This window comes from Cervus elaphus, chromosome 9 (assembly GCF_910594005.1).
Source record: "Cervus elaphus chromosome 9, mCerEla1.1, whole genome shotgun sequence".
NCBI classification, from domain to species: domain Eukaryota; kingdom Metazoa; phylum Chordata; class Mammalia; order Artiodactyla; family Cervidae; genus Cervus; species Cervus elaphus.
The window spans coordinates 92,603,672-92,892,029 of NC_057823.1; the positions used below are offsets into that span (position 1 = coordinate 92,603,672).

Sequence of the window (288,358 nt, forward strand, 5' to 3'; positions counted from 1 at the left end):
CCCACACAATGACCGTAGGTTCGCTTATGAGATAATGTGCTAACAACACCAAAAATGAGCAATGACAACCACACAGGACTATTAAAAAGCCGAGTGGGACCCTTGGACACCAAAGGCTTATCAGAGAGAAGGATTCACTAAGCATGCTCCTAGAGGACTCCTAGGGTCTCAGAACATAGCTCACAGCACATTTTTCTCTTCCACTGCGTGCATGGAACACCAGTTTCAGCACAACTCTTGAAAACAGCATAAGAAGTTTTAGGTGTACAGTTTTTTGAGATGGAGACATTTTGAGGTTGGTTTTTAAATATGTCGGTAAAGGAATATTTCTGGATACTGATAGTCTTCACATTACCTGGTGTGAGACCATATAAAAGATCATGCAAGTCATCTTAATAATCAATGAGAAATTCTGATTGCTTCGTCACCTCTAGATGTTTTTGCCAAGATGATATATCACCTCTTACTGTCAATTATAAAAACATAGGGAAATTAAAACAAAATAAAAATTAATATTTATTTTATACATTATAATTTAAAACCCTAGAAATAATGTGCTTAAATATGTATAAATGTGTTTAAATGTAAATAAATGTGTTTAAAATTTTTGTAAGAATCTCACCAAAAGTAGTTTAAACAGTGCTTGTGTTTTCATTGTATGATAGGATATGGAGCAAATATCTTTTCTGTCTTACTGAGTTATTACATTCTTTTCTAAGTTTGGGTCAACTTCTAACCTTTCATTCTTCGTTGTTTGATTTAAATATCATATAACATCTCGAAGAGTTCTTTAATGTGAGTTTTTTTGTCTTGAGGTTTGTTTTTTTTTTAACCACCATCACTTCCTCTGGGACATCTTCATCCTATTGTTCACAACCACTTTCCAATTTTACTTCCAGAGTCTTTTGTTTGTTTCTTCACTGCACTTTCATCTTTGTTGGCCTATTCCCTGTTTCAAGAATCCAGTTTTATAAAAAGTCATGTGAACTCATCACTGGATGACAAAGACACAACATCCCCATGCACTTCGCTATCTGTGCGTGAACTGAATAACAGATGCACAGGGACCAATCAGTGAGAGGCACTGAATAAAGTGATGTGATTGTCACCGACCATAATGTTCATCTGCTAAGTGACTGATCACATGATCAGTGTCACTCATCATAATGTTCATAAATATATATGAAAAATTATAATTTGACATCTATATATATTACAAAGTGAACATCACCAGAAGTCCATCACCATACACTTGACCCCCTCCACCCATTTTGCCCACTCCCAACCCCTTTATCTTCTAGTAAACACTAGCCTGATCCCTATGAGTTTGTTTTCTTTATTATGTTTTGTGAAATTCCACATATGAGTGAAATCATATGATATTTGTCTTTGTCTGACTTATTTCACTTAGTATAATACCTTCAAGGACCATTCACATTGTTGCAAATGGAAGGATTTCATTCTTTTTATGGCTTAGCAGAATTGCATTGTGTTTATGCACCACATCTTTATCCAATCATCCATCGAATGACACTTAGACATACAGATGGCCAACAAACACATGAAAAGGTGTTCAACATCAGTAATTATTAGGGAAATGCAAATCAAAATCACAATAAATTATGACCTCACAGATATTAGAATAGCTATTAAGAAAAAGATAAAAAATAATTACTAAGATCATTGCATCTGGTCCCATCATTTCATAGCAAATAGATGGGGAAACAATGGAAACAGTAACAGACTTTATTTTGGGGGGTTCCAAAATCACTGCAGATGGTGACTACAACCATGAAATAAAAAGACGCTTGCTCCTTGGAAGAAAAGTTATGACCAACCTAGACAACATTACTTTGCCAACAAAGGTTCATCTAGTCAAGGCTATGGTTTTTCCAGTAGTCATGTATGGATGTGAGAGTTGGACTATAAAGAAGGCTGAGTGCCAAAGAACTGATGCATTTGAACTGTGGTGTTGGAGAAGACTCTTGAGAGTCCCTTGGACTGCAAGGCGGTCCAACCAGTCCATCCTAAAGGAAATCAGTCTGAATATGCATTGGAAGGACTGATGCTGAAGCTGAAACTCCAATACTTTGACCACCTGATGCAAAGAACTGACTCATCTGAAAAGACCCTGATGCTGGGAAAGGTTGAAGGTGGGAGGAGAAGGGAATAACAGAGGATGAGATGATTGGATGGCATCAGTGACTCAATGGACATGAGTTTGAGTAAGTTCCAGGAGTTGGTGATGGACAGGAAGGCCTGGCGCACTGCGGTCCATGGGGTCGCAAAGAGTCAGAACGACTGAGCGACTGAACTGAACTGAAAAAATAATAAATGTTGGAGAGAATTTGGAGAAAAGAGAACACTTGTACACTGTTGACGGGACTGTAAATTGGTGCAGCCACTATGGAAAACAGGATGGAAATTACTCAAAAAAAAAAAAAGAATAGAATTGCCATATGACGTAGCTATTCCACTTCTGCATATTCATCTAGAGAACATGAAAACATGAATCTGAAAAGATATATGCACTCCTATGTTCACTGAAGCACTATTTACAATAGCTAAGGTATGGAAACAATGTAAGCATCCATCAATAGATGAATGGATAAAGAAGATATAACATACACACACAATGGAATGTTGTGTGTGTAGGCTCAGTCTCAGTCATGCGTGACTCTTTGAAACTTCATGGACTGTAGCCAACATGAATCCTCTGTCCATGGAATTTTCCAGACAAGAATACTTGAGCAGTTTGCATTTCCATCTCCAGGAGATCTTCCCAACCCAGGAATCAAACCTGTGTCTCTTGTGACTCCTGCATCTGCAAGCAGATTCCTTAACATTGCACCACCTGGGAAGCCCAATGGAGAATTACTTCTCCATAAAGAAGGGTGCTTTTGTTTTTTATGTCATGATTTGTGAGCTGGATAGCTAGCAGCAAAGTTTATCCTGTGGACAATTACTTGAGACTAATACTGAAATTTGAACCATTTTGTTGGGGGAGTGGTGATAACTGAAACTCACACATATCTAGACCATGCAAAGTGAGAATCGCCACTTCAGAAAATTGGTTTTCCCGCTAATTTGATTTGACCTCAATTGAGCCATCAGGTATTTTCTCCCTGCGTTAGTGGATTTTATAAGACTTCTAAACAAAGGACTTGGTAGACTTATCGGAGTTCAGAGGTAGTAAAACTCTCAAGCAAAACTCAGATGTATAAGATATAGGACTTTTCTACTTTTTAGAGAGCTTAGTATCTATTTCAAACCCTTCTTTTACAAAGTGGCAAATCTGAGCATTCTATCAATGGCTCTCACCCCAGCGTTAAGACTTAATCCTCAAATCCCCTTCTCAGGACCTGCCCTGGCGGGTGAAGCATCCCTCCAGCTTCAGCTTGATTCCCTTTTCTTTTATACATGGTCCCTTCTTTATCAGCAAACATTATGAGTGGGAGGTCCTGACTCTAACAAAGTCTCCTTAGTACCATTCCACATCATCCCATCCCACGCCTGAATTTTTCTGAAACTGGAAAGTCAACAATTTGACTATCTTCCCATGACTATCCTCCTAAGGGGTTTGACTATAAGACCCCTTCTCAAGCAGCAAATGCTACAAGATTCCAGCTTGAATGGGAGAAGGACCATGGGATAAAAATAAATGGGAAAAATAAAAGCCAATTTGTTTTCTAAATTTTATTCCACAGCATGAGAAGAAACACAGTATGGTGTTTAAACAAAAGTCTGTCAGCTTCCTGAGTTTAAATCTAGGCTTCATTGTTAAATATTATTTTATCTCATTGGGCCTCAGATTCATCTGTAAAACTGTGATAGTAAAAGTTCAGACCTCTTAAGATTTTTGTGGAAATTAAACTCCCTTTTTCATGAAAAGCATTTATCATAGTGCCCGGCAGATAGCAAGTGCTCAATAAATGTTAACCCTTGTTACTAAGGGAAACAATCACCTGTGGATGATGGAAATAATTTTTTGAGGTTATATACTCCCCTAATACCCTTAGAATTATGCCACTTGTTCTCAGCTGGGTTGTGACTGCCACAAGCTTTTCAAAAAGCAATTAGCCAACAATTTTGTTTTAAGCTAAAAAACTAAATCTGGCTTAGAATTACACAAAATTAAAAGAAGAGGATTTGCCAGTTTTAAAAAATGACTCCATGTGATTACATACTGCATACATCCTGCGGACTAGGATAGGGTAACGTGTGTATGAATTCCAGTAAGAAAGCATTTTTTCTTTATCATCAACTACAGAGTTAAAACTGCCAGCAGGGCCAATCACGCTAAATCCATGTGACCTAATCAATTGCAAGCGAAGGCTCAAGAATCACAAAAATTCAGATTTTTTTCCTTCTCCTCTTTGATGATTAATATGCTCATGGCACCTGGGAAATAGTCCTGTCATCGCCTTCACTGTTTCCACCATGTGTCTGGAACCACTTCCCAGAAGTGTGTGGCATGTGTGTGTGTGTGTGCATGCGCGCACATGCATGCATGCAACTGTGAACGCAAAGGTTGGCCAAGGAGAAGGAAATGGTTTTGAAATGACCAAATAAATATTATTTATTGGAGCATTAAGCAAGGTTATTGACATCTTTCCTTAGTTTTCTTTTCTTTTTTTTTTTTATTTTTATTAGTTGGAGGCTAATTGCTTTACAATATTGTAGTGGTTTTTGCCATACACTGACATGAATCAGCCATGGATTTACATGTGTTCCCCATCCTGAACCCCTCTCCCACCTCCCTCCCCATCCCATCCCTCTGGGTCATCCCAGGGCACCAGGCCTGAGCACTTGTCTCATGCATCCAACCTGGGCTGGCGATCTGATCTATTTCACACTTGATAGTATACATGTTTCAATGCTGTTCTGTCAGATCATCCCACCCTCACCTTCTCCCACAGAGTCCAAAAGTCTGTTCTATACATTTGTGTCTCTTTTTCTATCTTGCATATAGGGTTATCGTTACCATCTTTCTAAATTCCATATATATGCATTAGTACTTAGTTTTCTTTACAAGGGTGGCAAACCTCCAGGATACAGGATGAAATCAAATAAAAATAAATAAATAAATAATCAGAATCTCCTCAGCAACGGTACCCACTGAGAATGTAACACTTATTAAAGCGGAACACATGAGCAACACAGTTAAAGGGGCCTGCCCTCAGAGCCCAACAACCAGATTATATAGTCAAATCCATCCTGCAATGGAAAGAACTGAGGAAGAACCAACTTTTCAGTCCCTGCTTATTCTTTGCAACTCTGTACATCTGTTATTCTCGCCCACTTGACCTCCTTCCTCCTTCTATGACTGCATCTCAATTTTGTGTTAGGGAACTATTGCTCCCCCAAGGCATAAAGTCTTTGGGGAGCAAAGTGTCTTCCACCATCTTTAGCTAAGGGCTAAGGACATGCTTGCTTTTGTGGGAATTGGTCTTGAGCAGGAGGGTGTAAGGAGCAAAGTCAGCTGGGCTCTTGCTGCCCAAACCCTTAGAGCTGCTCCGGGTCTATCCTTTCCCAAGTTTGGGAGTTCCAGACTTTCTGTTGAGCTTTGCCTCTTCTCACATTTTTCCTATAAATTCCCTATTCCTCAAATAATCTAGGGCTAGTTCTGTCACTTGCAACTAAAGAATCCTAACTTATAGGCCACTCAACCTGCCTTCTGCCTACATACACATGTGTGCATGCTCAGTCCTGTCAGACTCTGTGTGACCCCATGGACTGCAGCCCGCCAGGCTCCTTGGTCCATGGAATTTTCCAGGCAAGAACACAAGAGTAGGTTGCCATTTCCTACTCCAAGGGATCCTCTTGACCCAAGGATCAAACCCGCACCTCCTATGTCTCCTGCACTGGCAGGCAGATTCTTCACCACCGCGCCTCCTGGGAACTGGCTTAGAGCCTGTTAAAACTGTCTGGGGTGAAGAGAGGGTCCTTCCATGATCCTTCCTGTGAGTTCTATGCCTCATTTAGGGACAATGCCATAAAGAAAAGAAGCAGGTTAAGCTTCCATTTCAGAGGTCAGCCAAGCATGAAAGTCAGAAACAGGAAGTAAACCCACATGGTTACAATTATGTACAAATGAAAATGTATATTATAGATATAACGCAGATGCTAACTTTTGTTTAATAAACTTAGGTTGTGATGTAATTTAAAATCAGTTCTTAAAAGTTGGCTTTGTTGTTTTCTGGTCTTTAAATATTACCTGCTATAGTTTGAATGTTTGTGTCCTCCCAAAATTTATATGCCAAAACCTAATGGTGGCTCAGCTGGTAAAGAATCCACCTGCAGTGTGGGAGACCTGAGTTTGATCCCTCTGGGTTGGGAAGATCCCTGAGAGAAGAGAACAGATACCCGCTCCAGTATTCTGGCCTGGAGAATTCCATGAACTGTACAGTCTATGGCATTGCAAAGAGTCGGACATGACTGAGAGACTTTCACTTTTCAGTCTCGTATGTGATGGTAGCTGGAGGTGGGGTCTTCAGAAGGCAATTAGGTCAAGAGGGTGGAGCCCCCATGAATGGGATTAGTGCCTTATAAAAGAGACCCTAGAGCACTCCCTCACCCCTTCCGCCACATGAAAGCCCAGCAAGAAGACAGCCGTCTATCAACCAGGAAATGGGCCCTCATGAGGCACGAAATTTGCTGGTGCCTTGATCTGGGACTTCCCAGCTTCCAAAACTGTGAGAAATAAATGTTTGTTATTTAAGACTCCCAGTCTATGGTATTTTTGTTATACCAGCCCAAACTAGCATTATCAGTTATTACTCTAACATTATGCTTCCTTAAGAAAAACACAGGCTGTTTTCCACAATAAAGCAAACAATAATACCAACAACAGAAAACACTACCTGCTAGAGATTCATGGTTTGTGGCAACTTGGTCAACCATCTAGACTCACTGAAATAACTGTAACAGCAGTTTATGATTCATACACGCTCACATGAAGAAAAGGAAGGCCTTGGGGTCCCTGATTCTTGTATTAGCTTCCTGGAAGGATGTCTCTTTTTGGCTCTTTTTGCACAGGCACACTTCTGTCACATAGCTTGACTTCCAGCAGCTTCCTTTCAACTGGCCAAAATGAGACAATCTTCCACCAGCCCCCTGTGAGCAGCCCATACACTGAAAAACCAGAACAGCCTCTCATTCAAACAGCAAGAAGAGCCCTGGACAGTAACTTTCTAATCACTCATTCCAGAACCCTTTGAAGCTGTAAAAGTTACTATTATTCCCATAATAGTCAAGATTACTAATTAACTTCTCTAGAAACTTCTTTCAGGCCTTTTTAAAGGGGCTAACCCTTTCCCTAAACTTTCAACAAAATCAAGCCAAGCAAAAGTCATGGGGTTTTTTTTTTCTTTTTAAATAGAGTTATGCAGTAGTTTTCTCACATTTTCCAGGATTACTGCCTTTGGTAACTAATTCTGATGTTTAATACCTCTCAACTTGGCTTCTCTCTTCAACACGAAGGGCAGTGTGGGCCAGTATTTAGCTAACATTTAAACTACAACAATCCCCCAGCCCTGCTGGATGTGAAGAAGTGAGGTGCCATGCCAACCTACTTCTCCCCTGATGGGGAGAATGCTATTCCTTTAATGCACAGGCCTCACATCCTCCTTCAGAATCGTTTTCTAGTGCAAATGAGCGTTCTTATGCCACTGTAGGATTCAGCCACAAAATTATTAAACACCTTCTATGTGTCTGACACTATTTTAGGCACTCTGGTATAAACAGAAATAGTAGACAGTAATGTGTGCTTGTAAATAAACCCCACAAAAAAATTTTTTTTTAATGGCAGATATCTGTTTTCCTGTGAAGACTACATCTTTCTCTGAGCTCAGAACCTCCTTGGATCTTGCAGCCTGCCTTGTCTTCCCAGCCTTTGTGAAAGAAACCAAACATAGAAATGGAAGAGGCAAAGCAATGGTAATCATAATAGTGAATAATGAATCTTGGGAGAATGGAACCACAGTGCAGAAGAGCTGACTCAGACACACTTGCTGTCCCGAGAGACCACGAATTATAGTGACTCAAGTATTTATCATGAGACTCACATTTGCTGCAGCTGCTAAGTCGCTTCCGACTCTGTGCAACCCCATAGACGGCAGCCCACCAGGCTCCCCCATCCCTGGGATTCTCCAGGCAAGAACAGTGGAGTGGGTTGCCATTTCCTTCCCCAAAGCATGAAAATGAAAAGTGAAAGTGAAGTCAGTCATGTCCACCTCTTAGCGACCCCAAGGACCGCAGCCTACCAGGCTCCCCCGTCCATGGGATTTTTCCAGGCAAGAGTACTTGGGTGGGGTACCATTTCCTTCTCCAGACTCATATTTACCTATGTGATTATTTGTTTTCTCATCCCTTCTCACTGACTTCAGTTGCCCCCCACTTTTTGGGTACAGAATACCCTGCAGAGCTTGTGAGATGGGTAGAAGTTGCAAAGAGGAAGGGAAGTCCACAGTCTTGATGTGACCCAGGACAGCAGCCTCAGCATCGCCTGCGACTTGTTAGAAAAGCTGACTTCCAGGCTCCGCCCCAGATCCACTAAATCAGAACCTGCATTCCAACAAGATCCACTGGGTGACTCCTCCACGCATTAAAATTTGAAAAGTTCTGGTCTCCAGCATTTAATAATTTGAAAGAGCTTTCAACACTACCTGAAGTCCCTGGTTGTAATTTCTAGAATGTGAAAGAGAATTTATAATGCATGCACACGTCTTCTCGGCAGTACAGCACGCAGCCTTTCTGATTTGTAGCTGAAATAAGAAGACATCTTATGAGATCTGTCTCTACTGATATGAATTGTCCGACAGCGAAATTTTTCATGGCATATATGCTTCCACTGAAAGAAAAGAATTTATGTGCTTATCAAATTTAAAACAGTTACATTTATTTTAATAACACTTAACATGAACATGAATTATGCAACCACATTAAGGAAAGACTAAGGAAAGTAAAATCAGTTCCTATAAAATAACTTTGTCACCTAAATATGCCAAAAACAAAATTTGGGCTGACATGACTTCTTTTTCCCTTTTCCAAAATACCCCACTAAATAGCTTTAACTTTGTTTTCAAAGTGCCCTTACCAAAGAATGATTTTGCCATACTGCTTATATCCATATGGCTCCTCCCGTTATAAAATAGTCATGAAAAATGAAGGGGAAGAGCTTCGGTTTTCTTCTGAAGAATTTACTTACTTGAGGTGATAAAATAGACTGAAATGATGCTATTGCGAGGGTTAAACTTATATTCCATGTCCTCCAAAAATCTAATGAAATTTGGGCCTTCTGGGAAGGATGGAGAAAATTTTATAGAAAATGAAGACTCTAAGGAAAACAATTTCCATGGGTAGTTCAAAAGGAATAAGAACCTATCCATAGCATTCAGGATTTAGGTTTAAAATGAGGAAAAGTTTCCTGACAATTAAGATCACTAAGTGCATAAATTAGCATTATATGGAAATTTAAGAGGCCATGATGTTAATGGCATTACCTTCCCTGAAGTCATGAAGTTGATCTATTCTTATTGGGGCCATAGATTTAAAAATAATAGTGCTGTTGCTGTTATCTTGGACTGTGGCCCTCCAGGCTCCTCTGTCCATGGAATTCTCCAGGCAAGAATATTGGAGTGGGTAGCCTTTCCCTTTCCCAAGGGATCTACCTGACCCAGGGATCGAACCCTGGTCTTCTGCTTTGCAGGCAGATTCTTTACCTTGTGAGCCACCAGAGAAGCCCATTAGTATGAAAAAAATTACAAATGAGTACTAACAATATACCAGGCTCTGTGCTTTGTACTCTACATGCATTGTGGGTGCTTTTATTGCTCTCATTTTATAGTAGGAAAGAACTGATTCTGTGAGAGGTTACGTGACTTATCCAAGGTCCCCAAGGCAGTTTGAGGTAGGACCAGGATTTGTACAAGGCAGCTTCCCTCCAGAGGCAACACGCTGACCCTCTCTATTAGACTCTACTGTCTCCTGATGCCCGTACATAGTGACAAGCCAGACTGGGCCCCAGAGCCAAATTCACCTGGAGCTGTGGCAAATAGCCTTTCAAGGAAACTATAGTCCATGTTGGGAAAGGAGTATAAAATTAGTATCTCGTTAACCAGGTGGCTGAAACATCTAATTCACTCCTTGTCTGTTCACTGTGTCATCAGTCACCCAGCACAGCCCACCAAGAGCTGACTTGGGCTGCCCCAAGCTTGCCATATGCCATCCACATGGCTCGCACCGTATCAACACCCAGAAGCAAAGCCGTTCTGGAGACATTCTGACCCCCATTGCTCTAACCAACCATGATCTGTCAACATGTAGCACAACTAGAACAACAAACACATCCCCCCCCAATTCTTTCTCAATTATCCACAAGCCAAATGACAAAAATTTTCATCAGAAAGACCATCAGAGGAGCCTGAAATTGAGCTGATGCCATCATCAGCATACTATAAATGCAGTGGATTTAAGGTCTCTAGGGTCTATCTAGACCAAATAAGATAACACACGTAAGGCCCGGCCAGCATGCAGATCACAGGTACTCAGCAAATGTCAATTCCTTCCTTTCCCCCTCCTTAATTATACGGCTTTCACACCTTTTATTTTACTTCTGAATTCGAGAGTGGAAGGTATGATCCCTTTAGAAAAAGCCAGGAGATATCCCATAGTGAAGGAAACAGACTTCAGTTAGAAGTGACAGGGCAGCAGCAGAGATATTTATAAGGTGCCCCCACTTTATAAAAGGCAGCTCAATTCCCTGAGAGAAAAGGGAAGTGAGCACACATCAAGACCTAACACAAAATAGCAGAAAAGATCTGAGAGCTAACACAGAAATTTGACACCTGACCACTATAAACTTCCCTGTGCTCTGAGGAACCATGAATCATTTGAAGATACTAAATGCCTGGGGTTTAGTCTACTGTTACCAGTAGCTTATGACAAATAGAAAACAGTGAACTAACCAAAAGCCATGAAAATGGCCCGAGCGATCACAGGAAGTTTCAAATGGACTTATGATTAAAAAGGGGTTCAGATAACCTCCTACCTTATAAGGTACTTTACTTGTACTTAGAAGCTTCAAAATGGATTTCTTGGTTACAGGAGAAATTATCAACTTAGGTATTAACTTTTTAAATGACATTTTATACAGAATTATAAAGGCATTCCTATAATAAGTAAGATGCTTATTTTTCTTAGTAACTCACCCTAGAAGCAAGTCTACCATAGAGGCCTCTGTGCTTCAGTGAGTCAGCAGAAGGCAAGCAGTCTGAAAGGGAGGAGACGTTTCTTTAGCAAAGTTTTTCAAATTTTTGAAACTCGTATTGTCCTTTGATAGGTACCAACGTCTTATGCCTCCTTTGAATGTTGTATTAGATTCAAAGCAAAATGAATTTTATTATTTACATTGAATCGAAACAATGGAAATAGTAAGACTTTGCTTTCAAACCACAGGTCCCGTGCCACCATCATGACGCTGCAGCTGCCATACAAAGGAGAGCATGCTACTGCCCACTTGAAAAATCTATACTCATGCCACGGTGGTCTCACTGATCACATTTCAGAGCTCCAATCTGCTTCCCACTCACCGAATACTCACGATCCTTAAAGAAGCCTAAGTAGATCGCAGAGAGAAACATGTGAACTCTTCTAGTTTAAAAATAGTTAAATCTCAGCAATTGTCTCTGCTACTTTTGCCAGGTATTTGTTAGTCATTCTAAGTCATGAAGCTTTAAAAACAGCACCCATGTTTTACAAGTTGTTGGAACATTTTATAGGCTGTCATTTTCTGTCATCATCTGGATTTAGGCTTTTTTTTTTTTTTTCCTTCTGAAACACACTCAACACATAATGTGTCTTCTGAGCTACCATCATTTGTTTACATGGAGGGAGAAGGCAGCATGGCATTTTGGAAGATTTCAAAGGCTTTGACAGTCAGATACACTCACGTTCAAACCCTGAATCTGTTGTTGACTGCCTAGATGACCGTCAGCATGTTCCTTAACCTGAACCTCTATTTCCACATCTATAAAATAAGCTTAACAATTCCTCTCTCTCAGGACTGTAGTGAGACTTAGAAGAATACATTTAAAGCCCCTTGCACGATACCTTGGCACACAGTAGGTACTTAGTGTAATTTTTTAGTAATTATGAAGCTTATGGAAAAGATTTTGTATTTACATTATAACTTTTAGTACACATAGGATTGGGTATTCCTTTAAAAAGAGAAAGTATTTTGAAGTCTTAAAATGAAAAGTATGATGTGTCTAGATTTAATGCAATTTGATCTTTACTATCATAATAGTGATCATTTTGAATGAAATTGAAATATTGTTACCTAGGCAATACCCAAAAGCTATTTACTCCAGATAGTGTGAAAGGAGATGCAAAAATTACTTCAATAATTACCAATATGTTTCCAAATACTAGCTATCTTGTCAAATTATATAAATTAACCACACTGTGCCTGCCACTAGTGTATCAAATCTTTTTTTCTGATACACCAACTACAGTTAATTTAGAACAGTAATCTAACATTATCAAGACATCGTCAGACTCAGGAACTCTGGCTTTCTTTAACTCCCCCGTTCACAGGGTGTGGATGCTCTTTGGTCACGGGGTAACTAATTCTCCTGGCATGAATCCTTCCCTTCTCCCCCTGACTTGCAGATGGTCATGCTATTCCCAAGAGCAAGGCAGAAAATACCCACTGAAGGAACAGGGCTTTGCAATTCCTGCCTACCACACTGTAAAGTACTAGAGACACAGAAAGCATGGCAAAGATAGACTCTAATTATTTTAACCAGTGAGAGAATTTTAAGTAATAATGTTGAGACAATTTCCCAACTACCCAGATAAACTATGATCAAGTCCATGTTTACATATGGCTAAATGTCCAGAAGAAAATGACAAATTCAATCATCTTGATATTTTACTCTAGGAAATTAACCATTATATGGCAAAAACAAAGCAAAACAGAAACACCTTCAATTCCACTACACACTAGAAGACAATACCATACAGGAAAATACACTAACACTTGGTTAAAACACAACAGAGAGATAAATATCATTCAGATTTCCTTAGAATTTAGAATTTGACATAGGTGAAAGTTCCTGGCATAGTACCTAATGCAACTGCCTAACAGATAATATTTGAACACAAACCCAAATTTACCTTCAACTGGTGTCTCATGTATTAATTTATGTAATTAATCTTATAACCATCTAGATAGGTTTTATTTATAGTCTGGTAAAGACCTATCCATATTCTTATGCTCTGAAAAGAAAAGAACTCTCAGAACAGGAATACACTTAAGTGTTCACATTTCAGTAAAAACCACTAATAGATATGTAATTTCTTATGAACATGCACAGAATCATAATACAAACATGCACTGAACATGATAACCCAGTTGGCAAACAATCCACCCACAGGAGACCTGGGTTCAATCCCTGGGTCAGGAAGATCTGCTGCAGAAGGGATAGGCTACCCGCTCCAGTATTCCGGCCTGGAAAATTCCATGGACTGTATAGTCCATGGGGTCGCAAAGAGTCAGACACGACTGAGCAACTTTCACTTTCACTTCATGCACAGACTCAGAAATGTACGGGGTGTCCCTCAAACTTTATCTCAGCACTACGATGCATCCAAAATAAAAATCTAAGTACATAAAACACTAAAATATAATAGAAGTTTTTATTGTAGATCTGGAGTTAGTAGCATAGAGGAATTGCCTTACATAATATGCAGCAAGACCTAACTCCTTAAAAATCTTCCTAACATATCCCAAAGTTCTAAAAGCCAGCTCTCCGCTCCCTTTCTCTCTCTCCACAAATTCCCCCAGCTACTTCTCCATCTCGCCTTGTGCTAATTCGCTTCACCTCCTTACCTCTTTCTCTTCCCTTTACCTCTTTAGAAGAGAACCAAAAAAAAAAAAAAGGATTGCAAACATTGGTCTGCGCTCCCTTATCTGAAATCCTTAGGGCCAGATGTATTCAGAAACTCAGAACTTTTCAAATTCTAAGATTAGTATAATTCACAAACTGCATGGCACATTCAGTGTCTGGAAAAGCACCCTGCAATCAAGTGTGTTAATATGTAGGCAGTGAATTATAAGAAGAGTCATATTGAGTTGAATAAATATTATACTTACACTATACAAGCGCAGGGCAGGTTTTGGGCAAATGAATTTGCTACAAAAGAAGAAAACTTTTTTCACAGAGATTATAAGTATATACTTCTAAATTAACATTTTTCCTTTTATACCTGACACATTTATGAACATGTGTTAATTCATAACCAGCTAAGGTTATCAAGAATGATGGAATTGCATTACCATAGGGTGGGGTGAGGGCTTCCCAGGTGGCGCTAGTGGTAAAGAACCTGCCTGCCAATGGAGGAGACGAAAGAGACATGGGTTCCATCCCTGGGTCAGGAAGATCCCTTGGAGGAGAGCATGGCAACCCACTCCGGTACTCTTGCCTGGAGAATCCCATGGACAGAGGAGCCTGGTGGGCTGCAGCCCATGGGGTTGCAAAGAGTCAGACACGACTGAAGCAACTCAGCACACAGGGAAGGGTGATGCACCCAGCACCCACTACGTTCCAGTCCCTATTTCAAGTTCTGTGCCCGAGTGAACCAACTACAGAAGAAAATCTTGCTCTCAGAGGGCTTGTTTATATTCTGGAATGGAGCCTGAGGGTGTGGGGGGAGGTGGATATAGAAAATAAACAAGAAGCAAGCAAATGAAAGTATAATTGAATATCTGCTAGTTAACAGTAGGATGAAAAAGAAGAAAATAATAAAGCGGAGAAAAGGCATGAAGAGTGAGAAAGGATGGGAGGGGAGTCCAGGAAAAACCTGTCTGGGGAGTTAGAATTTGAATGGACACCTGAAAGGCCTGCAAGACTTTCAGGAGGAAGCGTATTGCAAGGACAGCAAGTGCGGAGTTTAGACAGGGAGGTGGCGGAGGTGCTGCTGGAGGAAGCGGGAGGCGAGCACACGGAAGGATCAGGAGAGACAGGGGGCGTGGGGGCAGCAGGAAAGGACGGGATTTGGGCAGGGCTGCTAAGAAACGGCAGGTGACGCAAGCGGTCGTGGACCGCAAGTTTGGGGAAGAAGACAGCCAGACAGTGACAGGGCGAGAGGCGCCAGGCAAGCGGGGAGAAGGAGGAGGTCGGTGATGGGCCGCTGCGCTGCTGCGGGGCCTGGCTGAGTCTCTAAGCCACCACGGTGAGGCCAGGGCAGGGGGACAGGAACACAGGAGGCAGAGAACCTAGCCCCTGCGCCGCGCACCACGAAAGGACAGAGGGGGAGAGAACGTGATCAGACAGCTTGCAGAGCGGTTACACAAACTGAAGCCTCGGCAACAGGAAGCAGGAAGGATCCATCGCCCAAAGGTGGGTTCTCGGGGAGAACAGGTCTGGCAGGGAGGAGGAGATCAGTACTGAGGCAGCCAAGCACGAACCGTCCTCCAAAAAAGAACTGGTTATCAGTCCTGCCAGCTCCAGGAGAGCTCGGGCATGTGGGGAGTGGGATCGTTACAAATCCGCTCTCAGGCTTCTGACACCCGGGCTAGCATTTCTTAATATTTGGTTCTTTCACATAGCCAGACAGTCCAAAGACAGCCACAGAACCCTGGGAAGATAAAAGTCTTCCCTTCCCACTAATGAAAACTGGCATTGATAACAAGGTAAGGAAACAGTTGTCACAGTGATACAGAAGGAAGGATGGATCTTGGGCAACAATATGCTGGTGCATGATAATATAGGGAAGAAAAACACTTGCCAGCCCACAGGACTAGTGATGTGTCCATGACGTGTTAGTGACAGTAAGAAAACAACTATGACAGTGATCCTTATCATTAACTTCCATTTCTTTAACCACTGTTTAACCAGGCACAGGTCTAGGCACTTCACATGTGATTTTCAAACCTTATAGCTACGGAGGAGTTAGAAGCACAAATAGATGGTATCATTTCTTGGTATTGTTTACCGGCTACTGTCACTCTGAGTGTGGACCCAGTTAAGAAATAAGACCCAAGGATCACACCAATGTAAATTAAAACGTCAGTTTTAGGACTTCCCTGATGGTTCAGTGAATAAGAATCCACCTGCCAGTGATACATACAACGTATATTATCACATATTTGGGTGGGAATATGAACAGATGCACCCCAATGTTCATTGCAGCACTACTTATAATAGCCAAGACATGGAAAGAACCTAAATGTTCATTAACAGAGGAATGGACAAAAGATGTGGTACATACACACAATGGAATACTATGCAGCCATCAAAATAACGAAATAATGCCATTTGCCACAACATGGCTGCAACTAGAGATTCTCATGTGAAATGAAGTCAGTCAGAAAAAGACCAGTATCATATGACATCACTTCTATGTGGAATCTAAAATATGGTACAAGTGAACTTATTTACAAAACAGAAGCCGACTCACTGACATAGAAAACAAACATGTTTGTTTGGGAGAGTAGAAGGGATAAATTAAGAATTTGAAATTAGCAGATTCAAACTACTATATAAAAAATAGATATACAACAAGGTCTTACTGTATAGCACAGGGGATTTTATTCAATATCTTGTAATAATGTACAGTTGAAAATATTATAAATATGTACTTATATACATATATATATGTGTGTGTGTGTGTATATATATATGCATGCACATGTGCTAAATCGCTTCAGTCATGTCCAGCTCTTTGCGGCCCTATGGACTGTAGCCCTCCAGGCTTCTCTGTCCATAGGATTCTCCAGACAAGAATATTGGAGTGGGCTGCAATGCTCTTCTCCAGGGGATCTTCCCAATCCAGGGACTGAACCTGCATCTCCTCCCTATCCTGCCTTAGTAGGCAGGTGATTTACTACTAGCACCACCTGGGAAGCCCATATATATCTGATCCACATTTCTGTATGCCAAAAACTAACACAACATTTTAAATCAACTATACTTCAATAAAAAAATAGAATACAGAATTGAGTTTCCTAGAAAGATTAAAAACAGACTTACCATGTATGTGTTATTTGCTCAGTCATACCCAACTCTTTGAGACTCCATGGACTGTAGCCCACCAGGCCCCTCTGTCCTTGGGATTCTCCAGGCAAGAATACTGGAATGGGTTGCCATTTCCTTCCCTAGGGGATCTTCCCAACCCAGGGATCAAACCCGAATCTCCTGCATTGCAGGCGGATTCTTTACTATCTGAGCCACCAGGGAATTCCAATTATCACATGATCTAGCAATTCCACTATATATCCAGATGAAATAAAATAGAGATATGCACCCTCATGTTCATTGTAGTTTTGTTTATAATAACCAAGACATGGAAACAATGTGTCTATCAACAGAGGAATGAATAAAGAAAATATTACACACAGAGAGGAATATTATTCAGCCATAAAAAAGAAATCCTGCTATTTGTAATAATACAGACGGACCTTTAGGGCATTATGTTGAATGAAATAAGTTAGACAAGGAAGACAAATGCTATATGATCTCACTTATTTGTGGAATCTAAAAAACCCACATACATAGAAACAGAGAACAGATTGGTGGTTGCCCCAGGTGGGTTTGGAGGTGGGAAAATTGAGTAAAGATGGCCAAAAGGTACAAATTTCCAATTATAAGATAACTTCTGGGGATATATTATGCAACATGGTAGCTATTGTTAATAATACTGTATTATATATTTGAAAGTTGCTAAGAGAATAGCTCTTCAAAATTCTCATCACAAGAAAAAAATTGTAACAAGTGAAGGATGTTAACTCATTGTGCTAATCATTTAACAATATATACATTTATCAAATAATTACGCTGTACATCTTAAACTTATACAATGTAATGTTATATAGAAATTAACTTGAATTTAAATTTTAGACTCTTACAAAGGTAGTAAAGGATCACTGTGCAGAATACCAGTAACAAATGAAAAGAAAATTAAAATCACCTATAATTTCCCTTGACCTTTGTGTATATTTGGGTATAGAGCCTTCCTGCCTTTGTATGAGGTGGCCTGTCTGAGAAAGGCTTCAATCAGGTTGCATATGTGCTCAGTCGCTAAGTCGCCAGATTTTCCAGGCAAGAATACTGGAGCAGGTTGCCATTTCCTCCTCCGGGGAATCGTCCCTACCAAGGATCAAACCTACGTCTCCTGTGTCTCCTCCAGTGGCAGGTGGGTTCTTTACCACCGGGCCATCTGGAAAGCCCCTTATATGGTTATTACTGTGACATTTCTGAGAGAGTTGGAAGACAAGATCCGTCAGAGAGACAGGGCTCAAGGCACAGAGAAGGAAGCTAGCAGGCAGTTCTTGCAGCCACAGGTGCACCAGTTCCCAACACTTGCCTTCCAGAAGCCAGGTCTCAGCTTGGCACAATCAGCACCCAGCTCCCTCCCGCTCTGGTCCACCCGTGTATCTGACTAAGGGTGCTCCCTGTCCCTGGCACCTGAAGTCAGAAAGCTGCCTCATCCATCACAGTCCATTCCGTTTCCAAAGCTTCATACCTGTGCCCCTGCTTGTTTGGCCATTCCTCTTTCACTCTCCAGGCACTGGGCTGCTGGTGATTGCCTGGTTTGGGATCGCTTCCTCATTTGGATGTCTGGAATTAGAGGTTCCCTTTTTCTTAAATGTCTACCTGGCTCCCAGCTTGCTGCTTGCTCTGATCCTCATTTTTGTTGTTTGTTTTCATGGATAATTCTAACACCTGGCTTTCACAACTAGGACATCCCCATGCCAGCCTGCTGATCTCTCAACATCAGGTTTTACCCAGAGTCTAACCACACCTACCATCTATGAGGCCTCTTATCCCGACCTGGATTTCACAGTCCTCCTGTTCATTCAATGTCTGCAATCAATAGCTATCAATATCCCTAGGTTTACACCAGTCTCTTTTCCACTTCTACCATTAGCCTGGTTAGAAACTGGGGATCAAAGACATTTCCCAGCCCTTCTATCTTATATGGTAATTTGTTCTTATTGAGAAGTACTATCTGTTGCTTTTCACCAGGAGAAGTTAGAACACCACTGCCCACTGTATCTTGGTATCTAAGTCACCAAGGAAAAGGCAACGCAGCTGGGCATCGGAAGCAACAACACTTGACTCACACAAAGGAGAGACAGAGCATCATCGGCTTCGGTAGTTGGCGCTGGTCCCACAAGGCCAGCAGTCACGGCAGAGCATGATCAGCAGCCATGGCGCCGCTGGCCTGCATGAACCCCTCTTGTGCTGCTGAACGAAGGGCCCCATCCTCTATGGGGAGAGACGCAGTGGTGAGGTTGGCCGGGTACCACATGGCACACACGCTTAAGCAGAACAAGGGAGCACATACTGAGTGTGAACAGGAAGAAATGTGCCCCACGAAGCGGCCAGTCCAGCACAGGCTGCGGGGACTCCATCTCTCTCGGGAAGGAAGTTTCCAGGCCCAAGGTCGCTCTTACGAGGATGAATGAGGTCCACAGGAGAATGCCTTTCCCAACAGCTCTACTTTCAGACTTACTCTACTTAGAAATATATAATTTGTATTGTCTCTAAATGTGTTATCATTCTCTTCCAGCAATATAAATGTAGCTCAGTGAGTCGAATCTTTTTATAAGATACGGATTTAAAGAATATCTTTTCTGAATTTGTTTCCAGCTCCAACTCCATCTTACAGATTCATTTAAGCTTGCCTGAGGCCATACCTTCTCCTTTTCCTGAAAACAGACCATCAGCTTGCCATGAAACGGTAACCCAAGTAGACTGTCACTTATAAGATTATAAACACTAAATTACAGAAACCTTATTGGACAAATTAGAGAGACTAGAATCAGAATGACTACACTAGAATCAAATCAATCAAGTTACAATTACTGATGAAAAATTAGCTGTGAAAAAATGTTCAAATCAGTGCCCACATTTAGAATTTGATGAAACTATCTATACATTTTCTAGAAAGAACTTGAAAAGTCAGTCCCTGAGCCCCCACCATAACTGTTCAATGCCATTGCTATATAGCAATGAAGAACTCCTCTGTTGGGCATTTCTAATTATAAGCAGGTAGGCAGACAATGCATATAAACTGCCCTCCCCTCTCTGAGACATGCTCTCGTCCAGATAGCGAGGGAGACTGGACCACAGATCTGAATTCAAGTGGAGGAAGGGCGACGAGTCTCGAATTCCTTCACGGTGCAAATGTTCAGATTCAGGTGGCTTTGGGATGTTTACCAAAGATCTTAAGAAACCTGGAAAAGATAATTAAACCACTGGAATGCACTCTGTTTTAAATTCAATTTTGAAATCATTTCTTGGAACGGCACTAGATAGGAGGAGCACCTTCGAACCTGCAGTATACAAGCACATATAATTAGGTGAGGACCAGAATTGTTCAGGCCATAGCAGAATAAGTGAATAATATGATTTGACTAACTTGACGCATGACTTAGTAAAGCCTTGGTCCCCAAGACATCACCAGCAGTGTAACCACCTCTAGGATGGTTACAAGTCAGCAAGCATCTAAAAACACAAGTTTCTGAAACCAGTGAAGAATCAGAGATCTTGCAGTCTAGCAGGAGATTAATTTGTCCTCAGGCACTTTTGAATTGGGGCTTCCCTGGTGGCTCAGAGAGTAAAGATTCTGCCTGCAATGCAGGAGACCTGGGTTCGATCCCTGGGTCATGAAGACCCCCTGGAGAAGGCAATGGATACCCACTCCAGTATTCTTGCCTGGAGAATCCCATGGACAGAGAAGCCTGGCGGGCTACAATCTATGGGGTCGCAAACAGTGAGACATGACTTAGTGACAAATACTTGAATCACACTATTGAATCAAGCTGAAGAAGGACCTCAGTTGAGGCCCTGTTTATCACTCCGGCAGTGTTCTTTAAATGCAAAGCCCATGACCCAAGAGACAGTTGGAGTGGAGCTGCAGAAAATCCTGTGGTCTTCCTGGCCAGGAAAGTGGCCCTTGTCCCCTGACCTAACACCGGCCTCACAATATTCACTCACAGAGGAGGGACTGATTTACAAAAGAGGCTTTTCTTTGTCTCACACACACACACACACACACACACACACTCACACACACACACACTCACACGCACAAAATAGATCTGCTTTTCTTTCACCCTGTTCAAATGTGTGGGATTTCGTAGCACAGTACTAGACCAGCTCAATACCTGATTGAAATAACTCAAGAGGAGGATACAGAGGGAAGACTGAATTCAGAATGCTCTGTGAAAATACATCTGTTTCATATGAGACACACAATCTGTCTCATTCCAACCTGCATTTCTGGGTCACTTGAGACATTTAAACTGCACTTATAATTAACAGCTATTTTTAAACAGCGAAAAAATAGAGCACTGGTAAGGTACAAAAGCATTAAAATTGCCCCAGTTTCGCTTTTCAATAGGACACACCACCGCAATATGCTTCAAGATCAAAGAGAGCTCAGAAAAAGAGAGAGAGAGAAAGAGAGAGACAGGCCGATCAGTGGGGATAAATTGTTCCCATTATGATGGTGTAAGAATAGGGTTCTTTCAATTGAAACAATTTAATAACCACATTCATTACATTGGTGTCCACTTGGTTTTATCTGAGCAGTTTTTGCATAACTGGGGAGCAAGTTCAATTGAGCTTATTCTCTAGAAATTAAGATGTGCAGGGTTTGACATTCAGAAATTAAGCACTAATAGTCGCCCAAGCAGTTGTCTGGAGATTCCCCCTGGATGTAGTGAGATCTGCCTGCCACTAATTATGGCAAATGCAAATGCATTCTCTAAAAGACCTGCCCCACATTTTCATTAGCTCATTTAAAGGCAGTTAAGGTTATATTAGGGTGATGATGGGATAGCAGAGTCTCCTCTTTGGAATATGTTTATAGAATCACTTTGCAAAGCATCACTTGCCTAGCATAAGTATAGCACTGCCATCTGTAAACTTGCTTTTCCCTCAGCTATCAACAGAGGAAATCTTTCAGAGCACTCTTCTAATATTCTGTGAGATCAAGACAACCAAACAGAATCGCCACGAACACTGGAAGTGCTGATTTGATGAACAAGGGAATCATTGATTTAGGAGGGGAAAAAAAAAAATCACTAGTTTTCCAGGGTTAGCTTCAGCTTTGGATATCTATATGCTAGGAAAAGCGGTGGAGTTTTTGCCAACCAGCTTTCCTGAGAATGGTTACATTTGCCAGTTCTCAACTGCACTATGGAGCATAATGTGTCATTTGAAGTGTAGTTTATCCTAAAGTGCTATTTTAAAAAAAGATATTAGGAACAGAGCTGTAGAAATGCATACAGAAGAAAATCCAGGGTTTACGTGTGATGTATGAGACATACACAATCCATTCCTGTTTGCTACCCTCGCTAGGATCTAAATCATGCAGAGGAAAATTTAGACGACATGTCCCAGTGTACACTAAATCCTTCTTTGTTTTCCTAGCGCTGCCAAACAAGTGGAGAGTAAAAAGAATTGTCGAAACATATATTGGGTGGCAACTTTGTAATAGCTGCACTTCTTCTTTCCTTCTTTTTTCCAGAAGACAAAGTGTATAAGCTGAGCAGTTACCCTTACCTCTACAAAAGCTTTTAAATAATGGCTTTTCCAGGAGCAAGTGCACTTCCCTCACTAGACCATTTCCCCAGATGGGATTTGCAATATAAAGCCACCATAGATTGGTTTATTGAGGAAAGAAGATAGACTTGTCCAAATCACTGGGAAGATAAATAAGCTATAGAGATCAATAAATAAAAGCTAGGCAGGAAAAAAAAAATCAAACTCCGGCATTCCAGACCAATTAAGATGTTATTTACTGCCCATGTGATTGTAACTTCGATGCTTGCCTTCCTCGTTTTCACACCATAGGCATTTGTTTTGCTGAGAGAAAGATATATAACTGATGTGTAAATAGAAAATGATATAGATAGATTTTATGTCCCATAAAACTGTTAATCTGTGCTCCACATTAAATATAAAGTACATTTTTTATTTAGACACTGCACTGGTATAATTAAAATAAAGTATGCTAGCTTTATTTTTTCAGTAAGTCATTTTCAACCATAGAGATCAAATAACAGTGCAACAGCAGCATGAAATGTGGTTATAATAGCCTGAGACCACATTTCCTGAAACTAAAACATTGGCGATAATAGTGTGAAGGTACAAATTAAATGCAAATAAAACAGATTCCCTATTGTTGCTAATCCCTGGATTGGGTTTCAGTGGGGGAAATTTAGCTGTAATGGTTAACCTCTTTGTACAGTAATCATTGATACGTGAGCAGTTACACTTTGAGACCATTGATGGAAACTAACAGTGAAGGATTTAAGGAGACTACCTGTCCATCTTTCAGGAAGAGAATGGAAGTGGCCTGGGGCAAATCAAATAAAAATATACTGCCCAGACTGCCTCCAGGACACTTATGGCACTTGGCAAGCACTCATTGACTTGTTTCCTAATTGATGTACGTTTTTGTGGCAACCTACCTTCTTTTGCCAGCAGAAGCTCTTTTTGATTTCAGAGGTGTGTGTGTCAGCATGTCTTAGCCATATCCCGTTTTCTACGCTGACTGTTCTGAAAACATCTCAGAAAATAACACAATGGGACTTATATCATTGGCGTGTGTTACAATATATGGTTTTCCTACACTGAAATAAGCCTACGTGCCATGGAGATCAAATGTGGATGGTGTATACAGGCATTTTTCAAAGTTGAAAATATGACTTAAAGTGAACTTAACAGAATCACCTTTTCCCCTCGCCCAGTTTCATACAGACCTTGCTACGGGTGTTCAGAACAGTCACTGAATAATTGGTTTCTTGAGATTCTCAAGTGCACTGACATGAGTAGCTCTTCTGATGAGATCTGGCCTTTTTCTAAACAAGTGACTAACTCATATTTTGGAGATTTCTGGTAAATAACCTCTTTCTAGTCTTTTATAAGATGGCATTTGTCTCATAATTCTATAATGTGCATCTCTCAACTTTCAGGGCAGTTTTGGGCATGTAAGCAAAACAAATAACTTTTTTCCCTCACTTTGAAACATCATCAGAGACTACCATAAAGGTTTCTGCAGTCTCTTCCTTACATTGAAGCCTTACATGTCTGAAAGAGTCAAGAACTACATTTTCGCAAGGTAATCCAAACTTCATCCTTTTCCCTTCTTTTCCAAAATTAAGTGTTATGTGTAAGGGGCACACAAATTGATGTGCTGGAGTACAAAGAAACCATTAGAGGATCTGCTTTTATTTATCTCTATATATATATTAAAAAGAAATGGAAGATACTACTAGTATATACACTATTAATATAGATACTATTGTAGTTTAGAAGGAAATGTGTATATAATGAGGTGCATAGTCAAAAACTTTAAACTATTTTTGTGCATGATTTTTAGAGCTTAGAGGCTACCAGGCTGGTGATTGCTATTAAAATTTCAAATATTAATATGAGAAAGAATTCTGAAACTTCAAGTGGTAAGCGGACTACTGGCCTGCTCCCTCTTCAAGAATTTCTAGGTCCTTTTCTCCAGAACCTGTGAATATGATACCTGTGTGACAGAAGAGACATGGCAGATGCCACCTAGGGTATGGGTCTTGAGGTAGGAAGAGCATCCATCCTGGATTACCCAAGGGGGTCCAATCTAATCACATGAATCCTCAAAGGAAGAGGAGGACATTTTTCTGACTGTGGTGAAAGAGAGAGAGATGTGACAATGGAATGGGATTAGACAGGTGCGACGTGAGAAGAATTCGACTCAGCATTGCTAGTCTTATAAAACCGGAGGAAGGGGCCACAAGCCAAGGAAGGCAGGCCGTCTCTGGAAGCTAGGAAAGGCAAAGACAGAGAGTCCCCCCTAGAGACTCCAGAAGGAATGCAGCTCTGTCAGCAAGTGATTTTAGCCCAAGGAGACTGATGACCTATTGAACCGCAAGATAATAAATTTGTGCTGTTTTCCTTGTGGCAATGTGTGATGGCAGCAGTGAGAAATTTACACACTCCCTCTGCCCTGATTCTGAATATTAAGACACATCTCAGTATTTCACCAAGTAGATTCAAGTTGCAATCACTTAAACATTTTTTGATCAGCAACTCCTATTTGTTCCCCTAGTGTCCATCACTAGTGTCCATCACTAGGGGAACAACTAGCAGCAAAGCTGATGAGATATTGTTTGCAAAAATGGAAACAGGATAAAAACAAGCTATTTGGCCAAGAAAAGGTGAGAGTTTTCAGATATGATTTTTGCCCATTATCAGAACATCATCTATGCAGTGCCACCAAATATCAAAAGAGAAGTTTTAAAAGTTGCATTTGCAATAAGTTGCATTTTCCCCAAATCTAAGGCACTGAGAAAAATGTTAAACTCATCCCTCAATATTTGAACTTCAGAAGGTAAGATTTCCAGGAATAACAGTAACATGCTGGAAACATTAGTGTGCCAGCATGAAATAATATCATTCTGTAGGGGGTAATAAAGGCATAAATTATGTCAAATTGTATTTGGTTCATGTATGTTAGTGTGCTTCTTATGGGCAGATACAGCTAACAGGCAAAGAACACCTGCCTCTCTCTCTCAGAAAATTAAAGTCGTGTGCACAAACATCAGTCTAAGGAATTAGGGGACCGTTTGTGGCAAAATGAAAATGTGCCATGTTATAGATACACCTCCTGAAGATATGACATATCTCTTGTCACAGCAGAACATAATTTTTCTGCTGGTCTTGGTCATCCTAGAAGGAACTATTAAGCCATTGACATTACAAGTGGTGGCTCCTACTCCCAGTAGGTAATATAATACACTAAATGAACTTGCTGCTAAGCCATCTAGTGCTCCATTATGGATTCTAGCCATTAATTGGTTTGGGGGTCATCGGCCGTCTCAGTGAATGTGAGGACTCTATCCTTTAAGCAAAATGTTCAAGCATCTCCTATTGAAGTGGGCCAGATTCAAATGATATGTATCATTATACACATGCCAGTGTCCATGGGTATGGGTTTTCCTGCACTTATTTAGGATGAGAAAAGTCTATTTTGTAAAGTTTAAAGAATGCAACTGCAGATGCCACCACATACCAAAGTTGTTTAAAAGTCTGGAAAAAAAATGTGGCATGGGGAAAATGCAAAACTCTATTAGCTCTATTGGAGCTAAAAGCACTAAGGGGGGAAAGCTGCTTTTTTCTTTCTTTGCCCCTGTCTGCAGATGCATATAGATGACACTGCAAACGGAACCATCTCTTTTGCTACAACCTGGGTAATAATGTGCTCAGTTAATCTATACAACATAGAGTCATCCTCTCAAAAAGTAATTTACTTCTTTAAAAACTGGAAGGAAAATAAATATGGTGCCGTAAAATTGTTGAGTAGAGGAATCTATCTGGACATTTCACAAAACATTTCATTATGCTGACAATTCCCAGAAGTGCTCTCAAGAGTGCTTTAAGCTGAGGATTACTGCACTGGAGCTGATGGACTTTTTTTTGTAGCCCCTTTAAAAGGCAGTGAACCGTTTTTCTATTTTATTTAAATAATGCCCCTTAAAATGGATTTTTAGAGGTATAATAACTCCTTAAGAGTCAGTTATGCTAAACAGTTTCTCTTGATAGAAATGTTGTAAAACTCGTTAACTGCACAATTTCAGATGCCGGCTTGGTGAACACTAACTGACATGTGAATGACCACAGTTTGTAAAATAAATTGCAATAGTTGTTGTATCACACGGCTTGCACTGCACAAGCTGGAGGCCGCAAGGGGCTCCAACCTGACAGAAAATTACTTCAAGATGAATGAAAAGTGCTTGTTTCTCTTTATTAGTTTTTAGAGAACAATGAAAACGTTGGATTGTTTACAGAGGGCTGATTAAATGTGGTCAGTGGGGCCACGTCCCTACTGCTAACTGCTGGCCTCCCCCTCCCCCGGCCCCCCACCCACAGACTCACACCGCACACCCCTCCACGGCCCGCCCCCAGCCTGCGCTCCCTGCCACACGCATCTCCTTACGGGCTATTATGGTCACACATCTGTGTGTGGAGTGTGTTCATTCTCACATTCCACTGCTGCCCAGCGCTGCGGAGGCCTTTGAGAGGCACAAACACTGTCGTCAAGCCCTAACAAGCAGGTCATGCAGTTTGCTGGTCACTCTGGCAGAGAATGGCCCAGGATGAATCGCTTCAGCTTCAAATAATGCCCAGGTCCACACTGGAATACATATGTATTTCTTTCATTGTGCAGCACTACAAAAAGGCACGACATTTCGCGTTTTCAGGCTTGGATTTAAAAAAGTATGTATATGCGCCTAGGCTTAGATACCACAAAATAGCCTGTTTGTTGTATTTACTTCGGATAACTACTGTCTCATGGCTAAAGGGAAAGGCATGAAGTACTTTAATTGGTCATTTGTGGTTTAAGTCCCATTTATGTTTTACCAGAAAGCACAGTGAGAGGAAAGGCACTGGCTACTATTTTAGCTGACCGCTTGGTGTACTTAAAGCGGTGGTCAAAACCAGGGCATTTAGGAGGATGTTGCGGGGAAAGACTCTCACTTTGTATTTCCACAAAGTAAACAGCCCTTGATGAAAAGAAATATGAGAACTCATTAATAAGCATATGCCAAGCAGGAAGGAAAGTCCTTTTAAGCAGACCAAGCTAAATGAATCAGATCCAGAAGATGTTGTGGTAAAGTAAAAAAATTAAGGAAAAGCAAATCACTGTCATTTCAGCTCAACCAACAGTCCCCTTCCTCACTCCTGAACTCTCCCTCCCTCTCTCTCTCTCACACACACACACACACATCGGGGAAATCAACAGTAATCGGCAGCAGTTCTAATGCTATTTGTGGCATTCTGTCACAATACAGAGCACACACCCCTAATGTGCAAGCAGGTTCTCTTCCCTCTGGGCAGAACGTGCATTCGGAGCCTATTATGTGTATAAACAATGGCATATGTAATTACCTTTCTAGGGTGGCAATTATTTCTCAGCATCAACAACCAGACTTAAAACATGCTCCCCCAAAAGACATTTGGGGATCAATTCTGGGTCAATTATGTCAGGCTTTGATTTATCTCATGGTGTCAGGCTATGTTAAAAAAAAGAAAAAAAAACAAGAAAAGAAAGTTTACCAAGGAAAAAGGATTATGAGGTAAAGGCTAAAGGTTTGACTCAAACTGGTTTGTTTCCAACTTTGCTTTCTGCCAGTTGCTCTGCCCTCCCCCATTCTCCAAACAGTGATTCGCTGGGTTTTGTCTGTTAGACAGTTTGCTGTTGAGGAATACTTAATGCAATGAATCTAGACTATAACCAGATTTGAAGTGCCCCACCCCCCCACAATGCCCAGGCAGTGGGAGTTTCCCCTGGGATGCAGCAGAGGGTAGGGGTTAATAGTTCAGGCTCTGGAATCTAAGAGATCTGGAGCTAGATCCCATGACTTAAGATACATGTCTCTGCAATGGATAATGCCCACTTCAAGTGGTCGTTGTGTGGTTTAAATGAGATAATTAAGTAAGAGGATATGTGAAAAGCACTGAGCTCCGCACCTGGCACATCATGAGGCCCCAGTGAATAGAGGGATTGCTCTTCCATTGGTGGACAAGCCAGAGGAGGAGAAGCAGAACAGCCCTGCCCACCCCCACCCACCCAGTGCAGACTGGGGCGAGGGTCAGGGGATGCAGAGAGGAGGTCGGTACCTGGACTGGTGAGCCCTAGACACCAGTTAAGAGACCAGAGGACTAGATGGTAAACAAAGCATCCAGCGGGTTTGGACTCATTCTAAGTACACTGACTGTAAACTACAAACCAACAGAGGTGCATCCTCTGTTAGCAAGACCCCGCTGTCCTTTACAGAGCTTCACAAGTCACAGGTGAAAAAAAACCTACGTTACATGCCTTGATCACCATATATTCACTGAACATGTATCTATGCACCAGGCCCTGTTCTAGGCACAAGGAATACACAGGTGGTCCCTCGAGAAGATCTCCCAGAACAGTAAATAAACATCTACAGTCTAGTACCATACAAGTTCACAACTCAGACTTCCTGGAAATTCGTTTACACAAACTGAAAGTGACACATCAAATACCAGTATCACCATCAGGAGTTCAGGGGTGCGACAAGGCTTGTATTAAGGATGAATCATATAATTAGAGTCATTGGTCAGATTAGGTTTACTCCTTACTGAGGAACCAAATAAAAGTTTTTAGAAATTAAATAAAGAAGAATGACTTGAGAATTCTCATCAAATTTTTTAGGGAGTGATAGAATGCTCCATTAAAAGAACACTTTAAATCCATTTTACAGGGAGCAACACTGTTTATTAAATAGAGAGAAACAGCACTTACACAATTCATTCGACACACAGCACACAATGCTATTGATGGCACGTATTGGCAGCTTAATTAAGAAGTCTGTTGATGATGCTGGAGAAAAAAAAAGCTGGCACATTTTCAATTCAGATGTGGACGTTACTCAAGACAAAGACATGTCTATTGCTGGCTCATACATACTAAAATGTGTCACAGACACTGTGTGTCTACAGTCACATTAGCATCTTAACACTGGAAAAATCATGACCTATTCCCAGGTCAGAAATAACTTTTTGGAAAAGTTATATAGTCATCCAGCTTATGGAATACAGACAACAACACAATGAATACTGAAATAGCCAAATTCTTATACAGAGCCTTTGCTTGGGTCTGTTTTGCACTTTCCTTGCCCTTTCTTGGGTCCATGAGCAGCACCCACAAGTTTGAACCGAACCTTTCCCTTCTGTATGCTAATAACGCACTCAGAATGGCAGGCCCCAAGGGCATGGGAGGCAGAGGCCTATAGAGACAACAGGTATAATTCACCTCTCAGCTCCCCAAGAAATGTACGAACACAATACATTTCTCCAATATACAGTCTACACCTAAGGGGGGAAAGGGACTCATTCGAATTTACTCCAACTATAATGTATTAATACTTCTAAAGTCTACTGAATGTATATTAAATCAATAAATTGGGTCCTAACTATCAGACGACCAAAAAAAAAAAAAAAAATGGAATTAAGATGCCCTGAGTTACCCACAGTAAGAGTTTTGTTTCGTATTAAAGAAATTTAGGGCTTCCCTTGTGGCTCAGCTGGTAAAGAATCTGCCTGCAATGTGGGAGACCTGGGTTTGATTCCTGGGTTGGGAAGATCCCCTGGAGAAGGGAAAGGCTACCACTCCAGTATTGCTTCCTATTTTAGGGACATACTTAGGAGCAGAAAACAACCCCCCAAAAAGCCGTGTCTTGAAACTAATTGTAAACACATTCAAGGCAGGGACCACATCTTATTTGTCTCCCTCATTTTCCATCCCCTATTCTGTACAGTGATTCACACATAGTAAGCACTCAATTAAGTTGAAAAGGCAATGAATGTTTCAATTCACTTTAATTTGGAGGGGTTGCATTGATTTAAGAAACAGCTGAGACAAAAAGGATAGTTCAGCCTTTCCTGATTCCTGGCTGGTGAAGCACACAGTCTTGAAAAATTCCTTTGCCAAAGCTTGCATTACTCTGGCATCATTAACTGCTGGCCACTTAATGTCTTGATCTGTTTCCATTTTTTTGCTGATGATAACAAGAAGACTCTCCAACAGTTGTCTTTCCGACAAGAAAATATGAAAGGTGATTTAAAGCCGGTATCCGGTGAAACAGGTCTTTGGTCCACCTCCACCCTACAGACAGTACACCTGTGAACAAAACAGAAACAAATTATTAATCTAAGCCTTTCAAAGAACAACTTTTCAGAAGTACAATGGTTGGTCTTTTGCTGATTGCTGAAATTACTTAGTTCAACATTTCAAAAACACAGCCAGGATCTTTCAGGGTGATAATGTTGTTTAAAGTTTTATTTCCTTACCTTAAATAATGACTTTGAAATCCATGCCACCCCCAGGTGCAGATCCAAGCCTAATAAAATCAGAAATACCACATATTTGTGCATTTTGAAAACAAAGATTCCCTACCCAAGTAAAGATTCTGCGTGTTTTTCTTTGCCTTGATAAACGGCAATAAAACCTCTCCTGAGGTTCGGAGCCCTACCCCTCCGTGAAGAGTGCATTCCCATCTGTGTCCCAAGGGAAGCACCAAAGTGTTTGGCTGGGACACAACAGCTACACAAAGAGAAGCCCCTTGTGAAGCAACGCGGGCAGGCAGGAACACACTTTCTTCAGCAAAGCTCTGAACTGACCAGGTGGGTGGAAGCAGAACGCACGGACACGTCAAGCATCAGCTCTACGGCAGAGGCTGGGTGAGAACAGCCTGGGAGGATGCAGGTAGGTCCCGCCTTAGGCTTCTCAATCATACCCATGCCCATGTATATGAGCAACACAATCTTACACCCGAAAAGAAAGACATCTTTGCAAGAAATGTTCTTACTCACTTACATGCTCAGACACGACTGTTGCTCTGAGATGTCCCACTGCAGTGGGATAGAAAGCCGACCCACACGCAAGTAAGCTTAGCCTTAACACACGCAATTTGTTAACTATTTTATTTATTTGGGTTTCTAAAAATTGGCCAAAAGTAATCGCACATGTGTTTAAAACACACTTCAGCTCATGCACAAAAATGTCATACTACATGAGCATTTAAAATCCACCAAGAGTCATTTCAGGTCCTTCCTTCTCTGTTACATCAAACTTGTCACTGAAGCCTGTTACTTCTTAATCTGAAATGTCTCTTGCAGACCCCTTTTCTTCTGAATTGCTACTAAAACTCCCCTGCGTTGATAGGCTTGTTCTCCTCTGCCTGGACCATGACAGCCTCCTGGCTGTGCCTCTGTCTCCTCTGCTGCCGTCTCAAATCCTTCTGAGTGATGCTTCTTCCACTGGGCCTCCACGTCAGCCATTCATTGCAAGATCCCTGAGTTAAGGCCCTGAAATCTCCACCTAAGAGGTTCAGCATCATATTTGAAATGGGTGACCAATAAAGACCTACTTTACAGCACAGGGAACGCTGCTCAATGTCATGTGGCAGCCTGGATAGGAGGGGAGTTTGGAGGAGCATGGATACAGGTATATGCATGGCTGAGTCCCTTCGGTGTTCACCTGAAACTCTCACAACACTGTTAATCAGCTATACCCTAATACAAAATAAAAAGTTAAAAAAAAAAAAAGAGGTTTAGCATAGCTATGACCTCAGCCCCTCAACAGGTAGGCAAAAGAGAAGCAACTCAGTCCTCTGTGGCCACAAATGCTCTGAACTGCACTGAGTTCCCTCTAAACTGCTACATCATCATTTTTCCTTTGGCTTCCCTACCAACCCGACATACTGGCCCAATCTTCAGAACTGCTTCTGCACTAGCTTTCCCATTTCCAACAAGGCTTTGTGCCTTTCCCAGAACTCAAAATCTCCTTGATGAAGACCCTGATACAACTTTCCCCAGATTCTACTGCAGGACTCCAGTTGCTGGCTGGGATTCAGCTGTGAATAGACTGCCCACTGCCATGATACCACCATTCCTGACTCTTTTATCTCACCTGCTATCTACCCTCTAGTTGCCCAAATCTCCTGCTGAATTGGCTTTCCTCAGATCTAGAACCTTTCCTGAAACCATCCCAAGACCATCACATCCTCCTGGTCTCTGAGGACTGAACTGCTAGCTAACCCTAGTGAAGCCAGGCTCGCAGACCCTCACACACCTCATCCTCACTTCCTCCTGCTTCCTGGCAACCTGTGTTACTGAGGTCCTGCATAGGAACCCCCTTTTCCTAGCCTAGACAAATTCTAACACTAAAATGTTTTTACAATATTTATCTTTTATTCATTCATTCGTCACTTGCCAATTTATCTTCACTTCATTCCATTAAAAATGAGGTTGACAGTTTTAAAAAAGAAAGGAAAAAAATAAAAAACCTTACATGATTACCCCTGCCTGATTTTTGAAGTATTCAACTTTCCTGTTTCACTTCATTTCCTAGTCTCCAACATGAAGTCTGTGCTTCAGATATACAAGTCTACTGACCTCTAAGCTCATTCTGAGTCTTTGTTCACCCCTTCTTTTCTTCCTTCTTAATTAGCTCCTTTCCTCTTCTCACTAGTAGCATGATCTAAGAAGCCTTCCCCAAGAAACAAATCCACATTGACTTATCCCTTATCTGGATTCCTCTGGAATGATCAATATCACACAGTTTAAGTGCTTGGTTTTCACTACATGTTTCATATACATTAGCTTCCCAGACTGTTAGTCTTTGAGAACTGGGATAAAGGCCGTGTCTTAAGAGTTGTGATGGAGCCTCCACAGTACTTGATGTTGACCTTCTAACAGGAGAACAAAGCTCTGCTTCCATCTCCTTTACCCCTAGTCCACTTCCCAGCCCCAGAGCCAAGGAGAGAAAGAGACAAGGTAACTGAATCAAGTTACTGGGTTCAACTAAACTTCACAGAGGGTGGAGCTTTTGCTATATTGAGAAGAACACAAAGTTCTAACCTGCAGGCTTCTGTGGTTTCTTTGCAGTTACCTTTTAGGATTCTCACTCTGGACTGCTTCTCTCTACTTCCATGCGGACGATGAGGCAAAACAGGTCACTTCAGATGTGCTCCCCAACTACCACCTCCACCCACCTAGATAACACCCAGGCCAGAATAATTAGACCAGCTCTAACTTAAATTTTCCCTTTCTTTTTTCCTTCTGCCTCATCTAGCCACTAGTGAAACAGGATCTAAAGAGCTGGACCCAGGAGAAAGGGACCAATGAGGACTATCTGTGTGCAAGACACAGTATTTCCAGGCAGCTCCCCATGGATAGCTGAGCTCATCAGAAACTGCATTAGGTTTGGGAGAGAGGTGAGGGCCGGTGGTAGGGCAGCACCCAGGTAACAAAGAAGAAGACCTGTGTATGCACTGAAGGTCTAACCTATCATCATCTCCTCCCACCACCTGTAGCCCCAGGAGGTACCCGGATAAAAGTCTGTGGGTCCATCTCACGTAACTGCTAAACAAAGTATATGCTGAATAAATACTCATTAGTTGATTTTTCTATAGTAAATATCTAAAGTTTATCAGAAGAGACCAGGAATTTTAGGAAAGCTTGAAGTTCTGGGTCAGAGTTGTTTATGATATATGTATGAAATACCTGCCTCACTCAAAAGTTTAAGGTAATTTTATTTCTATAAAGCCATTTCTCAACAAATACCACTCTTACAACATAGACCTCTGTGTGGGATCTTTGTGAGGGTAAGAATGCAAGCAAGATAAATTCTGAGGGTTTTGCAAGGCTTTCTGCCAAAAACCAAAGCAACTGGCCTTGTTCTATTGTAAAATTTTGAATTAATACCTACAGATGACCAAGTGCCACTGTAGAATCATGTAATATTCATGATATCTCATGTATTTTGAACATTTAAATATATCATGCACAGTATATATATATATACATACATACAACCTTGATAAACTACTTGGAAAGAAATGGAAAATGGATGCAAAGTCATGAGATCATTGGTCACTTGTCCAACTCTGAAACAATGATCTCAATTATCATATGATACAGAGACTGTCAATTTGTCCTGTAATATCCATTCTCCCTTTTTCCCCTTTATTAATAGAACCTCTGAATTTTGAGAGGTCTATGACCATAAAGATTATATTTGCAAGTCTTCTTGGTAGTTAGGTATGGCTTGTAGGATGTGAGTAGAAGTTAGGGGTGCAACATCTAAGGAATGCCTTTAAAGCAAATGCTTATAAAAATATTCAGACATATGAATGAGGCTCACACCGAGGGTTAGCAGAAGAGTAAGAGAGAAGTTTACTTCCGCCTTATTCAACAGTCTATGCATAAGCAGTCCAAAGCTGATATGGCTGAAATGGCTCCCCACTGTGTCAAGGAGCTCCTTCTAGCTTGTTTAAGTCACTGCATGGTGGAGCGCAGGTTAGACCACTGCAACAAAGGCCGCACTGTAATTCGAGCTCTGCCACTTACTAGCTATCCACATTTGGACAAATTATATAAACTCTGTTAACTTGTTTGGGCTTCCCTGGTAGCTCAGCTGGTAAAGAATCCACCTGCAATGCAGGAGACCCTGGTTGGATCCCTGGGCTGGGAAGATCCCCTGGAGGATGGCATGGCAACCCACTCCAGTATTCTTGTCTTGGAGAATCCCCATGGACAGAGGAGCCTGGTGGGCTACAGTCCATGGGATCTCAAAGAATCGGGACATGACTAAGCACAGCATGGCATGAACTTGTTTATTTATCTATACATATTTCATAGGTTGCTGTTAACAACATAAGGCTGTGTCTTTTTTTTTTTTTCTTCCTGCTATATCCCCACCTCCTAGCAGTGTCTGTATACAGCAATCATTCAATAAAAATTAGTTATTATGCTGTTCCTGTTGCTATCTAGACAAATAATGTCATACCTTAACAACCAACCATTAGGTACTTCCAGTAAATGTCTGAAATAATACAATTAATCAACAGGGAGTACCTTATAACAATCACACTTTCTGGCCCAAACTTAGAAAACGTGGTCTGACAAAAGGTTTTCTTTCTGACTTGTGAATTCAGTATTGTGAAAATTTTTATATGTTATACCATTGGTTGTCAATTTAATGAACTGACTTTCCTTTTCTAAAAGTATCTGCTTAAATTGAGCAGCCCTGGAAAGTGAAAGGCATATAGCCCCAAGAGTATTATTGGTTCTACCTCCTCTAGCTTTTATTACAAGGTTCCATTGTGCATGCATATGATGCACAAAAAATACCTGATTTTTAAAACTCTTTCAAGGTTGTGAATTTGTATTGTAATCATTCAGAATCTCCAAAAAAATAATCATTTTATTTTCCCCAAGGAAGATGAACATTGCTTGCCTCTACAAAAATAGCATGGATAGAGTTTTCAGTAAAATACATTTCTCCTATTGAAGAGCACTTCATACACACACACACACACACACACACACACACACACACACACAAACACCCCTATCTGCTTGCATTTCACCACAAGTGGTACTGTTTGCCAGTCATTGAAGTAATTCAGTCTGATCTGTTGAGATGATGGATTCTGACAAACTGTGTAAGCCTGTCATTAAGGGGAGGATAGATTATAGGCTCCTTGCAGGACGTTATACTGCTTACATTTCTCATCCACATAGCCTATGAAACATAAGGGAAAAGCAAGAAGATGGAAATAAAGTTGAACAAGGACATACTGCTTCTCTCACCAATGAATGATAGCTGATCACCAGTCCACACTTTCTACTAGGTATATGTGAAGTTCTAGTTCTGTCTAACATAAAACATCTTTCACAAAGAATTCAAAGATTATGCACAAAAGTGACTATGACATAATTTAAATCTAACTTGAGACCTTATGCCCCCACTTTTAAAATATTATTTTTTGCTTTTACCCCACGTATTTAGCCATTTTCCTTCTCCATAACTTTTTTTACTTACATACTTAAAATTTTCATCTAGAATGGACATTATGTCTCAAATGAAGTTCATTAATTAAGTGGACTGAAAAAGATAAGTCTGAATTCATGAAAAGTCTACATAAGGACTACTGTCCAAAAAATCGTGATAATAGCAACAGCTGATATTTGAGAGTTTACTACATGAAAGTCACTGGCTGAACACTTTATAAGCATTATCTCACTGAGTCCTTACAAAAGTCCTGGAGCAGGCATTACCATCCCATTTTTACAAATTAGAAAACAAAACCTGAGACATATTAAGTAACTTGCCTAAGGCCACACAGCTAATGAGTGACAGAATTACTTTCACACCTCAGTTTGTCTGGCTCCAAAGCTCATGTTCTTTACCACCACACCAATCTGCTGGGGTTTTCCTTTAATCAATTAGAATAATAAAGCAATATCTCAGATTAGGTTAACAAAACTCTGCCTTAGTGCCAAGGAACCCTGCATTACTTAAAAAAATGAGAAGTATGTGAAATTAGCTCACTAATTATTTTAGATTGGTAATAATTATCTGCCACTTATGAAGCACATACCGGACACCAGGCACTTTACATTAAATCTAACCCTCACAGCAACCCCACAAATTAGATAACTGTCTCCATTTTATAGATGAGGGAAAAGATTCTCAGAGAAGCTAAGTAAGTTCAAGGTCACACAGCTAGTATGTGGCACAATCTTTGTACTAGACCATCTCCACACTACCTTATTGCCTCTTCTGCAAAGGCTTTTCTCTAGCGTGCTAGGAAAGACTGCTTTTGAAAGTAAGAGTGCCATCCCCCTGTGATTATATGTACACTATTTATTAGCTCAGCAAAGCTTTAGTTCAGAAACAATCCAAAAGTAAACTTTAACTCAAGCCCTTATTATCATAAATTCCAAATTCAGTGAGGTCCATGTTAATGAGTTTTACTGCATATAGGGAAGAGTTTAATAGCCACTTAGCACTGCTCTATCTCCATGAACACATCTGAAAAACCACACAAAGGTGAAGGAAGGAAAAATGACCTCAAAACTAAAACAGATAAGAAGTGCCTGTAATTTGTAGTCCAGCAAAAAGTCACAATACATAGCATATGCCAATACCACAATACAGTTCATATGCCAATATGTATCAACAAAGGCAACCCTACAAGTGTAAGCGCTCTATCCATCAATTAAAGAAAATTAATCCTAATCAGATGTCCATATTAAGGAATATAACCATAGCAAATCGGCAATAATAATTAAAAGTCCATTTCAAATCTCTTTGGTGAGCAGTGAAATGATCTAACATAGCCAGGCTGCCTGATCCTTTTTGCAGTGTTGTACAAATGTGCAATTAGGTGAAAATTCCTGGCTGTTTAACATGGTCGTCTTTACCTCTCACGCTGCACTTGTTCCTAATGAAGACATGCTTCCATGTGCACCCTGAGTGGGAAAAATGTGCAAGCTGTGACAGTCAAGCACATGTCCACTCTGGGGGCCAAGTTCATAATACACAGAGTCTTGCCATAGAGGTCATCCCAGTGTTGCAAAGATTTTAAACAAATCCTACCTGCATCAGAGGGGGCTACCTGAAATGGTCAGGATCCCACAACTCTGTCATATTACACCATGCTTTTTCTTTTCTTTAGATCAGCTTGTAAAGGAGCTGCCACGTGCCTCTCTGCAAGGGAAACAGCCTTGAGACAAAAGTGAAGGGCAGCCCAACTATTCATTCAGGCATGATGCACTGTGGAGTAGGTGTGGAACCAGATTTAAGTTCACGTGTAGTCTGGCTCGACTCTCAATAGGTCACCGGCTTCCTAGGGATAGAGGCAAGGCTTAGAGACAGTGGGTCAGCTGAGAGCCATCTTAAGGGATAGACCTGCAGTCTCAGAAACTGAGTGAAGTAACCTCCTGTTGCAAGATACTAACTACCCTACTGTATGAATGTTAACTGATCCAACTATCTGCAACTGACATAACTCTGATAATCCTGTATCTTGCGATGCTTGATTGGCATGCAAACCAGGCTCACCAAGGTATTTAACCTTAGGAGTCAGTCTTTCACTTCTAACTCACTCAGCCAGGGCATCATAACTATTACTTTTTCTTTCACAGTCGATTTCAAGTGATTATAAGGCATTCATGATAAAGAGCATTGTTTCTCATTCTCTAAAATTTTCAAAATCAGAGTGAAAAGAAAACATCCTTCCTGGCAGTGTGTGATGAACTCTGAGTTCTCTCAGAATTCTTCCCCAACCTATGAGTCTCTGTAGTGTTAATCACTCAATCGTATCCAACTCTTTGCAACCCCACAGACTGTAGCCTGCAAGGCTCCTCCGTCCATTGAATTCTCCAGGCAAGAATACTGGAGTGGGTTGCCATTCCCTTCTCCAGGGGATCTGCCCTACCCAGGGATTGAACCTGGGTCTCCCACATTGCAGGCAGATTCTTTACTGTCTAAGCCACCAGGCAAGCCCTATGAGTCTCTGATTGTAATCAATCAATTAAATGTTATGAGATACCCAGCAAGTCCACTTATAACAATCTTTCCTACAGAAAAACTAACAAGTTTACACAAATTTAAAACCCTACCTTGTTCACTATAGCACTGCTTATAATTGCAAAAATGTGAAATGAGCTAAATGGCCAGCAGTTGAAGAATGGTTTCTTAAGGACCATTCAAGCCACAGACTGCTATGCAGCCATTAAAAATAATAAGATAGGTCTCTACTGACATGAGAGGATGTTCAGGGAAAAGAGGAAGGTGCAGAACAAAACATATAGTGTGTTACAATGGGAAAATACAACTGTGTATGTATATAAATAAATACATAGAGAGAGTATGGAGATATATGAAACAAAAAGATCTGTTTCAGAGAAATGTAAATATATAGCTATATATTTATTTGTTACATGATATTTAAGTAAAAACATTTTAGATACTTACATATACACACATTTGTACATGCATAGAAACATCAGGAAGAACAAGTCAGCTCAGGCCGCTGTAACAAAATATCATGACCTGGGTGACAGACACAACACTTATTTCTCATAGTTCTGGAGACTTGGAAGTCCAAGACCAAAGTACTAGCAGATCTGATTCTTGGTGAGGAACTGCTTTCTCGCTTGTAGACAGCCGCCTTTTTTGTTGTGTCCTTACAAAGTGGGGAAAGAAAGAGAGAGAGCAACCAAACCTCTGGAAAGTGAGATCAGGAAAGGAGGACTTTTAACTTTTCACTTGCACACATTATTGTATTTATTTAGATTTCTAAGCAATTCCCCAAAATTGAGATACCCTTCCTCTCCTGCATTCCAAACAAGTTTAGAAGTAGCACAAAATTTTAGATGAGAGGCTTGAATACAACCTTTATTACTGACTGAAGCCAGGATGAAGGAAGTAGCTTAGGGTGAAAGCCAAACCAAGTCTAGCGGTCTAAATGACAAAACTGGGCCATCGCCACAAGCCAAGCCAGTGCTGGGCCGGGGTTCAGGAGAACATGGCTCTCAGTGGACAGGCCCTTCTACAGCTAGAAGGAGGGGGGCAGGAAGCTGAGTTGGCCCACTTACTCACTCCAAATTTACTAATTAGGTAAGTCGCTCTCCCTCTAGAGCAGAGTGAGAAAAGTGGTCTGCCAAAAAAGAATATAATCTTTGTCTGAGAAAGTAGTATTGGGGGTGGCTCAATCCACCTTGCAAGAGGTTAAAGAGTAAATGGTGAGAAGTCAGAAGGAAGAAAGTAAACAAGTCTGGAAGAATTGAAAGAAAGAAAACAGAGTAGGGAATTTATGAAAGAGTTACTAAGGACGAGGCTAACAAGATGTCAAATGTGGAAAGTAGAAGAGTCAAAATAATTTATAGCAAGAATCTAAGCACAGACAGTGATGGGACCATTTACACAAGAGAAGGTGGACACCTCTTGCTGATACACAAATAAAAGGGGAGAAAGAGTAAAAATCATGGTGATCTGAGGCAGAGCAGAAGGAAGAAAGCTGAGTTCATATCACAGGATTAGTTTTATAAAAAAGGTGGACAGATTCTCGGGCTAAAGCCAGACAACACAATTAAACTTGCAAACTGCCACAGGACTGGCTGTACTAAACTCATGACAAAACTCAGAAGAACCAAGACCTACTTGTAAATGTTTTATTACACTGTGAAACTTTTGAGAAACTATTTGATTTATTATTTATAAGACATTGCTTAGATTACTGTTGATGTATATATACTCTATATCATTCAACATCATGCATCATAATATTAGTAATTCACGTGCTCCTCTGTCCCTGGAAACACTAAAGAGTAAAGGTTTTGATAAATAACAATGGTTTAAGCTTGACTGGCCCTGTGCAATTTTTCATTGCAATTCTGGCTACTATTACACCATATTCCCCAAATCACAGTGCAGTATAAAGTAAAATCAAACAGACCAAAGAAACTGCTGGAAAGATTCATAGTCTAAAAGTCTGGCCCCATATTTTTAACTGATCGAGACTCAAGTTTCTGCACTGGAAAAGTTTCTGTTATTTCCACTGATCTATTTTCATGCCTTGGTTTCCATGGCCATAGAAGTCCTTCTAGCAAACGGGTTCCTCTGGTAAACAGTTTTCTGTGAGTTAAAAAAAAAAAGACAGAAAGCTCCATATCTTTCAACTGTCCCCCAAGTTATATCCTTTATCAGGCTTTTAAGTTCTGTTCCAAGACTTCAGGCCTCAATGCGGTTTAGTTTTACAACCACTTGCCACCTCTTAACTAGCAGTTTTTGACGTCATTCAGGTTCGGTTTTGTAAAGTGTGGGCTTACGGCCCTTGCTTGGGCTTCTCGGCTGCTATTAAAGTTATACTGGCATTTGGTTAAGTGTGGAGGTTGGCACCAGAGAGGATCCATGATGGTGATTATCATGCAAATCAACCTCCTGCAAGTCAGGCTCCTCCACAGGCCTTCCAGCTCTGCTGCCCCCAGCCACTTCATTGTCTCCAGGATGAAGCCAGCCATCTGAGCCGCTGACACTGGACGCGACTGGGATTGGCTCTCCTGACAGAGATTAGTGGGCAGCAATGAATCCTTCACTCAGGGTAGAAATATGATTTTATTTAAGAAAATAACCATACATAATTGGGCCGCTGTCATTTTAAATTTTAATGGTGAGAGTAATACGGAGGCTTCTGGAACTTTAAATTATGACTTTCAGAAGCTTCACACTGAATCTTTCAATTATTCTCTGTGAGTACTTTCTCAAAGCATGTGCCACCATGACATTGATATCACAATTCAAATCTACATTCAAATCCGACTGCAAGGCTATGAGCTATGAGCTGGCGTGCTGGCTGCCTTATTTTATCTTTGAACATCTGACGAGGCGAATCAAGATGCACTCTCCCAGAGCCCAGCCAGCTGTTTGCCAAATATTCAAATGCCCTGGCACATGAAGGACCTTTCGGATTTCCCCCACGTCAAATGAGCGACGACCCCCTATTTTTCGCATTAGTTTATGGCTCACCTACATCCTCTCACCCAGGCCCGCCTGACTCACTCAGCTAAGTGGTTGGTCGGTCTTGCTCACTCCCTCCACTCGCCTCTGGGATTCCCCCAGCTCAGCAACTGGATCCCGTGTGTGTGCGCGCAGGATGGCAGCCACTTCAGACAAAACCGTGGGGGAGAGTCTTTCAAGTCTGTCTTTCCTTGAAGTGGATCTGAAAGAGGGGCTGCGCTGATATTTGCAGTGGTAGGAAGACAGCAAAAGGAGTGTGTGAATTTTATGTAAAATGCATTCATTAGACTGGAGTGAAAATGGAATTGGGAAGACAGTAAGGGAAATGTGGAAAGGTTTCTTTCCTCTTTCTTTTTTACTTTGGGGTCTTAACTTCCTCATTATATAACTATTTTATTTAACCGTTTTAATATTTTTATCTTCATATTAAAACAAGTCGAAGTGAATAATTATTTACAGGTTTAGCTTTAGACTGCTTCAATTCTTTTAGAGAGCCCCCTACCTCGGTTAAAAAAAAAGAAAACAGTGCCAAATTTACAACTGTAAATAACTAAATCCATTGGCACTAATGAATCTACAGTAAAAGACAAGCAAGCCTTATTTCACAATTTAAATGTCCTGAAGCAATTTTCCTCAGCTGGATGACTTAGAACAAGGCTATAGGAAGCATGTGGGAAGCTTAGAAGGAGAAAGGGACTAAGGTGTCACAGACAGCAGCTTCTACCCAAAAGGCTGGTCAGACTTCCTGGACACTGAAACCCGGGTTTCCAGCTGGGAGAGGGTCCTCCGTTCCTTCCGGAAAGGTTGAATCTGTACGTGTTCGTTTCCTGTGATGTGTTTACACTGTGGGACAGAAGGGGCCCAGTGGGGAAGCTCTCAGGGCACAGCCAGAGGGAAGCCAATCTCACAGGAGGCATGGATGCCAGATGTCAAGCCGGTGTGTGCTGCTGAGCGTGCTCTGAGCATCCCACGCAGGCCCCAAACCGTGGTCTGAGGAAACTCTGCTGTCCTGATCTGGTAGAAATGTATGTTGTTTTTAAAGCACAACAGCAGTAATGAAAGAAGCTGCTCTTATGAATGTAAAAACTACATGCAATACAGATAGGCTGATGGCATTCCTGTTCTGCCAGGCAAGTATATTCACTCCATCAACCCAAATCATCGTTAAGACAAGCAATTTACTCCTGGGGGCCATCGCTGGTAGAGTTCAGGAGGGCCACCTGTGGAGTGGCCACAGCAAGTGCCGACTGACACTAGTTCTGGCGAACAGCCTCAAACATCGCTTTGCGCTGAGATCAGGACTATGGTGCCCTAGTGAGCATATTTCTAAGTCACTGGTCGTGGACAGAGAAACAGAATTTTAAAAACCCACACTGATTTTGGAGCCCAAGCAGTACAATTATTACTGTCTGCCTTGGATATTTCAGGCCTGTGAAGTGTTTCAAGCACAAGAGTTCTCCATAAATCATCCACCCAAATATTTAACTGTGCTCTTATTTTATGCCCAGTACTATACTGCGATAAACCAGTTTTACTTAAAGAATCATGCTCCTGAACTTCTCTACAGAATTCAGTACCACGGCCCTTTGTCTTCCAGTCCCTTCACACATGTGAAAGTTCTCTCCCTCTTAGAGGAGCTGACTTCTTAGCCCACTCCGTCCCTTTCTACTGATGCCTCTTCCACAGCGCTGTCCTCATCGCTCACTCTAAGTCAAGGAGTGCAGGGCAGTATATCAAAATCATATGGGGGCATTTTTTTCAAGTGAAACAAGTACTTTCTACCCCCACCTGAGAATAATCACCTATTTGAATCACTGTTTCTAGCTGGAATAAATCATATCCCATAAAAGTATGGGGATGAAAAAAGCAAATGAAAATAAGCTGAAAATCTCTGTGCTAAACACTTCCTCTTGAGGATATTGTCACCTGGTGATATTACATGCTGGTGATTTCAAAAGTAACATTTTAAGGGAACTCTCTAGGGTTGAGTCGCTAGGACTCAACACTTTTACTGTAGTGGTCCAGGTTCAATCCCTGATTGGGGAACTAAGATCCCACAAGCCATGCGGTGCAAAAAAAGAAATTTAAGCCTCTGTTTTCAAATGACACATTAATTCAAACTCAGTAAGTACATCAGATCTATTACCTTTTTTTTTTTTTCTTTTCTTCCCTTTCTTATTAGTATCTACTCAGTGGGTACTTCATACTCCCCATTCCCACCCCACATACAACAAATCTGTTTCCAGATATTTCCTCTTCTTCCTCAGGAATACATCTTAGTCTGTCAATCATGTGCCATAGTCCGTCTGGACATCCACAGTAGCCTCCTCACTTCTCCTTGCCAGCAGCCTCTCCATACTCCAGATTCTTTGCTCATGATCCTGATTCCTATTGATTATAGCAGAAAATTCTAGAATGCAACACTCAAAATAAATGAGATGATTTTTTTATACCAATTAGACCAGCTTTTTTATATTTCTATATTTTAATAGGCTTAGAAGTAGGAATTATTAAGCTTACTTTTACACTAAGTTTTTTGGTACAAAAATTGGACAATTTAAATAAAAATCTAACTCAGGGAGTATGCAGATATTTTTTAAAAGATAAAGGTGGTACACTAGTCAAGGAAGTTTGGGAAGCCTGTTCCTACAAAATAGGTCCGAATTTCTTAACAAGATAGTACAAATGTTATACATCATCTTCAGTCACTTCTTCCTATATTCCCTGCATTTTACTCAGATCTTTTGTGGATTAGCTTAGCTAGTAACAAAACACCCCAAACCTAGTGGCTAAACACTTTATTTAGTTCCTAATTGTGCAACTCAGTTGGGTTATCCTGTCCAGGATGACAACAGATTTCCCTATGACTATCGGACTCTGTCCACAGTCAGTGGTGGATCAGCTGGTTGCTAGGATGACCCAAGATGCTCTCACTCACACGTCTGGGGGTGAGCCGACAATTAGCCAGAGCCTCTGCTCTCCTGCAGGTGGCTACTGATCTCCCAGCAGGATACACTAGCCTCATCCACAATATGGTCTCAGGGTTCCAAGCGCAGAAGCCCCAGTGCCTTGCCATAATCCAAGACACATCAAACCCCAGAGTTTCCTACTTAGGAAAGCAAATGACCTGGGATGGTGTAAACTTAAGCCTTTATAATTAACATCTGAGGAAAGTAGCCAGTGGAGGTGGGGAGCGGGGAGAGGTAAGAAGAAGAACAGTGTGGAAGTAAAGGAAGGGGTAATAGTAAAAACTTCACAGTTTAACTGAGAGCCAGGCCTGCGGCTAGTAATTACATAATTACATCATTTTTAGGGACTGCAAGAAGGGATTAAAGTTCCCAGAATATACAGTGATTACATCTGGTGATATAGGACTTAGGAGTCTGTATATTTTGCTGGGCATCAGTATGGAGTCAGCATTTACATATATACTTAGGCAAGACAACTGGGGAGAGAGTTCAGGAAGAACAGAGTTGTTTAAAATGTTGTTGTGCTAACAGCATTAATTCCCTCACATTTTTCCTTTGGGAGGGCTCCCACTCACAAACCACTGGGGCTTCTCTTGTGGCTCAGCTGGTAAAGAATCTGCCTGCAATGTGGGAGACCTGGGTTCAATCCCTGGGTTGGGAAGATCCCCTGGAGAAGAGAAAGGCTACCTGCTCCAGCATTCTGGCCTAGAGAATTCCATCAATGTGGGGTCACAAACAGTCAGACACGACTGAGCCACTTTCACTTTTTTCCTTTTACATTTACTGAGGACATTCTGGGTGCTGGGAATAGGGAGAGGTAGATTAGGAGAATCCTGGGGATTGGGAAGTTCACAGTGAAGCTGGTGTGAAAGATAGCAGGAGGATGTTGGGGAAAGGGTGGTTGTGGTAAACAAGCTTTTTCCTCCCTACTTACGGAAAAAGGGAAAGTGAAAGTTGCTCAGTTGTGTCTGACTTCTTTGCAACCCCATGGACTACACAGTCCATGCGTATAGCCCTTCTATAAGAGTGGGAAGCCCTTCTCCAGGAGATCTTCCCAACCCAGGGATCAAGCCCAGGTCTCCCGAATTGCAGGCAGATTCTTTACCAGCTGAGCCACAAGGGAAGCCTAAGAATACTGGAGTGGGTAGCCTATCCCTTCTCCAGCAGATCTTCCTGACCCAGGAATCGAACTGGGGTCTCCTGCATTGCAGGCAGATTCTTCACCAACTGAGTTATCAGAGAAGCCCACTTAAGGAAATAATGCTTAAGTGGGGACAAAAAGCACATTATAAATACAATTCTAAACTTCAAACTATATCACTTCAAAAGAAAATATGACCGCTGAAATCAATATAAACTTACACACACTGAAGTCCTGTTCCAAAGCTAAGCCAAATTTAATATATTTTAATAGAATCCTGAAACTTTCAAAATCCAAGTAGGAACTTGTCTCCGTAAGAAGTCTCTCACAATGCAATGGCAGCTCTGGAACACTTTGGCACTGAATGTGTACTAGATCAATCTACATTTGTTGATACCAATCTCCATAAATGAATCCCCAACATCCTCCTGCTATCTTTCACCCCAGTTTCACTGTAAACTTCCCGATCCCCAGGATTCTCCTAATCTACCTCTCCCCACTCCCAGCACCCAGACTGTCCTCAATAAATGTTAATACATGGTGGACAGGGAAATGTAGCTTTGAACATACATGTTCAGAGTAAAGTAACTTCTGCTGGCAAAATTTTAGGTAAGCTCATCAAAGGCTGAACTCCTCTCTCATTCCTTCCCCTGTGAGGTGAGTGTGTGTGAGGCAGAGACAGAAAGAGAGAGAGAAATCGTGTTGTCTCTGTGCTTCATCTGCCTTGGGATACTCCAGTTCTTGGTCCACTGCCCAAAACCGTGTCAGAATATTAGTTATGGATATAAACGGTTATGGAGTTAGAAAAAGGAATCAGATAATTGCCTGAATCCGTAGGTATACTAGCCATTTCCTTGCAAGGTCCAAATTCTACCACAGATATGCAGGACAGCTCAGCACAACACGAATAGAAACAACGTGATATGTTGCTTTGTCTGCTGTTGTACTGTAGTTGTGTACAGAAAAGGAGGCGTGGTACACCATGGTCAGTGAGGACCCAGAAGGGCTTCCCTGGTGGCTCAGTGGTAAAGAATCCACCCACCCATGCAGGAGATGCAGGACTGGGAAGACCCCCTGGAGAAGGAAACAGGAAACCACTCCAGTGTTCTTACCTGGGAAATGCCATGGACAGCAGAGCCTGGTGGGCTACAGTTTATGAGGTTCCGCAGTAGGTCGCATAGTAGTGGCATGTCCTAAGAGCAGGACATGACCTAGCAACTAGAACCACAACCAACAAAAGGACTCAAAGCACAAGTTCCTTGCATTTTATTTCATCAGACTTCAATATATGGTAAAAGCAATAAGCACCAAATTATATTTGAATAAACCTTCCATAAATAATGTTTTCATGGCCATCATAAAGTCTAGAATGCAGATGCTAATTACAAGCCAAAGTAAAACCTCCATAGTTTTATAAAACTATGCAATTAAAACTATTTTCACTTATACTGTGATTTTCATAGTCATAGAAACAGATATTGGTTAATATTTCCATTAAATTTGAACATTTTATGTTTAAATATAAATGATTCAGCTAAACTTATCCCACTTTCATATTTTAAAATCTGAATGTGTTCCACATGAGTTGAATACTTTACTTTCACATAACCAAGTAGACCTGACTCAAATGTTTGGTTACCTAGGAAAATAGCATAGAGAAATCAGAAAACTCTTGTGAGTGATTATTAAGGTACTTTATTTCTGATTACATAGGTACCTTAAAGGGGCTTCCCTGGTGGCTCAGTCGTTAAAGAATCTGTCTGAAATGCAGGAGAAAATTGGTTCAATCCCTGGCTCAGGAAGATCCCCTGGAGAAGGGAATGGCAACCCACTCCAGTATTCTTACCTGAAAAATTCCATGGAAAAAGGAGCCTGGCAAGCTACAGTCCATGGGGTCGCAAAAAGCTGGGCATGCCTGAGCGACTAACACAACACACACACACAGGTACCTTAAAACAGTGAGTTTTTTAATCCCATAGAGCCTTCAGAATTGGAGAAAATAATAGCAAACGAAGCAACTGACAAAGAATTAATCTCAAAAATATACAAGCAACTCCTGCAGCTCCATTCCAGAAAAATAAACAACCCAGTCAAAAAATGGGCCAAAGAACTCAACAGACATTTCTCTAAAGAAGACATACAGATGGCTAACAAACACATGAAAAGATGCTCAACATCACTCATTATCAGAGAAATGCAAATCAAAACCACAATGAAGTACCATCTCACGCCAGTTAGAATGCTTGCTATCCAAAAGTCTACAAACAATAAATGCTGGAGAGGGTGTGGAGAAAAGGGAATCCTCTTACACTGTTGGTGGGAATGCAAACTAGTACAGCCACTATGGAGAACAGTGTGGAGATTCCTTAAAAAACTGGAAATAGAACTGCCATATGACCCAGCAATCCCACTTCTGGGCATACACACCGAGGAAACCAGATCTGAAAGAGACACGTGCACCCCAGTGTTCATCGCAGCACTGTTTATAATAGCCAGGACATGGAAGCAACCTAGATGCCCATCAGCAGACGAATGGATAAGGAAGCTGTGGTACATATACACAATAGAATATTACTCAACCATTAAAAAGAATACATTTGAATCAGTTCTAATGAGATGGATGAAACTGGAGCCCATTATACAGAGTGAAGTAAGCCAGAAAGAAAAACACCAATACAGTACACTAATGCATATATATGGAATAATGATAACTCTGTATGCGAGACAGCAAAAGAGACACAGATGTATAGAACAGTCTTTTGGACTCTGTGGGAGAAGGTGAGGGTGGGATGATGTGAGAGAACAGCATCGAAACATGTATATTATCATATGTGAAACAGGTCACCAGTCCAGGTTCAATGCATGAGACAGGGTGCTCGGGGCTGGTGCACTGGGATGACCCTGAGGGATGGGATGGGGAGGGAGGTGGGAGGGGGGTTCAGGATGGGGACACATGTACACCCGTGGCTGATTCAGGTCAATGTATGGCAAAACCACTACATTATTGTAAAGTAATTAGCCTCCAATTAAAATAAAAATTAAAAAATAAATCCTATAGAGACAGTAAAATACAATAAGAACGCAAATTTAGGAATGAAATTGAATAATTTAGTAGCTTGTTACATGATCAGGTATGATTGGTCTTCTCTGTGTCCAATTAAAAAAAACAAAAGAAAAAGATTGCCCTTGGTGGCTTTGGTCTAGGAGTGGATGGTGTGTTATGTCCATTAAATAGGAAGCCAAGATTACATGAACAAATAATTTCACAGCTCTGTGGAAGGACTGACGGTCTTTGCAAAGGCCTAGACTGGTTTCGTCTTTCTTGAGACTTTATCACGGATTTGTTCTCAGTCATGGGAAGGCACTAAGACCAGCAGAGCTGACAGTGTCTGAGACACAATACTTGAGCCACTTTTGTCAGACTGCATTTATTTTAAGCTATGCTCACACTTAGTACTCTTACATGTTTATGTTCCTGGGATTTTAGTTTTGTTCTTATTTCCAGGGAGGGGTTGAATATGTGTGACAATTGAAATAACACTCTCCTCAAAGCTCTACAAAAATAACACATACCTGTTTCGGTGCAAGGGATGCCTTTTCATTACATGAATGTAGAGCAAGCTCTTTAATATAAAAACTTACCCTTTGTTCATTACCTTACTTGCACAGTTTGTAACATATCCCTTACCTCTTAGCATATATTATCCACTTCAATTCAATCCATTCTTTACAATCTGCAGCAAGCCACAGAAGTTTCCTCTTAGTTGAAAGGAAATTTGAAGGGAGGAGGAGCGTAGAAAAACACATTTAATTTATCCTATTGAAAAGGGACCATTCTAGATGATGTCTGAGCACTTCTGCATTTCCTTACACACTGCAAATCAGCTCAGATATCTTAATCAGTGGCTAGAAACGTATCCTTATCAGTAACATATTCATGAAAGATGGTATGTGTATGAGCTGCAAAATGTTTGGCAGAGACCCAGGAATAAAAAAGAAAGAAAGAATATGGTAAAGAGTTGATGGAATAGCTTTGTGTTTCAACCCTATTCATTTGGGGAATTTTCTATCATCTGTTTGTTCTGTATGGGAGAATAATAGACAAATCAACAAAATGTCAGATTTCTATTACTTGATTTCATCTATATTTAGATGTACTTACTGTACAGTAATCTAGGATGGAAGCATATCTATATACAGTTGTGTATATATGAACATACATACATTCTCATGGAGCTTTCTAAATCTTCCTATTTATAATACTATCATACAAAGTTTCTGTTTTGACAATCTAAGCACTCTTTAAATATTATTTCATAAAATCACGAGCAGTTCCTGACAATTAATTTCTGCAGTCAATGGTCTACACTCAAACTGGGCAACTCCCCTTGGAACTTAGAAGCCACAAGAGCAGACTGTGTGCGTGAAAAAGCAAGACAATTCATTAGCCGATTCTGCAGCAACTCAAAGTGGCGGGGGATGTCAGCCCCTGCTCTGGAGCTTCAATACTAATGAGAGTCATTGCATATTCATAACCTCAAATACAGTCAGCTTCTTGTAAAAACTTTTGTCACCCAGGCTTCATGGCAAGAGCAGAGCAGTGCACAATCCCCGTCGTGGCACTTCCGCCAAGTGAGTGCAAGAGCGAGATTGATTGTTTTGCAACGCTGCCTGACGCGGAACTAAAAGATGCTGCCCCTAGGGTCCTAAAACTCTGCTTAGCTTGATTGCAAAGCCCTAAGTAATCAAAGAAACAAAAAGGAGGCAGTGGTGGTGAATGTGTTTGCCTATATATACATATACCAACATATATCACTATACATAAAAAATACGGAAATGAATACTTCAAAGAAGTTGGCTTATTGCATGCTCAGAGTAATTATCTGTGAGGAATGTAACACCATCACATGAATTCTTACCATGTTGAAAGAAAAATGGTGTGCCCCAGTAAACTTGTTCTCAAGTTGCAGAAACACCACAGCATAGCTTAATAGACACAGATTTCTAAAGCTGTCTGAAGTTTCCCGTCATTATCAATACCAAAGCTTAGTGAACTGAACCTGTCAGTTCTGCCAAATCTAGAGCTACCTGGAATCCAACTCCTCAGGCGGCTTTCTATGTTGTTGTCACTGCCTCCCTTGCTTTATCATCATCATCATTATGATTAGTTTCCAGAAGTGAGTTGTTCGGTGTGCTTGCCAGGAAATCCTAAGGGCCTGGCACTACACCATTTGACCCCAAAATACCTGTCTGTTTGGGGTAGCTACCAGCATCCCCTGGAGTCAGAGAAAGGAAATGTATGTTTCAGCACCCACTTTGAAAAAGCCTTGAGCATTTTTTCACTCATAATGATGTCTTCAGCGGGAATGCCAGCATGCTTCCACATTATTCTGACAGGCATACAGTCTACAAACTATCCATAAAAATTAAATAAAACAGGACAGTGAAAGAAAAGTTTCTAAATTTGATCACACTTGAGTTGTTAAAAGTTATTTCCAGATGCATAATGTGTATAAATATCTGCATAGCTAAAGACAAATCAGGAATATTAGGAGGCTAGCGGGGGGTGGGGGGTAGATGATGAGGTGTTGTGGGGGAGGGGGCTCACCCAACTGTCTTATATCTTAGTCACAGACACACAAGCTTCAAAAATAGAAGGATTTGTGTTTATGATTGATTGAGGTAACTGATTATCCACAGATATTTTAAGTGTTGAGACATTAAATTGTCAGCTCTATCAGTTTGATTGCAGTAAAACATGAAAACATTGACTTTTGTCTAGTTAGAGAAATTTATTTTTCCCAGAATGACAATTCTTTAAGTAGAAGCCAGGCAGCTTGCCAGCTTTCCGTGTCATACACTGAAGTTTGCAAATGCAACCCATATTTTCAAGTGTTTTTCAAGGTTCAATGAACGGTGCAGAGGTCTTTTGCAAATAGTCTGATAATAAACAGATTCCTGCAGTACTCTTCCTTCTTTAAACCTGAGAAAAGTATTTACTCACTTAGAAGGAAAAAAAAAATTGTAGCTTTGTACTCGTGGAAGATGTGTCACCGTGCTCTTCAGTTACTTAAAGTATCTCTCAAAAATAATATAACCCTCTTTGGACCACCATACTGTGAACAAGCATGATTAATATGTTTTATAAGTCTGAAATAAAATGCTCATCATAACTGTCAGTAAGCTGTCAGCTTTTAAAAGTCTTTGTTCCCAGCATGAGTCATTTGTCTGATCCTCTTTAAGAAAATATATTCCAACCTAAAAGGAAGATGTTAAATCAAGTAAATTCTACTAAAATTGATTGCCATTAAAACAGGCTGATATTCTAGATCCTCGTGTGTACTATACGCATCCATACTGTTTTACAAAATAAAAGCACCACATCTTATTTGCTATTATTGCTTGTTAGAACACCTGTGCTTTTCACTGGGTAGAATTGTAGTCCCAGTGTTTAAAACCTAGTCCATTATAATAACAAAAAATGTCAGATGTTATATATAGTCAAGCTTTTAAAGAAAATCTGTGACTGGGAAATTGCTTAAATGATGATTAAAATGAAAACACCAATCAAAAGACATATGTAGTCATTAATTCCACAGAAACACCAACATATTTATATTCTTTAAGCATTTATCATGATCATTAAAACACAAGATATTCTAGAGACCAGCAAACCACGGAGCCCTCCATGTTTGAGTTCTCCAGTAGCAGCAGATAACAGCTGAAGAAAAAAGCTTCCCTGGACAGCCAAGCAACGGTCCACCAACTAGGACAACATCTTCCCAGCTCCGTTAGCCAATCATCCTGTGCCCTGGAGTGCTCGATGTGGTTGCTTTTATCACATCTTAGAGGGTAATGCCTATTATAAGTGGTCATTAAATTATCCATTCTCCTACTCCTTTATTCCAACCACCACTATGCTGTACTGTACAGAACCATTGCATTCGTGGTTCTATGGCAAAGCTTCATAAAGCACCCGGTTCTGTACACTGTCAACAGCTACAGTTCCTTTTGTTAACATGCTTTCCTCTTTGGGTTACTTCTACTTACTTTCTTACCATGCCCATAAAGATTAAAAGATTTTCCATTTAACATCCCTTTTTAAGTTTGTATTTTCCTAAAATCTAAGAAAACTTCATTTTTATACCAATTTATACCAATTGTGCTTCCCTTGTGGCTCAGCTGGTAAAGAATCCGTCCACAATGTGGGAGACCTGGGTTCAATCCCTGGGCTGGGAAGATACCCTGGAAAAGGGAAAGGCTACCCACTCCAGTATTCTGGCCTGGAGAATTCCATGGGGTCGCAAAGAGTCAGACATGACTGAGCAACTTTCACTTCACATATCACCTTTATCCATAAGCAGCCATTTCTCATTTTATTATTTTCCAAATTGCCAAGAAACCACAGGTTCTGTATATATAAGCATCGGTATATTGTAAGCATCACTGCTCTTCTTCACTTTGATATATGCATAATTTGAGGGGCTTCCCTGATAGCTCAGTTGGTAAATAATCTGCCTGCAAAGCAGGAGACCTACCTTGAACCCTGGGTTGGGAAGATCCCTTGGAGAAGGGAACAGCTACAACTTTTAACAAAGTTTATCTTCATTCTTTCTTTGTCTGCTTTCTATGCCAAAACTACCCCCTGATAGTTTCAATATATTGTGGCAGGTCTAAAAACAATGTTATTTCATATCTTATACACTAATTTCCCCTCTTTTGCCATTCCTCATCTCTTACAAGGTTTTAGTATTTAGCTCACAAATAGGTGAAAAGTAGGTAAGTTATTTTGTTCTCCTTTGTTGGTTTTCTTTCTCCATTAAGAAAACTAGAATTCCTTTGCAGCCAAACTAAAATGATTTATTTGCTGCTTGCATCTTATAAAAATCCCATAATTTCAGTGGTTTCACAATATTTTCTAGACCTTCAAATTCTGTTCTCTCTAAAGTACTATATACCACAGAGATTGTTGTTAACTTTACAAAGAAATACCCAGCTCAGGTAGGGTTTCTCTCTGATGTTATGGATACTGATTCCAAGAAGGACTAAGTGGTACTGACTCAGTACCACTGCTAAAGTGGCCTCAGGTATGATACTTTTACCACTGTTCGTTTGATTGCTCTCATATCTATCCTGAATCATTTTTTTCATCATCTGTCCTCAAATTTACAAAGTTCACTTTAGTGATAGCAGCCACATTACCACAATCATAAACATAAACTAGAATTTACATACTCTGAGCCTTCCTAAACCTCGTTTCAATTGTAAATTTAAACCTTAAAAAAAACTAAATTTTATTATAGCTATCTTAAAAATCTTCTTCCTAACTACCTACAAGTAGTCCCTCCCTTGAACCCTTGGGCTAAATACAGACTTTGCTCTACTGCCTAACTTTTTTCCATATGCTCTTTTTTTTTTTTTTAACTGTCCATCAATAATTACCAACAATCTCTGCAAATAGCCTCTTGCTAGAGCTAGCAAAATATCAGTTATCCTCTTGCATATACAATATCATTATTATATGTAAAACTTTCCACTTTCTCTGTTTTCATAGCTGGAAGGAATGATCATTTTAAGAGCAGTGATTTTCAGATTGTATTCAGGGGTGCCTCAGAGGTTCTTTTTAGAAAAAAATTAATGAAGGTGCAATATCACATAGAAGGTGTTCCAGAACTAATTCATCCAGAACACCATCACTTTTTGTTTACAACTTTTTTTGAAATAATTTTAAATACACAGGAAAATTACAAGCATAGTACAAAGAGCTATTGTGTGTGCTTAACCCAGATTTTAACATTTTGCCACAACTGCTTTATCATTCTTTCCTACCCTTTTTCTCTTCTCTTCTCCTCTTCTTTCTCTCTTTACACAGTATACATCTTTTAATTTTTGAACTGTTTGAAAGTTATAAAACCTTGTTCCATTACCTCTAAATACTTCCAGGTAGATTTCCCAGGAACAAAGATATTCACTTACATTATTACAGTATGATAATCAAAATCAGGAAATTTAATACTGACACATTGCTGTTACCTAATCTATACAATTTACTTAAATTTTGTCAACTGTCTCCAAAATTCCTTTTACAGCAACTTTTTCTGGTCCAAAATCAGCCTTTCTTTTCCTTTTGTAATACTGACATTTATAAATAGTACAAACAATTTTCTTTGTAAAAGGAACCTTCATTTTGGGTTTGTCTAGTTTCTTATAATTAGATTTAGGTTATATACTTTTATGGCTTCCCTGGTGGCTCAGACGGTAAAGTGTCTGCCTGCAATGTGGGAGGCCCAGGTTCGATCCCTGGGTCGGGAAGATCCTCTGGAGAAGGAAATGGCAACCCACTCTAGTACCCTTGCCTGGAAAATCCCATGGACGGAGGAACCTGGTACGCTACAGTCCATGGGGTCGCAAAGAGTCGGACACGACTGAGCAACTTCACTTTCACTTTTATATACTTTTGGCAGAAACATTATATAAATGATATTGTGTTCTTTTCAGTGTATCACATCAGGAAGCATATAATATGGTTTGTCCAGTTATTGGTGATACTGACTTTGCTTTCTTAAGTAGTTAAAGTAGTATCTACAAGGTTACTCCACTGTAAAATATGTTTTTAATTAAAGAACAATTCAAGGAAAGATATTTTTAAAACTTTGTAAATATCTTAGCCCTCATGCGTTTCTCACTCACTGGTTTTAGCATCCACTGATTACCCTTGCCAGGTGGTTAAAATGGTTGCAAAGCGGTGATTTCCTAACACTATCATTCCTCCTACATTTATTTATATGGTATCCTATCCCCTTGTTTGTTTGTTTACTATAAGTATGAACTCATGGATGTTTTAATTTAATAGATTAGCATTTATTAATCTCATTGGGCTTCCCCAGTGGCTCAGTGGTAAAGAATCTGCCTGCAATGTGGGAGCTGCAGGAGATGCGGGTCCCATCCCTGGGTCAGGAAGAACCCCCAGAGTAGGAAATGGCTACCTGCTCCAGTCTTCTTGCCTGGGAAATCCCATGAACAGAGAAGTTAGGCGGGCTATAGTCCACGGTGGCACAGAGTTGGATATGACTGAAGCAACTTAGCACACACTTAATCTCATTATTTTGAAGCTGAATTCTCTCAGATTTGGCCAGCGGGAGTCCCTCTGATCTGACTACTGAGGGCTTTTGACATGTTCCTATCACTTTGTGAGCTTTAACATCACTTTTATTTTTATTTTGGGATTTGTTTCCAAACAATGCTTTTAAAAATTTGAAACCCATTTTTCTGCTACAATATTTTTTCCTCCAATTTTCCTCATTTCAAGTCAGGTTTGTATAAAAGTATCTAGAATACAGAGAAGACAGAGAATAAATGATGGTAATCCTTTCACTTCTGTGGCTATACTGGCCACCACGCCATCCCTCCCACCTGCCAGGCATGCTCCTGCATTAAGGGCCTGGCATCCCTTGTGTCCTTGACCTGGAAGCTTCCTCCCCAGGCAGCTCTGTAGCTGTTCCCACGTCTCCTTTAAGCCACAGCTCAAACATCTCTTTTTTGGGGAGGCCTCCGCTGACCACTTTTATTACAACAGAACAAAGGTTCTCAAACTTTTTAAAACATCCTTTGAAAACTCTTGATGGTAACCCCTTCATTCCCAAAGCTCCATTCCAAAGCAAGATATAAAATAACAAAAGGTTTAACCCATCAATGGTTATGTCAGAAACATGATCTTAACCCTTACTGGTTCATTTTACCACAGTCGGTTGACAAACTTTCTAAAGTGTTTACTGGTATATGCATAGTCCTTCTGGGTCATGGAAACAAAATAGATGCTACCCACTCTGCTGCTTCTGAGAGCAGAGCAGAAGATTCCTTATTGATTCACTTATTCAGTTCACTTCCTTATTACACACAGCATATCCACATCTGTATCACTTTGCTATAAATTAGTCTAATTTTTAAAACTGTTTGCTCCTAAATAAAAGTATCAATATACTAGAATAATGTAGAACTATTTGTCTTATAGAACTGTTCTCTAAAAGAATAGTTTTAAACTATGTAACATTTAACATTTTGATTATCCCAAGTAAGTCTTTAAAAAACAAGCAAAAACCCTCAACAAAGAATAAGAGATAATAATCACCATCAAAGAGATATCCAAGACTTTACAAGTAATCAGGTGCTTTCACTCACTTTCAGCAGAGAAACTCACTTTTCCCTGAGCATGTTGCGTCAATATACAATTTAATGTGATTACATTTCACAGATCAGGGCTAAAAGTGTCCTTGTTAAAATATACAGCAAGGTCCATGACTTACAGCGCTTTTCCAAGGCAAACTCAGTAAGTCATTACTATGCATCATCAGTTTCTTAGAAGATCTTAAGTTTGTCAAGCTACTTACCTAGTCTTTTTCTAAAACTACTAACATACTTCAGACTTTCCAAAGTATATTATTTCTAGCTCCTATACTGAGGGCATATAGGTGGCTTGCTTTTCCCCTTGACATCTATTTTTCATTAAGTTACATAAAAGACATCTTTTAGGTTTTCAAGATGCTTCTGTATAGAGGAATCAATACATTTTTCAACATGGTAAGTAAGTAAATGTTTACAGGCCACAAAATGATGAGAAGCCTCATTACATAATATAACAGGATAGAATAAATTCTCCTAACACGTAACTGATTTTTGAAGAGTAAGTCATGTACCCCAAACTATACTTTAAACCTCCTGGCTACCTAGTCCATCTAGTAAAATCCTTGAGAGATTTACCAATGATACATCTAAAGACCTAACTCACTAACAAAGATAACTATTTTAAGCACTGCAAGAACTCATTTTAAGTGAAACGCATGATCTCAAAAAAAAAATATATATATATAAATTCAGTGGCCATTTACTTTTTCATTTTAATGTTAGTTATCCTATAGTACTCCGTTATCTAAGAAAAAAGGCACAGCATAGTATTTAGTCTTCTAACATACAAAGAAGAACTATATTCATCACATGTGATGAAATACAGCTTCTTGTTCTTGAGGGCTAGACCTGAGCTGTCCAATATGGTAGCCAGTAGCCACACACGTCTGTTGAGCACTCTGTAATATATCTAGTCCAAACTGAGACACACATCAGTGTAAGATACACATTAGATTTCAAAGACTTAGTATGAAAAAAATATAAAATATCTCACTAATAATTTTATGTTGCTTATATATAAAAATAATATTTGACATATTGGGTTAAATAAAATATTAAATTCATCTTTTTTTTTTTTTTTAATGTGGCTACTAAAAAATTACATACATGGCTCACATTTTATTTTATTTGAATTTTTTACTGTCCTGAATCTTTGTTGCAGAGCACAGGCTTTGCTGGCTAGCTGCATGTGGGATTTTAGCTCCCCAAGCAGAAATCGAACCCATGTCCCCGGTACTGGAAGGCAGATTCTTAACCACGGGACCACCGGGGAAGTCTCACTTATATTTTATTTCCATTGGAGAGGACTTATTTAGACCAAAGTGGACGAAAGGCACAATCTGAGGCCAGCTCCACAGTGTATCATAAATATCCTGCAACTGTATTACTTTCTAAGGTTTTGAGGTTATTAGCAGATCATCAAATCCCACAAGCAACAGAAGACTAAGCCTATGTGAGCTCAGTTTGCAATGAATACAATAATAAATCTACACATGTTAATGATATCATAGTGGTTAATCATGGGGTCGCAAAGAGTCGGACATGACTGAGCGACTGAACTGAACTGAGTTAGGTAACTTGGTAACCACCTGCTGTAACTGTCTTTAAAATGACTATCAATAGTATTGTTTTGACATAGCTAAAGTTCATAGATTTTATTTTTTATTTCCTCACTTCTATAAGTCCTATACTGAATATTCTTATAAACAGTTAACTGTCTACTGAATACCTTGATTTAGATATAATGGGCATTTCAAATTCATTATGTCAAAACTGAAATCATTATCTTGCTGTTAGGAGTCAATTCTCTATGGTATTTCTGCATGTCTCAGAGTAGAAACGGTTTATCCCTCCAGGTTAGAGGGCATACTGTTCCCCGACAAGGATAATAAAGATAATGTCATCCTCTGAGAAAAGGTTGGCCAGTTTTGCTAGCAGGCTCTTACAAGCCTGGGAGGACACAGATCCACCTGTATCTGAGGGCATGGCATCACCCTGAGCCTCATTCTCTATTGCAGGACTTGGGGAACCAATGTGAACATGCAGATCATACGACCTTGCTATGAGCAATAACTGTCTAAATCTATCTGATTGGGTTCATTGTTTCCTTCTTACAGGAATCTACAGAAGTGTGGTGAGCCAGCCTAGCAGCTGCCGCTGCTGAAGAACTGCCTAATGCTCCTCCTTCATGTCCTCAGTCTTCATACAAGTGCCGCTATCGACCCCACTGCCCAAGTCAGAAACCCGACCATCAGTCTTGACTCTTGCCCCTCATTCACCACATCCAGAGCGTCACCATGTCCTAATTATTCTACCATCTCAATTTCTATTTCCCCTGCCTTCACCCTGGTTCACATCATTACCCGCTCTCACACTCATGCCTAATTTGTGTCAGCATCTCTAGTGTTGCCCTAATTCACCCATTCTTCACGTTGTTGCTGTAATGATCTGTTTATGTCATCTTATTACCCTCAGTATAAAGCCCAAACTTGTCAAAATTACAAAGTATTTTAAGGTCAGAACTTATGTCAAATGTTTCTTGGAATTCTATTTGTGATTATATCACTGGGAGGAGAGGGGAAGGAAAGCAAAAAGAAAGATTAGCCCACTTCTAACATTAAAAACTGTGGAGCAAAATGTAAGTTGGGTGGAGTAGGCCTTAGTTAATCCATCAAAACTTCCCTCTTCCTCATTCATGAGTATAACTGAACTCTAAGACTTTTCTCTGTTAGAACTGGTAATGAAAAGGGGGTCCAACACAGTCAAGAAGGGCCATTTTTATTTCATTTTTCGCCAGCCACATTTATTCTGATGAAGAGAATGCTCAGACTACAAGCAAACATGCCCGTCCTGTTACTAGACTTAGAAGAGGTGATTGGTGTCAAATCTATCTTTTCTTTTGGTTCATGGCATTCAAAAAAGAGGCCTCCTTTCTTTTTTTCCTTTAAACGACATTTTAAGCATGTTTAATTCAGACGTATCATGTTGACTGAACTGGGGGAAATTCAGATAAGATTATCCTGCTTTTCATTTGGTCTAGTTCCTACTTCTCATGACTTAGCTCAGATTTTCTTTCAGGAAACCTTCTCTGACTCCCAAAGTAGGGTTACTGTCTTCCCTATGTACTTACTCATGTTTTAGCATTTAATTTGTTGTTGTTGCTATTTAGTCAATAAGTCGTGTCTGACTCTTTCAGACCACATGGACTATAGCCTGCCAGGCTCCTCCATCCATGGGATTTCCCAGGCAAGAATAGTGGAGTGGGGTGCCATTTCTTTCTCCAGCGTATCTTCCTGACCCAGGGATCAAACCCCACATCTGGTTGGCAGACAGAATCTTTAACACCAAGCCATAATACACAGTATTAATTTCTAATAATCTCCTTGAAGACAGTGTGTTTAACTCATTATCTATACCCTCTATGCTATAGCATCATGCCTGACATATAGTGGGTACCCAATAAATAATTATTTACTTTAAATATATAATCAGATCACACTTTCAAAAATCAGAAAGGGAATTGTAATCTTGAAGGGAAAGAAACAGAAGGAAAGGGATTTTGGTTGTAGAGCTTTTCTTATCTTCTAACACATACTCAAACACACATACACACATACTGACATGCCAAATCACTGAAGTTTTCCTAATTTCTCACTCTGAGGTTTGAAGTTTCAGAGCTATTAGAAGCTTTCATGAGAAAAAGAGAAAATGTATTTTTTTTCAAGGATTTATTCATGTAAGGCAGATATTGATGTAATCTATATGTAACTCAAGTCTGCTTCCAGGCCAGGAGCACAAAGATGGTGAAGCTAAGATGACAGTTTAACTGGACAATTACTTCATCCAACACTTTAGGATGAAAGATCCTCACATCTGCTTACTAGCCTTTCCAAGAGGTATTTTTGGCCCCTGGTTTGAATTTTGAGAAGAGAAATTTAAAATGCTGCTAAGCTTTCTTCCAAGACTTTACCCAGAGCAGCCAATGTGGCCCCTCAAAAAACAAAAAAGAGATATGTTTAAGGCAATTGGTGTAGCACAGTAGGTTTTAAGAATGCCTATGATCCCAACAGTGTGAATAGTTTAGGGAGACACTGGTGTTGTGGTAACTAGTTGGTTACCCTAATTTAAATTTTCAGAGTTTTCTTTGGCCAATAGCTGAATTATCAGTTATAAAGTGATTTTCAGTAAGATCATTATAGCACAACCTTATATTTTAATGACCTGGTTCTTTTAGATTATTGAAAGCAAAGTTCTTAAACTCACAGAACATTTTCCTTCATATGAAGAATAAGTATATCAAGCCCACATGCCACAACTAGTGAGCCCACAGGCCACAGCTAGAGAGTCTGTGCACCACAGTGAAAGATCCCACATGCAGTAACCAACACTCACGCAGCCAAATGAATAAGTGAATATTTTTAAAAAGAAAAAAAAATAATATCATCACACTCACAGATAAATCTGGGTTCTAGTAACGACCCTGCAACTTGCTATATGAACTTGGAGTAATAATTTTAAAACTTCTGAGCCTCAGCTTTCTTTTTGTGGCAAGGATTAACTAACAACAATTAATTAATTAACAACAAGGATTAATTAAATAACAATACAACATATCCGTAACATTACACACTACTCTGTTCATGCTCAATAACTGGTAGTCATAATTTTCACAAGATTCTTTATAGCATGAGTTAGCAGGCCAAACCTGTCCACCACTGTTTTAGAAATAAAGTTTTATTGGGACACAGTCACAATCATTAGTTCATGTTTTGTCTATGACTGAGTCTGCACTACAGTGACAAAGTCGTGCAGAGTAACGACAGAGTTAGAACAGAGACCATATGGCCCACAAAACCCAAAATATTTACTATCTGGCCTTTTACGGAAACAGTCTGCTGACTCCTACTTATAATAAATTTCACTAAAACTTCTAAAATAATATTATCCCCTTTTAGACCATTAAAAAACCAAATAAGCTGTCCTGGCTTTAATGTACTCAAAATCAAAACTTTGTAATTAAGTGAGTGCATTGCAATCTCACAAAGATAATGGCTCAATGGTTCTTTCATCTATCCTCAACAGTGAATGGATGTGGCTGGGAAAAGTCTGATAGGAATGGCTATACAAAATAATAAGCAAAATCTAACTTTTTGTAACAAACTGATAAGCTTAAGTATACTACTTGCACTTCTATATTCTAGGCTTAATGAGAAAGACAGGAAGGCAGGATATTAGTCAGGGTTCTCCATTCACCATCACTGACTTCATTTCCACTGGTCTCTGGAAGTACTAATCAATAAAATCTTTCTAGGGAAATAGTACCTTACAGCACTGTAGTATTCTTCCAAAGGTAAAACAGAACTTTAGTAGTGTTGTCCCATTCCTACCAAAGTGTTTTTATTAATAAATGCACCTGGATAAGCGCCTAAGAATTCTCCTGATACCTTGCATCTCTACTGTCACTTGAAAACAATACTCCTCAAGGGAAGTGAGTCTACATTGCTTCCCTGCTCTCAACCGGCTAAGAGTAATGACCTGCAATCACACTTAGAATAAAATCCAAGGGCTTCACTGTGGCCCTGATCAGGTTGTACTGTGCCTCTGTCTAACTCTTAACCTCATTTCCTACCACTCTCCTCCTCTACCCACTGTGCTTCTTACTAACTCCTGAAGACATCAAACATAAGCCTCTGCCCTTGAGTCATCTCACTTCCAGCTACACATTTCCGATATGTAGCTGGTTTGGGAAACTCAGCTACATTTCCAATATGGGAAACTCATATGGTTTGCTTCCTCACTTCAGATTTCTGTTCAAGTATCACCTCCACAGAGAAAACTTTCTTGACTGCCTTTTATAAAGTAGGATACTCTATTATTCTCTATCCATTTAATCTGCTTTTTTTTTTCACAGCAAATCAAATATATACTTATTCATCTGTTGTAATATATATTTATATGTGTGATGAGAAGGACCAAGATTTCATCTCATTAACTAATTTATCTCCAGAGCCTAGAACACGGCCTGGTATAAAGCAACAGTGAATTATCACTGACAGGGAATCTACTGAAGTAACTATGTGAAAGATTTGACTATTCAAGGAAAGCTTTCAGCAAATGCAATTGACAGTGGAATGAGAAGACCAGTAATAGTAACAGTGGCCATGTGAATCTAGAGTACTCACAGATGGAAAGGTAGAAGGCTGAAGGAATTAGATTAGCATCGGAACTAGAGTAAGATTTTTAATAGCTAGAGGACAGTAGGCAGGATGGAAGGGAAAAGAATAAGACCAGGCCTCAGATGGCCAAAGCCTGAGCAAAATGGAGAAAAATCTCTCTTTATAATCCCACTCATTCCCTGTCATTTTCCTTCCTCTCACGTTTCCTCTAGCAATATTGCATGCTAAGTCGCTTCAGCCGTGTGCGACTCTTTGTGACCCCATGGACTGTAGCCTGCCAGGCTCTTCTGTCCATGGGATTCTCCAGGCAAGAATACTGGAGTGGGTTGCCATGCCCTTCTCCAGGGGTCTCCCTGACCCAGGGACTGAACCCATATCTCTTATATCTCCTGCATTGGCAGGAGGGTTCTCTACCACTAGTGCTACCTGGGAAGCCCTTATGTACCCACTTTTGCCACCTTTCTTCCCCCTCCTCTTTTGCTTCCTCAGTCATAAATTGTTTCTCACTTGTATGTTGCCTTCACAGAGATTTTCCTGTGAATCAGTAGCCTCAGTAAAAGACAAGATCTCTAATGAGAAACTCTTAAGAGTACATCTGACATTTCTTAGATGCTAAGAACACCGACATCAGCATCAGCATCAGTGTCAGGTACTCAGCATCCGTGCAACAGACTGAAAAAAGAAACGTGAAGCCGTTCCCTGTCGCCTCCTACATCAAGAATTCCGAATGCTTTGGGAATTCATCTGTTTAATTTTCTTCTCTTCCTTCTTCAGAATATATCTTTAAAATATAATCATCATTTGTAGTTTTACTGAGATATAACCGACATATATATAATTGCACATATTTAATGTATATATTTTGATGAGTTTGGACATATGCCCACACATCACCACCATTAAGGTACTACAAACAGATCTAGAATCTCCAAAACTTTCCTTGTATTCTTTTGTGGTTTTGTGCTGTTGTAAGAGCACATAAAGAAAGTGAAAGTGAAAAACATGAGATTTATCTTCAACATTTTAAAGTGCACACTATCATATTTTTAACTATCGGCACTGTGTTGTACAACAGACTCAACATATTTGACTTCTATCCTCAAATTGCTTTTAAAAACTTATGACACATCCACTAAAGTATGTTTGCTAAAATCCTAGGCCTAGCATTACTTTGTTTTATTAAGTTGACCCCGGTACTGATTCAAGTTAAAATAAATGAAAACTGACAAGCAGTCTCATCAGACTTATAAAGGATTGTGTATATGTGCCTCTTTTCAGCCCTCATCAAATGACACTGGGCTTGTGTTCAACTTGACTCTTTGAAGGATAATTTCTAACACATTAGCAGCAGCCAACATTATAATATATATTAATTTCAGTCAAATATCTTTCAAAACATAATATCCCAGAACATCAACTTACTCATTGTAAATTCTTCCATAGGAGTTTACAGGAAGAACATGATCTCTGTAATCCAAAAGGAGTCTTGAGAAAGTAAACTGTAAAAAAAAAAAATTAGGAGAAATTCATAATGAAGTTCATGTTTTGCCCATTAATTTTAGATACCAAAGAAAAAATCAAAGCAAGGAGAAATTTTTTTAATATCAAGCATATTTACAAGTGACAAGGCATTAAGATTTATAAACTAACATGATAACCTACTTAGAGCTAATCAATATATTCAACAACAAACAAGATACCCTGTCTTAAATGATTTATTCCATTATTTTGGTAACTATGCTTAAATTAATTCCAATTACAACTCTATATTCAAGACTTGAGAGAGAAAAAAGTTAATTATACAAATTAAAAATCAAAAGCCTAGAGTATTAACCTCCTCTACATATATCCCTGTTTCATCTCCCCAACTCTCAAACCCACACTCCCTGTCTCTGTTATTGTCCATTCAAGCCTGTGCTATCGAGTCCAATAGGGTTGGTGTGAAGTTAGTGTAAAGGATGTACAGCTAGCAGGGCGCCTTTATTATTTGTTTTGCTTAGTTCCAGGACTGAAGAATGCCGATTTCAGTGCAAAAGGGTGATCATTTGTGCATGCATATCTCTCTTCCCACTCCTCAATGAAGCTGTGCCTTCAGTGACATTCAAGAGTGAAAAATACAACTGTTTGTATTTATCCATATTAGTATCACAATATATTTACCTTGGAAGGGATATGTCCAAATTTAGGTTAGCAGCCTACTCTGGCTTAAAACAAAACGTATCTCCCTAAGGCATTCCCCTTCTGAAATAATTCATTATCATAAAAGTATTTACAGGACAAAAATCTGAAACAATAGTAAGAGCAACAAAACATTCTGCTTTTCTTTCCCACTAACTTGGTGTTAATGAAATGTCACACTGCTATCAGCATAGTATAATAAACATGAACAGGTGTCCAGTGTACAAAGATAATATGAAAACTCCATCCCTGGTGGTTCAGATGGTAAAGAACCCACCAACCAGTTCGGGAGAAGCAGGTTCGAGCCCTGGGTCAGGAAGATCCCCTGGAGAAGGGAATGGCTACCCACCCCAGTATTCTTGCCTGGAAATTCCAAGCACAGAGGAGCCTGGCGGGCTACAGTTCATGGGGTCACAGAGAGTCGGACACAACAGAGCAACTACCACTAATGACAAAAGCAAACAGTTCTCTTTTCTTTTCATGTGCCCTTTGTGTTAGCTGAAAAGCATATGACCTTGTTATCTACATACTATAATAAAGATAAAATTGGTTGCCAGTGTGCCTAGAAGGAGGCTTCAAAAATAACGAAGTAAAATTATTTTTCCCAGTGCCCCATAAATGATACATCATACAGGACTCAGTTCTTACTTCTCTGTGTTAGAAGCTGTACTAAATGCAGTTAAACAAGAGAAAAATATCTAAATAACTCTCAGAAGTGGCATACATAGATATTAGATCTTTGTTGAAATCTCAAAACTTACATTATCCAAAGGTTTAAATCACCTTTAAAACAGTATTAAAATTCTAAACTCATGTTGTGTTTATCTTTTTTTAAGTAGATATATATTCCTAGCAACATGTTTATATCTGATGTTACTCACATAAATAAAAGTATATAGTCATTTTAGAGATTAATATAAAAACAGACATCTGCACAGAACATTTCCCTCATTAGATATTATCATGTTAGCATATTTTTCCTATTTTTGATTTTACTACAAAATAAAATGAGCTGATTTTTACCCTCAAGTTTCTCTATTATGTATACTGCCAATAATGCAAATATTTTAATTGCACATTAGAAGAATCTCATTTTCCTCTAAAAATCACTATAGCATTTAGCCCTGAAGAGACCTCATAACACATACAAAAAAATCAAGATATGACTATGGCACACTGGCATACTAGTTACCACTTAACAAATATTACTTTAACCATTACTTTTAAACTAAAAGCCATCTTTTTTTAAAATCTCAGGCAAGATCCCATTGGTCATTAGAATGTTATTTGGCCTCTTCCTAAATAAGTGCCAAATTGAATCAATTACACAAGAATCACTTAGCAAAAAACTATACACAAATCAACTGTCTTAACTACCAGCCAAACTGTATATTCAAAAAAGTAACTCTCTTCTGTCAGAAAGTCACATTTGGGGTTCATGGGGGTATAAACTGATACCTTTCTAGAAAGCAATTTGGGATAACATTTATAAAATATTACTGTTTATTCTCTTTGACCAGTAACTCTATTCCTAAGAATTAACCTAAAGAAATAATCAGAAATAAAGTTTTTATATATATAAAGATGTGTATTCCAACATGACTTACTAGAAGGAAAAAAATGCAAACCTCAAAACAAAGCTTAGATTTAAAATAAATACCACGCAGCCATTTAAATCACAATTATGAATAAAATGCTATGACTTAAAATTCTCAGCACACATACATAAACCATACCAAAATATTTACAGCAATTACCTGTGGTTGGCATCATTATAGGTTATTTTTATATACCTCTTTTGTATTTTCAGGAGCTAATACTGCTATTCAAGAATATTTTAATATCCTATACTGAACTATTAGAAACTAAGGGGTTTTGTTAGAAGCCATTTCACTGACAGTCATAGAACATTTCACAAGCACAGAGAAGAAAAGACGGCTGGTCAAAAGTAGATGACTGTCACCAGCTAGCCTTTCCTCAAGCACCAGGAACATGGCTACAGTTCTCCTGCTAATAGCCGTCAGTAATCACATTAGTAGAGCACTCATGTTAACAATTTGTATTTCCATCTGAGGGTGAATTTATTTAACAGGTAGCTTATTTCCCAGAAAAGACAGTTAGTACAACAAACTTGCATGGAAAGGGGACAGGAACAAACACTTACTGAGAATGTTAACTGACATGATGCTAAAATACTTTTCTGTTGTTGGTGATGGTGTTCAGTTGCTAATTCACATCTGACTCTTTGACACCTCACAGACTATAGCCCGCCAGGCTCCTCTGTCCTCCACTATCTCCCGGAGTTCGCTCAAATTCATGGCCACTGAGTTGGTGATGCTATCTAACCATCTCATCCTCTGCCGCCCTCTTTCCTTCTGCCGTCAATCCTTCCCAGCAACAGGTTCTTTTCCAGTGAGTTAGCTCTTTAAATCAGATAGCCAAAGTAACGGAGGTTCTACAACAGCTCTTTCAATGAATATTCAGGACTGATTTCCTTCAGGATTGACTGGTTTGATCTCCTTGCTGTCCAAGGGACTCTCAAGAGTCCTCTCCAGCACCGCAATTTGAAAGCATCAATTCTTTGGCACTCAGGCTTCCCTGGTGGCTCAGACAGTAAAGAATCCGCCTGCAATGCCGGAGACCTGGGTTCTATCCCCCTGGGTTGGGAAGATCCCCTGGAGAAGGGAACGTCTACCCACTCCAGCATTCTGGCCTGGAGAATTCCATGGACAGAGAGGCCTGGAAGGCTACAGTCCTTGGGGTTACAAAGAGTCAGATACCACGGAGTGACTTTCACTTTCAGTCTTCTTTATAATTCAACTCTCACATCTGCACAAAACCATTGCAAAAACCAAAGCTTTACATATTTCAACACTTAACAGATTTCATTTAATCCTTACAATACTGTAATGTAGGTATTATTTTTCAGAGGAGGGAACTGAGGCTCAGAGAGGTTCGGTAACTTATCTAAGTACACAAAATAGTGATACTAGAATTTGAATAAGCTTTTCCATATGCAGAACCTTCTAAAGATATCAGTGAAGGAAACAGTTAAACTGTAATGAAGGGATTATTCATCCTGCATAAGATAATGGCCTTGAAAATATTTCAATTGTAAAACACTAAGTAAATAATTTTGAAACAGCCAATAGCTAATTCACTGAACATTAATAATAAACAGACTCTACATCGCCAAGAGAAAAGCAAATAAATGCTTCAAGTAACATTCAGTAAGATAATGCCTAACATTAACTGTGTCTGGAAATTATAGGTGTTCAATAAATACAGTATTGAACCAAACTAATTGAGATTGGCTGATAAAAATAAAAATAGAAACAAATATCTATCACTTTCCAAAAGCTATATGAACACACTCAAGTTACAAAGAATTAAATTTGTTAAATTATAATATAATAGGGACTTCCCTGGTGGTCCAGTGGTTAAGAATCCACCTTACAAGGCAGGGGACACGGGTTCTATTCCTGCTCAGGGAACTAAGATCCCACAGGCCTCAGGCCAGCTAAGCCCACATGCTGCAATTACCAAGCCCACACACTCTGGAGCCTGCATGCCACAAGTAAGACCTGACACGGCCACAGATAAATAAACATTATAATATATAATTAATCTATGTCAGACAATTGTTTATCATTAGGTAGAAAACGGAGAAGGGATTATATATATACAGAGGAAGCATAAATCCCACACACAGTGATGCATTTAGCTCCTAATAAAATCAATACAACTTGACTAAGGATCTAGAAAGAAGATAAAATAATTGAGAAAGTTTCTATTTGAACTCTTAAAATCTAACCACTAAAAATTTTAACTTCAATGCTACTTTCCTTTAAATGAAGCATTCTAGGGACTTCTAGAACGTTCCTCTTTGGATAAAACTATTAGAAATCAAAGCTTTTAATAATTTAAATAATCTGTTAAAATTCTGCTAACAAAGTCAGAGTTAAATGGCTATGGTTTAGATTCACAAACACATGATATGAATAATTTTTGCCTATTTTTAACAATATATAAAACCTCTACTATTATACCATTAAGATAATTAAACTAAGTTAAGGCCCATGTGTTCTATGAACTTCCTAAGGTCAAAATTGTTGCTGGCAAGGACATGGAAGCAACCTAGATGCCCATCAGCAGATGAATGGATAAGGAAGCTGTGGTACATATACACCATGGAATATTACTCAGCTGTCAAAAAGAATTCATTTGAATCAGTCCTAATGAGATGGATGAAACTGGAGCCCATTATACAGAGTGAAGTAAGCCAGAAAGATAAAGAACATTACAGCATACTAACACATATATATGGAATTTAGAAAGATGGTAATGATAACCCTATATGCAAAACAGAAAAAGAGACACAGAAATACAGAACAGACTTTTGAACTCTGTGGGAGAATGTGAGGGTGGGATGTTTCAAAAGAACAGCATGTATACTATCTATGGTGAAACAGATCACCAGCCCAGGTGGGATGCATGAGACAAGTGCTCGGGCCTGGTGCACTGGGAAGACCCAGAGGAGTCGGGTGAAGAGGGAGGTGGGAGGGGGGATCGGGATGGGGAATAAGTGTAAATCTATGGCTGATTCATATCAATGTATGACAAAACCCACTGAAATGTTGTGAAGTAATTAGCCTCCAACTAATAAAAAAATTAAAAAAAAAAAAAAAAATTGTTGCTGGCAAAAACACTAAGGATCAATTTTTCATAAGCTAAAATAGAAAAACGAATTTAAATCACTACAGATAACCAAGGAGCAAATTTGGACTAAAACAACATACTAAATACATAAGTATACTTAAGCATATGTATATTTATATATTTATTTATATTTATATATTTATGTGTTTATATATATAAATATTTATAAGTAAACATTTATATCTTTTTATATATTTATTTAATTATGCTATAGTACACTGTTAAAGACAAAAAATATACCCCTTTTAAGATAGAAAGGAATTAAGACTGGGTGTGTTGATATTCCTGGAAACCAGACTTATCTTGGGCTTTCCAGGTGGTGCTAGTGATAAAGAACCCGCCTGCCAATGCAGGAGACATAAGAGATGCAGATTCAATCCCTGGGTTGGGAAGATCCCCTGGAGGGGGGCATGGCGACCCACTCCAGTATTCTTGCCTGGAGAATCCCATGGAGAGAGGAGCCTGGTGAGCTACGGTCCATGGGGTCACCAACAGTCGGACATGATGAAGCGACTTAACACGCACAGCACAGACCTAGCTCAGCCACTGTTCAAATTTAAACCCTGGCACAGCGTGGACAACCTATCATGGATAATCAAGAAATTAACTAACACTGCCACCCAAGATCATTAGCAACAGTTTATTTTAAGCTTAAATGAAACTAACTTTTAAAAATGATATTAGCATGCTTTATGCCTTCTTTGTAAATAATTGTAAATTATATAATCTAAATGAATAAACAGAAATAAAAGGTGGGTCCAAATTAGGATATTAATATTACCTGTGATTATTAACCAAAATAGAACTATAAATAAGATTAAAAGGATTAATAAAATCTGTTGAGTTAAAGCCATAAAATTAACCTCCACTAATGATCTAGTAATTATATTTTTCAGGCAATTTTTAAAATTAATTTTCTTTATTTATGGCTGTGCTGGGTCCTCGTTGCTGCATGGGCTTTTCTCTCTTTGTGGCAAGCAGGTCTACTGCCTAGTTGCAGTGCTTCGGCTTCTCACTGCGGTGGCTTCTCTTATTGCAGAGCATGCGCTCTGGGGTGCACAGGCTTCAGAAGTGTGGCTCCCGGCCTCTGGAGCACAGGCTCAGGAGTTGCGGTGCGTGGGCTTAATTCCTCCACAGCATGAGGGATCTTCCCAGATCAAGGATCAAACCCGCGTCCCCTGCATTGGCAGGCCAACTCGTTGCCACTAAGCCACCAACAAAGCCCCTCTGTCAAACAATTTTTATGTAAAATTGTCCGTCAGACTGAATACTTGTAGAAGAGTTGTAAATACAGATAAAACTTTAAACAGTTCAGAGAGTAAAATCAGTTAAAATAAGAATCATACAGTAATTTCTGAAAATGTGCTAATAATTTGTCACAGGGAGTCAGATGCTATGGTTTTATCTTACTCATTGTTATATTCCCAGAACCAAGTATAGGGCCTGCAAAATTACAAGTTGTTAGTTTTATCAAACTGAGGTTACATCCTTTAGCAAGTTGTGCCAGATTATTTTTTAAGAAGTTAAGATTTCCCATCCTGAATATTTTAGGGCATGTATGAGTATGTGAATTTTTCTGGGAAGAGGAGTAATATCTTTCATCAGAGATTCAAATGACACCAAAAAGTTAAAAGCTACAGATCTAAACAAAATATGGACATGCTGAATGTAGGTTGTCACTCTGAAACAGAGAGTTTGTCACTGTCAAACACAGAGAGGTAAGGTAGCTTCTAGAAATAGTTCAGAAGAGAACGGTCAGCTCTGGAAGAAAAAGAATGGAGTTTTTTGGTAGCATTTTTTCATTTGTTTATTGCCCTTCTTCTTTTGCCTGTGTTGATCAATATTAGAAAATTACTACAGTTCTTCATCTAATTCAGTTGGACAAATGTAACCACTGATATAGTTACAGTATAGCATACTTTAGAAAGGTACACTACTGTTATGAAGTTAAATGTCCCTACAATAAGATAAGCAAGTTGAGATTACACATAATATCTTACTAGATAATTATCTTTAGAATCTCAAGTTTAACTTATTAATATACTTTTTATTAATTTCTGTAACCCTTGCTTACTATAACTGAGTAACACAGTGACTAAACCTCACATGATAAAGTAAGCTGGATCTCCTGTTAACTCTCTCTTTACATGTAACTTAAAGTTATCTTTTAAAATTATAAGCATACCTATTCTGCAGGTGAACACCACACAGCCTGCCCCACCAAGCTTATTCTGTGTGCCGATCCTCATGCCAACTGTAACTAAAACGCTATAATTCCACATCATTACATTAAGCAAGAGCCAAGTTGCGGATTTTACACTGTCTGATTACTAAGCTCACATTAGCTCACTACCAGTGGTTTAGTCACTGTATCAACTATTGGCATTAAATTTCTGGATGCAATGAAAGTTAACAATGCTATTTTTATGTCATGCAAAAAAAATTCATTCAGTCTGTTTTCCCTTTTTGATTACAGTTCATTTAAGGGAAAAATGTTGCTGTATGGCTTGACAATGTTTTATGTGTCTTCGGCTGATAGAACACACAAAACGTTTGAATAGGCCCATTTATTTGAGCAGACGTATTAAATAATACTTTAAATGTGAACATGCATGTCATAAATTTTGTAGTCTCTTTAAAGTAGGATAAATCTGGTATTTAAAATAGTCTTTGTTCAAAGCCATTTTTTTTCTAACAGTCATAAAGGGACTCTGATTTGTGCTGCATGAACAATGCCAGCATCATCATTTTAATGTTATCCATATGGGCTTCTAATAATAGATAAGAGTCTACATTTGTATTATATGTCTTAGAGACATTTAAAATCTAGATAAGGAAAGGCTGATTTCATTGGCCCCATAGTTAAGGGAAAGCAGACCCTAATTAAAAGAATTCTGTTCTGAATTAACTAGTTTGACATGTGCTAATTGACAGTTCCTGTGAAATGGTTCTAATTAAAGTCAATATGTCTTTTTCAATTAAAAGGAAATTAAGAATATACTAATATACATTAACAACTTAATCTGCCTTCAATATCCCATACATCAGCTGCTTTTTTCCCCCCTAACATTATTGAAGAGCCATCTGACATGAATCATCTACTGTTTGCTTATGGTATCTCATTATTACTTCACACGAGCGCAGGAGTAGTGTACGTCCCCTTGAGGAAGAGGATAACCTGCAGATGCTTTAATTTTAAGATCTCCCAACTCTTAGTTCATTAAAAGTAAACCCACCTTTTTGAATTTAAAAAATGGACACTCTTAACTAAGAATCTTTGCTAACTGAAAACAAAGACAAGTGTTCTCAATTAGTTGGTCTTTTACTATAGGCCTTAGAGGTAATTGCATTCTGCTGGAAAGAAGGCTGGACTGTTTTCATCATTTGGCTTGATTCAATGCAAAGCTTGATCTGAGCAACATACAACAGAAAACATCTTTCAAATTAGGTTCTGTTTCCCAAGTGAAACTTCGGGGAAATCTCAGGTGGGAATACTTCTCATTGTATATGTAACAGAAAAATAGAAAGCAAGATCACTCAAATGCCAGCACTAACAGAAGGCCCATCATATTCACTGAAAATGTAGCATTAGAGAAGCTGTTTATAGAAACATAATTAAATATTCAAATGTGCATTACCAAAGCTATAGTATTGGCAATGTTAATACTAGAGAAAGTAATATTAAACTCAAGCATCAATACAAATGAACACAGCATTAATATCACATAGAGAACTATAGAAAAGATTAAAACTATTTGTTTCTTAGTAGATAATTATAATTTAGATAGTTTAATTATAATAAAAACATTTTTAAGGAAATTTTTATACTATCAAGATACTATGTTCAGTCCTTTCACATGATATAGCTAATATTCTGATAGGCATTTTTTCATAACCCTCTTTTTCCAGCATTTAAAATTCAACCATAGCAAATTGTTTCACCTAAGTTTACCAAAATTAGCTATGCATGTTTAATACAGATCAAAAAAAGGTAAACAAGTCATTTCCACTTTTATTCACTTACATTATTGAAGATTAAGTTTGCTAATACCTGTAAGCATTGAGTATGTGTAAAAGAGCTGGAGAGACAGCCAGCCTGCCAGTGAACACAAGATCTCTTATTGAAAGTATTTTTTCCTGATATCTATTATTCTCTTCTGAGTAATTACCAAAAACTTTGATGAGCATTACCATTTGTGGGATTCAGCAGCTGAAGTCTAGTGAATTTTCAGAATAAGTAAATGCATAATAACCCATGTTCAAAAAAGTACCTCTTTACATTATAACCAGATTCAAAAGTCCAAAAGCAATGCTACTTATCACCATATATCAAACCCCTAGTTTGATTTTCAACCCTCGGATCCTGCTCCTCAAGCTGGTATAGACTGGAAGGCTACAGTAACATCACATACTCAGCTTTCTGAAATGGGAGAGAAGCCAAGGCAGCAACTTTTCTGCCCAGTTAAAAGAGCCTTGTCTATAACAGGCCTCCACAAAAGGCCTGCACACAGCCACGGAGCAGTTGTTTGTGACCCACCCACAGATTTGAGAAAGGGGAGCAAGCAGAAAGACGGACAACATGGCACCCATGTCAGCAGCAAGAGATAAGGCTGCCCCACAGAATCCACGTCTCAGTTCACATGTTACAGTGACAATACTCCACAGCTAAATTCACAATGGAAATCAATGTCATCTGTCTAGCCTTCCAACAAAGGCTTTCATTCACAATACTGATGCTAGACTAGAATAAAAATTTCTTTAAAGGGAGGAGCTATATGGAACTGATACTAGGAAAACTCTGTAGCGTTCATCTGACAGTTTATATACTCTTTGAGCAAGTGATATTTATTGATGATTCTCATGGCTTATTTTCTCTGTAAGAATTTGTTTTCATCTTTTCCCTTGCTCCTGTCATTTAATTACCAATGGGTGACAATAAAACGTGTTGCTCAAACTGGAACACTTGTAAGAATGACCATGGAAGGGAGTGATATTATGGAAGATCACAGAGTATAAAGCTCTAGAGTCAGCCCCCTCACCAAAACAACTATTAAGCTGCAAGAACTGCTAGAATTTAGAACTCTGGGATCTAATTGAACACACGGAGCATCCAGGGAAGTGCTTGACAAACAAAGAAACCAGCAGATTTTCATGCATAAGCAGCAATAATCCTCCACTCCTGATTCAACCTTTTGGCATCAAGGTGGACAGTAAGATCTTCTCCTTCAAAAAACCAGAGTTCTGTGTTTTGATCTACCTGGCAGGTCACTAAGTGGCCAACACAGAGGCTGGCTATTAATTCAAGCTTAGGTTTGAACTGCTTCCCTGGCACCACTGCAGGAAGTTAAAGAGACAGAATTCCTTTTACATTTTTTTACTCTTATTGTAACCAGGCATTTAAGGAAATCTCTGTTAGGTCACTAGCTGACCACAGAGATAACAGAACATAGACTTCAGTGACCACACAAGACAAGGAATATAGGCTCTTCAAAAAAAAAAAAAATGTAGAAAAGTCACTAAACAAATGAATAACTGCAGACTTCACCATATAATAATAGTCTTTAGTGTAGTGGGAGAACCAGATTTTCAGAATTACAATATTCAAAATGTCCAGATCTCAACAAGATAATTACAAAGCACATAAAGTAGTAGGAATGTATCATTCACAGGACATAAAATGTAAGAAAGAAATTGATGGAAACCATCCTGAGGAAGCCCAGGCATTAACTTACAAGACTAAGACTAGAAAGTTACTGCTTTAAATATGCTAAAAGAGCTAAAGAAAATCATGGACAAAGAATTAAAATAAATTAAACTATTTTCAAAAATCAACGTAGAAATTTGGTATTTGAAAAGTATAACAGGTGAAATTTAAATATTCACAAGACACATTCAGCAACAGATTTAAGAAGGAGTCTTCAAATTTGAAAATAGGGCAGTTGCTAACTTCCCAGTCTGAGGATTAGAAAGAAAACAAGGAAAAATGAACAAGGCTTCAGAGACTTATGAGACACCATCAAACATATCAGCATATATATTATGAGAGTCCCAGAAGGGGAAGAGAAAGGAAAAAAGGCAGAAAAAAAATTTGAAATACTATCCAAAAGCTTCCTAAACTTTATGAAATACATAAATAGACACATCCAAGAACCTCAACTGAAGAAGAGAACGGCAACCTACTCCAGTATTCTTGCCTGGAGAATCCCATGGACAGAGGAGACTGGCAGGCTACAGCTCATGGGGCTGCAAAGAGTCGGACGTGACTGAAGCGACTGAGCACAAGAACCTCAACAAACTCCAAGCAGGACAAACTCAAAGAAATCCACATCATGATATATTATTATCAAACTGCTAAAAGACAAAGATGGAGAGAATCTTGAAAGCAGCAGGAGAAAAGTGACTGATCACATCAATGGCTTCTCAAAAAGATTAACAGTGTATTTCTCATCAAAAATCATGGAGACTAAATAGCAGTAGAACAATATGTTTAAAGATTGAAAGGAAAAACATGTCAACCAGGAGTTCTGCATTCAGCAAAACAACCCTTCAAATAATTCATAATTATTTTTCAAGAAGAAATTATGACATTCTTAGCTAAGTAGAAGCTAAGGGAATTCACTACTAGTTATCTGCTCTATGAGAAATGCTAAAGGGAGTCCTTCAGGTTGAAATAAAAGGATACTAGAGAGTAACTTAAAGCTACACGAAAAGATAAAGAACAATGATAAAGGTAACTACACAAATAAATATAAAACCTAATAATGCTATATTTTTGCTATGTAACTCCTCTTGTTTATTTCCTATTTCATTTAATAGACAAATGCATAAAACAATAATCATAAATCTATGCTAACAGACACACAATGCATAAAGACGCAATCTATGACAGTAAGAACATCAAGGAAAAGAGGGAGCCAGTTAGGGGTAGAGTCAATGTCTGCTACTGAAGCTAACTTGGTATCAATTCAAACTAGAGTTTTATAAATTTAGGATGTTAACTGTAATTCCCATGGAAACCACTAATACCTAAAAATATATGTAAAAAGAAATGGAAAGGGAAATGATATACAGAAAAAAATCAATCAAACACAAAATAAGTCAGTATTAGAGAAGCTGAGGAACAACAAAAAATAATACAGAAAACAAATAGCACAATTGCAGATATAAATCCTTCATTATCAGTAATTACTTTAAAGGTGAATGAGTTAAGTTTGTCAATTAAAAGACAGATATTGGCAGAATATTTTTTTAAAAATATGATACAACTATATTCAGCTTTTAAGAGACTCATTTGAGACCCAAAGACACAGACAGCTTAAGAGTCAAGGGATGGAAAAAGAAACTCCATGCAAACAGTAACCAAAAGGAAGCCTGCCTACCTATATCGGACAAAATTCATTTTTATAAACAGTAAGCAAAAGGAAACCTGGCTACCTTTATTAATATCAGACAAAACTGATTTTACATACAAAACTGTTGCAAGAGACAAAGAAAGACATTTTATAGTGAAGGATCAATTCACTAAGAAGCTAAAACAATTTTATATATATATATATATCTCAAACAATAGAGTCTCAAAATGTATGAAGCAAGCAGTGACATAACTGAAGGAACAAATAGTCTCCAATAATAGTTGGAAACTTTAAAAGCCCACTTTCAATAATGCAGAGGACATGTAGACAGAAAATCACTCATAAAAGACTTGAATAACATTATAAATCAACTACATCTGACAAATAGAGAACATGCCACCTAACAATGGCAAAACATATTCTTCTCACCTACATGTTAAACTTTCTCCAGAATAGACCATATGTTAGGTCATAAAATAATTCTAAAACTTCAAAATACCCAAACTCATACAATGAGTGATTACAATGGAACCAACCACAATGGAACAAAGCTAGATATCAATAACAAAAACTGGAAAACTCTCGAAAACACAGAAATTAAATAACACTCTTAAGATCAGGCAAAGAATCACTAAGGAAATTAGAAAATACTTTAATATAAAAAAATAAAAACACAATACACCAAAAACTTAAAAGATGCAGCACAATCACTGCTTGGAGGGAAATTTGTAGCTATAAACACCTCCACTAAAAAAAAGATTTCAAATAAACAACCCATCTTCACACTCTAAGGAACTAGAAAAGCAGCAGAAACTAAACACAAAGCCATCAGAAAGAAAGAAATAATGAGGATTACAGCAGAGAGAAACAAAATAGAGAAAAGCAATAGAGAGAATCAATGAAACAAAAGCCTGTTTCTTTGAAAAGAAAATCAACAAAAATTACAAACCTTTAACAAGATTAAGAAAAAAAGAAAGAAGATGCAAATAACTACTACTGACCTCAAAGAAATCAAAAGGATTATAAGAAAATACTGTGAACAGTTTTATACCAACATGTTAGATAATCTAGATGAAATGGACAAATTCCTTGGGGGGGAAAAAAAAAGTTATCAAAAGAGAAGAAAATCTTTTTTTCCTCACCAAGTGGCATACAGGATCTTAGTTCCCTGATCAGGGATGGAACCCATGCCTCCTGCGTTGGGAGTGCAGAGTCTTAACCGCTGGACCACCAGGGAAGTCCCAAGAGTAGAAAATCTTAACAGACTTAGAATAAGAAAAGAGATTGAATCAGTTAATAAAAATCTCCCCAAAAAGAAAAGTCAGAACCATATGACTTCAGTGTTGGGTTCTATCAAATATTTAAAGAAGAATTAACATGATTCCTTCTCAAACTCTTCCAAAAAACTGACAAAGCTAGCACATTTTATGAGGTCAGTAATACCAAAGATAATAATAACTAATACCAAAGATATCATAAGAAAACCACAGATAAATATGTCTTATGAATAAACACACAAAATTACTCAATAAAACACTAGCAAACCAAATCCAAAAGCATATTAAAGAAAGTTATACAACATGACCAAATGGGATTTAAGTCAGAATTCCATCAAGGTTGAGCTTCTGAAAAGCAATGTAATACAAACCCTATTGAGAGAATGAAAGGGAAAAAAAATGACATTATCATCTCAAAACACACAAATGGAACATTTGACAAAATTCTACACCCTCTCACAATAAAAGACCGACAAACTAGGATAGAAGGGAACTTCCCTAACATGATAAGGAGAATTTATAAGGAATTCACAGTCATATTCAACAGTAAAAGAAGGAAAGCATTTCCTTAAGATCAGGAATATGACAAAAATATCACTTTGATCACTTCTATTCAACATTTTACTAGAAGTTCTAGTCAGAGGATTTAGTCAAGAAAAAGAAAGAAAATGCATCCAAATTGATAATGTCTTTTAGAAATAGGAAGAGGTAAGACTGTTTGCAGATGACATGATTCTATATATACAAAATCCCCTAGAATCCACAAAAAAACTATCGGAGCTAACAAATGAATTTAGTAAAGTTGCAGGATACAGGATCAACATACATAGGTCAGTTTTCTTCCTATGCAGCAGCAATAAGTAATCTGAAAAGGAAATTAAGAAAACAATTCCATCTACAATAGCATTTATAAGAACAAGATACTGAGAAATAAACTTAACCAAGAAAGCAAAAGACTTATACTTTAAGTATTACAAAATATTGCTGAAAAAAAATTAAAGAAGACATAAATAAAGTGGAAATATATACCATGTTCATAAATGGGAAGACTTAATATTGTTAGGATGACAATACTCCACAAAGTGAACTACAGTTCCTTAAATTTATATGAAACTGCAAGGAACCTCAAATACCCAAAACAATACTGAGAAAGAGAAACACAGTTGGAGGACTCACACTTTCCAATTTCAAAATTTACTACTTAATACAAAGCTATAGTGACCAAAAGACTGTAGTATCAGCATAAGGACAGACACAGAGACCAAAAGAATAGAATTGAAAGTCCAGAAATAAACCAAATCAACCATAGCCAACTGACTTTTGACAGGACCATTCAACAGGGAAAAACTATCTCTTCAACAAATGGTGCAAGGAAAAATAGATAACCACATACAAATAATGAAGATGGACCCATACTTTACTTCTTACACAAAAATTAATTAAAAGTAAATCAATGACCTAAAGCTAGGAGCCAAAATTGTAAAGCTATCAGAAGAAAACACAAGGGAAATCTTTATAACCTCAGATTTGGCAATGGATTCTTAGATTTGACACCAAAAGCATAAGCAATAATAAATAGACAAATTATACTTCATAAAAATTAAAATATTTTTGTACATTAAAGAACATTACCAACGATGTGAAGGAATGGAGGGAAAAAATGGCAAACCACATATCTGATAGACAATTAATATCCAGAATATGTAAAGAATTCTTACAACTCAACAAAAAGAGTAGTCCAAATTTTAAAATTGATAAAAGACTTGAATAGACATTTCTCCAGAGAAGACATACAAATACTCAACAAGCACTTCATTCCCTCTAGGACAACCTCAGTCAAAAACTAAAAACTAACAAGTGTTGACAAGAACGTAGAAAAATACAATGAAACCTTGAATATTACTAGTGACCATGTAAAACAGTATAGCTGCAATGGAAAAAATATTTGCTGTTCCTTAAAAAGTTAAACACAGAATTAGCACATGACTCAGAAATGCTGCTTCTAGGTCCATACCTAATAGAAAGGAAAACATATGTCCATATAGAAACATGTGCATGAATGTTTATAGTAGTGGTATTCATAATAGCCAAAACATAAAAAAGCCCAAATGCCCATCAGCGGATAAATGTATAAACAAACTGAGAAATGTATGTATTGTGTATGTACATGTGTGTATTGAGCCTTATGTGTATGTATGTGTGTGTGTCAGAGTATTCAGACATAGAAAGGATACCTGCTACAACTATGATGAATTTCAAAAACATTATGCTAAGTGAAAGAAAGCAGACACAAAAGGTCACATGTTGTACAGTCTACTTAAATAACTGCTTTTAAGGTGTGGTGTGGTTTTCTTTGATCCTTTCAAACACCATACGTTTTTCAAATAGTGATATTGTACTTACACAGATTTAAACTATCATCTCCATAGAATCATGTATGTGGCTCTTCTTTTCAGTACTTTAGCTTTTTCTTTAATTCTGCTTTAATCTCATCTCTAATACTTGATTTTTGTCTTTCCCCATTAAGAAAAAGTACAAATTATACATCCAAATCTAGTTATAAACTACAATTATTTTAAAGTGAAAAAATAAGATGAAGTACATGGGGAAAATTCACACAGCATAACAATCTCGCCAAAATTTTAAATAAGACATGACCCTTAAAAGTACACAGTTTCCAAAATGAAATGTAAATATTTATATGCTTTTCACCAAAAGACAGGAAGGAGACACTAGGCTTTTAGTCAAGACCAGGTAATGGAGGTAAGTTAGGAATCCTAAGATAATACGTACTTTTGCCTTCTATTTGGAAAAAACAATTTATTCCCATCATTTGTAATCTTATAATATATAACTGTATACTATATAAATTTCTAAAATAAGGCATATTTGTGTATACAAATATGGCTACTATTGGACATCTACTTTTTAAGGAAAATAAATTCATTTCAAAACACTCAACTAGTTATAAATTATTCTGGAAATGTTCTCCTCAAGTTATCTAAATTTATTTTACAACTTTAAAATCAGGAAGAGTGTTTTTTGGATGCTAGAAATTAAATACAGTATATATTTCTCAAAACTGTTGTAGAAGATAGACAGTATCACTGCTAAATTTACATCATGACTATGATTTGAAGACTACAATATGAAGAAGAAACTCAATATCCCCATGCTGAATAATTAGAAGGAAAAAAATGAATGAATTATTTCTCCAAGACTAAATATCCATTTTTCAAATATTACTAGGTATCCCTGAAAGTTAATAAAATCAAAGTGAACAAATAAAAAGAAATTCTGAATTCCTCTATTCATTTATAGACAGTAATATGAAATAAACACAAAACCCACATTTTATCTTTGTCTTTATATAAATAATTATCAAAGCATTCTAACAATTTATGTCTTACTTTGATCACGCAGGCTTGTCTGTGAGGAAAATAAACTGCTGTGATGTTAATGATGCTAGTAAGCCCACCCTATGAATTCTACAATCCAGGGGAATTTTTTTCATATGACATCTACTCAAGAAATCAGAACTGGGGACATGTCATGGCTTGAACCTTATAGGAGAAACCCCACCCTCAACTTTGTCAGAACTGCTTTTATTCAAGTAATTCTGCTATTATTCCCTTCTATTTTTTTTTTTTTTACCATATCTCCTTATCTTGAGTATTCTGAAATAGACATTCTCTTTCAATATATGCATTATGGAAACTGTTTGCGCTGCTAAACAGATAAACATGTTTTCTACATTTATTTGTTCATGGGTTGAAAACAAAAAAACATAAGGTGTTTTTAATGTATTTCTAGCTTTGCCATTTAAATACTTGTTCCCAGGCAGTCTTAAGTTACATATCATGACTTTTGTGTTATTTTTCTCTTGTTGTTCTTGTTAATTAAATATTCATCTTTGGTATCTCAAAGAACAACTCTTCAACTACTTCTGATCCTTCTAGAGGAGTCAAAATCTATGGGCACCAGGTTGGATGCATGAGACAAGTGCTCGGGCCTGGTGCACTGGGAAGACTCAGAGGGATCGGGTAGAAAGGGAGGTGGGAGAGGGGATCAGGATGGGGAACACATGTAAATCCATGGCTGATTCATGTCAATGTATGGCAAAACCCACTACAATACTGTAAAGTAATTAGCCTCCAACTAATAAAAATAAATGAAAAAAAAAAAAAAAGAATACAGAACAAAAAAAAAATCTATGGGCACATGATAAAAAGATGACTGTCTCTTCCTTGCCAGCAAAAGAAAGATACCTTATATGCAGGTACATAGGTTACTAAGTGTTTGCTACAGTCAGCTTCCTTTTTTACCTTGGATACACATACCTGCATTAAATGGGGCCAATTCTCAATAAGGCAACTTACATACAAAGAAAACTACATGAGAAGAAACTCAGTGACTCTGAATACTCTGCCTAAATGATGAGACTTCTAAGACGTAGCACTTAAATTTTTGTAATACATTTAGTATTTTTTTAAAGATACAATTCTGAAGATACACTGCTTCAGGGATTAGTAGTTGCTTTATCTAGTCATTCCTGTAGACTGTAATAAATGTCAAACAACTCAAAGCCCAGTTTTCTGATAGAGCTTCTCTTAATGCAATGTGTAGAATGTGCATGAAGAATGCTGAGAAGCAGGAAACTACTGGGACAGCATTGGAGATATTCTGCTACGTCTGGTAAAGTTGCTGTGTGACAGGCAAATCTTTCATTCCCCTCATCACCAGAACTGTGATTAAAACCCTGGCTACCTGAAACCAAATATAAGGTTGTGTTCTCTTCACTCAGCTGTCAGTCTTTCAAGTAGTTGGTTTACAGGTTCTGAAAAAAGACGTGCTCCTGTTTTAAACATGTGGAAGAAAGACTGGCTTTTCCATATTCAATCAGATGAAACATTTAGTTTTTTTCTCTTAACTCCACATCACTGTGGAATAGTGACAACTACAGGACCTTAGGTTATTACTTTGTTGAACTCCATTTTTCCTTATTAATTTTATTTTCCCTATTAATTTTGTTTTATTGTCTCCACCTAAATTCATTTTTAAATATATATCATAATTTCAAGTAAAATTAATATAGTACATATTAAAAAAAGTTGATATAACTTTGACACAGATGACATCATGAATATATAAAGAAAATGACAGTGAATGTCATAGCCTGAAGTATGAAAAAAGTCGTATTAAGATTTTCACCAAGTTTCTCACATTCCTCATGTCTTCATAAACATCCAAGTAAATGTCAGTTAGACATTTACTGACATCAGTAAACCTCCATGACCTCAATTAAGGGTCAATGAGAAAACATTTCATTTTTAACTCTGCTGATCACTGCACAAGTTTAAATAGCATTATGCCATTTTCACACTGGATTTTCTAAGTAGTCTTTTAAAAATTAACTGAAGTATTATGCTTCAAACTTTCTTTAAAAATAAGTCTTCTAAAAAAAAAAAAAAAAAGTCTTCTAACACAAAAGAAAACCATAGTATTGATAGTATTAATATCTTTTAGGGTGCCTTAGAGTTGTTACTGAGTTCAAGCTTGCTCTGCTCACCACAAGATAAGTCAATGAATCCCAGATGAAGTGTTGGGACTAGAAAGGGAGCCTGGATGTCAGATTCTTTTAAAGAACAGAAATGGGGGGAAGTGAGGAAACAAAGTAAAAAGACTATTTAATTCCTGCAAATATCTCCTAGAACGGCAAGCCTCAGATAGGGGGATGTGTTTGTTTCACTTCCTTACAGTCATTTCATGGGTGGTGTAAAATGGAATACCTCCTGCCATATCAACAAAGATGTCACATCTTTCTGTGATTTCCACCTCCCCAAATGTGAATTTCTGGGGCCCTGGGCTTTATTTGCCACACAAAGTACTCAAGAATGTCACAGTCCTTCACAGGTGGGTGGGATCAGGTTATTTCCATTAGGCAGGCCATTATGTATGCTTATAACAACAAAAAGGGTTAAAGTCACAGAAGCAGATCCAGTGTAAATTCAAAATTAACCCTTTCTGGTTACAGAGTCACTTAAAGTAGTCTAAAGAAAGATTTAATTGTATTTCTTCCACTGTTTTTCTCTTGGGTTAAAATGTTGTATGTAACATAAGATAAAAGCTAACAAAAATAAGTAGCAATAAAATTACTATTATTTTATCACTTAAGAAACTAAAAAATGAGATTGAAGAGGTACAAGATGATGTTTAAGGAAGACCCTAAATTCACCTCCCAAGAACATCAAATCCATACCCACATATAGAGCAATTACTCTTGAAAAAGACTATGGGCTGACTGAACAACTACTGCACATAGAAGAACTACATAGAAATGGGCAGGAAAGACAGAAACACAGGATCCATGGGAGCCCCATTCCTGACACAGAAATTTGCAGAAGGGAGGGTAATTACCTAGGGCCCTAAGTGCAGAATCACACACCCTGAGAGACAGTGAAAAAAATAGCAGTTTTAAAGGGCACCCAGAGTGCACAGGAAGGAATTCATTGACTAATCCTAGAGCTTCTGCAAAATGGAAAGAGAACTGCTGGAGCTCTCTCTGAGACCAAAGGATCAGAGAGAGCCATCATTTGATCTCCCCAGGACTCTCATGCCCACACCTGCTCCAGGCTCCAGCTGCACCAAGGAAACCTTGGCCTAGAAACTGCCCCCAGCCAGGGTACACTTCAGACCCAAATGTCCTACCAATATGATCTTGGGCACAGCACTCCCCAAGGAATAACCTAACCTGGGCCTGCTCCAGCCTCAGCTGCCCCGTCAAGTCAGCTTCAGACGCAGCGCTCCCTAGGGCCTGCCCTTGGCCACTCTAGCTCCAGCAAGCCTGCCAAAGCCATCAGGTTCTTGTACTCTACACAGAGGGTACTGCCAGGCAGAGCCACTCCTTCAAGACCAGGAGAAGAAGGTGTTTCACCTAATCCAGAGAAACAAAGTTTCAGACAAAATAACAAATAAAACCAGAGAGGAAAAAATGCTAAAGAAATGTAGATAAGTAATCTACCTGATAAAGAATTCAAAGAAACGGCTATAAGGATGCCCATTGAACTCAGGAGAAAAGAATTTCAACAAAAACTTAGACAATATAAGAAAGAATCAGTCAGAACTAAAGAATACAATAATTGAAATAAAAAAAAATAAACTAGAGGGAATAAACAGGAGATTAGACAACCCAGAAGAATGAATAAGTAATCTGGAAGATAAGAGTAGTGGAAATCACCCAATCAGAACAGCAAAAAGAAATTTTTTAAATGAGGACAGTTTAAGGGACCTCTGAGATAACATCAAGTATGCTGATATTTGCATTATAGGTGTCTTAGAAGGAGAAAAAAGAAAGAGACAAAAAAAAAAAAAAAAAAAACCAACAACAACCTTGTCTGAAGAAATAATGGCTGAAAACCTCCCTAACCTAGCAAAGGATACAGATATCTACTCATAGAAAGCACAGAGTCCCAAACAAGATGAACCTAAAGAGATCCACACCAAGACATACCATGGAAATGGCAAAAGTTAAAGAGAGCATCTAAAAGGTAGCAAGGGAAAAATAACTAACCACATACAAGGGAAGACTACCAGATGATTTTTCAGCAGAAACTTTACAGGCCAGAAGGGAATGGTAGGATATATTTAAACTGCTGACAGGAAAAAACTTATAATGTAGACTATTCCATCTAGAAAGTTTATCATTTAAAATTGAAAGAGAGATAAAGAGTTTCCCAGACAAACAAAAACTAAAGGAGTTCAATACCACTAACTTGGACTTAACAGAAAATGATAAAGGGTCATCTTTAAGCAGAAAAGGCTATAAGTATAAATAAGAATATATGAAAAAAATTTTCACTGGTAAAGGCAAATATATAATAAAGGCAAGTTGATCTGTGATTTAAAAAGCTAGCAAAAAAAAAAGGACAAAAGAGGAAAGTAGTACCATTAACTATAGTACAGTGTTGTGGCAGTTAAGGAATACATAAAATTTTTTAAAAATGTAAAACTTGGTATTAGAAACATAAAATTGGGTGGCATGGTTTAAAAATGTAGGACTCTTAGAATGTCTTTGAATGTAAGTGACTATCAACTCAAAACAGATGGATATTTATACAGGTCAGTATATATGAACAACATGGTAAACACAAACCAAAAATCAACAATGGATATACAAAAAATAAGAGAAAAGAATACAAACAAAACATAAAAGGAATCCACTGAACCACAAGGGAAGAAGAGAGAAGAAGAGAAGAACTCTTTAAAAAATCAGAAAACAACAAATTGGCAATAAGTACACACTTATCAATAATTAAGTATAAATGAACTAAATGCCTTAATCAAAAGACATAGGATAGTTGAATGGATAAAAAACAAGAGCCATCTCTATGCTGCCTGCAAGAGACTCACCTCAGAAATAAAAACAGACATAGGCTAAAAATGAAAGGGCAGAAAAGTTATTTTATGCAAATGGGAACAAAGGAAAGCTAGGCACCATACTCATATCAGGCACGATAAACTTGGAAACAAAGGCTACAACAAAAGAGAACAGAAGATATTACACAATGATTAAGAATTCAATCCAACAGGAGGATGTAACATTTGAAAACACTTATGGCACCCCAACATAGGAGCACCTAAATATGTCAAGCAAATAAAAACAGAAATAAAGGAAGGAATACACAGCAATACTATAACACCAGAGAGCTTTCCTATCCCCATTCCATCCAAAAGTGGCAGAGGGTACATTCTGCTCAAGTGCACATGGAACTTTCTCTGGGATAGATCACATGTTAGGCCAAAACATAAGTCGCAATAAATTTAAGAAGACTGGAACCATATCAAGCCTCTTTTCTGACCATACAGAATAAAACTAGAAATTAATCTCAAGAAGAAAACCGGAAAGAAACAATACAAGCACAAGAAGACTGAATAACATGATAGTAAACAACCAATTTCCACAAAAAAATCAAAGAGAAGCTTAAAAAATAACAAAAAATATCTGAGACAAATGAAAATGGTAACACAACAGTCCAAATCTATGGGATGCCGCAAAAGCTATTCTAACAGGCAAGTTCACAGTGATATAGCTGTCTCAAGAAACAAGAAAAATCTGAAGTAAGCAATCTCAATGTACATTTAAAGAAAAAACAAAGCCCAAAGTTAGTAGAAGGAAGAAAATTACGAAGATCAGAGTAGAAATAAAAACTAAAAAGTCAATAGAAAATATCAATAAAAGTAACAGTTGGTTCTTTGGGAAGGCAAACAAAATTGACAAACCTCTAGCCAGATGCATCAGGGAAAAAAAAAAAAAAAAAAAAGCCAAATAAATAAAATCAGAAGTGAAAGAGGAGAATTTGCACCCAAAACCACAGGAATACAAGATCAAAAGAGAATACTATAAATAATTATATGCCAAGAAATTAGATAACCTAGAAGATATGGAAAAGTTCCTAGAAACATATAATCTTTCAAAACTGAACCACGGATAAATAGAAAATCTGAATAGGCTGATTACTAGTAACAAAACTGATGCTCAGCCGTGTCCAAGTCTTTACGACCCCATGAACTACAGCCCACCAGGCTGCTCTGTCCATGAGGTTCTCCCGGCAAGGACATTTGAGTGGGGTGCTATTTCCTCCTCCAGGGGTCTTCCAGACCCAGGGGTCAAACCTGCATCTCTTACCTCTCCCACACTGGCAGGTGGGTTTTTTACTACTAGCACCACTTGGAAAGTCCCACGAAATTGAATCAGTAACCAAAAAATTCCAAAAATACAGAAGTCAAGGTCCAAATAGCTTTACAGGTGAATTCTACCAAACACCTAAAGAAGAGTTAACACCTGCCTTCCTCAAATTATTCCAAAAAATTGCAGAGGGAAAAATGCTCCCAAACTCAATTTACAAGAACAGCATCACCCTGATACCAAAACAGATAACCACTTATATGTGGAATTTGAAAAACAAAATAAACAAATAAAACAGAAATATAAACACAGAAAACAAATTGAAAGGGATTATTAGATACAAACTTCCAGCTATAAGATAAATGTCATAAGGATGTAATGTATACATAGGAAATCTACCCAATAATACTATAAAAACTTTATATGGTCACTGCTGTTAACTGGCCTTATTGCAGTGATCATTTCATGATGTACAAAAGTTCAAATCACTATTCTGTTCACCTTAAACTAATATAATAGTGCATGCTAATTTTAACTGAATTTTTAAAAATTCTTTCAATGAAAAAGAAACTGGAAAATGGTTGAAACGATTTTTTTTCATACTTCTGCAAAATTTTTGTGCTCATTCACTTCAGTCATGTTTGACTCTTTGCAATCTCATAGACTGTAGCCCACCAGGGTCTTCTGTCCATGGGATTTTCCAAGCAAGAATACTGAAGTGGGTTGCCATTTCCCTCTCCAGGGGATCTTCCTAACCCAGGGATCAAACCAGCGTCTCTTATGTCTTCTGCATTGGCAGGCAAGTTCTTTACCACTAGCATCACCTGGGAAACCCAAGTGGCAAAGTTCTTACCTCCGCTCACAATTCTAATAAATGTCTCATCCTCAAAGGAGAATTATTCTGAAAGCTATAGATCTCTTTGAGGAATCTGAAGATTTAACTATAACTTTACACTTCTAAACTATTTAATGCATATTCATACTGCATCCATATTTTAACTTGCAAAAACATACTGCAAAAAATCTAGTTCAAATGTATTAAATACAAAAGATCTTCTACGTGACATGCTAACACTAGATATAGTTTTAATGAGAGGTGTAAAAGAAAGCAACAGGAAGACAGAAGTAGAAGGTAATACAAGTAAAAGACATAAAATCAAACAGAAATAAATGTCATTATATAAAGATTTTTCAAACACTTAAGAAATACTCTAAACCAATAATCTGTACTAGAGTCCACAAATTATACTTAGGCAATTGTTTTCTATTTTACTAAAATAATTTATATTCACTATAATGCTGTTGTCTAAAAGCCCTGTGACTTTATTTCTTGGTATTTTGAAAGAAGCAATAAGATTAGTTGACCTAGGTTCCTTACATAAATTTTTCTTTGACTAAAAGAAAGAGGAAAATAAGCAAGGCAGAGAGAAGAAAAAGGAAGAGAACGTATTAAAAACACCTTAAAATAACCACAACAGAACATCAGTACTTTCAAGTGAAAGAAAGAGAAGAAGGTTTGGTAGGAAATGTCATAATTTTAGTTATAAGATATATTTTATAAAATTGTTTCACATGTGTGAATGTGTATGTTCCTTCAGCCAGCTAAGTACAGGAAAGGGATGATAGACATGGGTGACAGAAAATAAATGTTGTCGATCTACTTCTGGCGAGATGAAATGTGAATTACTCCTGTTCCAAACACAAGGAAGGGCTGGATGAAATACAAACAAGCAAACAAAAAATACATAGTTTAGAAATATCCAGGCACCAGAAACAAAGAGAACTCAAAGCCAGAGTGACAAGAATATAAACTGACAGCATGATAATTTAAGAAGTATAGAGTAGAAATAGGGCCTCAGAGCCAGCAGCTGAAGCTTTAAGGTCCTTATGCAGGAGGATAAAATACACAGTTTGGGGCCCACACAAGTAGGAATATTAGAAAAGAACTAAGATACTTGAGTAAAAAATTCAGATAAGAAGAGACTGCTCACTCCATAAAAACAGGTATTAAAAACAAAAACATAATCTCTACTCACAAGCCTAGGAGAGCAGCAAGGAAGCTGATTCTCTGCCAAAAGCTCAAAATAAGAAAAAAGTTTCCTATGAAAGAACAAAACCTAAAGATAGGTTTGGGGTTCAAATTTACATTACATGCATGGTATGGTAATCCCATGCCAGATTAAAAAAACAGAGCCTAATAACAATTTTTGTATACTATACTATTATGGTATGACATCCAGGAATACTATTAAATAAAAAAAAGCTGGGTTCTGAACATGTGAAGAGTATGTATATGTTTATCTAAGAAAGAACACACATTTGATTCTCTTTTCTTTAAAAAAAAGGAGGGGGGAATCACAGGTGATTATTTGCCTGTGGGAAAGGAAAAAAGAGAGTGGAAGGGAAAAGAATAGAAGTTAGATTTCTCCAAATTTATCTTATTTTCTATATTTGACTTTGAAACTATGTAAACATCTAACATCTAATTATAAACCAAAACTGAATCAAGAATTTTTAAAAGTGATCCCCAAAATATACAAGTAAAATGAAACAAACTAATCTATGTATCAAGTTGATGAGGCTCAAACACATAGAGAGCAATTATTTCAAGTGGTTTCAAAACCAAGTAATTTGATTGTAAATCCTTAATGTGGTTTAGTTGCTGTCGTGTCCAACTCTTGCAGCCCCATGGACTGTAGCCCATCAGGCTCCTCTGTCCATGGGATATCCCAGGCAAGAACACGGGAGTGGGTTGCTATAATAGGATACAACAAAGACCAAAAGAACTACAAAGAAATTTTAAACAATATCAGTAACCATATTATTATAAATGGCATTGGTCTTGTTATACTGATTAACATAGAGAGAGCAAATAATTATATTAATATCACAAGAAACCAATGTTTTCAGCATATGAGTCAACACACAAAAATAAAAGAAGCTAGGTAAAAATCCTGTAATCTCAAATTTGAGCAACAATATCAGGATAAATTCATGAGACATTTTTCTCTAAAAAAATTCACCTTGCCTAGCTCTTCATATTACATTAACAAGGCCTAGATACAATGACAAATCCAAAACACTAAGCATCCCATCATCCAAATTGCGATCTCTAAATACCACTTTGAACCAAAAGAACTAAGTTTACTTACAACAGCTGATATCAGATCTAGGGTGGGAAACATACAAGATGAACCTGAAATATCTTACTATACCAGAAAACAGTAAGATAAGTAAAAGTTAATGATATTATGTAAAAGGGCCCTATGGTGGTGGTGATTGAGCTGCTAAGTCATGTCTGACTCTTGCGACTTCATGGAATATCGCCCACCAGGCTCCTCTGTCCATGGGATTTCCCAGGCAGGAATACTGGAGTGGGTTTCCATTTCCTTCTCCAGGGGATCTTCCCCACCCAGGAATCAAACCTGTGTCTCCTGCATTACAGGCATATTCTTTACCACTGACCCACCAAGGAAGCCCATTAAAGGGACTCAATAGCCAACTTGAAAAGACAGCAAAAGATAGAACAATTTGAGGGAAAAGATAATATTTAAAAGTATTGAAATACTAAATATGTTGAAAATCCATGTGCTCACAAAAATTTTTAAAAATGAAAACTTCTATCACCTTTTGGAGGATGGAGGACATGAGGGAACCAACCTGTTATTCTGAAAATCAGTTAAGTTAAAGGAATGAATTCTGCATTATTTTTACTACCTTTTCTTTATTAACTACACCTGAGAGTAACTGAATAGTTGATGAGGACAAGTTCTTTATAGAAATTTTTCAGCTAATTAATAAAACAGAAAGTTAGATTTTGCAGCTCTTAATGGCATAATGAAATCTGGCCAATCAGATGCATCAGTGGGTGCTAAAATCATTAGGCAAACTGTAGGTGGGAGGTGAGGAACAGGAATTGTATAAGGTATGGATCAGACTGACAATAGCTGAAGCTTCTCATCAATCTAACCTTACCAATGCATGAGAAAAAGAGCAACCAGATATTACATGCCTCCTTACACGACGCAATAGAAAGTATACACCACCACCCACAAAATTACTCTTGCCAGAAAAAAAAAAAATAATCAAGCCTGAGTTAAGTCTTTACATCTAACTACTGTTTAACAGAAACAGGAGACAGAACAACATACTTAACAACACCTAAGATGCAGTCATCAAAATCCTGAATGTAGGTGTGCATAAAAAAGTTAACAAAGCAGGCCCAAAAATCCTATCCTTAGAAAAACCTGTTTGCAAGGTTGGACCTTAGCTGGTGTCTGGGAACTCAGATTTCAGTAAGGCTCCCACCATTCCCAAAACGGTAAGAGTGCTCAATGTGCTTAAACTATTTGTGCAACGTGGTTTATGGTGAACATTGCACTCCTTCTCAGAGTCTTAAATTTGGGGACAGGCCAGGCAGAGGACACCTACATAGGCAACCTCCAATAAAAACCCTGCTACTGAATCTCTAATGAGTTCTTCTTTTAAAGTATTTCACACCTGTTGTCACAATTCATTCCTGAGGGTTAAAATTAAGCACACCCTGTGGCACTCTACTAGAAGCCTCTTAGAAACTTGTTCCTGATTTCCTCCACACCTTACACCCCATCTGTCTTTTCCCTTTGCTGGTATTACTTTGTACCCTTTGGCTGTAATAAAGATCCATGAATACAACTATGTGCTGAATGCCTGAGTCCTCCTAGTAAGTCACTCCTCCTAGGAGTGGTCTTTGGAAGACCCAACACAGTGGGAAATTTAACAGATTAATAAACTGAATTCATCAACAAATAAACTGTATAAGAAAAAAGGGGAAAACTGCAAAGAAATTTAATAATAAATGTTTAATTTTAATGTTTTATTTCAGTTCCTATGATTAAAGATTAAAAACTTTGGCTGGAAAAAAAGGTTTATTCATGATTAAAAAACCATAAAACTTACAATAAATTTAAATAAACTTCCAAGTAATTGTACAAGTCTGTGGCATTTATACTCTTGAAGTTATTCAAATTTAAAATTACACTAAGACTTTTGGAACAGGCTATATAAGCAACCTAAATTTGACACAAGAAGAGTATCAAAAACCTGAATATATTCATGAATATCAAAATATTAAATCAGCAGTCAAATATCTATCCGCAAGAAAGCATCAACCCAAGGCTATTTATAGAAAGTACTAACAAATCTTAAAGAAACAGGTAACACTTATTTTAAACAAGACATTTTAGAGAACAGAAAAATAGAAAAAGCTATTCAGCTCATTTTATAAGGCTAGTATAACATTCTCTGGAGAAGGGAATGGCAACCCACTTCAGTATTCTTGCCTGGAGAATCCCATGGACAAAGGAGCCTGGTGGGCTATAGTCCATGGGGTTGCAAAGAATAAGACGTGAAACTAAAAGAAAAAACTGTAGGCTAGTCTCATTTACTAACCCAGATTTTTAAAATTCTACATAAAGTATTAGCAAGTTTAATCAATTTAATAATGCAGACTATCTGTCTATGTACATCAGCTACATGCCAGTATAAGTGAGTGAAAGTAGCTCAGTCGTGTCCGACTCTTTGCGATTCCATGGACTGTATAGCCCACCAGGCTCCTCTGTCCATGGAATTCTCCAGGCAAGAATACTGGAATTCGTTGCCATTTCCTTTCCCAGGAGATCTTCCTGACCCAGGAATCTGAGCTCAGGACAGGACTGGTGTTGTCTTGAGGACTGAACAGCAGACTCGGGATTTTTGGAGTCAGCAGAAGCAAGACCATTTAGGTTATCAGAAATGTATCTATATAACCTCATCATGATCAAGTTTATTCCAGGAACTCAAGGAAAGACTAACACTTAAAAATCTATTAATAACGGGTAAACCTATGGCTGATTCATGTTGATATTTGGCAGAAACCAATACAATACTGTAAAACCATAATCCTTCAATTACAAATAAATAATTTTTAAAACCTATTAGTATAATTGTCACATCAACATATTAATAAAAAAAACTCATATGATCTTTTAAAAAGATCAGCAGGATCAACAGGAAAAAAACCAGCATGCCTATATTACCTTTTGTTGAGAACCTCTTAGCAAGCTAACAATACTAAGAAACCTCCTTAATCTAATATTAATAGTAAAACTTGTATCTGAAGTCAGAAACATGATTAAAATGTTTGTTCTATTCAACCTTATACAGGAAAGCCTATTAAAGATTTCTTAAACAGTTATTATTTGCAGATAATATAATTACATGGAAGATCCAAGAGAATCTAAAAATTGTCAAGACTAACAATACAGTTCAACAGGTTACTGGATACAAGGTCGATACACAAAAAATTAACAGCATTCCTGTACACAAAGAACAATCAAGTAGAAATGTAATTAAAGACCTCATTCACAATAGAAACAAAATCATAATGTACTTAAGAAGATATCTAATAAAATCTGAGTAAGACCTCTATAAAGGAAATTATAAAACTTTATTGTCAGGCATAAAAAGAAACATAGATGAACGGAAAGATATACCATGCTGGTGGATGGAAAGACTGAGTTTCATAAAACGTCTATTCTCACTAAATGACTCTATAAATTCAATTTCAACAGAAATCTCAGGAGGGGTGTTAACAGATCTTGACAAAATAACCCCATAAATTCACACATGAGAGTACAGACTGAAAATGGCACAATTCTGAAGATCAACAAGTGTTACCCCACCATCCACTGTCATATTAAAAAGCTCTGATTATTCAGATGGCATGATGCTGACACAGAGATGAACAAACCTAACCACACAAAACAGAGAACCCAGAAACAGATCCACCCACTGACGGCAATTTGGAAGATGAAAAAGTTAGCAAGACAAGTCACTGAGGAAAGGAGAAATTACTTTTTAAATGATGCTGAGAAATTAATTTATACAAATGGGGGAAAAACTAGATCACTGTCTCGTAAAATAAATCCCAGGTGGGTTTAAAAAAGCTAAATCTAGAAGGCAAAATTTTAACACTATTAGAGGAAAAAGGAAGAAATTAGCCATATGCCATCAAAACAGGAAAAGCCTATTTAAACAAGAGCCAAAAAAGTACAAGTATTAAAGGGAAAGGCTAAAAAAATTTACACAATAAATTGTAAAACTTTTATACATCAAAACATCATTAACAAAGTAAAAAGATAAGCCATAAAATGAGATGATTTATAATAGATATAACTGAAAATAAATTATTATAAAGAACTTCTAAATCAAAAGGAAAAAAACATTTTTTAAAAAGGAATATAAACACACAATTCACAGAAAAGGAAATCAAACAGCCAATAAACATATGAAATGTTGCTCATTCTCACTAAACATTAATATTAGGAAAAATGTAAATTAAAACAAAATGACATTTGACACTACAGTCTAATAAATTAAAAAATCAGCAAGTATGCAAGAAAATCTTTATACTGGTTGAAGTATAAACTGGTATAGCTACCTTAGGGATTGAGCTGGCAACATCATGTAAAGTTGATAATGATTACAACCAATAAATGCATGCTCCAAAGAAACATACACATATGTGTAAAGAAACAAGCATAAAAGGGCTCACTGCAGATTAAGTTGGAAATAGTCTAAATGCCCGTAAACCAGTATGTTATTATAGATAAATCTCAAAAACATTACACTGAGTGAAACAAGTTCCAGAAAATGAATAGTGTGATATCCTTTGTACGAAGTGTAAGAACATGCAATCAATGGTATATATCAGAACTTCCTGCCATGATGAAAATGTTCTGTATCTGCACTAACACGATAGCCTGAGCCACGTGTGACTACTGAACACTTGTAATGTGGCTGGTGCTCCTGAGGAACTTAATGTATTTTATTGTATTTTAATTCTAATTTAAATGGCTGTTGGCCACCATATTGGCAGAGCAGGTATATATCATTCATGGGTACATACATACATAGAAATATAAAATCTTAGAGGAAGAATACACACCAACTTCAGGATAGTGTTGAAGAAGTGAAGGGGGCTAAAACGGGATGTGAAGGGATTCTTCAGTCTCTGTGACCTTTTATTTCTTAAAACAACAAAAATATATACAATATGTCAAAATTCTAATATCTGTTAAATTAGTTTGATAAGTGTATTTTTTGCATGAAATACTTCCTGATTTAATTTTTCTAATATTTCCTAATTTAAAAGTTTCATTTTAGTTTTTTTTGAAATATATACAAATTTATATTTTTAAATAACTTTTTGAAAGTAAACAATATTTTTAAATCTTTATCATATCTAGAGAGCTAAAAACCCAGGAGATCAACCATCATATATTCCCTGATAGGTCAGTTGGTAAAGAATCTGCCTGTAATGCAGGAGACCCCAGTTCAATTCCTGGGTCAGGAAGATCCACTGGAGAAGGGATAGGCTACTCACTCCAGTATCCTTGGGCTTCCCTTGTGGCTCAGCTGGTAAAGAATCTGCCTGCAATGCAGGAGACCCCAGTTCTATTCCTGGGTCAGGAAGATTCCCCTGGAGAAGGGAAAGGCTACCCACTCCAGTATTCTGGCCTATAGAGTCCACAGGGTCTCAAAGAGTCAGACAGGACTGAGTGACTTTCACCTTCACAAGCTGGTCTCAGTGAATATATGTAAAAAAAAGCAGACTACAGAGCAAAATTGTGACATAACATGTTAGTACAGCTCCCAACTTACATGATTTTTACAGTTAATTTTCAAAGGCCAACAAATATATTTCAAAAATGTGTTATTTTACTTAAATTCTAAATGCAACAAAATGGAGAAAATCAAACGTTTATCTTATTGAAAAATTAGAGCTTTTATAAATATATCGAATAAAATACTGAAAATAGCATTGGACCAAGGGTGGTCAAGGTAGTTTATATTAACTTTCTAGTTCTGGTTTACATTTGCATTCTGTGTTCTATTCACCTAAGTTTCCTCATTTGTACAGGATGAACTAAGAGACTGAAATCACTGTCAATTTTTTTTAAGATTAGAAATTTTTAGTTTTCTTTCTTCTTTCAAATACATACTTAATAAGTAATTTAGAATAATCATTCCTTTGTATCAAAGTGTCAAAATATCTGCACACCTGAAATCCACATTACCTTATCACTGTCTGATTCTACCTCCTATTGTCCATAAAACAGAAAAAGAAAGTAAATTCATGATTAGCTAGTTAATGATCCACGGTTTTCAAAAAACCTTTTTCTTTATTTTTACTGAGGTATAGTTGATTTTAAAAATTGTGTTAATTTCTGCTGTGTAGCAACTTTTATATACATACATGTATACATATCCTTTTTTATATTATTTTCCATTATGGTTTATCTCAGGATATTGAATATATTCCCTGTGCAATACAGTTGGACCTTGTCATTTATCTGTTCTATATGTACCCAATCCCAAACCAACCCTCTACCATCCCTCTCCCTCTTGGTAACCACAAGTCTATTCTCTATATCCCTGATTCTGTTTTGATTTCATAGATAGGTTCATTATTTTAGATTCCACATATAAGTGATATCATGTGGTATTTGTCTTTCTCTTACTGACTTACTTCACTTAGTATGATAGTCTCTAATTGCATCCATGTTGCTGGATGCAATGGTGCTGCAAATGGCATTATTTTGTTCTTTTTAATGATTGAGTAATACTCCATTGTATATACGTACCACATCTTTACCCATTTATCTGTTGAAAGGCATTTAGGCGGGTTCCATGTCTTCGGCTATTGTGAATAGTGCTGCTAACATAAGAGTACAAGTATCTCTTTGAATTGTAATTTCGTCCAGATATATGCAGAGGAGTGAGGCTGCTGGATCATATGGTAATTCTATTTTTAGTTTCCTGCGGAACCTCCATACTGTTTTCCATAGCAGCTATACCAATTTACATTCCCACCAACAATGTAGAAGATTCTCTTTTCACCACTCTCTCTCCAGCATTTGTTATTTGTACACTTTCTGAAGATAGCCATTCTAACTGGCATGAAGTGGTACCTCACTGTGGTTTTGACTTGCATTTCTTAAGTAACTAGTGACACTGAGCGCCTTCTCATGGGCCTATTGGCCGTCTGTACGTTCCCTTTGGAGAAGTGTTTGTTTAGACCTTCCGCCCATTTTTTCACTGGGTTGTTTGGTTTTTGCTATTGTTGAGCTGTGTATTTGGAGAAGAAAAACTCACTTTTTAAAGCCTGAAGCATTTCTGTTGGGTGGTTGCTTTTCTTTTCCTCAACAGAAAATCACATTTATCCCATATTCTTAACAGAAAATGTGATTCTCTACGTAAGCTACATCTTTGCTCACATGAATTTTTTTCAACTCATAAAAGTATAAAATTTATGCCTAGTTCCAATGCACATTTTGCTTCATTTTACATTAACCAGAGATCTCAATTCATTCAGTGTTTTCCCCATGTCATTATGCATTCAGAGAATGTGAAAGAATTGGGTCCCTCTATGCTATACCTAACTCTGTGAAAGAAATGTCCAAATTGGAGAAGTTTAACCTACATGACTATTATTAAGTTGTGAGGTTCTGGGGTTAAATTATTTTGGATGATAGTACAAACAGCAGGAAATGGTAGCAATAATCTCTTGCTTTTGGGTTTATTTTGTGGCAAAATTATTGAGACATTTCTGACCTTTATCACTTTTCATAAGATATGTATAGAACTTCACAAATGTCTCCTGTGATTCACTTCCCAACCATGATGAGGGGAAGGGTAGTATTCTTACTGTAAGTACTTTTGGTTTTTAGCATAAAGGGAAATTCAGACGTGGAGAGTGCAGGGATTGAGAAATAGGGAAGAGCGTGTCCTCTACACAAAGAGGAGAAGAGCATTTTATGTTCATTAATCCTAACTGCAACAGTTGACCCTCATGGAGACCATTATAAACTAAGAGTTTATAGATAAGATTACAGTGAATTTGAGTATATACAGTTTACTTTGAAACACTCAACTTTTCTTTCATGTTCTACTGTATATTCAAAGCCAAAATAACACGGCTGAATGTTGAATTCAAGACTACTTAAAGGAACATTTGTTTGAAATCCAAGGACTGAGAGAGAAGAAAATATTTCAGCTTGGTATTTCTAGTAACACCCAGTACTGAATATTCTATACCAAAAACTATAAATGCAGTAAATTGCTACTTTTTGATAAATCTAAATTGAAAATAGCCAAAAGGGGTGGGGGGGGGGATGAACATAAATGGCACTATCCTCATGATTAAAATATATGATCCAAAGGCATATGTTTTTCTTCCCTCAGCTTCCAACCCACTAAGGGATTTTTACCTCCAGCATCCATTAAAACATGAAATTCATTTAAGGAGCTTGAGTAATGAAATGAGAGGTTCTGTGCTGTCATAAAATCAGGCCAGTTTCCCTGCAAACAGAGGAAATGCTAATAGTATATAAATTGGAGATTATTTGTAAATTACCTACCATTCAGTAACTAGTAAGAAGTTAAACATTGTTATATCCCTTTTTTTCCGTTTAAACAAGAGAAATCTTTTACTAGGGGCAATTCTTTCTGATAGATTGAATTAAAAATTTAGGGAGGCAGATTTAACATTATGTAACAGTGTAACTAGAACTCTCCTTTAGGAGTGACTGGCAATCAAACCAGTCATTTCAAGGAAATCAGCCCTGAATATTCACTGGAAGGACTGTTGCTGAAGCTGAAGTTCCAATATTTTGACCGCCTGATGTGAAGAGCCGACTCATTGGAAAAGACCCTGATGCTGGGAAAGATTGAAGGCAAAAAGAGAAGGGAGCGGCAGAGGATGAGATAGACAGTATCACTGACTCAATGGACATGAATCTGAGCAAACTCTGGGAGACAGTGGAAGACAGAGGAGCCTGGCGTGATAAAGTCTGTGGGGTCACAAAGAGTTGGACACAACTGTGACTGAACAACTAGAAGTAAAAAACGCTACATAGCTAATTTTAAGGAATTTTAAATTTACACTTTGATTGTGAAAATAAAGAGAAATATTTTATAAACCTGAAAGTCATTTTTAATTTTTTAAATTTCTTATAGTAAATGCAATTCAAACAACATTATGAATAGTTCATGTAACAAAGCAAAACTGACCAATTTAAAGTGAAGCTAATGGCTTTCCTTTATAAAGTGTCAAAAAAGTTAAAAACATCAATGAAAAAATGATATAAATATTAATGTTTCCATTAAAATCTTAAAAAAGGAATTATATTTTGGCTATCTTCATAGTCTCCAAGTTGCTATATTTTCCTGCATTTCAAGGCAAAGAAACACTGTATAAGAAAGTGACATGTGTAAAAAATAATAATTTAACATATCAATTTATTATACCAATTCCAAGCATATAAAATAAAGCCATGGGGTTTTCTATAATGGTCCAGATTTTATATTTAACATCACTTTCATCATCTATTTTATATAGTTCTTTATTACATTAAAATTGTTTAAGTTCATTTAGCCAATGGGAAATTAATCCCACCCATAATTTTATCAAAACTCTTACCATTCTTGGATATATAAGAATTCTGGGATATTATAAGACACATGTAATAATTGTTATCAATTACTAAGGGTAGTTTCCTAATTCTTTTATCATTTTTATCATTCAAATATGTACCTATTATTTTTATATTTCTCTCAAATGTTGTATTTTCTCATAAGATCTCACATACCTCTCCTTAGGAATTAATTCAAAATTTAACTCTAAAGTTGTTTGACTAATGTCAATCTCTTCCACTAGATTATAAGTAAGCATAATTTATCCTCAGCATCTAGCACAGTATCTGACTGAGAGCAAATGATCAATAAATACGTGTTAATCAATGGGTGCTATTAACAAAATACAGTTTTCTTTCACTTTTAGAAAATCTATCCATCTCCTATATATAAACTGGTCCTCAATATATAGGTGACTGAATGGAGATAATGCCAGAACACTTCCCTCAAAGTGCAGCTATATATCCAAGAAATATATCATTTTTATCTCTTTTGTATACCAATTTTGTCTCTTTATATTTAAATGTAAGGTAATAAACTGAAAACAGAATGCATCCTTATTATCTACATCCAGTGATTTCTAGAATCTGTTGAAAAGGCACATAGTATGAAACTAATAAATATGCCAGGAACAAACTGATGACCAAGATTTCATAATTAATGTAGTCTAATACTAGAACCTGGGCAATTATCTTGTACCTGACACAAACAGCACACAAAGGAATGAAAAAAGGAATGAAAAAATGAATGACATTTTCTCCTCAAAAGGCACTACCTCTTAGTATGCCTACTGCAGTATTTTGGTACACACAAAGTACATATGCATTACATGTAAATATACTGCCACCACAAATAATAATATAAAGTTAGAGATACTTGAAATGCAAGGCAGCAATACTAAAATTAAACTAGCAGGATACCTCTGTGAAGTTAAGAAACTAGAACAGAATAATCTGAGTACTTCACATCAAAAAAAGAGATCTCACTTTTTATTTAGAGTTACTACATTTCTTTCACTACACAATGCACTAGTTAATAAAAGATTCACAAGAACAGCACATACCTACCAAACTACAAAAAGAAACCGTGTAGCAGATTTACTCAATTACATGGCTAACACAAACCATTACGTACTTAGTTTGTAAAACATAATGGGAGCATTTTCCTGAATGTCTCGCTGATAGAATACAGTCTTTTCAATTAATTTACATTATTATTTGATATATGCTCTTCATGAAGTCTTTTTACTCTTATTATCCCCCTACCTAAAACTCCAGAAGCTTTTTGAAATTTTCTAAAGGTTCTAAAGCACAGTAAGCAATTGCTTGATACCTTCTTTCCACCCCTTTATTTTAAAGTGTTGTACAACTGTTAATGTATGTTTGTGCTGGCATTGCGGAGTGAAGCCTTGGGAATACAAAATCTGATTTCAGAGAAACCAGAGCTAGCTTCAAAGAAAAGAGTAACCCTCTCTAGCTGATAAGATTTTTCCTGAAAGAAAACAACTACCAAGTAAGAAACACACTGATGATATCTCCTGCTAGTCCTCTACAATCCTTATTTATTTGGCTACGTATTTCCATTTCACATTTTCTTCTATAATGGTTTAATTTTTTTAATTAAGAGTCTTTTTATTTTATTTATTTATTTAGTCACACAATGCAGCTTGCAGGATCTCAGCTCCCCAACCATGAATCAAACTCGGGCCACTAAACCCTCAGGGAACTTCTTGGTAGTTTAGTTTTTGTTAGTGTATTTATTTACAGTAGGTTTCAGAATACAATCCCATTGTTTCAAAGTACAATAAACTGGATATTTAAGGCAAAGAAAAAAAAGCTATGCAATTGCACAATATCCTCAAAATATCTCAGGATGAGGTGCAACAAATTTAAGAAATATGAAATATCTTTTATAGATTTAGAATGTAAGTGGGTAATAACAATTAGGTAATTTATTTTCATACACTCATACTATAACACTTAAATGTCTTAACTGATTAGTTATAATTAAGTTTATTTCAAGTTTAAGTCTTCTTTTCAGAAGAGAGGAATGAAATAAACAAACTGGTCACCAAGAATTTTATCCCTTATTCTGGGAAAGACTGAGTTAAGCAGGAAAAATGAAATTGTGTGGACAACCTATTACATAACTCTTCGTAGTTTACAAATGTGAGTAAGTTTGAACTGCGGTTGGAGGGGAGAAGAAAAGAAGCATTCACTCAAAGGACTTCTATAATATATTATAGGCATAAAATGACCTTTAAAGTTTGAGCAAGAGTTTTGCAAAACTTAATTTATGATAAATATTAGTAACATGAAACAGACCTAGTAGTAAGTAGACCAAGTACCTGCAGACCTGAAGCTGTGTGCGAACAGTAGAAAGAGCACTGAGCTGGTCTTTTCAAACATATAATTAAAATGATGGATTTACGAGTAGTAGCGCAGTAGAATAAGCTTCCCTCATAGCTCAGTTGGTAAAGAATCCACCTGTAATACAGAAGACCCTGGTTCGATTCCTGGGTTAGGAAGATCCCCTGGAGAAGGGAAAGGCTACCCACTCCATTCTTCTTGGGCTTCCCTTGTGGCTCAGCTGGTAAAGAATCCACCTGCAATGTGAAGACCTGGGTTCGATCCCCGGGTTGGGAAGATCCCCTGGAGAAGGGAAAGGCTACTCACTCCAGTGTTCTGGCCTGGAGAATCCCATGGACTGTATAATCCAAAGAGTTGGATGCAACTTTCACTTTCAGTGCAGTAGAATACTGTAATCCTGACTTTGTATTTGTATGGAACTTTAGGTGGCTCAGACAGTAAAGCATCTGTCTGCAATGCTGGAGACCCGGGTTCAATCCCTGGGTCAGGAAGATGCCCTGGAGAAGGAAATGGCAACCCACTCCAGTACTCTTGCCTGGTAAATCCCATGGACAGAGAAGCCTGTTAGGCTACAGTCCATGGGGTCGCAAAGGGTCGGACATGACTGAGCGACTTTACTTACTTACTTTACAGTTTAAAACATTTTCACATAAGTGATTTCATTCAATCCTCCCAGTTACCCTCACAACCCCATTTTACAGGTGAAAAAACAGACTCGCAACAGTGTTTTCCAAATCCTAATCCACGTGATTTCAGAAATGGAATATGAACCCAGATCTTATCATTCCAAGGTAATACATTTGTCTTCACCTGTACTTGTTTCTTCATCTTTAAAATGGGAACCATGACTCCATGCAACAGTTTCTCATTTACTCCTCAAAAATTTAATAACAATTACATGACAGGCAAGGTTAAATGACATGTATGGTGAAAGTACTTTGGATGCTGTATAAAAACAAAAACAAAACATCCATACACAAAGGTAGGGTGGTAGCAGTAAAGAAACTGGTCTGGGCTTCAAGATCTCAGAACTAATCATTTAACCCATGGCACTGTGTTCCTGTGGGCTCCCTACAACATGTATGTGAGAAACAATCATGACAGAGGCTGGTGCACAAGTCTATTAAATTAGATTTAAAGCAGATTAAAATAGTCTAGTAGACTATTAACATTTTAAATTAAACCAAAAAATCACTAGCTAAGTGACTTCTCTCTCAGGGACTAGGATCGAACGTCGGCATGTAAGGAGAACTTGCATACGGTCGATGGCACTCTGAAGATGGACAGGCGTTCTCTCACGGTCAGTTGTTTCCTCTGAGTGAGCACCAGAGGGATTAGTGCGCTTGCATTCCATCTCACATTGAAAATATACACATATCTCTAAACTCTAGAACCACACTCAGCCCAGCTCACATAAAAAAAAAAAAAACGAGACTGACAGGCAAAGATTTACATCTCACATTCACTCCCAACTTAAATTTATTGGGGAGAATATTTTAATTTCTCTTTTTGACTACATTTCCATATATGTATTTAAGTAAAGTAAATTTATACTATAAATTTAGTAGAAGTCACTAAAATAGAAAGCATAAAGGTTATATACCCATACTAATATTCACATATGTGTGGAAATAATAACATACTCAAAAAACTGCCACAGTTTATGATGCTGAGAGAACCCTTAACTTCTATTTCTACACTGCATATTTCAGTAATAACTTACTTGTTAGGCTATATGTTATCCCGATTAAGGAATATGGATGTATACATAAATGTATATTAAATTTTCCAAAAGAATACCCTGTAAAACAATGCTTTCTATTTAGACAAGCATGTTAGAGCCCCAGGTCTGTTGTTATTGTCCGATGATTCTTAATGTTTGACATAAAGGAAAATATCCACCTTGATTAAAAGAAATGTGCGATCTTTTATAGAAAATGTTTCTACAATCAATAACTGCTTCTACATATTTTGTTCAATGTAACACTTAAATATAATGCATCTGAAATATTAAGACTAAAATAACGTTTTAGAAGTCTAAACTAGGAGAAAAAATTCTAGAATATTACTCATCAGTGATGACTAAGTACAAATTGACATTTCTCCTAGCTAAGGTTTTTTAAAATCCTATTTATAAAAAGACAAATTGAGCATTACTATAAAGTCTCAATGTTAAGATTCATAGGGTTTTTAAGAAACAAATTCACATGTGTCATTATTTACAGTAATAAATAGATCCTATTAAACTCTATGTAAATCACATACCTCAAAAAGGAAAATATGGTCTAGCTATTTAAAAACCAAATTACATATATATAATATTATTTTCCACATTCTCAAAAAGTAAAATTGTTTAAAATTTTATTTTTTAAAAACTCATAGAGAACAAATCAGTGGTTACCAGCAATATAGGTGTGGGGGAGTGAGACATAAACTGTTGGCTTTAAGATAGTCTGCAAGGATATACTGTACAACACAGGGAATATAGCCAATATTTTGTAATAACTGTAAATGGAGTAATCTTTAAAAACTGTATAAAACTACATATGTAAGGAGGAAAATGAAATTAAAATTTTTAGTTTTAGTTGTTTATTTACTTTTGCCTCCTTTAAGTTGCAAATAATTTGTACTGGTTAGTCTTCACTCTCAGAAAATAAAGAATCTGCCTGCAATGCAGGAGACCTGGGTTCAGTCCCTGGGTCTGAAAGATACCCTGGAGAAGGGAATGGCTACCCACTCCAGTATTCTTGCATGGAGAATTCCATGAACAGAGGAGCCTGGCAGGCTACTGCCCATGGGGTTGCAAAGAGTCAGACACGACTGAGTGACTAACACACACACACACACACACACATATATATATATAAAAGGAGGGAAAGAAAGTTAAAATTTTTAGTTTTAGTTGTTTACTTTTATATCTTTTAAGTTGGAAATAATTTGGTTAGTCTCCACTCTATGGACATTTCCATATTCTCCTTTTTCTGAAGAAAGAATGCCAGATCTACCTAGAAAAGCTGTCAATCCACAGTGTCATTTTCACATATTTAACATACTCAGTTAACCAAAGAAAAGTGCCTAGACAAGTAGACTAACGACTGAAATTTTAATAAGATCAAGCAAAAAATACTGTGTTAATATTCTCCTTTTTCATTCAACAGAAGAAACATACAGGTTCTACTGAGTGCAGAATAACTTGATCTAAATTATAAAATATTTAATCAAAGACCATATTCTCAATCTTAACTTCAAGAATGTTTTTAAGAGTAACGCAGCCTGTTCTTAAGTGAATATGCTCCAGATGAGATTGACACTCCAATGAACCCAAATAAGTTCTCATCATCCATTAAAAACAAAGGAAATTGTTTACATGAACAAAATTAAATGATAGTTAGAGCTGAAACATCCAAATAACAAAGTATTCCCTTCCCATGATAAAACAAAGCTTCTATATATACCTACTCCAAAAAAAAGTTATGACTTTTATATTTCTTTTAACCAAAATAAAAATTTTAATTGCAAAATAAGCATTTGGAAATGTCACAATACTTCATCAATAAACACATGAGGTGGTCATACTTATAAATATTATATATTTTGAATTCTCTAAACACCAGAGAGGAATAATTCAATTATATGAATTTGCAATATTCTGTATTTTGCTTACTTGTGAATTTAAAGAATGAAGATATAACTAATTCCATCTTCTAAAAATACAGCCATTAATAAAAAATGAACAGCTTGAAAGGTAGTTCTTATTTTTGGCTAGCAGAATTCAAAATAGAATACGAATTAAGAAGAAAATTACATGTACGAATATATGTAGTAACGTATGTGTATGTATAGCATGTGTAGCCTTCAACATATGCTAGCTAGCCTGAATTAGTGGTGCTAAGGATGATTTATATCTCACATAGAGCAAATAAAAGTTGCAAAAGTTGCTGTTACTAGTGCTGGAGACACCAAGTCAAACAAAAGAGGAGGAGATAGGGAATCTACCTGAAAAAGAATTTAGAATAATGATAATAAAAATGATCCAAAATCTTGAAAACAAAATGGAGTTACAGATAAATAGCCTGGAGACAAAGATTGAAAAGATACAAGAAATGTTTAATAAAGACCTAGAAGAAATAAAAAAGAGTCAATTAAAAATGAATAATGCAATGAATGAGATCAAAAACACTTTGGAGGGAACCAAGAGTAGACTAACGGAAGCAGAAGATAGGATAAGTGAGATAGAAGATAAAATGGTGGAAATAAATGAAGCAGAGAGGAAAAAAGAAAAAAGGATCAAAAGAAATGAGGACAACCTCAGGGACCTCTGGGACAATGTGAAACGCCCCAACATTCGAATCATAGGAGTCCCAGAAGAAGAAGACAAAAAGAAAGGCCATGAGAAGATACTCGAGGAGATAATAGCTGAAAACTTCCCTAAAATGGGGAAGGAAATAGCCACCCAAGTCCAAGAAGCCCAGAGAGTCCCAAACAGGATAAACTAGTGCTGGAGAAATAAGGAAATAAAATTTTCCTGAAGCAGTCCCATACTAAAGGTATAGGACCACCAAAGTTACTGGTAACTGATATTGAAAGGGGACAAATCCCTATACATAAGACTTGAAGAAAGATAAAGACATCAAAAAGCTTAAAACTGATCAGGACCTACCACTGACTCAGTAACACTTAGATTACAGAAATAGCGAAAAATTTGGCAGTTATCTTGAGACAGAATTGTACCAAAAAATGTTTATTCCTCATTTTCTCCTTAATAGTCTATTTATTTCAAAGTATCTACAATCCTCTACTTCTCTTTTCTGGGGGAGTCAAAGCCAAAGTGGTCATAGGTGAATTCGTTAATCACATGCTGCCTCATTTTCAACAACAGAAATTAATTTATATTATGGAGACACTGAGGAACCAGGAATCCTAGCTCTGAACCAAGAACTAATATTATACTAAAATGCAAACCTCACTTTTATTCATGTAGATCTTTTAATATAAAATATAAATAATAAACTGCTCTGTTGCAGAAAAAGGGGTAAAGTTATTTTGTATAAATATTCACAACTTTCACACTTATGAAAAACAGTAGGTGACTCTGTAATAAGTTTATAGTTCACAAGATCCTTTCTTGAAAGAATGACTCACTGTATCCTTACATCAGCCCTATATTCATTTTACAAATTAAAAATTGTGATTCAAATATGTTAAATTATTTGTCCGAAAATAAGTCATAAAATTCATAATTGACAGTCTGAAATTCAAATTCCAGTATCTGTAATAGCTATATTTTTTTAACAGAGCTATCAACTATAGCCACTATGTTTATATTAGATCTTAGGCATTACATATTTTACAGCTGAAATCTTGTGGCCTTTTATCAACCTCTCCATATCTCCCTCACCTTCCAGTTCCTGGTAACCACTTTTCTACTTTTTGTTTCTATAAATTTGAAGTTTGTTTTACTTCACATGTAAGTGATATTATGAAGTACTTATCTTTGTCTGGCTTATTTCATTTAGCAGAATAACTTCAAGGTCCATTTTGTCACAAACGGCAGGCTTTCCTTCTTTTTTGTAGCTGAATAATATTCCATTGTGGGTGAGTCCCACTGATGGACACTGAAAAACTAAAACTGCTGACACTCTGACCTTTGCTACAGAGGAACTGATCTGGCTGGAGCTGGAAGCAGGATGAAATACCAGTTATATATCATATAGATGATGTCTAGAACCTTGAAATTTTCTATTAAAACTTATCTCTGAGTTCCAGTCCAAATGACAACATAGGAGACTCCTGAACTCACCTGCTCCCATAAGCATACCGAACTCAGTTATGCCCAAAGTAATTCCCTCTGAAAAAATCCAGTAACTAGCTGAGTGACACCATATCAGGTAAACAAGAAAATATTCACATCAAAACAGGTATCAGCACATCCTCAAACACTGGGAAGCACTAAGAACAAATAAAGCAGGTTGGATGATCACAAAGGTTTGAGCAACAACCAAGAACTTGGGCCAGCAGAACAGTAAGGTTTATCTTCCTACATGAGGCCACTCCATCACTGGAAGGTGTCTGTTCTATCTAATACCAAAATCAACACACAGAGTAAAAAATTTTGAGGAAGCAGCAAAATGTTCCAAACTAAATAAGATAAAACTCCAGAGAGATATTAATGAAACAGAGATAACTGATTACCTAATAGAGTTCAAAATAAGGATCACAAAGATGTTCACCAAGGTCAGGAGGACAATGCATGAACTGAGTGAGAATTTCAACAAAGAGAAAACACAAGAATATACCAAATAGAAACCACGAAGCTGAGAAATACAATATAACTGAACTGAAAATTTCAATACAGGGGTACAACAGCAGACTAGATTAAATGGAAGAAAGAATCCGTGAACTTGAAAATAGGGTAGTAGGATTCATCCAATCAAAGGAGCAAAAGAAAAAATAATGAAAAAAAGTGATGACAGCTTAAAGGACTAATAGGGCGCCATCAAGCACACGAAATAAACAGCCTAAGTTTATACCTTAAGGAACTAAAAAAGAAGAACTAACCAAGTCAACAGTTGGTAGAAGGAAGGAAACAACAAAGATCAGAGCAGAAATGAAAGAAACACAGACTAAAAAGACAATAGAAAAGATCAGTGAACATTTCTTCAAAAAGACATACAGATGGCCAAGAGGCACATGAAAAGATGCTCAACATCACTATTCAGTTCAGTTCAGTCGCTCAGTTGTGTCCAACTCTTTGTGACCCCATGAATCGCAGCACGCCAGGCCTCCCTGTCCATCACCATCATGAATATGCTCAAACTCATGTCCATCGAGTCAGTGATGCCATCCAGGCATCTCATCCTCTGTCGTCCCCTTCTCCTCCTGCCCCCAATCCCTCCCAGAATCAGGGTCTTTTCCAACGAGTCAACACTTTGCATGAGGTGGCCAAAGTATTGGAGTTTCAGCTTCAGCATCAATCCTTCCAATGAACACCCAGGACTGACCCCCTTTAGGATGGACTGGCTGGATCTCCTTGCAGTCCAAGGGACTCTCAAGAGTCTTCTCCAACACCATAGTTCAAAAGCATCAATTCTTCGGCACTCAGCTTTCTTCACAGTCCAACTCTCACATCCATACATGACCACTGGAAAAACCATAGCCTTGACAAGACGGACCTTTGTTGGCAAAGTAATGTCTCTGCTTTTTAATATACTATCTAGGTTGGTCATAACTTTCCTTCCAAGGAGTAAGCGTCTTTTCATTTCATGGCTGCAATCACCATCTACAGTGATTTTGGAGCCCAAGAAAATAAAGTCTGACACTGTTTCCACTATTTCCCCATCTATTTGCCATGAAGTGATGGGACCAGATGCCATGATCTTAGCTTTCTGAATGTTGAGCTTTAAGCCAGCTTTTTCACTCTCCTCTTTCTCTTTCATCCAGAGGCTTTTTGGTTCCTCTTCACTTTCTGCCATAAGAGTGGTGTCATCTGCATATCTGAGGTTATTGATATTTCTCCCAGCAATCTTGATTCCAGCTTGTGCTTCTTCCAGCCCAGCATTTCTCATGATGTACTCTGCATATAAGTTAAATAAGCAGGGTGACAATATACAGCCTTGACATACTCCTTTTCCTATTTGGGACCAGTCTGTTGTTCCATGTCCAGTTCTAGCTGTTGCCTCCTGACCTGCATACAGGTTTCTCAAGAGGCAGGTCAGGTGGTCTGGTATTCCCATCTCTTTCAGAATTTTTGACAGTTTATTGTGATCCACACAGTCAAAGGCTTTGGCATAGTCAATAAAGCTGAAATAGATGTTTTTCTGGAACTCTCTTGCTTTTTCAATGATCTAGCAGATGTTGGCAATTTGATCTTTGGTTCCTCTGCCTTTTGTAAAACCAGCTTGAACATCTGGAAGTTCATGGTTCATGTATTGCTGAAAACTGGCTTGGAGAAATTTGAGAATTTACTTTCTTCAAGAAAATTAGAGATACCAAGGGAACATTTCATGCAAAGATGGGTTCGATAAAGGACGGAAATAGTATGGACCTAACATAAGCAGAAGATATTAAGAAGAGGTAGCAAGAATACACAGGAGAACTGTACAAAAAAGATCTTCATGACCCAGATAATCATGATGGTGTGATCACTCACCTAGAGCCAGACATCCTGGAATGTGAAGTCAAGTGGGCCTTAGAAAGCATCACTATGAACAAAGCTAGTGGAGGTGATGGAATTCCAGTTGAGCTATTTCAAATCCTCAAAGACGATGCTGTGAAAGTGCTGCACTCAATATGCCAGCAAATTTGGAAAACTCAGCAGTGGCCACAGGACTGGAAAAGGTCAGTTTTCATTCCAATCACTAAGAAAGGCAATCCCAAAGAATGCTCAAACTACCGCACAATTGCACTCATCTCACACGCTAGCAAAGTAATGCTCAAAATTCTCCAAGCCAGGCTTCAGCAATATGAGAACCGTGAACTTCAAGCTGGTTCAAGCTGGTTTTAGAAAAGGCAGAGGAACCAGAGATCAAATTGCCAACATCTGCTGGATCATCGAAAAAGCAAGAGAGTCAGAGAGACATCTATTTCAGCTTTATTGACTATGCCAAAGCCTTTGACTGTGTGGATCACAATAAACTGTCAAAAATTCTGAAAGAGATGGGAATACCAGACCACCTGACCTGCCTCTTGAGAAACCTGTATGCAGGTCAGGAGGCAACAGCTAGAACTGGACATGGAACAACAGACTGGTCCCAAATAGGAAAAGGAGTATGTCAAGGCTGTATATTGTCACCCTGCTTATTTAACTTATATGCAGAGTACATCATGAGAAACGCTGGGCTGGAAGAAGCACAAGCTGGAATCAAGATTGCTGGGAGAAATATCAATAACCTCAGATATGCAGATGACACCACTCTTATGGCAGAAAGTGAAGAGGAACCAAAAAGCCTCTGGATGAAAGAGAAAGAGGAGAGTGAAAAAGCTGGCTTAAAGCTCAACATTCAGAAAGCTAAGATCATGGCATCCGGTCCCATCACTTCATGGCAAATAGATGGGGAAATAGTGGAAACAGTGTCAGACTTTATTTTCTTGGGCTCCAAAATCACTGTAGATGGTGATTGCAGCCATGAAATGAAAAGACGCTTACTCCTTGGAAGGAAAGTTATGACCAACCTAGATAGTATATTAAAAAGCAGAGACATTACTTTGCCAACAAAGGTCCGTCTTGTCAAGGCTATGGTTTTTCCAGTGGTCATGTATGGATGTGAGAGTTGGACTGTGAAGAAAGCTGAGTGCCGAAGAATTGATGCTTTTGAACTATGGTGTTGGAGAAGACTCTTGAGAGTCCCTTGGACTGCAAGGAGATCCAGCCAGTCCATCCTAAAGGGGGTCAGTCCTGGGTGTTCATTGGAAGGATTGATGCTGAAGCTGAAACTCCAATACTTTGGCCACCTCATGCAAAGTGTTGACTCGTTGGAAAAGACCCTGATTCTGGGAGGGATTGGGGGCAGGAGGAGAAGGGGACGACAGAGGATGAGATGCCTGGATGGCATCACTGACTCGATGGACATGAGTTTGAGTAAACTCCAGGAATCGGAGGTGGACAGGGAGGCCTGGCGTGCTGCGATTCATGGGGTCACAAAGAGTTGGACACAACTGAGCGACTGAACTGACTGACTGACATGCAAAGAATGAAACTGGACCCCTATCTTCTACCATACGCAAAATCAACTCATAATGGATTCAAGATTTAAACAAAGACCCGAAACTGCAAAAGTCCATAGAAGAAAACACAGAAGGTAAGCTCATTGACGCGCCAAAGAATTTATGCTTTCAGACTGTGGTGTTGGAGAAGACTCTTGAGAGTCCCTTGGACTGCAAGGAGATCCAATCAGTTTGTCCTAAAGGAAATCAGTTCTGATTATTCACTGGAAGGACTGATGTTGAAGATGAAACTCCAATACTTTGGCCACCTGATGCACAGAGCTGACTCATTTGAAAAGACCCTGATGCTAGGAAAGATTGAGGGCAGGAGGAGAAGGAGACGACAGAGGATGAGATGGTTGGATGGCATCACCGACTCGATAGACATGAGTTTGAGTAGATTCCGGGAGTTGGTGATGGACAGAGAAGCCTGGCATGCTGCAGTCCATGGGGTCACAAAGAGTCAGACACGACTGAGCGACTGAATGACTGAAATGACTGAAGCTCATTGACATCAGATCTTGGTAATGAACTTCTGGATTGGATATTCAGAGAGTCAACTCCTAGGCAAGTTGATAATAAGTACAGGGTCCGCAAGGAGGTAAAAGGGGTCTGGGGCTCTCAAGGAGGAGACAGAGTCTAGAATTCTCAAAGAGGAGGAAAGGACAAACTTTTTTTTCTACATTCTTTAGTAAGGATTATAGAACAACAATGTATCCTGCTTGAGGACAGATTCTCCTTCTTGAAAACCTTCTGACTAATCCTGTTATCTTAGAATGTATATTATGGGAGTAAGTCTAGTAAGATCTTTCTATTGTTGGTTCTAATCCTGTCATCTTAAAATGTAAATTGTGGGAGTGGGTCTAGTAAGATCTTTACAACCTTGAGACATTCCTTTGATTTATTGTAATAACCAATTTAAAAAGTATATAATTCCCTTGCTAAGACTAGCCAGGGGCACTCTCTGTCCCCCTTCTGATGTCTGCATCAGAAGCTTTCTTTGTCATTTTTTCACTTTAATAAAACTCTGCTACACAAAAGCTGTTGAGTGATCAAGCCTGGTCCCCAGTCCCGAACCTAAATCTTCTCCTTCGGAGATCACAGATCTAATAAGGTTCGCCATAAGCTATCAATGTAAGAGCAAAGGCAAGAAAAGCAAAAATAAACAATTGAGGGCATTTTCCTGGTGGTCCAGTGGTTAAGACACCGTGCTTCCATTGCAGGGCACGCAGGTCTAATCACTGGTTCAGTTCAGTTCAGTTCATTCACTCAGTCATGTCTGACTTTTTGCAACCCCATGATCACTGGGAGGGGGAGACAAAATCCTGCCTGCCACATGGTGCAGCCAAAAAAAAAGTATTATATGAAACTAAAAAGCTACTGCTCAGCAAAGGAAACTATGAACAAAATGAAGAGGAAACCAATGAAAACAGGAAAAAGTTAGTTGCAAATCATACATATCATAAAGGGTTAATATCCAAAATATATAAAGAATCCATACAGCTCAATAGCCAAAAAACCTGATTTACAAGTGGGCAGAAGAACTGAACAGACATTTTTATAAAAACGTACCAACAGCCAAAAGGTACATGAAAAGGCATTCAACATCTCTAATCATCAGGGAAATGCAAATTAAAACCACAAGACATCACCTCACACGTATTTAGAATAGCTATCATCAAAGAGAAAGACAATGCCAAAGAATGTTCAAACTACTGCACAATTGCACTCATCTTATTAGGAAAGGAATGCTCAAAATTCTCCAAGCCAGGCTTCAACAGTATGTGAACTGTGAACTTTCAGATGTTCAAGCTGTATTTAGAAAAGGCAGAGGAACCAGAGATCAAATTGCCAACATCCGTTGGATCATCGAAAAAGCAAGAGTTCCAGAGAGACATCTATTTCTGCTTTATTGACTACACCAAAGTCTTTGACTGCGTGGATCACAACAAACTGTGGAAAATTCTTCAAGAGATGGGAATACCAGACCACCTAACCTGCCTCCTGAGAAATCTGTTTGCAGGTCAAGAAGCAACAGTTAGAACTGGACATGGAACAACAGACTGGTTCCAAACTGGGAAAGGAGTATGTCAAGGCTATATATTGTCACCCTGCTTATTTAACTTAAATACAGAGTACATTACATGACATGCCAGGCTGGATGAAACACAAGCTGGAATCAAGATTGCTGGGAGAAATATCAATAACCTCAGATATGCAGATGACACCACTCTTATGACAGAAAGTGAAGAAAAACTAAAGGGCCTCTTGATGAAAGTGAAAGAGGACAGTGAAAAAGTTGGCTTAAAACTCAACATTTAGAAAACTAAGATCATGACATTGGGTCCCATCACTTCATGGCAAATAGAAGGGGAAACAATAGAAACAGTGAGAGACTTTATTTTCTTCAACTCCAAAATCACTGTAGATGGTGACTGCAGCCATGAAATTAAAAGACGCTTGCTCCTTGGAAGAAAAGTTATAACCAAGCTAGACAGCATATTAAAAATCAGAGACATTACTTTGCCAACAAAGGTCCCGTCTAGTCAAAGCTGTGGTTTTTCCAGTAGTCATGTATGGATGGGAGAGTTGACTATATAGAAAGCTGAGCACCAAAGAATTGATGCTTTTGAACTGTGGTGTTGGAGAAGACTCTTGAGAGTCCCTTGGACTGCAAGGAGATCCAACCAGTCAATCCTAAGGGAAATCAGTCCTGAGTATTCATTGAAAGGACTGATGCTGGAGCTGAAACTCCAATACTTTGGCCACCTCATGCGAAGAACTGACTCATTTGAAAAGACTCTGATGCTGGGAAAGATTGAAGGCGGGAGGAGAAGGGGATGACATGAGATGGTTGGATGGCATCACCAACTCAATGGACATGAGTTTGAGTAAACTCAAGGAGCTGGTGATGGACAGGGAGGCCTGGCATGCTGCAGTCCATGGGTTAGCAAAGTGTAGGACACAACTGAGTGACTGAACTGAACTAAACTGATCTCAAAAAGAAAAGATATAAGTGTTGGCAAGGATGTAGAGGAAGGGGAACCCTGTGCACTACTGGTGGGAATGTAAATTGGTGCAACCACTATGGAAAATAGTATGAAAGTTCCTCAAAAAAATTTCAAGTAGAACTACCATATGATCCAGTAATCTCACTTCTGGAAATATATCCAGAGGAAATGAAAACAAAGATATTGAAGAAATATCAGCACTCCTGTATTCTTTGCAGCATTATTTATAATAACCAAAAAATGGAAAAAACCTACTATTTGTATTTTTATTTAGAATCAAAGTCCTGCCTGATTTGAAGGTTTTCAAGTGGTCAAATTCATTCATGGCTCTTATTAGAGAGTTCTGTACCAGAAATATGAATGTCTGATTCCATCAGAGATCACCTAGCCTCCTCCTTTAGGCCCTAGAGAAGTCCACTTGCTGGCCTTACCAGCCTATTCTTTCCCTCTCATCAGAGGCAGCAGCAGCAGGACCAATGATATTAGCTCCAACAATAGTAGAAGTGTCAAAGGGAAGCAGGCAAACAAGGGAATACAATGGTAACTGCCTTTTTAAAATGGATTCACAGCATCTTTAATACTTCAAGGTCCTGATTCACTTTCTCCTTAACATTTTATTCACTGAGAAAAATGACTGAAATACCAAATTTATCAAGTCAGTTCCTCAATCCTACAAACATTTGGTAAGATGCAACTTAGTTTGGAGTTGGGAAAAACCTTAAAGATCAAATTCTAAACTCCATGACAAAATAGAGTCAGGTAGACTCAGTGACTTGTCCAAGATTACTTTTCTGAAGTTAATATTTTTAAAAGAGTAAGTAAACATTTTTCAAGTTTTTCTTTGACAACCTTTACATGGGAAAAAGTAAAGATCTGTCTAAACTTTCAAAAATAAGTTCTTTTAAAAGTTGTCATTTTCTAATTTTTCTAACACAGTCTGGTTGGAAAGTCATTTGTCATCTTATTTAATGAAAAACAGAAAATTGTTTATCAACCTATGTAACACCTCATTGTGCAGCATGTTCCTAATATTAAGGAATTCAAGGTAAAGAAAAAGGCAAATGACTCACAGAACTTCAGAGAAATTTTTTCCTGAAGAGAGTAAAAACAAGACCACCTGTGAGTTAAGATAGTCTCAGAAAAATTCTGTTTAAGAGATAAATGTGTTTGCCTCACTGTAATACAAGGGGAAAAAAGAAACTGGACTTACAAAGCACACTGGAAAGTCCCATCATTCCCAAGCCTATCCTCATCAGTACAATAAAATAATGAAAGCCAAGGCATCCCTGGTTAGGGTCCAAGCTGTGTGCTTTGGTTTCTACGAGGAGTTACACAAAGTTTCCCAACGAAATGTTTTTATTTCTTCCTTTAACTAGGTGATTTCTTTGTAACTGCTACCATCCCACAGAAGAGTGATTTTTACAGTTCAAATGACCTATGGCTCACACTTTGTCTTTGGGAATAGTTCTTTTGCCATTTTTTCATTGTCCCTTGCCCTACCTTTTTCTACCTTAAGAATATCCAGTGCCCACATCTTTATTAACAAAATATTTCAAATCCAAGGAAGAACGAATACCAAAATTGACCAAGATAAAAATTGTAAATCTATAGTAGTGTGCAAACAGAAGGAAACAAATAATGTAGACAAATATGATAGCCAAGGAGCTGAAGAAAGCTCTTAAAGCCAAGATTTAATGTCAGAGAAGGTAAATCTAACATTCATTTTGTTTTTTCTGTTCCTGGAATGAATTCCTACTCTGAGCAAAAATAACAACACCAATAAATCTAAAGGGAAACAAATATTGAGGAAGCCTAATTATACCTTTTTCTTCATAATACACAGCAAATCTTAACACTCAGTAGCATAACATATAATAGTAGGAGAGCTCATTAGTTAAAATACCTCACTAGACTGTTTAAAGACTGCCTCTGGTGGCTTAGGTGGAACAGATATTTATTGCCTCTTTAAAAAAGCTTACAATTGCCCCAAGTTTTTCTGCCAATACTTTCAATCTTATTTGTTATTTCGATATACTTCTCTTTTTTTGAGAATGTATTTGGCAATTCATTTTCCAAGAATTTACCATAATAAACTCAGTTTGTGAACCTCTGTCCCAAAGAAAAAAAGTCATTCTAGATTTACTTTTAAAACATGAATTTATTTGGTTGCCTCACTTTATACTTACTTTTTAAAAATTCCTTGCATTTTTACAAATTTCAGAAGGCAAGATTCAGACAGAAAGAGAGAGTGAGAGAGAGAATTTTGTAATAGAATCCTGCCTGAGCCAACTCTCAGTAGTCTTTTGGCAAAAGGCCTGTGTGTGAACTACTTCCAAGACCTCAGTCTGAAAGGCAGCCAAAGGCTCCATAAAAGAACAGGCCCAAAATGACTTATTACCTTTAACCTTTGACCTTTTACCCAGTTGCCTCATACTTTGTGAACTTGAAATCTTGTGAGAGAATGCTTAGCCATCCTGTTTACAAACAGCCTATTTATTCCACAGGAACAGCTTGGCAGGACATATCCAGGTCACCTGACCTTAGGTTGTCACAGAAACCATTAGACTTGGGTTCTTTTTGCAATTAAGCCAGAACTGCAACATTCTGACTGATGAAATGAGTGTAGAACTGTACAGCAATCCTCAAACATTTAATTCACCTGTATACTGTATACTTCACCAAAGTATTAACACACAAAATGTGAAAGCAATCACAAATGAACTACAAGGAAAATAAGCCATGCCTTCTGCAGAGAACAGAAAAAGCATAAATTTTTAACCTAAATGTTACAAGTGAATCTCAACTATTACTCTCCCCTAGATCTTACTCAACTTATCAGCACACAACAAAAAATCACATAATCTTTAAGTTATTCATATATTTTCAAAACTCTAACCTGTGTGTGTGTTTATGTGTGTATGTTTTAACTCTAGCCTCTGTCTTAGTCAGACTTTATATTAAGCATTTACCTGAAGAAATTACTTCATTAATTTCATTATCTTCAGCATGTTTTAACTAATTCTTCAAGGCTGCTTCTTTGATCATTTCAGTGATCCTTTTCAAATAGATTATATAATTAATTAATTCTCACAAATTATTAGTGAGTATAAATATAGCCAGATTTCCTTTTTTAAGTGAAAATTGATTTCAAGAATGAATAAAATAGTGAGTAATCACATTTCAAAGGGTCCTTTATTATTCAGTGAATTTATTTTCAGGAGTTATTTTCTGAATTTCCTTACCGTACCCAAAATACAAGAGAAGGAAATGGCAATCCACTCCAGTACTCTTGTCTGGGAAATCCCAAGGACGGAGGAGCCTGGCAGGCAACAATCCATAGAGTCGCAAGAGTTGGGCACAACTGAGCAACTAAACACAGACACACACTCAAAATATAATTACATTTGCCAAAATATGATATGCACACAACTTATCAGGGATACCAACATTTGAAATAATGAGTTTTCTTAACTGAAGAAAACTGTAACACTGTATTCACATATGTATCTACTACTAAGGAAAAATTGAGTTAATTGCTTGGATATGTCACAACAGAATGGCCACTTGAAATATGGTAAGGATGGTCACTACTTTAGGAAAAGAGTTTCTTTTTTTAAAATGTAAGAATAATAATGACAATAGGTAACATGTATTGAATATGCTGAACACTGCTGGAAGGATTTTGACATGGATTAGATAATTTAATCTTCACAACAACCCTATGAGATAGATACTATTATCACTCTCATTTTATAGACGAGGAAAGTGAGACTAAGAGAGATCAGGTCACACGCCTTTCAAGAGGAAGATTTGGAATTTGAACTTAAAGCAATGTGACTTTACTGTCTCTAAAACCATGACCTTTAGAAAATAACTTACCAAGTACACAAGTAAAATAACACATTATTACTTAAAATATTAAAGACTTAAACACCATTTTACACTTTATAAAGTACCATCACAAATATTTCATTTAAGTCTTATAAAAATCCTGTAAAGTAATAGCATTCCTATTTTGCAAATGAAGAAACTAAAGGTAAGAAAGGTAAACTGACTTTTCCAAAGTCACTTGGCTAATAAATAATAGAATGAGGATACCAATCCCAGTCTTTTAATATTATGTCTTGTGTGTGTGTGTGTGTGTGTGTGTGTGTGTGTGTGTGTGTGTGTGTGTGTGTGTATTACTTGCTCAGTCGTGTCTGACTCTTTGCGACCCCATAGACCACAGCCCACCAGGCTCCTCCGTTCATGGAATTCTCCAGGCAAGAATGCTGGAGGGGGAATATTATGTCTTACATTTTTCCAACTATAATTACTCTCCTTATTCCACACTAAGATCTTTCCTAAGATTTTATTCACTCAATGACAAGTGGAATGAAGACTTTCCAATAAGAATGACATTTTAAAAAAAGAGAGTAAAGGTTTCCTCAATTTAACATTAAAAGAAAGCAGTGTTATAGTAAAACATTTTAGTGAAAATAAATCTTATTTCCATACTTTAAAATCATGTAATTCTTAGTAGTGAGATTTTCATTTTCCTTACTAAGTAGTCATAAATACATTCTTAATTCAAATAATGAGGAAAAAGAGCTAAGAGGGCCTTATACCCAAAGGATACTCCCATGATCCTACCAAGCAAAGAGGATCACCCAAGAAATAACTAAATTAGAACCAGGATAGTGTAGAAGCTGTCTCAAGAGTTTGACTTAGAAAAAAAAAGAGTTTGACTTAGGACTGCTACCAACCCTCCTCCCATGAACATTTTTAAGGGGATTCACCATCACCTGGATTATTAGCAAGGTTAGGCTAGGCATATTACATGGAAGATCATTTCCCAAGAGGTACTCTCCCAGCTCTTGGTTCTTGATTTGTCTAGAAGCCAACAACTGTTTCAGTAATCATAGATTTTAAAACAGATATCTATAAAAGTCGGATGGTATGCAATTTTAGAAAACAGTATCTTTTCCAGCTTTGCGCTGTGGCAGTATCGTAGCCAATGAGGTTTATCCGAGGCATGATTATTGCTAATTGAAAAAAGTGTCTTTTCCAAAAGACTGAATATGACATCTGCAGAGCAGGAAGTACAATAAGGAAAGTCAGCCCACATGCTACTAGAGTTAAGAGTGTTATGAGGCCATCCTTAGGCAGAGAGACCTACTAGAAATTGAATGAATAAGGCTTGAACTTTTCTCATCTGTGACTCTCTTTGGCCAAGTCTGTGGCTTAGTTGCAGTCATTACCCCCTCCAAAAAAAGCAAAGAAAAATATAAGAGGGAAAAGAGAAAGAAAAGAAAAAGAAAAGAATGTAAAACTAAATAAATGAAAAACTTTAAAATTTAAATTTAAAAATCTAAAATTTTTAAAAGAAAATGAATGAATAAATATGAATAAGAAATAAAGATTTTCAAAGGAAAATTAGGCTGATGTCAAAGTATTATAAGGCTTATATGGATTAATTAATGATAAACTCTTCTGGCAAGTCTATAATGTGCAATCTAAAAAGCTTCTCGAATACGCCTCATGACCATGAATGTACTGTGGGCTGCCAATTAACTTACTAAATTGCTATGTGATATATTTATTTTTAAATCATCACTGGAATATTTCAAAAATATATATTATAGTTGTTAATAATTTTACATACAGGAAAGAATGGTATTTTGGGAGCTAGGGGGTAAATGTGCCAAGAAAAAAAAAATGGGAAGTTATCTATGTTGAAATCCCTCTTCCACCAAGGAAGAATATGCCTGATGAGTATGTGTCATCTGTTTAAAAAGGAAAAAAGATAAGATCTTTCACAGACCCACAGATGTTTCTGGATTCCCTTTCTCTTTATTTCAAGGGCTATAGCTCACACCACAGATACTGATTACAAAGCCCATTATTCTTCGTAGCTCTGATGCTCTATCAAACAGGCTCAAGGGGTTGTCCTTAAGGAATCCTATCTGATTGCTAAAATTCCTTTGCTTCTCTGACATTTCAGCACTAAAATTTGCTTTGAAGACCTTAGTGTGTCCTCTATAATGTGAACAGACATTAGTTTTAACAGATTCATGACACAAACTGACAACTAAAGAACATATCCTAGAAATGAGCATTCAGATAAAGAATTTTCCTTTCAAAAGAATTTAAAACACACACATTCACAAGTGGACACTTTTTATCCACTGAAAAAATACAATAAAATTTTTGTCACATGACTTGAATTGAGATATTCTAGAGGGAAAAACCTGGGAACATCAAAAAAGGAAGATAAGTCACTATTCCACTATATACGAAGGTATATAAATGCTTTGATGACACACGATTGGCTGGTTTAATAAAAGAAAATGGGTTTCTCGCTTTAACAATTTAGAAATAAATGCTTCAAAATGTCTTCCAATAATACCTCTCCTTTCATTTGTTTTGCCTCAGGTTTCCCCAAATCTTCATAAGGGTTCAATAATGCTCCAACCCTCCACCTGCAGGCTCTGTCTTACTGTGTATCTTGGTTCATTTTCACTAAGGTAAAAAATTCTTAAACTGACAATATGTTACTAAAGAACCAAAGGATACTAAAGAAATCAAAGAGGAAATTTAAAACACACCTAGAGACAAATGAATATGAAAACATGATCCAAAACCTACCGAAGCAGCAAAAGCAGTTGTAAGAGGAAAGTTTATAGCAATACAATCTTACATCAGGAAACAAACAAACAAACAAAAATATCTCAAGTAAACAACCTAATCTTATATCTAAAGCAACCAGAAAAAGAATAACAAACAAAACCCAAAGTTAGGGCTTCCCTGGCGGCTCAGGGGTAAAGAATCCACCTGCTGATGCAGGAGACATGGGTTCAATCCAGGGTCCAGGAAGATCCCACAGGCCGCAGTGTAGCTAAGCCTGTGCGCCACAACTACTAAGACCATACTCTAGAGCCCAGGAACCAAAACTATTGAGCCCATGCATGGCAACTACTGAAGCCTGCGTGCCCCAGAGCCCATGCTCCACAAGAGAAGCCACTGCAATGAGAAGCCTGCGTACTACAAAGAAGAGCAGAGCCCACTCTCCTCGACTACAGAAAAGCCCCTACAACAACTAAGACCCAGCAGAGCCAAAAAAAATAAATAAATAAATTTTTTAAGTTAGTAGAAGGAAAGAAATCATAAAGATCAGAGCAGAGAGGAAGAAAACAATAGCAAAGAAACTAAAAGCTGGTTCTTTGAGAAGATAAACAGAACAGACAAACCTTTAGCCAGACCCATCAAGAAAAAAAGGGAGCAGACTCAAATCTGTGAAATTAGAAATTAAAAATAAGAAGTCACAACGGACACCACAGAAATACAAAGAATCATAAGAGCCTACTACAAGTGTACTACAAAGAAGAGCAGAGCCCACTCTCCTCGACTACAGAAAAACCTCTGCAACAACTAAGACCCAGCACAGCCAAATATAAATAAATTAAAAAAATATTTTTAAAGTTAGAAAGAAGGAAATCATAAAGATCAGAGCAGAGAGGAAGAAAACAATAGCAAAGAAACTAAACGCTGGTTCTTTGAGAAGATAAACAGAACAGACAAATCTTTAGCCAGACCCATCAAGAAAAAAAGGCAGCAGACTCAAATCTGTGAAATTAGAAATTAAAAATAAGAAGTTACAATGGACACCACAGAAATACAAAGAATCATAAGAGCCTACTACAAGCAACTCTATGCCAATAAAGGACAACCTAAAAGAAATGGACAAATTCTTAGAAAAGTACAACTTCCTAAGACTGAACCAGGAAGAAAATACAAATAGACCAATCACAAGTACTGAAATTGGAACTATGATTAAAAAATTTCTAACAAATAAAAGTCCAGGACCATGTGGCTTCAAAGGCAAATTCTATTAAATGTTTAGAGTATAGTTAACACCTATCCTTTGGAAACTCTGCCCAAAAACTGCAGAGGAAGGAACACTCCCAAGCTCATTCTACAAGGCCACTATCACCCTAATACCCAAACCAGACAAAGATATCACAAAAAAGAAAATTATAGGCCAATATCATTGCTGAACATGATGCAAAAATTCTCAACAAAATACCAGCAAACTGAATCCAAAACACATTAAAAGGATCATAGGCCATGATTAAGTGAGATATATCCCAGGGATGCAAGGATTCTTTAGCATGTAAATTAACCAATGTGATACACCACATTAACAAATTGAAGATTAAAAATATATGATCATCTCAATACACTGAAAACCTTTTGACAAAATTCAACACCCATTTATGATAAAAATACCCTCCAGAAAGTGGGCATAGAGAGGACCTACCTCAACAAAATAAAATCAATAAATGAAAGTCACAGCAAACATCATGATCAATGGTGAAAAACTGAAAGCATTTCCTCTAAGATCAAGAACAAAACAAGGATGCCCACTCTCGCATTTATTCAACACAGTCTTGGACATTCTAGCCATAGCAATCAGAGGAGAAAAAAAAATAAAAGGAATACAAATTGGAAAAGAAGTAAAACTGTCACTGTTTGTAGACAACATGATGCTATACATAGAAAATCCTAAAGATGCCTCCAGAAAACTACTAGAGCTCATCAGTGAATCTAGTAAAGTCGCAAAATACAAAATTAATACACAGAAATTTATTGCATTCTTATACACTAACAACAAAAGATCAAAAAGATAAATTAAGAAAACAATCCCATTTGCCATCACAACAAAAAGAACAAAATACCTAGGAACAAACCTGTCTGATGAGGCAAAGGACCTGTACTCAGAAAACTATAAAATACTGATGGAAGAAATCAAAGATGACACAAACAAATGAAAAGATACACCATGTTCTTGGATTAAAAGAGTCAACATAGTCAAAATCACTGTGCTACCCGAAGAAATCTACAGGTCCAATACAATACCTATCAAACCATCAATGGCATTTTTCACAGAATTAGAACAAAAATTTTACAATTTGTATGGAAACAGAAAAGCCCCCAAATGGCGAGAGCAGTATTGAGAAAGAAAAACAGAGATGGAGGAATCAGGCTCCCTGACTTCAGGCTACACTACAAAGCTACAGTTATCAAAGCAGAATGATACTGGCACGAAAACAGAAATATAGATCAACAGAACAGGATAGAAAGCCTAGAAATAAACCCACCCATCTATGGTCAACTAACCTATGACAAGAAAGCAAGAACATACAATGGAGAAAATATTGTCTCTTCAATAGTGGTACTGGGAAAACTGGACAGCTACAGGTGAAAAAAATGAAAGTAGGAAACACCCTAACACCATACACACACACACACACACACACACACACACACACACACAAAACTCAAAATGGATTAAAGACCTAATTTAACGTCAGATACTGTAAAAGTCTTAGAGGAAAACATAGAACTCTCTCTGGCATAAATCGAAGCAAGATCTTTTTTGATCCACCTCCTAAAGTAATGAAAATAAAAACAAAAATAAACAAATGGAACTCAATTAAACTTAAAAGCTTTGAACAGCAAAGGAAACCATGAGCAAGGCAAAAAGACAACCCACAGAATGGGAGAAAATATTTCAAACAAAGTGACTAACAAAGGATTAATCTCCAACATATACAAACAGTTCAGGCAGTCAATATTTAAAAAGAAAAAAAACCCAATCAACAGCCCAATCAAAAAAAAAAAAGATCAGAAGTTCTAAACAGACATTTCTACAAAGAAGACATTCAGATGGCCAAGAAACACATGAAAAGATGTTCAACATCACTAATTATTGGGCTTCTCGGGTAGCTTACCTGCTAGAGAATCCACCTGTGATGGAAGAAACCCCAGCTCAATCTGTGGGTCAGGAAAACCCCCTGGAGAAGGGATAGTCTGCCCACGCCAGTATCCTTGGTGTCCCTGGTGGCTCAGACAGTAAAGACTTCGCCTGCAGTGCAGGAGACCTGGGTTTGATTGCTGGATTGGGAAGATCCCCTGGAAGAGGGCATGGCAACCCACTTCAGTATTCTTGCCTGGAGAAGCTGCATGGACAGAGGAGCCTGGTGGGCTAAGTCCACGGAGTCATAAAGAGTCTCAAAAAAAAAAAAAAAAACCCAACCCAATCAACAAGCCAATCAAGAAAAAAAAGTGGTCAGAAGTTCTAAACAGACATTTCTCCAAAGAAGACACAGACATGGGCAAGAAACACATGAAAGGATGTTCAATATCACTAAATATTAGAAAAATGCAAATCAAAACTACAATAAGGTATCACCTCACATTGGTCAGAATGGCTATCATCAAAAAAATCTATGAACAGTAAATGCTGGAAAGGGTGTGGAGAAAGGGGGACCCTTCTCACTGATGGTGAGAATGCAAAATTGGTATAGACACTATGGAGAACAGTATGGGGGTTCCTTAAAAAACTAAAAATAGAACTACCTTATAATCCAGCAATCCCACTCCTGGGCATATATACAGAGAAAACCATAATTCAAAAAGATACATGTATCCAAATGTTCAGTTCAGCTTAGTCACTAATTTATGTCCAACTCTTTGTGACCCCATGGACTGCAACACACTAGGCTTCCCTGTCCATCACCAACTCCCAGAGCTTGCTCAAACTCATGTCCATCGAGTCAGTGATGCCATCCAACCATCTCATCCTCTGTCACCCCCTTCCTCTCCTGCCTTCAATCTTTCCAAGCATCAGGGTCTTTTCTAAGGAGTCAGTCATTCGCATCAGGTGGTCAAAGTATCAGAGATTCAGCTTCAGCATCAGTCCTTCCAATGAATAATCAGGATTGATTTCCTTTAGGATTGAAGAGTCTTCTTCAACACCATAGTTCAAAAGCATCAATTCTTTGGCATTCAGCTTTCTTTATAGTCCAACTCTCACATCCATACATGACTACTGGAAAAACCATAGCCTTGACTAGACTGATCTTTGTTGACAAAGTAATATCTCTGCTTTTTAATATGTTGTCTAGGTTGGTCATAACTTTCCTTCCAAAGAGTAAGTGTCTTTTAATTTCATGGCTGCAATCACCATCTACAGTGGTTTTGGAGTCCAAGAAAATAAAGTCTGACACTGTTTCCACTATTTCCCCATCTATTTGCCATGAAGTGATGGGACCGGATGCCATGATCTTAGTTTTCTGAATGTTGAGCTTTAAGCCAGTTTTTTCACTCTCCTCTTCACTTTCATCAAGAGGTTCTTTAGTTCCTCTTCACTTTCTGCCATAAGGGTGGTGTTATGTGCATATCTGAGGTTATTGATATTTCTCCCGGCAATCTTGATTCCAGCTTGTGCTTCTTCCAGCCCAGCGTTTCTCATGATGTACTCTGCATATAAGTTAAATAAGCAGGGTGACAATATATAGCCTTGACGTACTCCTTTTCCTATTTGGAATCAGTCTGTTGTTCCATGTCCAGTTCTAACTGTTGCTTCCTGACCTGCATACAGGTTTCTCAAGAGGCATTTCTCAATCAGACATTAGTGAAAGAAATATTCACAACTGAAATTATGACCACAAATGAGTGGTGATTATTTTCTTACGCTCCTCTGTCCATGGAATTCTCTGGGCAAGAATACTGGAGTGGTAGCTATTCCCTTCTTCAGGGGATCTTCTTGACCCAGGGATCACACCCAGGTCTCCCGCACTGCAGAAAGATTCTTTACTGTCTGAGCCATCAGGGAAGCCCTTATAGTCTTATAATATAGGCTAAATATTTGTGTCCACCCCACCAAAGTTCATATGCTTAAGTCCTAATCCCAATTTGATGGTATTTAGAGATAGGACCTTTGTGAGGTAATCAGGTCTTGAGCAAGGAGCTTTCATGAATGGAATTAGCACCCTTATAAGAAGAGACATGAGAGAAAGAATCTTTCTTCCTCACCATGGGAAGATACAGCAAGAAGATGGCCATCTATAAACCGGAAGAGGGTCCTCATCAGACACAGACTATGCCAGCTCCTTGATATGAGACTTCCCAACCTTCAGAATTGTAGGAGATAACTGTTGTTTAAGCCACCAGTTTATAGTATTTTGTTACAGCAGTTTGAACTGACTTGAACATGTTGCAAAGAAACAACTAACTACTTACAGAATCTAAGAAAATAAGATACAAGTATATGAAATTGTGATATTCTTTCTTACAAAGATACATGTAAGACTCTACATCAAGCAATGCAATTGAAGAAACGCTTGCCAGATCCTTTGAGAAAATCATAAATTTCTAAGTGATCAGCGTCAATATGACCAATTAATTCATTAACTACTATCAAGGCATTAGTAATATATTCTTTCTCTTTTAGTGGTACATAAATGGTACATCTTAAAATTGATGATATTTTATATTCAATTAAAAAGAGATATGAGAGCAAAAAAATTTTCCAGAACTGATGAAAAACATCAATCCATGCATGTTGCTGCTGCTAAGTCGCTTCAGTCATGTCCGACTCTGCAACCCCAAAGACAGCAGCCCACCAGGCTTCCCTGTCCACAGGACTCTCTAGGCAAGAACACTGGAGAGGGTTCCCATTTCCTTCTCCCAATCCATGTATACAGGAAGCCAAAAGTTCCCAAGCAGTATAAATAAAAGGAAATCCACACTTAAAACATATTATCATGAAACTGTTCAAAACCAAAAAGAAAGAGAAAGACCTTAAAAGCCATCAGGGCACAATAGAGGGAGGGACAGAGAAAGATTACCTTCAAAAGAAGCTCAGATACCAGGTTCATGGAGTGGAAAGTTCAATAATGTTCAGAATAGTAATTCTCCCCAGGTTGATTCATATATCAATTGCTACCAGATTTTCAGCAGTCTTTTAGCAGATATTGGCAAGATGATCCTAAAATGTGTTTAGAATTGCAAATTACATAGAATTACAAAATTTATATAGAATTCATATAGAATGCCAAAACAATTTTGAAAAAGACAAAGCTGGACAACATATGCTTCCCAATTTCAAAACCTGATATAAAGCTACTTCAGTAGTTGTGAACACAATGTAGTACTGGCACAAGGACAGACATGTAAATTACTAGAACAGAACTTATTTTCAATAAAGGTGCAAAGGAAATTCACTGAAGGAAAAGATAGTCTTTTTAATTAACAGTACTAGGAAAACTGTATATGCATATGCCAAAAGATAAAGTTACACCTTTAAAAAAATAAATAAATAAAGTTACACCTTTATTTCACACTATACAAAATAAATCACAGATTTAAATGTCAGAGCCAAAACAAACTTTTAAAAGAAAACACAGGTGATTATCTTCAATACCTTAGGTTAGGCAAAAATTTATTTGATATGACACCAAAAACATGGTTCATTCTTTAAAATCTGGTAAATTAAACCTCATCAAAATTCAAATCATTTACACTTCAAAAGATATTATTATGAAAATTAAAAGATAAGCAACAGACTGGGAGAAAATGTTTGGGAAACATATATCTTATAAAGGATTTGTGTACAAAATATGCAAAGAGCTCTTTGTATACAAGAAGACAAACAACCCAATCAAAAATTGGGTAAAATTTTTGACAAAACATTTCACCAAAGAAGATATATGGGTGCTGTGGTTCATGGGGTCGCAAAGAGTCGGACACACTGAACGACTGAACTGAACTGAATAAACACACAAAAAGGTATTCTGTGTTAGTTTAGGAAAATGCAAATTAAAATCACAACAAGAAGCAATTTCACATCCATTAGGATGACTGTAATAACTTTTTTTAAAAAAGGATAATAACAAATGTTGGTAAGGATGTGGAAAAAAGGAGTCCTCATATTTTGCTGGTAGGAACACAAAATAATGCAACTACTTTGGAAGGTTTGAAGTCTCATTAAAAGTTAAAAATAAATTTTCCAAATGACTGAACAATTTTATACTTATGTATCTACCCAAGAGAAATGAAAATATATATTTACACAAAGACTTATACATGGATCCTCTTAGCACCATTATTCATATTCATAGTCAAAAACTATAAAAAACTAAATGTGCATTAACTGATTAATGGGTAGACATAATGTAGTGTATTTATACAGTGGAACACTACACATCAATAAAAAGAACAAATTATTAACACATGCTTTGACATATGAACTTCAAAAATATAATTCTAGGGGAAAAGGGTGGGGGGAAGGATAGACTGGGATTTGGGGATTGATATGTACATGCTACTATATGTAAAACAGACAACCAATAAGGATCTTCTGTAAGCACAGGGAATTCTGCTCAATATTCTATAATAAGCTAAATGGAAAAAAATTTTGAAAAAGAGTAAATACATGTATATGTATGACTGAATCACTTTGCTGAATACCTGAAACAAACACAGCACTGTTAATTAACTTCAATATAAAATAAAAATTTTAAATACAAATAAAAATTAAAAATAAATAAAAATGTTAATATTAAACAGTAACAGTAATATTACACAAGTGAAAGTGCAATAAATCATCCTAATGAAATTATAATATATAAAAGGTACTTTCATACTTAAGCATATTTTAATATTTCAGAAGCTTTCATAATTTTCATAAATGATGATGGTGAATACTTACTGAGTACACCAAACAGTTTAGACATCAAACACTTCCAACATGAAAATATATATATATTATTCTAAGTCAAAGAATACCAACACAAGAGACCACATATTGTGTCATTTGATTTATATGAAATTTCCAGGAAAGTAAAATCTACAGAGAAAGCAAATAGATTAATATTGTCCGGGGTAAGGAGAATGGATAGAAGTTACCAAAGGGGATAGGCATGGGGGATGAATTAGGAGTTGATATTAACTGATACACACTGCTATATATAAAAATAGATAAACAACAAGGACCTACAATGTAGCACAGGAAACTGTACTCAATATCTTGTTATAATCTACAATAGAAAAGAATCTGAAAAAGAATATATACATGTACACATATAAGTGGATCACTCTGTGCACTTGAACTATACTTAAACTTAAGAAAGAGGAGAGGGAATGGAGATTAACAATTAAGGAACATAAAGGATCTTATTTGGGTGACAGTGCCTGAAATCTGATCAATGGTAATAGTTGCACAATTTGTTAAAATTACTAAAAAAAGTCATTGAATAAATACTTGTAATGGGTGAAATGACATACCCTAAAGCTACATAAATATATATATATATAAAAACATATATGACTATACTATATGACTATACATATGTATATACATATATGAACATCAGACTGGTAATTCATGTCACAAAAACAACAGTGAAAACCAGAAAACAAGATACTGAGATCTTACACATGATGACAAACAAAATTGCCATCCCTGGATTTTATTCCCAGTGAAATATATTTAAAGAATTAACACAAACAGAGACTTCTTCGGGCTTCCCAGATAGCTCAGCTGGTAGAGAATCTGCCTTCAATGCAGGAGACACAAGTTCAATTCCTGGGTCAGGAAGATCCCCTGGAGAAGGGAGGGGCTGCCCACTCCAGTATTCTTGGGCTTCTCTGGTGGCTCAGACAGTAAAGAATCTGCCTGCAAGGTGGGAGATCCTCAGTTGGGATGATCCCCTGGAGGAGGGCATGGCAATCCACTCCAATATTCTTGCCTGGAGAATCCCCTTGGACAGAAAGGCCTGGTGGGCTACAGTCCATGAGGTCGCAAAGAGTCAGACATGACTGCGTGACTAAGCACACACACACAGAGCCTTCTTCAGAACAATAAAACCAGCGTTTGTCATCAGCAGATACTCCGTAGAAGAACTGCTAAAGAATAAACTACAGGTAGCAGGAATGAGCAACTAAGCTAACCATCAGACAGTCACACTTGTCTCCCATGCTAGTAAGGTCATGCTTAAATATTTGCCTGCTAGGCTTCAGCATTATGCAAACCAAGAACCTTCAGATGTCCAAGCTGGATTTAGAAAAGGAAGATGAACCAGAGATCAAATTGCCAACATTCCCTGGATTATAGAGAAAGCAAAAGAATTTCAGAAATACATCTATCTCTGTTTCATCGACTACACTAAAGCCTTTAACTGTGTGGATCATGACAAACTGTGGAAAGCTCTTAGAACGATGGGAATACCAGACCATCTTACCTGTCTCCTGAGAAACCTGTATGCAGGTCAAGAAGCAAACTTAGAACCCTGTATGGAACAACTGATTGGTTCAAGATCAAGAAAGGAGTTCTACAGGGCTGTCTGCTGTCACCCTGTTTGTTTAACCTATACGCTGAGCACATCATGAGAATTGCCAGGCTGGATGAGTTACAAGTCGGAATCAACTTAGGCAGGAGAAACATCAGCAACCTCAGACATGCAGATGATACCACTCTAATGGCAGTAAGCGAAGAGGAACTAAAGAGTCTCTTGATGAGGGTGAAGGAGGAGAGTGAAAGAGCCGGCTTAAGACTAAATATTGAAAAAACTAAGATCATGGCATCTGGCCCCATTATTGTATGGCAAATAAAAGGAGAAAAAGTGGAAATAGTGACAGATTTCCTCTACTTGGGCTCCAAAATCACTGTGGATGGTGATTGCAGCCATGAAATCAGAAGATAATTGTTTCTTGGCAGGAAAGCAATGACAGACATAGACAGTGTGTTGAAGAGGTATGTATAGTCAAGGCTATGGTCTTCCCAGTGGAAGCTGGGACTGCAAAGAAGACAGAATGCCAAAGAACGGATACCTTCAAAGTGTGGTGCTGGAGAAGACTCTTGAAAGTCCCTTGGAAAGCAAGGAGATCAAACCAGTCAATCTTAAGGAATATCAACCCTGAACATTCACTGGGAGGACTGATGACGAAGCTGAAGCTCCAGTATTTTGGTCATCTGATACGAACAGACGACTCACTGGAAAAGTCCCTGATGTTGGGAAAGATTGAGGGCAGAAGGAGAAGAGGGCATCAGAGGATGAAATGGCTGGGTGGCATCATCAAGGCAATGAACATGAACTTGGGCAAACTCCGGGGGATTGTGAGGAACAGGGAGGCTGGCATGCTGCAGTCCATGGGGCCGCAAAGAGTCAGACATGACTGGGCAACCGCACAAAAAGCAGGAATGAGCTCCCAGACCAAAGATCTAACATGCAAGACAGAACCAACGACAAATAAAGTGACAAATACGTGAGTATACACACATGAATATCAAGTATAAAAATTAGTAATAATAAAGTTTCATGGGGTTAAAAATAAACATAATACAACAATTTTCAGGGGAGGGGGAGCAGGGTTAAAGTGTGCTAAAGTCTTTATCTTATTGATAAGGAAGCTAAAAGTAACGATAATAACTTGAGACTCTGACAATTATGTTTATTATAACTTCCAGAGTAACCAACAAGTGAATAGAAACAGAATGTATAACTTCTAAATTATTAGAGGGAAAATAAAATAATTAAAAAATTATCCATTGTAGGGCTTCCCTGGTGGCTCAGATGGTAATGAATCTGCATGGAATGTGGGAGACTTGGATTCGATCCCTGGGTTGGGAAGATCCCCTGGAGGAGGGCATTGCAACCCATTCCAGTATTCTTGCCTGAAGAATCCCCATGGACAGGGGAGCCTGGCAGGCTGCAGCCCCTGGGGTCTGAAAGAGCTAGACACAAACTGAGCAACTCAGCAAAGAAAACAGCACTCAGTCAAGGTTACCCAGAGAAACAGAACCAAAACCAGTAGGGTTTGTCATGTGTGTTACATGTGTCTGTCAAGACAGAGAGAGAGAAACACTTATTTTAAGAAACTGGCCAACGCAATTATGGAGGCTGACAAGACCCAAGATTTACAGTCAGCAACCTGGAGACCCAGGAGAGCTGATGGTATAGTTTCAGTCCAAGTCCAAAGGCCTAATAAGCAGGAAAGTCAATAGTATGATTCTGTTCTGAAAGCCAGTAGTTTTGAGACCCAGGAAGATGTTTCAAGTTGAGTCTGATTGTGGAGGAAAAAGCAAATGTCCCAGCTCTAAGGCAATAGGGCAGGAGTTCCTTCTTACTACTCCTTTTTGGTTTCTTCAAATCTTTAACAGACTGGATGAGATGCACCCATATTGAGGAGGGCAATCTGCTTTACTCAACCTACCAATTCAAATGTTAATCTCATTCAGAATTTTTGATAAAATATCTGAGCAACCGGTGGCCTAGTCAAGTAGACACATTAAATTAATCATTACATCAATCCAAAAGAAAGCAAAAATGGAGCAAAACAGAAAAGACATGTCAAATAGAAAGTGAAAAATAGGACAGCAAAGCCTATCACATCAGTAAATACATTGAATGTGATCAGATTTAAACCCTTAGAATCAACTAGATGTCTGATAGAAGGTATATTAATTCAATCCACTGATTCACTAACATCTACTATGTGTTATGTATTATTTTACGTATATAGACACATCAGTGGGAAAAAAGCAATCAGATTCAGTTCAGTTCAGTAACTCAGTCGTGTCTGACTCTTTGTGACTCCGTGAACTGCAGCATGCCAGGCCTCCCTGTCCATCACCAACTCCCAGAGTTCACCCAAACCCATGTCCATCAAGTCGGTGATGCCATCTAACAATCTCATCCTCTGTCATCCCCTTTTCCTCCTGCCCTCAATCTTTCCCAGCATCAGGGTCTTTTCAAAAGAGTCAGCTCTTCACATCAGGTGGCCAAAGTATTGGAGTTTCAGCTTCAGCATCAATCCTTCCAATGAACACCAAGGACTGATCTCCTTTAGGATGGACTGGTTGGATCTCCTTGCAATCTAAGGGACTCTCAAGAGTCTTCTCCAACACCACAGTTCAAAAGCATCAATTCTTCGGCATTCAGCTTTCTTTATAGTCCAGCTCTCATATTCATACATGACCACTGGAAAAACCATAGCCTTGACTAGACGGACCTTTGTTGGCAAAGTAATATCTCTGCTTTTCAGTATGCTATCTAGGTTGGTCATAACTTTCCTCCCAAGGAGTAAGCATCTTTTAATTTCATGGTTGCAATCACCATCTACAGTGGTTTTGGAGTCCAGAAAAATAAAATCAGCCACTGTTTCCCCTGTTTCCCAATCTATTGAATCTAAAATCAGCCACTGTTTCCCCTGTTTCCCCATCTATCCCCATGAAGTGATGGGACCGGATGCCATGATCTTACTTTTCTGAATGTTGAGTTTTAAGCCAACTTTTTCACTCTCCTCTTTCACTTTCATCAAGAGGTTCTTTAGTTCTTCTTCACTTTCTGCCATAAGGGTGGTGTCATCTGCATATCTGAGGTTATTGATATTTCTGCCGGCAATCTTGATTCCTCCAGCCCAGCATTTCTCATGACGTACTCTGCACATAAGTTAAATAAGCAGGGTGACAATATACAGCCTTGACGTACTCCTTTTCCTATTTGGAACCAGTCTGTTGTTCCATGTCCAGTTCTAACTGTTGCTTCCTGACCTGCATATAGGTTTCTCAAGAGGCAGTTCAGGTGGTCTGGTATTCCCATCTCTTGAAGAATTTTCCACAGTTTATTGTGATCCACACAGTCAAAGGCTTTGGCATAGTCAATAAAGCAGAAATAGATGTTTTTCTGGAACTCTCTTGCTTTTAGTGGAAAAAAAGTAATCAGATTACAGAATAATAAACAACTGTTCTGTATTCATTTTCATCTATCTATAATCCCTACCTCCCTTTTAAAAAGACTGTGCTGATTTATAATTGGAAACATTTTATGCAACAGGTTAATATAAATTAAAAACAAAAGAAGCTCCATAATTACATGAACAAATTTAGGGGTAAAGAATTCTGCCAACACAAGAGATGTGGGTTCAATCCCTGGGTCAAAGATCGCCTGGAGAAGGAAATGGTAATCCACTCCAGTACTCTTGCCTAGGAAATCCCATGGACAGAGGGGCCTGGTGGGCTGCAGTCCACGGGGTCACAAGGGTTGAACACGACATGGCGACTAAACAGCAACAAGAACATGGTTAAACAAGCATCCACACATGAGGGAGTTACTAAAAGTAAGTACTATCAGTATTAAAACTTGAGTTAATAGGCATCCAAGGCAAAAAGGGAAATAGCACATTTTAGTCACCTACCTACCAAAAATTGTATATTCAGTAGAACACACAAACTTTCATTTAGCCCTAAAGTATAAGGAAAATGAACAGAGATGCTTATATTCTGAGAAATATATAATTATACAGGCTGTTCCAAGAGATCCAGTAGCCAACCTAAGAAGCTTCATACAAAGACAAGTTGGGTACGATAGGAGAAAAACGTGGGCCTCATATTCAGACAGAATTCAGTTTCAGACATGTTCCATGCCAGGCTGGACAAATTAGAAACTGGATTCATGATTGCTGAGAGAAGTATCAACACCTGAGATAGGCAGATGATACCACTCTAATGGCAGAAGGCAGAAAGCAAAGAGGGACTAAAGAGCCTTTTGATGAGGGTGAGTGAGGAGCGTGAAAAAGCTGGCTTAAAACTCAACATTCAAAAAACTGAGATCATGGCATCCTGTCCTATCACTTCATGGAAAATAGATGGGGGGAAAAGTGGAAATAGTGACAGATTTTATTTTCTTAGGCTTCAAAATCACTGTGGACAGTGACTGCAGCCATGAAATTAAAAGACGCCTGCTCCTTGGAAGAAAAGCTATGGCCAACCTAGACAGAATATTAAAAAGTAGAGACATCACTTTGCCAACAAAGGTCCATATAATCAAAGCTATGATTTTTCCAGTAGTCATGTACACATGTAAGAGTTGGACCATAGAGAAAACTGAGTGTCAAAAGAACTGATGTTTTTGAGTTGTGGTGCTGGAGAAGACTCTTGAGAGTCCCTTGGACTGCAAGGAGATCCAACCAGTCCATCCTAAAGGAAATCAACCCTGAATGGTCATTGGAAGGACTGATGCTGAAGCTGAAGCTCCAATACTTTGGCCACCTGATGCAAAGAGCTGATTCATTGCAAAAGACCCTGATGCTGGGAAAGACTGAAGGAAAAAGGGAGACAACAGAGGATGAGGTGTTTGGGTGGAATCACCGACTCAATAGACATGTATCTGAGCAAATGCCGGGAGTTACTGAAGAACAGGAGAGCCTGGAGTGCTGCAGTCCATGGGGTCACAAAGAGTCAGACACAACTTAGCAACTGAACAACCACAACAACATGTTTCATCACCTACGTCTGTACGACCATAGGCAAGTTACTTAACCTTTCTGAAATCAATTTCCCCATCTCTGAAACAGAACTATGATTGAAGGAATTAGAGAGATGTTTTATAAGGTATCTAGCATATAATAAATTCTCAATTTTAAAAAAAGTTATTATTATTATAGCACATAATCATAAACATAGGGGCACTGTAAATTGATACAGAGAGGAGTTTCTACTTATAGATCAAAGCATATGGTGCTTAAAGAATAGTCTGTTCCACCGTACCAATGAACTAAAATATGAACAATATGGAAGTAATATAAATGAAGAGAAAGTTGACTACTGTACACAAACCATAAGGTTTGTGTATATGCATTTACATAAGGCAAGTCAAAGGAAAACTGGGCTTTTGTCAAGTGGGTTCATCTTTGGGTTAACAACCACTTTTTGCCTTTTTCCTAAGCATCGACATTAACCAGTAAACTACATAAGGGTAGAGTCCATTCATGGTTTTCCATGCCATTCTTTCCCAGTATAGACATATTCAGAGCACTCAATATTTGTTAATCAAAAAATGGGTATCAATTATCTCTGGAATTTATAGTTTTCAAGAATGTTGTCTAATATATTTTGCAGTGATAGTTTGACTCTATGCATTTCTGTGACTTGTGACATAAGCAGGTTTTTTAAATGACCAACTCTGATGGCTAATTTTACGTGTTAACTTGGCTATGCTATAATACCCAGTTATAGATGGGGAAACAATGGAAAGAGTGAGAGACTATTTTTGGAGTCTCCAAAATCACTGCAGATGGTGACTGCAGCCATAAAATTAAAAGACGCTTACTCCTTGGAAGAAAAGCTATGACCAACCTAGACAGCATATTAAAAAGCAGAGACATTACCCTGCCAACAAAGGTCTGTCTATTCAAGGCTATGGTTTTTCCAGTAGTCATGTATGGATGTGAGAGTTGGACTATAAAAAAACTTGAGCACCAAAGAATTGATGCTTTTGAACTGTGGTGTTGGAGAAGACTCTTGAGAGTCCCTTGGACTGCAAGGAGATCCAACCAGTCAATACTAAAGGAAATCAGTCCTGAATATTCATTGGAAGGACTGATGCTGAAGCTGAAACTCCAATACATTGGCCACCTGATTCAAAGAACTGACTCATTTGAAAAGACCCTGATGCTGGGAAAGATTGAGGGCAGGAGGAGAAGGGGACAACAGAGGATGAGATAGTTGGATGGCATCACAGGCTCAACGGATATGAGTTTGAGCAACGCTCCAGGAGCTGGTGATGGACAGGAAGCCTGGCGTGCTGCAGTCCATGGGGTCAAAAGGGTTGGACACAACTGAGCGACTGAACTGAACTGAATTAATCAAACACTAAGTTAGGTGTTACTGCTATGGAGGTGTTCTGTAAATATTATTACCATCTCCAATAGGCTGACTTTAGGTAACAGAAATTATCCTCAGTAACTTGGGTGAGCCTCATCCCATGAGTTGAAGGCCTTAAGAGCGAAAATTGAAGGTCCCAGGCAAGAAGAAATTCTCCCTCCAGACTGAAGCATTATCTTCTGCCTATGTTTACAGCACTCAAACTTGCCCTACAGAATTTAGACTTGACAGTCCTCTCAACCAAGTGAGCCACTTTCTTAAAATAAATCATAAATGCATGTGTGTATATGTATACATTATATATATATATATATATAGAGAGAGAGAGAGAGAGAGAGGTTCTGTTTCCCTGGGGAGCCCTAATACACCACTGAATTGAATGATTTGTTTGAGGCTATAAAGTACTAAGTCAACATCAAAAGAAGAATACACCAAAAATAATATTATGTGTTGCTTTCGACCTGCAGTTTTAACTAAAACAAAATGTGTCTTTCCTATTCTTTGATATCAATGCTAAAGTACTGATTCCAACCAGCATCTATCATCTTTAAAATTCAAGTCCCTTGAGTATTTTTGCATAATAAGATAGAGATTTCTCAGTATCAAAACCATGTACTATTTTTTTAACCATATATCATTAAATCCAATAGAAAGGAATTTCTTTAAAAATTCTTTTAAAGATTATCCATAACATTAATAGCATAAGACTTAAAATCATACAACATGCACTAATACCCTATTAGTGTTCATATAATAAAAAGATATAATTGTGTACTCCACACCTATTAATCCGTAGTTCCACTCCTTAGCATATACCCACACGAGAGAAATAAAGAGCTTATCAAATCTATGCCAAGGAAGGATTTAACCAAAAATATATTTTAATACAGCAGATGCTACTTAAAGATTCACTTTATATTACTAGGATAAAAACTGCCACTTCCATTGTACAAAACTAGAAAAGGTATACCAATGTAATGTTGATATTGAGAAATGCAATATATATTTCTGTAATATGAGACACTTGGAACATGTTACAAAAATGCAAATTTTATTTTCTTATATGTACATTTAGTGATAAAAGGGATGGAGAATAAATGTCAAGGGTTAAAGTGTAAACTGGAACAAAAGCCTTTGGCATATATTATTTACACTGAACATTCTGACCCTGTTAAATACTCACCTAGAAATGTAAATACCAGAAATTTATTCTTATATATTTTCCTTCAGTTTTTCCATAATTCACAGACACTTCCATTCCCTCTCACTCTACTAATGCTAAATTTTTCAAGTGAATCAATTAATAGAAGCAATCAGGTTATATATCACAAAATGTAGACAATCTAGAAATCTATTTTACTTAGTCAACATAAACAAATCATTAAAATAATTCAGTCCATTTCTGTGACTTTAAAAAATGTTCTTGTGTCCTCCTTTCCACGCTAGTCTTCTCGTCCCAAGTCTTATAGCCAGGTCACAGCAACAAAAGCCCATTTTACCATCTATTGCTTACTTCATATACCTAAAGAAGTACAATAAATGTTTCTAGATTTCAAATGGACAGCTATGTCACAGAGGTAAAAAGCACTGAGCCAGGCTGAAAAATGACAGTGTTTTATGGCCCCACTTTAGTTTATGGTCATTTCACAAAATCTACCAAAGTCATAAAAGATTTAAAGTTTGTTTTTCTACTGATAAAATTAATAAGTTGATCCTTTGTCTTCTCATTTCTAATTACTAATTCTATAATTTCAATTCTACTAGGATGGTTTATATTGTTAAAAACATCTTTGGAGAATTAATCTTTTGGTCATAATTTTTAAATGAATAATTGATTAAATATATAATTCATCGCCTAATCAGGAATAAAATTTTAATCCCATAAAAGATGTTTAATAGCAATTTTAACTACTAAGCACATAATTAATGGTGTTAGGGGACAAAAATTAAATTTCAAGGTGACTAAAGCATAAATTCAAGAACTGCAGACAATTCTAGAGTAACACAACATTAAAACTAAAATATGATAGCTATGTTTATAAAATTATACGTAGTTATAAGTTACTATCCACTTTTTCACATAAATTAATATAGTGTAAGATTTTATTCAGAAAAAAAACTTTTATAAAACATTTTTAAAGGCAATGAAACAGCAATAAAACAATTTTTGGTTCTAATTTAAATAAATCTTATTCATAAAAGAAAGCAAAAAAAGTTAAAAGGCATTGGAACTCTTAAGATATTAATTACTGTGCATTTACATTGAGAGAAATTATATGACAGTACAATTCTATGACCCTTCTATGTGCAAAGCTTCCATTAACTTTGATTTTGCCTTTATAAGCAACAAAGAATTACTTTATCATATATAATATTTTTATTACTAAGAGAATCTCATAATAATACTGTTAAGCAATTGAGGCCCTACATTCTCAAGCCTCAGAGTTTTCAATGAAGGGACCTCCCTTTTACTATGGCAATGACTGAATTTTGCACAAAATTCTCAAATTTTGAATATATCACATTATGGAGCATCCATTTTATTTTTCAATTGCTTGGGTGGATAGAATCAAAGGAAATGCAATTTTACTACAGGAATTTTCCACCATTCAATTGCCAGTGTGGTTATGCATGAAGAACTCTAAGTCAAAAGAAAACAGAATAAAAAAAAAAGAATAAAAAAAAAAAAAAGAAAACAGAATACATTTGAAAGCAGAATTGACCCCCTTTATTTGGTTTTACAAATGAAAAGATTCAAGATTCAGGTCACTTTTCACTACTCAAAAAGAGACCTATTAATAAGCATTAAAATGCTTCACATTTTATAGTCTGCAATATCATTGCTTCATTACGAATTAGGTATTTAGGGGAAAGCACATTTCCTACAAAGGAATTGTACAAAAATATACAATTCCTCCAACATGCATTTTTTAAATACTAAGAAAGAAATGTAACTGCTGTTTTTTGCAACCTAGGCTCAGGCAACTGCCCAAGCAGCCTATGGGGGACTGGTATCAATAGGAGTTTTATGCCTGATGGAAAATCATTCAAAAGATTTTTTTTTATCTGAAAAATAACGTCATCACTGTGATTTCCACCCTGGGATACAGAAGCGGGAATTACACTGTGTTGTTAAAATGTTAGCAACCGCATTTCATTTTTTGAAAAGGCAATTCAGTTTTCCTGAAGTAAAGAGTTGATTATATCTCTTATTACTGTTACAAGAATTTGATATATCACAAAGTATGAGTTACAGCATGTGCCAACTATCAACCAGGAAAAGTGAACCTGATTCATGATTCACTTTGAGAATGTCTAGTTAGTCAGTCAAGTGATTTGTAATCATGAAGGCTGCCAGAAACGGAATGAATAATGAGCCACAGTAAAATCCCTGGTTTTTTTTTTTTTTTAGTATTCTTATTTCATTATGTGACTTTTATTGCCACTTTTGATCGCTGTTTCTCAGCAGTACAAATTAAACTGCACATATTTACTTAGAAGTTTTTGACTATTAAATAGGCTAAAGGATACACAAGTTGAATGACCAGAGTATTTAATGTCTTCCTACAAAATTAAAAGGCTTAGTGATTACAGCTTTAGCACAGAAAATTTCATTCTCTACCAACTCCCTCAACACTTGCCTTATTTTATTTAAATTATTTCGTGAATATGCTATTTCTGGATAGCTTATTCTAGTTCAGAAGACTTTCTCAAGTTCTTTCTATATAGTCTAAAATCATTTAACAGAATTTTGTTAATATCAGAAGCCTTAAACCTCCTTTAATATCTTCATTGCATACCATTTCCTCAGTTAAAACTATAACATAAGCTGATGGCCAAAGAACTTTTGACCTCTAATATATGTTATTAAATAATATATATTTATTGTTAAATATACATAATATTCGTTATTATAATATACAGTCATATTGAAGTATATAATAGATATATCTATAGTTATTAGTATAATCTTATTAAATTACAAATACAAAATATATAAACCAACTTACAGCTTGGCATATTACTAAAGGGGTAATATGATAAATAAGTGTTTTTCAAAATGTAAAAATACTAAATTATGTAAGAATTTGTCACTCTGATAATATTGGCTATTATTAGCATGTTATGAGGATGGCATGACATAAGAACTACACAGTTGTAAAGCAAATAGAACTTTAAATGTGATAACAAATAGACCCATTCTTTGTTGTATTTTTCTTAATTTTCAAGCAAAAAAGTCTTTATCCAAATTTAGACTGATTATAACACCAGACCACCCGTGGCCCTCCTTATGGAAAGTAATAAGTCCTTAAGTCAAGACCTATTCCACTCATTATTGAAATCGAATATTTATGAAAAATTCAACTGTCTAAATTTTGTGGATTAATTTCCAATAATAAATGCTCAAGATAACAAAATTCCAGGCATATACTATACTGACTCCAAGAAGCAAGGACAATTATAGTGAGACCTCAGGAAAGATACTGTTTTTCATTCTGAATAGTCCCTGAAAAGTATAGCAGCACTCTACCTTGGAATTCAATTTATCACCATTATCACACCAACTGTGAGAATCATCTTCCCTTTCCTACAGAGATTAACCATTCATTCAACAAATGCTTATTAAGCATCCATTATGTGTCAGATACTTTGCTAAAAATGGGGGATGTAAAAATGAATCAGACACATAGCCTTTGCACTCACCCTTGAGAGACCCATAATCTAGTCAGAAAGATTCATACAGGCAAACAAATAAAATAAAGGTTCTAGAATAGATCTATGTACTGGAAAGACTCAAAGAATATAAGGTATAATGACAGAGGTCAGTAGTCACAAAAAGCTTGAGAGAGATAACAAAGTTGAATCTTACATGAAAAGTCACTATTCACCAGGCAGCAAGGAGAAAAGATCATAATGGTAAGAAGGAGAATATTAATAAAGAAACGCCAAATAGCTAATTACCGTAGGGTGACCACAAGCTATTCAGTTTAACTAAAATTAACATGTAAAAAATATATATGAAGTTGGGTGGTGAGGAAGAAGACCGCCAGAAGTAAGCCTGAAGTGTATGTAACAGATCAAAAACGTTTTATAAGTACACAAACACAATATATGTCTTATAAATAATAGAAACTTTTGAAGAACTTTAAGCATAAAAATCACAGGGTCATAGGTTTCCATAATGTCTAAACAATTTATGCATCTGACTTCCTTCACAACAGTCAAATTAACATTTTACATTTTATTATGTAGCTGACAGAGAACTAATACCACTATTTTGGCCTACTTATTTTATATTCGCATGTAAATAATCTCCCAAAACAAGGGTCTCAGCCTCTAGCAGACTTGTGAATTGAACAGCAATTCTGAAGAGTGTGGCAAACACTAAAAATATACCAAGTTTACCAAGGAAGCATATCAAGATTCTACTTAGAGAAGTCATATGTGTAATATATGTATATGCATACACAAACAACAGGGATAATATATTGACTTTCAAACATTATATCCATGTAAAGTCACAAAAGCAAGTGTTTTACATAGACACGTTTTGGTGTACCTCAATCAGTAGTACAAAATCACTATGAACTAGCCAGATTATGTTTCAAAAATAAAGTACCCTAGTCCTGAATTGCATACATAAAAGCTTCATGCAGCTTAATGCAGCATTTATAAACAGGAACTCTGAGGTCAGAGTGTCCAGGGTTGGAATCCTGAATTAGCTACAATCTTATACCCTGAGAAGGAAATGGCAACAGACTCCAGTACTCTTGCCTGGAAAATCACATGGATGGAGGAGCCCAACAGGCTACAATCAATGGGGTCGGAGAGAGCTGGACACGACTGAGCGACTTCACTTCACTTTATACCAAGTATTAGCCTCTTTGAGTCTCAGTTGCCTCATCTGTCAGCCTGGGGTAACGATTCCTGTCCCACACACTGCTGTGAAGATGCAGTAAGTCCAGAAAGCACTCAGCACAGGGCGAGCAAATGTTAATTATTCAATAAATCGTATCTTATTATTACAAATGGAATAGAAATTATTCTAGTTATGATAGACTCATTTATACACTAAAAAATTTTGGTTTATTTGCATTATACTGTTAAAGAAATTTCCAAAGTCTAGTCCAACTGAAAATATCTGATGTAGGCTTAATGTGAAAATAATAATATGAGAAAATCATCTAAAAACAATGTTTTAAAGGAAAAAGATTCTGAAAAATGAATCAAGTTATACTTAATTACTTACAGAGCATGGGAAGGGTGAGTCCAATCTTACTATAGGACTATTGGGAGCCTCCTTCAGGAAAAGGAAAACTACAGTCAAATCTTTTCTCCAAATACAGTGCCACATCATTCCATTTTTGAATTTCATTGCCTCTTACTAAAAGATTTAGTACAGATGATGAGGCTGGTTATAATCACATAATGACATGTACCTGTAGTATAAGGATCTTCTCCCTAGAGTGAGGTCTTTCTTTGACTTCAGTGAGCATCAGTCCTAACAGTCTCTGATCTTGGGATTTGTTTATAACCTGAAAAAAAAATAGATAATAACAATAAAGTAACAAAAAAAGTAGAATACTAGTAAAGCAAGACTGTAAAAGAAAATTTACCTTTAAAAAAAAAAAGAAAGAAAATCTACTTTTACTTTGACAGTCTAACGATAGAGCTGACTCAAATGAAAATAACTAGAATAGATGGCCAAAGCAACATTGGTAACTGTATCAAGTTACTTATACATATAAACACATACTCAAGGTTAGGTAAACTTGGGTCAAGTCAAAAATGTAATTACTATAGTAAAATGAAGTTATGATTATTAAATATGCATTAAATGATATAAACCTGAACTATAGATTGCTATACAGATACACTCCTAACTCTTGTGATAATCTTAAACATATATATGTAGTCATTCACTGTGTTTCTGGGATAGCAAACGTGGGGCAAGCATTAACATCGAGTACCAGTTGAAAGATCATAATCTATATATTTGAAAATGGAAGAGAATCTTTACAATTACACTGCAATTATTCTGAAATTTCCTAAAATCAGTAATATATTATAAAATAAGCATGTGATACAGGTGAATTCTATTCTAGCCATATTTATTCAAATAAAAATCATGAATTGTAAGTCAGCTAGCATGTGTTATACAGAAATAAGAACAGAGGTGAGAGAAAGAAGCTAATCAAACTACTTTTATTAGGTATATTCATAAATAGCAAATTACTTCCATTCCAATTTCATGCAATCCTTTAGACACAAGTAATGAAGCACTATGCTTTAACATTCTAATGTTGTTTAGTCACTCTGCAATTTCATGGACTGCAGCATGCCAGGCTTCCCTGTCCTTCACCATCTCCTGGAGTTTGCTCAAACTCAAGTCCATTGGGGCTTCCCTGGTGGCTCAGCTGGTAAAGAATCCGCCTGCAATGCAGGAGACCTGCGTTCCATCCCTGGATTGGGAAGATCCCCTGGAGAAGGGAACAGCTACCCACTCCAGCATTCTGGCCTGGAGAATTCCATGGGCTGTATAGTCCATGGGGTCGCACAGAGTCCCACATGACTGAGCGACTTTTACTTTCAAGTCCCTTGAGTCGGTTATGTCATTCAACCATCTCAGCCTCTCGCCCCCAAAATCCTAATGATGTCTCACAAAAAATGTTTAAACCAAATAGTTGTTTGATAACACTGAAAATATAAAATAATGCTAGTATGATCTTTCCTGTATGAAGATGACACTGACTCACCCTCAGTAAAGACAAGCTTCAAGCTGATTTTCCACAGTGAAGATAGACTTCCTGATCCAGCTATTCTCTTGCCAAAGCTCCCTGGTGAATAATAGCTTGTATCTGAAAGATAAGTGTTACCAATAGTCACAGAAAGTAACGAAATAAAATTATCAATATAGAAATGAAACCTATGCCTTGGTCCCAACCACTGTGTTTTGATGAACTAAAAATGAAGTCACAAAAATATATAAATACTGTATAATACTTAAAAACAAAATTGCATATGTATTTCCTCTGATACATTAATTGTATTCTATATATCACTGACCTAAAAATACAAATAATCACAGCCTGACCTCTATTCCTAAGTAAAAATGTTCTCAGACATCTTAACTAAAACAAAAATTGCATCTGACATGTAAAATCCAAAGTATATAATGAAAATGCTCAAAACATGAAAGCATGCCAACTTTACATCCCTCATCACCAGTAGCAATAACTGAGGAAATTACGGAATATTTTTGTTAATGTTAGCAATATTCTCAATAGCATTAAAAACAGTATGACTACAACCAAAATTATTTCAACATTTCCCAGAATCCTGAAAAATACTTCTACTTTTCATGAAGAAAAAAATACTTTCGTTACTAGCTTCAGTGTTCATTCATGTTAATGCAGAACAGAGGTTTTGTAATTAAATATTCCTGATACGGAATTTAATCAGTTGCCAGATGAATCTCCTTCATAAGAGTTGAGGAAGCTAGCTAAACATTGCTGAAGATACACTTTATAGTAAAAGTAAAATTAATGCATGGGTTTCTTTGTTATTTAAGGGAGTAAGAGATTAATATTTGTTAAAAATCAGTAAGAAGCAGAACTTCCTGGAGGTCCAATGGTGAAGACTTTGTGCTTCCAATGCAGGGGTCAGGGAATTAAGATCCCACAAGCTACGTGGTGTGGCCAAAGTAGTCAAAAAATTAAAATTTTAAAAATTTAATTAAAAAAAAAAAGGTAAGAAGCAGCTAACAACTGGTACAATTCAAACAAAATCACGATGCTAAGCACCTATGGTGAGCAGAGTTAGTCACTCAGTCCTGTCTGACCCTGTGCAACCCCATGGACTGTAGCCCGCCAGGCTCCTCTGTCTGTGGAAGAATATTGGCCAGAATACTGGGGTGGGCTGCCCTTTCCTCCTCCAGGGTGTCTTCCCAACCCAGGGATCAAACCCAGGTCTCCTGCATTGCAAGCAGATTCTCTACCATCTGAGCCACCAGGGAAGACTCTGAATTTATTTGGGGGTTCCATATCAGGTATAAAAATAAGACATAGTACACAATCTCAAAGAAGTCACAATATCAGTATTACTAGAACATTCCCCACTTCCACTTCTACATAGTTCCTGCAATAATAAAAAGCTAAATTCCAACCCATGTCCTCTGCTAGAACGGGAAGGATGAAGTAGCCCAGCACAGCATCATACCAGAACAAGTTAGCTACCACAGGGATGAGGCTCTGGGGCTCCTCCTGCAAACGGAGATAAGGAAATTTCAATAGGAATGTTGAGAAAATTTGCTACAACCTGTGATGGAGGTCTACCGCCACCTGTAAACAAACTGTTAACAAACTGTTAATTCTAAGGCACTAAACTGTTTCCAGTCACAATTCTGTTTTAAAAGGTCATTCTCCTTATCAACTCTTCATTATTTTCCTTACCATCATCTCTCACCAACTCATCAAAATTGAAAATTAGGCTGCAAACTCTTACACTTCCTCTTCATTGTGTTTCCCATTTCCACAATGCATAGCAGAGCACCTTCCAATTTTTAAATGCTTAATAAATGTTTGGTAAATTGAACTGAGCCAGTCATCTTACTCGTCCACTTGTCACCCCCAAAATCATCACTTATGCTACCTACACCCACCATTCTTGGCAGGACAGTATGAGATTAAAAAATAAAATGATTTATTAATTCAACGAATGTTTTGCTCAAACACCTACTAGGTACCATGTTAACTTCCAAGGATATTAGCAAAGATAACACATGATCCCTGCCCTTAAAAACTCAGTCTAGTAAGAAAGATAAAGATGGAAAACAGCCATTATAATACACTGAAATCAGTTTATAACAAGTTTAATAGAAAGTGCTACAAATACTAAAGGGAGGAAAACTGGCTTAGAACAAAGGCTTTAGAGAGGAGACATCATGTGAGATGAGTACTAAAGAATAAGTAGCTGCTGAACAGGATAAACAGAGAAAGGGCATTTTTTTTTTTTTTTTGAGAAAGTGCATTCTAAGCAAAAGAAAGAGTGAAAAATTATCGATATGCAAAACAGTACACAATATATTGAGAACTTTGAGAAGCTTTTGGAAAAGTAGCAAATGAGGGGGGAAAAAGACATACAGAAGATCACAGAGATGCCTTATGATACTAAAAGGCTACAGCTCTGTCCCGGCTAAAGGAGATAAGCCAAGAACACAACATGACCATTAAAAAGATCTTGGCAGCAGTGTGAAAGATCAGAGGGAAGACAAGACAAGAGAGGCATGGGACCAAATCATGAGACAAAGATGACTTGACTTAAATGGTTTATGAAAACTATGGTGACCCAGTCCATGGGTGACCATTAGGTTTGTTACCCAGTGGATCTTAAATTTAGATATACATTTAGAGACTACTACAGATTCTAATTTATTTTAGAAAACTGTTCATGTGATATAACCTTAACCAAACAGCAGAGCAGGAATTTCAAAGAAATTATATCAAGATACCAAAATATAATGACGAGCTCAGGGTACTGGGATTACAGGTTATACTTTTCTTCTTGTCACTGATATATTCAAAATTTTCCACACATTAAAATTAAATTTCAGGGGGCAATTTCTTGAAGCATAAAAGCCACAACTGGCATTAACTCTAAATGGCCAGTGCCAGGATTCCTTGACAACATAACTTGACAACAACTGACTCCAGAGGCTCCCTTCACGACCACAGCCCACTAGACATAAAATACTCACACCTACATCAGAACATAAACCCATTTCCTTTCTGCTCCTGTAATTTCCTCTGACCTTGAATGCCTATCTAAATCCTAACCTCATCATTTGTTGTTGTTCAGTCGCTAAGTCACGTCTAACTCTTTGCAACCCCATGGACTGCAGCATGCCAGGCTTCCCTGTCCATCACCAATTCCCGGAGCTTGCTCAAACTCATGTCCATCGAGTCTGTGATGCCATCCAACCATTTATCCTGTTGCCCCCTTCTCCTCCTGCCCTCAATCTTTCCCAGCATCAGGGTCTTTTCCCATTACTTGGCCACCTCTTCACATCAAGTGGTCAAAGTATTGGGGCTTCAGCTTCAGCATCAGTCCTTCCAATGAATATTCAGGACTGATTTCCTTTAGGATTGACTGGTTTGATTTCCTTGCAGTCCAAGGGACTCTCAAGAGTCTTTTCCAACACCACATTTCAAAAGCATCAATTCTTTGGCACTCAGTCTCCTTTATGATCCAGCTCTCACACCTGTACATGACTACTGGAAAAACTATAGCTTTGACTAGACAGACCTTTGTCAACAAAATGACATCTGCTTTTTAATACACTGTTTATGTTTGTCATAGCTTTTCTTCCAAGGAGCAAGCATCTTTTAATTTCATGGCTGCAGTCACCATCCACAGTGACCTGGAGCCCAAGAAAATAAAATCTGTCATTGCTTCCACTTTTTCCCCATCTATTTGCCATGAAGTGATGGAACTGGATGCCATGATCTTCATTTTATGCATGCTGAGTTTTAAGCCAGCTTTGTCTCTCTCAGCATTCACCCTCATCAAGAGGCTCCTTAGTTCCTCTTTGCTTTCTGTCATTAGAGTGCTATCATTTGCCTATCTAAAGTTGTTTCTATTTCTCCCAGCAATCTTGATTCCAGCCTGTGCTTCAACCAGCCTGGCATTTCTCATGATGTACTCTGCATATAAGTTAAATAAGCAGGGTGACAATATACAGCCTTGATGTACTCCTTTCTCAATTTTGAACCAGTCCATTGTTCCATGTCTGGTTCTAATTGTTGCTTCTTAACCTGCATATAGGTTTCTCAGGAGACAGGTAAAGTGATCTGGTATTTCCATCTCTTTAAGAATTTTCCAGTTTGTTGTGATCCACACAAAGGCTTTAGTGTGATCACCAACAGCTATAATAATATTATACATGCATAACCAAAAGCTCATTATCTGCCCCACAAACTGTGACATCCAATCACATTATTTATTGAAACCCTTCTTGAATAGTTCCCCAGTTTGTTCTTCCTACAATTTTCTACAAGAATACTAGTGAATAAAAAAACAATGCTAGTGCAAAATCAGTCCTATTCTAAAACAAATATTCAGACACGACTCATTTATGGGTATATATGCATATAATTATACCAATGACTTGATAAACTGAAAATTTATATATATAACCACTACAACAGAGTTTTAAAATCTATTATCTCAGAAGAAATTGCTTACTATTATGAGTTGCACTGTGCCCCCTACAAGATGTTGAGATCCTAACTCTCAGTACCTGTGAATGCAACCTAATTTGGAAATAGGGTTTTTGCATATAATCAACTTAAAATAAGGTCATTAGGGTGAAGGCTAATCCAATATGACTGATGTCCTTATAAATAGAGGAAATTTGAACACAGAGACAGTAATACACACAGGGAGGACACCACATGAAGATGAAGGCAAGGTTCAGGGTTACGCATCTACAAGTCAAGAGAACCCCAAAGACTGCCAGCACACCATCACAAGCTACAAGAGAGGCATGGAATAGATTTTCTCCCTCATGGCCCTCAGAAGAACCAGCCCTGCCAACATCTCAGTCTTGGTCTTCTAGCTTACAGAACAGAGAGACAGTAAGTCACCGTTACTTAAGCTACCCTCATTTGTGGTGCTCTGTTACAGCAGCCCTAGCAAAACAGCATATCCACTAAGGGAAACTATGGTTTTTTCCTTTGAAAGTCACTAAAGATGAAAACATTCTGAAGAAAGAATGCAAATCAGAAATAATTTCTTCCTATGCATTTTTAAACTTTTTAGCAAAGGTGTTATTTAACAGCTAAACCAACCTGGTGCCAAAAAATTCTAATGGGATGATTCAATCTTCACCCTATATAGTACTTTTTTTTTTTTCCTATATAGTACTTTTATATATATAGTATTACACTGGAGGATGATAGCATCCCATGGGGCTTCCCTGGTGGCTCAGCTGGTAAAGAATCTGCCTGCAATGCGAGAGACCTGGGTTTGATCCCTGACTTGGGAAGATCCCCTGGAGAAGGACATAGCAACCCATTTCAATAGTCTTGCCTGGAGAATCCTATGGACAGAGGAACCTGACGGGCTACAGTCCATGGGGTCACAAACAGACAGGCAAAGAATCAAACTACCTTTACAACTTAGACTGACATCAGGTTAACTCTAATAGTATGGCATTATCCATTATAACTTTCTATCAGGTATTACTGATGTGTTTTGCCTTTTTTTAAATAATGCAAAACCCAACTGATTACCAAAATTCAAAAGAACCTTGTTATATCATGCAAACACTCTTCACAAGATACAAAGTATACCTCCACTGCTCACTGCAATACTTATACTTAAATGACACTTACACATCTATATATAAAGAAGTAAAAGACAATTCCCTGGCATTTCAGTGGTCAGGACTTGGCATTTTCACTGCCATGGCCCAAGTTCAATTCCTGGTTGATGAACTAAGATCTTACAAGCCATGTAGCACGGCAAAAAAAAGAAACTACATAATTAAGTCTAAAAAAGACTGAAACTACTATGAAGAGAATGGTGGTATTTTTTGGTTAACCTTTTCACCTAAAGTAGCTATCATCTGTTGTTGTTGTTGTTTATGTGCGAAGTCATGTCCAATTCTTTTGTAACCCCATGGACTACAGTCCGCCAGGCTCCTCTGTCTTTGGGATTTCGCAGGTAGGAACACTTGAGTGGGCTGCCATTTCCTTCTCTGGGGTATCCTCCTGACCCAGGAATCGAACTTGCATCTCCTCCATTAGCACACGGATTCTTTACCACTGAGCCAGCAGGATCTACATTGGTCAAATTTGTTAGAAAATGTACCAACAACACACTTCCCCTTATGAGAAAGCCAAATAGTAAATTATTCTATAGTACACTTAATAAAATTTGGTGAAGAATAAAAGTGTGATGATGCTGGGAAAGATTGAGGGCAAAAGGAGAAGTGGGCAACAGAGGATGAGATGGTTGGATGGCAGCACTGACTCAGTGGACATGAGTTTGAGCAAGCTCAGGGAGACCGTGGAGAACAAGAAAGCCTGGCATGCTGCAGTTCACGGGGTAGCAGAGTCAGACACCACTTAGTGACCGAACAACAACAAATAAAGATATGTTCAGTGTTGTAATAAATTTAATAATATTAAAGGTAACATGAGGTCCAGACCAAACATATGTATATTTCTAAACACTTATAAAAAAACACGTTTTGCCTTCATACTTAGTATATGTCCTAATGTTAATTCAAATAGACTTTGCAATTGAGTTTCTGTAAAAAATGAATCTGCTTCTTGCCAAATAAGGAAATGGAGGCCAGCTTTCAAAAAAATATTATTATGTAATTATATTTTATTTAGACAGATTGGCATATTTAATATAAAGAGTATAAAGAAAAAATTCTTAGGTCTTATTAACTTATTTAAAGTTAGCTAATGCCATATTCTGTTGATTCAAAATACTATACTAAGACAGTATTTTTCTGAGCTTATTTTTGTGTATGGCGGGAGAAGGTGTTCTAACTTCATTTACATGCAGCTAGCCAACCTGCCCAACACCACTTGCTGAAGAAACTGTCTTTCTCCCATTATATATTCTTGCCTCCTGTGTAAAACATTAATTGACCATAGGTGTGTAGATTTATTTCTGAGCTCTCTATTCTGCTCCACTGGTCCATTTGTCTGTTTCTGTGCCATGCTGTTCTGATTACTGTAGCTTTATAGTGCTGTATTGTCTGTGATGGCTACGCCTCCTACTTAGTTCTTTTCCTTCAGGATTGTTTCAGAAACATGGTTTAAAGGCTTAAACATAAGGCCATGACACCATAAAACTCCTAGAAGTAAACACAGGCAAAACATTCTCTGACATAAATTGTACAAATGCTTTCTTAGATCAGTCTCCTCAGGCAATAGAAGTAAAAACAAAAACAAATAAATGGGACCTAATCAAACTCACATGCTTTTGCACAGCAAAAGAACCATAAACAAAATGAAAAGACAGTCTACAGAACAGGAGAAAATATTTGTAAATGATGCACCCAACAAAGGCTTAATTTCCAAAATATACAAACAGTTCATACAACTTGACAACAACAACAAAAAAATTTTAATGTGCAAAAGACCTAAAGAGATGCTTCTCCAAAGAAGAAATACAGATGGCCAATAGGCACATGAAAAGATACTCAACATGACTAGTTATTAGAGAAATGCAAATCAAAACTACAATGAGGTAATGCCTCATGCCAGTCAGAATGGCCATCATTAAAAAGTCTACAAATAACAAATACTAAAGAGGGTGTGGAGAAAAGAGAACCCTCTTACACTGTTGGTAGGAATGTAAGCTGGTGCAGCCACTGTGGAAAACAGTATGGAGGTTTCTCAGAAAATTAAAAATAGAATTACCATATGATCCAGCAGTTCCACTCCTGGGCAAAAATATCCAGACAAAACAGTAATTCTAAAAGATACATGCACCCCTATGTTCACATTAGCACTATTTACAATACCCAAGACATGGAAACAACCTAAATGTACTTCAACAGATAAATGGATAAAGAAGATATGACACATATATGCAATGTAATACTACTCAGCCATATAAAAAGAATCAAATAATGGCATTTGCAGTAACATGGATGCAACTAGAGATTAACACACTGAGTAAAATAAGTCATAAAATAGAAAGATAAATACCATATGATATCACTTACATATAGAATCTAAAATGTGACACAAATGAACCTATCTATGAAACATAAACAGAATCAGGGATATAGAGAATAGACTGATGGATGTGAAGGGGAGGGTCTGGGGGGGGTTAGATTGGGAGTTGGGGATTAGCAGATGCCAACTGGTATATACAGAATGGATAAACAACAAAGTCCTACTGTATAGAACAGGGAACTATATTCAATATCCTGTGAAAAACCATAATCAAAAAGAATATGAAAAAGAATGTGTATATATGTATAACTGAGTCACTGTGTTGTGCAGCAGTAATTAACACAATATTGTAATTCAACTGTAAATTCAAATTACAATTTTATTATAATTCAATAAAAAATAAAGAAAAGAATAACAGTATTAAAACAAAGTGGAGATCCCTCAAAAAATTAAGAATAGAACTACCATATGACCCAGCTGTTCCTCTTCTGGGTATTTATCCAAAGAACACGAAAACACTTTTTCTAAAATATGTATGTACCCCTATGCTCATTACAGCTTATTTATAATAGCCAAGATATGGAAGAAATCAAAGTGCCCAAAGATACATGAATGAATGAAAAAGATGTGATGCATGTTTGTGTGTAATGAAAAATTAATCAGTCATAAAAAATGAGTGAAATCCAGCCCTTTGAAATAACATAGGTGGTCCTTGACAGTATTATGCTAACTGAAATAAGTCAGATGGAGAAAGACAAATATCATACTACTTCACTCATGTGCAATCTAAAAAAAAAAGAACAAAATAAAACAAAAACAAGCTAATAAATACAGAGATCAGATTAGTAGTTATCAGAAAGGAAGTGAGCGAGAAGAGGTGGGTGAAATGGATGAAGGGGTCAACTAGACTTATGGTGGTGATCACTTGTAGTGTATACAAATGTCACATTATAATGCCATACTCATATAATAAAAAATAAAAAAATACCATTTTGGCTGAGCTCAAATTATAAGAATCTTCTTAAAAGGTAAAGAACAGCAACAGAAAACTAAGCATATTTTCTTTTTCTTTTAATGTTTTAATAATATAAAATCACACAAATTCATTAAGAAAATACAATATGTTAAATTATTGGCAAAAGACAGTATCAATTATTATCCCCCTATATATATATATATATGTTTCTTTGTTGGACACCAGAAACTAACACAATATTGTAAATCAACTATACTTCAATTTTTTAAAATCTTAATAAATAAAGTGAAGTTGTTAAGAACTGAGGAGAATTTGTACAGACATTGAAGGACCTAAATATAATCCTGGTAGTGTATATGGCCAAAAGAAAATTATCTTTTTACCATATTTGGTTGATGTTTTTGCAAACAGCACATCACCTTTCTACTAGAGCTATTATAAGTGAGGTGATATATATGGACTACACATAGACTATACATTCTTATGTCTACTGGGATCTTTCTGATATTAGCATTGTTGGCTTGATGGTTAAAAGTCTGTATACTCACCACCACCATCCAGATTTATCCTGTGGTCAGGAAGAAAACGGGTTAGTCAGGAGCTAGTATCCTTTACCTACACATTTTCTCTTGAGTTTCACCTACCTGCTAGAGCAGTATGGGGAATTTAACCAGTGTAGAGAATTCTTTATACTACAGACTACAGATGTTCACCAGAACTTTCAATTATACAAGAACTGCCTTTTGAAATACACACACATATACACACATATAGACAGGGGCTTCCCTGGTGGCTCAGATGGTAAAGAATCTGCCTGCAATGCAGGAGACCTGGGTTCAATCCCTGGGTTGGGAAGATCCCTTGGAGAAGGGAATGTCAACCCACTCCAGTATTCTTGCTTGGAGAATCCCATGGACAGAGGAGCCTGGCAGGCTACAGTCCATGGGGTCGCAAACAGTCGGATACCACTGAGTGACTAACACTTTATACACACATATGACAAGTCTCTCTAGACAGAAATTAAAGAAATCATATTCAGTGAGTATAATCACATAAAGCAATGGCTAAATAAAAAAAGGAACTAAATGCTGGTGTCTGATCACATGGGGTCTCTCCTCCCCAACCTAACATACTATGGGAAATTTCCTACAAGAAGCTGCTGAACACATAAGCTAATTGATCTAAAATACTCAAGAGAAAAATGTGTTACCTGGCTCATTGTTAAAATACAACCACCTTGAGAATATTTATAGCATTGACAAAGCTACTATTAGTCGTTTCATTGGCCCTAAAAAGAATTAACTACTATTACAAGTTTCCAAGTATGTATTTACAGAAGGAAGTAAACAATTTATTAAGCCAACTTTTTGGTCTTGAAGCAACAGATCTGGGGAAAGATAGTTTTACAATAGGACACAGAACTCACTTCTAGTTACACTGCTATTTTTTCATAGGAGAGGCATGGCACTGTCTGTGTGAATATTATGACTCAAGCTTACTCATCTTAACTAAGAATGAATTAAATTTGTTAGAGTAAAAACCTGAAAGAGAACGAAGATGCATGTAATTCAAAGTTGCCATTTTTAGAATGGGGTTTTGCTCTAAAGAGATTTTAAAAACATGTTTCTACATTATTCTATTTGCACTACTTTCACTTTAGTTCTCTGGTAAGTTGGCTGCTAAATAGAAACAAGAAATGAACTCATTTTCAAAGTCATTTGTGATTTGACCATAGCATAAGCAACATAAAGAAGGAAGAAGCAATTTCTTAAGGTCCTGACTGCCAAAATATATTGAAATGTAGATACAAGTGCATGCAAAGAGACACTTGTGTTTGTGCCCCTCCCTATTTTCCTGGTGCAGTTACCCCATGACAAAAATCAGGTAATTAACGATAGGGTAAGGAGCCTATTGAAAGTCTCATTATATCCAAACTGTCATTCTTTCCAGGAAAGTCCAGAAAATATAGAAGGGAATCATAGGCACTGCAGGGCACACAGTCTCTCATTCTATAAGTAGCTTTCAGGGAGATATGGCTTCAATGTTCTTCCCCACAGAAAAGATATTCTAAGAGAAAAAAAAAAAAATCCTTTCCTGCATGCACAATCACAAAATCATGCAAGCCTGTGGATCGTTTTTAATCACAGGCTAGAGCAGCAGTCAGCCAGCCTATACCCAAAGAAGACAGACAATGTGAACTGAAGAAGAGTTTGAATGGAAGTGAAAAGAACTGAGTTTTATTCCCAGCTCTGTGATTCACCTGCATGGTCTTGGGCAAGTTCCTTAACCTCTCTGGACCTCTGTCTCTTGTTCGTTATGTTTTATTTTGTTTCACGGGGAAAACAAGAGGAGATCAAAAAACTTTTTAAAATTATGGCTAGGAAAATATTAGAGATCACATAGACCCATTTCCAACTTCACAGATGAGAACAGTGAAGCAGAGAAGTATACCCAGCCATAGGCAATTAGATGAGAAGTGTTCTAACAAGCATTGCAGCTCCAATTTTTAAAATTCACTTAAAATGACAAGTAACATGTCAAATTTTTAGGCCACGTGAAAAAAGTACATAAAAGGCAAAAGAGGTTGAAAATTATCAAATTTAGGATGATGATAATCTCTTCAAGAAGCCATAAGGGAAAAGAATCAGGAAGAGCATCAGTTGTTCTGGTAGCATTTTATTTCTCAAAATGAGTTTAGAGTACAAGAACGCTTGTTTCTCTTTATGTATCATTTTTTTGTCTAGAATGTTTTCTAGTAATTTTTTAAGTAGCCACCAAAACATCTTTAACCAAAATCTGAGTGAAATAAATGAAATTTCTCTGGAAACTATTTTAAACATTCTCCTGTTGAGTTTAAAAGATAAATATTACTATGTCCCCTAATATAAGAACACAAGAGTAAAATAGGCTATATTTCCAGCTTAGTAAAATATTAAAAAATACACAAATGGCACAAAACATAAAAGGAACTGTATTACTAGTAGCATGATTAACCCATTTAAGAATAGTGAGAGAAATACCCAATAATTTGTATATGCCTAAGAGAAACAGATTCAAGAATCTCATCTGAGAGTCTACTGTTTAATCATCAGGATTCTTTATTTGTTTTTAATGAGACAAACAGGATGAAATGGCTTACCAAAAGTAAGCAAAGGCCTTTCTAAACCTCAACATGGAACCTACCTGTAAAGACTAAATTCCTCTGAAATCTCTGAAATTTCCCAACAAGAAAGTGTAGGTCATTCAGCAAAATATATTTACTGTACACTACTATAATAGCTATTTAATTGTTATCATTATGATGCAGATATATAATGGAAACAGATGTTCCTTTTTCCTTTCAGCAAAGCACAGGAAAAGCATAAACTTGCTGATATTGCATGGACTACTACCATAGCACAATAAAGGAAAAAAGACATTAGCACATGACAATATTAGTTTTTGCTACACAACTAATTGCATAAAAAGTACAACTTGAGATCATTAAATCAATATAATTTTCAGCACTACAGAAGGGAAACAAATAGATTTGTATAACCAGCCTATTTCACATCTGCAGTTGGGAAAATACTTCTGAGAGACTAAGTATATGCAAAATGCTACCGCTGCTTTCAGAACACAAGGAAAAGTCTTGTTCTGTTTTCTCTGCTAATGTAACATGAATTAAAATGCTGCCTCCACAGAGAACATTTTTTAAACAGCACCAGTATAAACTGGAAGAACCTTTCCAAAAATGATTTGGCAGTTCATATCAAGACTTTTAAAAAATAGCCTATACTCTCAATCCAACTAGTTTCTTTGCTAATAATATATTGTAACAAAATTAACCAGTGGGATGATAGTTTTATTTTAAATGCTATTCTTCATAATTTTATTTATAATCATGGAAAAGTACAAATGTAACTAATAGTAGACCAGTGGCTACTTAAATCATATGTTAAAACATACAGTAATATAAATTATTTTAATGACAATTTTAATTATATAAGAAAATTTTCATTGTATAACACCAACTGAAGAAAAGCAGGACAGTTTATGTCTATATCTACAGTATATATATAAAATGTTTGGGGGGAAACTCTTAGAAAAACATACAAAATGTCATTTCTAACTTTTTCAAATTCTCTGAGCAGATACTACCATCAGAAAATGATATATATTTTTCTTTAAACAGTCAAACAATTCTATTTCCATGCTCTAATACTCTGTCCTTGTCCAAAGTTTCTAAAAATTCTTTGGGTCAAATATTCTTATAAATATTTATAGGTAAATGCACTTAAAGTTATGCTAACATGTTGTTCGATCCCAAAATCTGGCATAGAAAGAAAAGTATTTGTCAGTCACATAGACATTGCATTTTTTCCTGAGCTAAACATTTTTTTTTTCTCACAAATTAAGGAAAAGTTTTATCGGACAAACATTACAAATGCTTACTTAAGAGCTATTAATATGATGTACTTTAAGTCACAAAGTCAAGGAAATTTTTCAATTAAAAATAATTCTAAAGCATATTAAGTAGCCTATTAACTGCTCTCCCAAAATGCAAATAAAAAGTTTGCCATAAGCTTTTGTAGGATTCCTAGTTTCAGGATTCTATTTTTACAAGAAGGAGCTGATTTGTCTTAGGCTATTACTGTCTATTACTTCTTGAAGTCTTGAGGAAAGGTGGGAAGCAGCAAATTCTGGCAATCTGCCTAAAGAGAAATCAATGAAACAAATTAATCCTTCGCAGGCTGCAATGACACAGTAATCCATCATTCAGAGCTGCTTTTATATACCAAATCAGAGAGCAGAGCAGAGAGCCCTGGGGGACCTCACAGACAACAACTTACACCAACACTGGGAAAATACTGAGGAATCAGTTTATTTAAAGAGGATAGATTTCAGTTGATTGCCTATTTCATCAAATAAAGATTTTTTTTCCTTCACAGTGTGATGAACCCAAGGCCTGATGACTATATCTTCAGAATTCAGTACCATATATGCTGGCTGACATCAATAAGGGATGGGTGTTTTAAAATAATCAGCATCATTAATCAGTATGAACAAATATCTGGATAGAGTAATATTACTTTTTCCATCAAATTTCTAGATGTTAAACACATTCTCTGTTTGCAGGAGGGACTAACTGTAAATTCACCTACTAATCTATAACTTAACTGACCAATTCCTGGTAAACCACATTTCAGTTATAAGATACATACAACTTCCTAAGTATTGTGTTAAGTTTAAAGGCATGAAAACTTTAATTTCATTTCTTGTGATATAAAGTCCAACAAGCCAACCAAATTATAAATAAATAACTTGCTTTATCACAATAAATAGCTCTCTGGCTTATACTAGAAAAGGAAAGATAAATATGGTTTCTTTTTAAAAATAAACATAAGCAATGTACAGCAATACATTTACACTGTTTATACATACACAAAAACATATGTATCTAAATTTATTTATGCCTATGGAGAAATTTACACACCTGAGTGTGTCATCTTAGAGCAATGTATTCTGAGTGAAGTATATTCCCTAGATGAAAACTAATGACAAGAACTATAAAGTCACAGTGTATTACTATTGTTAAATGCATGCATCTTTTTCACAGTTAAATGAGAGAAGTTAATGAAAGAAAAGAATTTTCAAGAAATAAAACAGAAACAAATCTGTCACAATGGTCCCTGAAATGTTAAAACCCAGAATATCTAATCATGAATCAGGAAAAAAAAAAAAGTTAAATAAATGCTAACCAGTCGATTTCTGAGTGGCATCTTCGATTCTGAGGTCCATGGCCATATGATTGCAATTCCTGGACCTGCTGATGCATTTTTAATTCAATGCATGGATCTAGTATTTATTGATTTAATAAGGTTAGAGGTATTACATTGTTGCTGCTACTGATGAACTGTCAGCAATTTAATCTAGTGAAATCTAACAGAGGAATATATATTTTAGGGAAGGGAGTGGGTGGGGGAAGGGGGGGAGAGGCAATAGCTATGTAAATGTCATCCCTTCAATACCCGTGATGGTGACAAGACCAAAGCCCCTTCTCTCTCACACTGAGGGCTCCAGATATTTACTAACGATGTTGGCTACCAGCTAGCTGAGGTCACAATGAAGAGACTGCAACAAAGTCTTGCAGGTAAACCTTCAATATCAGGGGAAGCAAGGACTTATCTCCCATTGCCACCCTCTAACCTCTCCTCAAAGGTTTTGAGGTGCCTGCAGGCACACACATGCACTCACTCCCCATGACCTGAGCCTTTACCTTCTCACCTCAGGGTTTAAAGGAGCCCTTCAGCAGTTTCTTTTTTGGCCCCTAACATTTTCCAGGGCATCCTTTAGCATGCAGGCAGACAGAAAAGAAAGGAGACAATTCACTTTCTCAAAAACAATTCTTCCAAAAATACAACCAAAACAGAGGCTTTACATAGTATGTCAAAAAATGGAGATACTATAGGATACAGAATCAGAGAGGAGGAGGAGGAAAATCCACCAAAGTTGCTGAAACAGACACTTGGAGAATATTAAAAAGCTTTTTGCACTGCTCTGCTACCCTGCTTGTGGGTTTCTTTCCCCAACCTGGACACCTGGGAAGCGTGTTGTTCTCCAGCTTTTCCCAGACTTTGAAGAAATGGATAATCTAAGGAGCAGTGCTGCTGCTGGGGTCAGTAAAACTATGCTAATTGGTGAACCTAATTGCTTCAAGCAGTCCTGCCTCCAAACAGGGAGAGCAGTTGATGGAGTCGGTCTGTTCCTAATAAAATGAAGAAGCACTGAATTAAATTCCCAAGGAAGGCACTATAAAAGTTTCCACAGTGTAACCAAATGACTTCACCTATGCTATTACCCCTAAGATGACATCTTTGAAAGAAAGCAGACCCCAGTCAGGCTCCATATTCATAAATTGGCTGAGTTTTAGGCCAGTGAATCTGGATTGATTTAAAAAGGCTTTTTCATCCTTCCAATCAAATGAAGTCATTGTTAATTAGATGCTTTCTGTTAACAATGTCACTCTTCTCCGCATTACCTGCTCACACTTGCAGCGCCTCTAGTGCAACATCTGGACTTTCCCTACCCGCCCCCCACCCGGCCCCCCAGCAGTCCTCGCAAGTTCAGCTCCAGGGTGGTGGCATATCCGTTTCTCCATCCCTGTCCGAAGGAAGAGCCTATTCAGTGTACCAGAGGCGACATACACAGCGACTCTGTAGATTGAGAGATGATAAAACAATCTCTGGGAACGCTCCCCAGATACGGGGCTTCCAAAAAAATCATTTTTAATTAACTACGCAGCAGTTTCTCTGTGCTATTTCCCGCCTTGTGGACGGATGTTTTCCACGCTGCCTAAGGCCACTACGTAAACTCCCAGTGACTGTCCAACTTGTTAAAATCAAGCTCCCCCTTAGAAATTGGGGTTTGAGGTCTCCCCGCCTTGCCCCCCAGGGCCTTGCTCCCTGTCCCCTTCTCTCCACACCCAACACCTGAAGAGGACCTGCGGGCCGAGACGGGCAACCCGTGGGGCAGCCCAGGGCGCTCCGGGCCCAAGACAGGAGAGAAGCGAGCCGCGCGGGGAGTTAGCCTCGCAGAAGGTGCCTCGCTCGACGGTGGGTCTCCCTCAGAACCTTACAAGGCTGGGCGGAGGCCGGCTTCTGCCTCCGGGTCCATTCCGGAGAGGCTGGCGGCACGGAACCAAGGGGGCACCCGCCAGAGCCTGACCGAGGGCGCGCGCCCGGGGTTCGGGGAGCGTGCGCCACCCCCAGGTCGGGCCTGGTTTCCTTCCTGAACTTTCCCCGCCGCGCGGGCCCGGGGCCTTGGTCGCTCCGGCCCGCCCGCGAGGTGTGGGGGGCCTTCGGCGTCCGCGAAGGCGCGGCTACAGCGCTCGGAGGAGGGCCCGGCGCAGCCCACCCCGGCACGGCCCGGGCCCCTCCGCCGCGCGGGGTACCCCCGGCTCGCGTCGAGCGCCCGGCCGCCCCACCCCGCGAGCGGGCCCCGTGCCCGGATGTGGGCCTCGCTTCCGGGAAGGCCTCCCTTCACCCCACCCCCCACCCCCGGCCCCGCTCTGACCCGAGAGCCCGGGCCTCGAGGGAAGGAACCCCGGGGGGGGGGGGGGGGGCTGAAGGGAAAATGGGTGGGGAGGAATCCCAGGGGGCCCCCCCAAGGGAAAATGCGTGGGAAGGAATCCGGGGGGGGGGGGCGAAGGGAAAATGGGTGGGGAGGAATCCGAGGGGGCCCCCGAAGGGAAAATGGGTGGGAAATAATCCGAGGGGGGGCCCGAAGGGAAAATGGGTGGGGAAGAATCCGGGGGGGGGGGGCCGAAGGGAAAATGGGTAGGGAAGAATCCGAGGGGGGGCCCTGAAAGGAAAATGGGTGCGCAGAGCGCAGAATTCGTTCTCCGGGGACGCCCCTGTGGGAATGAGGAATGTGAGGAGACAGGGGCAGTGAGGGCCCTAGACGGCCGTGGGGACGGCGCGGGCTTCCGGCTGGGGCCTCCCTCCCCTGAGGCGGCGCTCCGCGTCGGCAGCGCCGAGGGCCACGCTTGATCCAAGGGCCTCGGCGGATGAAGGGGCAGCCGCCAACACTTTAGAACCTCCGGCGGGCCCCCGAATGCCTCTCGGGGACCCGCCGCCAGGTCACTCATTTCACCCCGGTGCAAGGAGGTCCTGGGCGGGAGTCGCCTACCTACCGGGACGCAGACCTCGATCTGGGACTCTGGGTCCCTGAGGCAGGCGCTTGGGGGCCAGACGGCCTTGTGGGGGGCGCCCGACGGCCTTGGAGATCGCGGCCTGGCCAGTCTTCCCCGCCTGGGGCTGCGGAACGGGGGACGGTCAGAGGGGCTCGACGGTTAGGCCACCGTGAGTCCCGAATTCCTAGACATCACAGACGGCAGAACCACAGCAGACGAGATTAGACAGTGACGGTGGAAAGACAGAAGCCTCCCCCCCCCCGCCCCCGGGGACAGGCGCATACTGCGAGCGGGGACACTTCACTGCCCTTCTTCAAATCTTTTACCTCGGAGCTTTGCCCTGTGACAACGCCCGCCCGCTCCGCCAGACGGTTCAGGGAAGGGAACTTTCCCCGGGACTCTTTACTCCTGTTACGTCTGCTCTGGAAGGCAGTCCGACAAATAATAGCAGCAGCTGAAACACCTGCGATCTCTCAATACCATTAAAAAAAAAAAAAGACGGTGACTGGAGTCATTTCTCCTTCCGCTTCCAGAGGGAGCTCAAACCTGAAGCCTCAAGGTTATCCCTAAGTGTGAAACAGGATGCTCGCCAAACCGGCTGGGAACACCGCCGCCCCGCACCTTTGGGGGGAGGGGGGGGTTCCCCTTTGCCAACCTAAGAGACGACCCGATGGTTCTCCTTCTCGTGTGTTTATGTGTGAACCTAAAGTGGGGGCTTGTGCAGTGTAACACCCTCCTCTGACCCTCTGGAGGCTAAACTAGAACTGAGCGAAGGGAGATGAAGTGAAGGGGAAGGGAATGTGCCCTGGAGAGAGTGGCTGGCAGAAGTCTGAGTGGGTGGTTGCGCAAGGGCGGCGGGACCCAGGTGCGCGCGGGTGAATCCCAGCACCGCCAGCCTCGGGGCTCTGGGCAGACCCCGCAGAATCCGGCCACGTGCTGGGGCTGCTGTACTCTGACTCTGCCTTTCGGCGATCTACTGACAGACAGACAGACAGACAGACACACACACACACCCCGACGCGTGCATCTCTCTCTCCTGAGGTCCCTCCGAGGTTGTCCAGGCCTGGGAACCCCGCGGATGTCCGTCTGGCACCGCCACTTGGCCATTCCGCTCTCGCTGGAAGAAGGGGGTAGCTGCAGCCGGGGAGGGAGGGCAGACGAAGGCGCCCGTCTCGGTGGGCACCCAGCCCCGCGCAGGGTAAGGACTGATGGAGGGGCCGCGCCCGGGGAGGGGCGGCGTCCTCCATGGCCCAGGCCTCTCCTCCTCGCCACTAGGTCGGGTCACCTGTCATCCCAAGCTTGACGGGTGCTCGCCACACTCCGCTCTCCGCGGCCACGCGACATCACCCTGCCAGCCGAAGCTGCGCGCCCTGGCGGTTCCCGGGCGTCCCAGCCCAGAGAGCCAGGGCTCACCCCTCACCGCGAGCCTCTAGATACAAACAGCACTGGCGTCGCTCTTCCTGCCTCCAGATCCGGATCTTATCCTCCCTGCGGGCAATGACTTGCTGGTGTCTGGGGGGTGGTGGTTGTTTCTTTTAAAAGTATATTAAAGGATCATTGGCATCTCCCCGTCAAGTCATTACGCCTTCATCCCCCGTCAATTAACCACACCTCAGAGGGCTGCTATTAAGAGCTAAATTGAGCTGCAAGAGTAGGTATCCCGTTTCGGGCAGATGTTGTCATCTCCCGCGGAGATAAGCGGCGGGCGGGCCGGACCCGCAGCTTCCGCAGCCGCCCCGCGCTGGACCAGGCTAAGGACTCTGGTTTGCGGGGGCTGGAAGGGAGGTCCCTGCCCGACATTGCGCTGGCGCTCCCGGGGCCGCGGGGGGCGGGGGCCCTCGGACCTCAACCGCTGAGCCGTCAAGGGGAAGTGTCTCCCGAGTTACGCCAGGGAAAACGCCAAGAGCGAGCCGTGCGTCTTTACGCAGAAAAGTAGCGTGCAAAGTGTGAGCGAAGCCCCAGCTCCGCGGCCGGAGACCCGGAACGGGGACAGCGGAGGTGTGGCAAGAGGACAAAGTAGTGACTTTGGCTGGCAGCGCTCCACCGGCGCACCCCACTTCCTCTTCCCGCCACTCCAGCCTCCTTCCTCCCTGGTGGCAGGCCCCCAGGACCCCTTGTGGAGGAAGGTTTGGTGCTATGGAGATGCTAGATCTGGAGCTAGGGAATCCTGGACGGAAACGTGGCATTTAGGACAAAGGAGGTGCACTGGAAGACCGCCCGTCGTGATGTGTCTTTCCACTCTTCCTCACCCCCAGTCACTCCTGGGGACTTGGAACACGGCTGTCCTGTCGCACGCGGCTGGGAGACGCTGCAGGGCGGAGGAAAGGGGGATGGGGAACAACGGAAGGTGGCCCTCGCTGCAGTTACAGGGCCTTCCTCCCGATAGTGGGCACAATAAATTTAGCCAAGGCTAGAGGAGATTAATTCCCCAGCATAATCCAATTAAAAGATTTCTAAAGTAATCTTTTGCGAAAATGAAAAAAAAAAAGTGCGTGGCTAAAGAGGGGACTGCTTTTGATGACAGTGATTTATCGCCTCGGCACAGCGGGGGCTGGCCGCTAGCTCTCCTGCACGCGATTTGACCAGGGCTTCCCGTCGGTGCCTCCAATCCAAACCTTAGCCTTTCTGAAAGACAGCCATCCATCACGCCAACCTGGGCAGGAGAAACAAGTGCAAGGGACTGGGGTTGCTTACAAGCACCATAGACTTTTTAAAGTGCTATTAGATTTATGGTCTCTTTTTCGACGCCCATCCAGAGTAATTAGCACATATGTTCTAAATAGATGATAGTTTTGTGAGCAATAAAGCAATTACCCATCGTTGGAGCTGACAGTTCCTCCAACTAAACTCCAACCAGCAGCTAATTGGAAAAGTCATTTCAGCTCCATTGTTTGCAATTAGTCCTGCTAAACTACTACACCCCAACTAGCTGGTTTGAGATTAATTTATTCAAAGTTGTATTTGCACGGACGAACCATTGCTACGAAGGGACTTGCCTTTTGCCCCCACCAGACTTCGCACTGGGACTAGAGGAGCAGGTGGGAGAGAGGCCGATGTTTGGGGGTCAGGATGGTTCCCAGGGGAGGAAGCGCCTGGCCGGGCCTCAGCTTCAAGGTCAGTGTCCAGCGCACTAAGCGCGGCCGCCGACAGAGAAAGCCATTGTTTCTCCTGCTGGGCAGTAACTGAAAGAAACTGCTCAGTTCTCAGTTTGTGCTACCAAAAGCTGAGTGTTAAAAAAAAAAAAAAAATCAGCATAGAGGAGGTGACTGGGTTCTAAGGGCACACCTTTCCTGCTGCACACCCAGCTGTGACCCTGGGCCACCTAACTGTCCCTGAAGGATAAAAGTAGACTCAGACTCCAAAACAGCAAAACCCCGAGCCCTCTTCCAAGTCGGGGGAGAGGGATCTTTCAGGTCTTTCAATTCTCGGAGTGGTTGGTGAAAGAAAAGACTAGAAAGGTCAGGCAGACTAGAAAGCTCTGCTTCTGCCTTCAGCCTGAGTGCAAAGTCCCCTTGAACTGGTGGGTTGACATGAATTCCTTTCTTCGCTTTTTCTTTTTCTTTTCCTTTCTTTCTTTCCTTACCTTTTTTCTTCTTTCCTTTCTAAAGTTAAGCCAAACAGGTCCCAAGATTTGTGCACAGTGAGTGGAAAAAATGTGTTAAACGTCGGTTTGACGCCCCACCGGAGCTTCCAAATATCCAGCGGCTGGGATTCTTCTACTTAATTTAATCTTTATTGGACAGGGCAGCTCCTACACTCCTATTCACCAGGAAACCCCGGGAAACAGATCCGTTGGGGTTCAGAACTGAGAGCGGGAAGAAGAGTTAAAGAGGGATTAATCCTCTCCCACCCAACTTCGAACTTTGGAACTGTGATCTCCACTAGGCTGGGGTTAGGGGAGGGGGCCCAAGGTCCCAGCCGTGACAGCCAAGGGTCTCTGCAGTCTGGAGCAGGGGGTGGGGAGGCTGCCAGGCTAGAAGGGAACTTGTAGCCCTGGTAACCGAGTATTCCCTTAAAGGAATTTACATTCTGGGAGCAATGCGAATTTTACTTAGAAGAATATGAGATTGGGGGTTGGGGGCCAGAACGGTTTCTTAGGAAGTAAAGCCCAGTACCTTCAGCCCTAGAAATCAAATGTCCTTTTCTTGATAGCCATTCATACCTAACAACCTGAGACTGTTTCTCCTTTATGAAGGACATGTAACAATGGCTAAGAAGACAATTCAAATAGTGTTGTAGTCAACATGTGAGACTTACTATAACAATTCTCATTTCAAAACAAATTATAATCAGTTACTCAGCTTCAAAGATTTGAAAACATCTATAGCAAAAAAAAAAAAGCAAACTTTTAAACTGCCTAATGTCAGGCAGGCTCTTGTTTTCCAGTTATTTTTGTTCTAGCCAATTTAATTCCAATAAAAAAACAAAAAAAAATTACTGGGGAGAAATTGAAAGTAATGGTGTCATCTTACCCCATCATTTCCCACCTGTCATACACTTTCTACACTCTAAAGAGAAATTCTCCTGTCAGTGTGGCTTCCAGTTGAAAGTGGAAAGGAAATAAGATGTCTTCACTAAAAGACTGCTCATTGTGTTCTCAATTACTTGCTTTTTTTTTCAGGACTTAAATATGACATCCTAGAGAGTTGGGGGGGAGCTGAAAAAAGAATCAGCTGACACTATCACCTGGACTTGGTAGAGAATCCTAATGTGTGTATGCATACTTATGTGTAAATGCAACAAAATAAAAACCCACCCAAATCCAGAATGTATGGGACACATTTATGTAAACATCCTTACACTCCCCAAAATCTCTAAGCACATGTGTACAAAGATGTAGTCCTATGCAAGCTCAGCTAGCTGTCTACACACATGTATTCACTCCTGGAATAAAGGCATTTTCATTGCTCCCCATAGTTTCTTTCCATTAAGGGTGATTAGATGATGTCTATTCAAAGTTGCTGATCCAGAGAGAAAATAAGAGTAGATAAAAGGAGATTTCAAGTGACCTCCTCGTCCCTTTCACACCAACCTGAGCCCTAGAATAGCCAAGGATCAACCAACACAAAAGCCCTGTCCTTTCTCTTTTCAGTTTCAGAAGATTTCATGCAAATGGTTAACAATAAAACATAGAACTATCACCAAGTTTGTTAGATCACGCATTGGGAATACTTTATTAACTCCTCCCACAGATGGGCTAGGTTTATTATCCTCCTCTGAAGTGGGTAAATAAAATATACATAGCAAAACGGGATAATTATTTACGGCTCCATGTGGTTTGTATCAGTGGTGTACTATGCTCGTTGCTTTTTCATTTGAACTTTACCTAAAGCCCCTCTCCCCCACTAATGGAGGACACTGTAATAAACATATCTTTCCACTGACAGTTTAGAGAGAAATGTTAGGTTTTTATTTACATCAAACTTCTGATGGGTAAAACAGGATTGCAGCATGACCATAGTTACCGACAGATCTGCTGGCTCTGTGAGCCAATACTTTTCCACTACTTTGGTTTACTTTATAGGCAGTGAAGAAAGTGGCAGTGGCATTGAAGACTTAAACATATTCCAGCAGCTTTTAATCAGTGAATGTCCAACTCAGATCTACTTCTGATGGGCTAATCTTGGAATAAAAGAAATAGGTGCTCTGACAGGTAACTATTAAGGGAAAGTATTACAGAGTGTAGTTAATTGTATTGCCAAGGTATTCTAACAAGTTTCAAACTTATTTCAAACTTGAATTTTCTTCTAAAGCCAAGTCATTTTTTGGAAGGAGAGCCACACAGTTATTCTTCACTCAAGCCGGACCTTTAAAATAAAGAAATACATTTCCTAACACAAAGTTTCCAGTTCTTAATTTTTGCATAAATGCATTCACATAGCTAAGGCTTGATTTTTACAAAAAGTAAATATTTGTCCCTGGTTTCACTGGCACGGGTGTGCTAGGAACTGTTGTCACTTGTCCTCCTACACAAGGCTTGATTTGCATCCAAAGGTCAGCACTTGCTCTCCTGCCCTTTTCCTGAGGCTACTCCCGGGCCCTCTAACTGGGGGCCCAAGCGAAAAAACGGGAAGTGCTTCCCTTATCTCTCTTTTCCAAAACACATGCTTTAACTGACCAGTTTGTGATAGAAAACTAAACTGTTTTTTAAGGTGAAGCACTTTTGTCTGGGCATTTCGACCCAAAGGTGACGGAGAAGCAGTACCCAGCCATACCAGTGTGCCAGTGAGTGCAGAAGCCTGCTGGATTCTTGGTTCAGCTACACAGGCAGGCTGAGAGCAGGCAGTCCATCAGAAGTCTGACTCCCAACTTGGCCTTTCCACCCTTATTTTCACATTGACAAAGGCAGACCTTTTTACAGCTGGGCAGCCACAGTACAGACTGAGTTCAGTCTTGCAAGAAGGAGTGGTTTCAGACACAGGCAAGGCTTTTGTTTGTTTGTTTGGGATTTTGTTTTTAAAACAATCACAAAACATTAGGCAGGCATTACTATGCCTCTCTTCACCCTTTTCTTCAAAAGATCTATGCAAGATCATTTTAAATACATCTTCAACTTCATTTTTCACAGCCTTAATCTCATACCAAGGGAGACTAATTGATTCGGCACCTTTAAAATCAGCTCTTTGGGAAAGGTCTGCAGTAAGATCAGAAGAACTGACCTTTCTTCCAATGATTGCAGGCATGTTCATTTCTCCAGATGGGCCTGATAAAACGGGGTTATTGCTGTTCTATGGTTTCTCAAAAGAGAAGAGTACCATTTGTAACAATTTAGGGGATAGGGAACAGATACAGGAGAGAATTTTCTACACATATCTGGTCATTTCTAGGGGCTCTTGAATTAGATTGAGAAAACGTTTTTACAAGGCCACCGTTTTTCTTTTTTTCCAGTGTGATTTACCAAAAAACCAAAACAAACGATCCGTTGAGTTTGGGGAAAGCAAAATACCAATATCGAAGAGGTCAAGGGATTAGTGAAGAATGATTCCAGCCTTAGTGAAAAGAAAGATAGTGGGGAGGGGGGTTGTTCATCAACTAGAAAGTCTGCATGGATCTGGACTCTGGGGCCTGGAATGCAAGTCATGCTGTCTGTGAAGCCACTGCTTCTTTCCTTCTCCCACCAGGTCACAACTGTTATTGGCTGTCATGCTAAAAGACAGCAAGTGCTGTGTGGAAGGCATTTAAAAAGTGAATAAGAAAAAAAAAAAGTGAATAAGGCTGAGCTCTGATGCTAGCAATCCACAAGAGGTATAATAAGCCTGATTTCTCTCCCCAAATGGAGGGGTACCTTCTCGTGTCCCTTGGGGAGACACACTGGAGACTCTGTGCATTGAACTAAATATGAGGACCAGGAGGACAGAGGAGGGCTTTAGAAGGGAGGCCTGGGAGTCCAGGCTCTGGACTTCTGTCTACAGGGGCCTCATCAGGACAGAGACCTTGGAGAAGGCTGACTATATATGGCCACGACGCTAGCAGTCTCAAGGAGTGTGCTGAGACAAGGGCCACAGTGGGTCTGGATCCAGGAGCCAAGTCCACACGCTGAGACTCAAATTAGAGGGCCCCCCCCCCAAAAAAAACAAGGGCTTGGCGGAGAAGGCAGGGAGAGATGTGGGAAAGAGGCTGAGTGGAAGAAAGACACAAATTCCAAATGCTTTTCTGCCCTTGCAGCTGAGCATGCCTGAAAATCCCGTGGGTGGATTTTTCACACTTTTGAGGACCTACCTGCTCCCGCAAAATATGATCCCTTTTCTCTTAAGTGCCCTCCCCAACAATAACAGATACCATTATCTCCTGGTTGAGTGTGGGGCGCATCCAGCCTCAGGACCAGAGTGCCAGATTGAACTAGGGACAAACTACAGCCTCGCAAAAACAAAGCCCAAGCTCCCCCAGAACCTGAGCTGGGGATGGGGTGTTGAGCCCGAGTGGAGGCGCTCTGCGGGCGCGCAAAGGAGATCGGAGAACGACAGGTCCAGAAGAGAAGCTGAGCCTAGAGTGCCACTTGGGCTGGAGTCCAAGAAGGGGGAAAGTCTTGGACTTCTAAAGTCCAAGAAGGGGAAAGCGCCTCTTCTCGAAAAGCTTCGGTTTCTTCTTGCCCTCTCTCACGACAGCAAGTTGGCGCATATGCCCTGCAAGAGCGGGATCTGTCCCCCTGCTTTGAAAACCCCAGGGTTTCCATGGCTCAGAGCACCATCTCTAACAGCCGCCCGCCCCCTCTTTCCGTAATTGAGGCCGGGGGTCGGGGGGGGGGGCGCACCCCTCCCTCCCTTCCTTCCGGAGAAGCAGAAGGCTTCTCCTGAAGCCACTCGAGGTCTCCACTTATTTCCCAGCGCCCCCCCCCCACCCCGGGGGCACGCCGGATCCCCCTGGGCCTCTTCCAAGTTTGGAAGCTCAGGGTAGGGGGGCCGGCAGGAAGAAGCCCCTTAGAAAGGGTGAGTGGGCCCCCACGGCTCTCGGGGAGCCGCCGCTCGTCCTCCGGCCCCGCCTTAGCCCCTAGCCCGACCGGCCATGCCAAGGCCAAGGCAGCTCCGCGGGCTCCTTCCCGCGCCCACCCAGCCCTCGGGCGCGGCCCCCGGCGTCGGCTCCCCCCGCCCCTAGTGCCCGCCCCGCGCGCCCTCTGACGCAAACGCGCGCCCCTGCCCTGCGCTGAGGAGAGCTCGCTCATCAGTTTTAATTGCGGCTCTTCCTTTCATGCACTCAGGCTCAGTCCTCACCCCGGGGGAGGTGACCCCGCCCCGCCCCCGGCCCCGGCCCCGGCCCCGGCCCTTGGTTGCTGGGCTGACTGCAGATCTCGGGCTCTCTCGCCGCAGCAGCCGCGGGTTCTCCGCTGGGGAGAGCGGCTTGGGGGTCCCTTTTAATCCGCTGACGCTCTCACCCACATCAAACAGGCAGCCATCGATCGCGTTACATTAGGGGGATCCCGTTGCAAACGGCGTCCGCAGGTGGGCGGCGGGAGTCGAGCCCACCCGGGCCTGGCTGCAGCCGGGCAAGGCGCGGGCTACGCGCCGACTCCACCGCGGCTCCGGCTTGGCACCCGCCAAGGGGGGTTGGGGGGGGTGGTGAGGGGCGGCGGCGCGGATTGCCCAACCTGTGGACCCTCCGCCCGCCCCCCTGGCTGGAGGCTCCGCAGCCTCTTCCCGCCGGTGGGGGAGGAGGGTGGCGAATGGGGATGGGGGGGGCAATCAGTTTTGAATCTGAACCGATGCTCGGTGGGGCGCAATCCTCAGTTCCAGGGCGGCGCCGCGGGCCGCGATCCCTGGTCTCCACGCCGCCGCGGGACAGAGGCCGGGGGGAGGGCGACTCCGGAGCAGGCCCCCCCGCGGAAAGTTCTTCTCGACCCTCCCCGGCTGGCTAGACCGAGGGCACCCTCCCCCCACCCCCGGCCTGCGGAACCCCTGCGAGCAATCGCTGCCTCCCGGCCTGTCCGCATTGCAACAACCACCCCGAGTTCAAAAGAAACGATAATCATCGCGTTACTTGCCTGGTGGGGCAGAGATGGGCCGCCTCTGGCTTCAGGCGCCCAAGACTTCCGGTCCAGGGTCCGAGGGTGGCCGGGGCCGAGGGCCCGGCGTCCAGGCGGGGGAGCCTCCGGTTCCCTGGCGCTCGCTTCGCGCTGCCTCTTGAACTCGCTCCGTTTCTCTCCAAGTTCTCTTTTCCTTCTCCCGGTCTCCCTCTCTCTCTGCCTGCTTCTCTGCCCTCGACTGCCTGCCTTTGTACTCTATGAGTAGGAACATTTAGAATTCATATGAAAAAACTCATTCTTTTGCTTCCTTCTTTCCTTTTTTTTCTTTCCTTCCTTCCTTTTTTTTGGGGGGGGTGGGGGTGGTTCTTTTAATCGTGTTCTCGTTTCACCTTTTAACTGACCAGGAGACTTGGGCGCGATTATTTGCGGAGACCAGAAAGGGCAAGAAGCCCTCGCCGATCCCCCGTCGCCTCCCCTGCAGCGTACAATGGGGCGGCTGCTTGCAGAGTGCACGGACTGTGTCCCTTCATTATTCGAACTGGAGGGGCTGCGGGGCGGCAGGGCGGGGGGGCAAGACACGGAAAAACCTTTATTCTGCTCTTTCTCATCGTCGCTCGTCACTAAGCGGTCGCCGGGTTCCTGACTCTTAGGACTGGAGAGAGACCGGGAAGCGCAAAACGCACCCTGAAGGCGCAGCGCTTCCCCCAAGCCCCCTCCCTGATGACATTTAAAGGGAGAACGAGTATTAAAACACACAAACCCTACCTCCGGCAATAACAGCGTGGCCTTTTTTTTACTCCCACCTTCACCTGAGGGCGTGTGGAGGCTCGGGGGTGCTGGAGCTGAGACAAACTTTGACGCTCTCCGGAGTCGAGGGGCGGCGGGCAGGCGCGCAGCTCCGCACCCCCCGGCGGCGGCGGGCGGCGGCTTTGTCAGTCGGCGCCGCTGCGCGCCCGCCTGAGCCTGCCTCGGGGAGCGATCGCAGAACGAGGAGGTGGGGGGGGTGGGGGGGGGGAGATGCGAGTGTGCGATTGGAGAATATGTAACTAATAGAAGTATCATTTTCCCTCAGTACGATCTTTCAAGGAAGAAGGAGGAGGGAAAAAAAAATCCATTGAAAGAATTTTCAAAGTGCTGTGTCTTGGTTTGCAGAAAAGGCACAGGGCTGCGTGCCGGGAGGAGGAGTAGGGGAGGAGGAGGGGATCCGACCGCGCGTCTCCGGGACGCGGCTCCCGTCCGCTAGGTGGCAGCCGGAGCCAGCGATTCCTGCAGGCCTCGCGGCGGGACCCGCTCCTCCCGCCCGGGCCTCCTCCGGCGACCAATCGCCTTTGGGAACGGGGGTCTCTCCCCTCTCTTTCCCTCTCTCTCTCTGCCTCCCTGTGCCCCCTCCCTCTTCCCCTATCTCTCTCTCTCTCCCCGTCCTTTCTTCCCTCTCTCCCCCCTCCTCTCTCTCCTACCTTCCCCCTCTCCCATCCCCATCTGCATCCCTTCTCTCTCACCCCTTTCCCCCCTTTTCCTGGGACTCGGACTCGGCCCGCACTGACCGCCCCCCCTCCCCGCAGCAATATGAGAACTTACTACTCTTTTATTAACAATTATTGGAGCGTTCTTTGGAGGTTAGAACAGCCTGAGGATATCAAAAAGGGGAGGGAAAAAAAGAAGAAGGAAAAATCGGGGGTGGGGGGAGTTTATTTTAAACATCACCTTTGGGATGAAGAGGAACCATTGATTCGGACTGACTTGGGGGGCAATTTCTGCGAATTCCAGGAGTGCGTTTTGTCATAATTGAACCTTTCATTTCAAAACCAAAATATACGTTGGACCAAGGGAGAGGAAAAAAAAAAAAAAAACTAGCGAGTCCCTACTTTGTTTCTTAAAGGAATATAAAATGAGCAGAATCTACTCTAGGGCTGTGCTTCTATGTGAAAAAACAAAACAATACAAAGCCAGAATATTTCAGGACTCGTTAGAACAGTAAGAGTTTTAATTCCCATTTAAAATTTTCCTAACATTTCCAGTGATCGTCTTCATGCTCATAAAAGCTAAATTTAAAAACTTTTCAGAAGAAAACAAAATAATGTCTGATTCTCTTTTTTACCCATTGCAAGGCATTCTTCCCCTCGCCCATCCCTTCCCCCTCTGGTGTTGGGGTGTGTGTGTGTGTGTGTGTGTGTGTGTGTGTGACCATAGACGACCCATACTAATCAGGTCTCAGAGTAAATAGCAGCGCAGGGCGATCTCAATGTAAATTGCGCTTGTCAGAAGCACACACCACCCGCCCCCCCCGCCCCCCACAACCTTCTTTCCTCCTCCCCTCGCCATCCCCGTCGGTAGGTAGCTGAGAGGGAGGGGAAAGAAAAAAAAAAGAAAGAAAGAAAAAGAGGAGGGGGGAGGGGCTCTCCAACCAATGGCGTGCGGGAGGCTTGGCTAACCTTAGCCTCCCATTTTCTCTCCCCCCGATTCAGGGCTCTGACCAGTCAGTCGCCTTTGATTATCAGTTGCCAGCAGCCCTTCTCTTGGCTCCTTGACACGAGCTCCATATAAGGCAGCGATCTCCATAGAAACGTGTCAGTTTCAATAGTAGTGTCAAAGTTCACTATATACAGACATTCGCACAGATCCCCCTTTCGGAAACACTGCTCTGCGAGTCCTCCCGTTTAAACGCATTCAATTTTGGGGTCTCTCTCTCTTCTCTCTCTCTCTCTCTCTCTCCTCTCTCTCTCCTCCGCCTCTCTCTCTCTCAATCTCTCTTTCTCTCTCTTCTCTCCCCTTTCTCTTCTTACATATTCTATTAGTTGTTTCCCCCGTATTCTTCATTCTCTCCTTTTTCTCCCTCCTCCTTGTCTCTTTTACTCCATTCCTGCAGAAGAGTGAGGGCTAAACTTAAAATAAAAAAAAAAGAGAGAGAGAGAGAGGAGGAGGAGGAAGCACCCCCTTCGTATTCTTCTTATCGTTATTTTATACATATATGATTTTTTTTTGGAGGGAGGGTGTTGGTTCCCGGCTGAAGAGCACTTATTTAAAATACTAAAAAAAGAACATTTTTGGGCGATCTCCAGGGTTTTTTTAACTAGCTCTGTGTGTTATAGCAGAAGAAGCAGAAGAAGGAGCAAGAAAGAGGAAAAGAAGAGGATTATTTATTCGACCTACTTTGGATGTCTCTCTCGCTTTTTTTTTTTTTTTTTTTGCGCAATTCTTTTTCTTCTGATTTTGATTTTTTCTGTTCCGCTGTGAATTCGTCGCCGGCGTGAATTATCTCGTGTTTTTCTCCCCCTCCGTCACCTCCCGAAAGAAGAAGGCAGCGAGAGCCCGGCGCCACCGGTACAACAAAAAGAGCAAAGTGTGTGATCTCCTCGCTGGCTGCCTCCCGCTCTCCAGCGCTGCCTTCCTGAATGGCTGGCTGCGTCCGGCCCTGGACCTGGCCGCCCGACACCAGCGCGCCCTGATCGCCGCCGGCCGCCTCGCCTCGCGCCCGGCTCGGGCTCACCGCGCTCCCCTCAATCCCGAGCCCAGCGAGGGCTCCCGCCGGGACAGCAGCGGCGGCGGCGGCGGCGGCGGCGGCGCGGGCAGCCCTGATCCCCGGCTCGCGCTCCGACTGCGGCCCCGGCTCCAGCTCGGACTGCGGCCCGGGCCCCGGCTCCTCCAGCGGCGCTCGCCGCTGCAGCTGAGACAGCGGCTCCAGAGGCGCCTGCGGCCGCGACCTCCTCCCTCGCCGCCGCCGCCGCCGCCGCCCTCGCCGGCTTCCTCTATGTCTGCTCTGCGGGCGCGCAGCGCGTAGCCCGAGCGGCCGGCCGGCCGGCGGGCGGGCAGGCGCCCGGCGCGGGTGAGCGAGTGTGTGTGCGAGTGTGTGTGCGTGTGTGTGTGTGCGCGGGGGTGCGGGCAAGGCGGAGGGTGAGTGTGTGCGCGCGCCGTGGCCCATGCCCGCCGCCCCCGGCGCTGCGCCCCGCGCCGCTCCCGGCTGCCGCCTGTGCCATTTCTGATTTTGCAACTTGGGGGAAGAAGAAAAAAGCGAGAGAAGGGAGCTTGCTCGCTGGGGGGGGTGGGGGGGGGGGGGGAAGGAGAGCGGGGCCCCCCCAAGATCGGAGCGCGGGGGGGAGCGGGCGAGGGGAGCAGGGGTGTTGGGGGGGGAGCCTGAGAGCCTGGGGGGGCTGCAAAAAGAGAGAAAGAAAACAGCAGGAACCACAACAAAACGCCAGCAGGGCGGGCGGGCGCGCAGCAGCAGCAGCGGGGCGGCCGAGGCAGTAGCGGCGGCGGCGGCGGCGGCGGCGGCGGCGGAGGCAGCAGCCGGTGCCCGGCTCGGGCTCGGCTCCCGCGACCCCGGGGCGCCGGGCGGGCCCCCCGCCCCCGCCCCCTCCCCCTTCCCCTTCCCCTTCCCCTCCCAGCGCGCCCGCGCGCCCCGCGGCCCTCGGCGAGCAGCTCGGCTCCCCCCCAGCGCTCCCCGGGCCCAAAGATATGGCAATGGTAGTTAGCAGCTGGCGAGATCCGCAGGACGACGTGGCCGGGGGCAACCCCGGCGGCCCCAACCCCGCAGCGCAGGCGGCCCGCGGCGGCGGCGGCGGCGCCGGCGAGCAGCAGCAGCAGCAGGCGGGCTCGGGCGCGCCGCACACGCCGCAGACCCCGGGCCAGCCCGGAGCGCCCGCCACCCCCGGCACGGCAGGGGACAAGGGCCAGGGCCCGCCCGGCTCGGGCCAGAGCCAGCAGCACATCGAGTGCGTGGTGTGCGGGGACAAGTCGAGCGGCAAGCACTACGGCCAATTCACCTGCGAGGGCTGCAAAAGTTTCTTCAAGAGGAGCGTCCGCAGGAACTTAACTTACACATGCCGTGCCAACAGGAACTGTCCCATCGACCAGCACCACCGCAACCAGTGCCAATACTGCCGCCTCAAGAAGTGCCTCAAAGTGGGCATGAGGCGGGAAGGTGAATATTTCTTCCGTGCTTTTTCTCCCGGAGCTTCGCCCGCCTCCCCGGCCCTCTTTCTTTCTCTCTCTCTTTCTCCCTCCCTCTCTCGCGGGGGTGGCTGCTGTCTGGGGCTGGGGCTCCTGCGGTCCCGGCCCGTCCCAGCTCCCCCCGGTCCCCGCTGCCTTCCTCCCCCGGCGTCTCCCCCACCCCACCCCCTACCCCCCACCCCAGCTCGCTGCCGCTGTCTCCCCCTCCCGGCCTGCGCTCGTCTCCCCGGCTTCTCCACCCCGCCCGCTGCCTGCTCGGGACGGTGCCCCTAGGATCGTGAGCTGTACTGGAAAATCCCCTCCCTCTGTCTTGGATGTGCTCGGTGTGTGTCTCCTTCCCGCGTGTGCGTGAGGATGCTCGGAGCTGTGCTGGCATGAACTTGGGGGAGGGCTGCTTACTGCCCCCAGAAAAGTCTGTTTCTGTGGTTTGTGTGTTTTTGTTCTTCTTCATTCCCCTTTCCTCTCCACGTCTTCATTGCCCTTTATTTAAGATGGGGGAGGGCTGGAGGAGACTGGAGGATTCTGAACCATAGATCCCTGACTGCATCATCCTTTTGGAAGCTTAGCTTGGAAAAAGAGGAGTGAGATTTATTGCACTTGTAGGTCTAATTAGGAGGGAAGAGGGGGGGCGCTTCTGGCCTGTTCACTGGTTCCCTCTCCTCTCCACCGAGCTGGGGCCGCCTCCTCCAGAGCTGTGGCCTTGTTTTCACCCCTCTACTTTCAAAGGAAAGTTTGTGACTGAACCGTGCTTTCACAGTTGTGTCATTTTTTTTTTTAAAGCATGATACTCGTTTTATTTCTTCATCAAACTCCACCCTCTGTTTAAATACTGCATACAAATTACAATTTACAACGGCATTTACCGATCCTTCTGATTTGGCTATAATGCATAGACTGCAGCTGGCATGAGCTCCAACATCATTTAATCCCTGTGTTGTATAGCTTTGGTTTCTTTTAACACAAGTTTTGATGTTGTATTTAGATATGCTTCATGTTCATGTGGCAAGAAATGCAGCACTTTTCTTATAAATATATCTAGCCATTTACAGTTAAAGTTTATCTCCTGACAATCATTAAAGATGTCTTATAGTCAAATTAGCAAACCAGTCAATTTTGCAGAATGCAGATTACTCCTTCTTGTAATTGACTTTAAAATTATATTTTATATGCCACAAGAAAAGAAATTGAATTTCTTCAGATCTCAAAGAGCAGGCAAATATGACGACTTCATTTCTAGCTCCAGGGAGATTTTATAGGCATCTGAAGAAAAAAAAAAAAAAACTTTGAATTGTACTCTCATTTAATTGAAAAATAACTGCCAAGTTCAAAACTATAATTAGAAAAAAGTATTCTAGCCAGTTATGTTTTAAGAGCTTAAATTGCACTGAGGCTTGCATTAAAATGAGAATCAGTGCAAACTTAAGAAAATAGTGTACAACCTGAAGTAAGAAAGCTACGTGTACATGGACATATCTATATTAATTTGTTGTGGGGGGAGAGTTCAGTAGCCCTAACTTTTCCTAAAGTTGTCTTTGTTTACATGGCAGTTTAAAACGCTGGCACTGTTGAAGTAAAACATACACATTAAAAAAAAAAAAAAAAAAACTTTGGTCAGCTTTAAGAACTCAAAGCATGCTTACGTTTTGCATTCAGATGGTTAATGAATCCAGTGTTTTTGCAGTTGCAAGCTCGTGCATTCACTGGGCAAAAGCTGGCTGCAGGTTGCTGTGGCACCTCACAGGACAGACATTAATTATATTTTCCACTTTTTTCCATAATGTTTGGCTACTGTAAGTTCAACTTCTTTCTTGATTTTTTTTTTTTTTTCAATTTTCTGTTGCTTTTAACAGTGAGAACTTTGTGTGGGGCGATGGGGGAGGAGGGGATAGGGGAGGGGTGCAGGATACTTGTTTTCTATTCAAAAGTTGTAAGTGGTGAGTAGGGTATGTAACTTCTATTTTAAGGATAATCCCATAGCATTTTTAGAGAATATGGAAATATTTTGAACAAAACCTGCTTGCTTGTAAATGAAGAGGCAGCTAGGCATGTGCCTAGAACCACAACCTTTTCTCTGGTTTCGCCTGTTTTTTTTTTTGTTTGTTTGTTTGTTTGTTTTACCCTGATTGGGTTCCTTCTGAAGGGGTGAGTGGGATGTCATTAATCTGCGTGTGACCTGGTGGTGGTCAAGGGGTTGGGGTGCACTTTCTCCGTCAGGCTGGGCTGGGGGGGAGCCTTTAACTCAGGCCTAGTTCTGGCCGTATCTGGGGTGGCCAGGAGCGCCCGAGATGGCCGGGCGGACCGAGCCACGGAGCTGGAGGGCTTCACCCCCACGCCGTCTTCCTCCGGGTGTGGGCCTCCGGGAGTGAAGGCCAGCGCCAAGGAAGATGCTCTGGGCGCTGGGGGCCGCGGGGACGAGCCTCCGCTTTGTCGGTGCGCTGCGGGGCGGCCCGGGCTGTTCGCAAGCCCCCTGGATGCACATTGCCTCTTTTCTCTCTTTCTTTTCGTCAGCGGTTCAGCGAGGAAGAATGCCTCCCACTCAACCCAATCCAGGCCAGTACGCACTCACCAACGGGGACCCCCTCAACGGCCACTGCTACCTGTCCGGCTACATCTCGCTGCTGCTGCGCGCGGAGCCCTACCCCACGTCGCGTTACGGCAGCCAGTGCATGCAGCCCAACAACATCATGGGCATCGAGAACATCTGCGAGCTGGCCGCGCGCCTGCTCTTCAGCGCCGTCGAGTGGGCCCGCAACATCCCCTTCTTCCCGGATCTGCAGATCACCGACCAGGTGTCCCTGCTCCGCCTGACCTGGAGCGAGCTGTTCGTGCTCAACGCAGCCCAGTGCTCCATGCCGCTGCACGTGGCGCCGCTGCTGGCCGCCGCCGGCCTGCACGCCTCGCCCATGTCCGCCGACCGCGTCGTGGCCTTCATGGACCACATCCGCATCTTCCAGGAGCAGGTGGAGAAGCTCAAGGCGCTGCACGTCGACTCTGCCGAGTACAGCTGCCTCAAAGCCATCGTGCTGTTCACGTCAGGTGAGGCTGCGGCCGCTGGGAGGGCCAGGCCGGCGCCGGGAGCGCCCGCCCGCCGGCCCCGCGCCGCGCCGCGGCTCTCGGGGCGGCCCGGGCCCTCGTCGGTCCGCGGGAGGCCGGGACGGGCCCGGGCCCTGCGGTGCCCGCGCAGGGGAAGCGGCCGGCGGCGCCGCTGCCATCTTGGGAGCGCGGCGGTGCGGGAGGCGAGTCGGCGCGGCTGCGGGCCGCTCGGTGGCCCTGCCCGGCCCGGTCCGGCGGCCTGGAGACCCGCGCGGGGCCGCGGCGGCTGCGGGCGCGTGTCTGGCCGGGTTGCGGGGGGGGGGCGGGGAGGCGGTGCCGTGGATCCGTCTGGGTGTGTGCGGTGTGCATGTGTGTGTGCGCGCGTGTGTGCCGGAGCTCGGCGTTTCTGGGGGAGGAGAGGGAAGGAACGGAACGTGGGAACGTGGCTTTCTCCTCTGCGTGGCACGCTCCCTGGCTGTTTCCCGACACAGTGAGACACACACACACGGAGAGGTGGCAAGAGAAGAATCCGCGCAAATAAATCATAAATAATCCCGCTTTATGGCTGCCTGATTTTCCCTTATCGGAAACCATTCATGTTTGCAGTTGCTGAGGTTATTGAGGGTCGTAAAAAACGGATTCGATCTAAACAAGAAAGATAAAAAACAAAAGCAATGCCGGAGAACCCTCAAGTATGCGAGGATTCCCGCCCCGGAGATAAATCTCATAGCCCATGCGAAGCGCACGAACGCTGAAAATTTAACAGAGTGCCTTAAAAATATCAAATTAAATGTAGGCAGTGGTAACATGCATGTTAACAATTTCTCTTATGATAGATGGTTCAAATTAACTTCCAGGAAAGTGCATTAGCGTAGCCTTTGATGGCTCTCGTCTGAGCCTCTGAGAACACTGCCCCCCTTTTATTATTGTAACCTGCGAGAGGGAAACATATAAACACCCAGGACAGCAGGTAATGGGGGGAAATATAAACAAAGCCAGAAAGGACGCTGGTGGGGAACAGAGTTGCTCAGACTGGGTCTCTGGCCTTGCCCACTGTGAGTAGAGTTAGCTGCCGTTTTTACCACCATTATTGGAGCTATTGTTTTTAATTCCTCCATTCAGAGAACAAATAAACCATCCTAATAAATCTGTCCTAGAGCCAGGACCTCCAAAGGCCAAATTAGAACCATTCTTGAGCAGGGATGGCAAAACCCCTCTCCCAAGGCCTTGCTGAACAGTAAGCAGTGGTATAATCTATCAATATTTCCTGGCTTTCATGCGTGAAGAATCGTATTTACATTGTATTAAAATGACTCTTAAATTTGCACAATATTGTAATGTAGCAAATGTAGTATTAATATCGATCTGAACAGCAGATAATTTATTTAGACAAGAGCATCTCATTTGTATGCAGGGTGGCCTGAGCCGTGGACTTGGACTGCCCCCCTTTTACTTTCAGTGCAAATGCAGGTCTGCTAGTGGGAGAGGGAGTTATTCTTTGCAAGAGGATAAAGTGAGAACCTTAAAACAAATGGAAGATTTATTGAATCGCCTCCTCGGTGTTTGAATGCATTTTATCTTAATAAGTCTTCTTGATGGAAACGTGTTTTTCAAAAGTGACAAAGAGCCTGGGAAGTAGCGACCCGGCTGCTTTAGTTCTGGCAGGCCTAGGGCCTGGCTGGCTCTCCACTACCCAGCTCTTTAGCCAAATTAATCAGGAAGCAAGCCAGTGTCGGGGAAGCTGGGGTTTTAAAATCTCACCCAGTGAGGTGTCTTGAAGCAGAAATGTGACTTGGAGCTGGACAGAGGTCTTCTCAAGCAAAGTATCCCTCCCTTTTCCTTGTCCCCCGCTAAGGTTCTTTGAACCCCCTTGACTTTTCTGATCTCCTGCCCTTTCCCAGAGAGAGGCAAGGACCGTGCAGGCTGCAGGGAAGATTGTGGAATTATTCATGCTTTTCTTTCAACTTTCCATCCTAAAATGTCCCTGTGAAAAGTCTTCCTTTAAAAAAAAAAAAAAAAAAGTTTTTCCAAAGCCATTTCTTAAACCAAGTCTTCAAGGTGCAAGGGAGGCCAAGAAGTGAACAATGACATTATTTTGTTGGGAAAATTGCAAGAAGACTATCTGAAAATGGAAATAGAGCTGTCAGTAGTAATTCACCCCCCCCTCCTCCATATAACACATTTCCACTTTTGACTAAACTTGTTTTGATTGCTAGCCAGAAGGGAATTCATGGGAAGCCTTCTCAAAGTCATCCAACTTTTAAGCAAACTTTGAATGATGGAAAAGACAGTTTTAGACATATTGTCCAACGAGGTTTGCTCCGGCTAAGTATTTGAAGCTGGCACGGGGGTTCCCTGTGGTGGTTTTCACATTTGGCCTCCGGATGGTATGTTTAATCCTTAATATTCTGGAAGGCATCCAAGGACTAGGTCATGACCTGAACTTACTTTAAAAAAAAAAAAAATTCATTAATTCATACACCTAAATATTCTCTCAAATAAATGAGACTTTCCCTGAAAGGAGCCATCTAGTTAACATAAATACAATAAATCCATTTTCAGCACAATAATAACTTTGATTTCTAGTTATGGCAGCTGATTACATCTATATTTCCTGAACACTAAACTCTTCTGAATGCACAACATGAAATACATTCTCTGCACTACAAAGGCTAAGCTGGGAAGGCCTGAGCGGTAATGGTTATTTATTTACATAATTTCTTTTCCATACACTGTAGAAGAAATATCGAGGGTTCCCACATTGACACTCCCATATAAAAAGCGAGACATGGATTTTGCACATTCTGCCTCCTTTTCTTATCTGGGGTATAACTCATGGAGTGTAAATGTATACTGGATCTCACCCCCTGCTCACCTAGTTTTGCTACCACAACCACCTACTTGATCTGAGAGCTCACACTTGTCACTCCACAGTTGGGGGAATCCTGTGGCAGAAATATCTGGAGTAGGAATGAATATCTAGAGTGGGAAGCCAGGCCCAGCCTAGGGCTCCTGCCCCGGAGGAGGCCACAGTGCTGGCCAGCTGGCACTTTGCAGCAGGGGCCCAGCTACAGGTATCCTGCCTTCAAAGCAGGAAAGAACTCTGACAAGGAAGCCAACGCAGGGCCCTGGAACGCCTTTCTAACTCCCTTGGAGTTGCCTAGCTGGGGGACAGGTAGTGACCTTGCACGCTGGGGGCCCTAAGTGTAAATATCAGATACATACTTTACAGATCCGAAGAGATGCCATGTGGGTTTTTAAAAAAACAAATCTGCTGGGGTGCCAGTGAGTCTCTTGCATGCTGCATTCTCTGAGGCTGAGTGGGATCCTGTGCCATAAGGGGCAGATAAAGCCTGTGAAGCAAGATATATGTAAATATGAGTCTGCCCAGGGGTCATAGAGCAGGATCAGGTTAGCCTGCAGAGCCAAGGGCAGACCTCAGGGTCCCCTCTCCAAGCACTGAAGCACCAAAGTGCTCCTGCCCCTAGCCTGCTAGCCATAAAATCTCCCTGACTTCCCAAGTCAGGCTAGTGTGGATGCACCCGAATGGCTGGCTAGAGTCATTAGACATCTGAGAGGAACCCAATCTGGATCCGGGGTCAAAGGAGACCTGCCTCAGAAGTTCTTGAATTATCACTAGTTTTATTTGTATTTTTGCTCAAGGCCATAGCCTTGTAGATGAAGGTGTTAGAATGCTTTGTAAGTGCCAGTTCTTGAAATAGAGACATAAAGCTCAAGAAACTCAGCAGACACAGGTTCCGCTTTGAATCATTTGCTGTGTCTTCTTTAGGTTACACTTGCCCCTTCACAATTAGACGGTGTCCTTTGCGGGGCGGGCATCGCCATGCATGCATTTCTTCCCAGATCTATCTATATATTAGCAAACTCCGCCTTTGATCTCTAGTCAACCTCCTGACTGGCTAAGGGTTCCTCTGTGATCTTCCTGTTTTTTAAAATATTTATTATTAATACAAGAAACAACATGGGTGTTTGAACTAGGAGAAGAAGCCTTTGCTTCCTCTGATTCCACCTTCCCCTCCACTGGCTTGCCTCTAGTTAGTTGATACAGTATAAGCTGCTGTCTCGAAATATTTTTAGTAGACCAAGAAGAGCCCCTGGTTGACATGAGATTAAACACACAGGTTTTCAGACGTTTTCTTGCATTTAGGTGCATTTTTCTCTCTCAGTCCTGCGACAGGAAGCCTGTCTGCCCAAATCCTCCTTCGACCCCCACCTCCCAGTTCGCAAGCAGCAGCAGCAGCTGCTGCCCCCAGCCCAGCTTTGTGTCTGATTGCTGAAGTTGTCTCCTTTCTGCAGCCTGGAGTAACTAAGCCATATTCCTTCTGATTATTATACAGCGTACAGAGATGTGACCAGTTTTCAATTACTTGATCTAAGGCACCGATAGAAGTGTTCACCGTCACTAAGGATTTGCTGCAGACTTCTTGCTTGCATAGATAGTGGACCGCAAATCCTATCTTGCTAAAGCCTGGGCTTGATCTGATTGCAGGCACTGCCAGCCCCCGACTCCTTAGCCCCCTCCCATGCTCTGTGTACGGCACAATCTAGGTTCTCCTTTTGAGGGTCGTGTGGGTGTGAGAGAGGGACTCCCAAGAAGTGTTTTAGAGCCGCCTCCAGGCTGCATATTTCTTCAGGGCTCCTGGACACCCCTAAAATCGGGGGCAAAGGAGGCAGAAGTCCTTCCTTTAATGAGCACAGTGGAAAAGATGCCCCTCTGCAGGCAGAGGCCAGGTTGCTCGGTATAGCAAACGTGGCTCCAGCATCGTACATTATTTAACCCAAAGGTGAAAGAGGAAACACAAAGGAACTAGAGAGTGTGTGTCTGCAAAGTGTGCGCTCCTCTCTTCAGCTCCCCTAAGCTCGGTGGGGGTTTGATTTATATTTTTATTGGTCTTGGGGGTGGGGCGGGGCGGGGAGGAAATAGGGAAGAAGGAGTAGGGAGCCACGGGGAGGATTTTTTTCTTTTTCCTCCAATTTGTTTTTTTTCCCCCTTTGCTCCTTATTTTAAAAAAAAAAGTGGAATGGCGTGTTGCTTGTGACCTTGCTGGTAGCTGACCTAACCGTGTGCCCCCCTCCCCTGGTCTCTCCTTGCGGTGGCCGCGCGGGCAGATGCGTGTGGCCTGTCGGATGCGGCCCACATCGAAAGCCTGCAAGAGAAGTCGCAGTGCGCGCTGGAGGAGTACGTGAGGAGCCAGTACCCTAACCAGCCCAGCCGCTTCGGCAAACTGCTGCTGCGGCTGCCCTCGCTGCGCACCGTGTCGTCCTCGGTCATCGAGCAGCTCTTCTTCGTCCGTTTGGTAGGTAAAACCCCCATCGAAACTCTCATCCGCGACATGCTACTATCCGGGAGCAGCTTCAACTGGCCTTACATGTCCATCCAGTGCTCCTAGACCTTGGGCGCTTCCCACCTGCCCCCAGCCCCTAGAGACTCACAGCACCGGCGGGGGGCCGTGGACTCCAAAGCCGCGGAGACACCAGGCGGCCGATGCAGGGTGCGGCGGGGCCGGGCAGGGGGGAGCAGGGCCGGCGGGGCGACAGGAGCCGCCCACCGCGCAGACAGGCAAACCGAAGCTGCAAACCTGGAGGAAAAAAAAAAAAAGAGAGAGACTCTTTTTAGTATCAGATCCGGGAACACGTTGGAAAGGAAAGAAAACAGGCCCTTGTGTCTGGTGAGAAAAAGAAAACTAATTTGGGAAGAGAGGACCATGAGAATTTTAATAAAACAGAAGGAAACCAATGGACCTTCCAGGATTTATTGTGGACGGTTGTGGATATATACTGTACAGAAAACAACACCCATGGAAGTGGACCGAATCCTATGTAGAAACAGACACACACAGACACACACCACACACACACAGACATTGTTATTCATTTTGTAAAATACTAGTCTTTATTTTCATTTTTTTGTAAAATTTAAACATCGTATGCACATAAAAAAAAAGAAACAAGAATTAGGGGAAAATAACATTTTCCAAATAATTATAAAAAAAATTGTCCTGTGTCTATGTATCTATATCTGTTTTGTATTTTTTTCTGGTTCCAAACCAGATTTCCTGTGATTCTATACTAATAATTTTTGATATAACCCTTTGCTTCTTATAATGAGTGCGATATATGTTGTCGAGGCTGTTCTTCAAGAATTAAAATCGAAGTGAAAATTTAAACAAAAAATAAAAAGAATTTAGCAAAACCCACGTGTCTGGTTGCTTGACAGATGTCATCAGTGCAAGAGAACCCTCCAATTAATTTCCACTCCAATTATTATTAGAATGGGGGGGGGAAACTTTAAGGTCCATTACCAAGTTGGCTAGATTTATTTCCTAAAACCAAGCAGCTGCTTTGGGATTGTAAATGTAGAAGACCAGGCTCTGCGTGGGACAGAGTGGGCAGGGAGAGCAGCCTTTGGTGCAGGTGCGGGCAGCAGCCATCATGACCTTGTAGGTGGTGGACAGCCAGCTTCCAGCAGGCTGGGAGGCTGGGACAGACCTGGTCCCCATAGGGTCGAGTCTATGCCACCACCTTCAGCCTCTGCAGGTGGGAACGTGCCTGGCTGGAGAGGCATGGAGCCCTGGACATAGGGGTTTCAGGATGGAAAGATGCCTCTGCGCTTGGCTGTGACTACAGGGTCAGCCTCTTCCTAGCTCTTCTCTAGAGAGAAGTGGGGTCTCAGCTGGGAGCCCTGGCTTTGCTGCCCCTATGGTTTGCTAAAGAGCTGGCTATGCTTTGCCCGTCACTCCAGACCCTGTGACAGGGGTTCCCTGGAGGGCCCTCCAAGCTCCACTGGGCATCTGGAAGGGCCCCCTGTGGCACTTAGATGTGTGGATCTGGAACCTGGGGGTCTGGGAGCTGGACTGGAGTAGCTGATTTTTTCAAGAAGCTGCATTGGAGTCCTAGTGGTCTTTTCAGGGCAGAAACCTGCTGAGGCCTCTCCTTGGGGGGCGAGGGAGGGTGCTCTCTGTAACAGCCTTCAGAGCATGAATGTTTTATAGGATCCGAGTTGGTATTGCAAGAACACACATAGCCAAGGGAGCTTTTTCTTAATGTATTAATAAAGCCAGGTCTTTTAAAATAACACCTTTTGGCTTCTCCCCTCACCTTCTCCCCCAGCCCCAAACAGCCATGAATGAGGCCAAAGCTATGCTTTCAGAAGTCAGTGGCAAAGTTCGCTCTCAGTTCGCTGTCTAGAAGTCTCCAGGTGGCTCCAGTCCACCTAAAGTTTTAATATTCCAGGTGCGGTGCCGCCTGGCACCACGTTCTGTGAAGAAGCCCCTTCAGGTCCACCTGTGGACTGGCCTGAGCCCTAGGACAGCTAGACTGATGAGGTGTGTGGGGTGTGGAAAGCCCCCCTTGGGCCACTGGGCCCCTCCTGCCTTCCTGCAGGTCCCACCCAGCTCTGGGCCTTATCCTTTGCACCACACCCAGGGACAATGTTTTGGGGGCCTAGGCTGAATTGTTTACAGGTTGGGCACCCAAGGCAGGAGGGGTGTGGGAAGAACTCCTATTCAACTGCGGACCACCTCCCAGGAAGTCTCAGGGGGCCTTCCTGGGGGCACTGCTGGGGGCAGGGGAGGGGAGCTGAGCTGCCTCCAAGCTCTCACCCATCTTCCCTGCCTTTCTTGAAATGAGATGTAAATATATTCATTACAGTGTGATCCCTCTGATGAAAACAGATAAACATTTTCCTAGGTCAGAAACATATTTTTCAATTAATTTCAATATGGAGGTACAAGGCACCCAGTGTGGGACTGGTCCGGGAAACCAAGGTCCGGGTGTAGGAAGCACTTGTTCCAGGGGGCCCGGGGGTGACAGTACTAACTTGGCTCTTGCTGGACAGGGCCAGGAACATTGCCTACAGCCAGGGGGATCCCAGTGACCTTTCTAAATAAGCCTGGGCCTAAACTGGGCCGGGGCGGGTGGGCAGAGGACCAGCACAGCAAAGGAAGAAAAGCTGGCCTTCCTGAGGTCTCTCAGGCTTGGTCTAGGAACCTGGAGGCTCCGGGGGCTCTGCCCGGTTCTCAAGCAGCCCCGCCTGGGGGCTGCAGGTAGGGGGTTTCGATCTGCCGTCTCCTGGGTGGCTGGGGTGGTCCCCGCCTGCATTAGACACACGGAGACATCTTAAGAGGTCTCTGTATCTCAACCAGAGACATGGAGCCTCCTGGGGACTCCGGGGCCCAGTGGGCGACCCCACCCCACCGCCGCAGAGCCGGACAAGGGGTGCGCAGTCCACCCCTCGAGGCTTTCAACTCTCAGGGAGCACGGTCCGGCCGCTTCAATCTGCTCGCAGTGAGGGAAGGTTTAGGAACTGAGACGGAGGCATCTAAGCCACAGGTTGAGGCTTCCGACGACCAGGAAGCCTTGTCTCTGCTCCCAGCCTTGGCCCAGCTGACCAGTGGCCGGCGGGGGGCGGGGGTTTCGGGGAGTTGTTAGGGGATGCGGGGCGGGGTGGGGGGGAGGTAAGGGCCGGTCGCCCCGCTGAGGAGCAGCCCAAGAAAGGCCGGGGTGGCCCTGCCCTGGATCCTGGACGTCCTCAGACACTGGGAGCCGCTGGGCAGAAGGCCGCCTGGACCGGGGGCGTCTCTGCCTTGGGTGGCCGCCTGGAGGCCCCTGAGCAGCGAGCCGCGTTGGAGCAAAAGGCGCCAGGGGGAGCCCTGGGCCCCGGGTGTGAGGCCCACGGGCAGGTGTAGGCCAGACCGGCCGCTGGGGGTGCGCGGCGAGCGGAGCTGGTCTCACTGGGGGGCGGGGGGGGGGGTGTAGAACCAACAGCACCCCCCTCCCCGCCCCAGGGCCAGAGGAAAGCCATCTTAACAGGTGGAGAGCGGCCCACACAAGGTGACTTCCTTCTGGAAATTACCTGTGACATCTAAAAGCCAAGCGTTCCCTTTTCTAACCCAAACACTTGCTGGGTGATTGAGAATCTGAAGGGCCTTTGAAGTCGGTTTAAGCTACTTTAGCCACCCAACTTTGCTGAAAACATCAAAAAAAGGCTGTCTTGGGGCTGGCTCTCCTCCAGGAATCTCTAGGGCCCCGGGGCTGCGCCCCCATGCGCCCTGTAAGGACAAGGACCGGCCCAAGGGAGTTAAAATCTGACCTTTGCCCCCAACACGTACAACTCAACCTGCGACCTGGCCTGGCCGAAAGCCCTGGGGAGGGGATGGGCCCACCCCACCAGGACCACCTAGGGCTTCCGGAACTCTGCCCCTGGGGAGGTTCAGCTTCACAGGTCTCAGTCGGCTGCAAAGAGGGTCGGTCCGCTCCTGGAAGCCCCTCGGGCCAACTCTGCGCCAGGAGCGCCGGGGATCTGCAGTCTCCCTGCACCCAAGGCTACCTGAGCTAGTCTGCTTGAAACAGGCAAAAGTTGATTTTTAATTAATTTATTTTTTGAATCCTCCTTCTCCGCCTCCGCTGGTAGGCAGTCCTTCTATCTCCTAGAGCAGCAGCATCACCTTGTAAGCTCCTCGATGCCTCAGAACACATCACCTGAACGTCTCCGCAGTGGGAAACCACAAAGTGTTGGGGAGGGGATTGCGGGGAAACCCAAGTGGGGAACTAATAAAACTCTTGTTAGAGGGCCTGCTCGGGATCCGTGGCGTCACTGGGCCTTTTGCTCGGAAAGCCAAAGAGTTGTATTCCTAAATGAGTTAAAGACCCATTTACCTCTGTCGTGTTCTATTCATCAAGCCCCAAGTTGAGAGTTCCTAACATGAAACTATTTGTTTGCTTACACAACCAGCTGGGCGCAATTTCACGTCTGAGATATCTATCTGAAAGCGCCCCTCATTTATTATCTCTCCTTGTCAGCGAATCCATTTTCCAGCTCCCCCTCCCCCCTTTGGACTTTATTTATTTATTTAGGAGGTTGGGGGGGGGGGGACTCCTTTGCCTGGGAGGACCTGGGTCTGGAAGGCTCCCAGGGGAGTGGCCGCTCCTACCCGGTTTCTGCGTGGACCAGGATCCGGGGAAGGCGCGCTCGCCGCCACCGCTGACCCCGGCGGCCGGCGGGTGGGCCCGCCCGGAGACGACGGAGCTGCCTTTCTGCCTGGATGTCCTCCCCGCTAGCTCGTCCCAGAGTCAGCCACAACCACCTGTGCGAGGCAGGGGTGGGCGGAGGCCGACCCGGGGAGTTCACCAGCCTTTTTCCCGGAGTGGGGGGCCCGAGACACGAGATGCGATCCGGATTTGAGAGATGCTTTACTCAAAGCCTCACCTAGTCCCGTGGGGCCAATTTCTTCTCCGGGGGCCCCGGAGCGCGGAGTGAGTAACCAAGATGTAAATAGTTGTGTGATGGGCTGGGGGAGGAGGTGCGGGGTGGGGGGGGGCAGCAGCGCATTTATTGTGTGTGCTGAGGGAAGAAGGCTGCACGTGGTTTCAATTTTGAAGCACAAAGAAATAACAGGCAATGCAGAAAATAGGTTTATGAATGTAATTGAGAGGAAAGAAAACAACACGGTGCAAGGTTGCACACTCGGTTGACCACCCCTCGCCTTCTCGTCTACCCCAATTTTGAGCAATCCGGGATCATGGGAATAGAGTGGGTCCAGGCAGTTGGAACCAGCTGACAAGGCAACCCCTGAAGGAGATCATAGTGATGGGTGGATAATGTGTCTATCCATCTCCTAGCCGGCTGAGGCCTCCTCCAACCAAGCTGAGAGAAAGAGATCAAATCCCCAAGCCTAACGTATCAGAAAGCCCCAGTAGTAACGGTGGAAAGGAGAAAGGGGTGTCTGTAACCCAGAGGAGGGAGGAAGAGAGAGAGAGAGCCAGGGATTTCTTTAAGACAGACCAGGCTGGTCTCTGCAAGCTATCCTATTGTGTTGATTTAGGAAGACATTTGCTGTATATAACGTTTAAGGCTGATAATATCACTGCACAGCCAGATAAATAAAGCGTTGGCCCAACAGTGAGGTCAGCGATCGATCTCTAGGCTCAGAGGAAAAAGGAGAGAGACAGGGTCGCGCACGAGCCTCTGTCTGTGTGCCTGTCAGTCGCCATGCATGAGCCTGAGTGTGTGTGAGCGTGAGGGTGTGCGAGAGAGAACTGAGCCTTCAGCTGGCCAAGAGGCTCATTAGCATTCCTAACCCATGGACCTGCGCTGACAACTAACAGAGATATCCCGCTCACCACCAGGCCTCCTCTCCTTTTGTCTTCAGATCTGGAGGAGAAAAAGATTTCTCAGTGGAAGCTGGAGCCTGAACTTACATTTGGTTGTTGGAGATTCTGGGTATTAAAAGAAAAGAAAAGATCCTAGGATCTCGCCTGGTATTTTACTCTGCTTTTAGAAACTTCCTTCCCCAAGAAGGAAACTTTTTTACTTTTCTCTCTCAAAGTGTAATAGGCTTGTTGAAACTCCAAGCTTAAATGAGACAGAAAATCCTCTGAAAAATATTTTGCCTTTTCTCCTTGTTGACACGCAGAGAGGTGGATGTTTATATGTTTGGCTCACAGACACATGTAAAGCTGGTACTTGTAGTTAAAAGATTTCTAGACTATAGCAACCAGGGCTTGTTAGAGCTTTTTGTTTCTCTTCTTTCTTCAGCTTGCTGTTGTTTTTTTTTTTTAATGATGAAATTCATTTTATTTTCTATAATAAATACTCCGCTTATTACTTTATCGCTCTTCGTTGTTTAAATGAACTTCTTTCAAGATTAAATAGGATCTAGTTTTTGTATAAATTATCAGAAATAAGCAATTTTAGAGGTCTCCACTATTTTAAGAAACATTTAAAAATAATATTCATTCAAGCAATTTTAATCACCTTACACCTATTTGGGAGAAAAGTGTATTATTACCATATTTCACAGGGATAAATATGTATCCACTTTGCTTTCCTAGATCCTCTGCCTTGAACTACCATCAAAGGAGGCAGATAGTGTACAAATTATCCCATGTTGACAGATGTTTGTCACTTAGTAACTTCTTTCCAAGTTTTTTTCCCCTCCCCTAAGCCTTCTTTCTAGCTTGCTTTGTTGTTTTAAAATATGCATGTCTCTCACTGGAATGCCAGTCACGAGTGCAAACTTTGTGTCCAACCTCCCACATGAAATGATCCTTTTAGAGGGAACTCGATATGTCTCAATCTGCACTTCACTCAAAGCCTCTGAGTACCGGCCACTCACTCACTGGTCCGGGCTCCAAAGTAACTCAGCAGAAACGAGTTTCCTACTAAAAAATCCCCTCGAATGTCTCCCAGGGAAGAAATATAGCTCCTATAATTAAAGGAGGCAACGGCCAGAGGGGGAATGCAGCCGGCAGCCCAAAAAAAAAGTAAGAGTTTTATTTATTTGCTGATTGAACTTGTGTTGTCATGACCAGCAGGTTTAGCCACAGTGGAACTCCTGGAGGTGTGTGCACACGAGGGAGAGGTGACGAGGAAGGGGAAGGGAAAGATGACATAGAATAGGAAGAATGGAACGAAGAGGACAACTGGGGGAAAGAAAAAAATGATCTGTGGGACAATGTAGGCAAATTTCTTTGCACAGGCTTTGAGTGAAAACTTGTAGTGAGGAATATGGGGTGGGGGGGGAGCTCCGAGGAGATGAGGGGGTAATTATGGTAAATTCTTGAAAGCAGGATATCATCAGGAAAAGGAGGACTCTCACTGTTTTACCTAGAAAAGTAATGTGACAGCAGGAAAATTATTAGCTGTGCTGTGTGTGGCGGTTTCGGTATGTGGGGGGTGGAATTATGAAGAGAGGAACCACAGAGGAGGGAAAGAAGTTCCAGGACTCCAAACAGAAGTGTCAGGGAACCAGAAGCCCTCCACCCTCCTTGGCAAAAGTTGCCTAGGAGGTGTGGATGTGAAAGCTACTCTAGAAGACATCATCTTTGCATCTTCTGTTTTTAATTGTTTTCATCAATTGGCGCTCATTCTGGCCTCAGACCTGCTTCCAGGATGATTCAGCCCCTGAGATGAAGAACACCTCCCAATCTCTTGGACCACCCCCCACAAGCTCCAAATCAAAAGGAGTACTCAGCCTGAGCAGCTCATTTCTATTAAAAAGGCAAAACTTGAGCACTGATGAAAAACAGATGAATTTTTTTTTCTCCCTCTCTCTCTGAAACAGTTACTCTCTTCTACTGATGTGAAGTGACGTCAGCAAGGCCTGTCCTATCCCCTTGGAGAGAAGGGAGTGAGGAGGAGGGGATGGAAGGAGGGAGCTGGGAGAAAGAGCTAAAGAAAAAGAGAAAAAGCAAACCGGAGGAAGAGAGGACCGCGCAGGGGGTGGGAAGGACAGCATGGGAATGAGTCTTCTACACTCGGGGGCCCCAGTTCCACCAACAGTGGGCAAAACAATGCTTGCGAAGCTGGGGGTTGGTAGAACACCTTTCTTTCCTCTCCCGCGATCTACATATTCTAACATATGGAAAGCTTACAGGCCCTGTGCACTTATAGAAGCCGATAATGCATTAGCTCTCAGCAATATTTACAGCACCACTTTTAATACACACCAGATGGTTCGCGACTGTGCCGCCCCAGCCAGCTCACTCCTCGATTTTACTCGGCGGCACTTTGTTGCAATTACGCTCCATGCTGAGACCAATTTTATTGGTGACCTATTTTTCATATTTTGTAGCATTTTATGTTAAAAAAAAAACACCCATCTCTTCTCTGGCCTTTTTGCAAAGGGCAGCGTGCAAGAAGGGAGAGCTTAGGAGGACGGCGGGACTGTCTAGGTGGATATTAATATTTATCATGATGTTCCATACCTCGGGTTTAAGAGAGTCAACCGGATAGACATAAGTACTCCGGTCATTATGTTTGTTCACTCACCCCACTGTTTGTCAGACCCCCACGGACTGTCTACACGGCGCGCTTGCCTCCGAGTCAATACATCCGACCATAAATATTGTATTCCATTAATTATCACGCCACTGGGTGATCCCGGGCGCCGGCGTCCTCGAGCGACGCAGGGCAAATGAGGACGCTTCCTGTGCAGATTTCTAGGCTGGGAACCCCGCGGAAATTGCCGCAGAGCCTGGGAATTCCTAGAGCCCGGGCGCCCGGCTCGACTCGGGCTGGGCCCCGGCCGGCTGGCGGGGAGGGAGGCGGCGCGGAGGCCCGCCGCCGCCGGGAGCGCTCAATACCTGTTAGCCTGCCACGCAGAAGGCCACAGGGAGAATCCCATTTGGCACGCCGGGAAAGGCTTTCAACTTTATCTCCCGTCATGTAAATATCCCCGAGTGCCCGACTGTGGACTTTGTTTTGCAGCGAACAATATAAATATCCTATTTGCTACCACGCAGGTGTGCGCTTCCTAGTCAAACTCTTCTTTTTCTCTCTCCCTCGTTTATAGTAACTCTCTATACCCCCCCATCCCCTGGTTTAAAGAAGAAAAAAAAATTCACAGATGTTTACTTTATTGATATAACCTATACCATGGTTAGGCTGAGAATAATATGCCTCAACTCATAGTCATTTAGCAAATAATAGAGGCGTTCTGGATGCTTTCCAACGTTACACATGTACTTGGTCATAAAATGATACGTGAAAAAATTAACATCTGCTTTCCTAAAATAAAGTGTGCCAAGTAGCTTTTTATGAATGCGTTCCTCATTTTAAAAAGAAATATGGAGAGATAAACTGGCACACAGATGTATAGCATATTTATAATGGTTTTCGGATTTAAAGGTAGTGTATTCATTGCACAAGGCATTTTAAAACTGATGGTTTAAAAAGCTGCTTAACCCCAGACATCTTCGCATCCTGAAGAGTCTTTCACATTTTATTATTTAAAGAGGAATTTGTCATTGTGTATCAAGGCAGAACTACGGGCAAGTCGGCAAGTCGGGGCACTGCAGCCTGAACTCAACAGAAATTCCAACTCGCCTTTTATTTACCTAATTTCTCAGCAAGGTTCCCAGGCCCTTAAGAAGGCAGAGCTGGAAAGTTTAGTTGGGCTCTTTTTTGTTGTTGTTTAATTCCACTATTAGGAAATGAGGCCTACCTTTGAATTATTTCATTAGGGTTTGGCCTTTTGGGGGAAGGGGTGGGAACCATAATCATTAGTGGCTTTTTATTATTTCTACAATAAATGGCTAGATTCTTTGTTGAATAAGCTGCTTGAATGTTTTGCAGATGTTCCACTTAGACCAAATCTGACCCCCTATTTCCTCCCAAATAAGTCGCTTAAACTCTCCCACCGCTCGGGAGCATACTCCCCCATCCTGGCAAGTTTATAAGTGTGGGGCATATTCTTATGAAATTTCCACCTAACTGCACACACACATACATTCACACACACACACACTCCCACCCACTGAGCCTCTGAGCGTGGCAGAGGGTAAGAGAAGGGGGGGGGGTGGAAAAGACGAGAAACTGGTGAGGCGGAATGGGGAGGAAGAGGGAAGTCAGCGCAGTGGTTACACCCCTGTGCGGAGCGCGCCCGCCCCGGGCCCCTCACCCCCGCTTTGAGCCTCGGGCTTGAAACATGGGGGGTGGCCCCGGTCCGCGGGCCCCAAAGTGCCAGGAATCTTGATCTGTCCGGCGCCTGGGGCGTCGGCCTGCGGCCAGCCCCGCGGTCACCCCCCCCCCACCCCGAGCATCCTTCCCGCGGCGGCCGCGCGTGGGTACCCAGGCCGAACAAAGGCCTCGTGGGGCGTGGGGCGCGGGGCGCGGGCGCGTGAGCGGCCGGTGTGCCGCCGGGAGGGCCGGCCGGCCCGGGGTGCCCGGGCTGCCCGGGGTCTTCGGGACGTGCAAGGCGCGCCGGGCCTCGCGCCGGGCCGCGCTCCGCGGGCTGAGAAGTACTTGTCTGGCTCCGCGTTGGAGAAACCGCACCTCTCATCTCTCCAGCTCTTACTTGAAAAAGCACTTGGAAGAAACTCGTGTGTGTGTGTGTGCGTGCGTGTGTGTGTGCGCGTGTGCGCGCGCGGGGAGGGCCGCGGGGTGGGCCGGGGCCAGGCGGCGAGGCTGAGGGGGGCCGGCTGGGTGGGTGGATGGGGAGGAGGTTGGAGGCACAGCTCCTTTCTGAGTGACAGGACTCCTTTTCAAAGAGCAGAACGGCCAGGGGGGTTGGGGAGAGGCTCCTAATAAGAAGAGGAGAATTTTCAAGGTTTCGAAGAGTTCCTTCCCCCCGCCTTCCCCCTCCTTTAAAGACAGAGATCTCTCTTCCTTGTCTTGCCCTTTCCTTTTTCTTTCTTTTTAAGGTAGGAAGTGCGCGTGCCAACGTGTCTCACTGTGTTTCAGGAGGGAAAAAATGATCCATTAGCTTTAAAAAAGATCTTCTGGGGTTGGTAAAAAATTGTTGAAACATTTTAACATGTTTTTGTGGACTCACTGACCAGAGTGGGTAAGTCAAGCTCTCAGACAGAGGTCTTTAAGGATGAGGTGTTTGTGAGGGTAAGAAAGTTTTCCCTCATCCCACAACAAAACCCATCACAAGTTTACTTCTTACTAGAAAAGAGTGTGTCCTTATTTGAACACTTCGAAGGTGTTGGATGCCTCTGAGAAATCAGACTGGAAAAATAAAGCTCATCATCACACACGCGCGGAGTTTTGCAGCCTGTCTGGATTTCCAACTTAACCTTAGAAACAGGCTTATTATGTCCATTCTCAACCTCAGCTTTTTTTTTTTTTTTCCAGTGTTGTTGAAGGACCATGCCTTAGAGAGGAGAAAAACCTTCTTTAAAAAAAAAGATTTAAACCCACAGTACCAGTTGTTTGTTGTTGTTATCATGATTATGATGGTTATTATGTCATCCCTCCTTTTTGCACTTGATCTGATGAGAGAACTTTTTTAAAGAGTGTGAAATGAAGGACACAAAGACAGTATATCAATGAAAAGAAGAAAGTGGCCCTTTTAATGAGAACTAAAGAAAACCCAAATGTAGATGAAGTGTACCGTAAAAGATGCTTCAAAGTCCATCTTAATTCCCTTGGGCTCAGCCATCACAAACATGTGATAATTGGGAGTTCTGCTGGGAGGTAAGGCGGCTTTGGGGTGGGAAGCCTGCACACCGCACTTCCCTGCCCTCGAATTCCAAATAAATTTTAACCAAGAACTTGGAGACCTGATAGAACACAGATTTGGCTACTCAACTTTCAAATGCTATGTGCCCATTAGAATAATTTTTCTTTTTTCATTTTGAGTAACTAGGCTCACAGAGGGAGCTTCATCCTTCAGCCCACTTCACCCCCCAGCAGGTCAGAATATGCTGGGCCATATTCTAGGTTTTGACTATTATTTTGTGATCAACTCTGTTTAATTTTCTATTTATTTTTGGACCTCGGCCTTTCTGGATCACAGAAGTCCCCACAAGCAACCCAGCAATAAATCTGAACAAAAATAAGACAGATTTCCTCATCGATGTGTAATAAAGTTAAAGGACATTGTTTTGTCAGACAAGCGCTAAGTAGAAAATAAATCTCAGGGTCTGGGGAAACAAAACCGAGCGCTCCTGGCATGTGTGTAAATTTACTTTTAAAAGCAATAAATCAATGTTAAATTAAACAGCTGGGTACCCTGTCTAGGAGAAGCTTCCGTGTTTAAGAAGACCTTGATGGGAGAAATGTGCTATTTAACTAGACACCAATAACAACAAAAAAAAAAGTTAAAATTTTATTGTGATCTGAGGCAAGACTGGTCTGGGAACTTCTCTGAACTTCGCAGAGGAAGAGGGGAAGAGGAGGCAGTGTGGATTGTACCTACAATTTCCATCTTCAGATCTTTACATGTGTTTTGAGACATAAGGGGACAAGGAGGTTTCATAGAAACGTTTTAGATGTTTTGTAAATTGTCGCTTAAGCTCCTTACTGGCTTATGTTTGTTAAATGGGTTATGATTTTAGGGGATTTTTTTTTTCCTGTAAATACTATAACCTGTGGAGATGTTTTAATGAACATTTTGAGTATATTCTTTATGATTTTAGGGGATTTTTTTTTCCTGTAAATACTATAACCTGTGGAGATGTTTTAATGAACATTTTGAGTATATTCTTATCTAGCAGTTCCTTGATTCTCAATGTGATTATTTTGCACAGTAAATAGATTAGCAGAAAATAGAGAATTGCTATTTCATATCTGTTATGCCATGCCTTTATTCACTGAGAAGCAAAGCTGAGATTGGGGTAGCATGTAAAACTCAGTTGGAATATTTTAATATTCATTTTCTAAGGTTTTTGTTTGGTTGGTTGGTTAGGCTTTTTTTTTTTTTTTTCCACAAAACACTTCACTGGGAAAATTTGTATGTGTGGGGTGGGGGCAGGGGACAGAACAATAGAAAACCCAAGCTCTGCCTTCTGTAGTCTGTGAATCAATGAGTTATTATAAAGACAATATTCAATAGCAGGAAATTAGGAGTAGTTTAAGGCTAACATGTATGTCCAGGGATTTGCCCCACCACCAATCTGTAAATGAAATTCCAGAAAGAACCAACAGAAGTACTTTAGAAAGCAGACATGAGATGAACCCCTTAGTCTTTTTAATTCAGATCGACTTAGTTTAAAGGGAAAATATGGCATTTTTGCCTATCCAGAAACCAGCAATTTTTTTCCTTGATTTTCTTCACATCACAAATCTCAGAAGCTGTGTTTTGTTAGCTCAATTCCACAGAATATTCATATAATTAGGTAACATCTTTCAAACCTTAAAGATGGGGAAAGTGCTGTTTTCCCCCCTCAAGCTACAAACTAACAGGGCTATTTGGCAGCATGCTGGCCACCTTTGGACTTTGCTTCAGCCAAAGGAGATATCAAAGACCTGGTTGCCTGGAGAAGAATAAAGTTATATTATTTATATTTTGAAGGCAGCATCCAGTTTCCATGACCAGCCGTGCCTTGTTAAGGAAATCTGTGTCTCATGCCACTCAGAGATGGCTTGAATCGCCTGTCAGGAGACGTCTAGGCAGCCTTGTAAACTCAGAATGACTTCTCAAATCCTGCTAGGATTTCCCAGCGACGTGCTTTCCTCTGCGCCGAAGCCCTGGGAGTCGTGTCAGCCCAAGGTGAGCCTTTCAGGCGCTGATCTTTATCCCCATCTAGAGAGGAAGGTGCAGAATCAGCCAGCAGCGCTGGTTTTGGAGGTGGGGATGGTGGAAACGGAAAGGCCGCTTGTTCTAATTAAAGACAATGGGCAACCCTGTGAGGAGCTGTCCTTTAGCCTTCGCTTGAGGCAGAAAGGGTCTGTCTCACCTCAGGAGTTAAGTCTGTTTGAGCTGGCTGGTGGGGCGAAGACCAGAAGGCCCGCGAGCAGCGCTGGGCTCAGGTGAGACAGGGCCAGTGGGCAAGTCGCAGCGAGTGCATCTCGAAGCCCCCGTCACCTCCCAGTTCCCTCGCTGCTCTGCTCTCTGCTTGACTTTGATTCTAACTTTGCTTGCTAGATGGCGCTCGGCGTCTCAGGACTTTGCATTTCAGAATTAAAGCAGCTTTTTAGCACCGTTGTTCTCAACTAGTTGTGGGCATTTGATTAGCACAGTGCTGGTAAAGCTCTCACTGCCCTTGTTTCTGTCACCCTGGGTCACTTTTTGATTAAGGTAGCGCCCAGATGGGAGCTGCCCACCTTCATCTGTGTAATAATAAAATTTGTGCAACTCTGCACCTGAATTTAGGGCACATTTATGGCTCAATTACCAGCTCTGATGCGTTTCAGAAAGCACTTGGGTAACTTTTCCTCCAGTAATCTGATTGAGGTTTTCAGGAAGAAGATAAATCAGCAGGTCCAGACAGTTAGTTACAGCCCTTGAGGTTTACCACCAAGAGTTAACCTCCCGCTCCACCACTAATACCTATTTCCATTTCAAGATGAGTCAAACTAGTCTTAGGAAACTTATTACTTTGATTTATCATTATGGTATACCTTGCATTGATTTTAAAGTATTGTCACTTGTTTAAAGACCAAATACTAAATTTCAGGTCCATAAAGAAATGTGTTCCAATATTAGTAATAAAAGCTACCATAAAGCTTGTGAAGGGTGATTTGTGGATTCTAATGTATATTTATTTTAATCACGGGGTGATTCTTCTCAGATATTCAAAACACTTAAAAACAATCCTTTGTGTGGAAGCACAAAGAAACAGAATACCAACAGTTCTGTTTCTGATGGGAAAAAAATTAAGATGAGCCAAAAGGACCTGTATATTGTTTTGTCGAATGAAGATGTCACTTTCAGAGCACTCACTGCTCTCAAACCGTTGTGTGTCCCTTAAAGAAAAGGTTGCAGGTGAGGAAGGCAAATGGGGGAGGAAAAACCTTCCATGTAGATATTTTATGAACATTTTGGCAAAAGAGAATGAATGTAACTTGTTACTTGTCTTTTGGACTCAGAGAACTAATTCGTATAGAAATGTCCCATCTTCAGGAAAATCGGTAACACTCAGAGCTGGGTGGTTTGGAAACCTTTTGTCAAACCATGGCCGATTTGGTGGAGAACCCCGCAAAGCCTCTCTCTAGGTGTTAGGCTGAAACTAGCAGGCGCTGAAAACTTAAAGCGGAAAATTTACAACTTGATCAGCCCCAACCACAAACCAAAAAACCTGCTACTGGTGCAAACATACGTTCCAGATTAAGTTAGGCAAATGGCTCTAGTTTTCTCAGGGTTGAAAGTTGATCAGGAAAATTCAAAATTGAGTGAACTGTGCTTCCAGTGGATCACCGGATCCTCAAATGCTTATAAATCCCTCCCAACCACTTACTCAAGAGAGTTAATATATTTTATTACCTTCTTGAGAGCTTAGTTTATAATCTCTGGCAAATTTAATCCAATCAGGTATTACTTTCCAGGAACACATATAGTTTTAAAAGTTGGGTAAGTTGAAAACTAGGTGTATTCTCTTCTCTAATGTTAAACTGCTAGATAGCTAATGTGTTACTTTAATGCCTTTTCTATTTCTTCACATACACACCAACTTTAAAAAGCAGAAATTAAACTGTTGGATGTATTTGAAACTTTCTTTAAAGTTTCATTCATCAGAGGTGCAGGTGATTTTTTTTCACAGCATGAGACAAATAAGAAGAGAGTGTTACCCAAAGCTTTAACTATGTCAGGAGAGACTGAAATCATGATTTTTTTTTTTCAAATGGGGGTAAGTGTATTTTGCAACCTCCCTGTGGTCATACAACCATCTCCCAGCTCAGTCATTTGATGACCAGTCTGGCTATTAAGATGTCTTGTAAGCTAGTTTAGAATTACCTCCAGATTCTCCAAGATGGCTAGCTCCCTAGGCAAGTTGCAGAAGATGGAGCCTGGCAGCAGACACCTTGGGTCCCTTCTTATCTCGGGATAGAAAGTCACTCCCTATTACCTACCTGAATTTGAAGGATCATCCTGCAGATTTTAACTAATATTGTCTTGTTGAAGTTTGGTAGTTATTGTTTACATGGCTCTCCTCCCCAAGGGGTCTTGGAAAGTGTTTAAGAGATTACTGATTTCCAAGAAACCAAACAAAGAAATATGTTCTTTTATAATATGTGAAATACACACTTTTCTTTAACTAAATAGTGTATATTTGACATTGACAAATGCACAAGAGACAGGAAAGTTATTTTAAATGACTTTGAAGGAGAACAAATAAATAGGACAGAAGCAATCCTCTAGAAGAGTGGGATTGGAATTAAAGAAAAAGTTTGGAATAAGGTGCATGGGGGTGGCCATCTATGCTGTAAAATGGTTTAAAGTTGCATCGAACACATACAGGTGATGAGCAAACATCAGCGGAGAACCTCCTTTCGGGGGACCTAATCATTATCATTCAGTGTCTTGATTGTGATTTGTCTCCTTAAAAGGAGTTTTCTTGTACTTCTTTTCACCACGTTTTTCTCTGGCAAAGGTGGTCCTGAAATATCCACCCAGGTCTGGGAGTTTCTGATTTACTTAGACTAACCCAGAAAAGTCATTCTGAAACTGTGTCAAGAATACACTTTTTTTTTAAAGTAAGAAATTCCTGATTAATAAACTAGGAATCTTAGTCACTTTGTCCCCAGGTCATAAGGAAAAATCTCCAGTCAAGGAAAGAGGTTCCCAAAAACCCAGACTGAGGGAACAAATGTTAGGCACCCAGGAGTTCAGTAACTGCTCTGTACTTCCCCCAAATCACCACAAGTCCCCCGAACCAACAGAGGAAAGCCCCATGTCCTTCACACCTGATTCCCTTTCTTGTTACCGAACCTCGAACCTCGGTGGGTAAGAATGAATTTACCCAAAGATGGCAGCTCAATTCATAGAATAAGCTCTGGGAAAATATACCAACCGAAGACATTCAAACATTATCATGATATTTCAGTGGTATTTCACCACTGGGAGGTGGATCCTGGTCAAGAATATTCGAATCTCTGAGTCACGATTATTCAACAGGTCCCCTTTGCTATCCTGCACACTTCAGCTGCCTCGCAGCCTTTGCCTAGTTTTCACAGGGTCATGCCGCTCGTTTAAAATAGCTCCCAGCGTGGCTGAGTTTCTCTTGTAGCACGGACTTGTCTTAGAGTTTGGACAAAACGACTCTTGACACCACAAAACTGACCAAACTATGAGAAAGAAAAATTATCTTTGGGGATAACTCAGCAGTGACTTTGCACACCATAAAGGGGGCAAACATTTTGTGCAAGCAGCGTTGTGTGAGAAAACAGACTGAATTGTTAACCTGTGAAATATTTCATATTTGTATGTCTTAAGAGATAGAACAATAGAGTTTTGAAGCTGAATTACCGCTAAACTGAGGAATTCACAGGAAATTTTCATTGTAATACTGTGGCAAATAGAGGATCATTTTATCCTGAAACGTATTGTAATTCACCACTATACAAAGGCAGTTTTGTAATCAGTTTATCGAGGCTGTTTTAGAGGAAAGAAACCCCCTACCGTAAGATACCAAAATTCTTTCCCCTTTTCACTTTCCTGGCCCTTTCTGATCAAGTTTGGATCAAGCTGATTTGAAACGATTTTTGTACAATCGATATTTTAATAGAAATTTGGTTTTGGCCATCTTGCCTACTCAGAATAGAATACTTTTCCTCCTCAAAGTCGATTCAAGAGAGTAGATGATTAGAACAGGGTTCCGGAGGCAAGGAAGAGGTTTCACTCAAAGTCCAACAAGTGAGGCAAGTTTCAGTAAAGGAAGGTGCAGTTGGAAATCTTTAAAAACTAGTCTTTAGCGTGCTGACTTATATGTTGCTAGGGAGATGACGCAATGAAAAGACACCAGCGGAAAGTGATCTTTATTGTACTTTGCTTAACCCTACGGTAAAACGGAGATCCAAACAGGGAGACCTGCGGAAATTTGGATCTTGGAGTTGAGGTCTGAAAGCAGGAAAAGTGGTAGTGGTGGGTCCTAAGCCGGTCGCGCCCCCGCTTCAGTGCTGTCAGATGAGTTTCTGGCAAGCTCTTTAGCGCGCCGCGGACCGGGCGCCCGCTGCAGAGCCACCTGCTACCGGGAGGTGATGAGCCAGCACCTGGGCGCACCCCGGGGACACGGCTCCAGCCCCGGACAGAGCCGTGCGACCGAGGGCCCAGTGGGTCTGGACGTGCGGCTCTCGGACCACAGGTCTCTCGTGGCTGAGATCACCAGCCCAGGGAGGATGCAGCTCATAGTAGAGAGCTCTTAAAGCGGTGAGCCGGTCCAGCTCTGGCCAGCGCGGAGGTGGTGGTGAAAAGTTGGTCAAAGTTGCGGCTAAGACTTCTACCCAAGCGACTGAGAGCGGCGCTGCTTTCATGATAAAGTGGATGCAAATTCGGGGAGCAGGAAAATGGTGTGTCAACTGGGGGGCACTCTAGTTAACACCGGGCACGGAGCAAGCAAGCCTCTCCACCCACAAACTGTAGACTTTTAAAACCCATTGTCGCTTTGGGCTCAGATCGTAAGATTTTGAGCCAGTTTCCTATGGTGAGGGGGTGGTCGGAGAGAGGAATCAGGCGAGGGCTGGAACTTCGGGGTTCTGGCGGAGGGGAGCGGGAAGGGGGCGCGCTGGGGTGCTGTCCATGGTGCTGGGAAGAACGCGGCTTCCTTTCGCTTCATTTTGCGGCACCCAAACCGAGCTCAGGTGTTTAAAAAAAAAAAAAAAAAAAAAAGGAGACGGAGAAACCGAAAAGTTGAGCCGCTGAGGTTTTTTTTCTTCTTCCCATGAATGTGGAGAATATGCATAATGATGTATAATTTAAACAGCTCTCTACGAGAGTTCTACCCTATTTCTCTGTCTGCACAGCTGAGTCAGCAGCGGTAACTGGTCATTACAGGGCGGTTTCCTCCTTAAAGTGTTCCAATTTTTCGAAGTAATGTAATTATCAATTACTGACATACAAAGTAAAGAGGGAGGAGGAAAGAAGAAAGGGTGATTTGAGACTTTTAACATATCCCAAGGCACTTAGCTATTTTCAGGTTTGATACCATATACTAATACCACAGCATGACTTAGCCCATTAGATAATATGAGCTTACTGAGAAATTATTTTTAAAAATATCATATATTTAAATAATTCTCTAAACTTCATGCTAGCCAAATACTGCAGTTATTATTTTTGTTGTTGTTGTTGTTAGCAAGAATAAAAGAAGTGGTTTATCTATTGTGGTGTGTGTGTGAATGAATCTGAAATGGCTGATTTCACTTTAAGCTTCAAAATGGTATTATAACAACTGCATTCTCTTAAAACAAATTTTGATTTCTTAAAAGACAGGTGCCCAGAAAGAAAGCAATATACAAATAGCAAGTATCTCAAAATTAGAATAGAGAACTAAATAGAAACATTGCTTATCTAGGAAGCACTTGAGAGAAAAAAATATATATAGGTTTTACACTTGTGTAAAATACATGTTTTTTTAACAAAAAGTGTGTGTGTGTAGGTGTGTGTGTGTGAAACCATGTGACAGAATTTCAGGTAGAATATTAACTATGTTTGGTCAAACCAGAAATGTGAAAAACATGGCTAATTGTGTTAACATGAAAAATCTTAGCCTTAGCAACTTGAATCCATGTGACAATGAAGAAGGGACAAGAATTCAAACAGCTGACACAATGATCAGCAGCAACTGACAGCATCTCATTTGATATTTGATATCAAGCACTAGATCAATATTTGTGAGATCAATGCAATTTTAATGGTTTTCTTTTGAAACTGTATGAAAGCCAAATTGTGACACTGTGCTAGGGTTATTTTTAGAGCTGGCTATTCCAGGGGATGATATTAAGTAATTTACTGAGGCAAAGCAAAAAGAAAAAAGAAAAAAAGCAAAAGCAACGCCCCTCTCCACAAAATCTCCAAACCAAAACCACCACAACAAACCATCAATATTTCTTCAGTTGATATAAATCCTGATTATCAGTACCCAGAGAAGGTAGAACATTTATTGGGAAAAAGCCATGTAATTATAGTTAAAACAAAGAAGAAAACAACCCTGTGGGAAACTATTTGGAGGTACATGAAGATGAACTGAATCAGAGGTACCTTTTTCAGGCACAATGGGATTAGGTAGTACTTGAGCAAAAAGAAATGAAAATGGTAGAGAAAGCTAGCTCTTTCAGCTATAGGGGCAATTGCTCCATGTGTGGAATTCTGTGTGAAGTTAACAGGTTTTTCTGTGTCCTAGGCAGAAGAGAAAACTGAGACCCCTATCTGAAACTCATCGTAAGGTCCCACAAAGGTCACATGGAGGAAAAAAAGTAATTAGGCATACATATTGTATATTTATACATTAAAAATAAAATGCAAATTGATCTCAGAGGTACATAGGTCCCTAACCTATAAATCTTTAAATGGTAATTGAGAAGGGTTCTACTCTTTTTCAGTCTTTACTGCTTAGTCAGACAGCAATGTTAACTCATTTGCTCACCAGCTCATTCTGACAAAAAAAGCTAAACTTTGTTTTTACATTTTCAGTTTTGAGGAATTTTCAGCCAGAGGAATCCAAGACAAACAGCAGTTTCTGGGGAGGTAGATGAAGGGTGGAGCAGAGAGAGCATAATAACCAGGTGAACCTTTTGGAAAGACAGTAACAAGGTGAGATGTGGTGTGCTCCTGATAAGCAGATGTTTAAGTTTTTGCACTAAAAAAGAAGAGTTTTCCACTTGCAATTCAACTTTAATTAAGAACTTGGGAGAGATTGGTTTCTTTTTTGCTTGAAATAATAGGACACTTTGGGAAATTTCAGATGCCTGACCTAAAGACTTCTCCCTCTCCAAGGCAGAGAATAAAATACTTCAAAACCATGCAATTCTTAAAATTTTTAGCTCAGTGTTTCTCTTTTTCTAATGTTTTTCTTGATGAAAGTAAATTACATGATAAAGAAATTATTAATTTATTATTACTAACAGATCACTTTAAAAAAAGGCATTGTATTATATGCTTTTAAGTGAAATACAGACCTAGTTCTCTTGCAGTAGAATTAAATCATGCACCTAGTATACTCCTTAAGAGCCTAGGTAAAAGTATATTTTCCAGGATTTTGAATAACAGTCACTCTCTGCATGTGTCTCTCTGTTGCATTTTATTTCGAGTCTGGCTGATTGCCTATAAACTAAAGACACCAACAGTTTATATCAACTCTTCTTTAATGAAATAAAGCCAACCTTAAACACACACATTACATACAGATAATTTACAGATGCAAATGAACTTGAGGCATTCAAAAATATTTATTACAATGTCTTGCAGAATTTCAACATGAAAAATTTAAGAGAAAGTAAATTTACAAACAATCCTCATGACCAACATATATGGAATACCTACTAGGTTACTTGCACCGAAAAGACATACATATACAGTGTATGTTGTCCATCCTGGCGGAATGGCCATATAGACCCCTGGGTGGACATGTACATGTATGTGTGTACACATACACACAGACACATATGCATATATACATATTTTTCTGTTAGGTCTTTAAAAAAACCCTGAGTATTCCAAAAAAGGAAATGAACTTTATATTCAATTGCGGTTAATTTGAAGTTCAATTTGGCTCATCATAATTTGACCAATAATTTTTTACCTGATAGCATGAAGGGCAATACTTAGAATTTAAAAGTTTAGCGTTCCAAAAATGCTGCTCTTCTTAAGCCACTTTGAAGTAATGCTAGTCAGTTTAAGATCCAGATCTACATGTTAATCTCTAGTTTTGCCTTCAAACAGAATTCAGTTACAAAGAACTTGGAAAGATTTTGAATCTATTCAGGAGAGGAAAACTCTTTAATTTTCTGAGGAGTAAAAACTCCCCAAGAAACTTCATATAGCTTCTTAGATTTTGCTTAGCATACGTGATAAAACATTGATTGTTGCAGTTTGGTGACCCATGAAATTTGGGGGTTAGTTTTCTCTTCAGACCAGAGCATATAATTATGCAAATAAAGAGCTGTCACTGATCTAGTGAAATACTCACAAACACATGCACTCTGAAATTGGACAGAAAAGTGAAAATGGTTGGTGATGTGATGGTGCCATGGTTTGTTTTCCTGCCAAGTTTCTATCCAAGTTCATTATTCAAATTGTAAACTTTAAAAAGAGACATATCATTCGTGGGGGTGTTGGTTGTCTTTTCATTTCAGATTCTTTGTATTGGTACTCCAGGCTGGCTACAAAGTACAGTTCAACATTATTTTACCTATGACAGTCTCCCATGTTACCCAGTGCATTAGCCAAGGAAGAAAAAGTGGAATGATCTGGAAAGAAAAATGCAGGGCCTCTCTAGATTTCACTCTAGAAACATGTTTCATGTCTGTTTCAAATAGAACTCAACAATACAAAGAATATAGTGAAAGGTTTTTTTAAAAAAAACAAATCTCAAGGCAAAGGACTGGGAAAAATTGCCTGTAAGGCCTCATGGATTAAGCCAAATTTCCATTTTCAAGCTTTTTTCCATTCAAAAGGAAAAGGCTGGTCACTGCATGATATCCACTTAATGGTCAAACTTTCAGGACGATTTTCTCCTATCTAGCAATTAAAGCCCACTACATAATATTTGGTGACTTTAACCTTTAAGGTTCATTTATAATTACCACTCCTCTAAAACCTCTGTGCTAAGAATTAACAAGAGTTCTTGAATGTAACCATGCTCTTTGGCATCAAGGTCTCCCAATTCCAAAGTTACCATTGCGCAGGCTGTTGCATAATTTCAGATGTCACAGAGAGTTCCACTGATGAAATCTGAGAAGGCTCATGTCAGACCACTGACTGCTAAAGACATCACTACATGAAAGATCAGTGGTGTGAAACTTTAAAAACATCGATCCAAATGAATCAATTAAATCAACATTCATCCCTCCTAAGTGTGAGGTTTAAAACTATCATTGTTGCCTTTTTTTTTTTTACCCTACATAGATTTTGAGATAAATGCTGGAATGCTTTGATGGCTATTCTGTTCTCGAATCTCTGTTAATCGACTTTGTGCTATTTTCCTCTTTTCAACATCTTCCACTTGGTGTACATTCTTTACTTTTAGTACAGTGCATGACAGTCGCAGTGCTTCAAATCTAAAACCGCCTAACAAAGCTGACGCTTTAGGTAGGGTAGCTTTAAGCTCTGTGAAGTGTTGATTAAAAACCCTTTCCCAGACTCAAACTGATCTTTTTGGAGATTAATAGAATATTAGATAAAAGGAAGACGAACAATTCAAGAGACTCCCACTCAGTCACACTATACAAGGAAGGAAGGAAGGAAGGAAAGTATTCAATTTTTGAAAGGGGGTACCTCCCGGAGTCTTTTATTTTATATTATTATACCTCCTAATAAGTAATCATGAAATAACCACCACTATTATCCTTTTTTGCCACCCATATTTCAAAAACGAGACTATCTTACATTTATTTAAAGACTTTTTTTTTTTCACTATAGAGGCATAGGAAAAGTTTTTGAGAAAATTTTAGACTTTCTGTAATAGTAATCTTTCTGAAATGATCCAGGATTACAGACACGGAAAGGAACTTGTCAGTTTACAGTTACAATCATGATTACAACGGGAGACACACATGTGTCTGGATTGAAACCACCCCCCCACCAGGTAATCCAGAGAAAAATGAAAAATTCTAATGTATTAGTACTGCTAATACAGGAAACATTATTTTGTCATCCACACTCCCTCAAAGGAGTTACTGGTTTTAAAGAAGGAAAAGCTGTGAAATACATGTAAACAGGATATTTTTAGATTAGAGGTAATAATACATCCAGGATCTATATAGGGATTTGGGAGCAATTTAATCTCAGCAGACTCCTTCTGGAAAACACATTTGTTTACCATATATAGTAAAGTATATTTTATAAAATGATACTTTAACGACAGGTTCTAATTTCCTTGTAGCTAAGGAGATATTTTAGGTCTTAAAAACAAACATTAGCTTTGTGAAAGTTCCAACTTAAAGAGTGACTCAACTGAAGTTAGGATATTAGTTTACAGCAATAATGATAGTAAGAATAAGCAGCTATAAGGTTTAAAATATTGATAAATGCTGTCCCATCATTCTTTTAAAATTTCTGCTTTTACTGACCTCTATGTGTGATAAAATCAACTTCTGAACAAGAATAATACATCACTGAATATTGGGAAAATTGTTTTTTATTTTAAAATAGCAAACAGAAATATATCATATATAGGAAACTCCTGTGCCTTAGGTTTCTTTTGGTATAAACAATAATGTAATCCAAGTTGAAGCACAAGGTAGAAACTTGAGAAAAGAACAATTATTACATCTCCTCCTTCCCCATTCAAATATCCATGAAAACCTTTAATGGCTGTATGGTTATGTACCTTTAGAAAGCTCCAAAGCCAGGATCTGGCTTTTAAGTTTTAACAGGACTGTTCTGAACCTTAGATTTATCAGCAACTCCCTGCTTCCCATTACACTTCCTCTAAGAACTCACTATATAATTAAAAAAAGAAAGATAAAAGCCCACTTCCAAACTTTAAACCCCTACTCTGCTGAAAACTTGTCTAAAGAAATCAGAGTGGGAGATCAGAGCAGAAACTTTGTTAACCCTTATCTCGTTCAAGCAGGCGGGCTGCTACCAACTGACTGTTGTTATTCTGGGAAAATTGAGGTGAATATAATAGTATTATATTTATACCAAGAAACCTATAATCAACAGGTTACAAAAAAATTCCACATTACAAGGAATCTTACCAGTAATCAGCCGGAGATCTAGGGTGGGTTGCCTAGCTCTCTCCCGGTGGCAACAGCTTAGATCCACAAGTAGAAACTATATTTACACAACTTAAGTTTGCAAATAGCTCTCTATAGATAGTTAAGTAAGGCCTAACAACCCAGTAGTTTTAAAGGCAATTAAAGAGTGATTTACTCCAGTTACCCCTAAAGGTTTTTAAAGAGAGAGGTGAGAAAACTGAAGAGAAGGAATGGGAGTGATCTGGTTTATAATCCGAGCGTATTTGCTCTAATTCAGTTGTAGAAGCTTCACAAACTGACAAGTGCTGATTAAAAAAACAAAACAAAACAATAAAATGAGTTCCCTGTGAACATTTTCAGATACTGTAAACACCACACAATTTATAACACTTTGAAAAATACATACAATCCATATCAATTCTCAAAGCCTGTCAATGGAAGGTATCATTAGTTAACACAGTTCACCACTGCTTCTAAAACAGAAAACACTGCAGACCAACATGCTTGACATTGTTGGAGTTATACATTTCAAGGACTTGGATAAAATGATGTTTTGATTTTTCCACCTATGTTGCTTCTGCTAAAATAACATCAAAAGATATTCATATAAGACTACTCAAGATAGATCACCTTAACTTAGCATCATTAAAATTATGAGAACTAATTAAAGCACTTGTGTACCAAACACAGATACTATCAGTTTTAAAACCTGCTGAAATCGATTCATAATATAAAAACAATGAGGTTTTTTTTTAAAGTTATTTTTCTGAGGAGTCAGACAGTCCTAAGTCATTTTGGGTACATTTTATCATGTCCTCAAATAAGGCAGGCATATTGTTGAATATACTTTAAAAAAGGATGGAAAAATATTAAATTCAGATTCTCACTTATTAGAAACAGAATCGTCACTAGGTAATTAAATTCTACAAGTAATTAAAAAATTGATAATGTTAAGATTTAACATATGAATTTAAAAGTCAGCAAAATCTTAACTTATTTTACCTCATATTTCACAGTGTTGGTGGCCAGATCTTAGCTGGACTAAAAAACTTAACTGTTGAAACTGTAGGACAAAAGCTTACAGAGGAGGTGGACTACTACGAATTATACCATTGGGTTGGGAGGAGAAAAGTCTTTCACACTGTTGGAGCAGAAAACTAAAAAGAATCATCTCAGCTCCACTATGTCTTTCAGGAAGGAAAAGGTTCAAGAGCACGTAGGTTCATTTTCCTGATGAGGATAAAAAATTATCTCCCTAAAAAGGCCTAACAACCCCCACCCCCAACACTCAGAACATATCAATCCAGTTAGGATTAACGACAAGAACAACAAACTTCCTCTACATTAAGATTTAAACAAGACTTAACTATGCTATCTAAATTACAACGCTACCCAATACACATTGTGTATTTTAGAAAGTAAATTCTAATGATGAAGTTGGAAATTTCACTGAAAATGAAACCTTTCACCCATATACTTAAACGATTTGCTCAACGTTATGCATTGGTTTAAACACTCTCTTCTGCAATTAGAGACCTGTATAAAGTCTCATATTCAACTGGCAAGGATTTTCCACCATAACGTGGATTCGGTACTTTATCCAAGTTCTTTTTTTTTTTTTTTTGGTGTGTGTGTGCACTTCTGGTTTCAAAAATAAGATTGTTAGGGAGCGCACAAGTTGCCCTCCCCAAACTACACAGTACATCACCGCATACATGCTCTGAATTTGAACTTGGCTTTGGGGGGTTTGAGTTTGGTTTTGGATGAGGAATGGTATAACTTCTTAAAAAAAAAAAAAAAGACGTAAGACCTCCTTAGGGAAAATTCTATTTAAAATGGGAGTTTTTAAGTCTAGAATAAAGTTTGCTTGGTTTCGGAGAGAGGGAACAAAAAGATTCTATTGAAAATGGGAGTTTTAAGTCTAGAATAAAAAGTTTGCTTGGGTTCGGAGAGAGGAAAAAATGGACACGATTCTGGGTAAAGTGTTGGGGGGGTGGGGGGGGGCGCGGGAGCGGTGCGGAGACGGGCGGTAGGACCGCGCGGACGCCGCTCGCCCCGCAGCGCCCGCGCGGGCTCCGTCGGGATCGTCGGAGGCGCGCCGGCCGCGCCGGGCAGGGCGCCGTCAGCCTCAGTCGGCGGGCTGACGGGCGGCGCGGAGCCCCGGGCTCGGCCCGCAGGAAGCGTCGGCGCGACCGGTGGACCCGGATTGCTTTGACAGTTGCACTCATCTAGAAATAATGCCGAACGCCGTTTAGATGTGTCTATATATATATATCACGGCCCTGTGGCCCGAGGGGGAAAACAATCTAATGAGGGGCTGGGAGCCGGCTCGCCGGGGCCGGCGGGGTGTGTGTGTGTGGGTGTGGGTGTGTGTGTGTGGAGGGGTGAGGCGGGCGGACGCCGGCTCCGGGGCGCTTCCTCGCCCCCCCCGCCCCCCTCCGCGTCCTCGCTCTCGCTCTCCTCTTACAGCTCTTCGTGCTTTATTCGGTGCGAGCGCCGCGTCAGAGCCGGCTTGGGGGAGCTGTTCTTGGCCTCGGAGGCTTCGGTGAAGAATTTGAAAATAGACGGGAAGCTCTTCCAGGAAGTGAGCTCGTGGCGGTCGGTGCCTGAAAAAACGCACAGACAGGGGAAGGGGTGGGGGGGTTACGCGGTGGCCTCGCGCGCTGCCGGCGCGGGAGGAAGGGCGGGGGGGACACGGGGCCGCCGGTCTTCGGTCCCGGAGCCTGCGGCCCCCCCGACCCCCCCAGCACCCCCCCCCCCGCCCCTCCGCGACCTGCGACCCCTGGGGACCACCCTGTACCTGAGGGCTCACCTGGGTCCCCCCCGCCCCGGGGGCTCGCAGGCCGACTCCGCGGCGACGCCCGCCAGCCCGCGACCCCGAGACTCCGCCGTCTCGGGCCGGAGCCCCCCAGCACGCCCCCCGCCCCCCCACTGATGCGCGGCCGCGGCCCGTTAGTCTCCCAGCGGTCGCCCGAGGCGCGGCCTCAGCCCCCTGCGGGCCAATGGAGGCGCGGGGCGGGGAAGGGCCACTCCCTCTCCCTCCGGGGAAAACCACCCACCGCCCCCAGGCCCGGCGCGCGCGGGGATTGGTCTCCCCGGCGCGGCTCTGCGTCCCGGCCGCTGCCGCACCCACCGCGGAGCACTCACGGTTCTTAGCTTCCCGAGAGAAGGAAACACGTTTAGTGTCTCAGCAGCCTACGTGTTTTTTTGTTGTTGTTGTTATTTTTTAAACAGATCTTAGGGGAGAGTTTTACAGAAGCTAAACAAAACCCCCCAGTGTTTCAAGGCAGTCACTAGTAAAACAGCCTCTAGGCCCCCCCTATGTTGTCAGGAGGAATGCAACTCACCAAATGAAGGTTAAGTGGTCAGTTTATGGAGCTCTTTTATTTTACTACAGCTTCTTTTCCGTGGGCTTCAATTTCATGCTAATGTATTTTTTTTTTTTTAATAAAATCTTCAGTTTGAGACAGGCCAAAAAATAGTAACATTGATGAAGACAGAAGAAGAGATGAGGCCGTTAATCTGTTTTTGACTCCTTGGGATAGCTCACATCATTTTACTAATAGCTTTATAAATGGAACACTTTTTAAATTAAAAAAAAATGACAGCAACAAAGACTGTCCCCCTAGAAATAATGAGTGAATAGCTTTGAAACCGTTGAAATCTCTTCCTAGATCACTCAATTATGCAGAGGGACACTGCCTGGAAGTCTCTGGATTCGGGGCCTCTGTCTGATACTTTAACATTGTTAATGATAATTCTTTAGTCTGTAATAGTAGGTCATTGCTATGGTTACTCTACAATGGTGCAACACTTTGCTTTCCCCTTCAGCTATTCGCTGAGTCCTGGTAACCACATTTGTTGCCTAGCAACAGTTTTGTGACAGTATCACAATCTGGGAGTTACAACAATAAGGATGCTATGGCTGCCTCGACCAGAGAGCAGAAAGCTATATTCTGTGCCTGTGACTTAGCTGTGGGAGCTGGGCTTACTAGAGAACCCCTCTTTTAATAGGTGTCCTCAGAAGGATGCTCTCTACCCTCCTGTCCTCTGCAGATTGGCCTAATGAACCTGCATTTGGAACTAAGACCTAGTACTGAGGTCATATCCTTGAGAAATATCCCCCAACACTGCTGTGTTCCGACTGAAAAATGAGGTCATCTTTCCATTGGCTTACTCATTTTGGGCAAAATTCAATGTTATTCAGGGGGAGAAAGAAGATGAGTGTAGGTTGATCCTGGCAAATCCTAAAGTGCCTGACTGGATTTTGATGTCTTAGTAGAATTCTTGGGAAAAAAAATTATATATATATGCATGCCTGCATCAATAAGTGTGTAAAATTTCAGGTTCTTTAGAATATATTTAACGTCCCCATATTTATTGTCAGTATATAACTTTCACTGATTTATTCAGCTAACAGTCTTAAAAAGACTTCCTTTGAATTTGGAGTCATCTGTATTCTCCAAATACAAAAGAAGTTTGTGAGCAGTTCTACATAAGCTCAGACATACCTACTTTCATGGCTATGTTTAGAAGGGGGCCCAGTTTCTAGACTGGTTTATGAAATGACCAATCCTGTTTCTATAGTCTTGTAAGTCTAGGTTCATTTCAATAATAATTATTAGTAGCACTTATAATGAAAAAACATTTTTAAGTCAATTGTATTGACTATTCTCAGATGCATACTACATGGAAACACCCATTCCCAAACACAATAGGAAAAATAAAGGTGTTAATTGTCTCTTTTCCTTCTCATTTCCCATGCTTCCAGGCTCATTTGGCATTTCCTCCGTAGTGATCACACTTAGACTTACTAGTGTTACCAAGGCTATGATGAATTTGTAAGCTTTCTTAGGGAACTCCTCTCATAATTCCTCCCACCCCTTGAAAACCAATTCAATGTATGAATCTAGAGGGACCTAAGGAGTCAATGGTCTGAAGCAATTTTAACTCCTTTATTTTTTTTCTTTCCTGGTGACAGTCCTTCTGAAGGATGAACAAATTTCCCTGGTGATAAAGTCACTACAAAGGCTTTTTAGTTTTAGCTTATGATGACTCTCTGCTTGATTAGTCTTGGGCTGAAAAGACCAAAGTCCCTGAGATAACTGAGGACCTGCACTAACTCTCAGTATTTACCCTTGCAATTTAAGAGAATAAATAATGAGAATGTGTGCTCTGTCAGAGGAAGGGAAATTGCTAGAAGTAAAGTAATAAGCAAGGTGGGTTAGAAACTGAATTATGGAGAATGAGGTGGCGGAGGGAGAATTCTCCCTAAACTAAGGAGTGGTAACATAAATATCTTCTATAAAAATGGCTTTCTTTAAAAAAAAAAAGAAAAATGGCTTTTTTTTCTAAATTGCTGTAAGTAGATTTTTAATAATTTAAAAATAGCATTTGGAAATTAGGTGGTTGCATGTCCATCTGGGGCTGTGTATACACATTTCAAGAACATGTTTGGAGACCATTTTTGAGAATTCAAGGCCAAAGTTCAATCAAAATATTCACAAATTAGTATGAATATCCACCCATAGCATGGAAACTTTGGACAGCAGCTTTCTAGTAATTAAAAAATATACCACTTTAAGGGAACTTCTTCTGTGAGGATGGGAACACAAGGCCATTATATCATCTATTTATAAGAGGAAAGAAAGGGTGGAAGTTTAGGCTAACTAAAAAAGCAGCCATTTATTAATAAGTTGCAGTGATATGTAAGTGACTTGGAAACTAGTCCAGTCAGCACTAACTGTTACTTGAAGGAGATAAACATGGTTTTATAGTCAGGCCTGGTCTTTCCTCTACCACAACTTTACCTTTAGCAAAAACTCCTCTTTTTAGGAAATGTGAACGTCTTTCTACTTTTCAAACTCCCATTTTCCTAATCTAAGTTGTTCCCACAATGAGGAGATAGAGGGTTTTCCCAGGTTGATTTTTGTATCCTTTTAGGCTGGCAGGCTTTCTCCTACTGGGTGACTCACCTTTGGGGCAAATTCAGTTTCCTAGGCCACACAATCAATTCAGTATCAAAATGTGCAGGATCTCAGTTCTTTATTACAAAAAAGTGCCGTTGCTCAGTCATAATCAGTGGTTCTTAATGGACATGGTAGTGGCCGCTGGGGCATTTTGGAAATTTATAGGAAAATTTTTTGGAGGTCAAGACAATTGGGAGGAGCTGTTGGCATTTATTGGGAGAAAGCTGGGGAGGTGGACATCCTTCAGTTTGCAGGGTGTTACAGCATGAAGAATTGTTCTGCACTGTACATGGTTTTCAAATGTTTCACTGGCTATTCATGTAGTTGAAAAACTTGTTTATGATTATGGGCTTAGAATTCACATTTGTTTAACAAAGTATTCCGGCATGATTTTTTAATATAACAGAATCTTCCAGGAGTCAGGTGCCATGCAAATTGAAGGAATTTTGTGGTTTGTGTTGTTCAGAATATTACCAAGAATGGATTACTATATGAGAAATATCTCATCACTGGCCTCACTGCTCACAGTTCTTGAGCCACTGATAAGCACACCTGCAACTGGCCTGTATTTGTAGATGTAGAATTCCTGGCGATCCGACGCAGAGGACCCATGCAGGTGTTCTTGAGCACTTTAAATACTGATATGCATATTATTCTTATTATGGGTTATTTTTTCCTTCATATGTTAACTAGGGCAATACAATAATTTAGCAATCTTGTAAGTAGGTGAATTATGTTATCTCTAGAATTTAAGGAGAGTTAAAAGCACGATTGTATTATTTGTTAAAATAGTATGTTTTTAGATGATCAAGGGTCAGCTTAAATAAAAGTGAAGTTAATTCTTTTTCATTACATTAGAGATTAATTTCACTATAACCTGAACCCTACTTACAGCTAGCTGTTTTATCCTTACACAGGGTAGAAAGTGCCTTTTACTTCTCTTACATAATGTTTCTTCCACAAATACTGTTTGTTAATGATGTTATTCATTGTGAAATAACCAAAAGGTAGTAGACAGGAGATCTTCCAATTAAAATACTACACTGAATATTCTTTATCTCTCAATTGTTTAAAAAATGAACTATAGCAAATTTCAAGGAGGTAGAGACAGCACAAATGGTCAAAAAGGTTAGAAACTTTAAGCATAAAGGATGAGACTATAAGTCATATGAGGAAGATCAAATTGCTAAAATGTGTCATGTTTTCCCAAAAGACTGTGTCTTTTATGCATAGAAACACATTACACATACACGACACATTTCAGTGTCTTGTAATGGAACTGAGAAAGAAGGAGGCTACATTTATGGATCAGCATTTAGAAATTAAACAAGAAACGGCTGGAGATAGCACTGACAGTGGAATGCTCAAAGAATAGCATGAGAGAAGAAAACACTGCTGTCTTTTGCTTTGTCTATGCCCCTTACTTCTTCCTATGATGACTTTAATTCAAGTGTTTCTTGCAAATCTGCCTTGTCCATGCTCCTCTTCACTTGATCTTAGTGCTGAGATTTTTTTTTTTTTTTGGCAAAAACTATGCCAAAATATGCTACTGAGTTAGCAACCAAAATCATGATGTTTATACTTTGGTAGATGTAGTCTACTCTGAAGCTGTACCTCATTTTATGCAGTAGATGTCTTAAAAAGTTATATGTAAATATAATTTCTGTAAATAGAATGTTTTTAAAGGAAGAAATAGGTTATCTACTTCTTCAGTGAATCTTTTAATAAAGTGAAGAGTTCTCTGGGAAAGCAAATAATCAGTCTTCAAGTGACATCACACATATGCACACATGTGCATACACACACACACACACACACCCAGATTTTCCAGAGGTGAGGTTTACTACTATAATATGATGGACAGTGTAGGTAAGGTCTCACTGAAAAGATTATTTAGAAGAATTTCTTGGCCAGCCATTCACTATTCTACTTATGGTTAGTCACCTTATTTTACAGGGTCTGAAACCAAAAGGTCATGGAATAATTTCAACAATTTATGTATAATTTACATTTTAGGGTCTGGTTTAGAATAGGGAATATCACTGTTCACAAAGTTACCTTTGAATATAAAATATCATTTTTAATATCTTTATTTCAGAAGGCAAAACTACTGTTTCCCTGCCCTCTCCCTGACATCCCCCTCCCCTGCAAAAGAATTTGTTTTTAAAGAAAAAGATAATAAATAAATTTTATGTGCTTCTTACAATAAAGGGGGAAAGGCAAAAAACCTAGAAAGATATGAAACACATTAACAGGATAACATATCTATGATACTTTCAAACTGACAAGGCTTGATTTTAAAAATTGATCTTTAACAAGAAAAAGAAATATGAGCAATTAGGAAGTAATGAAGACCCTGTCAATATAGCTATGTTGATAATAACAGGTAAGGGAATTCTTGAGAAAATCTAATATATAAAAATCAGGAGGTCTGTAATATGCATTATTGAGTCCCAGTGGGATTAACTAATGAATTTATGAGCTCACTAGTGGTTATTTTTAGAAAGCTATAAAGAATTAGAGAAATACTAGAGCATGGAAAAATACTGTGCCTTCTAAAAAGAAAGAAAACATATATTACTACTAAAATTCATTGCAAAATGAATTCCAGAGCTTCCAAGGAGAACATCATTTAAAAGAATAAATCTACCACTATTTGAACACAGAAGGGCTCCTAATGGTAACTCTGCAAGTTAGAAGGCACAAGTGTGAGACTCAGTCTTGTGGGGGTGGCGGTGGGGGTAAACAAAGTGGGGTGTTCACTGAGACTGTGTGAGGAAAATGCCAAGAGCAGCTCACTAAACATGTCACGTGGCCTGGTTAAATTACTTGTGTAAGAAGATACAGGCTAAGTCTGCTTTGATTGCTAACAACGCTGCAAACCCACTAAGGCTGAGACTGTGTTGAGACCCTAAAGGCAAGTCATCAAGCTTGACCAGAGAAAACAGGCTGAAACAAGGGCCAAAAAATCAGTGGTAGAAACTTCTGGGTCATCTGCAGCTTCTGGGAAAGCCTGTCCTTTCCTCCAGCATCTTTTCTGTATCTCTCATCTATGGAAGGGGAGTGGGTGGTGGTTTGGGCACTGGGCAGCTTAAGACTCAAGGAGACAACTTTGGGAAGCAAACTTCTTCTCAGGCAGAGTAGAGAGCCTGCAGTGGCTATGGGTCTCCAACACTAAACCGGGCAGACCTCTCTAGCACACCTCTCCTAAACAATAGAAAATGGACACATTTTAGTTGCTTTAATTGCTCATCAAACCCAGATAGGTGGTGTGGAAGTCCCATTCTTTGGTTTTCATTCTTGTCTCGTGTACTACTCATAGTGTTGTCACAAGGCCTGGCCTCCGGGAATACAGTTTCCCTGTAAAATCTGAGCCCAGGTCTGGGCAAAAGTTCTCTTTTTCTAGGTTCCCCTTGTCATTTTCAAAGGTAGTTTTACCAGATCTGTGATCTACTGTGTAGATCACAACAAACTGTGGAAAATTCTGAAAGAGATGGGAATACAACACCACCTAACCCGCCTCCTGAGAAATCTGTATGCAGATCAAGAAGCAACAGTTAGAATCAGACAAGGAACAACAGACTGGTTCTAGATCAGGAAAGGAGTACGTCAAGGCTGTATACCCTGTTTATTTAACGTATATGCAGAATACATCATGTGAAATGCCAGGCTGGATGAAGCACAAGCTGGAATCAAGATTGCAGGGAGAAATATCAATAACCTCAAATATGCAGATGACACCACCCTTATGGCAGAAAGTGAAGACAAACAAAAGAGCCTCTTGATGACAGTGAAAGAGGAGCGTGAAAAAGTTGGCTTAAAACTCAGCATTCAGAAAACTAAGATCATGGCATCCAGACCCATCACTTCATGGCAAATAGATGGGGAAACAATGGGAACTGTGAGAGACTTGGACTCCAAAATCACTGCAGATGGTGACTGCAGCCATGAAATTAAAAGATGCTTGCTCCTTGGAAGAAAAGCTATGACCAACCTAGTCAGCAAATTAAAAAGCAGAGACATTACTTTACCAACAAAGGTCCATCAAGTCAAAGCTATGGTTTTTCCAGTAGTCACATATGGATGTGAGAGTTGGACCATAAAGAAAGTTGGGCAACGAAGACTTGATGCTTTTGAACTGTGGTGTTGGCGAAGACTCTTGAGAGTCCTTTGGACTATAAGGAGATCCAGCCAGTCCATCCTAAAGGAAATCAGTCCTGAATATTCATTGGAAGGACTGATGCTGAAGCTGAAACTCCAATACTTTGGCCACCTGATGCAAAGAACTGACTCACTGGAAAAGACTCTGATGCTGGGAAAGATTGATGGCAGGAGGAGAAGGGGATGACAGAGGATGAGATGGTTGGATGGCATCACCGACTCAATGGACATGAGTTTGGGTAAACTCCAGGAGTTGGTGATGGACAGGGAGGCCTGGCGTGCTGCAGTCCATGGGGTTGCAAAGAGTCAGACACGACTGAGCGACTGAACTGAACTGAACTTACCAGAGGATCGTACAAGCACAGAGCTCTAAATAAGGAATGCAAAGAATCATGAAATAGCTGTTTCCATAGGTTTTTGATCATATTTCCAACACAAGCAGCGAAGAGCTTTCTGGGTCCGCTTCTGTTCCCGAGGGCTACTGCAGGTTTCTAGGTGCCTTGCCAGGCTTCCCTGTTCTTCCAGCTTCTCTGCATTCCTCGCTAGCTACCCATGGCCTACGGCTGCCAGTCTGACTGTGTGTGTGTGTGTGTGTGTGTGTGTGTGTGTGTAAGTAACAGAGAGGTAGGGAGAAAGGGAGAGAAAGTAAGAGAAGGGAAGTAAGGGAGAGGAAAGGAGAGAGGGAATGAGAGAGAGAGAGGGTGGGGAGAGACTGAATGGATTGCAAAACACTTTATTTCTATGCAAAAGAAAATCATTTACTAGTTCAAATATCTGAGTCTTCTGTGGTCCTCTTCACTCAACCGTGGATTCTATTCTAGAGGATATATTCTGTGGGAAGTTTTTTCCATGGGTCCTGTGAGTGATTAATTTATACATTCATCCACACTGTGTGCCAGGCACTGTTTCTTTGGGCTGGGGATATGGTGGTGAGCAAGATATACAAAGACTCTGCTCTTGCAACATATATGCTGGTGGGGGATGACAAGTGATAACCAGGTATACCAAGGAACCTGATAATTTCAGAGTCAGAAGCACTGTGGAAAAAGGAAAAAAAAAAAAACCACAATGGTGGATGTGAAGAGAGCAAAGAGGAGAGGTGGTCGCCCATTTAAACTTGGTGGAAAAGACTTCTGACCCGAGACCAGAATGGCAAGAGGGAGCCAGATGCAGGTCTGGGGAGGATGCTGTAGGCAGGGTCCTGGGAGAACAAGGGTGGGGGGTGTGGGGAGGTGGGGTGCGGGTCACAGCGGGGACGAGCATGTCACAGTCAAGGAACTGAAGAGTGAGTGCCCGGAGCATGGAGGGTGAGGGGAAGGTGGAAGACGATTCAGAGAGGTGGGCAGCCTCCAAGCCATGTGAGGCTTCTCAGGCCACAGTGCAAGGTTTTGATTTTATTTTGAGTACAGTGGAATTAATTTAATTTTATTCCAAGTACAAGCTCTAGAGTTTCATCAAAGGAGAAATAGAATTTGCACTTAATGAGTAACTTTTTTTTTTTTTTGGTAAAGACTGAATGGATTATGGGGGAGTTGGAATGATGGATTTAACCCTCCCTGATTGCATTTATCAACTCCTCCCACCTCTAGATCATTTTCCTCCTGCACACTTCAGAGTATAAAACACACCTACTGCTGGCTCACATAAAGTGAGTTATAGTAGTAGGCAACAGTAATATGCAGTCAAGAGTTGAAAGGCAGCCTAATAAAATACTTCAAAGTAGTAGCTGGATTAGAAACAGCATTTTCCTAACAACTGTGCTCTCCACTGATGCCTCTGGTTCTTGACCCTCAGGGCTGGGGTGTGTGCTGGGAAGGTATCAGGCTGGGGATGTGCTCTCACAGTCTTCCATTTCTGCAGGCCACCCAGAGGCGACTGTGGACCTACTCTCCAGGCAGGCTTTCCCACTTTCCGTCACTTCTATGAATAGACACAGTATTCTCCTAGCGACTCCAGCCCAGCCTCTTAGTCACCTTTGATTTTGTGTTTGCTTGTTCGCTGACTCCTGATCCAATGTTACCAAATCCTCACAGTTATACCTCAGCAAAGTTTTTCCAATCTCTTTTTGCCCCTTTCCATTCCCCTGTTACCAGTCTGGATTTAATGACCTCTTATTTAGCATCCAGAAACTTCCTCCTAACTTAAACTTCATTGCGTTCACCCTCTTCTCTTCTATCTTGTACCCTGCTACCAGATGAAAAATTCTAAAGTATCATTTGTGTCATAGACCTCTTTCTCAGCTCAAACATATCCAATTTTCTTCATAATCTTTCAAATTAAGTAGAAATTCTTCCATGTGGTTTAAAGCCCTCAATTCCCTGGATTGAGCCTTCTTTTCTAGGTTTAATCCATCAACTGTTTTTCTATAAGTATCCCCCATTCTCCCAGGCCCAGGTCAACTGACAATTTTTAAACCTTTTCAAAATCTCACTGTCTGGGCATCTGTGATTCTGAAGTCCAGTCAGAGAAGAGATTGATTACCATTGTGAAGTTTTTGAAGGCAGGGGTCAAACTTTACTCATCTTCAACAAAGATGGATCAATGTACCCTATATTGAAGTGTATACCAGCTTTTAGAGCCTAGAAATAAAATCCTCTAACAGTAATAGCGGTTGGATACTCTATAACCAAAACTGAAGGAGTAGAGTGTTTTTCTTGCTCTCTCCTACAAACTGATGAGGTAGGTACAGGTGACCCAGAGCCCATTAGTAACCAGCTGCTAAGTGCAGAGTATCTTGTAGTTCTAGTTAGCTAAAATGCTGTCCTTCTCTAGTACATACAACTTACTAGCATCAGACGACGTTTAGGACAGTGTCAGAACTGAGAATTTGCAGAGTCAAACTTTAACCATTCAAGCGCTTGCATTCCCAAGATGTAGTGGACTCGGTTCAAATTTAGATGCAGATAGAAATGTATCAAATATAAGATAGTAAGGACATGGGAAGAACCCAAGATAAAATTTCATCTAACAGCTCCATTTCACAAGTGAGAAATCTAAAGTCCAGAGCAGCTGTGACAGGCCATGGCTATTCAGACACTTTGCTGAAATATAGTTAATATTTATAAATTGATTAAGCATTGTAATAAAACATTTTCAGAAGATATGTCTTATTACTTTCAGATCCAGTTCAATATTTACTTCCTCTAATAAGACTTCCTTGATTAACCTTACCCCACACCAACCACTTCCTTTCTTCATGTTTCAGTATTTTGTGTAGGAGGGCTGCTGTCTGTGGGGTCGCCCAGAGTTGGACACGACTGAAGTGACTTAGCAGCAGCAGCATATACTATATTATCATATACTTACTTTGCTTAAGTAGCCATTTCATGTATGAAAATACCTTGTTTTATCTCCTAATCCTTTGAGGGTAATGCCTCAAAACTTTTTATTCCAGAAATCACAGCTGAGGCTTAATAGATATGTGTTGTATAAAAACCTTTCCAGAACAGAATTCACCAGAAACCTGATACTGATTAAATGCTATTAAGGCATAATAAAACACAAATCCATAGATGTTTTCTATGGTTTTTGCACTATTTTGATGATGGTTCTTATTTTGAAATAAAGGAAATGGGGAAAAAAAAGAGAAAGGAAATGGAAGCATACGGAAGATCACAGCAATAAAAACTGGTGACTTTACAAAGCAAAGTTCTAGTGGTTCTCTGAGTACATACGTGAATCAGAAGAACCTCTGTATCTACAGCATCGTTTTATATTGTTTTGTCAGGCTCTCAAAAGAACAGACCTCTGCGGTGCAGCCAATAGGAAGAGGAGGTGAAGGAAAGACGGTAAAGTAGCCACTGCCCCAGTCACTTAATGATTTGGAATTGTACTAAGCCTATATACACATTGTAGATATATCTACAGTGTTGAATCCTGTAATCAATCGGTGACTGTTATACATCTTGACATTTATTTAGATCATCTTTAAAGTCTCTTAATGAAGGTTTATCAGTTTCTCCATAGAGGATTTGCATTTCATTTTTTTGGATTCATTCATTTATAATTACACTTTTTATTTTAGATAATTATAGATTCATATGCAGTTGTTAAGAAATAACACAAATGGGTCCTGTGTCCTGTATATGATTCCTGTTACAGCAACACCTTATAGAACCGTAGTTTAATGTGACAACTAGGATATTAACATGCTACAGTTAATCTATAGAACCTTCCATCACCACAGAGATCACTCATGTTTCACTTTATAGCCACATCCACCTTCCTTCCAGCCTTTCCTTAACCTCTGGCAACCACTAATCTGTTCTTCATTTCTAGAATTTGGTCATTTGAAGAATATTATATAAATGAATCATGCAGTACGTAATCTCATGGGACTGGCTTTTATCATTCAGCTTAATTCTCTGGAGATTTAGCCAGGTTGTTGTATGAATCAATAGTTTGTTTCTTTTTATTGCTGAGTAGTGTTCCATGATATGGATGTACCACAGTTTAACCATTCCCATTTCAAAGGATATCTGGGTTGTTTTCAGTTTTTTGGCTATTATAAATAAAGCTGCTCTAAATAGTCATGTATGAATTTTTCTGTGACATAATCTTCATTTCTCTGGGATAAATGCCCAAGAATACAACTGCTGTGCTGTATATTACTTGCATGTTTTGTTTTGCAAGAAACCCCCTCACTGTTCTCCATAGTTACCACAGTTTTACAGTCCTTCCAGCAACGTGTGAGTGATCTAGTTTTCTTTGTATCTTTGCCAGTGATGTATTAAAATCAGAGTCTGATTCTTCCCACTTTATTCTTCTTCTTCAAAGTTGTTTGGAGTATTCTAGTTCCTTTGCCCTTTTATATAAATTTTAGAATAAAGTCATGTATATCTACTGTACAGTAATGATTTATTTGACCTTGCCTCAAAAGGTTTCAGCTGTACCTCTGGAGTATCTGGAGATTAAAGTCAGCAATGCAGGTGGTCAACCATGTCAATATGAGCTGAGTCCCAATAAAAATTCTGGACACCATGGTTCAAGTGAGTTTCCCAAGTCTGCACTATTCTATGTGTATTCTTACACACTGTTGCTGGGAAAAGATAGCCCTAGCCAAGACTCGATTGGAAGAGGACAAATGGAAATTCATCCTTGGAACTTTCCTGGACTCTGCCCTATGTGCTTTTCCCTGGCTAATTTTAATCTACACCCTTTTACTGTACTAGATTTATAACAGCCTTCAGTGAGCACTCTGCGTGCTTCTGGCACAAGACGAAACCTGAAGATGGCTTAGTGACGCCTACTTGTGGTTGGTATCAGAAGTGAGGGTGGTCTTGGAACCTCAAAGGGTTGTATCTACAAAAAAATCTTGCTGGGATTTTGACAAGAATTATGTTAAACTTCTGTTATCAATCTGGGGAGAAAAGACAAGTTTACTGTGTCGAGTGAATTTTTTTTTAGTATGACATGTTTTTGATGCTACCATAAACAGATCTTTAACTGCTTGTTGTTGGTATATAAAAATACAATTGATTTTTGTATAATTATTTTGTGTCTAGAAAATTTCCTAAACTACCCTTGTCATCCTAAAAATTTATCTGTAGATTTTGAATTTTCTAATTAAACAATCATATCTGAATAATTTCTGCTTTTTCTTTGTAATTCTTAGAGCTTTCATTTCTTCTAGTTGTAAATTTAAGGAAACTGTGAACTATAAGCAAAATAGCCTCCAAAAGTACTCATAACATTAACTAATAGAGACAAGTGAAATATCACGTAAAGCAAATTATTGTGAATAACATAAACCTGGCATAAAATTATTACATTGTCTACTTTGATTTTGTGATGATGCACTTTAAAAGAAAAAAAGGAAGAAAACGTTTTGTCAGGTAATGGCATCTAGTTGCTCACTACTGGTCATGAAAGTTCCCGGTCACCTTATGACATGCAGCTTCTGGAGGGTCACTTATGCTCCTAACACTGGGATGTCTTTTCAATTTAAGTTAAGTCTAGAATTTGCCCTCACCTGTCTGATACTACTTTAATTTTATTCTCAGTTCTTTCCCCCAAGGCATTTTCTCTCTGAATGTCCTTTTCTTAAAAAAAAAAAAAAAATCACATAATGCAACTGCCTTCTACATGAGAAGAATCCTTAAAGGATCCTGAACTTATTTACACAACACTATCAATACATATAGAATATCTCCCATTAAGATAAAAATGCATTGATTTTAAATGACATATATATTCTCAAATATGTCATGTAATAAAATTCCTATTATTCCTAGTTTAGAAAATGATGTGGGCATGTATTAGATAGGACTGGTTACTTCAATACCAGATAATATTTTAGAGTATCAGTCCTTAAGTTCCACTAAGGACTGAGTTATGATAAAAACTGAATAGAAACAGATACAGTTAAATAATTATTAGGAAGGGTTATGAAAAGTATTTATAATTATAATCCTTACTGCATCTGTACTAAACTTTATCCTAAAAAAACATTTCAAAATTCTAATTGGACTTATACAGGCTTTTCTGCAACTGTCCAGAAGACTTACAGGCGGAAATCTTTCATTATTGCTCAAGAAATTAAATTTTCCTCTCTGGAATTAAATTTACTTCTGGGTTTGTAAACAGTTGCAGTCCTGGGGTATGAGATATTGCAATGGATGTAAAGTAGATTTTACATGTGTTACAAAATTTGACAAATACATATTGTTCCTACTTCTTTGCTTTGTACCCTGGTTCTAAGCAACATTTTAAAGTTAATTATAGGGTCATAAAGGTCTCTTTTTTCCCCCAAATGTTTTAAAATCATTGTTACAATTATTACTTAGATCTTGTTAAAGTGGCAATAGATGGGAATTACCCACCCAAAGAATCTCAACTGTATCCTTTGGGCATCACTGAACGTGAATGGCATCTATTATTTTATTTCTTTTCCACAGAGAAAATTTAAAAAGTCACACTGATGGGGAAGTTTGTGAATCCACTGAGAAGGTTAACTAAGGTGGAGGATTAATCTGTACAGTGAGACATGAAGATGTTGGTTACTGACAATAAGATGTCCTCAGTTAGTCAGATTTCAGTGTTTGGGGGCACAACAATGTATATGTATTAGTAGAATCATGAGTTGTTAAAAACTTTCCTACAAAAAATAAAGGAAGACCTGTATCATTAAGACAAAAGTACTTCAAGAATCTCTAATAAAGAATGCTATAACCCACTGACTAGAAAAAAATATATTTACAAAATATAAGAAATGGGGCTAAAAGTGTATCTCTACAGTGATTTAATCTGTACAGTGAAAACTTTAATAATATTATATTAAGTAAAAATATAGTAGTTACTTCTGCTTATCTGTTTAATACTTATTCATATATTTCATTGAAAAAGCATTTAAGATGACATATATACATTATAGTAGGACAAAAGAGAAATAAGTGAAAAATAGTAGAGAAATAGCAGAGAGGCAGGGATAGGGTAAGATGAACACATAAGGATGACTAATATGTAATTGCCAGATGATGGTCAAAAATTTGACTGAGCTTTCTATTGACAGATACAAAGAGGGCAACAGAGTTGATGATAATTCACTGCCTCGAGGTGGTAAAAGCAAACCAGTTGTGCAGAACAGTTGTTTTTAATTACGGCATCCTTAATGCAGGCTTATGGCACACCACTAAAGAGCAACCTGGGGGAAGTAAAGCCAAGTGGACATCAGTGTAATGACTTTTAGGTGGCCTGAGAGTCAGGTGCTCAAAAGATAAAATGACACACATCTAACGGAATGGATGATCTATATATTCTTTAGAGAATCATATTTTTTGAAGATAATTGTATTATTATATTATTCAGACAACTACTTTATTTATTTTTTTCAGACAACTACTTTAGAACTGTGGTGTTGGAGAAGACTCTTGAGAGCCCCTTGGACTGCAAGGGGATCAAACCAGTCCATCCTAAAGGAAATCAGTCCTAATACTCATTGGAAGGACTGATGCCAAAGCTGAAACTCCAATACTTTGGTTAATTGATGCGAGGAGTCAACTCATTGGAAAAGAACCGGATGCTGGGAAAGATTGAAGGCGGGAAGAGAAGGGGACGACACAGGATGAGATGGTTGGATGGCATCACTGACTCAATGGACATGAGGTTGAGCAAGCTCTGGCAGTTGGTGATGGACAGGGAGGCCTGGCATGCTGCAGTCCATGGGGTCACAAAGAGTCAGACACGACTGAGCGACTGAACTGAACTGATCAAAGAGGAATGAGATTGAAACACATGAATGGTCCAACAACAACAACAAAATTGCCCAAACTGGAAAGCATTTTTCTTCCTGATCAGTAACCAGTATACTGCAGGCAAGAAAGAATACAAACAGATCTGGTTTCTTCGGTGTGTATGCCCAGAAGTGGGATTGCTGGGTCATATGGTAGTTCTATTTCCAGTTTTTTAAGAAATCGCCACACTGTTTTCCATAGCGGCTGTACTAGTTTGCATTCCCACCAACAGTGTAAGAGGGTTCCCTTTTCTCCACACCCTCTCCAGCATTTATTGCTTGTAGACTTTTGGATAGCAGCCATCCTGACTGGCGTGTAATGATACCTCATTGTGGTTTTGATTTGCATTTCTCTGATAATGAGTGATGTTGAGCATCTTTTCATGTGTTTGTTAGCCATCTGTATGTCTTCTTTGGAGAAATGTCTGTGTAGTTCTTTGGCCCATTTTTTGATTGGGTCATTTATTTTTCTGGAATTGAGCTGCAGGAGTTGCTTGTATATTTTTGAGATTAATCCTTTGTCTGTTTCTTCATTTGCTATTATTTTCTTCCAATCTGAGGGCTGTCTTTTCACCTTACTTATAGTTTCCTTTGTAGTGCAAAAGCTTTTAAGTTTCATTAGGTCCCATTTGTTTAGTTTTGCTTTTATTTCCAATATTCTGGGAGGTGGGTCATAGAGGATCTTGCTGTGATTTATGTCGGAGAGTGTTTTGCCTATGTTCTCCTCTAGGAGTTTTATAGTTTCTGGTCTTACATTTAGATCTTTAATCCATTTTGAGTTTATTTTTGTGTATGGTGTTAGAAAGTGGTACATATACACCATGGAATATTACTCAGCCGTTAAAAAGAATTCATTTGAATCAGTCCTAATGAGATGGATGAAACTGGAGCCCCTTATACAGAGTGAAGTAAGCCAGAAAGATAAAGAACATTACAGCATACTAACGCATATATATGGAATTTAGAAAGATGGTAACGATAACCCTATATGCAAAACAGAAAAAGAGACACAGAAATACAGAACAGACTTTTGAACTCTGTGGGAGAAGGTGAGGGTGGGATATTTAAAAAGAACAGCATGTATACTATCTATGGTGAAACAGATCACCAGCCCAGGTGGGATGCATGAGACAAGTGCTCCGGCCTGGTGCACTGGGAAGACCCAGAGGAATCGGGTGGAGAGGGAGGTGGGAGGGGGGATCGGGATGGGGAATACGTGTAAATCTATGGCTGATTCATATCAATGTATGACAAAAAAAACAAAAAAAAGAATACAAAGATTAAATGCATTTTTCTATTTAGTTTTTGTAGGCTTTTCTTTCTCCCTTCATTCCCTCATTAAGTTCATCTTTTAAAGCCAGATAAAAACCTGCTGTAAGACATGGAAACAACCTAGATGCCCATCAGCAGATGAATGGATAAGGAAGCTGTGGTACATATACACCATGGAATATTACTCAGCCGTTAAAAAGAATTCATTTGAACCAGTCCTAATGAGATGGATGAAACTGGAGCCCCTTATACAGAGTGAAGTAAGCCAGAAAGATAAAGAACATTACAGCATACTAACGCATATATATGGAATTTAGAAAGATGGTAACGATAACCCTATATGCAAAACAGAAAAAGAGACACAGAAATACAGAACAGACTATTGAACTATGTGGGAGAATGTGAGGGTGGGATATTTCAAAAGAACAGCATGTATACTATCTATGGTGAAACAGATCCCCAGCCCAGGTGGGATGCATGAGACAAGTGCTTGGGCCTGGTACACTGGGAAGACCCAGAGGAATCGGGTGGAGAGGGAGGTGGGAGGGGGGATCGGGATGGGGAATACGTGTAAATCTATGGCTGATTCATATCAATGTATGACAAAACCCACTGAAATGTTGTGAAGTAATTAGCCTCCAACTAATAAAAAATTAAAAAAAAAAAAACAAACCTGCTGTAAGATCCACATTTCCTGGTTATGTTTCTAAAGATGGGCACTAAATACAGAAGTTTTGCACAGTAGTTGTGTCCCCAAATAAAATGATGACCCATGCCACAGTGACCTGATATGGACACAGTTAATGGAATATAGAAAAAACTATTACTGTCATAGGTTAGCATGATACTTCTACGAAATCTGCATTTTCCTTTTTTATATCCATATTATTATTATTATTTTTGTTAAAACAGCACTTTGAATGTGTTTTGAGTGTGGGAAGATCAGTGTTTGTTCTCAGCTGACAAAAGATGCCAATTTTCCATAAGCCACAAATACAAATGAACTTTAGATGGCCAATCAATAGGTCATTTCCTAAACATTAGGTTTCTGTGTAGGCATTCCAGATCCAGTATTTTTAAAAAGAAGAACATTTTTTCCCCCCAACACAGCACAATAAGCTTTTTGCAGACTTTCACACAGAAAGCAACATTTTCAATTTTATATAACTCACAACTCTTCCTGACACAAAGGAACAGCCAAAAAGATGAGGGATAGCATGGGTCTCAGTGAAATATGGGAACTGTAAAACTCTTGTTTCTTATCTTTAAAAGTGAAATAGAGAAAATGCTGAGAATCTGGGATGATGCAAGCCTAAGACACTGACATGTAGAATCTAACATAATTATTAGAGAACATGTTTTGAAATTTTGGGAATGATCTTTGCCTGAATTTTAAACTTACATTTTCTACATGTAAGTCAGAACATTACATGTGCTTTATCACTGATGATATTTCACACTTTATTTCAGAATTGCACTTGACCAAAATATAGCAGTTCAAGATTTATCACCAGAGAGGAAATACCTGATTTAGAAAAGTGAATCTTTTACAAACTAAAATTACAGCTGAAGAAAGCAGTTCCTGTAAAAAGAATTTCATTAGAAAGTGAGTTTCTTAAGAAACTGAGACATAGCTCTGGACTTGACGCTATTTTCTCATGCTACACAGTGCAGAAAACAGTCTCATGGATGGTAGGGCGCATAATTATATATTTAAAAAGAATATTATGTACTTAAACTTTAGAATAACTGTTATGTTTGTTTTATCCTTTACTCTGTGTACTTCTGTGTACACACTCATATATGTGTACACACATTATTTTTTCTCAATTATCTGGGTGGGTCACAAATGTCATACCCTTTAGAATATATTTCCTAACAATGAAGAACTTCTCTTATGTAACTACAGTAATCAAATTCAGAAGTGTTTACACTTGTACGATACTCTTTTATCTTCCCATTTGAATGCCGATTTTGCCAGTTATCCTTATGGCATTTTTACTTTCTAATACAAAATCCAAGCCAGGGACTTCCCTCGTGGTCCAGTGCTTAAGATTCTGCATTTGCCATGCAGGGGGCGCAGGTTCCATCCCTTGTCAGGGAACTAAGATCCCACAATACTGTGTGGCGTGGCCAAAAAAATAAAACACTAAAAAAAAAAAAATTCAATCTAGGATCACATAGGGAAATCTATTAAGATTTAGTAATTATTAATCCTTGTTTTCATACATTTTTGTAGATGTTTAAAAGATAACTTTATTTTGTATCTTTTACAAGGTAGTTTTATAAGGTAAAGAAGCTTGCCTGCAATGCGGGAGACCCAGGCTTGATCCCTGGGTGGGGAAGATCCCCTGGAGAAGGGAATGGCAACCCACTCCAGTATTCCGGCCTGGAGAATCCCATGGACAGGGCAGCCTGGCGGGCTACAGTCTGTGGGGTCGCAAAGAGTTGGACATGACTGAGCGACTGACACATTCAAGGCTGAAACTTTGGAATGACAACACTGATTTTAACATTAGCTTCTATGACATTTCTAGTAAAATATCTTAGTAAATAGTAAAACATAAGAAAATGATTAAAATATTCCAATTTAAGCTTACATATCTATCGGTAAATAACAGATATCCATTTGATTGTATTTTTAAAAGAAGTTTGCAATCCAGGAAAGAAGAAAACTTCTATCTCAATGCCTGCCTTCCTGTCATTTTCTTGTTAGACCTTGGAAGGTAATCTGAATTATAATTAAAATCAGTCAAGTTCTCAACTTGCTAGAAGCTCCAGTAAAAGATTTGATGAAGAGGCGATTGAAATCAGTGACAAAAGTGAAGTTTCTAAAATATTTGAGGCTTATATTTAACTATGATAATTTTCTTCCATACCCATTAGAGAATGTAGAATTAACTGCATACATTGTTGCTGATGGCTTAGAAATAGTTTACACAGCTGAACTGAGGGACTTAAAATTTAAAATCTATTTCTGACTAGTCTATCAATATGCATGAAATTCTGGATAAGCTGTTTAACTTTGATTTGTCTCAATTTATCTATTCCTAAAAGCAGAAAGAGTATTGTTTACCGTATAGATATACTACTAGGATTTTATTAGACAGTTAACCTAGTGAAGTCATAATATTAAATGAATTGAAGAAGCACAAATATTATTATAAACAGGAATCATAAACAAAGAATTTGCTTAGGACAACAAAGAAAGAATATAACGTTCAACCTATGATTGCTACAGAGAAAAAGAAGAAAACAGATAAGAAAAAGGAAAAAAATTAAAATCATTAATAATTCCACCATTCAGAAATAACCTGAAATCTATTTTTTCAGATACTGTTTTCCCTATGCAAAACATACTTGTTTACAAAAATGCAATACTTTAATAAGAGATATACTAACCACAGGTTGATGCAATTACATTTAAACATACTATACTGAAAATTCTTGTTCTGATAATCAGGTAACCCTTCCACTGGTAGCAATAATCAACTCTGGACAAAACATAACATACAAGTATTTGACGGCTCTGGAAAGCAACCAGAAGCAGGTATAAACTGGAGGAGATTAAACCCTTCAAAGCAGGGATCTGCGCTGGGTGGCTCTTAACTTGAGAGAATTCTCCTTTCTACATGGTGCCAGGTGGCTAGAATCCAAGCAAAAGACTGTAATTATGGGCTCAAAGTGTCAGAAGATGGAATTCTAGGATGCCAGAACAGCTGGAAACTAGGAAGGAAAATTCCTGAAAAATGTAGCCAACCACAGGGGGGGAAAGTTCCAAATACGTGTAAATTCCTTTCAAGTTTTTAGATGAATTTTGAACTATGTTTGCATGAAGAAGACTCCAAGGAATTAGAAGAAGGCTATGGACGGAAAGCTGAAACAGTTGAGTAGAGATTTAAGCAGCTGTCCACCACGGGAGAGACAGTTTAGAGTTTGAATCCTATCAAATTATAGAGGCTGGATAAATGCTGTGGGCTTTTCCATTGAAACCCATTTACCTTACCCATTTACCTTAGGAGTAAAAGGTGATGTCCCACCTTTGGGTGGTTTTTGTTTGTTTGTTTGTTTTTTGTTTTAGTCCCTCAGTCCTGTCTGATTCTTTGTGATTCCATGGACTTTAGCCTGCCAGGCTCCTCTGTCCATGGAATTCTCCAGGCAAGAATACTGGAGTGGGTAGCCATGCCCTTCTAAAGGGGATTGTCCAGACCCAGGGATTGAATCCAGGTCTCTTGCATTGCAGGCAGATTCTTTACCATCTGAGCCACAAGGGAAGCCCATATGAAATTTGGAACAGGTTAAAAAAAATCTACGGAAATATAAATTAAAATGGGCATGGCAATGCAGGAGACACAAGAGACATGGGTTTGATCCCTGGGCTGGGAAGACCCCCTGGAGTAGGAAATGGCACTGCACTCCGGAATTCTTGCCTGAAAAATTCCTTGGAGAGAGAAGCCTGATGGGCTACAGTAAACGGGGTCACAAGGAGTCAGACACGACTGAACACATACTAGCAACTGAGCTAATTAAGTCTATATCAGTTCTGGTCTTCTTCTACAGTCCTCAATGATATAAAGTTTAGGACAAGAATATGTCTATAATAATTAGATGGTGTTTGGTAACTACCTCAAATATATAAACTCATCTAATAAATCGCAGAGACCTCAGTCAAGTGTTACTGCTAACAAGATTACAGAATCACCTTATCTGCCTTAAGATGGTAACATTTTAATTATGCATTCTTGGTGACTCTTTAAGCATGGAACTTATCATATCAACATGGTGCTGGGTTCAACATCTACAGGAAACAGTTCTGGTCTTTATGAACTTGTCGATGATAAAGACAGAGTAAGAGCACTTTATCATTAAAGGATTTGCAAAGCTTCCAGAGAATGTTAAAAATTATAGTCCCAAAAGGACAGTTCAGTAAAAATTCACCAACCCTTTTTATTACATAGACTACTAATATGAGTCATTACATCCCAAGGCAGCAGAACTAATGGGCATATAATAATAATTTAAACTCTATGCCATTTTAACAAAATACATGACAATGAAGTAACGAAAACAGGCAATGCACATTATGTTTTCCAAGGAGAAAAAGAGACAAAACAGTATTTTTTATTTGAGTTGATCCAGAAGTATTTGACGTTCAAATAAATCTGGGTACCAAGCTATTCTTACTCAAAAGAAGTTTTACATGACTCAAGTAATTGAGGATCCTGGTCTGACAGAGCTAAATGAATTAACATTCTTTATTCTCCTCTTGGTTTTAGAAGAGGAAGAAATGGGAAGAAAAATAGTTCTGTCATTGGCTTTTCCTCCAAGTTGAAATGCTTACTCCATTAGGTTAAAATCACTAACTTATACTTATTTTTAATAATCAAGGTAATACTTCTCAGTAACACAGAATAAATCCAACCATCTACTAGGGTATAGTTTCTCACTTGAAAAAATGACCTGCATTTCTGTTATCTTTTGTTACAGCCCCAACTGTGGTCAAAGTTAGGAAAACATTACATGGAAAAATCTTTAGGAAATTGGTTGAACCCATTTAGGAAAGTTATCAGATCGACTGTGTGTTTACAACTTTACATGTTTTATGGTGAAGATGGTGCTCCACGTCTTTTGGTACAAACTGGCATTATGATTATTGCTTTTATTAATTAACACTCAATCTTTCTAAAAGTTCATTCCATGGACCTCTGGCTTTGTGGGACATCAACAGGGCTGCTGATTTAAGGTTCTGTTAAAAGTTCTGGAAGGCTCCTTACAGCAGCTTTTCTCAGAGGCATTAATGTGCCCTGTGACACAGACAAGGAGGATTTCAGGGTGTACCATCTCCCAAACATATCTGACCAATGTGTTTCTCTGGGCAGAGTTGTGTGGATTTGGTTTCACAGAACACACTTTGGAATACTTTGGTCTAGAGGAACTATAGATGTGAACTAGAGTTGTAGCAGGGTGAAAAAGAGGAGAGACTAAAAGAAACAGCAAATATTGCTGAACTCACTTATCTTAGTGCTAGTTTCCTTTAATGTAAAATGCTATTTGCCAGCTGTAGTCCTGAGCAAGTTCTTTAAATCCTCTTTCTTAAAAAAAAAAAAAAATCCTCTTTCTTTTTTAATCCATACACATGGGACTAAATAGCAACAATACATTCACTGCAGTTTGTGATGAGAACTTAGGTTCATGTACATAAAATGCAAGGACAGTGCCCGGCACATGACACTCCTTGAAAAATAAGACTGACTGTTACTGAGTGTTTTGATGTGACTTACATGAACTGGGCTTCCCTTTGTGGCTCAGCTGGTAAAGAATCCACCTGCAAGGCGGGAAACCAGGGTTTGATCCCTGGGTTGGGAACATCCCCTGGAGAAGGGAAAGGCTGCCCACTCCAGTATTCTGGCCTGGAGAATTCCATGGACTGTATAGTCCATGGGGTCGCAAAGAGTCGGACACGACTGAGCGACTTTCACTTCGCATGAACTGGATGCTTTTTAAAAAAAATTTTATTTTTAATTGGAGGAGAATTACTATACAGTATAGTGATGGTTTCTGCCATACATCAACATGAATCAACCACAGGCATATACATGTCCCCTCTTTCTTAAACCTCCCTCCCTACCCCATGCCTCTAGGTTGTCAGAGAACACCGGCTTTGGGTTCCCTGCACCATACAGCAAATTGCCACTGCCTATCTATTTCACATGTGATAATATATACGTTTCAGTATTACTCTCTCAAGTCTTCCCATCCTCTCCCTCTCCCATTGGGACCAAAAGTCTTTCTTTTGGTCTTAAAGAAAAAGACATTCATTCTATCCCACTCTCATACTTTCACAAAGTTTATTTGCAACTGAAAGATTCTCAGAAGATCTGCTCATAATAAGCCTGTTTACCTTTACTGAACTCAGCATGAAGATTTGATGAAGAAACCTGTCATCAATGGAAGCATCTTGGCGCTACTGGTTCCACAGAAAAATGCCATTTCTTGGTATAGCACTTGATAACTTCTGGTTTATCTTCATATGCATTATCAGATTCTGTCCTTATAACAATCTAGTGAGCTTAGTAATACAGAAGTCAACATTCTTAAGTCACAGAAATGAAAACTGAGGCCCAGAGGGGTTATATTATAAACTGCCCAAAGTAAAAAAATTGGCAAGTGGGCAGTGTCTGGACTCAAACTTGTGTTTTTGACTTTAGTGTCAGTATGCTGAGTATCTGAATGAATAAGTGACTCCGATTTTACATTTCAAAATAATTCAGTTCAGTTAACATGGATTGAGTTGCTCCTATATGCTATATACACTATGCTAGGTGTGAGGATGTACAAATTAGACATGTTGGTCTTTGTCCTTGAGAAGCTTATCATTTAGTTGTATTCAGAAAAACTAAAAACAAAAAACAAAAAACAGGGAGGAAAAAAGAAAACTGGTGATTCTGAGTAGTTTTCTATGTAATGACCTTGAATGCTTCTCAGCATCTGCTTCCCCAAAGGCCACCAGAAGAGAGTTTAAGGTGACCATAGACAGGGCTTTGTGTAAGAGAGAAAAATCTGGAGAACTTCCCCTGTGATGAAGCTTGTGGTCCTCTCTCTGCCTCTTCATAGTCACTAGTATTCTACCACACGGTAATGGAGAATGCTGAGGAAGCATTTGCTGTGATTTCTATAACTCTGGCTTGAAATACCTTCCTTTCTTTGTGCCTATTCTTCCTTCCACAACAGATCACAGAAATGCATTTTGTACTTTAGAATGCTTGGTTGTGAGACAATCACACTAAAATGTATTTTTCCTCTCTTTGATGTCTTTATGTTTCTATTACATTATCCTCGTTCCTTTCGGCATGCTCATCCTTCCTGAACTTTATTACTTATCTCAGCTATACCCTGATTGTTAATACCTGTTTGCTCATAGAATTACTTGAACACACCCTTGGCATAAGAACCCTCCATTTTTTTTTTAAAAAAAATCAAATCCCTCCTTGATAACTGCAAAACTTTTATCATCATCACTTTGCTGTTTGGAAACTGTCCTTTCAAAAATCACTGATTAGTTTTCTAACTGAATGTAAGATCCATTCTTTTCTGTTCTAAAATGTGAGATCCACTTTTTCTGTTCTAGCTTTCCGTTGCTAAAAGACACTGTTAATTACTTTCTCACTGACCTGTTAGCCATAGCTTCAGATTTAATCCTATCATCTCTCTGACTCCTTCCTTCTGTGTCTGCCTCCTCCTGAAAATATCTACTTGTAACTATAGTGTTCTGGAGAACATAACGGACTTGTAGATATAACCCCTGGGTGAAATGTCTAATTCTAACATCCTAGCTTTATGATTTTGTGTGGATCACCCTGCTGAGCCTCAGCTTGTTCATGTATAAAATGCAGATAATCATGGTACCTGTTTCACAGCATTGTTCTTGATGGCTCTATGAGATGTTATGTGTGAAAGCATTTTATACATTTTAAAGTAAGATCCAAACAGAAATATTATCTGCCAGTTTCAGATAAGATGAGATATTTGTGTTCTTTACTCTCTAGATACATTCCCTCTAAGAGCTTACTTTTCAGTTATATTATCATTTGCATAAAAATGACTATGTATATATATAAGTGCAGACTGGCTTGAGCCAATTTATAGGACAGATTTATAGTTAGAATATATTAGCGATGGAAAACTTAATGCTTTGCCTCATATCTATCCATTTCCCTCACTTTTCTTACAATGTTCACTGACTCTATCATTCTAAGTATTTGAGTCTTTAAATCTGGTATCTTCTTCAAATATTCTTGACTTGATATCTATAGTGGACACTTGAGATTGCTTTTTTTTTTTTTTTTTGCTGCCCAGCATCTGGTTCTTCTTCCACGCCTTGGGGAAAACCACAGTGTGTAAGTATTGAGGGGGTTTAGGTGGGAAGTATCACCTTTTCCCACCAGTTACCAGCGTACGATGGAAGGTGCAGGAAATGTGGTTGGACAAGTGTCTTTTCCTCACTTCTGGAGAAAACAACTCAGTCAGTGATGTCACACTACTCTGCGGTACAAAGAGAACGGGGTGTCCCAGTGGTGGCGCTAGTGGTAAAGAACCCTCTTGCCAACGCAGGAGACATAAGAGATGTGGGTTCGATCCCAGGCTCGGGAAGATCCCTTAGAGGAGGGCATGGCGACCCACCCCAGTATTCTTGCCTGGAGAATCTCATGGACAATGGAGCCTGCCGAGCTAAAATCCATGGGGTCGCAGAGCTGGACATGACTGAATCGACTTAGCATGCACGCATGCCCAAAGAGAGCATGTTGTTTTCAAATAGTTTAGTGAAGGGCAGTAGCAGCAGCAGGACTAGCAGGCTAGCATCTCTGCTCCTTTATTTCCTGCCCAGTCACTCCCAGTCTTTTACCCTGTTAAATGTATATCACAACAGTAACATCTGAAATAATCATTATTTTTTTTCTTTATTTACTAGCTAGTTTCTTGGCTTTTACATTGACTGTCCATCTGCCTTGAGTGACATGCAAGCTCCTTCAAGGCAGGGGCTTTGCTGTGTGCCCTGCGGTATCCATCCCAGCACCTAGAGCAGGGTCAGGCACAGCTCAGAAGTGCAACAAACATCTGCTGATTGAACGCTGCTGCTGCTGCTAAGTCGCTTCAGTCGTGTCCGACTCTGTGCGACCCCACAGACGGCAGCCCACCAGGCTCCCCCGTCCCTGGGATTCTCCAGGCAAGAACAATGGAGCGGGTTGCCATTTCCTTCTCCAATGCAGGAAAGTGAAAAGTGAGAGTGAAGTCGCTCAGTCGTGTCTGACTCTTAGCGACCCCATGGACTGCAGCCCACCAGGCTTCTCAGTCCATGGGATTCTCCAGGCAAGAGTACTGGAGTGGGGTGCCATCGCCTTCTCTGCTGATTGAATGACTGACTGGTAAAGTCTTCTGAGTAGTGGGAGTTCAGTAACGGTGAATTTTAAAAAATGAGATACAGCTATTTTCTGAGCTAAGTACTTAACTTCAAATGTTTTCTTTTCCAGAGAAAGAAATATACTATTATGAAAAAATAAAAAAAAAAATCTTTAAATGCTTTTTGAAAAATGTAGATGCAAAGTTCCAAATACTAAAAATGACAAGATAATGCAGGTTTTGCTTCTAACCTGCTGATAAGCCTGTTAGTCTCAGTAACCCAATCATTCCAGTAAAATGATCATAAAAAATATGATTGTTAAAAGCTTCTGAAAGTATAAGAAACATAATTTTTACTGTGTACTTGGTTAAAAACGGAATTCAATACCACTTTATAGCTTCTGTATTAACAAGGGTTCTCACTAAAAAGAGCTATTTCTATTCCACAGAAATAATTTTAAGGACTCATGTACAATCCACATTCATTTTGGAAAAGTACGGTAAAAAGAAGAAATAAGACACTGTTCATTATTTTGATTTTCAATGTATTTTCACATTTAAATAGAAACAAACACAAACAGAACACTCTACAAATTTTTCTTTTGTTTCCCACCCAGAAAGAAAGACCAAAACTGTCTGTAATACTATAGAGAAGATTATTTGAAATTTGTTCAGGGAGGCAGCTTTAGGCCCCTGTATAATCACTTACATGGTAGGAAAAAACCTTTAGGTTCGGGAGATTCCTGTGTTTCAGTAAGGCTTAGCAGCGCTCTATGTAAGGTCAGGGACCATGCATGTATGTTTTCATTTTTTCACACCATCCCCTCTCCCAGCCAGGGGTTAGCTGCTGACTATTTGCGTACGTCATGCCTCAGTAAGTGTGAACTGCGGATACGGAAGATGAGCTTCTGTAAAAGGTGTGACTTCCATATGTCAGAGAGAAGACTGAGGATTTGATACAGGAGTAAGTTAACACTCTCCAATATCTGTAGATCTGAGATAAGATACATGGAATATTGATACCATAGCAACTGCGGCCTTTCTCAGATCACAGTTAATAGTACCAATTCCCAACCAATTTGTATCCTTCTGAACTTGTTGGGAGGCTGCTACAGTCCTCTGAAAGAATGTGCTAGAAGTGGGAAGACAGGGACATAGTTATGGTTGGCAAGATCAATGTTGCATTGAGCTACTAAACATCCACGAAGAAAGCTGGAGAGCAGGTTCCCTTGGGCATTCCTGCTTATCTTCTAGAGGTGTCATATTTGATTTTCCATGACATGTCTTATATGTTGTCATCAATCAATAGAAAATAATGTAATACAAATGAAAATGGTGATTACTTCACAGTATAGAGATTGTACTTGTAGCCTAGGTACAATGTTGTCTTGAAGAAACAGGCTGAGGGATAATTAACCTCAAAAGAGCTCCAAACATTTGTAGTCCAAACATTTTCTAAGTGCCTTGTACACACCCGACACGTGGGCAGTGGGAGAATAAAGAAAAACAAGACACAGGATTTATCCTTGAGATTATAGTTCCAGTGCCCCCTTGAAAGGAATCTAAGACATACTTACTCGAAACTGTACTTTATGATAAATGGTATTAAAATGACATCTCAAAGTTATATGAGAAGTTACATTTAGGGTCATAAATTCTGCCTATAAATGAAAATGACATAGCATTATGAATTTCCCAATTGAACTGATAGACTATTTCTACTATACTGTACCTCTAGAAAAGTAAACTAATACAGAGACTTTTCTGCTAAAAACAATAGTAATTACATTTGCTACATAATGTGCCCTATTTTCTTTAAAACAATGTTTCTCATTTTTTACAGAGTTTTATTAAATAAATGGCTATTATCTATATTATGCTAGTATGAGACTCCAATCTATTCTCTGTGAAGGTTGAATGACTTTCTATCCAATTTTCAGTTATGTTTCTTCATGTTTCTAATAGAGTACCAACTGTACTATAGCTTGTCTGGCATTTGCTTTAGTCAGGAACACAAAAATGATCACTTAAGACTCCCATCACTGGTTTTAGCTTTGGATTCTTTAATGTTCAACTCCTGTCAAAAATGTGTTTGAGACAAATGCTATTTAAGAGATATGTTTAGGGCACATTTAAATTATCCATTTTCCAGATCTTTCCATCTTTGGTTATAGTAAAGTTAGAGTAAGTCATGGTAAAAATTAATGTTATCTCCTATTGAAATCTCATCGAGTCATGATTTAATGTTACCTTGGAGTTTTATTTTTATTGTATTGTATTTCTTTTCTCCTCTCCCTGCTTATAGGCTTTGATTGATCATCAATAAAAAAGTTAACAATATCAAAAAAAGAAACTAAGAAAATAATCTCATTTATAATTGCATCAGAAAAGGATAAAATACTTAGCAGTAAATTTAACAAGAAGGTAAAAGATTTATACATTTAAAACTGTACAACACTGATGGAAGAAACTGAAGAATACACAAATAAATGGAAAGATATTCTGTGCTCATAGACTGGAAGAATTAATATTGCTAAAATGTCCATACCACTCAGAGCAATCCATAAATTCAATGAAATCCCTACCAAAATTTTAATGGCACTTTTCACAGAAACAGAACAATCCTAAAACGTGTATAGAACCACAAAAGACTCTGAATAGGCAAAGCAATCCTAAGAAAGAAGAACAAAGTTGGAGCCATCATACTTCCTGATTTAGAAATATATTGCAAACATACAGAAATCAAAGGAGTATGATATTAGCATAATAACAGAAAAATAAATCAGCAGAAGAGAGACCCCAGAAACAAATCCATGCATATACAATAAAAACTTCTTTTTGACAGAGGAGCCAAGAATATACAATGGGGAAAGGATAGTCTCTTCAATAAATGGATTGGGAAACTGAATGGACACAAGGAAATGAATGAGACTGGGCCTCTGTTTTACACCCTACACAAAAATCAGTTCAAATGGATTAAGCACTTGAATTTAAGACCAAAAACTGCAAGAAAACATAGGGGGTAAGCTCCTCGACACTTGGCACTCCTGGTCTTGGCAGTGATTTTTTGCATTTGATACCAGAAGTGAAAGTAACAAAAGCAATCAACAAGGGGGACTAACTACATCAAACTAAAAAGCATCTTCACAGCAAAGGAAAGCATCAACAAAATGAAAGGCAACCTATGAAATGGGAGAAAATGTTTGCAAGTCACATATCTCATAAAGGGTTAACATTCAAAATACATAAAGAACTCGTAAAACTCAAACCGCCCCCCAAAAAAAATCTTATTAAAAATGGGCAGAGGAACATAATAGACATTTTTCCAAAGTAGACAGATACACGAAAAGGTATTGTGAACAGATACATGAAAAGGTACTCAATATAAAATCAAGGAGACGCAAATCAAAACCACAGTGAGATATCATCTCCACACCTGTCAGAACAGCCATTTAATATAGTTCTAAAAATCCAAATATAGCCAAAGGAAAGGAAAACAGGGTATTGAAGATTATCTGCACTTCCATGAATACTGCAGCATTGTTCACAATAACCAAGATATGGAAATAACCTGTGTCCATCAATGAATGAAGGAACGAGATGTGGTACTTATACTGGAATACTATTTCAGCCATGAGAGAGAAGGAAATCCTACCATCTGTGACAACGTGAATGGACCTTTAGGGCATTATGCTAACTGAAATAAACCAGACAGGGAAAGACAAATACTGCCTGGTATCACTTACATGTGGAATCTAAAAAAGTCACCTCATAAAAACAGAAAAACAGCTCTTGCCATGGGCTGGGGGATAGAAGACATAGAGAGAGGTTGGTAAAAGGGTACAGACTTTTAGGATCAATAGGTAGGATGTATTAATATAACATGGTGACTATAATAGCTGATGACACTGAGTTGTATAATTGACATTTGCCAAGAGAATATAACAAATACTCTCATAAGAAAGAGAAAAAAGGTATTTATGGTGATGGATATGTTAATTAACTAGGTAGGAGGAATTCTTTCACTATGTATATGTAAATTAAGTCATCACATTGTACACCTTAAACATCTTACAATTTGATTTGTCAATTATACCTCAATAAAGCTAAAAAAACTGAAATGCTAACTGTATTTTTGTATAATATTTTCATGGAATATGTGGCCTACGATGTTAGTCTGTGCTCCTTGGATAAGAATCCATGTAATTTCATTTTATTTTAATTTCAACCAACGTTTTTTTTCCAGGAGCTGAGGATGTGATGGTTAATAAGACAGATGGGCTCAGTGACTTCTAGGAGTAAACAGTATAATACGGAAGTAGACACCAAACAAGTAACTTTACAAATAACTGCTTGTTTACAAATAAATACTATGTGATGATTTCTTTGGTATTTATTACAAGGTAAATATCTTTTCAGATGACCATTCAGATGTATGCTTTTGCTTTTCAAGTGAGGAAGATATAGTTAGTTACTATTTCCTTTTTTGACTTGACTGGAGTACAATTTCATGTTGAATTAAAATAGCTTCTGAACTTATACAAACCTTTATTTTCACTGTTAAGTCATATGTGTCTTATGTCCTGCAAGGTGACCAAGGAAATAGGGGCAGAACATGGGGAGGGGACTAACTTACAAGTCATGACACAGAAATAATCACGTCTTCTTCAAGTTTTATTCTCAGAATTGTCCTATATATCCACTGTTCTACAAAATAGCATAAAATTATTTCAGAAGTTTCAACTTGGAGTTGTCTCTAAAACCTGTGATGCCAGATATATATATGAAGGGGTATTAATTGCCTTTAGTCCCATGACAGAAATAAGGGATTGATTAAATTTTTATGGAAGTACCATAGTACATTTTATGTTAAAAAAGCAGAATTTCATAATCTTTTGAAACTCTGCAATACTTTAATGGTACTTCTAATAGTGCCTAACACTTGGAAGGATTCCACAGTTTGGCTCCTATAAAGTGGTTTTTGACAGCAAATGTGCAGGAACCAGAATCTCTACTGAAACTTGAATCTGAGCCACTTAGACATCATGATGTTGCCCAAATGTGAAGTGGTTTCCATTGGCAATACCATAATATCTTCTCACTGAGGCAAGAAGCTTGAGTTTGGGGGATATTTAGCTACCAAAAGAAGCAGACATTATCTAAGTCTTGATCAGAGAGAGAAAAAAAAATTGAAAAAGACTTCCTGGCATTCATTCACTGGAAAATGAAGACATGAAGAAGCCAAATAAAGTTAACAGCTCTAGAGAGAGGCTAGAAATTGTGGTGCTCTGGAGTCCTCATCATCACTGCCATGCTCACTGAAGCCAATAAACACTTACTAAGCTCTCACTGTGTGCAAAGTACAATGGCAGGGGCTTTAGTTGTGAAGGTCTTGAAGGTCACGGACTTTATATTATGCCTCCGTGTAACTCCTAAAGCTTGGCATGGGGCTTCTGAAGATAGCAGATATTCAGTAAATATGTATGAATTTTATGAATGAGACGGCAAGGGGCTTATGGTCCAATGGGGAGATAAAACAGAGGCAACCTACTTCCGAGCAGAGGTTTTAACCCCTTTATACTGACCTATTTAGCACAGCGTGTAGCACATGACAGGTATCAGAAAACGGCCAATTAATCAATAATGTGCAAATAATTTTACAGAAAACATTGATTGAGCAGTTATTATGCTTTAGATGCACTGCTACACTGAATTCTCACAACATGGAGGCGCTGTTACTGTCCCCATCTTAGAGATGACGCAGCTAAAGTTTATGGAGGTTAACTAACTTGCTTGGTTACTCAGATAGTAACTTGCAGAGGCAGGATTTGAACCTAGGAACCTGACTGCATTTCACCCTCTTCACTATCCATATGCAAAAAAGAGAAACGTTACGCACATGCAAAAAAGAGAAAGGTTATTATAAGGTGGCATGTGTTAAAGGCCAGCTGAATGGCAGAGGTAATAAGTCCTCTAACTTTACAGTAAGAAGTGGTTGCTGAGGTCTGGGCAGGAGGGACAGCTTCATGAAGAAAGGGTAAATTGAAATGGATTTTGAAAAAGGATATGCAAGAGGTTAAAAGAACAACTAAATGGACAGAAATGTTAATAAGGTATTCGAAGGTCAGAGTTAGATCTTTTGGATAGCATGAATCAGTTCATATAGGATGGCAGTAGCAAACCTAACCAGAGATTTAGCAGGAACAAGAGAGCAAAGAACTTAAGAGTTTGGATTTCATTCTTTACACACAAGGGGAGCCAACGAGGTTTTTTTTCCCATAGAGAAAGAGGTGTGAAAAGCTGCTTTTTAGGAAGCTGTGCAGGATATGATAAAGGGCGAGATTTTAGGAACCACACAACCAGTTAGGTGGAGGTGAAGAAGACCTGGACTAAGGCAGCAGAAGTAGGAATGCAGAAGAAATGACAGATAAAAGAGAAAGAGCCAGCCAACAGTATCTGTGTGACAGATACTGATAACATTACTGTCAGAAATGCGGACATTTAGGAAGGAAGGAAAGCTGGTTTTTGGAAGATGACAAAACTTCTGATTTGAAACACTTGATTCCTATAGGTTTGAGGCACTTATTAATCAAACAACATTTGGATGTTGTTACGAGCCAGAAACTGGGCAGGTACAAGTGATAGAACAGTGAGCAAGAAAGATATGGTCCTTGTTTTCACAGACTAAATTAGAGTTTATGAGAGAGGAGAGGCACTAAATGAGGAATTACAATAACGATGGGTGAGTTTTAGTATGATAATGATTAAATGCAGAGTATTAGGAGATCACATGCTAGGAGCACATATGCAGTCTGGTCTGGGACTTCCCCGAGGAAGCGACATTTAAGCAATAGGTCTTGTTAGTAGTTTGGTGTTCCATTTTAAGAAAGCTTATATACCAGAGGTGCCAACCATAATATGTGCTCACCAACCACCCCTTTTAGTGAAACTGCATTATTATAGACCTGTTTCCAGGGACAGCAGGGGCCATCTTTTGTATCACATGACCCTGTACCTCCTGTCCCCAGCTGGTTGAGCCAGGGATGGACACTAATGCAGCCAACTCAAAGGACCATCATCTCTGATCTGAAGCAAAGAGATGAAAAAAAAAATTTTTTTTTTTCTGAAGAATTTAAATGGAAGAAACAAAGAGACTGTTGGAGGCCTGCAGCTGGAGTGAGATCTGGAGAGACCCAAAGACCATGCATTTGCCAAGGTTCTCAGTGGGCAGGGAGAGGAAGCTCCTTTGTCCATGAGATTCTCCAGGCAAGAGTGGGTTGCCACTTCCTTCTCCAGGAGATCCTCCTGACCCAGGGCTTAAAGCTGGGTCTCCTGCGTTGGTAGGGGGATTCTTTACCACTGAGCCACCAGGGAAGCCCCAAGTAAGAGGAAGAAGTTGGTCAATACATAGTGAATAGAAGAATTAGAGAGAGAAATGAGACTTGTCTAGGGGAAATGTCTCCTGGGAGACAACGGGCAAGAGTGGCTGTTTCATACAGGAATATTAACTGTCAATGACTTTCCCATCAAGACAATGAGCACCCTCATAATCACCCCTGCTGGGTTCATTTCACATTACAGTAAGATTATAAAGTCTAAAAAGCTTAAACTAAAATTTCAGTACAGAGTTCAGTTCTTACACGTTTCCTATAAAAATCTTCTTTGGGAGACAAACTATAAATTCAATCCAAATGAGCTGAGTGGGTCTCTACTGCTTGTAGACAAAAGGGCTTAAATTAAAACACACTATATCCCCTCATGGATAAACTAAAAAGGAGATGCTGTATTGAGTTCAGCTACCAGGGTAAATAAATTAGTATAGAGAAAAACAAATCTGTTTCCTACCTTTAAATGTCTTTAATTGTCATAATTATAGCATGTCTTTCTCAACACAGATGCATATGATAGATTCTTAGGAAAATTGCCACAACTGTTGATACTTATACTCAAGTGTTATATTTATATGCTGGATACCACATACATGAAATGTATTTACACACATCTAACTGATGTCCTTGCATGCATGTGTGCCCGTACTGCTCACTCATCTGCAGCTCTTTGCGACCCTATGCACTGTACCCACCAGGCTCCTCTGTCCATGGGATTTCCCAGGCAAGAATACTGGAGGGGGTTGTCATTTCCTCCTCCAGAGCATCGTCCCGACCCAGGGATTGAACCTGCGCCTCCTGTGTCTCCTGCATTGGCAAGCAGATGCTGCTTACCACGGCGCCATCTGGGAATCCCAACTAATGTCCTTAAAGTCAAAGTCAAAGTGAAGGCGCTCAGTTGTGTCCGACTCTTTGTGACCCCGTGGACTGTAGCCTACCAGGCTCCTCCGCCCATGGGATTCTCCAGGCAAGAATACTGGAGTGGGTTGCCATTTCCTTCTCTAGTCGATCCCGACTCAGGGATCAAACCCGGGTCTCCTGCACTGCAGGCAGATGCTTTAACCTCTGAGCCACCAGGGAAGCCCTTAGTAGACATCAATTATACCACTGAGCAAACAAAGGCATGTGACTTCCTCGTAATTCTGCATGTGTTACAGGAGCGCTGAGAGGAAAATCTCCAACATAATCATTGTCTCCCTGCCGCAGCCACCCAGTGCATTACTGGGTAGAGAGACGCGATTAAGCAAGACTGCTCCTGACAACTTCATCTTTGAGTTGTCATTATCATCATCTGCTGTCTTCTTACTGTGTCTGCCAAACTCTATATTCCTCACTTGAGCTTCCCCCAGTCCCTCTCCTGGTTGAAACCAAATTATGGACAACCGTAGTCAATCAAGTGGTAGAATGGTTAGATGATCGGACCAAACAGTTTACGCAGGCTCAAAATATGAACTTTTTGACACAGTTACTATTTGGGGCTTAGTAAACAGTGTCAGACTTTATTTTTTTGGGGCTCCAAAATCACTGCAGATGCTGACTGCAGCCATGAAATTAAAAGACGCTTACTCCTTGGAAGGAAAGTTATGACCAACCTAGATAGCATATTAAAAAGCAGAGACATTACTTTGCCAACAAAGGTCTGTCTAGTCAAGGCTATGGTTTTTCCAGTGGTCATGTATGGATGTCAGAGTTGGACTATAAAGAAAGCTGAGCACTGAAAAATTGATGCTTTTGAACTGTGGTGTTGGAGAAGACCCTCGAGAGTCCCTTGGACTGCAAGGAGATCCAACCAGTCCATCCTGAAGGAGATCAGTCCTGGGTGTTCATTGGAGGAACTGATGCTGAAGCTGAATCTCCAATACTTTGGCCACCTCATGTGAAGAGTTGACTCATTGGAAAAGACCCCGATGCTGGGAGGGATTGGGGGCAGGAGGAGAAGGGGACGACAGAGGATGAGATGGCTGGATGGCATCACCGACTCGATGGACATGAGTTTGAGTAAACTCCAGGAGTTGGTGATGGACAGAGAGGCCCGGCGTGCTGCGATTCATGGGGTCGCAAAGAGTCGGACACGACTGAGCGACTGAGCTGAACTGAAGGTATCTGAGAGCTTCCCTGGTGGCTGAGCAGTAAAGAATCCGCCTGCATGCAGAAGACCCGGGTTTGATCCCTGGGTCGGGAAGATGCCCTGGAAGAGGGCATGGCAACCCCCTCCAGTATCCTTGCCTGGAGAATCCCATGGACAGAGGAGCCTGGCGGGCTACAGTCCATAGAGTCACAAAGAGTTGGACACGACTGAAGCGACTTAGCACGCAGGCATGCAAGGTAGCTGAGCTGGTGGTGCCCTTCCGAGAAAGGAAATCTAGAAGTTTCCTCTTGTTTTTCATTTTCCAGTTGGGCTAAACTCAGTGAATTACTTCAGCCAAGGAGGAGATAAGAAGAAAAAAAAAAAAGGAAAAAATGAGAAAAGTGATTTTAACTGGTCGGGGAAGAAAGAAGTAGGTTGAACACACACCCGTCCCCGTCCTGCTCCATGCCAAGGAGGCCGTGGGATGGGCTGGTCAGGAAAGCTCTGGTCCAAGGGCATTCAAGACAACGGAGCGGGGCCACCTCCTGCCTGACCGCACCGGAGCTCCAGCAGCGGGAAGCGGACGGGGAGGGAAAGTTCAGGCTTTGGTGACCATGAACTATGCTTAACTACAAGAACACACAGAGAATAAACAGTGGGCTGTTTTCCCACTGCAATATCAAAAGTTGCACTGGGAACTCATACCTTTTTGCCCAAGTGAAAGAAATTTGTTTCTGGACACAATGTCTTCACCAGCGAAGAAATCATTTTGAAAGAAATGAAGGAAAATTTTAAAATACTAACTGCATTATTTAAAACATTTAATTTTACTGTAATCAGAGGAAAGCCTGCCAAAGGGTTCATGAATCAAGCGTTCTGATAAGTATCCGCTCAGTAAGGTAGGTGTTATATTCTCTTGGTTTCTAACATGCTTTAGAAAAAGTAACATGGGTCATAATGTGAAGATATATACACATAACATGAATTACACAAATAAATAAAAGCTGCAGAAATAGATATGCCAGGTGTACCCTTATGACACATATTATAAAACCTTTACAATAAAAGTAGACTGAAGGCACTATATCATTGTGGGATTTATTAATACATTTCTTAATGGACTGTACATATACAGAGATTTACCTTATAAATTCAGATTTAGCTATACACCCAAAGAGTCAATGTAACCTACCAAAAAAAAAAAAAAAAGCTAAATGTTTGTTTACCTCTTTTAGTAATGTGGATAAGAATGAGTGCATGTTAAGTAATTTTACTTTAAAGAAAACCAACTGAGTCACAGATGACAGTTATATAAAACAGATTTATATAACTATCTGATTTCTGCATAGTGTCTATAAGCCACCATACATACTCCACATAGCAATTTACATCTACTTTGATTAATAGGGTACGCTACTGAGATATTATCTACAGTTCCCAACAAACTTGGACAACAACCAAGTTTGAAAAAATGAAAACGCTAGTAGAAGCAAGGGAAAGAGATATACTGGAGCTGAAACACTGATGGCAGAAACATAAAGCTACCAGTTCTAACTTCAAGGAAACAGAAGAGCACTTCTCAGGAGTTAAAACGTGAGCTGACAGAACAAAACCGGGACAGGTACACGGTAGGGTATACAGAAGCATTTCCTGTGGTAGCAGTTATTTTACATAGAAAACTGCAAATAAATAATGATAAGAGATCATAGCATGCCTGATAATCTGTGACAACAATTGTAGCCACGGGAGAAATCTGCCCGTCCTGAGCCCTGACCTGCGGAGCCTTTATCTGCCTGTGTACTCTCCACAGGCCAAGCATATAAAGGCCAAGTGATAATTTACACATGAATCAACTTTCTTTGCAGCATGGGCACCAGAGACATTTCTTTTCTCTGTTACTGAGAGAAAGGCAGCCAGGTCTAAGCTTGTCTCACTAGAAATCATACAAGGGAAACAGTGATTTGCAGGAAAATGGCAGATCAGCAAAGGGAAGCTGTTCTGAATGCATGATAAAAATGGCAGCCACAAAGGACTAGATGAATATTTAGTTTGAAAACAGCGCTGACAGTCACCGTTGAGTCTTTATCCTATTCCAAACAGGTAGCGTCATACAAACTGCAACAGAGATACAATCCTGATAGAAGATTACACAAGATACCTTGGTGGGTATCTTAAAAGACTTTGGTCTTCATTTGAATAAATGTAAAGACTCATAGATCCTCTGCATCCAGATCTTATTCGGGGTACATGCAGTTATTTCACACGAATGACATATGGAGGGCATATTGCCCGCTTTGATAATTAGAAATAAATCAGTCAAGATGATTAAAAAAAAAAAGCTTGTTCATGAAAAACTGGATACACATTTCATACTATGAAACTTGTAAAGGAAAAAATATGCAGACAGTGTATTTTTCTCCAACCCAAACCCTTTGGTGCTTAGGTCAACTTTTAGAAATTCATAAAACTATCACCACGTTGCTATAGCCTTTCTTACAGGAACATGTACTGAATACCTCTTGTTCTGGCTCATTTAATAGAGGAATGGAGATTTATTATTAAATCTGTGTTAATAGGCCATTCCAAAGAAGATTATGTAAGCTTCTAACAAATGACAGGTACTAACTAAATCAATAAAATTCATTTTTATTCCCTTATTACCACTTCTACAGTTCTGTGCTTGCCATATTCCGTCTGTTTCCTGGAATGCTTACCCTCCTACTCAACAATGCATATACCTGACTTTCTTCAAATTTGGTTCAAAGCTCTCAGTTTAGGAGCCTTTAACTTAAGGTTCCAGTCATGGTGTGGTGGTTAGATACAGGAGACCATCAGTAAATGCTGCTGACTATGCACATGGATTATCAATAGACAATAGGTCAAAAATCTTTAAACTTTATACATGAGCTATAAATATAAGAAATGTGGTATAATTTGTGTGTCACAAAAGGAAAGTTTGAATTTTTAGTCTTTTAGAGTTCAGAAATGTATCTGTAAACTTCATATTGCAATCCATGCTGTGAGACAATGCCCAACATAAAGAGTTATTGCATTGTTATATCACTGCATGGTCATGAGCTGTATCTATAAAACTGGCAGTGAACAGCTTTTTGACATTATTTGTTTCTATTTATCCTTTGCAATGTTAGCTTTTTAACCCTTTAAACTGTTTTCCTTTCCTCTCTTCTCCTGTATTCCTCCCTTTAGGGTGAAGCTCTATTTTGCCATATCTCTCTTCTCAATAACCTATTCATTGTACTTCTTGAAGTAAACATCAGAATTTTCCTTAAACTGAAAGCTCCTAATGGAAAAGAAATATACCTACCATTTCTACCTATCTAGAACCTTTTATAGGGCCTCAAGTAGCGTTAGTCGTTCAGAATACTCTTGAGAACTCTGAACAAACTGTATAGAGGGAATGTACTCCAACATAATAAAGGCCACATATGACAAGCCCACATTTAATATCAAATTCAATGGTGAAATGTTGAAACCTTTTCTTCTAAGATCAGAAACAAGACAAGGGTTTTCATTCTTGCCACTTGTAGTCAACAGAGCGCTAGAAGTCCCACTCAGAGCTATTGGGCAAGGAAAGGAGACAAAAGACATCCAACCTGGAGAGGAAGAAGCAAAGCTGTCCTTATTTTCATACAATACGATGCTATATGTGTGCGTGCTAAGTCACCTCAGCCGTGTCCAACTCTTTGCGACTCTATGGACTGTAGCCCACCAGGCTCCTCTGTTCATGGGATTCTCTAGGCAAGAATACTGGAGTGGGTTGCCATGCACTCCTCAATTCCACACTCAGGGATCGAACGCACGTCTCTTACATCTCCTGCATTACCACTAGTGCCATCTGGGAAGCCCCTTCAAATATATTACAAACATATAATAATCAAAATAGTACATTGTTGGCATAAAAAGAGACAGATCAATGCAACAGGGTCCAGAAAGAAACCCATGTATATATATGGTCAATTAATTTTTAATAAAGGAGCAAAGAATATACAATGGGGAAAATATCTTTTCAGTAATGCTGTTGGGAAAACTGGAAACCATTATGTTGATGAGATATCTGTACTTTCAAGTTTACTGCAGCATTACTCACGAGAGCCAAAGCATAGGAACAACCTAAGTGCCCATCGACATGGATATACACACACAATGAAATACTATTCAGCCTTAAAAGAAGGAAACTCTGTCATTTGTGACTGCAAGGATGAACCTGGAAGACATTATGCTGTGTGAAATAGACCAGGCAGAGAAAGACAAATACTGCAAGGTATCACTTATGTGATGAGTCTTTAAAAAAAATAAAGGTTGAGTTGCCAGGGGCTGGGGGAAGGTGGGGGATAGAGGGAAAGGCTGTAAAAGGATACCAAAAAAGAAAAAAGATATTCCTGAGAGATGCTAACAACTTAGGAGTCTAAACAACACATTTCTGAAAGTAAAGACATAATTTAACGTTATTGATACTCATTGACTTACTGGGTCAATTTATAAGTAAACTCATAAAACACTTGCACACAGAGGTGAATTTCACAATGACTAGATATGACAATGTCATGGAACAACAGACTGGTTCCAAATTGGGAAAGGATACATCAAGGCTGTATATTGTCACCCTGATTATTTAACTTATATGCAGAGTACATCATGAGAAATGCCAGGCTGGATGAAGCACAGCTGGAATCAAGATTGCCGGGAGAAATATCAATAACCTCAGATATGCAGGTGACACCACCCTTATGGCAGAAAGCGAAGAACTAAAGAGCCTCTTGATGAAAGTGACAGAGGAGAGTGAAAAAGCTGGTTTAAAACTCAATGTTCAAAAAACTAAGATCATGGCATCCAATCCCATCACTTCATGGCAAATATATGGTGAAACAATGGAAACAGTGACAGACTTTATTTTTTTAGCTCCCAAATCACTGCAGATGGTGACTGCAGCCATGAAATTAAAAGACACTTGCTCCTTGGAAGAAAATCTATGACCAACCTAGACAGCATATTAAAAAGCAGAGACATTACTTTGCCACCAAAAGTCAAAGCTATGGTTTTTCCAGTGGTCATGTATGGATGTGAGAGTTGGACTATAAAGAAAGCTGAGTGCTGAAGAACTGATGCTTTTGAACTGTGGTGTTGGAGAAGACCCTTGAGAGTCCCTTGGACTGCAAGGAGATCAAACCAGTCAATCCTAAAGGAAACCAGTCCTGAATATTCATTAGAAGGACTGATGCTGAAGGTGAAACTCCAATACTTTGGCCACCTGATGTGCAAGAACTGACTCCTTAGAAAAGACCCTGATGCTGGGAAAGATTGAAGGCAGGAGGAGAAGGGGACGACAGAGAATGAGATGGTTGTATGGCATCACTGACTCGACGGACATGAGCTTTAGCAAGCTCTGGGAGTTGGTGATGGACAGGGAAGCCTGGTGTGCTGCAGTCCTGGGGTTGCAAAGAGTCAGATATGACTGAGCAACTGAACTGAACTGAGATATGACAGGCTCAAATGTCACTTTTGATGACCTCAAAGAGATGTAAAGTTTAGATGGTAAAGGAGAAACAAAGAAAGACTACATTAGATACTCATGATTATATACTAATTTCTTTGTATATTAGTAGGTTTTTTAATAAGTAAGTTTAATTTTGGGGAGATTGTTTTTTTTTAATAAGATAAAGTTACCCTAATTTGAAAAGTGATATAGAAATATTAATACTATGTTGAGTCAATGGTATTTTCTTCTTTGTAGGGCAAAAAGGAACATGATCTTCAAAAACAGAGCAGATGCCTGTTCCCATTGTATAAGGATAACAAAGGAATGGGGATAGGATTTTGGTTGACAGGGTTTTTAAAAGGCGACATGGTAGGGAGAAACTTAAGAACTTCCCCAAATACCAACAGACAGCTAGACAGAAGAAAATGCAAATTTGAATCCACTTAATTCAATACATTTAAGATGTTATTTAACAGGGTTTTCATTTTTACTTTTTGAGTTTTAGGAACAGGGAACATGAGTATATAAGCCTGGGGATATTTCCCAACTTCATTTCACTCTGTATTTTGTTCTCCTCTAGCATCACACTTGGTAAGGCCCGCTTCTTATCAAAGTCTTCTCTCTTAATCTTATCATTCATCGTGTTTCCTCCTTATTATTGATCATCAGGCCATGAATGAGACAATGGATAGCTTTACTGGCGTCAATATACAAGCATCTACTCAATCTACCGGGTCTGTCAATTTGCCATAGGGAAACTGGATGGGCCTGTAATCTGATGTTCACAAAAGCAAGCTGATAATTACATAAAAATGTGTGCAATGTTTGAGTAATGCCTTTGGATAACACCGGTATTCTCTAAAGTATCTAAATTAAGTTGATGGGATCATAACTTTTTGTTTTTAAAATTTTTTACTGAAGTATAGTTTATTTATAGTGGTGTGTTAGTTTTGGCTATACAGCAAAGTGAATCAGTTATACATATATCCACTTTTTAAAAATTCTTTTCCCATATAGACCGTTACAATATTGAGTAGAGTTCCCTCTGCTATATAGTAGCTCCTGATTAGTTTTTCATTTTATATAGTGCATACGTCAATCCCAATCTCCCAACTTCTCCCTCCCCTCCCTTTCCCCCCTATAACCTCATCCATGACTCTATTTCTGCTTTGGATATAAGTTGATGTGTACCATTTTTCAAGAGTCTACATGTAAGTAATATCATATGACACTTGTCTCTCTCTCTCTGACTTCACTCAGTATGACAGTCTCTAGGCCCATCCTTGTTGGTGCAAATGGTGATCACATTTTTATGTAAACAATTTGTATCTTTGAAGTAAAATACCACATCTGTCCCTTCCCAATTCAGTTTTCCTTATTACTGCTGTATTCCTCACCATATAAAAAACGAAAATAAAAACACAAACTAGTCTGCCAAAGTAGATAACCTTGCTCCTCAGAGTTATGAGCACGTGAACAATACACCAGGCACACAAATGTTACCTTTTAAAAAAGGTGATGATGCTCAACAGTCGAAGGATGTGGTTTTCAAATGTACCACAACACTAAAATGGTAACACTGCTATCACGGAAGTGGGAAGAATTAGGTAGCATCTGGGAATGTCTTTTCTTCATACTTAAGTGACAGAAGGTATAAGAGACTGTTTCTTCCCCCAAGTTTGACTGGGTTATTCTTTTTGCAAATGGTTACGTAGCCACTGGGGGAACAAATAAACTGTATAAAACAGAATTCCTAAATTTGTAAGGTAACATTAAGCTGTGGATTCTTACTAAAATGTCATTAAAATTCTTTAAAAAAGAAATCAAGGGAAAGAGAACTTGGTTTTTATTTCCTAATCTCTGAAATCTCTCTTTTGTAATCACAAACTTTTGACTTTTTATTTTGTATTGGGGTATAACCAATTAACAAATAATGTAGTGACAGTTTCAGGGGAACAGTGATGGGACTCAGCCATCCATATACATGCATCCATTCTCCCCTAAACTCTCCTCCCATCCAGGCTGCCACATAACACGGAGCAGAGTTCCATGTGCTATACAGTAGGTCCATGTTGGTTATCCGTTTTAAATACGCAGTCTGCACATGTCCATCCCCAATTCCCTAACTATCCCTTCCAACAATCTTCCCCCTGGCAACTGTAAATTTGAATGAGAACTTGTTTTTAAAGTTACGTGCTTATAGTTATGTTGGGACTACTGAAAAACTGTCTCCATCACAGTGGCAAATAGCTGATGTGAACAATGAAATCTGCACAGGTCAGAGTGGCTAAATTTGAGGATGTGTACAGCCTATGGACCATAAAGAAAGCTGAGCGCTGAAGAATCAATGCTTCTGAACTGTGGTGTTGGAGAAGACTCTTGAGAGTTCCTTGAACTGCAAGGAGATCCAATCAGTCCATCCAAAAGGAGATCAGTCCTGAATATTCATTGGAAGGTCTGATGTTGAAGCTGAAACTCCAATACTTTGGCCACCTGATATGAAGAGCTGACTCATTGGAAAAGACCCTGATGCTGGGAGGGATTGGGGGCAGGAGGAGAAGGGGATGACAGAGGATGAGATGGTTGATGGCATCACCAACTCAGAGGACATGAGTTTGGGTAAACTCTGGGAGTTGGTGATGGACAGGGAGGCCTGGCGTGCTGCGGTTCATGGGGTCGCAAAGAGTCGGACACGACTGAGCGACTGAACTGAACTGAACTGATTTGTTATTTTTCTTTCTTGCCCTGTAACCTATCTCTGATTGCCAGAATGTTTTCTTCAATAAACGTTTAAAGATTAAAAAGGAGAGTATGGTCAAATGTCAACATTTTACTTGCAATTATCATTCCCAAAATTCCTCTCCCAGACTTCCCCATCTCACTAAGTGACCTCACCCAGATGTTCAAGCCAGAAATGGAGAAATCACCCTCTGTCCCTTCACTTGCTGGCACCTCCCACATCTAAACGATTCAGACGTGCTGGTCACTCCTTCCTATCTCCACCGCTGCTCTTGTTCACGCCACTGCCATCTCCTGCCTAGGCTACTGCAATAGCTTCCGAAGTGGTCAACTCCTTACATTTTTGCTCCCCAACCAGTCCACCTTCTCTCTGTGATCAGAAATCTCCAACTTGAGAACCTCCAGTGGTATCCCACTGTCCTCAGAGCAAAACAGAAAGGTGGTTTCTGGGTTTAGAGGTCCCCAAACAGTCTGGCCCTTGCCTTTATCTCCTTGCTCTACATGCTTCAGCAGCACTTGCCTTCCTTCTGATCCTTTCTGTTTCCTTGGTCTGTGGAGAGTAAATCTATGGATCTTCAAGGCCGAAGTAATTTAAGTAGCTTTTTTCTGAAGGTGAAGGAAATATACTTGCATGATTCAAGACTTGTGAGTTCCACTTGTCAATGCTCTCAATGTCATTAAAAAAAAACAAAGCAAAACAGCAGACTGTTTTAATTCCTACAAATGAATACTTCTACAGAAACAATTTAAAGACAGTTTCATTATTTATTTGTTGTACTTAGTTGTATAATGCGTAATGGAAGGTTATAAACATGTACATTTCTAAATATGCAAAAATTATAAGTTTAGAAAGGACCAGGTTTTCTCAAGACTTATACCCAGTCTTCTGTTTATATATAAAATGCAACAGTGATTGAGTGCTTTACAATGCTGAAAAGATCCACACTACTTTCATTCACGACTCTACTATTTAAAGTAATTGTATTATATATTTTTTTCTTATTTGGAGTCTTGAAAAAGTGCTTTACAAGAGGAAAGAAATTTTCTTTTTGCTCCTCACAGGAGGATCTAGAATGCCACCGTTTCAGGACTTTCACTGTGATGTACAAAATACTGACACTGATTACACACTTGAAAATGGTGGACTGTTTTTCTCATTAGTATGGGAAGCGTTATAAACCCTTAAAATAAGACATTTTGTATAGACTTTATCTGCCAGGACACTAGTAATTTCAAATCCTCCAGAATCTTGAAGAAGTCAAATTAGTCTAACAAAATGAATTCATACTGTCATTATTACTGTTATATCAATTGCTACTGGGAAATAAAGGTCAATAACAATTTTACTATTAGCTTTTTAAACAACTAAAAAGTTTGGAATGTAAGAATTATAATAGAGAGACAAAAATCCCAACATTCAGTTTTTGCTATGTGAAGTAAGAACAAAGACAAAAATCCAAGTGTAAAAAAGTAATTTTGGATGACAAAGTAAGCTAAAGTAGAATTACAGTGTTACTTGAGAATTTGTTCTAAATGGCAAATAATAAAAGCTGAAGACTGAATTCCTTAAAGACCTTTATGTATAATTAAAACCATCCCCCAAATCTGATTAGCAAAAAGTGGGAATTATAGTCATAACTAGAAACTGAAAATACCATCAGTCTTTAGACATTATTAAAAAATAAAGCAAAATTTGGTTTATAGAAAAAAAAACTGGATTTGTAACTGATTCTTTTCAGAATTTTCCAGTAATTTTTCATATAAGCTCTTAAACCGACTAAGACACTCAAAGCTCAGGGAGAATACCGTTTTCATGAGCTGGCTTTTATTTTTAGACTGATTGGTAGTAAAATAAATGATCATTTAAACTTTAAATTGGAAGAAAGGAACTGGCTTAGAAAAGGATCAAGGTCGAAGGCAGTGTGAAGAAAAGCAGAAGCGTTAGAGAGGTCCTAATGCTTATTTGCTTCAATGGAGAAAAACGGGAAGTGTGTAGGCCCAGTACTAAACACTGCCTGGGGAGACAGGAACTTTGCGGAGGAGGTGAGGGAGTCTTGCTGATGACCAGTTCACCATTCCCTGTGGGCCTGAGTTGTGTTGAGGATTATGTCCAGATCTTTAGGAAGTATTTTTATTACTTCATAACCAATTATTGGTTCTAAATTACAAATATACTTACATATGAAAAATAAAACAGTTCCAAATCTCTTTAAGGATTTGGCTTGGGCACGACCGCATTCACTATTTCTAAAGTGATGGACCTAAGAACAATATGAACCATAGGGTTAACCACATTTGCACAGCAGTTTTGGAAACAGGTGTGACAAAAATGTGGCCTGCATCACTGATGTTCTAGTGCATATGAAGCATTTACTAATAAGGGAAAGAAGACAGAAAAAGGATGACGGCTAAGGAATACTTAAAGACACTAATAACTACAAAATTCAGTCCAGAACTAAACTGTGCTTAAATGTGAAGAAAAGAGAATTTAAAACATCCCCTTATTTATGTGTGAACTATGATTGGCAAATATGAGGTTGGGCATTAGCTACTATTAATCTTTAAAGAATTTAGAAAACTATAGAAAATCACACTCAGATTCACCTTTTTTTAATCACACTGCATGTGTGCTAAGTTGCTTCAGCTGTAACCACGCCACCAGAAGCTTAACGTGTGACTATGGACGTTATTTCAGTCTCCTTCATTCCTTCATGGTCTGCCAGTCATTTTAGCCATTGCAAAAACCAAACCAAACCAAACCAAACTTCATTTTTATTCAGTTATACAAATACACATGAAACACAGTTGCCTCTAGATACTGAAACGGAACATTTTTCTAGTATCATCTGATAAAGGCAAGGTTTTCAAAAATAAAATTGTATCTTTCATTTTATTCTAGTTCCATTAAGTTTTTGCTACTTTACAATCTGGATTTCATGTGCAGCCAGTAGAACCTACATTTCAAATGTGAGGAAATTTTAAATAAAATAAAAGTGGAATGTTTTCAAGCAGCACTGCTCTCTGACACTGATGGTTTTGTTTTGGGATAAAGAATAGAAAATTATTTCCTCAAGATATTTTGTGTTCAGCATAAAATATTTAAAATGTTTCATTTACAAAAGATCTGGTGGGAGTTCATGACAGATGTGTTATTTCTTCTTTTTTTTTTTTTTAAGCAGCATTATTTTGTCTAATTAGCACTGATGAGTTACCCATGGCAGTATGAAGTTATTGAGAGGAAAGAAAAGTAGACCAGCTTCTTTAGAGAAAAGAACAAACTGGGATAAGATGGAAAAGAGGCACTTATTTATTTTTTTTGCAAGGTATTCTGCAGCAAATGCCCACAAATGGCCCACAGAGAGTTCATTTATTTATGCATGACCATGTGATCAATTGGATCACCTTTAGTCTCAAACAGAGAAAGCCTTGGTACAAAGCAAACCGTTCTCCAGGTGCTAGTTTAGGTTTGTCATTATTCCTATTTATAGACTCTGTCTAGTAAAAGAAGACAAATTACTGTAAGTGGGGGTAAATGTGATTAAATGAGTCCTCTGAAGATAAGAGGGTACATGGACAAGGGTCATTAACACAAGTGACCTCTCTGCCCAGACCATATTTTTATTTTGCAGATTTGGTAAAAAAAAAAAAAAAATATATATATATATATATATATACATACATATAAACAAACAACCCTACAAAGCAAGAACAGAAGAATTTCTACTATGTATATCTAGAGAGAAATAGATCTCTTTTATGCTAATAAGCATTTTCATGCTTTTGCAGTATTTTAATAACACACTGCTGGTGCCAAAATACTCTCAGAATACACTAGAACAATATTGGAGAAATTTTTCATCCCAGGGAGACTGATCAGAAACACTGAAGAAAGGGAGTTAGAATCAGACTAGATAGGAGGCCCAGAATGTAAATTAGTGGATACCAAGACCATCTGAATCAAATGAAAAGTTTACATTTGTAAAGTTTCAATTAAAACATCTACACTCTTTCTTTCGCCTGATTGTAGCCCCATGTGGCAAGGTCAGCCCTTTCAGTGAACAAACAGGTCAGTCGCCTCCAGTGTAGCTGTTATCTTCCTCAACAAGGGGAGACATTTGGCACAGCCTAAAGCTGGGGCATGAACCCTGGCTAAGCTTAAGACATTTATCTGACAGCATCAGCTGACACTCCACAAACACATTTGCTCTCCATGACCTCAGAGCATTCGTGATTAATCAAAAATGTATCTTGAATCTTGAGAACAAGCTACAACCAGGCACACACAAAAAAAGAATATGCTCTCGATCTCGCTTATCGACTCAAGAGGTATATTGAATTTAGAAATAGCAAATAGAATAAAATGATCAATATGTTCTCACTTGTCCATGGAAGAGCAAACTTTATCCCTCAAGCAAAAGACATTGATCATGTAAATGCTTCAGAACTGCTTTCCAAACTAAAGAATGCAAAATGTACATGGCTTATGGGGGGTGGGGAGGGGAAGGAGGCCTACCAAAGAAGGAGCTTTTGCTTTAACTTAAAAAAAAAAAAATCTATAGCTTAGGGACATAAAGGGTATGTCTGTAGTATGCTATACTTTTAGAAAACCTGTGTGTTCCACTTAAAACCTTTTTTTGGTAACATGTTGCCAAATGTTCTTAATAAAACATTATAAAAGAGACTTTAAAACTTAATGAAGGAACATTATTCGTGCAGAGAAAACTCCCTGCCTCAATTTAAATGAGACACAGTTATAACATATCCCCTATGCACTGTTTACAATTTATAATGTATAATTTATGTCTCTTGGTTCAAACTCACTATTTTCTGCAGTCATCTGCTAAGTAATAAGATTAGCATGCGAATATTGTAATATTCTGCTTCCCAACACAGTATAATTTAGTACATTTTCATTTTCTTTCGTACTTTCACTTTCTAATAACAATACTGAACTCTAATTAAAGTAATGGGAAACAGAAGCATAAGCCCCAACCTAGATGATCTGAAAATAGTTATTATTTTTTAAAAAATCTACAATTGAAATTATTAAGCCCCCTTCTGGCCTGGTTACCCACTGGTTAGGTTACAGTTGTTCACGATCCTACGGCAGATCGTTCCACTAAAGAAAAACTACTCGTCCTGGTCCCTGTTGGCATGCAAACAAACTTTCATAGCATGGGCACGCTCTATAAAATGGCGGTACTAATTAGAAGAGATAAACTCATGCTGAGACATGATATGAATCGGCTTTATGTATCTACTAAGCTCACAGCAGTGCTAGATTTATACCGTTGTTGCTTTAAACTAACCCTACACAGAAAATTTCAACTTCTAAATCTGTATGATAAGAAAGCAAAAGTGATTGAGCTGAAAAAAAAAAACCGAGCCTCAGCCCCTCATTTTCGGTTTCACTTCTAAAATGTTTCTCATGCACTTAGAGGATGCCCAGCACTTCTTTCCCATATGTTTACCTAACTTGAATTCTTCAAACACGAATTGCAAGTACTAGATAGCACAGCTGTATGTTTTGACATCCATGGTGAAAATGAGCAGAAAATCTAACTGTTCCATATCAAGAAGTATTTTTACTAGTGCTAATGTGCCTTAAATACCTTGTTCCACAGATGAGTGGCCTGGCACCTGCTGCATGAGAAATAGCCAATTACTGTTCAGTGTCTCTAATTTTCTGATTCAATTAGCATGCTTCAGAGCTTTCCAGTTTAATTGCAAACTACTTCACAGTTAGCTCTCTGATTAATCATTGCCCATCTGCAAGCCATCGGAAAACTTAGTGGAACAAATTTGTGTACTTTGGAATGCTGGGAGCTTAGCAAATCAAACTTGTTTTGGTATATAAAGCTTTAATTTTGTTTGCCCTTTTCAGCTGCACTTGTAAGAAGCTCTGTACTGATTAAACAGGAAGTCCGGACAATAATATGCTACATTATGCATATAATTACTGTAAATACAACCGAGATTGTAGAAACATCATTTAAGGTTAGGCACTAACATGAATGGAGAAGGAGGTCAAGAAAACACATTTGGAATCAATTTCTTTCCATTATGACCAAATGTAAGTATGGGGGGGGGGTAAGCTATGTGACCCACAGTGATGTCATTACAGCACCTGTTCCCCCGAAGGCATTTTAAATTCTGGCTTTTCATGTATTCATAAAATCTTTCTTGTTATTTAATTAGTAGAGTACTAAGTTTTATAAGCTTTGTTTACAAAACATATATTAGGGATTTTAAAGCAAACTGGCATCACATTGTCTAAGCTTCATTTCCCCAGCTTTCTTGCTGGTCTGCCGAACGTATGAATGGTAATGTCAGAAAACAAAACTGATTTAATCGAGCTTTGGTTGGAGCGTAGATTATATCTTAACCCACAATCATGATCTCTTTATTTTTGAACAATGCAACAGGAATTGCATATTTTGTTCACTCCTATGAACAAACCCCACAGAGGGGATTTTTGCATTGAATAAGGAAGGAGGCTCTATGAAATTCTCTCTGAGGTCCATTCCAACACTCAGTCTCTCTGGCTCATATTTTACAAAATTTGGAATTACTATATATGATTTTTTTTCAAAGCTTCTAAATGCTTGTACTATGTAAAGAGCTTTAATTTCAAATTGGAAATTGTCAACTCAGGAGCGCAGGGGCTGTTGTATGCCGCTCAGCACTGTATCTCTGATGCCTTCCGGAGGGCCTGCACATTCTTGGCGCCCAATTAACATTTTGGATGAAGGAAGTGGAAACGGTATGGGTTCTGAATTTTCCATGTCATGTCACTGGGCCAGGTTGGACACTGTGTTCTCCTCCATAACCTCAACAAGATGCAGTCATGTTATCTATAAAGACGTTGACAAATATCATCATCCTGTAAATACTTGCTGAAAGAATAATACAGAGAGAAGAGGGCTTTGCTAATTATGATGCCCTGTAATGGTTTGTTATTAGCCAAAAAAAAAAAAAGGCAGAAATTTCTTATCTTTTATGATGATCCTTAACATGCTATGGGAATGTCTACAAGCTGAAAGTTAAAACCCCAATGACAGCCCTAAAAATAACATTAAAGTTGGAAACATGGTTTCTGGAAATTGCACGATGAAAAGAGAATTTTATCGATAAAAATTTTTTATCGACAGTCAAGGGATAATCAGTGTGGAGTGACTTTCTGACTCTCTTAACAGTAGGCACGTGTGAGGCCAAGATTCCATGAGAGCTCTAGTGGCTCCTATTCTGTCTCTGTGAAGGGCTGTAAAACTGAAGTGGGCTGACTTCAAGCTTCTCTGAACTTCAATGCAGGCAGCCAATGTAAGAAATGCTGAGAAGGCATAATCTGATCATAGCAGCTCAGGCAAGTGAGCAGGCAGGCTGCCACATTCTGCTGCCCACGAGCAGGGAAGCACGGCTGGAATCCCCACTAAGATCAAATTACAAAATAATCAAGCTTTGTGGCCAGGCGGGCACGAGAGGCTATTGTGAGGTCATGACAGAAATCGGGGACTAGCCTGGGCAAAACCGTGCAGTCAAAACCAACACTTTTTACACCACATTTCCAGTGTGGTTTGCTAGGGAAAATAAATTGTTAATGATGCTCAGTTTTGTTTTTTTTAAATTCAGGAAAGGGCAAATGGTTCTCCCCACCCAAGTTCCCACCAATTGAGCCTTATGCTTAGAGATAAGCAATTAAACCTCACACATTGAAGAAAAACAATGAGAGCGGTCCAAAATGGAATTTGGCCAAGGAGAGACCACACTGGGCCTTGCTCCTGTCCTGGGGTTTTCAGTCCTACCTCTACCTCACACCCACTGCGTAGCCGAATGTCTATGTGTATCAGAGAGTAATGTTGGGACAACTGATGGATAATGAATGAAAATGATTGCGAAGCACACTGATAGTGCTTAAAGGACCCAAATATGATGTGGGAGGGTGGCATATCTTGGGCCAAGAGAGTCATTTCCGGAAATAATCCCATTATGCAAAAAGAGCAGAATATTCTTTGGGAAGCTGGCTGATAGAGATGGCTCTAATGTGGCACCAAACCCAGACAGTGATACCCTATAGAGAAGTGTTAATGTCTGTATGGTTCCCAAAGCTGAATCGGCTATAGAAATTATATTTTATTTCCTGAGAAGTTTCAACATGATTGTCTGTGCTACATTAAATATAAAAGACAATGAAATTATAGAATATAATTAGCCTCTCGATAGAAGAAAAATGTGAAAATCCGGGTGGAGATTTCAGAGACAATAGCAAGACTCCTAGGGGACGCCTGTTTGGCAGACTCCTGCTGGAATGACCTTAATCAAGGTGGATGGAGCAACTACTACAAAGACAACAAGCAAGCAAAAATCTAAATGCAATAGAGTCAAGGCTTCTTGGTAAACAATAGACAGGGCGTATCAAGAAGTTAGGGGCACATTACTTTGTGAGAACTTCCAGTAGGGGCTTCAGAGAAACACTCTGAGGTGGTTCAATGTGAACTGAGGGCCATGTATTGATTCTTCACTTGCACCTCTGATATGCTGATAATTACCATCAATAATATCTTCCTTAGACATAGAAGCAATATACCCATTTGCACACTACACACTCAGAGTGCTTTTAACTTTTGAAGGGAAAAATACAAGTGACTATAAAGTTCACATGAATTTTTAAGAAATGAAAATAAAGGAAAAAGGGGTTGCTTTTAGATAGGAAATCTTATAAGAGATATGAAATTTAACATCTACTGTACTTTAAGCCTATATATTATTGATAATTTAAAATTATAATTAGTGTTCTTGGGACTGAATGCTACACTGAAACTAAATATGCACATATGTATGAGATGTGAGATGCTGCTGCAGGAGAGAAATACCCTATTTTTAAAGCAAAAAAAAAAAAAAAAATCCTACTGAAGTCTATCCTTTCATTTATATGTCTCATGTAAATTACACATAATTTTAAATCTTCAACACGTTGAAAATGGCCAGGTCTCATGGCACTTCTCTTTTATTATCTCCCATTTTCACTTGGCCATGGTAATGGAGACTTTCTAGAGAACATTAGGGATAAAAAATTATATACTTTGAATTGATCTAAGAAATGACCACAAGAAAAAATTAATTTTTATTTGTTTAAATCTGGTTAAAAAAATATATACATAATAATTTTTCTACTCTAAAGGCATTTTCTTATGCAGTAACACCACAAAAATAGCTTAAGTTTAAAATAGTGGATTTCCCATATGGTTAGTCCACAGCAAGATAAAGTTGTAAATGAGGGGACTATGTGAAGAAAACATAAAAAAGCCTTAAGGGCACATACAAAAAATGTGATTTTTGTATGATTTACATACACAATTTTATTCCCCAAAATTCAAAGAGAAAAGCTTAATATGTCATAATTTAAACTGTATTCCATATCAAGTATTCCTGATTACGTATTTAACTCTAAGATGCAAAACTCAATTTAGAGCATAATGTGGGAGAGGAGTTAGTAAGAATCTAACCTTTTGCATTTCTTGACTTTTTTGGGCTTGTGGTAATGCTGTATTTATAGAGATTCTACACTTTCAAATTTAAGTCTTGAAATGTCAGAAAAATCCCAAAGCTGAGATCTCACAGAAGGTGATTTTTAACAGTCCTTAAAAGTAAAGACTTTATGATCTTCTGACAACTGGAGCTTTCACATTTTAAGATTTAAAATTTTCAGTCCTAATATTACATAAGCACACACATTGGTACGCTTTTAAAGATACCATCATCTTTTGATAAACCTGGAAAGAGGGGAAAATAAGAAAATAGAGAAAGAAAGTAGTGAAGTTCAGGAATATTATAGAATCAAAGATATAGACTATTTTAAAAGTCTTTTGTATTTAAACATGGCCCCTTATAAGAATATATTTCCAATGTAAAAGATCACAAGATCCAGTTAATTTTTGATTGTTTATAGTAAAGATGTAGATCTAATATATTGGAGCTTGGATATAGAAGGACATAGAAGCCAAGAGAGGTTGAATAACTTGATCAAGATTATATTTCTATCTAGTTGTAGACATATCTTGAATATACCAGGTCTTTTGTCTTCAGGTTTCTTTATCACTCCCATAGCTAAAATTTTATACATAATTCTTGGAATTCATTTATTTTCAATGTATCCTACCACCATCAGTATGATCACGGAAAAGTCATACCCTCTAGTTTTCGCATCACTTTCAACTCGGCGAACATTTTCCCACTACCTATTATGAGCCAGATGTACATATTACAAAGATAAGACATGGGTTAATCTTATGGTTTAGTGAAGGAGACAGGACTGGTAAACAAGTATCATTAAAGGCAGTACTTAATTTGATTAGAAAGTCATTAAGTCCAAGGTGCCATTTGGTTTCTGATCAGTAAGATTAAACTACATGATGTCTAACTCCTTTTCTAAAACAATTTGAATTTCAATTTTCCCCCTCTATTCTTATTTCTGTGATGGACTTCTTAATAAGTAAGCAATTGATAAGACCAAAAATTCTAAATATTGAAAGTGATTTCAATGGAACACAGTGATATGTTTATGAATAGATATGCAATGAACAAAGCCTTTTATGTGCAAATACGTTTGTGAAATTATGGGTTTCTTTGGCATAGGCCTTTAATGTGTAAATGTTCATTGTAACTCCAAGAGGAAAATTTAATATGCAATGTTTCCTTTTTTCATTAAAAAAAAAAAAAATGCCCCCCAGAGGAGCTTTTGTTACTATCTCTGTATCTCAGGATTAGTATTCTAAGAAGCATAGTTTGAGTAACACTAGTCCCAACTCAACCCATCCTACACGCGCACTGGCTAGTTAATCCTCCTAAAATGTTGCTTTCATTGTATTTCTCTGTTCATAATCTCTCAGTGATTCTCTGTGGCGTATAAACTGAAGTTCATACCCTTCAGCTCCTCTAGCTGCTGCTTGTAGATTCCTCTTAACTTAATTTCTCACAATTTCCTTAAATTTCCAGACTCCAACCAAAATGTCACTGAATTTATCGAGCTCTTTCTGTCTGGGATCCCACTACTTTCCTTTATCTAGATAGCTTTCCCCGTTCATAAAATTACTGATGACTTCTCTGATAAAAATCATTCAACCTCTGTCGTCTCAATAAAGGGACACATTGTGCAACTTCTGACCTTCTTACTGAACCGCTTTCTACAAAGCTACTGTGATCTTCTCTTTTTAGTGGTAGTTCTCTTTTTGGTGTATATTTCACGCCTCTTTTGGCTAACACAGTGTAAGCTCCCTGGGGTCAGGCATAGGCTCCTGCCTGCCACAATTCAGTACATTCTTTTGTACCTAGTATGATTTTAAGGGATGGGGATGGTGAGACTTAGTGACAAAGTAAAAACCACAGAAAAGAGAAGCACGTAAACCAGGAGCCTAATCTACCTGCCAGTGCAGGAGACGTGGGTTCGATCCCTGGGTTGGGAAGACCCCCTGGAGAGGGGAATGGCAACCCACTCCAGTATTCTTGCCTGGGGAATCCCATGGAGAGAGAAGTCTGGCGGGCTGCAGTCCACGTGGTCACACAGACTAGAACACGATGGAACATGGGAGCGTGCAAATGTTCACTTACAAGCTAAATACACAGCGGTTTACGTTAGCCACATTTCCCAGATGTCAAGTGGTGGCTGCTCAAACAAGAGTGTTCAATCTTGACTGTTGACATATCCTAAATGTACAATATAACTGAGGTCTCTAATGCTGAAACTCTGTACTCAATATTTTCTTAAATGCTCTTGAATAGTTTCAGCTCATTATACGTAAGAGTTTTAGTTCCAAAAGACATCTCTATCCCAATGAAGAAATTTTAAATAAGAAGGAGGGTGTTCCAGTAACAAATATTTTAAAAGGTTATCTATTATAATTAATAAACTGCTTTAGTGAAACTGCAAAATTAACAGTCTCAATTTTAGACTGTGGTATAACTTTTTTTTTTTTAAACATTCTTCACAATGTAGTCTTGTCAATTAAAACAATGAATGTTGCCCAGTAATATTTATCACTGCAACTGTAAATTATTCTGAAATCTGGGTAACATTTAACTTCAGGTGACACAAGGCCTTAGTGAATTTCCACTTTCTGAAAAGTTCTTATTTTTAGATATAAAGATTCTCCTCTTTTAGCAACTGAAAGAAATAGTTTTGAATGTTCTGATTAAGAAAAAAGAGATTTTTTTAAAAAGTAAAGTATATTATTTTTAACCACAGATGAAAATAAACTTAAAGTATAAAAATAACATCACCCTTCCTGGATATCTGAATATACAGTATTTATTTTTTTTATACATTGCATTATATTCAATAGTTTGGTAATTCTGATAAATGTAGTTAGTTAGTTATGTCTATTACTTTAGTATGTATATACTTTCTTCCTTTTTAAAACCATTATTAGAGGATTTGAAAGGTACACGTCATGACAGAAACGATCCTGTTGGTCTCTTCACCACTCTACCGTGGGGCCTAGGGCTGTACCTGAGAGACACTCAGCGAGGACTTGTTAAGTAAATGAATTGCTGGAATACACGCTCCATGAGGAAAAGGAATATATTTGATAGATTGCTAGTTAAAAATCTGGCCCCTGAATTCATGCTTGTAGTGTTTGAATTTTGGCTGCACTGTTTCATAGCTCTGAGACCTCTCCAAACTTAATTCCTCACCTGCAAAATGCAGCAGTAACAGAATCTGCCTCATACAGTTATTGTGAGGATTAATCCACATAAACACTGCGCATGAGGAGCACCCGATACATTAGCTGCTCGTATCATCACACCGACATCATCTTCTTCATTAATCTCATTTGCCATTACCTCCTGTTCCAAACATGTAGCACACGCTCAGTAAATTACGTGTTAAGTGAGGAATGAATCAGTGAAGTGCAGCTCTATCTGCAAACTTGAGTGAGTCCGTCTACCCTCAGCACACTTCTAGGCAAGGTTCAGACAAATAGGAAAACAAAAAAAAGACTCTGAAAGTTAGTGTCACCAAATTACTCTCATTGGAACCTGCTGCTTGGAGATCTAGTCATAAAGTCCTAGTCACTCTCCAGTCCTTTGGGGAACAGATGTTCTTTCTATTTCCTTTCTGAACTTCGGGTAGTGCCTAGCACAGAGGTTTGTATCATTGCTACTAAAAAAATCTTATTTAGCAACCAAGTCATATAAGGTAAAATTTGAAAACAAATGAACATAGATTACAGAATAGGCAAATGTTAGAATTCTCATAATATTTAACATTATCTTAAATCCAGTTTGTAGCATTTATATTTCTTGTAATGTCGGTATACATTGTGTCATAGTGAGATACTTACTTCTATACTTTCTAACTTAAAACCGCAGTAAAAATTATGTAAATAGTAACTAAAGAGTTATATTTCTGTGAACTGCCTCATTGTGAGTGGACAACAAAAGTAACTCTCAGGTTGCGTGGCTTTGATATACTTATTTTGTCACTGGTTTAAATCATTTTAGATCTTATAATCATCATATCTCTCATCAGAAATGTTTTGTATTAAATAGTACCGGTAAGTTTTCTAATTTGTTTTGAGCTTCTCTATGGAAAGATGCTGTCAGGCTATAGAGTAGCATTGCTATTTAAGGTTTATAGTAATTTTTTTTTTAATTTACAAAATTGAACATGAACTTTAGTAGTAGAGAGTTTAATTGCTTTTTATTAAGATAAGATGAATAGTGAATAATTGTTTTAACTGGGTGAAGAAAAGAAGGGATGAAGACTCAGACAAGAGTTAATCTTAAATTCCTCTTTTTACTGTGTACATTCTTTGTGTAATTCTTTTGCTTTCACTGTACTTTTCAGATTGACAATTAAAAAGAAAGACATAAAATATCCATAAACCCTGATCTTCTTTATCACACTATCTCCCACAGGTTTCCTGAAAAAAGAACTGCAGATCCTAAAAGTTGAAGCCAGTGGTTCTCAAACGTTCCTGTGTACTAATCAGGGGTGCTTGTTAAAAAGGCAGAATCCTGGGACACACCCAGGATTTACTTCTGGTCTCTTGGGGTGTGGCTCAGAGTCAAATGAGAAAATGTGTCAAAGGAAAGGAAAGAAAACTAACCAGTATTTGTCCTTCCATCTAAAATCTAAAAACCTTCTTGTTTCTTTGCCTATTTTTACTTTTTCTGGGCTTGAATACAGGGTTCAAAATGCTTCTAATCATTAGAAGTCTTACTGTCGCAGACTAAACTGGACCAAATTGCTTTTCCATACTGCTAAGCTACAACATTCTCCCAGATGTCTGATCACATAATTCAGTCCTTTGACTTTTCCTCTCTTCTTTTCCTTATCATCATGCCCAGCAAAAATGGGTCAGAAGTGGAGATAGTTGGTAGACAGCAAAAACTTATGTGTAAAAACAGATGAAAAATCTTGTCCTAAGAAACTTCTCCCCTCCAGCTTGCACTGACTAATGGTGTCACTTGGACACATAGGAAACACTCACCTCTCTTTCACAACCTTCCCATTTAAGTAGCAAGTTGTAGTCTTTGTTGCCTAGCAATGTACTTCTTCCTCTCCCATCTCCATGAAAAGCACTTTAATGCTCATCATAACCTCCCTGAATACACTCCTTACTGGTCTCGTTTAATCTCTTCTCCTTCAGTCTATCCTTACGTCACCACCATCAATCTGATCATGCTAGTCCTAGACTTAAAAAATTCTGAGGGGTCCCTACTACCCCTAGAAGAGAAAGTCCAAGCTACTCCTTAGCAGAATCCCCTCTATCTTGTAGACTTTATTTTCCATAATGCCTCATCCCAGGGGCACTTGTGGTCAGCCATACTAAATTTCTGCCATTCCTTGAAACCCTCACAGGAGTCTATATTCTGTACTTGGGCATAAGATCTTATTTTTCTTTGCAGAATGCCCTATTTTCCTCTAGTCGTTACTTCTGGGAACAGTTAATATTTTACTTCTGGTGAAAATCCTCCTTAAACAGATAGGCTAAGCCCGTGACTTCCTACTGTGCATTTATAGCACTTCACGTGTTTTTCGAGTATAACACATCACATTGCTTTTAATGATTTATTTACATGCTGTTGTAGAGACGACGAACCACTCATGAAAACTTTGGCTAAAGCAATTGAAACAAAGCACGTGGATACCCAACGTTACATCTTTCAGCCTTGCTTGTCAGGTGTGGACATATGACTACTTCCCTTCCAATGTAACAAGTGTGGAATTGATTTGTGTCACTTCTGGCCAATGCCTTAAGGAACTGGGTGTGACTCCTCTGTGTTCTGATTTCCCCCTTCCTGTGGTCTAGAATGCTGATGAACCTGCAACCCAGGTGTGGCCATGCAGATGACAAGGTCAAGAAATAGGACAGAAAGGACCTGGTCTCTAAACCTGGCTGTGTGGGGCTGGAACCGTCTGCTCATCTGGAATGCCCACCTTGGACTGTTCTATGTGAAAGAAAGAAACTTCTATCTGCTTTATGTATCTGGGGTCTTCTTGTTAGAGCTGCTTAGCTTGACCTAACCAATACAGGCATTTTTCATCTTTTGGCTTGCTTGTCCCTTAAAAGGAGCAACTGGCTTATTTCTTTGTGTCTCCTGTGACAAGCAAACAGTACTTAAGTTGATGCTAGCTGGATACACCTTGAAGATAAAATGGTACTGTGCCTATGCTCAGTCCAGTGGAAGGACCAGTGGCAGAGAGAGAAGAAGAAACAATACCACACAAGAAATATTTCATATGTTGCCAGGTCTGGACGTCTTTGGAGATGTTTAGGTCTAGTGATAAAGGATCTGAGCATGCTTAAAAAAATGGAGCCAGGAAAAGAGATCTAGAATCTGAGATCAGGAGAGAATGAAACATTGGTAAGTTCTGCAAAAGGGAATAAATAAGGACCATCAGTTCCACAAGCAGCAGAAATATTGTCCAGTAATACCATAACTACTGGGTACTGGTCTATTTCCCCTGGTAATCCTGCTATGTTGTTGAATGTGCATAGGAAACAGCTAGCTCCCCGAGACAGGTACTTCCTCTTCTCCACCTCGTCCATCCCTACCAGGAACCGTGTAATGTTCTTATATAGCCCCTTCTCCCTGAAGGTAAGCTGGCCTCTTTGAACACAGAATATGGTAGAAGGGATGCTGCCTGACTCTTGAGGCTAGGTCATAAGTTTTGCAGCTACTGTCTGGGACTCTTAGAGTATTTACTTGCTCTTTGAACACTCCCTCTTGGAACCCAGCACGTGCTCCAGGAAGCCCAAGATATATGGAGAGGTCAAGTGTACTGCTCCGGGAGACAGCCCTGGCTGAATCCCCAGCCAAGAGCTAGCATTAACTGCCAGCCGTGTGAATGAACTACGCTGGGTGTCCAGCTTGGGGAATTCCAATGAGAATCTGACTCCAACATGAGAGATCCCAAGCAAGAACCTTCCAGCTGAGCTCAGTCAACCCATGGTACCATGACAGATAATAAGAGGTTGTTGTTTTAGGCCAAACATTTTTAGATAATTCTTTACACAAAAACAGATCACCAGAACACTAAAACCGATATAAACCTGAGCCTTGCATTATGTTTTGAAGACATTATGAGCATTACTTGGAAGTGATTTGGGCTATTAAAGAACAATGCCTCCCCAAAACCAATGTAGCAGCTTTACTTTTTTCCTGACTTTATGTTTTTTTTTTCCTCTACATTTCAAAATCATCATAAAAATGTTTGAGAAGGCTATTCAAAAGCCTATCTACCTTCAATGTGTTTACTTCTTGAGTGGAAAAAGACACAGAACTACTGTGGAAACAACAAATGGACTAAATTATACTTAACCTCCTAAGAAAGACAAATTGGAATGGTACATGGAGTCAAAAGTGCGGACATATCAGAATGCACTTCTGATTTTGCAGTGATGTACTGATTGCAACGGGCAGCACTTATTAATAAATGGACATGGTTGGAATGGAGTCACTGTGGTATCCAACCAGAAGAAACTGTCAAGACCCAGTCTGGTATCTATCCCATACACCCCCCATCAAAATCAGATTGCCCTTGTTGAACCAGCTCTCAACCTATGTCACCTCTTCTGTACTACAGCTCTGGGATAATTGCCTTTACAAAATCAACCCTAAAGGCTTGGTCATATTAGAAGAGGGCAAGATTATCTGAATCCTGAAATAATTTAAAAATATATAAAGTTTGAATGCAAGAAGTTTCACTTCAAGTCTCAATTTTCATGCTTTCTTCTCTGTCTACCTCTCAAACACACAGTGTCTCAAAGCTGTTTTTAAGTCTACTGCTGCATTATCTTGACTTGTAGGCATTCCTATGTATGAAATCTTTCCTGAATCTCCATGAAAACTTCCTTGTGTCCCATTCATTCAGCAATTTCACTAAATAGCTGGCTGACCTGTTTGAAGAAAAAACTCAAGATTACTCTCATGGCTAAGTCACAAGGATTCTATTCCTGTGTTTGGATTCTTTTCCCTATCTTCATTTTCATTCTCATCATTGGCATTAGGCCTTTTGCAGTGTCTATAACAATGACCTTTAAACTGCACCTTCCCTAGTTGCAGACCCTCCTTCTCAATATATTTTACTCATAGCTGCTAGAGCAATCTTTCTGAAGTATAGCTCTGGTAGTTCACTTCCTTAATTAAACTTAAAACACCTTTGCTTCCTAAAGGTTTATAGAAAAGAATGCAAACCCCCCTTAGTCTATCATTTAATAGCCTCTGTCATCTCATTCTCAATTAATTTATAACTTTATTTTCGTTATTCCCCATTCACATTTATGATGCATCTATCAGACTCCCTCCTTGCTACTGTCAATGCTTATATAACATATTCTATACTTTCTAGCTCTTGCTGATAATCCTAGCTCAAATATTCTTTTTCCCTTTTATGAATCTCCAAATCCTACCTATCTTTCCAGCTTCAGCTTAATGGACCTCCCTTCCTCAATCCCCAAATATCTTGTTGGCTCTTATAATTAGATAGAATTACATCTTCTTCCATATTTCTCTATTACTTAAATCAGTATTTGCCTTGTGGTCCTTATTCCTTTCTCCTTGGATTACTAAATTTATAAATTTTTATCTCTTTTAGTAAATGCTCAATAATTACTATTGCATGTGTGGGGATGTTATGATTTTATTTTTTATTTTTTTTTTATTTTTATTTTTTTTAATTTTTAACAGGTTTATTAAGATATAATTCACATGTCACCCAATTCACCCATTTAAAGTGTAAAATTCAGTGATTTCAGGAAAAGGATATTTTCAGAGCTGAACAGCCTTCATCATCATATAATTTAGAACATTTTATTACCCACAAAAGACACCGTCCACCTTGTAGCTATCTCTGCTGCCCTACCCCTCCATCTTCCCAACCACAGATGACAATTTATCTACTTTGTTTCTATAAATTTGACTATCCTGGACATTTCATATAAATGCCACCATATACGGTAGAGCTTTTTGTGGCTGGTTTCTTTCACTTAACATAATGTTTTCAAGGTTCATTCATATTGTGGTATGTATCAGAACTTTATTCTTTTCTCTTCTTTTGGTCAAATAATATCCTGTTGTAAGGTTGTACCACATTTTACTTATTCATTTATCATTTCTTAGACCTTTGAGTTGTTTCCCCTTTTGGTTATTATGGTAATCCTGCTATGAAGATATGTTTGCCAGATTTGTGTAGACATATGTTTTAATTTTTCTTGGGTATATTATATAGCTAGGAGTGGAATACTACGTGAAATGGTAACTCTATATGAAATTCTTTAAGAGACTTCCAGACTATTTTCCAAAGTAGCTAAATTGTTTTTATATTTTCTGTCACTCAAGTATGAAGGTTTTGATTTCTCCATATTCTTGCCAATACTTACTGTCTTTTTGATTATAGCTGTCTTAGCATGTGTAAAGAGGGTATTCCATTGTAGTTCAATGTGCGTTCCCCTGATGACTAATGATTTTGAAAATTTCTCAGATACTGTCTTCTTTGGAAAAATATCTATTCAGTTCCTGAGCCTGTATTTTAGCTGGGTTGTCTTTTTATTGTTGAGTTGTAAGAATTCTTACATATTTTAGGTTCAGTTCCCTTACCAGGTATCTGATTTATAAATATTTTCTCCTGTTTTGTGATCTGTCCTTTCATATTCTTGATAGTGTCCTTTGGCAAGATCATATTAATCTACTTTCTGTTTTGGGTGTCTTTTGGTGTTATAAGTAATAAGTCATTGTCTAATCCAGAGTCATAAGAATCTAATTGTATGCTTTCTTCTACAGTTTTTAATTTTGGCTATTAGGTTTATGTCTCTGAGCAATTTTGACTTAAAGTTTTGTGTGAAGTACGAGTCCAACTTCATTCTTTTGCATGTGGGTATCCAGTCGTCCCAGGATCATTTATTGAAAAGAATATTCTTTTCTTAATCAATGATTTTGATGCCGCTGTCAAAAATTAATTGAAAAAATATGTACATATTACACACATATGTGTGTGTGTGTGTGTGTGTGTGTGTGTGTGTGTGTGTGTGTATTCCATTCTTTGTATCTTATGCCAATAGTAAGTAAAGTCTCTTTGGCACCCCACTCCAGTACTCTTGCCTGGAAAATCCCATGGACAGAGGAGGTTGGTAGGCTACAGTCTATGGGGTCGCAGAGTCAGACATGACTGAGAGACTTTACTTACTATTGGATGTTATGATTTTAATATGTTACTCATTGTAGACATTATTTAAATTTATCACTGGTCATAGACTAAGATGAGGAATGCAGTGGAGAGAGAAAGGAGAGATTTTGTGTGTGTGTGTGGGAAAAAAAACGAATCAAAAATACTAGTAGGCACCCATCATGCAAACAACTCTCTTCTCATGTTCCTTTTTCTCATTTAAAAAGCAAATTTGGTTAGCTCTTCCTGTCATGTTGAGAAAAAGGATAACCTATTTTCACATTTATTTATTTCTTCTTCATCTTATTCATACTTATTTTCTCTTCGAATCTTATACTATGAGATGACTCCATATCATCTGTCCTAATTACTGGTTCTCTCATATGTCTGCTTTTCCTTTTTGGGTTTTGATACTTTGTGCGTCTATTTCTTGCCTTGATGAACACTTGAGAGTTCCCTTGTTTTGGTATACTAGTCTCCCTCAGCCATCCAAGTAACCACTTACCCTTATCTTTTATTTAAAACTTTCCTTCATATTAAGACAACCTTACTTAAATCATTTTATGACACCACCATTGTTTAAGCAGCTAAATACTCCTACACACAATGAGCTGAATGAAAATCTCACCTCATGGGCCACACAGAGCCTTCATCTTTTTTAATAAGTGCCTCACATACAGCTCCTTTCCACTTCCCACAGAATTAGGGATGGAAAGTGGCAGAGACAGGCTAAGTACTCAGGCAGGATGGCTCCAGAGTCTGTACGCTTAACTACTATCTTACAATCTGGGCAGCATGTCTGTGTAATAATTTGTTAACGAACAAAGATCTTTGAGTGTGTTCTAGCTGTTTATACGTGAGGCTTGGTATGGACTATATGAACAGTTTGATTCTAGAACGAGTTTTTATTAGCATGACCTAGAGTGCAGAGAGTTGGTTTTGTCTAAAAATTAAAATCAAATAATTTTGCTCAGACTGTGGTATGAACTTGTGACATTGGTATTCACGGGCCCAATAACATAAAAAGTCTGTACCACGAGCAAGTCTTGGAATCCTCTCTCCCCTGTCTTCCGACAATTATCAATAAATACAGAACTACCTGTTTTAATTTGAGTGCTTCTGAGTGCAACAGATTTTGTTCAATGTCCTGGGTCCATAAATTCATTTAAAAAAAAATCTGTCCTGGAGAGTCTCAGTCCTGCTTTCAGATACTACTGTCACAGACAGAAGTTGGCTTGGATCTTGCTTAGAGTTGATAAAAACATCAGGGTTGTTCTGGACCAAATCACAGATTACACGACTTCCTCCAGGCTACCAGAGTTGTCAGACGCAGACAACCATCATGAGTAGAAACTGCACTGCTGACCTAGATAAACCATCCATGAGCACAGGGCAAAGGCACGTGTGGGTGTGGGGTGGGCTGTGGAGACTCGCAGAACTACGTATTTGCTTGGCTGGAATTCTAAGAGCTGATGATTTCCCATTTTCATCATGCGCTGCTCCTTGACTAGTTAGACAACTGGAAATTCTAACTGGGGATTGCACAAATTCTATCTGTTGAAGAAATAACTTTCTCTGACAATGATAAGTGACACAAATTCCAGTTGGGGTTCTTAGAAAGATATAAACCATAGGAAGAGCTGTCGTATATCAAAATGTGGAAATGGCAGGCAAGGGAATTAGAATCCTATCATTTTTACCACCACGGGTATTTTTCTAATAATATCTATAGCAGAAAGTCATGGAGTGATTTAGCAAAAACTGTATGAATATTTATACGGCTCACATGCAAACATCATAGATGTTCCACTTGGTTATTTTCAGGTATGTAGAATGCTTCCCTGATAGCTCAGTTGGTAAAGAATCTGCCTGCAATGCAGGAGGCCCTGGTTCGATTCCTGGGTCGGGAAGATCTGCTGGAGAAGGGATAGGCTACCCACTTCAGTACTCCTGGGCTCCCCTTGTGGCTCAGCTGGTGAAGAATCGGTCTGCAGTGTGGGAGACCTGGGTTTGATCCCTGAGTTGGGAAGATCCCCTGGAGAAGGGAAAGGCTACCCACCCCAGTATTCTGGCCTGGAGAATATAGTACTGTATAGTCCACTACTGTATAGTCCATGGGGTTACAAAGAGCTGGACACAACTGAGAGACTTACTTTCACTTTCAAGCACACAACACTAGATAACAGTGAAGTTTCCTGTCTCATAAGTCATTCTGAACGCTGGATCCATCAAAATGGGATATCCAAGCAGCTTAACTGATGGAGGAGACACAGAAGGTTTGAGAAAAGTCACATTAAGGTGTAAATTTCAAAAAGAGTAGGAATAAAGAAGACTGCATCAACTGAATTTGAGAGTAATGTTAGTAATAATGATAAAACATAAAAAGAAGTCAGAATAGGATAAAAGAAATATGGCAAAAAAACTGATCAAAGATTAACATTGAATTGGAATAGACTAGCAATGCTATTTTATGAGTGTTTCCATCTCATGAAGAGGAGTCATGTTTTCAGTTTATTAACTGAACTCAATTTATTATCAAAGAAAAATATTGATCAGGCTTATAGAGATGGTAACAAAATTCAACAGTTATGATTACTGATTTTTAGTTGTTTTTTTTTTTAATTTTTAGTTTTATCTTTCAATTCCATGTTCCTTTCAAAGCGTCCCTGGTAGCTCAACTGGTAAAGAATCCGCCTGCAATGCAGGAAACTCCGGTTTGATTCCTGCGTTGGGAAGATTCCCTGGATAAGGAATAGGCTATTCACTCCAGTATTCTTGGGCTTCCCTGGTAGCTCAGCTAGTAAAGAATCTGCCTGCAATGTGGGACACCTGGGTTTGATCCCTGGATTGGGAAGATCCCCTGGAGAAGGGAAAGGCTAAGTACTCCAGTATTCTTGCCTGGAGAATTCCTTACAGTCCATGGGCTCACAAAGAGTCAGACACAACTGAGCGATTTTCACTTTCACTTTTCCTTTCAAAGCAAATACATGTTTCCATAATATGTAAATAACACAATTTTTAAAATTAAGTAAATAGAAATATACCCCAAAAATGTATAACTTGTACTAAATACTATTCTAAGTACTATTATACTGGTCTGAACTTACACTGTGCATTAAAAAAAATATTGTCTCTCTAAAACACTAGATTGCCTTTGAGAGATAAAGAGTTCATAAATTTATAATGGTAACCAAATGAAAACAGAGTAAATTTTCTAGAGGAAAACATAGCTCTCCTAATGAAAGGCTGAAAAGCAAGAGAAATGTAATGTGCATTAGATTCATATTGTGGGGAATGTGTTTGGATCTAATCTAATGCTTGCATACATTACTCCAATGCTTTGAGAACAGAGTAACAATTGTAATCTTGCTCTGAATCAAAATAACAGAATCTGTCATTTGACATGCTGTAGTGTTTGCAGTTTCATTATTGTTCATAGAATAATTGTATGCTTCCTCTTACTGTTATATTGTAGAAGTTTCTCTCTTCAAAAAATGCTGCTCAAACCATCTTCAGCAGGCATCAGTCAAAATCAGTCACTATATTTCAGCAGACATTTTCAACATGCTTATACACATGCTTATGCATATCTCTTTTGATAAAATGTGATTCTTACATGTCTAGTATGTTATTTCACCACAATTTGCATTGCTATAATAGGTTATTGATTGATTTTCAGTTTAAGGGACTAAGGTAGTATTCAGTAATGACTGAGTGCTACAAGTTTATTGCAAGTGCCCAAGGTTCACTCACCCCAAGCAATTTGGTCAATAACCAATTTTTATACTTCTATCTCCTTCAAAATTCCAAACCAATAATCCCTGTGTGTGTTTTTTTTTAATTATTTCAGTATCAGACTAACATTTCCCATGGAAATCAATATGGGTGCGATCCATTAGCCAAAAATCTGCAGTACTGCAATGCAAACATATTAAAAATATTGATCTTGCAAAGCTACTGATGTTTTGATTGACTTTAATGTTTGTAAGCAGTAATAACAGAATTTCAATGACTGAAACAAACTTTTGATTAAAATTATAGATTTTCTTGGAGGGGGCTTGCTATTTTACTGGTTTAAAGCATGTCACATGGCTTCATGCCTGCTATAAATGATTGCAGTGGGATATACTTATCCAATTCCTTATTTGTAAATATTTTAGTCTATCATAGCCTATACATCTTAAATTTACTTTGAACTTCTCTGACGTTTCAATTCCACTTATTACGATATCACACAGTAAGGCAGAATTTTCGGACTGAGAACGGCAGATATCGAGAGCTCTAATCCTTCTTTAACCACTATGAAACCTTTGGGAAGGCATCTAACTCTCAGTTTAAATTCCTTAAATGTAAAATGGAATTAACCTTGGAAATCAATGAACATTCTCAGTACATTTTGAGATCAATGGACAATAAAGACTGTGACTTACACATACAAAAGATTATGTGACCCAAAGAAACGTTTCCTAAAGAAAGCACAGAATTTTGAAGCTGTTAGTGATCATCCAGAAAAGCTCCCATTTAATGTATGAAGAGGCTGGGCTGAGGACCCCAGTTATAATTTAACCCAAGGAGCTTGTCCAAGATATTTGCTGACCACCTTATTTAAAACATACTGCTGTGCTCTTATGAGGCACTCTCCCATTGCTTGAACCTATATATATATATAATTTGTCTATTTATTATATATAAGTAATATATATATATATAATGTCTATTTATTATCTATTTTCTCTTTTGAAATTGAAGCACTATACAACAGGAATTTTGTTTATCCTTCTCACTGCCAAATCCCTAGCATCCGTAGTAAGTGTCTGACATAAAGGAGGACTCGGGGAATGTTTTCTGAATGAAGGATGGCAGGCGCCAGAAATGCTAATGGAATGGAGCTGCGCTGGGGAGAACTGAAATGGGGAAAGGGCTTGGTCCTCTCCACTCTCATGATGCCCTGGAGTTTCATTCTTTTTTTTTTTTTTTTTTTTTGCTGAAGTTTCATTCTTAATATGTTCCTTTTATTTCTCAGGATTTCTGGATGTAAGCGTCAGAGGGGATTTGGACCCGTATCTGTTGTACTGTGGGCTTCTCAGGCGGCACAGTGGTAAAGAATCTGCCTGCCAACGTGGGAGACACAAAGAGATGCCAGTCTGATCTCTGGGTCAGGAAGATCCCCTGGAGAAGGAAATGGCAACCCACTCCAGTATTCTTGCCTGGGAAATCCCACCGACAGAAGAGCCTGGAGGACTACAGTCCATGGGGTCATAAAAGAGTCGGACACGGATGAGCACGCACAAAGGAACACAATTGCACTGCACTGTATAGCTTTGTCGAAGTTCAAGGATATTTTCAAATTAATTTTAACCACTTCACTATTCATTTATTTATCCCTCCCCTGTAATTTTTCTCTATTTGCTTGCTCTATCTTCCACTATGTTAAAATAGAAATACATTCTCTATATTTTTATTTGTGACACTTCACTGGAATAAAGAAACACATCAATAGTTTAAGCAAAAAAATGGAAATTAAAACTTACCCATAAGTTGCCTGTTTCATTTCTATTCTAATCACTCCCTCTTAATCCTTCAGGGGAAGCACCAATAAACAGCTTGCAAGTGTGTGAGGGACTTCAGCTTCTTCAGGCAGTCTATTAGCTTTCTCCCAAATTACCCTACCATGGGGATGCAGTAGTTCCGACTGTAAAGAATCTGCCTGCAATGCAGGAGACCCGGATTCGATCCCTGGGTTGGGAAGATCCCCTGGAGAAAGGAAAGGCTACCCGCTCCAGTATTCTCGCCTGGGAAATCCCATGGACAGAGGAGCCTGGCGGGGATAGTCCATGGGGTCGCAAAGAGTTGGACACAACTGAAGCTACAGAGCAACAACAACAAATTACCCTAAACACATACACATTCTATTTGTAAATATAAAACAATGCAGTTCAAAAACAAGTCCCACTGGCCCTCTTCCACAAGGCTGCTGCCACCACAAACCTTCGAGAACCGTCTGCTGGTGCTCTCTGGCAGGTCTAGGGGATGCAGAGGTTTAGAGCCATAAGATCTGGGTTAACATCCCGTGAACCTCGGTTTGTTCTTCTGTAAAAAAGCTCATAACACTCACTGCAAAGATGATCCATGAGACCATGAGGAGTAAACAAGATGATACATATAGACTGAATGGCTCACGGCAGGTGTGCAATCAGATTTGGTTCCCTTCTCCTCACGCATCAGTTAAAAAAAGAAAAAAAAAAAAAGGCTAACAAAGCTTCCTGCTTTTTAGTACTATTTTTTAATTCCTTAAGACTCTTACTTCTGTGAGTAGGCTCACAGAATTTCTTTATAAAGACCAAAGAGCAGAAACTAAAACTGAAAAAGTTTTCGTTTAGATATTTATGTGAGACCACAGGTGGTTTCCTGGGAAGCCATGAGGCTGATGGAGGGTAGAACTGTTTTGAAGATACAAACGACACAATTAAACGGGCAAAAGAAATACTCTCTTGGCTGGAGAGCATGCTCTGTACAAGTACCAGGGGCCTCCAGGCAGAAGGTGAGACTACGTTTCAAGTGTGACGATAGTGCTCCTCGCTTCCACTTGCTGTCACCTCTGGCTACTCCACCTTCGCAGGTGGCCAGTGCCCTAACATCCCGACCCTCCTTAATCCATTCCTAGAAACTACCTTCAGCTTCGTAAGCATCAACTCTTGACCTAAACCTCAAAAGTAAGCGTTGGTATTACTACGACACTGCTGTTGAGAGCCCGAGTGAGACATACTCATGACTTCATCACACACCATCCTGGCACCACAGGAGGTGTGTCCCTTTTGGTCTCCGGACCACTGTGAAAACCACCAGATCCTCACTTTTGGGGGGACCACACGCCACTTTGAGAATATGATAAAGGCTGAGATTCTCTCCCTATAATTTCAATTCAACACAGAATTAAAAGGGTTTTTGGAACTCCCTGGAGCTCTGCCATGGATCTCCCAACCTGAGGGTACTCACGGGTAATCTCTCTGAGTCGGAAAATATCAAGATGTCCTCTCTTCCCAGAGCATTGTAGGTATGTAGTGTGGAGACATTTGCTCATGGGTGAAGAAGGGAAAGAGAAGAGAGAGGCAAGTTTTAAATGGAAAGTGTTATTTTTTTCTTCAAGTTAGAAAGTATTCAGATGAAGGAAAAAGACCATTCAAATGCCAGGACTTGGATGCATGCACCATAAGTTGAATGCATGCAAGTCAGAAGATTTGGCTTAACTCCAAGTACAAAATATTTCAGCTCCATGGGGGAAGTTAACCATAGGCCAAAACCTCAAAGTATATATATAAACCATTTAGTATTTTAAAAGGTCCAATATTTTAATTTCTCAAGAAATTCTCAAACTTCTCAGAAATTTAAATAATGCAAACATTTTAAATATAGAGGGCTAGCAGTTGTTGAGAAATATTTTGGCATGGATTCTAATGGAGATTTGTTGATCTTTTTTCAGGGACACACTAGAAAATTTAAAACAGTCAGTGAGCACTTGGAAGGCATCACCCTAATTTATGACTATTTTAAGGCACATCAGATTAGGGTCTGAAACTTCCAGATATCATGCTTCTAAATTGTAGGGTAAAGCATTTGTCCTCTTTAACTGGAGATAAAAATTGGAAAAACAGTATTTCAAAGGCTTCTTACTCTAGCAACCCCCCATCCACATATCCTTCAATTAAGCAACCATTGGTCAGAGAGCAGAGAATAAACGCTGTTCCGTGAAAACTCAACAAAGCTGGCAAAGAAATGCTTAGTAATGTCAACAGAGAGACTTGAGCTCAGAGACTTGAGTCTCTGTAGTTGAGATCATTGCTAAATTTTTGAGGGGTTTGGAAGTTTTCAATTTATAAGGTCCTCTTCTCCCCACAAACTGGCCTTAAAATCTTATGGGGAAAAAATGGAAATGGTGGCAGATTTTATCTTCTTGGGCTCCAAAATCACTGTGGACAGTGACTGTAGCCACAAAATTAAAAGATGTTTGCTCCTTGAAAGGAAAGCTATGACAAACCTAGACAGTGTGGTAAAAAGCAGAGATAGCACTTTGTCGACAAAGGTCCATATAGTCAGGGCTACAGTGTACAGATGTAAGAGTAGGACTACAAAGAAAACTAAGTGTCAAAGGATTGATACTTTCTAATGGTGATGCTGGAGAAGACTATTGGGAGTCCCTTGGACAGCAAGATCCAACCAGTCAATCCTAAAGGAAATCCACCCTGAATATTCACTGGAAAGACTGATGCTGAAGCTCTGATGCTTTGGCAGCCTGATGCAAAGAGCTGACTCACTGGAAAACACCTTGATTCTGGGAAAGATTCAGGGCAGGAGGAGAAGGGGGTGACAAAGAATGAGATGGTTAGATAGCAATACTGACTCAATGGGCATGAGCCTGAGCAAACTCTGGGAGATGGTGAAGGACAGGGAGGTCTGGCGTGCTGCAGTCCACGGGGCGCAAAGAGTCTGACACGATTTAGCAACTGAACAAGAAGTTATTTGAATCAGCAATTTGACTCCTAGGTATATAACCAAGAGAAGTGAATATAGGCATTCAAAGAAAAACATGTACATAAATGTTCATACCAGTGCTATTCATAACAGTTAAAAAGTGGCGGAGGGAGGCAGGAGAGGGGATCGGGATGGGGAACACATGTAAATCATGGCTGATTCATGTCAGTGTATGGCACAAACCACTACAATATTGTAATTAGCCTCCAACTAATAAAAATAAATGGAAAAAAATGCATACCTGATACTTCAAGAAAAAATAAAACATATGTAAAACACACACACACACACACAAAAACAGTTAAAAAGTGAAAAAAAACCCTAAATGTCCATTAACTGATCAATAGGATAAATAAAATGTGGTGTATAGTCATACAACAGAAAATTATTCAGCAATAGAAAAGAATGAAGAACCGATACATGCTACAACATGAACTTGAAAACATGTAGCTAAATGAAAGAAGCCAGGCACAAGAAGCCACATATTATATAATTCTATTCCTACGAAATGTCCAGAATAGGCAAATTCATAAAGACACAAAGAAGATTAGTAGCTGTCAGGGGCTTGGGGGAAGGGTGAATGGGTAGTGACTAATGGATAGACATTTTCTTATTTTGGAGTGATGAAAATATTCTGGAATTTGATAGTAGTGATGGTCGCACAAAATTGTGAAGGTATTATAAATCACTGTATTGTACACTTTAAATTGGTTATAATAGTGAATAACAAAAAAATGTTATGTTTTACTTCAATTTTTAAAAAATGTGGTCAAAATTCGTTTTTACTTTATTTGTTATAATTCTGGTGAATAAAGATATTAGTGAAACAAATTCCTAATGAAATTAAAAATTGGATATTATCATAGGTTTTTTTTTTAAAACTCATAAAGTTTCTGGTTGATTAGGCTGAGCCTTACTGAAGTGGGAAATAATTCAGCAGCTGGATAGTTAAGAATATTATCATAGGTGTATATTTATAATTCTCGTAAAACATGACAAAGACAAAGAGGGAGATAAATTTACTTTGCCCAAAATTCATTGGAAGCTGAGCAACTCTGCTTTGGATAAATGAACAAATCTTACCAAAAGTAGATTTAACTGTCAAATTTAACTGTCAAAAGATAAAGGATTTATTGCTTTATATTTACGCTTCTTGTATGTGCCAAAGCAGTGAGGTCTTTCTTTTTTTTTTTTTTTCTGCCTACAGGATATAAGGCAAGATCCACTTGATAAAATTTGGGAAATTTGAAATGAAGTAAACTTACCAAATATTCATAAAGTACCTAATTACATACCTATACCATGGTCACTATATTCAACTTAATTTTTAAACATATTTTTACTTTATATTTACTTTTTTAATTTAAAAATTCATTAACTTTTAGCATTTATTCTTTTTTTAATATAATTTAAGGGTATACAATTTTTTGTTTAGAAATCAAGCAATACAA

General features: G+C 39.7%; 3 protein-coding genes, 1 long non-coding RNA gene and 1 pseudogene across 6 annotated transcripts in view; 3 read left to right on the top strand and 2 right to left on the bottom strand.

Moving 5' to 3' along the window:
* Positions 1-30,397: 30,397 nt before the first annotated feature.
* LOC122700824 (protein enabled-like) lies at positions 30,398-163,963 on the bottom strand. Its single transcript, XM_043913857.1, has 9 exons — positions 163,779-163,963; positions 162,953-163,729; positions 161,076-161,140; positions 146,412-146,513; positions 145,095-145,190; positions 144,905-144,955; positions 64,800-64,876; positions 30,888-30,937; positions 30,398-30,717 (listed from the first exon to the last, which is right to left on the bottom strand). The coding sequence occupies exons 1-5, from the start codon at positions 163,961-163,963 to the stop codon at positions 145,141-145,143; spliced, it is 1,179 nt and encodes a 392-aa protein (XP_043769792.1). The 3' UTR covers positions 30,398-30,717; positions 30,888-30,937; positions 64,800-64,876; positions 144,905-144,955; positions 145,095-145,140.
* Positions 121,133-121,243, top strand: LOC122701214 (annotated as a pseudogene).
* Positions 163,964-177,917: 13,954 nt separating the features above from the next.
* Positions 177,918-187,659, top strand: NR2F1 (nuclear receptor subfamily 2 group F member 1). Its single transcript, XM_043913593.1, has 3 exons — positions 177,918-178,383; positions 180,921-181,448; positions 186,576-187,659. Exons 1-3 carry the CDS (start codon positions 177,918-177,920, stop codon positions 186,854-186,856), a joined length of 1,275 nt encoding a protein of 424 aa, XP_043769528.1. The 3' UTR covers positions 186,857-187,659.
* Positions 187,660-210,908: 23,249 nt separating this feature from the next.
* FAM172A (family with sequence similarity 172 member A) overlaps positions 210,909-288,358 on the bottom strand; it is a 394,773-nt gene continuing 317,323 nt past the window's right edge. For all 3 annotated transcript variants that reach the window (XM_043913602.1, XM_043913603.1, XM_043913594.1), the window contains one exon: positions 210,909-214,097. In XM_043913602.1, coding sequence (XP_043769537.1) covers positions 213,955-214,097 — 143 coding nt within the window. In that variant the 3' untranslated portion in view covers positions 210,909-213,954. The remainder of the gene's footprint in view (positions 214,098-288,358) is intronic.
* Positions 225,348-229,511, top strand: LOC122700609. The gene is made up of 3 exons (XR_006342820.1): positions 225,348-225,409; positions 226,501-226,609; positions 229,454-229,511. It is a non-coding gene; the product is annotated as an uncharacterized LOC122700609 (long non-coding RNA).

What these genes read in the sequence shown, in the direction of transcription:
- NR2F1 (XM_043913593.1), top strand. Translation starts at nt 177,918, where the DNA reads ATGGCAATGGTAGTTAGCAGCTGGCGAGATCCGCAGGACGACGTGGCC. An exon ending in AGTGGGCATGAGGCGGGAAG is followed by an intron (nt 178,384 to 180,920) that starts GTGAATATTTCT and finishes TCTTTTCGTCAG; the next exon opens with CGGTTCAGCGAGGAAGAATG. An exon ending in CATCGTGCTGTTCACGTCAG is followed by an intron (nt 181,449 to 186,575) that starts GTGAGGCTGCGG and finishes CCGCGCGGGCAG; the next exon opens with ATGCGTGTGGCCTGTCGGAT.
- LOC122700824 (XM_043913857.1), bottom strand. Translation starts at nt 163,963, where the DNA reads ATGAGTGACCTGGCGGCGGGTCCCCGAGAGGCATTCGGGGGCCCGCCG. An exon ending in CCCGCGCCGTCCCCACGGCC is followed by an intron (nt 163,730 to 163,778) that starts GTCTAGGGCCCT and finishes TCATTCCCACAG; the next exon opens with GGGCGTCCCCGGAGAACGAA. An exon ending in TGCCACTCAGAAATCGACTG is followed by an intron (nt 146,514 to 161,075) that starts GTTAGCATTTAT and finishes CTTATCTTTCAG; the next exon opens with ATACAAGCTATTATTCACCA.